We start from the raw sequence: 288,358 nt of genomic DNA on the forward strand, positions 1-288,358 counted from the left end.
AACGTGGCCTTAAAGCTGCAGTGGCCCTTTTTAACCTCCCTGGCGGTGCATTTCTGTCTGGAATTAGGAGTCAAAAGCAGTACATTTTTTCCAATAATTTTAAGCCTCCAATTCTTAAGTCATAACTCAGCAAAATATGTCAGAATAAAAGCCTGGTAGACATTCTGCATATAAATAAAAGAATGGAACACAAACTTGTTGATTTAATTACATTTATGAGTAAACTTTAAAAATTGTGAAACTGTACAAATAAGGGAGGCAGAGAGTAGTCAAAATCCCAGCAGACGTCGGTAACAGTAATTGGCTATATTGTAATCCTGTGCTTTCAAATGAGCTTATCTGCCATCTCTGCCATGCCAGTCAGGTGACATGGGGGAGACATACATATATACATATATATATATATATATATATATATATATATATATATATATATATATATATATATATATATATATATATATATGCGGAAAGTTACAGCAACGTTGTTAAAGAAGCACTGAAGCCGGGCTAAATTCCCTTTTTTAACTTGTATTTATGTTCATAACTATAACCCAAGCTAAATCGCTGCTATCCCGCTGCAAAACGAGAGGTTAATACCCCCCAAATCCCAGGGGCTGGATCTTTCAACAAGACAAAATCCACTAAGGCATTCTTGCAGAGGACCAAGTACAATGTTCTGGAATGGACATCTTAGTCCCCAGACCTGAATATAATTAAAAATCTATGGTGGGAGTTAATGAAAGCTGTCCATGCTCGGAAGCCATCAAACCTGAATGAACTAGAGATGTTTTTGTAATAAGGAATGGTCCAAAATACCTTTAACCAGAATCCAGACTCTCATTGGAACCTACAGGAAACGTTTAGAGGCTGTAATTTCTGCAAAAGGAAGATCTACTAAATATTGATTTCATTTCACCTGCCTAATTTTGTTTAAACAATTATTGCACAATTTCTGTAAATCCAATAAACTTCATTTCACTTCTCAAATATCACTGTGTGTGTCTCCTATATGATATATTTAACTGATTTTTTTTTATCGTAACAACCAACAATTTATACAGGAAAATCATGACGATTAACAAGGTTGCCCAAACATTTGCATCCCACTGTATATATATCTATATATAAACTGCATTGTCCTGTACTTGTTTTGTGGCCTGCTTCCTCCTTTTTGGTCTCTAGGTGGCACGGTTTGGATCAAAATACATACAAACAGCGAGGGCTCTTCTGGTCCACTTTAAAATGTTGTCCCACCCCCGCCCCGTAATGTCACTCCGTACCGCCGCTCTGATTGGCCGTCAGGTCCCCGGAAGATGAGCGGAGCGGGGCTATGGGGATCCCGGCGGCCTGAGAAGATTACAGGTAGCCAGGGGGGAAAGGCACCGATCTCTGCATTTAAAGCAGAGAATCAGCTACCCCGACCTGAGCTCGGGCTTACCGCTCGCAGCTCTTTTTTCCTACCCAGAGCTCAGGTCGGGGTTATCGCCAGGGAGGTTAAGAAAAAAGGCCTGGTCTTTAGGGGGGGGGGTTTACCACTGCGGTCCTCAAGTGGTTAAACTCTGATTGATGTTCTTTAAACCAGTCCTCAAGTGACCAATTTTACATCAAAGGTCAGCACAGGTTTAGAAAGTCATTGTATGTAGAGAAACTTTTTTCTCCCCTGGTGACGCAAGACTGCGAAACCGGTCGGGAAGGTAACAGGCGGCACCATTGTCTATTGATCTACATGCACGCTAATCTTCCGGGTTCCCATTTTATGGGCCCCGTATGTGAGTTATTGTTTTTATATCTCCTGCCTTTTAAAGAAATGTTATCTAAATAAACGGGTTACGCTTAGATATTGCCGTTTTTGTTTGTCTATATAAATTCCAGAAACTTTACCTCCATACGGATGTCCACTGGCTCTTCACACAGGAGACCTGGGTTCAAATCCTGGCTCTGCCTGTTCAGTAAGCCAGCACCTATTTCAGTAAGTAATTTCTTGGGCAAGTCTCCTTAACACTGCTACTGCCTACTGAGTGCGCTCTAGTGGCTGCCTCGCAAGCGCTTTGAGTCTGACAGGAGAAAGGCGCTATACAAATACTGCCATTATTCACGACGTCTGATGTTCCCTGGATGTTATCTGTGACCTGAGCCATTTTACAACCTTATAATGTGGGTTGTTGGGAGCTGGTAAGCCCTTTCTTGTTTTGATGTTTGGCGGATACCAACCTCTGAGCATTTGATATATTGTGGTGAAGAATTTATCATTCCCTACATACAATGACTTTCTAAACCTGCGCTGACCTTTGATGTATGCCTGACTTCTGAACTTTTGGACATTGTTTTTCTCAGCGGCGGTTCCATTGTTCCTTGGCGCTGATATATTTGCTATTATAAGTGACCAATTTTGTCATCCCTTATATAATACATACATTATATAAGGAAATCTGTGTTGTTCCGTCACAGTAGGACTTGTTTACTTTAAAATAAGGGGTGTCTCTAATTTTTGGGCCACTCAGTATACATTAATCATCTATATGTTCATTAAGATTTTCTTTTCAACTGTGCTTATCGGTTACTTTTGTTTATGTACTTTGCTGTATATCATACTGTATATTTGCACAGCAGCAAGGAAGATGTGTGTGCATTATTATTTCACTACTATTACCAAATGCACTATAATTGCTAGCACTAATTTAGTTCTGTTTGAACCATTATATGAAGATTGCACTGTAAGATACTTTTTTATTAAGTGTTACATTAATAGCATTATAGAGATGCGGCTTTCACATGATAACCAATTATATTATGTTCACTTCTAAATCCTGTTGCAGGTAAGTAAAGATGAAACTATGAAAAAAACACACCAATCCTGTCAATATTTAACTAAACTATAGATTAGAAAGGCTTCAAAGTATAGGTTTTAATCATCAAATTCTGTATGAATGTATTATGTACTTACATGGTTATATACTACCTGCATATTTCTGCAATACATTTTCTGTATAAGCAAGGTGACATTTAAAAACAAACAAATAAAAAAAAAATCAGTTAATTTAGTTACAAAGTAATAAAAAATAAATAATAAAATAATTGATAAGTATAATAAATTGCAGTCTTTGCTAAACCGAACAAAAAAGAGATAATTTTAAACCTGCCTAGATTAAAGAGAACCCGAGGTGTGTTTAAAGAATGTTATCTGAATACAGAGGCTGGATCTGCCTATACAGCCCAGCCTCTGTTGCTATCCCAAACCCCACTAAGGTCCCCCTGCACTCTGCAATCCCTCATAAATCACAGCCGTGCTGTGAGGCTGTGTTTACATCTGTAGTGTCAGTCTCAGCTGCTCCCCCGCCTCCTGCATAGCTCCGGTCCCTGCCCCCGTCCCTTCCCTCCAATCAGCAGGGAGGGAAGGGATGCAGGCGGTGACTGGAGTTCTGCAGGAGGCGGGGAGAGCAGCAGACTGACACTATAGAGATAAACACAGCCAGCTCTGACAAGCTGTTTGTCAGCAGCATGGCTGTGATTTATGGAGGGATTGCAGAGTGCAGGGGGACCTTAGAGGGGTTTGGGATAGCAACAGAGGCTGGGCTGTATAGGCAGATCCAGCCTCTGTATGCAGATAATATTCTTCAAACCCACCTCGGGTTCTCTTTAAGGTCACTTTAAGCACTTATGGCATTTGTATCTGAATATTTTTGCATTACCTGTTTTAAAATGTGCTATAGGCAGACAATATAAAAGAGGATGTTATTTCAATTGAAAATCATTATAATACATGCGAACATTAAAAGGTGTTCATGTATTTTAATATAATAAAAGAAAAAGAGGGTGATTAGGCCTGAATAGTGAATCTAGCGACTCTGACAAATGCAAGAAGGTCAGGTTACATTAGCCATAATTTGTCATTACTGTACTATGAATAAAGCCCTCTACCCTCCCAGGAAGAAAGGCAAAAAGAGAAAGGAATAGATTAATAAAATAATTAAAAATGAAGTACCATTTGCAGGGATAGTTTTTTTCAGCTAGTTCTATACTTACAACACTGTAGGAACAGATATGGATAAAATGATCACTGTATATCAGAGGTGCTCAGTGCATAGATCGCAATCCAACAGTGGGCTTCTGGGTAGACTGTGCATACCTGAATGCCGCACGCTGTAACTGACTTGGATGAACATAGTGCAATATGCCATCCTGGAGTTTTGTTATCCATACATTTAAAAGCATTATACCCTACTGATAATTACCGCTCTGCCACATGGGGTTGCTATGATAAGCATCTAACTGACTGGTGGCTTGCAGTAATCAATATGCTGTTGGACTGCTGCTATGCATATACTGAAAGGATACCCGAGGCGAACGGCCCTGTACAAATAGAGGCTCCAGGCATGTATTGGCAGGAGTCCTCATGCCTGTTGCTTCCCCTGTTCACCTTTGTTCCTGTGTAAAAGCCCCTACAAGTGTGTCAAGTTGTGGCAAAGCTGTGTACTACCATGGTTGGGAGCATTCTGCGCATGTGCACTACAAGTGTTTAAGGAAGCAAGCCTCTGAACCAGTGCTTGCGCAGTAGCGCGTGACTTGACACACTTGCAGGGGCTTTTGCACCAAAATGGACGGAGGTGAACTACATGTGGACTGCTGCCCATACATGCCTGGAGCCTCCGTTTGCACAGGGTAGTTCACCTTGGATATTCTTTAAATCACGGCTTGCATCTGGAGTTAGAATCTTTCTGGTAGATCATGATGACTTGGTAGCTTGCAAGCTGAAAAAAGTTTGGGCTCCCCCGCTTTACACCATAGTTTCATATAAGAAAATTATTAGTGTACTGCAAATATTGTGGCACAGTGTGTAAACTTGCTGCGTATTTATAAGACATATCTGCATGTGTGACCTATCAGTGTAGGCAGGTTTAATATTTACTTTTTATGGGATTTAATCTGCTGTTCAGGTGACTCCTGGTTGGTCATTTTATTTTCAAGTTTCTACAGAATTACATGATAGCATAAACAGCAAGCCATCTGATGCAAGCAGATGGACTGGAAAGCAATCTCTTTTCATCTTTATGACTGTTTACTCATTTTATGATAAACGCCTTTGAGTTATTGTCTACTATCCTGTTCATCATCTAATCTTTTGTGAAACCTAAACAGTATTTTATAACAGTAAGTTAATACTCAATATCTGTATCTCAAGAATTGACTTGAATTAAAATAATACTATATCAAAAGATAAGCCTCGTAAACACGCCTGACTTAAGTTGGCTGAGGCGGCCAATAATGACCACCTCGGCCAACAATCAGGCAAGTGTATGGCAGCTGGCCACTTCCGAACGTTCCACCGGGTAGCTCTACTCCAGTGTTTTTCAACCAGTGTGTGTGCCACGGCATGTTGCCTGGTGTGCCGTCCTCTTCCCCCCCTTCCGCATGTCCCCGCGGCCGCCGCTGCTATTACCTTAGCAGCGGCCGCTCTCCCCTCTCCAGCGCATGTGTTTATTCAAGGCAAGCAGCGTATCTCCCGGCTGCTCTGTGTGACGCGCAGGAATCAGGGCTCGGTTACCATAGTAACGGCGATACATATCGCCGCTACAGGAAGCCGCTGCCCTGCTTCCTGCGCGTCACACTGAGCAGCCGGGAGATACGCTGCTTGCCTTGAATAAACACATGCGCTGGAGAGTGGAGAGCGGCAGCTGTTAAGGTAATAACAGCGGCGGGGAGCACCACCTACCCATACTGGGGCACTATACTAGCTATACTGGGGCACTATACTGGCTATACTGGGGGCACTATTCTGGCTATACTGGGGGCACTATTCTGGCTATACTGGGGCACTATACTGGCTATACTGGGGCACTATTCTGGCTATAATGGGGCACTATTCTGGGGGCACTATACTGGCTATACTGGGGGCACTATACTGGCTATACAGGGGGCACTATTCTGGCTATACTGGGGGCACTATACTGGCTATACTGGGGCACTATACTGGCTATACTGGGGGCACTATACTGGCTATACTGGGGGCACTATACTGGCTATACTGGGGGCACTATTCTGGCTATACAGGGGCACTATTCTGGCTATACTGGGGCACTATTCTGGCTATACTGGGGCACTATACTGGCTATACTGGGGGCACTATACTGGCTATACTGGGGCACTATACTAGCTATACTGGGGCACTATTCTGGCTATACTGGGGCACTATTCTGGTTATACTGGGGCACTATACTGGCTATACTGGGGGCACTATTCTGGCTATACTGGGGCACTATTCTGGCTATACTGGGGCACTATTCTGGCTATACTGGGGCACTATTCTGGCTATACTGGGGCACTATACTGGCTATACTGGGGCACTATACTGGCTATACTGGGGGCACTATACTGGCTATACTGGGGGCACTATACTGGCTATACTGGGGGAACTATACTGGCTATACTGGGGGCACTATACTGGCTATACTGGAGCACTATTCTGGCTATACTGGGGCACTATACTGGCTATACTGGGGGCACTATACTGGCTATACTGGGGCCACTATACTGGCTATACTGGGGGCACTATTCTGGCTATACTGGGGCACTATACTGAGGCACTATACTGGCTATACTGGGGCACTATACTAGCTATACTGAGGCAACTAAACTCCCTCCTACACTGGGGCAACTATGCTAGCTATGCAGCCGCCCCCCCCCCCCCCCATAGCCTGCTGCGCATGGCACTGTCCACTAGGTTGCGCAAACACCCGCCCCCCCCCAACAACACCCCCCTTTCCCCCCCCCGCCGTTCCCCGGAGAAAAATTTGGTCAGAAAGTGTTCCCCGGGCCGGAAAAGGTTGGGAAACACTGCTCTACTCAACCCCAGCAATGCTGACGCCATTGTTCGTGTCACTTCCCCGCGTGGCATCATGCACGCAATGCTCGTCCCTCTATCGCCCCCCCCCACACACACACATTATTATTGATTTATAAAGCACTAACATATTTTGCGGTGCTGTACAAAGTAAGAAACAAACCTGGAGTACAAAATAATTCAGACAATGATACACACCAATATACAAAATACAGAGTTGGTACAAAATATAGAATCAGTACAAAGAACAGAATCAGTAATAACAGTGACATAAGTAGTATGAATAGATGTGTAACAAATTCCAAAACACAAAAGGGCGAGAGCCCTGCCCTTGCAAGCTTATAATGTAAAATAATTGGGGGGAGGGAAATAGCAACACAGCGTGTCGACAGCTACACAGCTGACACACTTGTGTGCAGCCCGGCCCAGCGATGTCACCCTCGGGGATCATGTCCCGAAGGACGACATAATTAGTGAGTTTGTACCTAGCCATAAGGGTTTGAGAGGACTCTAGGTAGACAATATTCCTTTGTGACCTTTGTAGCCAAATTTTCCTACACAACTGTTGGCGCGATCCTTGTAGATCCTCGTTTCTTGAGAAACTTTTATTAGTGGGAATCATAGAATCACTACTTAGGCAACTATTAGGCTCAGGAGGTCAAAAGTAATACAAAAATCATTCTTTACAAACAAGTTACTACAGCAATTTTAGTCAAGTGAAAGACAGCCTATTGGGCCAATCAGAGTGCGGGGATCAGGTCCTTTAATGTGACTGGACCCCCTGGTGATGAGGGCGGGAGGAGTGGAGCCGCGTTAGTTATTAGCAATTCAGCAGCATAGCATGTGCAGAGTGCCCGCTCCCAGATTAAGCATGCTACGTTGCCGATAGTGCGCGTAGCGTGCAAGGACACTAATTAAGGCACTTAAGTTTTATAGCGCTTAACAGCTGATAACTCTGGCTGTTACGCAGCGCTAACGTTAGTGAATCAACCCCACTAATGTGTTCTTTCTATTAAATATTTTCTTCCAAGAGTGAGTATACCTCCAGATTTCTGTAAAAATGTGTTTAAATCTTTTCATGGGACAACACTAAAGATATAACACTTTTACACAATGTAAAGTAGTCAGTGTACAGCTTGTGTAACAGTGTAAATGTTTTGTTTCATAAAAATAATAACACACAGCCATTAAAGGACATCCGAGACCCCCCCCCCCCCCCCAAAAAAAAAACTGGGAGTACACACTTTTTCTAATGGAATCCTTTGGCAGGCTGGGTCCTCCCCTCCCCTTTTTTTCATCCATTATAAGTCCCTTTAATAGGTCCTGTCTATTAAGTACTAGTACTAGTCAGGACCTATGAACCATTAGTAATGTCCTTTGCGCATGTGCAGTAGCCTCTCGATAGTCTTGCTGATGGTGCTGTTTGTGTTCTTGGCGGCTCTCTTTCTGCCTAGCACTCGCTCATGACTTTGGGGAGGCTACTGCGCATGCTAGACTGTAGGCAAGACAGACTTGTATTTGTACTCCTCATCTGGTTGTTGCCATACACACTTGACACCATCTGAACCAAATAAATTCATCTTGATCTCATCAGACCACAGGATATGGTTCCAGTAATTCACGTGCTTAGTATGCTTGTCTTCAGCACAGGAGACTATATCTGGAACTCTCGCAGTGAATACAGCTAGTACTAGAATACAGAAATATCAGGAAAGGAAAAGAATAAGGGAAGGATAGTGTTTGGATTTACACCATTTACAATCCATGTACAGAATTTGTCACCAACAGTGACGGTCCATGAGATACAAATAATTCTGATTTGATGCATGATTATGTATATTTTGTATGCAAATGTATGCAGCTTGAATATATACAAATCAAATCCCTAATTGGCTTCCTTCAATTGGTCGGTTTTCAAACTGCATAAATTCACATGTAACATATGCATAATCCTGCATCAACTTGGAATTATTTGAAGTTCACTGACCATCCTTAAGCTCAACACACACCATACAATCTTGGTTGTACAGATTTACCAAATCTATGTAATATAAGGGCCAACAGATTGAAAATACCTTGAATGATTGATTGGATAAGCTTTTATACTACATGAAAGTGGTAAGATTGAACAACCAAGATTGTATGGTGTGTGTTGAGCCTTAGTCTCCAATGCTAGGAGACGTAATACTCAAACATAAAAATTTTAAATAATCAAGCATGGATTTTCATTTCATCTTGGTTTTTGAACCGCAACTTGTCTTTACACTGCTATGGAAGTGTGTGATCCTCTTCTGCTGCCAGCCCCACCACGTCATGTGCCCAGTCCACGTCTCTCATAAATGACCGTCTACCGATATCAGTCTACCAAGATCAACCATTTCCATATTGTCCTGGTCATGAAAGTGAAAAGCAGGGCTCCTGGGATTGCTAGAGAGCACCCAGGTGCTACAGGTATACATCAGAAAGGCTGTTGCAATTAACTTTTATTACAAACAAAAAAAAAAATCAGTGTGTCCAAACCCATTTTAAAGGATACCCGAAGTGACATGTGACATGATGTTATAGGCATGTGTATGTACAGTGCCTAGCACACAAATAACTGTGCTGTGTTCCTTTTTTTCTTTCTCTGTCTGAAAGAGTTAAATATCAGGTATGTAAGTGGCTGACTCAGACAGGAAGTGACTACAGTGTGACCCTCACTGATAAGAAATTCCAACTATAAAACACTTTCCTATCAGAAAATGGCTTTTGAGAGCAAGAAAGAGATAAAAAGGGGAACGTCTTATCAGTGAGGGTCACACTGTAGTCACTTGCTGTCTGAGTCAGGACTGAATCAGCCACTTACATACCTGATATTTAACTCTTTCAGGCTGAGAAAGAAAAAAAGGAACACAGCATAGTTATTTGTGTGCTAGGCACTGTACATACACGTCTATCTCACTATGTTACTTCGGGTATCCTTTAAGGATTAAAGGGCAATTATATATGGGTTCCAAGCTCGCTACCTCTTGTGGTGGGACCTGGGCAACATCAAATAAGGTATTGTTTATTGGGGCTAAGTATGGTGGGGGTGGGGACTTTGAGGGCCCCAGGCCACTACAGTAGCCATAAAGGCCTGACAGAAAACCCAAACATGATGGTCAAAGCGAAGCAAAGACTGTGTGGAGTTGCTAGTCTCATTAAAAGCCTCTTTGGGTGGCGGATTAAGAAAGGCTGGCGAAATAAGTACTGGTGAAATCCAGGGTCAACCAAAAAGTAGCATCACTGCCTTGTGGAGGAAGTAGAATTCCAAAGGCTAAGGGTAAAAACCCTGACAGAAAATCAGTGTGCCTGGAAGCTTTAGGTGGCAGCCCCACCACGAGGATCGGGTGCTGAAGGGTAATAACCTCCACACTTAATAACATAATAAAATATTCATTTTACAATCACCAAAGAAGAAAAAATATTAACAGGCACCGTAATGCAGAGACATGCTCCTAAATTATGAACTTTATGGGCATTTAATTACTCTAAACGAAAATTCTGACAAAGTGGTGAACAAGACTGACCAAATAGAAAATGCACTCACTTCATTTGGAGCTGTTCTTACATTTACAAAGTGGAAATCATTACGAGCTTTTGATGTCACAGCTATTTCTGGGTTCTGTGAGGTCTCATAAATGAATGACCAATTATCTAAATTATTATGAGCCATCACAGGTTCACATTAAACAAAGCATTACGGCGTGCCTAGTTAACAAATGTGGCTTTGAAATAAAGTTCAAAGAATTACTATACCTTGAATTACATGAATGCCTGTTATAGCACACATATGCCTTTTCACGGAAACATCAACAGTATGAAATACTTGGAAAATGGTATATGGAAGAAGCCCACATGCTCATTTCCCAAAGGTATAGTTGGGAGCAATATGGAGATTTGAGAAATATAAGTACTAAGAGTCCCCGATGACATTAAAGTATACCAGAGACGACATATACTTACCTTTTTACACATACCTGGGGCTTCCTCCAGCCCCATGGGCATGGATCGCTCTCACGCTGCCATCCTCCTCTGCCGGCAGCTCCAGTACCGGGTCCCATAACTTCCTCCAGTAGCGGCCAGTCTGACGCAAGTGAAGTGCGCTATTTCCGTATATCTCCAGCAGGCGCTGGAGAGGTACGTAAAGAGCGTACTTATTCTTGTGCAGACTGGCCGCAACTGGAGGAAGTTACGGGACCCGGTACTGGAGCTGCCGGCAGCGGAGGATGGCAGCGTGGGAGCGATCCGTGCCCATGGGGCTGGAGGTAGCCCCAGGTATGTATAAAAAAAGTATATGTCGTCTCTAGTTTCCTTTAAGGCTGTACTGAAGGTAAAAAGAAGCCAATATACAGTATAAATAGAGATGTCATACCTGCCAAAACACCTTTCATTTGGTTCAGCCAGGCCCGTCATTCAGACAGCTTGGCCTATTTGTCTCTTCTGCAAATGAGCAAAATGCCACCTCCAGCTTTCCAACTGAACTATGCAGGTCAGCCACTCAACATTTCTCTATGACCTTGACTAAATAGATTTGGATAGCTACAATTATCCTAAATGGTTATTTAAGTTATTTGGGCTATTAAAAACATTAAAGTGGATCCGAGATGAACTTTTACTCATTGCATAATTGTGTTCCTTTCCTATTGTTTATAGAGCATTCCTCAAGCCAAATACTTTTTTGTTTTTGTTTTAATACTGTAATTCCCTATAAACTAAACAAGCCACACCCACAGGTTTTCAGAGAGCCAAGGCACTCTCAGACAGTAGAAAGGGCTCATGGGAGCTCAGTCTGGGCAGGAGGAGGGGAAGGTATTACTAGCCAGAGATTTCAGAGGCAGAGGGGAGGAGGGAGGATTAGGTTTTTTTGCTCAAGATGCAGATAATCCTGCCTCTGTGTAATGTTTACAAACATGGCTGCTGTCACTGTATCACAGGAAGAAATCATTCTATTAAAGCGGTTTGCAGCTAGATTTGCTGTGTAAACTGCGGTTTGCAGCTAGATTTGCTGTGTAAACTATCTAAACTGTAGATAAGATATATAGACAAGTTACTTGTTTTAGTCAGTTTTTCATCTCGGATCCGCTTTAAATGTATAAATAAAATAAACTTCAGCTCATCAACCTTTGCTGTATTTACATTTGTACAGCGCTGCAATCTAGCGCAGCGCTGTACATGGGACTCACTTGTCACTTAACTGCCCCTAGGAGTGGCTCACAATGTAGGCTGATGAGAGAGTAGTGTAGTGTAAGGATCGCAGTCAGGGCCAATTTAGTGGGGAGGGAAGGACATTTTAAAAAAGGGAGTTTGTATTTTTAAAAAATCTTTTAAAATTAATAAAAAAAATTGCAGCAGCAATCAGAGACCAACAAAACATGATCCATTAGTGCCAAGAAAAGGAGGTAAAATTAATTTTGGTGGTAAGTTGTATGACCAAGCAATAAATTGTTAAAGTGGCGAAGTGCTGAATTGTAAAAATTTGCCTGGTCACTAGGGGGGTATTAACTTGTGGTCCTCAAGAGGTTAAAAGCACTTTGTTTACTCTTCGGTTTGCCTGCCATTACATCTGCATAAAACACATGAGAATAAATATGTGTGGTCATGGTGGGTAATAACAGTTAAAGGTGTAATACTTAATCCTGCTGTATTCTGAGTAATTTTAGTGCGGATTATGAATTTATACAATTAGTGGTGCTGGTGCTGTAACATACATATAAGGTGCCAAGGCTAAGAAAGAGTGCTTCATTGTACTTAGAGAGAAGAACACGTGAACGATTGAAGGTTTCTATTGTACGCAGTCATCTTCTTACACAGAATACATGTATGATACGCCCTATGACTGCCCATCTATAGACATTTAACATATATTAAGAGCAATGCAAATAGTTCACTCTGTGCCACAGTCAGACCAAATAGTGCGGTTTACATATTTTCCTTAGTTGTCGTAGAGTGTTTTTGCTTACACATCACATTTCATACTTAATATTAAGTTGCCCAGATAAGTTATACAAAGAATTAACAATACATTTTTGTGAATTAATAATTTCTTATCTTAATGTTCACCTGAGACCCATATAGTTTATTAACCCTTTCCACTGAGTTTTTTTCTAAAGGGAGTCGTTTCTACTCAGAGGTTTTTTTACAGAAATGCACTCTCCCTCTTACTCTCTCTCCCACTTCTTACATGGAACGTAACACAGTAACATGGTATATCTTATTTTAAAGAACACATTATAACGTTTAATTTCATACCTTATTTGGACAGTTTGGTGTCTTCTATTGGCTGGTAGCAGAGAAGTTGGCCAAAGTATGGTACACTTTAAAGCAATTTCCTGCGTGTAATCCTGGCCTGTGTGAGCAAGTTTCGCAATAATAGGTGGTTTTTCGCCTGCCACCTGGTGTCTTCCTGTCACTGCACACTGTGTAATCTTTGGTGTTTCGATTGGGCATATTAGCAATAAAATGCTGGATACCATTTAGACGCTCCTCCACATCCAATGAAGAAGGGCGGCCATATCTCCGCTGAGGCCTAGAGGCTCGTTGTTCGCGAACCAACTCAAGAATTAGGTTCTTGCAGTAGCTGATATGATCCTTTGGTTCACGTGGATGCAACTGGTTGTAAATTATGAAGCTATTCACTACTGCCAGCTCCAACAACCAAAAAAGGTCTTCCTCCACCACTTCAGTGACTTCCTGTTGAAAGAGTAACTACTGGTATAATGATCAAATCGGTCAACCTCTCCCATGTGTTTAGTATATTCTACGACTGCTGTGGGCTTCTCAACATTTTCAGTCACTCTACCATTCATTCTTCTCTGCTGTGTTGTTGTAGTAGCAGGGTAGAAAGTGCTAAGCATGTGTATAATACGCTCATCATTCCATGCCATTACCATCTCTTCACTGTCAAGTTTCCAAGCACGAACTTCACAAATCTTCAGTTTCAATTTTTTTATTTCACTTGGTAGACCTTTACGATTGGGCATGAGCATTCCAGTTATGTGAATTTTTTCTTTTAGCAACTTTTGTGCCAATATGTGACCGGTATAAAATCTGGAAATAAATGGTATCCATGTCCAGGAGTGGCTTGTTCCAGATTTGTACAAAGCTTAAGGACAATGCAGGCTGAAAATGGCAAGTCTGGCCTTGGCTAGCTTTCCGTAGTTGCAGATCCATAATACGGTTCAAACGTAAAGAGGTATCCAGTCTCACAATCAGCCATAGAAAACACTTGTAGCCCTCACTTGCTTCGTTTCTGAGGATTGTACATCTTGTACTTTGATCTTCCTTTGAAACTAATTGTGATTTCATCAATTACTCGATTCCTATAGGGTACAAACAGACTTCTGCATCATTCTTTCATGTGCTCAGTCAAGTTCCTGACCTTCCAACCTGAGTGGAGAAACATGTAGCATCCAATGAATCTGACTAAATCGCTCACGAGAAAAAATATCTCCAAAAAAGGGGGTGTAATTGATCCACCAAGTTGAGAAAAAACCCTGGATAGATCCCCTTTCTTGCAGTGCCATCCTAAGAATTACTCCAAAGTATGCCTTTATTTCCTGCATAGTAACATCAGTCCAGCTCCTCCAGATGGATCTGGGCGAAGGAGGTTTATTTTCTAGCTTCCTTTTGCATAATCATTTGTTTCATTAATAATTTCTTATAATAGGGCCGATGTAAAAAAAAAAGCTAAAAAAAAACCACTGACAGTTTCTGGAACATTAGCTGCAGAAAGTTGCACCCCTGCATTACACACAGTAAAGGGAAAATTATGCAGCAAGAAGTTACTGGTAGGAGAGAAGCTTGCCCATTTTCTATGATCACCATCACCCTCCCCACTTTCAGCAGATTTTCCACCTTCATCAGCCTCGTCAATATCAGTGTCATCCCTGTAGCAATCATCATCATCAGTGACAGTATAGTCACTGTCATCACCAGAATCCTGCACATCTGATTCTGTACTGCTGTCCTCCATAATCCACTGTGCTACCTCAGCCGCTGTCATTTTTTCTTTTACCTGCTGCAGAGGATGCCATTGCTCCGCTCTGTAAGGAATCTGCAAGGAATCTTCAATAAATAACCTGGAACCTGCAAGGGATCTGCCAGGAATCTGCAAGAAAGAACCTGCAAGGGATCTGCAAGAAAGAACCTGCACGGGATCAGCAAGGATTGTGGAAGAAGTAATCTGCCAGGAAACTGAGAAAACACCCTGCAGAGAAGCAGCTACAATCGGCAACAAAAATGCAGAATTGATTCTGCCACTTCCTGCCGGCGCCGATCGTGCACTTCCGGTTTAGGGGAGGGGGGTACCATCTGTGTGGGCATGTAGTCTTACATGCCCACTAAACATGGGGACAGAGATCGGGCTTTGCTGGGGGCCAGATGTGCTGCAAACTGCCACTGAAATAATGTCCCGCATAGTGGGACATACGACTGGAACGGGAAATTCGCGATGTCCCGCTATGCGGGACATACGAGTGGAAAGCGTTAAGTGTAGAAAATATAATACTAAAATGTTAAAATTAGTAAACATTTGTTTACTGGTAAACTTCTAAATAGACCATGACCTATATGCAATTCACTTTTTCTCCCTGGTGATTATTTCTCATCTTATCAATAAAATGCCTTTTAAGCCTCCAGCAAGGAAGAAAATACTCAGAATAATTTCTGTTCTTCTCATTTTACCATCTTTCTTCATTATCTTTCTTTACTTCTCAATTGTTTTTTATTTAAAAAAAAGTTACATTGAAAGTAAAACCAGGACAAATCTGGGTGTTTGAACATGTGCTGAATAGAGATGTCCCGAACGGTTCGCCGGCGAACGGTTCCCGGCGAACTTCGGTGGTTCGCCTGCCAAAGGCGAACTTTCCCGGAAGTTCGATTCGCCCCATAATGCTCTATTGAGCAGAACTTTGACCCTCTACATCACAGTCAGCAGGCACATTGTCACCAATCAGACTGCACTCACTGCTGGAGCCCCCCCCCCCCTTATAAAAGGCAAGATCCTTGTGCTATTTGACTCACTCGTCTGCCTACACTAATTAGTTCAGGGACAGCTGCTACACACACTCTGCTAGGGAGAGTTGAATTAGTCCTCCCTCCTCCTCTCCTACCCTTCTACCTATTCCCTCCTCCTTCCTACCGGAGGGAGGAGGGTCTCATCTGCCAGGGAATTACAGTATTTCAAAAGCCAGCTTACATACCATGGCTGGAAATTGAACCCAGGTCTCAGTGTATGGTAGGTAACTAACATATCCATTATACCACCAACACTACTAGCTGAAGCTAGCCTAGCATGTACCATTTATGCTCAATCCAAAAGAAAAATTAGACAAGACAAATAACATTTATATCACGCTTTTCTCCTAGCAGACTCAAAGCGCCAGAGCTGATGCCACTAGGGCACACTCTATAGGCAGTAGCAGTGTTAGGAAGACTTGCCTAAGGTCTCCTACTGAATAGTTGCTGGCTTACTGGACAGAGCCGAGATTCAAACCCTGGTCTCCTGTGTCAGAGGCAGAGCCCTTAACCATTACACCTTCCAGCCACTGCTTAAGGATATGTAGCCATGCATGGCCTTGCCTTTTGTGTTCAACAGTTGACCAAAGAGAACCGCAGATAGCCAGGTAGATTCATATCTCTCTCTCTCTCTAGTAGGGATGGTCACCGCTTTCCGCAGAATTGTATATTTGAGCATAAATGGTACATGCTAGGCTGGCTTCAGCATGTAGTGTTGGTGGTACAGTACCACTGTACCACCAACACTACATGCTGAAGCCAGCCTAGCATGTACCATTTATGCTCAATACATTTATGCTCAAATATACAATTCCGCGGAAAACGGTGACCATCTCTACTAGAGAGCGAGAAAGAGAGAGATGAATCTACCTGGCTATCTGGGGTTCTCTTTGGACAACTGTTGAACACAAAAGGCAAGGCCATGCCTGGCTACAAATCCTTAAGCAGTGGCTGGATGGTGTAATGGTTAAGGGCTCTGTCTCTGACACAGGAGACCAGGGTTCGAATCTCGGCTCTGTCTGTTCAGTAAGCCAGCACCTATTCTGTAGGAGACCTTAGGCAAGTCTTCCTGCTACTGCCTATAGAGCGTGCCCTAGTGGCTGCAGCTCTGGTGCTTTGAGTCTGCCAGGAGAAAAGTGTGATATAAATGTTATTTGTCTTGTCTAATTTTTCTCTTGGATTGAGCATAAATGGTACATGCTAGGCTAGCTTCAACTAGTAGTGTTGGTGGTATAATGGATATGTTAGTTACCTACCATACACTGAGACCTGGGTTTAATTCCCAGCCACGGTATGTAAGCTGGCTTTTGAAATACTGTAATTCCCTGGCAGATGAGACCCTCCACCCTCCGCTAGGAGGGAATGGGTAGGAGGGTGGAGGGTCTTCCTCCAGGTATTAGATCTCTTGAAATGTGTTTTATATCATTTTTCCAGCCAGTAGAAATTTTAATAAATTTTTAAGTTCGCCTCCCCATTGAAGTCTGAAAATCGGAGGTTCGCGACATCACTAGTGCTGAATATTTAAGTGTTTGAATTATTTTACTGGAAGAATAACCACAATTTAACGTCAGTGATATTTTTATAACTATATAAATATGTATTGAGAATGATGCAGAATTTTAATAAAAATATTGAATCAGAAAAACTAGAAGAAACAAAAGTAAAAGGGACAGGACATGGTGCATTTCATGGCCAAGGGCCAACTTTGTCAGAGGACCCATGGTCTTATGCTAAACTTTAAAGACTCTATGGCACCATACAGGTGAGCTCAGCCACTGAGCATATGTGGAAAAAAGACCAACAGTTTGGTCCAGGAAAGTGCTACCTGGTACAATCGGCATCCCCAGAGTGGGACGTCTACCCATAGAACCATCTTGCCTAGCACTGATGAGATTATGAAACCGCTATATGCAGGTTGAATTAGTATGGCTCTGAAAAAATTTATAAGCTATAAGCATATTGGACACCAGTGGCTCTGGACGAATTCCTGGCTCTTCAAGGACATAAAGGAATAACTTGCATATTCACTCACTGAGCAGAAGTGATGCATCATGAGAGTTCCTTCTTGCTCATGTAAAACTGAATAATTGCAAATAACTTGGTTTAAGACGACAAATTAATAATCAGTATAGCTGAAACTTTTGTACTTGTATAGTGTAATTTTAGTTCTTTAGAGAATTTTATAAGTTTTAGATTCTTAGCCAGAGCTGTATCGAGAAAACCTTGGGCTATGGGAAATAAATGATGGTGATGTGTGAAGCAGGTGGTTTCTGTGCATGGCGCGAGGTAATGTTATATTGCGTGGCGTATGTAAGGGTAATCGGCGATCGCCGGATCCCGAATTAAACCTCCTCCCCAGGTGCGTAGTATTTTACGCCGTCATTTGGCTCACCCTGTGCCCAGCTCATACGCATACTCACGCAGTGAGGTGGCACTATGGGGATGGTTCTCTGAATGATTTATACAGTGGGTTGCAAAAGTATTCCGCCCCCTTGAAGTTTTCCACATTTTGTCATAATACTGCCACAAACATGAATCAATTTTATTGGAATTCCACATGAAAGACCAACACAAAGTGGTGTACATATGAGAAGTGGAACGAAAATCATACATGATTCCAAACATTTTTTTTACAAATAACTGCAAAGTGGTGTGTGCATAATTATTCGGCCCCCTTTGATCTGAGTGCAGTCAGTTGCCTATAGACATTGCCTGATGAGTGCTAATGACTAAATAGAGTGCACCTGTGTGTAATCTAATGTCAGTACAAATACAGCTGCTCTGTGAGGGCCTCAGAGGTTGTCTAAGAGAATATTGGGAGCAACAACACTGTGAAGTCCAAAGAACACACAAGACAGGTCTAAAACAGGTCAGGGATCAAGTTATTGAGAAATTTAAAGCAGGCTTGGGCTACAAAAAGATTTCCAAAACCTTGAACATCCCAAGGAGCACTGTTCAAGCGATCATTCAGAAATGGAAGGAGTATGGCACAACTGTAAACCTACCAAGACAAGGCCATCCACCTAAACTCACAGGCCGAACAAGGAGAGCGCTGATCAGAAATGCAGTCAAGAGGCCCATGGTGACTCTGGACGAGCTGCAGAGATCTACAGTTCGGGTGGGAGACTCTGTCCATAGGACAACTATTAGTCATGCACTGTACAAAGTTGGCCTTTATGGAAGAGTGGCAAGAAGAAAGGCATTGTTAACAGAAAGCATAAGAAGTCCCGTTTGCATTTTGCCACAACCCATGTGGGGGACATAGCAACCATGTGGAAAAAGATGCTCTGCTCAGATGAGACCAAAATTGAACTTTTTGGCCAAAATGCAAATGCTATGTGTGGCAGAAAACTAACACTGCACATCACTCAGAACACACCATCTCCACTGTCAAATATAGTGGTGGCAGCATCATGCTCTGGGTGTGCATCTCTTCAGCAGGGACAGGGAAGCTGGTCAGAGCTGATAGGAAGATGGATGGAGCCAAATACAGGGCAAACTTGGAAGAAAACCTCTTGGAGACTGCAAAAGACTTGAGACTGGGGCGGAGGTTCACCTTTCAGCAGGACAATGACCCTAAACATAAAGCCAGGGCAACAATGGAATGGTTTAAAACAAAACATATCTATGTATTAGAATGGCCCAGTCAAAGTCCAGATCTAAATCCAATCGAGAATCTGTGGCAAGATCTGAAAACTGCTGTTCACAAACGCTGTCCATCTAATCTGACTGAGCTGGAGCTGTTTTGCAAAGAAGAATGGGCAAGGATTTCAGTCTCTAGATGTGCAAAGCTGGTAGAGACATACCCTAAAAGACTGGCAGCTGTAATTGCAGCAAAAGGTGGTTCTACAAAGTATTGACTCAGGGGGCTGAATAATTACGCACACCCCACTTTGCAGTTATTTATTTGTAAAAAATGTTTGGAATGATTTATGATTTTCGATCCACTTCTCACGTGTACACCACTTTGTATTGATCTTTCACGTGGAATTCCAATAAAATTGATGCATGTTTGTGGCAGTACTGTGACAAAATGTGGAAAACTTCAAGGGGGCTGAATACTTTTGCAACCCACTGTATATGGCAAGATTAAAATTCATGTTCATGTTTTGTTGTCTATTTGTTGAGCACCTTTCAGGTGAAAAAATGTCTAAGCAATCAGATCAGACACATGAACATCTACAACTTTTCCAATATTACTAGTTTAGTTGATGATGACGTCAAGCCATCTTAGTATTTTACAAATTGCAGTTTACTCTAACTTGGCAACGAGGACAATGAATGTTTTCTTTGCTTTCACAACTACCGTATATACTCACACTCCCTCAGAAACCAGGAAAAAGTGATTGACTTAGTATAAATTCCCTCAGTATAGCCCCCTCCACAGAAGCCAGATGTGCCCCAGTACAAGCCAGCCCCCCTCCCCATAGCCAGATGTGCCCCAAGGATGATACAGCTGTGTCTCTAAATTAGGAGATACAGCAATTGCTACGCAGGAAGAATCCCAGATCATTGACAAGTTGTTTGCACGCTCTGCACCACAAGCCAGGGGACACACGTAGTCTTGGCAGGCTCTTGTAGGAAATAAAAAAGGCACAGGGAGACCGGGAGCCTGATCTGGTGTATTATCGACGAGGCACCAGAATATGCTGAATGGAGCTGCTGACACTGGGGAAAGTGTCGTCCTGTGTAATACAACTAACTATGGAAAGTGTCGTCCTGTGTAATACAAGTAACTATGGAAAGATGGATATCATTTTAAAGCTCTCTTTCTCCTCTTTCTGATGACCCCTAAATTGTCACCCTACGCCTTTTAGTTTTCTCTATTTTTGTGATTGAAATCGCGGCCGCGGCAATTTCAATCGCAAAAATAGCGAAAACTAAAAGGCGTAGGGCGGCAGTTTATAGATCATTGGAAAGAGGAGAAAGAGAGCTTTAAAATAATATGCATATTTCCATAGCTTTTGCACTGCTCGGAGTCCCTTTAAGTATCTTCAAAGGCTTTTTGTCACACACTTAATAATTCAAGTTAAACCAGTAATCCCGCTACCAAGAGTGTGCAATTCACATAAAAAGGAATAGAAGACGATACAGACCCTTCCAATTTGTTGTGATAATTCTTTGCCACATTTATCCTGCCTATCTCTGCTATTCTCTTTTCTGATTGTGCAACAGCAACTTAAAGAGAGTCTGAAGCGAGAATAAATCTCGCTTCAGACCTCATAAATAGCAGGGGCACGTGTGCCCCTGCTAAAACGCCGCTATAGCGCGGCTTAACGGGGGTCCCTTCACCCCCACATCCCCCTCGATACACCCGGGGAGCGCTTCCTGGTTGGGGCAGGGCTAACCGCCGCAGCCCTGCCCCACGCGCGTCTGTCAGCGCGTATCTCCGCCTCTCCCCCGCCCCTCTCAGTCTTCCTTCACTGAGAGGGGCGGGGGAGAGGCGGCGATGCGCCGCTGACAGACGCGACTGGAGGCAGGGCTGCAGCCGTTAGCCCTGCCTCCAGGAAGGGAAATTCTGCGACCTTTCTACGACACACTTTTGCGGGGGGTGGGTTGGGGGTGAAGGGACCCCCGTTTAGCCGCGGGATAGCGGCGTTTTAGCAGGGGCACACGTGCCCCTGCTATTTATGAGCTCTGAAGCGAGATTTATTCTCGCTTCAGAGTCTCTTTAAAAGATACAAATCAATTCCTATTATTAGCATGGGTCAAAAATTCAAGAGCACAAAGAAAGTACTTTGAAATAAAAAGGAGGACAGTAACGATTTTCTTGGAATGTGTTATTTAATTGCATTTTCCACATATCAATAAATACGCAGCACACATACTGATCACTACTCGATTTCTGTACCATTTGACCTTTGAATTGATGCCTAAAAATTCTTCCATGTAATAGTGAACCAGGACACAAACAATTTCACATTTAGACTACACTAGAACTTGGATGTTAGTGGGAAGAGAGGAGACAACACGATATGTGAAAGCTCTGGGTAACCAAAATAATAGATGATAATTTAGTGAAAGGCATAGAGAGAAGTAGAAGGGGAAGACTACAGTTCAGTCTTGAGGTGATTAGCTTCTTGCAGTCACTGCCGGGGGTTGTTCTGATTGCAGTTGCTTCCCAAGATACTCCCTGAAAGACACAGCAAAAGAAAGTGTTGAATATAGAACAGTGATGAGCTGGGTTGGTCAGTATTACAGCTGGCCATACACTAGGTAATGTGTTTAATAAATTGAGCATTTGACTTGAGAAACACCTAATCATACAGAAACCAACTAAACACTGGGACCTTTCTCAATTTGTCCGGATTGAAAAAAGTGAGTGACTAAATAATAATTGGAAAAGGCCATTCTTTTTTTGTCGGTCGTGCACAGGTGGGAATGGCAAGCATACAGCCTTGTACTGTACTGAATGATAAACCACCATGCCACAGCTGAGGCTTAAATTTGGCGGACATTTTTAAAGTAAAACTGAAGCTAGGGGGAAAAAAGTTAGATACTTGGAGAGGGAAGGCTCTGGATCCAATAGAGCCTTCCCTGTCCCCTTTTGGTGTCCTAGTTCAAGCACAGTCCCCTGTTCAAATGTGATGCCTAAGGGAGCCCGTTGTCTGCCCAAGTGCTCCCGAAGACAGTTGGCTCTGTATTGTGCATGTGAGAGTGTGCGCTTGCCTATGCACAGTATGGAGATCCTGTCTTCGGAAACACTCTGAGATACAAGTGCTTTTGAAGCCTTCCTAGGGTCCTTGAAGGCATATTTGACCAGTTGGTTGAATACATGCAACGGGGCTGACAGTGCTGGAATTAGGGGACTGAAAGGGAATAGGTAAGTATCTGACTTTAGAAAACACCTGCAGAAGGCTCTTGAATGCCTGGCTTGCTCAACGCAGCGCTATAACGCATGCAAACGGAGACCCCTGAGACAGGCAGGAAGTTGTAACTGCACTGCCCTCCCGACTGTCCATTAGAAGAAGTCTTGAAAAAAATAAATACTTTTTTATGCGGAGATAAAATTACAGCCTCTTTATTGTACAAAGGGAAATTACCCTTTTGTTAAGAAAAACTCAAGTTTTTCTTTGGTTTTGGCTACATATATTTCAAAGATAAATAGCTAACATTATTTCAGCCTAACTACTTTGCTTTTATGTGCATATAAAAGCATTATTTCACATTGCTTTAACTGAAATTAGCAGGCAGGGAAGTCATATGTCAGAAATACAAACTTTTTACATTATCAATGTAAGCAAAAGAAAGCATTCACACCAAATTCAAGCACTTTACATTTTTATTTATTTATATAAGTATTTATATAGCGCCGGCATATTACACAGCACTGTACAGAGTATGTTGTCTTGTCACTAACTGTCCCTCAGAGGAACTCGCAGTGTAATCCCTACCACAGTAATATGTCTATGTATGTATCATGTAGTGCGTATATCTTAGTCTAGGGCCAATTTAGGGGGAAGCTAATTAACTTATCTGCATGATTTTGGGATGTGGGAGGAAATCGGAATGCCAGGAGGAAACGCATACAGACACAGGGAGAACATACAAACTCCTTGCAGATGTAGACCTGGCTGGGATTTGAACCGGTGACCCAGCGCTGCAAGGTAAGAGTGCTAACCACTATGCCACCGTGCTGCCCTTTATATTGCATCATTTGGGATTTATCAACCTGACATTAAAGAAAACATAATATACATCTACCCAGAGCAGGTGGAGCTTCCCTATAGGAGCAGTTAGAGAATAAGGATTCAGATAAATACAAATGCCTACCCGTGAAGGGTTTACCATAAAATTCGTATTCAGTGCTCCTGAACAGCAGCTGAAGGGTGCATTAAAGGATTCAAAGAAGCAGCTTGAGGCATGGTAAATGCTTGGAGAATGCTTGTTATATGTGATCCCATCAAACTAGCAATTGCAAGCTATTGTCTGGGGGAATAGGGCCTACACGTTTTACTTTCTAATGCAACTGTGCAACAGCAGATTGACAGTGACCAATGCATGCCACCCTTATGCGTAAAAATACCAGTTAATGGTTCAGTGCCTTATCATAGCATTGTTCCTTACATTTCAGTCAAAGAGAACACAATGAACAGGACATTTTTGAAATATTGAAGAATACTATGTCAATGCAACAGGCTAATGTCTATCCTAAACTCAAAAAATAAAGCTTAATGTCAAAAAGTAATGGTAGAACAGCTGTGTGCCTTTTCTCTGATTTTTAATGAGTTTCATAAAGACAAAAGTCAAGGAGTGTAAAATGAACCAAGTTTTAAAGGGATTTTCCACCTTCATTTAAAAGTCACATAGTACCAAAACCTTATTCAATGCATCAACAGAAAGATTATGCCATACCTATCTGAAAGCCTGCCCACAGTGTACAGACCTCACTCCAATGCCAGGCACCCCTCTGAACGTTTGTATCTTCTGGGGACTGAGTTGGGGATTCATACATCAGTTCATCTGACACAGATATTAAAGTACAGGTCCAAACCTTGTGGGTGTGGCCTCATTACGTCAGACAATACTCCTAGCCTAACAGCAGCACAGACAGAGGAGTTTCTCTACAGCAGCCAATGCAATTTCAGAAGAAACAAGCATTGTGACTGGTTGGCCTGAGAGACTGCTTTGTCTTCTTTGCACTTTATTTTTTCTTTTAATTACACTCCATGTTCTCTTAAAGTTGTTTGCTACATACCTTCATAACAAAGCATTTTCAATTATCTCAGTATGCTGCTAAAATCATGTAGAGGAAAAATTATATTTCACAAAAATAGTAAACATATTTACGAGTTTACTGGAGCCTGGAGGAATTGGAAAACAAATTTGCTCTTAATCAAGTAAAAGCAAAAAAAAAAAAAAAAAAAAAAACTAAATGAAAAAAAAACAAACAAAAACACATTATTTTTTTTTTACTCGGTAGTTATTTAATTTGGGGGCTGTTGATTAGGATTTTTCTTTGCAAATGGAAATACAATTATAATATGCATTTGTTTATTCAAGATAATTGTTAAGCTGTCATTAGCCTTCAAACTTGGATTTCATCTTTTAAAGAGCAACGTGTTATTAACTATTATTAACTAAGATAATTTACCTTATCTATAATTTTTTGTTCTTTCTTTTTTTTTTTGCTTGAAGAAATAAAAGCTCTTGTGTAATAAAATAAAATATAGTTTATAGTGCTGTCAAATCAGGCCAAACACTTGTAGGTGTGTTGTAGACCTGGTAAACTATCAATAGCTACCCAATATAAATTTTTGACCTTGCCTTACACTTTGCACCAGTAGATATCAGACAAGAGTACCAGGGAACACTGAACACGACCTGTGTATGGTCAACTTTACAGGAAGAAAAACGCAATTATGACATCAATGTGTTGTTGCACTTTACAGTCTACACAACAAAATTAAATCCTTATTAACCAACAGAAAAACATCACATCGGAGAACTGGCTGTGCTTCATAGAACTTTTAGAATTCCTCGACTGGTTAATCAGAATGTCAAATCATTCTCAAAAGATAAGAACGGTAACATCAATGGATTTCAATTGACTACATGGCCATCTGAATACAAATCAGCTTCACTGTTTATCCTGCAGCATGCTGCTTTATCAGTTTGTTCTCACGACCCCCCCCCCCTCCCCCCCAAACAGTAGTACTGTGGAACACCATTATTGATCAAGGCCCCGTTTCATTGCACCACAACACTACACTCAAATGTATAACCGGCCTCAAGGTTGTTGTAGTGAAGTCATTAAAACATGGCCCATTGAACTATAGTCTAACGTTTTAGGCAGGCCTTGGTCAAAATGTACAGTCACAATTACACAATGCACTGTAATCCACTGAAAAGCCAGTAAATGGATTAAACATAACAGAAGCACTACAATGATAATGGAATATACAGAGAACCTAGAAATCGTCATCCCACTATGTCAAGCATAAGCATTGCTGATTAACGTGCATGTCTGGAAATGTACACATCCCGCACTTTAGCAGGTGTTTGATGTACAGTTACTACCAGTTTCACAGAGTAATAAGATGATGAAATTTACTTTATGTAACCGCAGCCGTTATGTATAAAAAAAATCCTTTCCCTCCTGCTGAATTTAATTATCACAATAGATTTCCATTCACTGAGTTACTGCACTTGGTAATTGTGCTTCCTGAAGTGTTATCTCTGAAGCTAATATTAAGACAACATGGTGCTTGTCAAAGGTTTATAATGACAAATCTGATCTGAGGAGGAAGAGCGCAGTAACTGAAATCAACACGTTTGTGTAAATATTGATTTTAGCTGGATAGGGTAGCAGAGCTAGCACAACTCATCTGTGCTACACTAGTGAATGTCCTATTGATTGACCCGATAGTAAGGGAACATCACTATGGAACAAGGCACTAGAAAAGCCCTAAACTTCATCAAAAGCCCTGATGTCATCTTTGAACCCTTTCACATTCTAAAATATGTTTTATCACTAGAACAAGTGGCTTCCTCAGAAAGATGAAGGTCAGTTCCATCAATCTGATCAGACTGATTAGCATTGTCTATGCTGTGAAGATACGAGATGTGCAGCACCTGAAACTATGAATACTGGAAGCCTGTGCTAGCATTTCTCCTGCGGTGTTGCTATCAGTGTGTGAAGAGTGGGAGAAGAGGGTTAAATTCACAATCCAACACAATGGGCAGCACATTGAACACATTTTATAAGTGGTCAGAAACTTGTAAATAACTCATGAAAGAATAAAGTTACGTTAAAACCAAGCACACCATTGTTTTTCTTGTGAAATTCCCAATAAGTTTGATGCGACACATGACCCTCTTCCTATTGAAAAAACAAAAGTTAGATTCAAAATGGCTGACTTCAAAATGGCCGCCATGCTTGAAAAGTTTCCCCCCTCACATATACTAATGTGCCACAAACAGGAAGTTAATATCACCAACCATTCCCATTTTATTAAGGTGTATCCATATAAATGGCACATGCCCTCCACCGCACTCGTCCCCTGGAGTGTTCCAGGCTGTGGGAGTGCAACAAGGGATGCGCACGCAGCCGAGTCACCCATGTGCAAGAGCTTGTGACTGCCTTGCTAAACGGAGAAGCATGGCGGCAGAACGGAGGGGGCGAAGAGGGCGACCACGGTGCTCGTGGGGCTTGAGGAAGCCCCAGGTAAGTATAAATAGGGGCTAGCCGCTAGTGAATGATCTCAGGTTCATTTTAAGGGTTCATGGCCAGCTTGACCCAGAATCCAGCTTGTGTACAAAATGTCCCTTACCCTTGAGAGTAGTGTCTGCTTCCTTACAACAAAGTTTGAAGCCTCTTAGTGCTCTGTGCCGTTTTTCTTCTTCCAACCCCGACAACAACCATACACGCTACTTAGGTATGCCCAAGCAATGTGCCTGTACAGCATTGTTACCTTCAGTGCTGCCTGACCCTGACAGGAAACAGTCATCGTGTGTGGCCATGAGCATTCTGTGCCTGCACAGAATGCTCCTGGCCATGTGAGCATGGCCCTGAGCGGCGCGTGCGCACACACTCACTTACACCGAAGCCACCGATTTAGCCAGGTTGGCGGCTGTTGTGGAGGAACCCACAGAAGAGTGGCTGCCAGCAGAGTTGCGACGAGGGACACAGAGACTTCAAGGGGCTGGAGGAAGCCCCGGGCAATTATATCAACATTTATTTTTCTCTCATGTATCCTTTAGGGCCTGGCTCAGACGTGCATCCCGTACAAATGCTTCTTTGCAAGGGCGCAGAAAAGCTTGCAGAAAAGCATTTGAGATATTTAAGCAACTTCCTGGTGTGCACCGCAGGGACACAAGGAGGTGTCTCTTAATCCAGGAAGCTGCATGTTCCTTCCAAGATCACCAGAAACGACAGAAAAAATCGGGATTGGAACACGGCATTTAAGCAAACCAATGGTAAATTGCGATAAACAATCATACTGGCTTAGTCCAATCATTTGAATGGGCAGCGCTTAAATGACGAGCGCCGCAGCCCATCATTAAGCGATGCAGGACACCTGTGTAAACCAGCCCTAAAACATCTGATCCCTGTGGTTCACATTATTATAAAACTTGTGTCTTGCGCTATGGAAAATGTGTGTCTTTGTGCCCAAGTTGAAGTTGAATAAAACCGTAAAAGAGATTTTCTTTGATGAGAAAAAAATTAGGACTGTCAGACAGAATGGATGAAGTTCTAAGTAATTACTTCATGGGTTCAAAGATGTTACAGTGGCTGTTTTGAATTCATTTACCTCAGTAGCAATTTACTCATATTATGCTATGGGTTACTTCCTTAGCTACCAGAATAACATGGCAGTACAGGCATTACAGAAAATGACCAACCATTAAGGTTATTTGTGCCTAGCATCTATTAGATCAAATGGTCTTTACACTGTTCCAGAGAAAATGTAGGATAATAGTTGCCAAAGTTATTTTGCAGATCATTATGTTTCTGCAAATGTGAATGTCTGTCATAGAGATGGCAATGAATATCTAAATACATGAAATGGAGATTTGCTAGCAGATCTTAGAATGAGTCACATTGCACATGCTTGTCACAACTAACAACCATCTTAGCAACCACAGCTATAGTGGAACCTTGATATGCGAGCACAATGTGTTCCAAAGCAAATTTCCCCATAAGAATTAATGGAAACTCGGGTGATTTGTTCCACAATCCAAAAACGGTTATAGAAAAAAAAGTAATCAAGACAACAAACCCTCCTTTAGGCCTCTTTCACAGTGGGACGGTGCGTTTGATGAAACGTTAAAGTCGCACAACGTGCCCCTAACGTAGCGCATGTAGGTTATAAAATTGGACGTTATTTTGCACTACGTTATGTGTCTCTTGGTGCACCGTTTTCATCGCATAATGATGGAACAAAAACACGCATGCGTTACATAAAGAAAAAAAAACATTACTGAGCATGTGCAACACACATAACACAGCAATTGTATTGCTAAACGCACAGCATGCAGCACTTTCTAAACATTGGTACACGTTACACACAACGCAACGCGTGCACTGTAAATGTCGCACAGACTTTGCATTGCTGTGCGTTAGTGCGCGTTGGAACATTTTCTAACGTGCAACTTTAACGTCGCACTGTGAAAGAGGCCTTAATCTCAATTGCTACACAAGAAAAAAAGGCTATATATTTATATATACACACATATATTTTGAAAAGGGGCATGTGGCCTGCCTTTGGCTATGCATCCTACACAGATATGACTAAAGTGTCACACGTCAGTTCAGGTGCTTTTTAGTTCCCTGAAAACAATAATAGTGTGCACATTTGTAGTCAGAACTTCCCTCAATTATCTCTCCATTTGTGCTACTAACTTCATGCATACCAAATGACTGCGTATATCATGAGGCAACATTTTCAGCATTGCTTCAATGGTGCTTCCATCATGCAGGGATGGAGAGTGCATTTTGGGAATGCCCAGGACACAACACTAGGGATACTGGGGTGCCCTATTTTTCAACAGACCGTAAATGGTTCCACTCATCACTTTTTGCCAGTAACTAATCCAATGCAGAATTATTTTGCAGCACAACTGAGCATTGTGGTCCAGCCCAAAATGTTTTAATTTGTAATCTTGTATAGTCAAAAACAATTACAATCACAACTTTTCCATCTAAATATCCCACCCATTGACTTTCCTTAGTTTATTTTGTATAAACTAATTTCAATGCACATGCAAATATGGTATATTAGAGAAAAAGGACATCACAGTTTCTGCCCCACAGATACACCCAACATCTGCATTGTCCATTGTTTCATCTATTCATTAAAGCAATATACTGAGAACTAACTTGCACATGTTTTCATTCAACTCCCTTAGTCTTCCTGGAGCCAGTGTGTTTGAGAACTCAACGTGCAAATGTGCAGACTTCAAGGCTGGTGCTCTGGTTCTACCTATGGCAATGGATGCTTCTACACAATGTGGGACAGGAGGAGGCATGCTACAGCTCTGAGTAGAAGTGATTATTCTCACTCACTCATACCACATTGTTTCTGCCAACACATTTACTTAAAGGACTACTGAAGTGAGAAGAGTACAGATGCTGCTATATTTATTTCCTTTTAAACAATACATGTTGCCTGGCAGCCCTGCTGAACTATTTGGTTGCAGTAGTGTCTGAACACCACCAGAAACAAGCATGGGGATAATCTTGCCAGATCTCACAATGTCAGAAACACCTGATCTGCATATATTTGATCAGGGTCTATGGCTAAAAGTATTAGAGACAGAAGAGCAGCAGGGCAGCCAGGTAACTGGTATTCAAAAATAGAAACAATGAGAGCCCAATGTAGTGTAGTATGTATTGGATAGATAGATATTGTAAGTAAGTAAATGGATACTCACAAGCCAGGGTTACCCGATAGGCAACCACGGTAAATGCAGGTGGGGAGATTAAGACCTGTCCCCACTCAGGATTAAGAAGTTACTCTCTGTAGATTGGAAAGAAGGGGGTATATCACCCCTCCACCAGGGGTGGACACAGGTATCGCAGGAATTGAACAAAGGCGCCAAAAGGATAAAATATGCTAAAAACTTTAAAATTGCTGAGGAGGCAGTGGTGGACTTACCTCCTCAAAGCAGACATGAAACTGTCAATTTTCAAAGGTTTAGATTTATTAATATACTCCAAAAAAACAGGTGCAACTGTTTTTTTGGAGTATATTAATAAATCTAAACCTGAAAATGTACAGTTTCACGTCTGCTTTGAGGAGGTAAGTCCACCACTGCCTCCTCAGCAATTTTAAAGTTTTTAGCATATTTTATCCTGTTGGCACCTCTGTTCAATTCCTGAGGTAACTGGTATTGCTTAAAAGAGAGGCTGGGCTGAAGCTCAAATTCAGAAACACATAATTACCTAAAGAGAGGGAAGCCTCTGGATGCAAATGAGGCTTCCCTCGTTGTCCTCTGGCCCCCATTGCTGCTCACGGACTCTGTATGCTTTATGTCTTTTTAACGATTTTAGGGTTTAAAAGCACATTCAAAAATTGTACCGCGTTTAGACCCTAAAATCAGGAAAGAATCATACTGCCAGGTAGGTTAAGTAACTCAACTGAACCTACTAATGAACTCCTACTAATTTCATTAGTTACAGGACCCAGAACAGGCATTGAAGTGATTGTTAGTTCCGGCAATGTCAGCACAGCACTAACATAAATGACAAAACAAACTTTACTGTTTGTATATTTTCGGTTAAAAAAATAAAAATTCAAGTAGCACCTTGCTATCCTTTAACTTTTAACTGTACAGCCTTTTGTATTCCTCATCGACTCATTTTTGCATTGACATTAATATCACATTTGATTACGGTAATGTTTTAATTATTTAAGCTTGTGATTGAGACACTCATGAATATTTAAGGTTTGTTAAATTTGACTGTTTTTAAGCCTGGGAAAATAAAACTACCATGTTCAAAGTCAATGTCATTAAATTAAAAACAAAGCAATTCTTAATATACTTTAGTGACAGTCAAAAGACACCGAATGAATACCAACTCCCAACTGCTGTTCCATTTGACATTTTCTCTCGAAAACTGATTAAAACATTGTCAGTTGCTTTAATGGTACACTGATGACTTCAGGCAGAGCTAATCAAAGTTATTGAATCTTACTGTTACGGATTACGATTTGCAAAGAAGACAAAGTTGTTTTGTCATAAAGCTCTGTTATCAGATCAAAATAAGTGCAGTTTTATAGATGATCACCATTTTGCCATTATTCAAAGGGAACCTTAAGTAAAAACAAACTGATGAGATAGACAATTGTATATCCCCTTACTCCTAACATAACTTTTAGATATCCTACAATTTGTTTGCTTAGTTAGAAACTTAAAGTAGATTTATTGTTTAGTCTCAGCTCAATGATACAGTCCGCCCCATGTTTCAGAGAGCTATATATGAACTATTGACCTTTTTATCTATCCCCCACTCTCAGAAGCCCAGTTCCCTGTCAGAAAAGTGTTTTCTCGCTGTAATTCCTTGCCAGTGAAGGACACTATGGTCCGACTGGTTCTAGACTTGAAAGAAACTGTCAGTTGCATAGCTGAATATTAGTTCTTTCAGGCAGAGAAAGAAAAAAAAAAAGGAACACAGCATAGGTATCTTTATGCTTGCCATTGTACATAAACGTTTATCATTATGTCACTTAAGGTTCCCTATAAGAACAGATTAGCTAAGATCACCATATTTATAACGAAGCAATCCACTATCGTTTTATAAATTCCAAAAAGGGAAGAACCGCAGAATTTGTTTCACACATCCTTTTGGCTGGTTTGTCACAAATTGCCACTTTAAGAATTAGAGGTATGTGGCTACAATGCAGGTCACTGGGAAGCACGCAGCCAATTATGCTAGCGAGAATTAACTGTTGAAACTGGAGATCCATTACACAAGTCAAGTGAATGGAGGTGCGGATCACCAATTTAGGGTAATTATAATATGATGATCACAGTGCGAACAAAATGCATGTTATTCTCTAAATGTGACAATAACATTTTAAAAGTAGTACATCAAAATAGTGATTATTGTTGTTCCCCACATTTTAATAAATTGGTCTCTGTGTGAGTAGAATCTTAAAGTAGACCTATAGGTACTCTTTGCAGTAAATGGCTATTCATAACAATGGGCTCAGATAAATGATTATCTCCTCTCTATTAGATGTTTCTTTGTACAAACAGATATTGTTACACCCTCTAGCCACTCTCAGTGTTCCAAGCACTCAATGCTCTCTCCTGAAGACTATTCTGCTCTGGTTACTTCACAATATAGTAATCAAGACAACAAAACCTCCTTTAATCTCAATTGCTACCCAAGAAAAAGGATATATATATATAGATATATATATATATATATATATATATATATATATATATATATATATATACACACACACACACATATATATATGTGGCCTGCCTTTGGCTATGCATCCTACACAGATATGACTGAAGTGTCACACGTCAGTTCAGGTGCTCTTTAGTTGCCTGAATACAATAATAGTGTGCAAATTTGTAGTCACAAACGTCCCTCAATTATCTCTCCATTTGTGCCACTAACTCTGTGCATACCAAATGACTGCGTATATCATGAGGCAACATTTCCAGCATTGCTTTAATGGTGCTTCCATCATGCAGGGATGGATAGTGCATGTCTAAGGGAATGCCCAGGACACAACTGTAGGGATACTAGGGTGCCCTATTTTTCAACAGACCATAAATAGTTCCACTCATTACTTTCTGCCAGTAAGTTAGACCAATGTATTGCATGATCAGATCCACATCACAGTTGGTATATCAGCTTGCTGAAATAGTTGCAATGCTTACAGTTAATTTGGCAAGAATTGACTTATTCTGTTAATGAAAGTGAAGATGCATTTGAGCTCTGTCCACATTAAGTCTGCTGCCCTGCATTTTTGACGTAATGGGTAGCGGATCAAAATTATGGGACAAATCCTGCAATGATTAGTCTATAGGTCGGTTCCCTGAAATTGCTTTCAGATGTGACCATTGTGTCCCTAATACAGACAATCCAGACAGGCACAATTATTTTGGACAGCACAATGCATTGCCATTCATACTTGCATTACTGCATAACCCATACAATAGGCACAGATCATGTGGTAACGCATGGATGACTTCGCAATGGGATTGGGCAATCTGACTACTTCTGGGACAGCGCGACGCATCACGTGAGTATGAAAATCGTATGAAACTCAGGGACGTAACGCGGCATATGTGAAAGGGGCCTCAAGGAACACAATCTGGAAAAGTAAAACAGAATATAAAGATTAAGGACTCAGTGCTTGGATTAGTGCATAATATGCTGAAGGAGCAATTAACAGAAATAGATTGTGCTATTATGTATGACAACTTGGGAAATGAAACCTAATTTTCATAGGAAATCGATATGCCGTTCATACAACTTCTGCAAAGTATGACAGAAACACCTTCTGCTGAACAGTTCTTATGCAGTTATTGAAGATGCGGCCCGTGTGTGTGACGGATGAGTATGAAGCCAGCACTGTGATTATGTGTAGCGCCTGCACAACTGCCAGACAGGAAGAGGCCTTGTCTGGCAAAAAGAGGAACTGTAGTGAAAACATAATGAATAAAATTACTTATTGTTTACAATTTTCCTTTCTATTTAGTGAGTATTTGCCCATTGTAAAATCTTTCCTCTCCCTGATTTACATTCTGAAATTTATCACAGGTGGTGACATAGTTAGTCCTGTCAGGTGATCTGTAAGGAATGTTCGTTAATGACAGTTCTATGCACAGAGGGAGAAACTATTTACCTGGCAGATAGAAAAAGCTGTTATTTCCCACAATGCAACAAGGTTCACAGACAGCAAGCTGTCAGGACCTAGGTGCTGACATCAAACTGTGGGAGGGGTTTGACCACAATTTCAGCCATACAGACCCCCTGATAATCTATTTGAGAAAAGGTAAAGATTTCTCATGGGAAAGGGAGTATCAGCTACGGATTGGAATGAAGTTCAGTCCTTGGTTAAAGTTCCTCTTTAAGTTACAGCTACAGAAAATACAAACAAGTGTATGTTTGCGCATATGCATACACACACCCTATATAATAACAGCCCTGTGTCTCTGCGTCCCATGTCCATGTGTCCGTACTTTTTCAGTTGTGCGCATGTGCAGGGACGCAGAGACACTGCCAAGAGCTGGGGGAATGACGCACGGCTTGCTGTGAGCAGGGGAGGGCGGGGCCAGGAGGGGCGGGTGCGCTGTGCACAGCTTTTGAGGAAGTGGGGAGGGAGTGCAGGTGTTACGGCCAGAGCCTAGCACCCATATTTAAACAGGCCTTAGGCCTAATTTACATGTAAAACCGCAGGAGTCTGTGCCGACTGTGCTGATGCGGGGTCACAACGTAGTACATGAGATGAGAATTACGGCAGGAGGCACTGTACATTGTCTAATATATATATATATATATATATATATATATATATATTTTACACACACACACACACACACACACACAAATTCTTCTTATGTTGCCACTTACCAGTTATGAACCATTAGCTTCTGCACAGCCAGCAGGGCATTATATCGGACCTGTTGGTCTTCATGATGCATGTGGTTCATTACCAGCTGCTTTCCACCCAATTGTTCAATCACCCTGCAAGAAAAAAGGAGGCATATTGATCACATATTGGCCAGCCTGATGGATGTATCTTCCTGTGGGGACCAAAGCCATATGTAAAAAGATGGTACCTAATAGTATACAAGTACATTTGCAAAAAGCTTTAAAAAACAAAACAAAAAAAACACACAATTACATCTCTTTTAATAAATACCATCAGCATCCTGAAACAGAAAATATACATCTAGTGGATGTCTGACGTATAAATTATAGTAAGCATCTTTCAATCAAGAGGAATAGCAGCCATCATTGTCACCCAGCAGCTCACACCAAGAGGCAGCCTATGTAATCTGCAGCAGGCTATTGTTAATGCGAATCACGGGCAGATAATGTATAGGAGTCAGCATTCCCTAGGCAGGAAAACAATGTTTATATTTACATTGACTGCAAGAGAAGAGAACCACAGTATCCCTTCACAGATAAGACCACATCTACAAGACTGCGGTTTCCAAGTAAGGATGTGTTTCCACTAGAGCAGGAACTGACTTTTTGTCCGTTCGGACATTTTTCTGTCCTCCGCTTATCGCTAAACAGACAGTGAATGGGTCCTGTTTTATAAATAGGAGCTATACAGACTTATCACTCTGCAACCGATCTGCAGTATCCATTGCAGTAAGTGGACCACACTTCGGTGCAGTTCCGTGATGATCCTAGGCAGGCGGATACATCTGCCCCGGGCTACGCATCCCACAGCCACTAGCTCCCTGCACTGAACACAGAAAAGAAGCATGGGGATCCCCAATGGGCTGCAAAAGACCAATGGGAAGCCTCAGCAACAGGGAGAATCCTCATTGGTTCATGCTGGGCCAATAAAAATTATCCCTGTTGCTAGGGAGAATTGGCCTAATGTAATCTATGGAGGGACCGAGCAGGTGTGCAGCGATTGCTTCGGACGGCGGGTGGATGCAAAGCAGACGGCACAGACTGGATGCAAAATGAACAGAGTGCATCCGCTTACCATGTCCATTTTGCTCAAGTGGGAACAGAGTCTATCATATTCAGCAGAAGGGAGAAAAAAAAATAACTGTGAAACTGTCACCAACAATAACATGCTGAAGTGAGCAATTTTAACTGTGTAAGGAATCTATCAGAAATTAAAGAACTATGTTCTCATAGAAGGAGCAATTTCTTCTCCACTCTAGTCCACTGGTCTGCAAAATCATTCATCAAAAGGGCCAAAGATCAGCAGTACATCGATTAAGATTTCTTTTGAGAGCCAAATTTCTTTTCAAGAACCAGGTTTTAAGGAATCAGTTTAAACTAGCTACTAATGTATAATATATATATATATATATATATATATATATATATATATATATATATATATATATATATATATATATATTTCATAGTAATAATCTTATATCATGACTAAAAATGAGAGTTCACATTAATAAAAATATGACAATACTCACATTTAATGTGAAGTATTACCCCACACTTAAAATGCATTAACCCCTGAATATGAAATGCAGCAATTACCCCACATTTAAAGTGCATCACTCACTTCAGAAATGAAATGCAGCAATTACCCCATATAAACTCGTGCATACGCCGACCTAAGTACAGCCCCCATCTCCCCCCCCCCCCTCAACTTTGAACTTATAAAGCAAAAATATTGAAAGGAGTATAAGGCGAGGGTAGGAAAGTGGTAGCCCTGGAGGTTGCGTGGGTGGCTGAAAGTTGTAATAGGTGACCCGTAGTATTGGACAGGCGCAGAAGGCTTCCAGCGATGGGAGCACAACAGGGGCGCATGCATAAGCACAACACTCTGACTGGCTCAATTACATGGGCCCATAGCAGAAAATCCAGGTGGTGGACGATGACAGTGAGGGATTGATTAGCATGAAGAGGGCTGGATGAAGCCCCAGGAAAGTGTAATTTTATTTTATAGCTTCATCTCAGGTTTACTTTAAGAATATTTAAGCATATTCAACATAACAGATTGTTAAAATCATACAACTGTTCTTACACCAGAGTCTTCACACTGGACTCCAGTAACCATAGAGACAGTGAGATGTCAAAGAATAGCACAGAGTCTAGACCTTGGAGAAATGTGGACGAGAACAACTAAAAGATGAGGGAGGAAGAAGATATAAGGAAATTGCTGAATAGTTACAGCAAAAAAAACACTAGAGAAAAATGCACCTCTAAAAATAAATACCGTAATTCTTGGAAGTGAATAACAATTATCTTATCACAATAGCAACTCTCCAGGGCTGATATATATTAGGAAGCAGGGAAATAGTAAGTTGAAGAAGATATGAGTGACTTTGACAAAGGCAGTATTGTGATGACTAAACAATGTGCCAAAGCAACATATTAGTGTGTACCCAGTATGCAGGGATTAGCACCTGCTAAAAGTGATACAAGCAAAAACAACTGGTAAACAGTCATGGATGCCCGTATGCAAAAAGAGCGCAGAGGAAAAAAGGCCGTCCAGTGAAGCCAATAGGAGTTTTTTCAGCATTATTAGCTTAACATAACCCTGTTCTCACACTGAACCCTCCCTATACCGATGCCTAACCTTATTCACCTATCCCCATAGCTGACCTTAAACCACCATCCCACAGCTAACCTTAACCACTCACCCCCCAATCCACCGCAAAAAGGTAAAGAAAAATTTCAGCAATTTTCAGGTGACACGTGCACCCAAATTTTCCCTCAATGTCAATATCTGAATGGGTGCCTGTGATGGGCCCGCTGCTGGCGGGCAGCCAAATGTACCGAGGCACATGGGAGGCAAAGGCTAGCTTGTCTTGTCTGATTACAGAGAAGAGATCCTGGAAGAAAACAATGCTGAAAAAAAAACCAAAAAAAACTTAAAGCAAGTATGAAGCTTTAACTACTAGCCAACCGTGCCACGCCAATGGGCGTGGCCACGGCGGCAGCCCCAGGACCTCATAACGCCCATCGGCGTAACGTCCTGCGGGGCAGTTTTGCAGGAGATCGTGCGTGCTGATGAGACTGTTAGACGGCTATTTACTTAGTACAGCGCTGCGATCTGAGGTATCGCTGTACCTGGGACAGCCGTGTGACAGGGTGGAGCCTATCACAGCCGATTGCTGTAATTGGCTGACCGGGGGAGGGAGAGGGAAAAAAATAAAATAAAGAAATACACAAATTTAATAGAAAAAAAAAAGGAAATACATATTTGTGCAGTACATCCGCGCCCGTATGTGCAGGGGAATGTGGCCATGAGCAATCTTCAACTTTAAAGTAGACCTGAAGGGAAAAAAGTGCCCTACAGGGGGTACTTTTCTCAGGAGAGGGAAACGTCTGGATCCTAAAGAGGCTTCTCCCGTCCTCCTCAGCCAAGGGGATCCAGTGCTGGCACCCCCAAAAGTCCCCTTCCCAGCACTTGTCACCACAGCGTGCATGAGAACTAGTGGCGTTTCAAACAGTCTCTGGAGTAAATAGCCCAACCAGATCATGTCCACTCTACTGCGCAGTCTTGCAAGCCAGAGTCGAGCGGCAAGCCACTAGTGCACATGCATGTAACGGTGAATGACTTCAGGTTTACATTAATTTAACACGTCTGATAGGTGTGTGTGTTGATAAGAGGATGAGGATCATGCAAAACCACAAAAATATATACAGGTAGTCCTCGGTTTACATACGCCCGACTTACGAACGACCCGCCGATACGAACGCCGCGACCATAGCTCCGCCCCGTCGCAATGACCTCACGCCGCTGGGGACTACCTTTTCTGCGCCGTTTTTAATGCAGAGCAAGCGGATGGTAGATAGAGCACATCTCACCTGATCCTCGGCGGTAGAAGGTCCCATCGTGGTCCCCGGAAGCTGCGCAGCCCGTCCTCTCGCTCCGTCCACTGTTCCCCGTGTCGGCTTCTTATGCGTCACATAATGACGCAATCAGGAAGAGCCCCCTAGTGGCGGCGCTTCCTATTTGCGTCATTATGCGACGCATGTGAAGCCGCCGGGGGACAGTGGACGGAGCGAGAGGACAGGCTGCGCAGCTTCCGGGGACCACGATGGGACCTTCTACCGGGGGTCCAGACTTAAGGACAGATTCAGGTTAAGAACGAGGCGACAGGACTACCTGTATTAAGGTTTTCATTATATCAACTTTATTATATCAAAAATGCGAAAAACTCCGGTAAAAGGAGCACTCCTTGTTTGCGGAGTTTGGTTCCAGGCCAGGCTCACAGGATGGTGCAGGTTTTTCCAAGTGCTCCCTATTCAACTGGAGACCCAATAGTGGCATTTTGCACTTTGTACTTGTGCCTTCTCTTCATTGTTTGCTCTGGAGATCTTTGTTCGGCAAAGGCCTGATGAAGGATTGATATTGATACAGAAATCTTTTTTACCAGAGTATTTTGCATCTTTGATATAATAAATTTGGACATTAATATATATTTTTTTGTGGTTTCTCATGATCCTTATCCTCTTAACACATATGTGATTATTCCAGTGTGGTGGACTACTCTTATGGGGATTTTTCTCTATATTTGTATGAGTTGATTAAGACTCTTCTCCCAGTTACTCTATACATCTGATAGAGGTGACAGAACACATCACAGCTGTATATGACACTGCATAAAGCGATAATAGTGCCCATCATGGCATATGTTTACCACAGAAGGTACCCACAATGGGCACATGGGTGTCAGAATTAATAGATGTTACTCTTGCACTACTGTGTGAATTGTAAATACATCCTGTATAAACATGGAACATTTCAACTCTACATGGATTAACTCATTTGTTTAATAATTGAGTAAATATAAGGTCATAAATTGTACATAACAGTTGAGGAATACACAAGTTGCACTTGCCTCTTCCCTCTGGGGTAATGCCGCACATATTCTCCTACGTCATGAGCAGCAACAGCAAGCACTTGGGGGTCATCAGAGACTTCCAAAAGCTTTGTTAGGATTCTACAAAATATTAAAAATGATAGGTCACGATTTCATGGATTGACACGAGACTAGATGAAATTCTTGACCTTTATGATAAAACACACTTGTAAAAAGGCAACCTTTCTTTGGAAATGTTACAGGTTAAAAAAAAAAAAAATCAAACATCTATTTAAGTGTCAAAAGAAAGCAATAGGTCATACATTTAAAAACCAAGAAAAAAAATAAAGATAAAAAAATGATTAGTGCATACTGAAGTTCTAACAACAAAAAACATTTGCAACACACTTTACTCCTGTAGCACCCAAAGCACATAAGCTTGTCACATATCAGTACATAGTGATGTTTACAGGGGGAAACGTTATGTGATCATAAAAACCAGACTAAACAGGTGGCTTTTGCGTTTTGATTTAAACGTGTCCAGGGTTGAAGCTCTCTATTATGTTTGGCAAGGCATTCACAGGGTAGGAGCAGCATGACAGAAAGCTGTGGCTCCAAAGGTTTTTAGTTGAACTTTGGAGGTGGTCAAGTTATTCAATCGAGGTTGTGGGAGGTGAGATGCAGTTGCAAAAAACCCTTCAGGTATCCAGGGCCTAGGTTGTGTAGGGATTTGAATATTAGCATGCCAATTTTAAAAAGGATTCTGCATTTTATGGGTAGTCAGTGTAGTGAGCAAAGGATTGGTGTTATGTGGCAATGGCGGGGTTGGCTTGTTAACAGTCTTGCAGCAGCATTCTGTACTAGCTGCAGGTGGTGTAGGTCTTTCTTTAGAATGCCAGCGTAGGACATTGCATCTATCAAATGCTGAGAAAGGTTTCACCGCTAGATCAAAAGCCTTTGATCCAGCGGTGAACAAACGGACGTTTGTTGAGATCTCTGACCTGACGCCCACCTAGCCACCCATAGTTGAATCTCACCATATGCAACTGTGTTTTACATTCTTCAATAAAAACTTTTTTGAATGGCAGTGCCAGTCTTCCTGTCTTTCTCTCCATTGGACTTGCAAATATGTTTATATATGTGACTTGAGCACGCCATCACAGTTCACCTTCACACTGCAGCGAGCAGACAATTGCATTTTTCCAGTCCTGTGCATCAGCAGATTCTGAGTGCTGGGAGTCTCTCTTGTGCATTGTACAATCTCAAGTACAAGTATAAGTACATAGATATTTGTTAGGTTTAGATAGTTCAAAGCATTGCTTGGTGCTTTTATTTAAAAAAAAAAAAGAAATCTTAAAGAAGGTTGTAGTTACGTCCTGTTTGTGTAGGTTTGCTATTGATAGGACGTAACTGTAACTGAGCTTAGTACCGCCCGTCACCCATGTGACAGCTGAGATCTCCCATCTCGTGATCAGGAGCCATGCTGATTGGGAATACAGAGCTTTGGTTATGCTTTGAAAAATTGAAAAGATTTCCTACACCGACAAAAATTGTAGCGATTGGTAAATAATAGCATTTAGAACAGACTTTAAATTGGGCTGTAATTCACAGCTATTCAATTGGGTTGTTAAAACGGAAGTGTGAAATAGAGGACTCTGTTAAAGTAATTCTTCAGTCACTTCAAATGTCAAGCGTATGATTTCCATCACAGAAAATAAAAGATAATTTAGGGTTTCATTTACTTGAGAAACGTTCAGCAACTTGGCTAAATGAATAGCACAAGGACATCTTTTCGCAAGGCAAAACTTAAACAATGCTGGGGTGGCCACCTCGGAGATTGTGCAGGCAAATAACAGGTATTCTTTCAAACAATGAGATAGTCTCATTCTTCTATAATTGAGCACAACATATTATTCCGATCGTACTGGATTCATCATGCAAGCAGTGAGTACTAAAAACGAAATCACAGTAAAGGGAGTTAACATGAAACTCCAGGCATGGCTATAGAATCAGCATTGTGTAGATATTATTTTTGTCCAACTAATAAAGAGTCAAGTCGTGATAGCAGTAGGAGAACAGAGGCGTCAGCAGGATAAAAGCGGATAAAAACTTTAAAATTTGCTGGGAGGAAGTGGTGGACTTACCTCCATAAAGCAGACACGAAAGACTGTCTGAATAGCAGCAATCACATTTATTAAATAGTACCCCAAAAAAGTGCAACGCGTTTCGCAGGCACAGCCCGCTTCAATAAATGCGATTGCTGCTATTCAGACAGTCTTTCATGTCTGCTTTATGGAGTTAAGTCCACCACTTCCTCCCAGCAAATTTTAAAGTTTTTATCCGCTTTAATCCTGCTGGCGCCTCTGTTCTCCTACTGCTATACTGTATCCACCCCTGGTGGAGGGGTGATCTACCCCCTTTCGCATGTACAGAGAGCGACTTCTTATCCGAGTGAGGATAGGTCTAATCTCCTCACCTGCCTATACAGTGGTCGCCTTTATGGTAACCCACGTTTGTGAGTATAATTTTCTCACGATAACCTTTACTTCTTTTATGCTTAACATACTACACTATATTGGGCTCTCGGTTTCTCTACATTTTAGTCAAGTCGTGATGTAGGGAAAAAACAAACAATATACAGTATCTTTTCACTATGAGAATTTTGTGAAAGATAACCTTGTAAAACATTCAACTTCCAGCCAATAGGTGGAGAACGGGAAATGCCCACTTGTAAACAAGAGGAGGTAAGCTCTGCATGGACCATACCATTATACAACATAGTGGGTGGCGATGCCACAAATTTAGTGAAAAGTAATTATGGTGAATGAGGTACTAAAATGCAGGCCAGAGATTGCCACTCTGGTAGGGTCTAGTGCTGGTGTTGGGAAGCCTTTACAAGCGGAGAACAGACTGAAAATGTCTCTTTCTGCACAGTGGATGTACTGTATATATGCAAATATATAGATGTCCTAGCAGGTTAACTTTTATTGGTTTATTGGTTTAATGGTAAATGGCTCTGCCTCTGACATAGGAGATCTGGGTTCAAATCTCTTCCTGTTCAGTAAGTCAGCACCTATTTAGTAAGGAGTCCTTGGGCTAAACTCCATTATACTTCTACTGCCTATGGAGAGCGTCCTAGTGGCTGCAGCTCAAGTGCTTTGAGTCCACCAGATGAAAATCGCAATAGAAATGTTATTTGTTGAATGTCAGTGAAGCTTTGACAATTTATGGATTGCCATGCATCTGCATATGAGCATCTGATATCTTGGTCTATTTTTTTTGTAGCTACATAGGAAATATCTACTTTGCTCATAAACGCAGATTGTATTTAAGGCCCCTTTTTACAATATTTGCCATATGAATGTGTTACATTAAAGTGTGTGTTCTCTGTAAAAAAAAAAAAAAAGCTTGCTGTAGTAAGTTTTAAAATTTGCAAACATGCAAAAAATAATTTTACTAGGTTCAGGTTCACCTAAAGAGGAACTCCAGTGAAAATAATGTAGTAAAAAAGTGCTTCGTTTTTTACCATAATTATGTATAAATGATTTAGTCAGTGTTTGCTCATTGTAAAATCTTTCCTCTCCCCGATTTACATTCTGACATTTATTACATGGTGACATTTTTACTGTGGGCAGGTTATGTAGCTACTCCTAGCTGTTTTGGCTGTTAGAGAGAGCTGTAAACAGCTAATTCCTGTCTGTGAACATTGTTACATTGTGGCAGAGCTTCTTGTAGGAGGGGTTTAAGCACAAAATCAGTCATACAGCGCCCCCTGATGGCCTGTTTGTGAAAATCATATTTCTCATGTAAAAGGGGGTATCAGCTACGGATTGGGATAAAGTTCAATTCTAGGTTGGAGTTTCTCTTTAAAGCTTTTATGTATAACTGCACAGTTACACAACTGATTTCGTTATTTTTCAGTTTGAAAAGTTCAGTAAGGACTGCTTTCATGTGCCTTGTTCAATTTTGGGATTAGCTGGACTTTTATTTGTAACTACTGCAATAAATATTTCAAGGGAACCCTAGGTGAGATGCATATGTAGGCTGCCATATTTATTTTCCTAATAAGGTTAGAGAAACTGAGAGCCCAATATAGTTTAGTATGTTCAGCATAAAATTAGTAAAGATAATTAGTGAGAAGAGTATACTCACAAATGTGGGTTACCACAAAGGCAACCACTGTATAGGCAGGTGAGGAGATTAGACCTGTCCCCACTCAGGATTAAGCAGTCGCTCTCTGTAGATCAGAAAAGGGGTAGACCAACCCTCCACCAGGGGTGGACACGGTACAGCAAATGGGGAACAGAGGCGCCAGCAGGGTAAAAGTGGATAAAACCTTTACAATTTGCTTGGAGGAAGCGGTGGACTTACCTCCATAAAGCAGACAAGAAAGACTATATAATAGTAATTACATTTATTATATAGTACCCCAAAAGTGCAACGTGTTTCTCAGGCCACGCCCACTTCATCAGGCAATAAACATGGGGACAGACAGAATTTCAGCAGTAGCAGGAATAGCGCCTCAGTCTTTTTTATTCACTTTTACCCTTCTGGCGCCTCTGTTCCCCGTTTGCTATATTTATTTTCTTGTAAATAATGCCAGTTGCCTGGCAGCCATGTTGATCTTCCAGCATAAGTAATCCCTGCGTCAAAACCCTGGAATAACCATATGGCTAATCCAGTAAAGCCTGAGTCAGCTGAGTCAGAGTACCTGATCTGCTGCATGCTTGTTCAGGGTCTATGGCTATCCAGCGTGTGGCTAGATAGTGTAATGGTTAAGGGCTCTGCCTCTGACATAGGAGACCTTGGTTCAAATCTCGGCTCTGCCTGTTCAGTAAGCCAGCACCTATTCAGTAGGAGACCTTGGGTAAGACTCCCTAACACTGCTACAACCTATAGAGCGCGCCCTAGTGGCTGCTGCTCTGGCGCTTTGAGTCCGCCAGGACAAAAGCGCGATATAAATGTTCTGTGTTTGTCTGTGTTTGTTTGTATTAGATACACAGGATCAGCAGGCTAGCCAGGTAACTGGTGTTGTTTAACAGGAAATAAATATGGCCGCCTCCACATCTCTCTCACCTTGGGTTCCCTTTAAATTGGCCAAGTATCCCAGATATTGTAATAGGGACAAAAATGTTTAAAGGAGCACTATCATGAAAAACCTGAAAATGTTAAATACGTATGTACACATGGCCTCAATTCACTAAGCTTTATCAAACACTTTATCAAATGTTTGATAATTTACCTCATGGGAAAAATATAATTTTGAATTCACTAAGGTGTTGTATATTTGTTGAATGTTTTCTTGCTAAAATTATCAATAAATATATAACACCTTAGTGAATTCAAAATTAGACTTTACCCATGAAGTAAATTATCAAACGTTTGATAAAGTGTTTGATAAAGCTTAGTGAATTGAGGCTAAAGTCATACCGACTGGGTTTTGGATGCGTACATCTCTTAATGGAGGATTCTCAGGACTTTCAAAAATTGCACCATTCCTGGCCAGCTTTAGGTGTATGTGAGCACGTGCATTTTTACATTATATAGTTCTTAATGATAATAGTCCGATACGTAAGCTAAAAACCAGCACTCCAATGACTGATCATGAAAGATTTCTTTATCTTGCAAAGAACAATTTTCTGGCACATTTACATAGTATATTTCTAAAATGTATTCATAACTCTCAATGTTTTAAATCAACAAGTAAATAAAAAACAACCCCCCCCCCCAAAAAAAAACTTTATTGAAAGTCTACAGTTGATTTTACAGCTGGGTGTCGAATGCTTACTTTAAGAGCTCGTAGTTCTTTTCATTTAATCTTGCAGCGTTCTCTCTCCAGAACTTCTCTGATTTGTGTACCGGGCTCCATTCCAGCCTTCCTGACTTTAGCTCAGAGCTGTACTCATCAAAAGAGCTGTACAGGAGAGAAGGGAAGCCATTAAACATTAACTGCCGAGGCTTAAAAGCTTTACAGAGGCAAAAGAAATAAGGCACTACGGTTATATCTACAGTATTTCATCAACACATAACCAAGTACTGCACTTCACAGCCTAGGACAATTAGTGATAATATTTTCTTTACTTCTACAGCCAGAATATTATCACTCTAGGCAAAGACTATGGAAGATAGATTCGTGGAAGTATCATTCTCCATTACTTTATTCCAGATATAAGTGTAGTATTTCGGAGTGTGCTGTTAAAGTACATTATGTTACCGACACCACATATAGTAAATGTTTAATCACAGGGATTCTGCAAAATGCATAGTTCCCGGTTATAGATTTTTTTTAATAGCAGCCACAGGCAGCTTAACGCATACTACAGCTTAAAAAAAACAAGTAAAGGTAGCCATAGACTAATAGATTTGCAGCAGATTCGACCATCAGGTAGATTTTTGTCAGATGCCTGTCTAGTTATCAGATGCCTGTCTAGATCGATTGATCGTTTGCAAGTCGGTTGGCCAATCGACCGATCGATGGCCGATTTCGATCGATTTCGATGGATTTCCATCGAGCTGGCAGGATGGAAAATTTAGGTCGATCTGATGAGATTGCTTATCAGTTTGCATTGGCCTTAATGGAAATCTGATGGCAAAAAAATGCCATCAGATAGAATTCCAATAGATTTCAAACTGAAATCTATTGGAATTCTATCCTGGTAAAAAATGTTCTAAAAACGCATCAGATAGATCATCAGATGCATTTCTTATCTATCTGCTGCCAATCTGACGAGTGTATGGGCACCTTTAGGAACAGTTTTCCATTAGATTTCAGAATGAAATTGTGCAAATGCCCGCAGCCACTTCCTGGGTGGCCGCGTCGAGCATTAAGGGGTCCCATACACTGGTCGATTTCAGCCATCGATAGATAGATTTCTATAGAATCGATCGATGGATCAGAAACCTATTCTATCAAATTCCCCATTCGATCAATTTGTGACAGAGTTCGATTGATTTGAACTATCTGACAGGATGGAAAATCTAGGTCAATCTGCTGCTGGCAGCAGATCGATGGCCCATAGAGTTGCATTGGTTGTAATGGTCTAATAATGCATTTAGATAGATTTCTGTTTCTAGTGTGTGGCCCACATCAGACAGACTCCTGTCAGATTAGACTTGACAGGCATCTGACAGAAATCTGATGGTCGAATCTGCTGCAAATATATAAGCGTATGGCCACCTCAAGTGCACAGGCCCTGGCCCAGCTGAGCATGTCCTTGATCCATGTCCTTGATCGCCAACCAGTGTCCAGAAGTGCTTTAGGCATGCATAGGACATAGTCTTGATGTCATGTGCAGAATGCTTCCAACCACAGGCGTCTGATAGAGGATGCATGCAACGGCGAGCCAGGCCCTGTGCACTAATACCCCACCGACCAGGAAGTGGCTGGGGGAGGGGGCATTGGTGCAAGAAATTAAGGGGACGAAGGAGAACTGGTGGAGCGGTAGGTATGAGGATTACTTCATATACATGCCTGCTCCCCCGTTTTTACTGTGTGTTAACTCTGGTATCCTTTAACTAAGAGTAACATTACTATAATCACCCACTACTATACATTTCTGATTGGACGATACAGAAGTTAGCCAATCAGGAGTGTTCAATAACGGATAGTTAACCCAAATCATCGGCCACCTCAGCAGACTTTAGTCAAGCATGTGCAAGAGCCTTCATGGACATGAAACCAGGAGGATTAGATTGAGAACTCCACTGACGGACAGTTAGTAACCCGACCATGTTCTCTATAACATGCTGTGGAAGAGGTTTATGCTGTTTAACTACATAATAATAACGTAAGCAGTAGCAAATCAGGAGTCTAAATTTGGACCATTTCACAGCGGAGCAGATCACAACTTAAAGAGGCACAGTAGTGACATGTGGTAAAATTAATTATTTATCTATAACGCCAACATCTTCCATAGCACTGTACACAGTAAAAAATAAATATTGGAGAACATATATACATGAGAAGTTAGACATTGTACAGTCATAACGTTCAATAGTATAAGTACAAATACATACATGGTTAATGTGTAGCTTGAGATACCATTAAAAATGGTGCACGTTCATATGACAAATTAAAGGAGTTCTCTTGCACCTTTTAAAAAACAAAAACTGCCTTACCCGGGGCTTCTATCGGCCCCCCTGCAGCAGCTGTAATGTCCCGTGCCGTCTCCCTCGGATGCTCTGTTTCCCGCCGCCAGCACCGATGTAATTATTTGTTTAACTAGACGAATAGAACTGTGGCTGTGCGGCCTTGGCTCATCGGGAGCTTACTGCGCAGCCGCAGTACAAAGTTTTCCTGGGCACCTGCGCAGTAAGCTCCCGATGACGTGCGGCCACGACCGCGGAGCCACAGTTCTATTCGTCTAGTTAGACAAATAATTACACCGGTGACGGCGGCGGGGAACGGAGCATCGGAGGATGGCGCGGGACATTCCAGATGCAGGGGGCAGATAGAAGTCCCAGGTAAGTGGCAGTTTTTGTTTTTTAAAAGGTGCAAGAGAAGCTCTTTAAATCAAAATAAGAAGCAACAGGAGCTGGTCCCCTGCCCATGTGAGCTTACAATCTAGAGAATAGTGGGTTGGAGACATTAGGCAAGGAGACAAGGGGGTTAGTGGATGAGGCCATCAACCTCCAATGCTGCCCATAGCAACTCATAGGCCTGTCTGAAAAGTTGTGTATTTAGAGTACGTTTGAAGATTTTCTCAGAGCATGATGTAAAATGCAGTAGATTATGTAGGATACCCACTATTACAGTAATTGTCCTGCTTTCAGCATCAGAAAGTGTTTCTTTATCTATACATTGAATACAGCCCTGCCCTACCAGTGAGGTTTAGCCTAGGCTTATTAGCTATGTAAAATTCTCCCACCCGGGAGCATTCTGGGAGACAAGGTATATGTTGCACTGGCTTTAGAACTTTCAGTAACCAAACATTCTGCAGAGCTGCCCCACATGGCTAAAAATGTTGCCACCCTTTGGTACATTTCAGGATGGCAATCAGGCTGAGGTAAGATTTTGCCCTACAAGTAAACCCTGTTGAAACTATTTATACATTATTGAGAGAGTGTCTCAGCCTTACCTTGCACAGAACTTTTCCAGATTGCTGGACAACAATCTAGGCACCAGCAGGTCAACGCAGCAATTAACCCTTGCCACCCACAAAAGACAGCCAGCATAAAGCACTTTAACAAGAACAAGCACCTTTTACACCAACCACTGCTGCAAGTTTGACCTTTACAAAATGTCTTTCACTGCTCAGAAAAGAATGGAAAAATAACACATTATCTAGTTAAAGCATGTCAGAAATCTAGCATAACTATTTTCAAATACCATTTAAAGAGAAGAAAAAACAGTTCAAGAAATTTTAACAGAAAAGAAATTATAAAATATATGCAAGCAACAGGAAAAAAACTGTATACTTGAGTAAAGCTCCACCACAAAGGCTAAATAAACTCTACTATGGCGGCCATCCTGGGCGGTCTCGGCCCAGAATCTGACAGGTAGACTATTATTATTCGTGGTGCACAATGGAGGATACAGCAACTGGCACTACGGCGGCACTCAAAATAAATTGCTACTTGCAATCCCAAAATGGATAGATTCCACCAGGTAGTAACACATGCAAAGCACAGCGTGCTCAGGATCCAGAAACATAGATATCAGACTCATTCACCAAATAGATTTATGAAGATCCGGCACTGCTTCTAGCTTTAAAAAGAGCTTTATTGCCAGCGGCTCTTTCAATATGCAAAAAGTATTCAAACAGTATTCATGCAGTACAAACATGTAGAGTGCACATACCCGTTGTGGTTAGTAAAGGTTGTGGGGCATGGTGGTGAGAACGGCCCGCCTAACGTCCGTTTCGCTTCAGTAGCGTCTTCAGAGGCAGTGTGGCAATTCACGACTATCCGTTTCCGGGTTATATACTATAAGGAGAATCATTTCCGGGTCATAACGTCGCATTAACGCGTACGTATGTACGCATGCCACCACTAACGTACGCATGAATGCGTAGTGACGTCAATGGAGAATGCGTATGATGACGGGGATTCCCTGCGTCGTTTCATGCATACGTTATTACGCATACAACCACTGATGTACGCATGGAAGTGCATAAACATCAATGGAAGTATGCATACCATGTTTAAGATTGCCATTACACATCCAGGTCTAGCAATCCGCCACATGGCCACAAGATGGCATCACAAACGGGTATAGGCTGGTGTATTAACATTAGAAAAATAAAAATAGGGGAATCAGAATCAGAATCATCAGAATCATGTTTATTTCGCCAAGTACAACGGGGGTTGTACCCGGAATTATTTTTGGCTCAAACAGGGTCGGAGATGGTTCAAAACACATGCATGCAATCCAACATATACAGTCAGGTACAGTAGTACAAAGTAGCATAAACCTACATACACATGTACACGCATATACACACACACACACACACACACACACACACACACACATACATACATACATACATACATATACATATATATATATATATACATATATATACATATATATATATATACATATATATATATATATATACACATATATATATATATATATATATATATATATATATATATATATACATATACATATATATATATATATATATATATATATATATATATATATATATATATATATATATATATATATATATATATACACATATACACATACACATGTATATATATATATATATATATATATATACATATATATATACATATACATATATATATATATATATATATATATATATATATACATATACATATATATACACACATATATATATATATATACACATACATACATACACATACACACATACATACACATACACACATACATACACAGACACCTACACAGCATAGTACAGTACACATGTACATATACAGCACATAACTATAATGAAGGACGCGTGGGGAGGTCTGGAGTGCTGTGTGAGGGGAGCAGCCGGAGGCCTTCTGCCGGTGGCGCTCGCTCAGCTCCGCAGCAGCTCCAGACACCCCGCAGTGTGTCCTGGAAAAGAGTGGACAGCGAAAAAGAGAAGGTATAGCCAAAGAGAGACTGAGAGAAGAAAGATAAAGAACCAGTGCAAGAGGAGAGAGACAGTGGCAGAGTCCCCCCCAGGGCTGCAGGCTAGAAAGCACCCCAAAGTCCGACAGACCGTCCGAACAGTGTCCATCCCTGTGGAAAAGTCGCCAGGTGGAAGATCGCCAGGTGGACCACTGAACTTCAGATCTTGGTGGTGGTGTAGGCTGACCGCTGATCCTCCGGGCTGGGTGGTGGCGCAGGCCGACACAGACCTCAGCAGTGATAGACACTGGGCGGCCGAGCAGGCTGGAGGCTGCAGCTGGTGAAGAACCTAACCGGAGCTCGGCCTGAGGATCTCTACCACGTGGGAGGCCCGGCAGGAAGCGGCGGTGGTCAGGCCTCCTGTGCGCATGGAGTGTCCCCCATGCTCAGGGCCCGCCAGCGGTGGAGCCCCAGCAGTCCAAAGTGGGTCCGAGGGTGATGGTGCAGAGTGGATCCAGCACGGTGGAGGCTGTCGGCGGTGATGGAGAAGGGCTCCCGCTTGCTGTGCTGCCGAAGAGCAGCTGCCCGGTGCATCCAGTGGAGTGGTGGCAGGCTGCCAGCCTGCTGGGGAAAGCATCGCATCTGCAGGCTGCATGGTGTCCCAGTCAGCGGCGATGGAGCAGCAGCAGGAGGGACGATGATTCATCTGGCGCAGGCACACACGGTGTTCCAGAGGTGGGATCAGAGCGGCTGGGGGCCGGCGCCACATGGTTATCGTGCAGCGATCCAGGCAGCGGTGGTGAGGAGTACCCAGGCAGCGCCGGTGAGCAGGCGGCAGAGGGGCGGTCGGAGCAGCTGGTGCCAGCTCCACGTGGGAAGCAGCAAAGGTGGGATCGGAGCGGCTGGGGCCGGCGCCACGCGGGTCATCAGCTGAGCTGACCTCGAGGTGGGCCGGACCCCATGGCAAGTGCCGCTCAGCCAGAGCCCGTCAAGCCTGCGTGTCTCACATCTGCCCGATGGTGTGGCAGAGCTAGAGTGAGATTGCCTGGGCAGTCTAGGGGGAAAAAGGTGAAAAAAAAAAAGACAAAAAAAGAAAGATGTGAGCCGGAGCCCTGTGGCCGTGGCTACCCAGCAGGCGCCATCTTGATGACTCTGTACATCAAGGGATGTAAGAAAGTTCCAACTAAAAATGCTGAGAACTTCATGGAGCTAAGACTGGGCGGTAAATCTCCAGTATTAAATAACCATATTATTAAAGAAATTACATTCTATGCATAACTACAATAGTTAGTCTGGATCAGAAATACCCGATATACAGAAGTCACCCTCATCTCTAAAAACAACAACATCCTACAGTAAAGACATATTAAAAAGGACCTACTCTATACTTTCGAATTTTTGAGGCTAAGCTATACTCTAAGGGTTCAGGAAGCATGCCATTTCTATATTTTCGTTCAGGCCTAGAGGGCCCATCGCATCTGTTTTTATGACACAGGTTGATTCCTTCCTTAAAGGGAACCTTAACTGAATGGGGGGTATAGAGTTTTACTTACCTGGGGCTATTACCAGCCCCCTGCAGCAGTCCTGTGCCCTCGGTGCCGCTCTGGAATCCTCTGGTCCCCCGCTGTCACTTAGTTTCGTTTTTGACGACTCACCAGTCGCCGGCCGCCATGCGTATTATTGGACGCATTCACCAATGCAATTAGCGCTATTGCGGACCACAACGCGTACAAAAGTTAAGGTTCCCTTTAAGGCTGCTTACACACAGGGACGTTACAGGCGCACGTTAGTGCGCCTGTAACGCTCCCCCAACGCACAGCAATGTAACTCAAGTGGGCTGTTCACGCAGCCCACGTTGCGTTACATGTAACGCTGTACGTTGCCCGGAAAGTGCAGCATGCTACAGCGTTAGAGCGGCTATAGCCGCGTTAGACTGTTTACACATGCGCAGTAGGGGGTGGAGAGGAGGCGGGGAGAGCCAGCTACAGTAGCCGCGCACATGGCTACTTAATATTCACTGCACTGGCGGCCGCTGATTGGCCGGCGGGACCACGTGATGCGGAGTGTCCCTTGCTAGGACGGGTGCGGTCCCACCTCAGGGACACATTGGATGTGCTTGAAAGCATAGAAAATGTGGTCTGGAGAGAAGGGGATGCCTTGGCAACCATAGACGTGGTGAATTTATACAATCGTATACCGCATGATATCGGAGTTCTTGCTGTTAAGATGTTCTTGTCTCAGACTAACAAGGATGAAAACTTTGTTGACTATATATGTGAATGCCTCTATTTTGTACTTACGCATAATGCATTTATGTTTGATGGTAGGTGGTACTGGCAGCTGTCCGGCACAGCTATGGGGACCTCGGTATCATGCACATACGCCAATCTTTTTTTGGCATGGTGGGAGGAGAAGTATGTGTATGGTGCCGACGTTCCCCATGGGGGAGGCCTCAGGAGATGGTCCAGATACGTGGATGACGTGTTGGTGTTTTGGTCCGGGACTTATGAGATGTTTATGCAATTTATGGGTTACTTGAATAACGAGAAAGAAAATATGCAGTTTGAGCATGAATTTAGTAAGGACAAGGTAGCCTTTTTAGATTTGGAATTATGCATTGTGGAGAATCAGCTAATAGCAAAAGGATATAGGAAGCCTGTTTCAGGAAATACATTTTTACATTGGACCAGTTATCATCCATCTCACGTCTTCAAATCAGTACCGTATGGTCAATTTTTACGCCTGCGAAGAAATAACACCACACTTGAAGATTTTTTTTTAACAAGCAATGGACCTTAGAGCAAAGTTGTTGGATAGGGGCTATACCCAGTTAGAACTAGATCAAGCAATACAGAAAGCTAGCTTGATAGATAGGAAAGATATAGTGAAAAAGAAAAAAAGGGAAGAAACAAATAAAGGTATAGGAGAGAGATTAGTGTTCTCATTCGATTTCAATCCAATGGCAGACGCAATAAGGCGTAATATTCAAGAGAAATGGAATATAATAAAGCAGGATCCATCCCTGAAAGATATTTACAAAGAGCCGCCCCTGATAACTTTTAGACGCGCCCCGACTATAGGCGATAGAGTTACCTCCAGTGAATTTACAATGCCAAGGGAACTTAACTGGTTAGAAAGGAGGCAGACCAAAGGCAACTATAGATGTGGACACTGTTCGATATGTTCACAATTAGGCAGAGGAAGAAATATACGAGTGGGCCCTGTGGACACGAAAGTACAACACTTCTTCACATGCCAAACAAAGTTTGTGGTCTATATTATATGGTACCCATGTCACTGGTTCTATATAGGCATGACGACTAGAGAAATGAAAACTAGAGTGGAGCATTTCAGATCTGTGGACTCAGGAAAAGGATGCCCGAGACTTATAGAACATGTTAGAATGGCTCATGGAAGTAATGCCAACTGCCTAACCTTTGCTGGTTTAGATCACATGCCAGTGCCACATAGAGGAGGCGATGGAGAACGATTACTCTTAAGGAAGGAATCAACCTGGATCATAAAAACAGATGCGATGGGCCCTCTAGGCCTGAACGAAAATATAGAAATGGCATGCTTCCTGGACCCTTAGAGTATAGCTTAGCCTCAAAAATTCGAAAGTATAGAGTAGCTCCTTTTTAATATGTCTTTACTGTAGGATGTTGTTTTTAGAGATGAGGGTGACTTCTGTATATCGGGAGTGTTATAATGAAGCTGGTTGGGACGTGTATTTCTGATCCAGACTATCTATTGTAGTTATGCATAGAATGTAATTTCTTTAATAATATGGTTATTTAATACTGGAGATTTACCACCCAGTCTTAGCTCCATGAAGTTCTCAGCATTTTTTTTTTTTTTGTTATACTTTTGTTTATTGAAAAATTTTGAACATACAGAAGTTGAGCATTGGATAATACAAAGAAATCTTTTCACTTATAGACAGGGTTGAAAACATGAATCGTCTCCAGCTTGATTATAGACATGTAGTAGGTAATTATTAGGAAAGACAAGACTCCGTATAGGTTAGAAGTCTAATTAACTAGGTTTAGAGTGGTTGAATGTCTAACCCGATATCAGGACAGCAAGAAGTTCCTGTCTAGTTTGTAGGGTGAAGAACATAAAATGTTATATACTAAATAGATATAACCTGCTTCTATAGATATGCAGGTTCTGTTAACCAAAGAACCTGTGTAGATAACTGAGAACGGGTCACACCAGTGATTGACGGCTGTCTAAGTACAGGCCTATAGATAGTAAGTAGATAAAGGGTCTTAACAGGCCTATACGTGGAGGGGGGGATTGAGATGGGAGGTTGCAAGGGCTTATGTGGTGAGAGGTGGCGAGGTGAGGAGCCTTGTATGAGCTAATCTTATCCACATGATTGGGGAAGGTTGGTTAGACTAACAGATTGGGACTCTCGGTTGATATCAGGGGGGCATGAGGTCAGGTGAAAGTGAGGACCAGGGGTTCCAGACCTTATGGAAGTGAGCTTCAGTGCCTCTTAAGGATGCCGTCATTTGTTCCATTTCTTTAGTCCATTCTATCTTAAGTTTGACATCTGATAGTGTTGGAGGGGCAATATTTTTCCAAAAAGTAGCAATTGCCAGGCGTGTAGCTGTTAGAATGTATGTAATCAAGCGCGTGGTGTGCCTAGGAGTGTCTGGGGGGGGGGGGGGGTTACCTAACACCATGTAGATAGGGTCGAGAGGTACTAGTATACCCGTTTTTGTCATGATGAGGTGTTGGACATTGGTCCATAGTGGGGAGATTAAAGGACATGACCAGAAGATGTGCTCAAGGGTGCCCTTTTCATTACAGCCTCTCCAGCAGAGGTGGGAGGAGTCCGGGTAGATTTTCGATAGCCTGTCAGGAGTGAGATACCATCTAAATATAATTTTGTAAATATTTTCTCTTATTTGTATACACATAGATGAATGTTTAGCATTCTCCCAGATCTCCTCCCAGTCCTCTAGCGGGATTGGCTGAGAAAGGGCTGAGGCCCATTTGGACATATATGGATGAACTGGTGTGCAGAGACCAGATTTAGTATGTAGCAAGTGGTAGATCTGGGAAATCAGACCTTTTTGATATCCCTGTGAGTCGCATATATGTTCAAAAGGTGTTAGGGGCGGTATGGAGGGTGAATCCCGTAGTATAGATTGAAGAAAGTGTCGTATCTGGATATGTTCCATAATGTATATAGGAGTAAGGGGAATTCTTTCTTCTAGGGCAGATCTAGGTAGGATTGATCCTGTAAGTGGGTTCTTCCAGTCAAGTAAATTAAAAAATTTTAGTCTGTGCCATCTATTCATGAAATCTTTAGATAGTCCAGGACGAAAAGCAGGGTTTCAACCAATAACTTGTATACTTCATGCATATGCTCAACCTCAAACATACAAACATACATCCATACATAGAGCTTGCTGGTTCCCTCTTAAAAAATATATACGCATATAAAGACCACCAAAGTAATTGCTGTTGGCAATAAATGGGGGTCATGCAAAAAATGGGCTAACCGCTGCTGCGACGCTGCTCTCTGAGTGATTGTACGGAATCCGTGCACTAAGAGGGATCCTTTGGACTTATAGAGGAGACTTCAGCTGAGGACCCTTTGCATCTTCTGGACAAGTGAGACCGTGGGGAGCGGTGAGATCTGCTTGTAAAACTGCATATATAAAGTTGCTTATTGAAGGAGGACTTTATACATTTAGGGTGAAATACCCTTAGGGATCTCCAATAACGCTGCTAAGCGTTCCCCATTATCCCAGAGGCAATTGAGGTCTATAAATATAGTGACAGTTCCTTGTCATATCTTATGAAATTTTATCCTACGTATATTCACATTTTTTACCCATTTTTTGCATGACCCCCATTTATTGCCAACAGCAATTACTTTGGTGGTCTTTATATGCGTATATATTTTTTAGGAGGGAACCAGCAAGCTCTATGTATGGATGTATGTTTGTATGTTTGAGGTTGAGCATACGCATGAAGTATACAAGTTATTGGTTGAAACATTGTTTACAATAAAACGTTTTTATTTAAAAACACAGAATTTCTGTATTATATCCAGCGCGCCACCTACTATACTGTATATTGTGTTCTTTCCCTAGGTGGGGGAGGGGATAACCCCACCTTGGTGGTTGCAGCAGGAGGCAGCAGTTTCTCTTTTTCATTTGATAAGACATTTTTCTTTCCTGACTTATACACGAATTTGCAGCGCCCTCCAGTGTGTTTTTCTATTGAAAAGCAGGGTTGCCCAGGATTGGCGTTAGCGGGGAGGGGGGAGATTTTAGACCAGCTGTGGCAAATGTTGAGCGCCAAACCTGTAAGGTGAAATTTATAGTGGGCAAAAGTTGAGTTGAAAGTAGTTTCGTGGGGGGGAGTTTGACCATACCAAGGAAGCCAAAGCGATAGGAAGCATGCTGATTGCCTCAATGAGACCCCATTTGGTGTGTACTGTAAATTTGGACCATTCTCTCAGCTGACGTAGATGAGCTGCTTGGTAGTAATAACGGAGATGGGGTAATCCTAGGCCTCCCTGCTCTCTAGGAGATAGGAGAATTGAGGCTCGGATTCTTGATCACCTGTGGTTCCAAACAAATTTGGAGAAAGCGGATTGGAGTTTCGACAACTGAGAGGAGGGGACCAATATTGGAAGGGTTTCAAAAAGGTAGAGCAATCTGGGGAGTATATTCATTTTTAACGTGTATATTCTTCCTAACCAGGAGATCTTGTAGGCGGTCCACTGATGCAGATCTTGCAGAATTTGTTGGATGAGAGTAGGGAAATTATGTTTGTAGAGAGTAGAATAAGTGGGTGTAAGATGGATGCCTAAATATTTCAGGGAATGGTTTTGCTATTTGTAGGGAATATTGTGTTTTAAGGAGGCGAGAAGTTCAGGTGGAATTTTTATGGGCATTGCTTCGGTTTTATCTTGATTAAGACGAAATCCTGATAAGGATTCGGAAGTACTTAAGGTGTCGTGTAAAGCAGGTAGGGAGATAAGGGGATTCGTGATGGTAAGTAAGATATCGTCTGCGAATAGAGAAATCTTAAATTCATGCTTGTCTAATTGGACGCCTGTGATGTTAACATTCAGTCTTATAGCGCTGGCAAGGGGTTCAATACTAAGAGCGAAGAGGAGAGGGGAAAGAGGGCAACCCTGCCTAGTACCATTGTGGATCTGGAAGGGAATAGGGGTGGCCAAGGGAAGTTTTACACAGGCTGAAGGAGAGGAGTAGAGGAATTGAAGAATGGTCAGAAAGGATCCATTAAAACCCTGATGTTGGAGGACATGGAAGAGAAAAGGCCATGCTAGACGGTCAAAAGCCTTCTCTGCGTCTAAACTAAGAAGCAGAGAGGGTTTGCCTACACGGGACATGTGGGATATAAGGTCTATCGCTCGACGGGTATTATCGCCTGCCTGCCTAAGATAAAGCCCACCTGATCATTGTTAATAAGCCTAGGGAGTATAGGGTTTAAACGATTGGCCAGGGTTTTAGTAATAATTTTGAGGTCAGAATTTAAGAGAGAGATGGGACGGTAACTTTGCGGAAGCTGTGGGTCTTTTCCTTCTTTGGGTATAACTGTTAGGAGGGATTTTAAAAACGAAGATGGAGGAGATTCCCCTCTCATGATCTTGTTTGCTAGTGAGGTTAGATGGGGTGAGAGAACCTCTTGAAAATTTTTGTAATAAGAGTAAGGGAGTCCATCTGGGCCAGGGGATTTAGAAGAGGGGAGTGATTTGAGAGTTTCCACTACTTCGGTGATAGTGATTGGTGCATTGAGGGAAGTGCATTCCTCTTCAGTTATTTAGGGAGTTGGAGTTGTTCTAGGAAGGAAGCTACCTTGTTTGAATATAGGGGGTCAAGGGAGGGGTCTGGGAGATTATAGAGTTGTTCATAATAGGTGTTGAATAGTTGTGCAATCTTTGATGGGTTGTAGTGGGTAGTACCGTCATTGTCTTTCATAGCATGAACCGCCTGAGAAGATCCCCTGGGGTTTAATTTGCGGGCAAGGATAGTGTGTGGTTTATTACCCTGTTCAAAAAATAATTGTCGTGACCATTTCAAGCTTTTTTCTAGTTGGGCAGATTGGAGGGGAAGTTCTCAGCATTTTTAGTTGGAACTTTCTTACATCCCTTGATGTACAGAGTCATTCCCCTATTTTTATTTTTCTAATGTTAATACACCAGCCTATACCCGTTTGTGATGCCATCTTGTGGCCATGTGGCGGATTGCTAGACCTGGATGTGTAATGGCAATCTTAAACATGGTATGCATACTTCCATTGATGTTGATGCACTTCCATGCGTACATCAGTGGTTGTATGCGTAATAACGTATGCATGAAACGACGCAGGGAATCCCCGTCATCATACGCATTCTCCATTGACGTCACTACGCATTCATGCGTACGTTAGTGGTGGCATGCGTACATACGTACGCGTTAATGCGACGTTATGACCCGGAAATGATTCTCCTTATAGTATATAACCCGGAAACGGATAGTCGTGAATTGCCACACTGCCTCTGAAGACGCTACTGAAGCGAAACGGACGTTAGGCGGGCCGTTCTCACCACCATGCCCCACAACCTTTACTAACCACAACGGGTATGTGCACTCTACATGTTTGTACTGCATGAATACTGTTTGAATACTTTTTGCATATTGAAAGAGCCGCTGGCAATAAAGCTCTTTTTAAAGCTAGAAGCAGTGCCGGATCTTCATAAATCTATTTGGTGAATGAGACTATTATTATTCATTGGCAACAGCCAAACACATTGTTCCCCCTCCTTACTGAGCCCACTGGAAGCTGCATCATCATGCGCTATGCTGTTGTCCTTGATACCCTCCCTGAAGGTGGGTCTGAACATGCTCATTCAATGAACTGTTGCCTATACAGGCAGCAGTTATTGTAACTGTGTACATAACTTGAAAGGGATCCAAGCTGGTTTTTCTGCAGTTTTTCCTGGTTTTTAATAGCTGTAGGAACTGCCATGTACCCCCTTACCCTCTGCCCTTATTTATCTGCCCAGGGGAAGGTGTGAAGATAATCAAAATCGACTTCTCTAAACTGTTTGAAGAACAGCTGATTCCTCCCATGAAAGCTTTTATTTGCTAATTGCTACTGCTAATTACAGCAATCCTTATCTGCTCTTTTTAAGGAAAGCAGGCCATGGAAGAAGAGGAAATAAAAGCCGCTAACGTTTAAATGTAAAAACAAGAGGTAGAATTGATTTTTTTTTTTTTAGTAATGAGCCAATTTAATGTGCTATTGAGATGTCCTGGGTGCTAAAAATGCTGCTGGGTTCACTTTAAGGTCCACCTGATCTTTGGTAAATATCAGAGGTTAGATCAATTGAATATTAAAGTGAGCCTAAAGTGAGAGGTATATGGAGGCTGACATTTATTTAAATAGCCACATATATTTGAGTAGCCACTTAAAATGTAATTCTACCTTTGTTGAGAAATGAGCAATCTCTTCAGTTCAGCTCTACAAATTGCTAGGATTAATGTCACACCTCATTTCAGAGTGCTTACTGTGTATATGACCTGAGATGACTGGGAGGAAGCTGAAAGACTACAGCCCCCTGTAGTCTTTCAGCTTCCTCAATGTCCTACCATTCTCTTCTGCTATCAGCTCTGTAAAGATTGCGACTTGGCTCAGTTGCAGACTACTACTCATGCGCAGTCCTTACCGCCTTCAATCCCCTATGGGAGGGGGTCCCATAGCTACGGAAGTGATCTGCATGCGCAGTTTGTTAAGGCTGCAACTGCCCTTGCGTAGAATACTCCCGACTACGGGAGCATGATGGAGGAGGCATGTGGCCTGGAACAGTGCATGCACAGTGGTCCATAATGCAACTGGATTGCAGACTTCAGAGCAGCACAGTGGATCAAACCGGAAAGACACTGATGGGAGCTAACAGACAACAAAAGCTGGAGAAATCGCAGAAGTAGTAAAAATCTTTTTCCCATACATCTCAGGTTTAGTTTAAAAGTGGACCGGAACTGCGTAATATGTTGGCGCTTATAAATGCAATAGATAAATAAACTTTTGCATAGCACAGAAGGAAAGCATAGAGAAACGCACATTGTATGGTATTTAGAGTTTAGACCAGGAGTCAGGAATCTTTTTGTCTGAGATGTATTTCCGTGAGAGCCATGTAATATGTTTCAAAATGCCCCTGTTGCCATGGTGATGTGTATACAGTTGATCCGCCGAGCGAAAGTTTCAGACACATCTTCAGCTTCTCTTGGGTTTCAGCAACATCGGCAATTTCCCAGACAGACTGGAGAAATACCGACTAACAGCTTGTACAATTAGCTAGCTGACTTGGGGATTGATTCATTTTGTAGGACGAGATCCCCGCACTTTGGCCCAATTGGCTGCCTGTCAAGTGACAAGCAGCCTACTGGGCCAATCAAAGTGCTGGGAACTCGTTCTACAAAGTCACTGGATCTGACAGGTGCAGAGTGGGACAATTGTAGTAGCTGTTCGTTTTGGGGTAATGTGAGTAAGTTAGTGGTGCATGCTAAAGCAGTAGCTTAAAGCGGTATTGTCACCATAAAAATCAAATTTCAATAGCAACTGGTCTGACTGTATTAAGTGATAAAGATGCTAATCCTGCATTCAAAACTTTTTTCTGCTGTTATGGTTTGGAGTTATCACATACTTTAGGAGCATGGCCCTAGTGCCAAACAGTGCTAAAAAGTTGAATGCTGGGAGTTCTTTTGAATGCTGGGAGTTCTTTTTATCTATAATATATTCCTCCTCTGCCATTTATTTCCCTGCCTAGCTGATCACTTGCAAGGCTGAGGTGACTCAGTGATTGGATGTGTCAATAAAAAAAAAAAAAAGACTCTGGGAGGAGGGCAGCTAATGGATACACAATGAGCAAGAGAAGGGAGGGGAGAAAACAAGAGACAGGGACTGGAAGATATGATGAAAGGGACAGGAAGATATGATGTCAGCATTAGCTTGGCAAGATGGCCACTGTCTAGAATAGGATTTTCTGCTTTTCCTTTATAAAATTCACAGGAATCATTACATGGATAGCACAATACATCTGTTATGTAAGCAGAAGTAGTACTTATCTCCTTATATATGTGCTTTTTATTTCTACGTTAGCATGGGTGTTGCTTGCTCTTTAATGAATCAACCCCTACTGATTTGTCTGTGAGCCAGATGTAGCCCTCAAAAGAGCCACATCTGGCTCCCGAGCCATAGGTTCCCTACCCCTGGTTTAGACGCTCTAATTCCCCCGCATCTGTGATCACAACTTTGAATTTGATCTTACAGCTGTGTCAGCTGACTTCCACGGCAGAGCAGCTCATTGGTAAACACAAGATGTAAACAATAGGTCGCTTCCATGAAAGCAGGAAGTAGAAACACTGCAGATTTATAGCAGGATTTGTATCAGCTGTAACAAATGTTTTTTTTTTAAAGGTTAGTATGTTGTTGGTAATCTTTTAGAGCACAGAGGAAATTCAGGTCCGCTTTAAACATACGTTTGTAGGAACTTAATAGCACATTTTAACAAATGGCTAAACAAACAAGACAAACTGTGTTGTAGCCAGCAGAAGGAAAATGGAAGTGTACCATTTGAAAGAATCAGTCACCTCTTCACAAGGAGAGACAGCACAGATAGTGTATGGAAAATGACTCCATGAATTACAATTTTCACAATGCCTGAACACCACTAACAAAGACAAAGTGCGTCCTGCAAGCACGCACAACAAACAAGTCAATTTGTAAGATAAGTGAGTATGTGTCATTCACAGCACTCGCCGAAGATCAAACCATTAATACATGTGTTTTAATCTTGGCTAGAGCTCAGCAAGCAATTATCAGCGAATCTTATGTTACCTGGAGCTGTCCAGATGCCCGAGACCAGGAAAGAGAATTACAATGTGCTAGGAATATTAATAGATGCCCAACTTTCATCAAGTAGTACTGGTCTGCTAGGAACAGATCAATCAATACCCATAAAGCATAGAGCCCTATAAAGAATTCACTCAGTAAATACTGTATCTCAGAACATTTATTTGCAAAGTTCAAACAAGGTTCAACATTAATACATAGATTACTTGAAGATTCAATTACCCTACACAGAAACAGCCACTGGTCTTTACACAAAAAGGTTATATTAAAAGAAAGGACTTGAGGCAAACATTAAAACCAAGCCTCTTGCTAATAATAAAAATGTACAGGCTTGAAGGGAAACTGAAGTTTCCAAAATAAATAGCACTACAGACAGAGATCTCTTATTTACAGTGAAAATGTTAATAAACTTTACACAGCAGGCTGCTGACTGTAGCAGCAGTGGAGGGAAGGGGTGTGTGTGTGTGTGTGTGTGTGTGTGTGTGTGTGTGTGTGTGTGTGTGTGTGTGTGTGTGTGTGTGTGTGTGTGTGTGTGTGTGTGTGTGTGTGTGTGTGTGTGTGTGTGTGTGTGTGTGTGTGTGTGTGTGTGTGTGTGTGTGTGTGTGTGTGTGTGTGTGTGTGTGTGTGTGTGTGTGTGTGTGGTGTGTGGTGTGTGTGTTAACAACAAGGAACACCAAGAGCCCCAATAGTGTAATATCCACAGGTGAATGGTTACTAGATAGAGTAAATATTAATACTTACAAACCAGGGTTACCATTAGGCAACCACTGTAAAGGCAGGTGGGGAGATTTTCCTGACCCCACTCAGGAATAAGAAGTCGCTCTCTGTAGATGAGAAAAAAGGGGTTCAACCCTCCATCCAGGGTGGACTCATCATTATACAGGAGAACTGAGCCGCCAAGAGGATAAAAGGAAGCTAAATGAGCTTAAAAACCAAATTCTTGGTAAATAGAGGAGGCAGTGGTGGACGAACCTCCTCCAAGTACACACACAGTGATTGTAGTAAAGACAGTCAATATATTTTATTTATGAACTCCAAATATGCAACGCATTTCGCAGGTTTGATTCCGCCTCATCAGGCAATAACAACAGAGCAATAGCATATGTGGTCAGTAGAAGAGCCAGGCACCCCTGGGAACCTCAGAGGTGTCTGGCTCTTCTACTGATCACATATGCTAATGCTCCATTGTTCTTGCCTGATGAGGCGGGATCAAACCTGCGAAACGCGTTGCATATTTGGAGTTCATAAATAAAATATATTGACTGTCTTTACTACAATCGCTGTGTGTGCACTTGGAGGAGGTAAGTCCACCACTACCAAGCATGCTCAGATGTACCAAAATTTGATTGGGGTACATTTGAACTCCTCCTCCTCCTCCGTTAACATCTAAAGCAGAGGTCAGGAACCTGTTTGGCTGAGAGAGCCATAAATGTAACATATTTTAAAATGTAGTTCCCTGAGAGCCATACAATATGTTTCAAACTGGGACAGTAGGGCTCACGTCCCGGTTGCCATGGTGATGTGTATACAGTTGATCCTCTGGGCAGCGGAAGTGTCAGACACGTCTTCAGCTTCTTTTGGGTTTCAGCAACATCAGCAATTTCCCCGAGAGCCAGACAGGAGAAATACCGAGTAACAGCTTGTGCAATTAGCTAGATGACTTGGGGGTTGATTCACTTTGTAGGACGAGATCCCCATACTTTGGCCCAGTTGGCTGCCTGTCAAGTGACAGACAGCCTACTGGGCCAATGAAAGTGTGAGGATTTCGTCCTACAAAGTTATTGGAGCTGACAGGGTCCGGAGTCATCCTGTGCCCACAACATTCTCCTGATTCCCTCCGAACAGCAGCGGGGACCCCTGCAAAGCTGGGCCGTCGCCGGCTACTGCGCATGCACCCTGATCGCGCTCCCGCAGCTGTGAGTGTTCTGCGCATGCACAGTATGCTAAAATCGCTACCGCGCATAAGCAGAGTGCTCTTGGTCGCGGCTCAGGGCCACGCATGCACAGTAGCCGGCGACGGCCAGCTTTGCGGGGGTCGCCTCTGATGGCTGGAGGGAATCAGGAGGACGTCGTTTCGGCATTCCAATGGGCTGCAAGAAGCCCCAGGTAAGATAAAATGATTTTGTTTTTCATTTAAGTATTCCTTTTTAGCACTATTTTAGAACATTATACTCTCAGCAAGTATTAGAAATCTGATTCTGATATAACATTTGGCAAACATACCCACTTTTTTAATGAAATAAACATGTTTATTTACAGCCTAAAAAAAATGGAATTGACTAAAAGAGGACTGTCCGCCTCAAGCAGGATCATTTGGGACTTTTACACGCAGAAGCCGGCAGAGACGGGACTTGGGGAGTGAGTTGGATAAATAAAAAAAAAAAAAAAACGGCAGGTAATAATAACTTAATGTTAGAAGAGGACCCAGAGAATGTAACATTTAGACTGAATCTTACATTGTTACATAGTTATTTTGGTTGAAAAAAGACATACGTCCATCGAATTCAACCAGAGAACAAAGTACAACACCAGCCTGCTCCCTCACATATCCCCGCTGATCCAGAGGAAGGCGAAAAAAAACCCACAAGGCACGGTCCAACTAGCCCCTAAAGGGGAAAAAATTCCTTCCCGAATCTGTTTAACTTGCTGTACATTCCTGGACTGTGTCAGGCCAGAACGCAAAATGGCCGGACCTAGCTAGCCAAGTCCCAAAGCCTTCTCTGGAGCAGCAGCCAGCCAGCCAACAGAGAGGTATAGAGTGGAGACCAAGAAGGGAAACAAAAGTGAGGAATCACAGAGAGCAGATGGGAGGACCTCATTACCTGCTTTTGCTCACCCCCATTACAGGAAATGTTGAAAAGATTGTCAGCACACACTTTATTGTGCCAGTCTCCACGAAATAGTCCAACAATTATTTTGGGGGCCGCACAGGGGCCCCTTTTATCAAGGCATCAAGGCGGTAACCACATGCCTTGATAAAGGGGAATCCTGTGCGGCCCCCGAAACAATTGTTGGACTATCTCGTGGAGACTGGCACAATAAAGTGTGTGCTATATAGAGTAGTGTGCTGACAATCTTTTCAACATCTTATCTTATGTGGCATTCCCTGTGCCACTTTGTCAAGCACCCAAAATTTTCAGATGGTGTGCCGACTTCTTCTAGGAACATCCCATTACTGGAAAGGTTTCTTCAGGAACTTGTCCGGCCAGGTCCTGCCATATCATGATCTGGTCAGTCAAAGTACTTAAAGGGGCACTATGGAGAAAAATTGTAAAATAAGTACATTTTTTCCAGAGTAAAATGAGCCATAAATTATTTCTCCTATGTTGCTGTCACTTACAGTAGGTAGTATAAATCTGACAGAAGCGACAGGCTTTGGACTAGTCCATCTCTTTATAGGGGATTCTCAGGGATGTATTTGTTTTCAAAAGCACCTAGTGAATGGTAGTTGCTCTGTCCAACTGCCAAAAAACTGTAGCGAGCAGGGAAGCTGGCCAGCATCATTGTTTAAATCCTTTTTAGGGAATATCCCTATGATGAGATGGACTAGTCCAAAACCTGTCACTTCTGTCAGATTTCTACTACCTACTGTAAGTGACAGCAACATAGGAGAAAAGTAATTTATGGCTCATTTTACTCAGGAAAAAACGTACTTATTTGTTTATGTTTGCACATATTTTAAATTTTAAAATGTTTCGCTGTAGTGCCCCTTTAAATGTAAGTTACCTACAAGTTTCTTTGCATATTGGCTGCATCAGCCGTTTTCTACATTTATTTATTTTTTTGCAAAAAAAACTTGAACCCTATAAAGTGACACATAGTCCCTTAGCTTTTCCATGCAGCCCACACTAAGTAATCTGTGTTTTATTAGGTCATTTGAAGTTTGGCATGCTCTGCAGTTTCACATGTGGTTTGGGAACCCACAGGTAATAAGACCAACAACTGAGGCAGATTATACAGTTAAATTGCATCTAAACTTCATTTAAAATATTACTGTAAACATGACGAACACACTTAAAATTCTGCAAACCTTTTGTTGTGTAAAAGTAATGAAAGCATTTGGAAAAGCTATGGTTTAACATGCACTATTACAGCTAGCTTATAACTTAAAATCCTTTGTGCAAAGTTCTTTAATTATACCGACACTTAGATAAAATTGTCAGACGCCACAGGGACAAATGAATGTCAAGCTGACAGTTCTGAAAATAACACACAAAGGATCAGAACTGCTGACATGGTGTCTACAAAAGAAGCAGGTTGTTGAATGAGAGCACAACATAAAACTTCAAAAAGTGGCCTGAACAAGGGATGCAGAGACATTTGGAACGTAAACTATCATAATTAAAAGCATCATAAAAATGTATAGGAATGGGTTAGAAGTACAGAATCACATGACGTCGACTTCCATACCGATCACATGAAGCACAGTAAGCAGCGATGTCAGTCTCCAGGAATCCTATTCTTGACTCAGCCCTATCTTACTTATTTACTCATCCCTCTCTTACCCTACTGTGGAAGTACTTTATCCTTTTTTGACAACTTGTAATGCCTGACTGCATTCTCAGAGTGACCCTTCCATCTATGTAGCTCTGCACCTGACCACTGCTGTTGTGTAGAAGTCCTCAAAAGACAAGAAGTATTGAGCCATCCATTAACATTTCATGATGCACATTTCATGATCACAATGCACACATTGGGATGTGGGGAGACAGCCCTATGGAAGCAGGTATTGGGAAAAGCACTGTGACAGCACAAGGAACAAAGAAGCACTCCAATGACGCATTAACCTTTTAATTATTAAAATTGCAAAAACTATTGAACTTACAAACATCAAAGTGAACCTGTAGAAGGCGTGGTTAAGTGCCGAAACATGTAGTGATGTCAGACGCAGGGGCGTAACAATAGACCCTGCAAGGGATGCCTCCGCAGGGGGGCCCAGACGCCACAGGGGCCGTGGGGGGAAAAGTTTGAGAGACTGACAGCTAAGGGCATGGAGAAAAAAAATACGTATTCTGCTCTCAAAGCATTGTTCTATTGACTGCATGTGTCCACAACACAGATAAGGACACACACACACACACTTTGGAATTTGTACACTGTCCCTGCTCCCTAGGGTTCGTAAAAAAACATCTGTCTCTCACTGCAGCAAAGTTCTAAAGACTTGACAAAGACTTTATAACTTTTTTTTTCTAAATGTGACACCTTTGTAGACTTTCCCTTTTCAGCAAAAGGATTCCTAGATTATTATCACACAAGCTGATGACTTTATGGCCTCTGAATACTTTTACAATGCAATGGAGTGGAGATTGATGTCTGACTGTCACTGCCTCATTGAGAGCTTGTTGTCTCATAAGATCCCGTAATAACAGTATCAATCAGTGACATTCTGAATGTTTTGCCAAAGTTACATTGATACTACATCTTATGTTCAGCATGTCCATATAGCATGTGCTCTCATGTAGTAAAACAATAAGGCTGTGTGTGTATGTATGTACTGGGAGCAGGGAGGGACTTGTCGGCTGCAAGGGGCTGGAGGAAGCCCTGGGTAAGTAAATCTGGGGGTAGCATAGATTGCCTGGCGTTTCCTTTAAAGGGGAACTGAAGTGAGAGGGATATGGAGACTGCCATGTTTATTTCCTTTTAAGCAATTCCAGTTTCCTGGCAGCCCTGCTGGTCTATTTCTCTCCAGTAGTATCTGAATAACACCAGAAACAAGCACGCTGCTAGTCTTGTCAGATCTGACTTTAAAGTCTGAAACACCTGACCTGCTGCATGCTCGTTCAGGGGCTATGGCTAATAGTATTAGAGGCAGAGGATCAGCAGGGCTGCCAGGCAACTGGTACTGCTTAAAAGGAAATAAACATGGCAGCCTCCGTATACCTCTCTCTTCAGTTCCCCTTTAAGTCTAAGTGTTTTTATCTGCATGGGGAAAACACATTGGTCCTCAGTTTTCCTGTGCAGAAAGCGAGGGGGGTGGGGGGCCCATCCAAAGTTTTGCGGGGGGGGCCCCATCCAAAGTTTCGCAGGGGGGCCCAGTGAGGTCTAGTTATGCCCCTGGTCAGACGGCACGCTCGTGAGGAGGCTCAGCCCACCGCACATTTCTCCAAGGGAACCATCACTCCTGTTAGCTCTGGCCAAGCTCAGGGGCTCTGAGAGGACTCGCTGGCGGCCTGTACACGCGCAGTTCACTTCAATGTTTGTAAGTGCAATAGTGTATGTGTGTGATTTTAATGGTTAAAACGTTAATGCACCTTCTTCCTTCCTTGTCTTGAACACAGATCTCTGGTACCACCCAGTACTGGGAGCAGCACCTGGAGCAGTCACAACCTTGAAAGGGCCAGAGTGGTCTTGACCAGTGCAGGATTGTTTTTCTGCTTTTCTACTGTGAAAGGACAGTAAGAATAAAAATGTAAAAAATGAAGAATAGATATGTGGCCTTTAAGTCATACAGTCGTCATGCGTAAGCATATACAAGGGCAAACAATACTCTCACCATTGCAGCCACATCTCTAATGGATGTCGCTGGACGTGTGCTCCGTGTAATAAATGTGGAAGAAAGGAAACAATGGTGCATCAGTCAGAAGGACAGTAAGATTGCTCTGATGCAGCCCTACTGTTAAAGTGAATGGGAACCGCATTTAAAAAAAAATGATGCAAATACTTACCTAAGGAGAGGGAAGGCTCTGGGTCATATAGAGCCTTCTGTCTCCTCTCTCGGTGCCCTCTATCCTGTGCTGGCTCCCCCCGTTTCAATCCCCCACCGAAAGGTTATTTGGAAGTCTTCAGGAGCCGTGTCCTCCCGGAGACGTGCGGCTCCATACTGCACAGGCGTGAGCGTGCAAGAGAGCGTGCTTGCGCAGGTGCAGTACAGGGCCGCCTTTCCTCAGGAGCACTCGAGCTCCCTGAAGACTTCTGAAGCCTCCTTCGGCCGGGTAAAGCAGTATTTAACTAAATTAGTCAAATACTGCTACCAGGCGAGCCAGCACTGGAACGAGGGGACCAGGAGAGGAGCCGGAAGGCTCTATAGGACCCAGAGCCTTCCCTCTCCTTGGGTAAGTATCTGTCTCATTTTTTTAAATGCGGTTCCCATTCACTTTAAAGAGACTCCGTAACAAAAATTGCATCCTGTTTTTTATCATCCTACAAGTTCCAAAATCTATTCTAATGTGTTCTGGCTTACTGCAGCACGTTCTACTATCACCATCTCTGTAATAAATCAACTTATCTCTCTCTTGTCAGGCTTGTCAGCCTGTGTCTGGAAGGCTGCCAAGTTCTTCAGTGTTGTGGTTCTGTGATGCATCTCCCTCCTCCAGGCCCCTCTCTGCACACTGCCTGTGTATTATTTAGATTAGAGCAGCTTCTCTCTTCTCTCTTATCTTATATAAGCTGGATAAATCCTCCTCTGAGCTGGCTGGGCTTTCACATACTGAGGAATTACATACAGTCAGAGCTGTCTGCACTCTGCAGGAAGAAACAGCCTGACACTTCAGTGGAAGATAGCTGCAGGGGGAAAGAAACACACAAATGATCTCTTGAGATTCAAAAGGAAAGGTGTATACAGCCTGCTTGTGTATGAATGTATTTTCTATGTGTGGACATACTGTACATCAACCTACTTCCTGTTTTGGTGGCCATTTTGTTTGTTTATAAACAAACTTTTTAAAACTGTTTTTAACCACTTTTAATGCGGCGAGGAGCGGCGAAATTGTGACAGAGGGTAATAGGAGATGTCCCCTAACGCACTGGTATGTTTACTTTTGTACGATTTTAACAATACAGATTCTCTTTAAGCAGCTGCACCTGCATACTAGCAAGTCTAAACCACAGGAAGATGCAGTCTTAGCACGTAGAGAGCTTGAACATGGCTCACACACACAGCTATTTCAAGGCATGAGATCATATTTTTAAAGAGTACCTGTAAGGAATAAAAGTGTTCTAAATGGGTACTCATCTTAAGAGAGGCAAGCCTTAAGATCTGGGCCATTCCACTGTTGCCCCCTCCACAAAACTATCAACAAAGGCTCATTGACAGCTCATGCATGCACAGTAGCACGGACCCACTCGGGCTTCAAAAAGAGGCAAGCCCAATAGGGTCCATGCTACTAAATAAACAATGAATGACTATGTAGGTGGACTGCCATAACAATACTTAACCCTGCAGCCGATGGAGAACAGGAGCAAAGGTGTGCATCATGTAGTATCTCCGCTAGAGCTAGGCCTCATCAGCAGCACTTACTTGTACCAATTGACTGGAAAAGATGAGGCACTCATAAACAAGAGGAAGCCAACGGGTTCTGTGATTTCTTCCAGGGGACAGTAAAGACAAACCACTACAACTGCAATACTAATCAGGTTCGTATGGGGTTGATACAGCATATGCATGTCCGACGTTTATTTATCCTTTGAAAACTAAATGCTTACATATACTACCAACCTTAAATCTTGCACACTTTCCCCGAGCTTCTCCAAGAGGAATTTGATATCGTCAACAATGTCTTCATCGTCATACTTTTGCTGCTCCAAGTTCTCCAGCTGCTTCAGCACTTTACATTGGATCATAGCCAGGGCATACTCTTGTCGTGTTTCTCTTTCAGTTGATTTTTCTAGCAGATTCTATAACCACAGTGAAAAAAGAAAAGAAAAAGTGAAACAAAAAAATTCAACAAAATAATAATAAAAACACATTGTGCCCTCCTATAAAATCATGCTTTCCTAGGACACAAAACTGCCTTTCCACATATCTGGGCTAGATTTTTTTTCATCAGACCTTATTTCTTCTTAACAGGTTAAGACATTTGAAAAAAAAAAAAAAAGTTTACAAAGCTTCAGCATCTTCACTAGAGATGGCTAGAACGGTTTGCCGGCGAACGTTTCCCAGCGAACTTCCGTGGTTCGCGATTGCGGAGAACCACAAACTTTTCCGGAAGTTTGGTTCGCTCCCATAGTGCATCATGAGGGTCAACTTTGACTCTCTACATCACAGTCAGCAGGCACATTGTAGCCAATTAGGCTACACTCCCTCCTGGAGCCCCCCCTCCTTTTATAAAAGGCAGGCACCGTCAGGCATTGGACTCGTGTGCCTGCAGTATAATTAGAAAAGGGAAAGCTGCTGCAGACTCTCATAGGAAACGCTTAGTTAGGCTCTTGTAGACTTGTTAGCTTGCTCCTTGCTGATTCTTATTGCTAAAAAAAGCACCCCTCAACAGCTCTTTTGATCTTGTTCTTGTGATCATTTTTTTTTTTGGTGTGTCCCACTGACACTTGTGTTGCATAGACAGCCTTGGTAATTCCTACTGTGTGTGCCACTGCCAGGCCCAGCACATTCAGTGACTACCCATCACTGCATGTACCTACCTGTTCACTTCAGTCAGTGCACCCACCTACCTACGTGAGCGCACGCAGTGTCACTGTGCCTGTCCGGTACCTGTCTGTGTGTGACAGGTGCACATTACAATACCCATCACAGCATATACCTACTACCTGTTGTTCACTGCAGTGCACCCACCTACCTATGTGAGCGCAACCTGTGTGTGTGTGACAGGTGCACATTTGTAATACCAGTCATTGCAAAATTGTTCACAGTACCTGTGTGACCGCACGCTGTGTAATATACCACTCTGAGCATACCTGTTAACTGCACCTGTGTGACAGATGCACATTGAATTGTAATACCAGTCACTGCATACCTTTCACTGCATCTGTGACTGCACATTGTATTATACCTGGCAGTCAGTGCATACCTTTCACTTAAATGGATGGCAGATTTGCCCTCCATAACAGATTCACGTGAAAGGATTTAAAATTGATTCGTCTCATATACAGCAGGGCCTCGAAAGTCCTCTTGTATTATTATTTTTTGTCACTACCTTGGGACTTGCATGCCATTCCTGCTGCCTTCCTTGGATGTGTGGTGGTAGCTGTTTCTCAGGCTCCAACTCCGGACCGGAATCGAACCCTGACTCCCCCGGTGGTACGCTTTCTTGAACAATGGTAGAGAAAGAACCATCGACAATATGAGCAGCGATGGACTACTGGGTGCGCAGGCTTGACTTGTGGCCAGAGCTGTCCCAATTTGCCATCCAACTTCTGTCTTGCCCTGCCTCAAGTGTCCTGTCAGAAAGGACTTTCAGCGCAGCTGGAGATATTGTCACTGAGAAGAGAAGTCGCCTAAGTCACAAAAGTGTTCAGTACCTGACCTTTATCAAAATGAATGAGGCATGGATCCCGGAGGGCTACTGCCCGCCCCAAGACTAAGTCAGTCCCCACACATAGCATCTCTGCCTGCACGCCGTGTGACTGCCTGCCCCGGCCAAGACTAAGTCGCTCCCCACACAGCACCTCTGCCCGCAGGCCGCTTGACTGCCCTCTCCGCCATCACCATCAGGGTCCACGACTCTGCTATAAAAATTTTACTGGTGCGTGTACATGCCTTCCTAATTTTTTCTGGCTGCACTGCAGCTGCAACAACAAAACAAAAGGCATGTACATGTGCCAAATCCCCTTCTCATTGAAGATAATAAGGTCATTGCTTCATTGTGGACAGACCAAATTTGATCAGCTGGACAGTCACTGAGAGCTACCACAGCCCGGCGACCATATGGGCTGGAAAACCGCCACGGCCTGCACTCTGGCCATGTTGCGCACCAGTTCAGCATGGCAGTCACTCAGGGGTCTAGTCCTGGAAAAAAAGGTGAGTGAACTCACCCCGCACCAAAAATGGGCATGGGCGTGGTCATGGGTGGGGCCAAATATACATGACCTTAGCAGTGATGTAAAAGGTCTTCCGGGGAAGTTTGAGCTCTGGCGTAGTGTATCCCCCAAAAATATATGTAATCTGACAGCATTTCACCAAAAAGACACAATCTAGTAGAAGTTCCTCTAAAATACAGATAATATGGCAGTGGTTCCCCCAAAATAAACAATGTGGCAGCAGTTACCCCAATATACACATAATTTGGAAAAAGTTTCCCAAAATACGTGAAACCTGGCAGCGGATGACCCAAAATACACGCAAAACCCAAAATACATATAATCTGGCAGCAGTGGTCCCCCAAACATACTCAATCTGGCAGCAGTTCCCCAAAATACATGTAATCTGGCCACAGCCATTCCCCCAACATACACATAATCTGGCAGCTGTTCCCCACAATACATAACAGCAGTTCCACAAAAATGCAGATAATCTGACAGCAGTTCCCCCAAAATAGGTACTCGCAGCATAGGTAGCCAGGTTTATAGGTGTCCCCAGTATAAGTAGCCATGAGTATAGTAGACCCCAGTATATGTAGCCAGAGGTATAGTTTCCTAGTATATGTAGGCAGGGGTATATGTGCCCAGTATATGTAGTCAGGGGTATATGTGCCCAGTATACGTAGCCAGGGGTATATGTGCCCAGTATACGTAGCCAGGGGTATATGTGCCCAGTATACGTAGCCAGGGGTATATGTGCCCAGTATATGTAGTCAGGGGTATATGTCCCAGTATATGTAGTCAGGGGTATATGTCCCAGTATATGTAGTCAGGGGTATATGTCCCAGTATATGTAGTCAGGGGTATATGTCCCAGTATATGTAGTCAGGGGTATATGTTCCAGTATATGTAGCCAGGGGTATATGTGCCCAGTTACCTGCCACTGCTAGGATTCCTGGTTAAGCCTGGCTGCAACTGCAGGCCATGGAACTCGCGTCCTCCTGCGCTGCTATGCGCAAGTGTATGCCGTCAATCGCGACGTCATGCGCAGAGCGCACCCAGCAGGACCAGCAAATGGAACGCGTGGCTCGCCGGCAGCTCTGCGCTCCAGATACAGGAAGCCTCAGGGCTTGGTGAGCGAGCGGCCGGTAAATGTTTTAAATCTAGTGGTGGGGGTGCGGGGCTGGGGCGAGTGCTAGGATGGACGGCGTCCACGCTCAGGAAAAAGTAAGTGGACGTTGTCCACCCGCGTTCACGCAGGACTCGACCCCTGCCGTCACTACACAAACAGCTGTTTGTGGTGCGTTACACAGTGAGTTTGGTGTGTCAGTGTGAAGCAGTACTCTAATTACACTCCCTGATTGATGTATACACATGCAAGATGTTTTACAGCACTTTAGGCCTGCAATTTAGCGTTCATTGTGATTTTGGCCCTTAAAACGCTGCTTTGCGTCAAATCCAGATGTTTCCCCGGGACTTTTGGTGTCTATCCCACTCTGCCATGCTCTCCCTCCAGGTGTTAGACTCCTTGAAACATCTTTTCCATCACTTTTCTGGCCAGCATAAGTGTTTCTAGTTTTCAAAGTTCGCCTCTGTTCGGTCAGCGTTTGCGCATAGATTTCAATGCAGATTTGATCACAGTGATGAAATCTGCTGTCTATCGGCGGGAAATCGTTTAAGTGTATGGGCACCTTTAACCCCCTTGCCGGTCCAATTCCAGCGGCAAGGGGGCAGCGCAGCACTTTTTTTTTTTTAAATCATGTAGCGAGCCCAGGGCATCCCCCCACCCACTCCGATCACCGGAGGCGATCAGAGTAAGCAGGAAATCCCGTCCAGAGGACAGGATTTCCTGCTGGGCTTCCCCGGTCGCCTCGGCGACGGGATGACATCATCAGAGGGAATCCCGATCCACCCCTCAGCGCTGCCTGGCACTGATTGACCAGGCTGCGCAGGGGTCTGGGGGGGGGGGGGGGGGGCGGGGGTTGGCTTGGCGCGGCGGCGAATCGGCGGCGATCGCGTACCACACGCAGCTAGCAAAGTGCTTTTTTTTTTTAAATTGGCCCAGCGGGGCCTGAGAAATCCTCCTACGCAGGTTACCCCGAGCTGAGATCGGGATACCTGGCAAGGAGGTTAATGTATGGTTCTGATACAGTTCTGTGTAATGCAAATAAACCATAAACAGTTAGTCATTAAAGGTATCACCAGAATAAACGTTTGTTAGTTTGATGTCTACATTTATGCTAGCTGATGTTTTGGTCATTTTTAAATGCTGGCAGGGCTTTCACTCTAGTGGTAGCTTAAGATGGAGTCTACAACCCACACAAGTGGCTCAGGTAGTGCAGCTTAACCAGGATGGCACATCAATGTGAGCTGTGGCAAGGTTTGCCGAGTCTGTCAGCACAGTGTCCAGAGCATGGAGGCGCTACCAGGAGATAGGCCAGTACATCAGGAGACGATGCGGAGGAAGCCATAGGAGAGCAACAACCCAGCAGCAGGACCACTACCTCCGCCTTTGTGCAAGCAGTGCTGCTAGAACCTTGCAAAATTCCTGAAGACCACAAATGTGTATGTGTCTGCTCAAATGGTCAGAAACAAACTCCATGAGGGTAGCATGCAGGCTTGACGACCACAGGTGGGGGATGTGCTTACAGCCCAACACCGTGCAGGATGTTTGTCATTTGCCAGAGAACACCAAGATAGGCAAATTCGCCACAGGCACCCTGTGCTCTTCACAGATGAAAGCAGCTTCAAATTGATGCACATGTGCAGACATGACACAGTCTGGAGATGCTGTGGAGAAGGTTCCGCTGCCCGCAATATCCTCCAGCATGATCGGTTTGGTAGTTGGTCTCTAATGGTGTGGGGTGGCCTTACTTTGGGGGGCCGCACAGCCCTCAATGTCCTCTTCAGATGTAGCCCGACTGCCATTAGGTACTGAGATGAGATCCTCGGACCCCTTGTAAGACTATATGCAGAAGGGGTTGGCCCTGGGTTGTTCCTACTACAAGACAATGCTAGACCTCAGGTGGCTGGAGTGTGCCAGCAGTTTCTGCAAGATGAAGGCATTGATACTATGGACTGGCTTGCATGCTTCCCAGGCCTAAATCCAATTGAGAACATTTGAAATATATCTCACTCCATCCACCAACGCGATGTTGCACCACACTGTCCAGGAGTTGGTGGATGCTTTAGTCCAGGTCTGCAAGGAGATCCATCAGGAGACCATCCGTAACCTCATCAGGAGCATGCCCATGTGTTGTATGGAGTTCATACAGGCAGGTGGAGGCCACACACACTACTAAGCCTAATTTTGTTTTGTTTTAAGTACATTACATAAAAGTTGGATCCGCCTGAAGTATTTTTTTTCCACTAATTTTGAGCACGACTCCAAATCCAGACCTCTATTGGCCGATAAATTTGATTTACATTGATCATTTTTGTGTGATTTTGTTGTCAGCACATCCAACTATGTAAAGAACAAAGTAATTAATAAGATTATTTTTTATTACCCACCTTAGCGGTAATGACGAGCTCAGCTCGTCCATTACTGCTGCAGTTTATATCTCCGGCCTCTGTGGGACGATTTTGCTAATTTTTTTTCATACACGCAGCTAGCTAGCTGCGTGTGGGGTCCGATCGCTGCCACTCCGCGGCGATTCGCCAGGGAGCCCCCCCCCCTGCCCAGACCCCTTGCACAGCCTGGCCAATCAGTGCCAGGCTGCGCTATGGGGCTGGATCGGATACCCCCCGACGCCATGACGTAGATGACGTCATCCCGATCGTCACCATGGCGACGAGGGAAGCAAAGCAGAAAATCCTATTTACAACAGGATTTTCTGCTTGCTGTAAAAGCCGAGAGCGATCGAACTAGATGGGCAGATGCGCCCTCTAGTGGTGAATCATGTAGCTAACTGGAAGTTAGCTACAATGATTCAGGAAACAAAAACGTGAAAAAAAACTGTTTGCACGCCACCCGGGCGATTTTACTGTAACGCCAGGGTAGTTAAAGTGGTCTAGAATGCTAACATACCATTCAATAAAAATGTGTTTTCCTACTTTTTTTTTTTACTCATACAGTTAACATATTTGCTTTTGTGCACAAGTTATATTGTATTTCTACAAATTACAAGTTTCCAAAGTGTAGTTTATCTTGCCCTGAAATCTGCCATTATTACAGCTGCTTTTTATTATATATTAAAATATTGTAGTGAGCTGTTCTGAACTGTGTGCATGCCTGGAGCAGAGAGAGCTTCTCAGAGAGTGTTTTCAGTTGTTTACACACAAATGTAAACAAAGATACTGTTATCTCCAGTCTGGATGCGGATCTCAAGCTGAATAGCCCTTCCATTGCAGGACAAGGTGCTGTGTGTAACCATCTCAATGATGTTCTGCTACCATTTTTTTCTGGGATAGTAGCTTTAAAACTATAAGAGATCTTTTAGAGCAAAGTAGAAATGCTGATTTTCAGACCACTTCAAGATCTAGTATATTTTATTTTTGTGTTCTCTTCATTGGGCCCAATCCAATTCACTCTTTCTCCTAAGTGTTCTCCTAATAGATAGTTTTTCATCTCCTGTTTAAAATAACTTTTGCACTTTGCAATTGTAAAAGTACCAAAAATGTAGTTAAAAAAGTGCTGTCACAATTACTCTGAGTATTTTCTTGCTTGCTGATGTCTTAAAATGCATTTTATTTATAACATGAAAATATCACCCAAGAGAACACTTTAACTTGATTGAGGCCATTGTCCTTCATAATTGTGTTAATTATTTGCTAGAAATGGCTATTCTATAGAAAACATGAAAAAATATTACACTTTATCCTTTAAACCCTTGTCATTCGACCACGCGTTGCTAGAAGACAATGCTGCATGCCTTTGTACAGTGCCTATTCAGTTACCAACAATTTTACCTTGCCAGTAATGGAAGAGGCTGAGATGTAAGCGCAAAATCATTTTCTGCTATGCTATTGTCCTCCTTTCTTTTCAGTGATGTTTTACAGTACATTACCTATTCAACCTAATTGTTACACATCTAGCAATGACTAAAAGGTAGCCTTGGTTTGCTTCTACAGAACCCTGCATTAGATTAAATTCCCCCAAAAAGAAAAGCAGAAAGGGATGACACCATCAATACTAGACATTGTGTTTTAAATCTTTGTGTTTGAATCCGAAACCTTTTTCAAAAAGATTGTGTTCTCATAGCAACCGCATATCCACTGAAGCATCCAATATTGTCTGTGCTGACCACACTACAAAAGCATGATACGTGGAGACTTCACGTGGATGAGTAAACTTGACCTATAGATTACAGCTAAAAATAGAAATGCTGGAATGTTATATGAACAAAATCTCACTTATGAGCAGGCCCCATTGTCTGGGGACATCTTCACACTGAATGTAAAGTCTGGATAAAAAGAGCTCTAAAAGAATAACAAGCTCTTGTTCCCAGTAAGCAGATCAAAGCACTACTAGTCCAAAAGGCAAAACGGAACCTAAACTCTAGGATACAACCAAGGAATACTAAGTGGTTCAGTCAATACTGATAACGTGAAAAAAACTCCTTTGAGTCAAACTCAGGAGAACATGTAACTGAAGAGGCGCTATGGAGTTAAATTTTGTCTCCTTTTAAAGAGACTCTGTAACTTTAAAAAGATCCCCTGGGGGGTACTCACCTCGGGTGGGGGAAGCCTCCGGATCCTAATGAGGCTTCCCACGCCGTCCTGCGTCCCACGGGGGTCTCGCTGCAGCCCTCTGAACAGCCGGCGACAGGCCCGACTGTAATTTCAATATTTACCTTTGCTGGCTCCAGTGGGGGGCGCTGTGGCTGCATTCGGCTCGGAAATAGACGGAAATACCCGATCTCCGTCGGGTCCACTCTACTGCGCAGGCGCCGGAGACTTGCGCCTGCGCAGTAGAGCGGACCCGACGGCGATCGGGTATTTCCGCCTACTTCGGAGCAGACAGCCGTCAGAGCGCCTGCGCAGGAGCCAGGAAGGTAAATATTACGTCACGGCTGTACGGAGGGCTGCAGCGAGACCACCGAGGGACGCAGGACGGCGTGGGAAGCCTCATTAGGATCCGGAGGCTTCCCCCACCCGAGGTGAGTACCCCCCAGGGGACGTTTTGCCGTTACAGTTCCTCTTTAAAGGTGGCCACATACTATACAATATGACTACAATTTTTATACAATCCTACCAACATCCATGTAGTATAACAGCAATAGATTCACTGTGACTTGGATATATTTTTCAGTTAGTCTCTTATACTACATGAAAGTGGTAAAATTGGTGATTGATTGTACACTCAGACTGTATGGTGTGTGTCCATCGGTTTCTCCTAATAGAGAAGTTTTCATATTCTGTTTAAAATAACTTAAGCACTTTGTAACTGAAAAGGTACCAAAAAGTAGGTGAAAGGGTAATATCAAAATAATTTGGAGTACTTTCCTATCTGCAAGTGGCTTAAAAGGCATTTTATTGGCAAGGTGTGAAAATATCACCTAGGAGAAAACTCATGTGAAAAAGTTGACTGCATATGGGCCATGGAGAGAATACATTCCACACCGTTAGATACATTTTTCTAGTGAAGGTTGTTATACTGCCCAGGTGTGGGGAAACTACCTTCTTTGTCAGCATGCTTTCATTGTGGCAGGTGTGTCAAACTTAAATACAAAATGGGCCGAAATTGAACACTGGGAACAAGTCGTGGGCCAACCTTAATGTCTAGAGGCCACCTCCCTCCCTTATAAAGTTCCCTGGTATCTAATGGAACCCCTACCTCCCATATACAGTTCCCTGATGTCTAATGGCCCCCTGACAACACCTATACAATTCCCTGGTGTCTAGTGGTCCTCCCTCCCCTATCCAGATGCCTAGTGTCTAGTGGTCCTCTCTCCCCTATACAGTTTCCTGGTGTACAGTACTTTCCCCCTTCTTCCCCCATATGGCTACTCTAGTGATCAAAGGCTTCAACCACAATGCAGCTTCTCTAGTGGTCTAGAGAGGGCCAAACATAATACAAAGTGGGGAAATAATTTAAGGGCCAAATTTGATGGCGCTGTGGGCCAGATTTGACCCGTGGGCCAGATTTTTACATGTATGCTTTATGGTCTAGGCTTTCAAGTGAAGAAAACAAATCATTTGGATTAATTAATCTGACCGTACATTTGGCCTGATCGTAAGATGGCTAGGGATTGTGTTCATATGAACCAAGATCTCCTTTGCCACCAAGGAGTGATAATTATCATTGATGCATCTTTTTGACAACCATTTAGAGAAGGCTGAGAGGAAGAGCTGCATGAACCAAGTCTCCACCGCCAGGATCACTAGTGCATCTAGACAAATGGTGTAGAGAACAGAAGTCTTTGGTTGAGTTCACACCAGACCACAACATGAATAGCACAGATCTTCTGCGACCGTCCCATTGTTCTCTTGGTCTAATGAATAGCAAGTTAGACCTCCGGAGCCCTTCTGCTGATCAAAGAATGTTAAAAAATAATATTAATAGGGAAAATTAAATCAAGGCAAATTTATTGGACAAAGTGTCCAACATACTTTCTTTTATTTCATTAGTTTTTAAATACTTACTACAATAACCTGCTTTAAGGGATTTTCACTATGCCTTTAACTGAATGGGAAGATGTGCAAAGCTAAGCAATCAGTGGGAAATAGGACTCTCAGAGCATACATTTCCTCTCTTTTTCTGTTTTCTACACTCCCTCTAGCAGAACAGTCTCGGGAATCCTGTCAGCCACAGAAGAACCCCTAATACCTGTTTGTTCTTTAGTTGAAAAATGCTAGTAAGGAGAGATGTAGTCAATCTCTATATGATTTTATGGTGTCAGCCAGTATACTTTGCATACAGTATATATTATCCTGGAAAGTTGTGTAGGGCGGGGCTTTGCACTCCACTATGGCAAAGTCTGAATGGGTCCTACAGAATAACACTGAATCTGTTGATCTCTGTTGTTGAAAATGGTACAGTTTTGTATTTAGTGTAAACCTAGCCTTCGGCTATCATTTTTTTGGGAGGATGCAACTAGATCCAATGGATGAGACCCCTCACCATCATCTATAGACTGATAGACCTCTTGGTTTAGTTTATAATCCTATTCTTGGACTGGACAATGACTCAGTAGATCTGCCCACAGATTAAAGAATATTTTTAAGTGAATGGCTGAGAGGGCCCTTTTCCACTAGCAATCGCTAGCGTTCACGCTGAACGCTAGCGATTGCTGAATCGCAAAAGGTAAAAAATTCCCAGCGATTTCCCGAAGTTTGCGATCGCGATTTTGCTATGCTATGCACTGCATAGCAAAATCGCGGCAATAATCGATCTGCCGTGCGATCGCGATCAGGTAAAAAACAAATCGCGGTAGTGGAAATGACCTACCGCGATTCCTATGTTAAAAGCAAACTGTAGCGATTTAAAAAAATCACTAGCGGTTTGCGGTTTTGCGATTCAGTCATCGCAAACGTCGTAGTGGAAAAGGGCCCAGAGGGTTCTGTTCTGCATTAGAAAGCATGCTCAGTAATAGATGTGTAGGCCTAGAACCCTCATACCTGCTTTTAGCTGATGTTTACTACTATGATTCATGATCATGTTGCCGGACAAAATCTTGACACCCTTTACTGACAACTTGCTACCAGTGTTTGCTCACCCAGATAAAACTAATTTGCTTCTGCTTAAAGGGGAACTTTAACCCAGGATTGAACTTCATCTCAATCATTAGTCACCCACTTTCCCGCAACACACATATACCTTATCTCTAATAGATTGTCAGAGACGTCTGTATGGCTGGCTGATATTGAAGTAAAACTCTTCCCACAGTGTGATGCCAGGGCCATGTCAATGGCAGTCGGTGCTGTCTGTGTTTTTTTTTTCTTTTCTTGTCAGCCAGCAGTAAAGATGATGACCTGCATGCTCAAGTTTGTGTGCAGCGGCCCAATGATGATCCCTAAAGATCTGGCATGCCGGACCTTTAGCTATGCCTAAGCATGACCCAACGGCATTGTTCTTGGCACCTCCCCACCCGCTGGAAGCCGCTAAGTCAGATGCGCTTGTCGTCCTTTCGCCCCCCGCACATTGCAGCGGAGGCGTCATCAGCCAAAGGCGACAGTGCACTAACAACACTGTACAGAAGTGTCTTCAGCCCTTGCACACGGTGCGTCTTTTGCTATGCAGGGGGGAGAAACGATGAGCATCTGTAATGGTGAAGTTTCTGGTGGGGGGAGAAGCGAGAACAATGCTATTGTGCTGTGATCAGGCATTGCTAAAAAAACGAACACGCCAGATCGTCATGCAATCGTTGTGCGCCTGATTTAGTCACGCTGGTCTGACCATAATGACCGCCATGGCAGTCATTATGGTGCACCACTCAGAGTTCAGACCAGCATGTGTATGGACCTTTAGGGCTGGTTCAGGTAGATTTCTCAATCACCTGTATAGAGTCTCGTCCACATGCTTTTCTGCAAGCATGCAAAAAAAAAAAAAAGCATTTGTCGTCTTTCAGCGGGGATTCCCTGCGATCATCATTTTTTTTCCCCGCAGGGGGACACAGGAGTGCGGCGCTAATCGACCCCAGAATGACCAGACCTTGCAGCTTCCAGACAGTGGAAAAAATAAAGATCAAAACGCTGCTTTTGCATAAACGGCGGTAAATGACGTGCAAGTGTGCGTGTGAACGTTGTACCAAACAAGAGAGATGTTTTAGGTAAAAACCATCTGGTATTTATTTCCGTGTCTGTAGATTTATTTCTTCATCCCGATTAGAGGAGGATTTTTCTATTTGTGATTAAAAAGTTGTAATTTTAATGTAATTTTTTGACATGATTTTGTCTTGAAGCTTATTATACTCAAAATATTAATATTAGTTAATATTAGTAAGTTGCAAGCAAAAATTTCACGAAAATTAATTGAACCACTTTTTGCACAGAAATCCTGCAGAAATCGAATGCTAGGGAGGTAAATAAAATTTTATTATGCAATGCGAGGCACTATGTTTTATTGAGGTGGAGTGCCCATGGGACTTAAATTCGGAGAAGCAGTTCCTCTGTAGTGGGGAAGGAAATTGCTGGTACAACTAAAGTGGGAAAAATGGTGTGTCCTTTCGGCAATGCTAGAGATTGATTATCCATGGAATAACGGTGCAGAGAGCCAGGAGAAAGACTTTAATCCCCTCACAGCAGCGGCAGACTCCCGTAGAAAGAGTCTGGGAATCAGCTGAGCATGCATCAGTGGAGTGAAGTTTACTACTTGAAGCTGATGTGCCCATCCATGAATTGAATTTGTATGAGGGATATTGCACTACAGTTGGGTTTATGTGATTGTGCATAGGACTAATATCCAAGTGGCAGAAGGAGGTATTTACCTGTCCTAGTAATGGTATTTACTTTTACATAACATGCCACATGACTGAAAAACATACTATTAAACTTATGGTAGATGGTCTGTTTGGCACTTGTGAAGAAGGTAGATTCAAACTGAACTTACATGGTGTAGAAAAAGCAGCTTAAAGTTTTGTGATAAAAATCCTGAGGCAAGTGAAGTAAACAGAGCTTGTGACATTTTAATGAATTGACTAGACAACCCATTTACAGCATTCAAGAGGTAATTTACCGACCTAAAGTACTAACAGGAATATTTCCATAGCAACTGCTCTAATGAATGAACAGAGCCAGACACAGTAAAATTTAACGCCAATTACCACAAAAAAAAAGTAAACACCTCATGAGGCACAGCTTAACCAGTATTGAAGCATTGTAGAGACTGTATGGGAACATTTATTTAGTTTGAAACCAAAGACTGTGTAAGCAAGAAACAAACCTTCAGCTGTCCTTCAAACTCACTTACTTGACTTATTAGAAGCACCAAATATGTTATTCTGCATTACTGTTTTTACATGCATACTGCTATGCCTGAAAGCCATTCACATGAGATTTAACTCCAAGAGGTGGCTGGAGTGGCAGCCTTGGCAAGTTGTTCTGTCCCGTTTTATTTGTTTTTGCTTTTTGATGATGTTAAATCCAGCCCAAGCAAAATTACCTCCTCCACTGAACAATATCTTAACATTCAGAACTTTGTCAACCAGATTTATCATCAAAAATGTTTACAACACTTAACCCTTTTGAGAACCACAGCCAGCAGAGGAACAGTTGGGTAGCAAGTCTTGGAAAAAGGGAAAATTTCAGCACAAAGGATTGCACTCGGCACTTTCAGGAAGTAAGACAGCCATGCACTACACAACTGTGTTTTCAAACTATGAAGAGATGAAGTTAGCGCCAGACGCAAGACAGGCAACAGCACACGCTAAATACACCTCAGAATGCACTCTCGCTTAAAAGATCAATCAATGTGAGAAGTAGATGATAGGCGAGGTTTCCAATCCATGCAATTAAAGGTTTATTTTCGATTCAGTGTACAAGGCATAACAGATAATGGGGGTGCAAAAACCCTTACCTTACAGCCCTTTTGCGGGCTTCCCGCTTCCTCAGAGACCAAAAAATGTACCTGAAGCTGCTCAATCGAGTGCTAGGCGGGCACGGCATGCAATTTTGCGATGATCAAGACAAAACCCCCGGCGCTGTCCCCCCCCCCCCCCCCCCCCCCTATGCCCTGTGCATGTAATACAAGGCGCAGGGCGCATTCCGCTGTGCATACACATGCGTGGTTTCCTAGTAAGGGGCGTGCGTACTGACGTCAGACATCATAAACTCGGACACGTTACTAGGCAACCATGTGGCACATGGCGAGTGGAGTGCGCCCGGAGCCTGCAGAGGTGGCGGAAAGATAATGTATACATAGCACCCGGGTACCCGGGGGGGCACACCCATTTTCATTAAAGAGGACAGCAGCCGATTCCCAAGAGATTTCATGCTGAAATTGATAGGGAATCGGCCTGTGGCTGACAGATCTCTCGCTTATCAGATTTGATTAGAGAGAGATTTGTTTCTTGGTCGAATCTGCCCATCATCACTAGATGTATGGCTACCCTTAGCCTTTTTTTTTGTCTTATTGAGAAAAAACTGCATAGTGTATGGCAATTAATAAAAGTTGGTGTACACACCGCTCTACCCACCAATCACTGTGCTGCGCAGGATCAGGTCAGCAGAGCCCACAATAAACTTCAAAGAGCTCATAGTTATGATTAAGAGCTGAGTTAGCTCGAAACATGTTAGCACTTTGATGCATGTGTCTACTTTTATACTGAAGATTGAAGGAAGAAACCGCTCTACCTCTGTTACCCTGTGCAGGGTGCTGGAAAGCAGACGGCAGGTCAGGATGCAGGGAGGATGAAATCCGCACACCAACGGGTAAAGTCCAAGGGTTGTTTATTAAATCAAAGCCAACTCACAAAACAGTAAAATGGCTTTTACTTTTATACTGGATACATCCTAAATAAAGATATACACCTGGAATCCTGGACTGGTTCGGACCTCTTTGAAGTATAATGTATGGCAAGCTGTATAAAGCTCTCTAACATCAGATCAAATTGCAACTAAGTCAGGCAAGAGAACTAATGGCAAAACAGAGTGGTCCATGAAGAAACTTACCTTGAAAGCAGCCAGAATTATCCGTGTCACTTTCTCTTTAACAGATTCCTGGAGGATATCAGACAATACTGGAACAATGTTGTACCGCCTCAAGTACTCGCACATTTGTGGGCTGAACGCAAGCAGCCAGACTGAAAAGATCATTTGATATTGAAGCTGGAATCCACATTTGTTACTAAGCACAGACATGATACTGGAAAAAAAAAAAAAAAAAAAAAGAAAACATTATTTCAAAAATTCTAACTGGGTGCACATTTTTTTTTTTTTTATAATAAATGTTTGAGGAAGGGTCACACTTGAGGCCACGGAAAAACTGCATCGTTTTCCTCTAACGGAATCTCCATTCTTGGTCAGCAGCCAGCTGAGAAAAGCAAATCGCACACGTTGTGAGATGAAAAGCAGCAGTGTCTGTGACTGTGCATTGAGAAGCATTACGTGCGTTTTTGTGTTGCAGAGAATGCCCGCCATTTTTGGCAAGTGTGGTCCTAGCCTCAAACATCAATCATGCTGCATATTAGTATACATAGAAGGCAGAACTTTCTCTGGCGCGAGTAGCTACAAGTCCACAGCTACTCGTAATATATAAAGGTTAATGAAGGGGTGATTAATCACTTGTGACCACGGATGACGGGGGTTTAACTTCCCTAGAAGTCCGTGGGATCCTCTGTGTGCCATTCGCGTCAAAAGCAAAGTGTTGGTCGCATTGCACGACTCACTACTGCGCTTCCTTCTTCTGGCCAGAAGTAGGAATCACAGTAGTGAGTCATGGAACGCAGACAACACCTCACATATGATGCAAATGTCATGCAGAGGATCCCACAGGCTTCTGGGTAAGTTAACCCCCAGTCACTCGTGGTCACAGGCGATTAATCACCCCTTCATTAACATTAATATTATGAGTAGCTATGGACTCATAAGAGCATCCCTGGTGTTAGGCGTAGGATTACAGTAGGGGCTAGTTTAGGAATTATGTTTAGGTTAGGAATTAAGTGTAGAAGGGAATGGTGGTATTAGGTTTAGGGTTACAGTAGGGGTTAGATTAGCAGTTATGTTTAGGTCAGGAATTATGTGTAGAAGGAATGAGTAGTGTTAGGCATAGGGTTACAGTAGGGGCTAGATTATTAGTTATGTTTAGGTTATGAATTATGTGTAAAAGAGATGGGTAGCAGTCTCCCCAGAATTTTTTTCCAGTCGGGTGGCATTCAGGGCTCCACTTACAGCATAGGAGGATGAGGAGGTGTTCCAGCGACAGCTGGGTGGTCAACCAAATTAGCCGGGAAGAAGACTGAGTAGTGTTAGGCATAGGGTTACAGTAGGGACTAGAATAGCAGTTATGTTTAGGTTATGAATTATGTGTAGAAGGGATGGGTAGTGTTAGGCCTAGGTTTTACAATTGGGGCGAGATTAGGTAGTTGCTAGGAATAGAATTAGTGTAGATTGGACTTACCTTATTAGAATATCGGCAGTATTGGTGATACTTTGCTCGTGGCTTCACCCGGGTGCCCAAATTACCCACACCTATTAATATTGTACACCTCTCTGGCATATGCCAGCACATAGAGTCTCTGTGTGCATTAAGTGTAGAGTAGTGAAGCTATACCAGGTTTACACTCTGTTACTTCATATGTAGAGAAGTTGCGGTCTTCCTATATATCCTGACACCAAACTGGATGTTTAACACAACACAAACACTACTGCTCCGCACTGCACATCTACTTTCATCAACCCCTCTATCTTGTAGCACACTTCAGTTCAACAACAGAATTTTGAACTTAAAGTGGAACAATTGTCAACATTTCCACTCTGCTCTATAGTATTTTCCACATCGTGATTCAGTGAGAAGCACTTATGTTATTGAAAAGGTAAATAAGCTGTTTCCATTTGTTCCAAAGCCTATAACTCACAAGCCAGTGCCAGGAAAGTTATGCTTTTAACACTAATTATATGACTGAACAAACACAAAGCAGAGATAATTTTTGCGCTTTATTTGTCAGCAGGATTCAGTATCTTTGGTAACCTGTCCATATACGGAACTGCTTAAAAAAGTTTTTGATGATACATTACACATGTAATGGCTAATTGCTAAATTAGAAGTTTTAATTTTTTTTAATTTTTTTATTTATAGTACCCTCTGCAAATTTGTATGTTAATTATATTAATACATATTTTGTTTTTTCCAGGTGCTTGTGTACACACACATGGACATTCTATACATTGATTTCTTCATTTATACTACATTCACACAAAATGTGGTGCTCAGTGTTCTGTACTGCCCTCTAACTGCTGCCTGGCTACCCCCTTCATGTCCGCACTGTAATTTACACTAAGTAGTGCAGACTGGCAAAAAAAAAAAAAAGTTCTATCCAATATTCAATTAGTTGTACAATCAAAAAAAATCAAAATTATTATAGTCCATTAAAAATTACTTTTACTTTTCAAGCATTTGTGCTTAAAGAGACACTGTAACGAGTAAAATGTCCCCTGGGGGTACTCACCTCGGGAGGGGGAAGCCTCAGGATCCTAATGAGGCTTCCCCCGTCATCCTCTGTCCCACAGGGGTCTCGCTGCAGCCCTTCAAAGCTGGCGTGGCAAATCCGACAGCCTGTTCAATATTTACCTTTCCAGGCTCCAGAGGGGGCGCTGTTTCGGCTCTTCTGACAGAGATAGGCGGAAATAGCCGATCTCCGTCAGGTCCCCTCTACTGCGCAGGCGTAGAGCGGCCCGACGGAGATCGGCTATTTCCGCCTATCTCCTGCGCTGGAGCCACGGAGGTAAATATTTACATTGCCGCCACCATGGGCTTGAGGAGGACGGGGGAAGCCTTAATAGGATCCAGAGGCTTCCCCCACCCGAGGCGAGTACCCCCCAGGGGACGTTATTTCGTTACAGATTTTCTTTAACTGCAGCCATGGCAACATTACATTATTTGGTGAAAGGCACACCCAAATCTCTCTTTGGATGTGTATGTACACGAAGCACTCAGACTCTGCAGTTACCATTTACTGTTCAGCTTTTACTGAAGTTCATCTGCCTAAGGTGCCCATACATGGTACATTTTTTTCATTTTTTTCGATTAGACAATTTCGTGCAATTATTCCGTTAGATCGAATTTAAAGATTTTTCCAACAGGTCGATAGTATTTTTATAGAAAAAAAAAACCACACAGATAATCGTTCGTTTTTCTTGATCGAAAAAAAGATTATTTTCAACTTTCATTCAATTTGATTGTTTTGGTCGAATAAACGGGAAAATCAAACCTTTTTGTTGTACCGTTTATGGGCACCATTAGAAAAGAAATATTCCCAAAATGCTTCAAATGTCCGTCTTATCCTAAGCTGCAAAAACATACTACCTCCTAAAGAGCATTTGCTAAAAAGCTAACTAGAAGTGCCTCCACACCTTGTCTTCCTATACCTATATTATAAAAGGCCTGCTGTTGCAACTATTCTACAGAATGGTTGGTTTCACATTAAGCAGAGCACAAATAGCTGCTCAAAGCAGTTAGGCTCCAGGAAATTAAAAAATGAAATATAAACAATTTTCACGTAAAATCTGTTACAGACCAGTGATCAGAATCCCTGTGTTGCATTCTATAGTTAAAGCTCATCCCCAGGCATGTAAGTGCAACTTTGTTAATAAATATAATCCTTTAAAAATTCAATTGCAGCAAGTATTCTTTTAAATGTGTAGCACATTGTTCCAAGAACCCAATGACACATTCACAAGTACTATAGCAAAATAATACATCTACGTTTTTAAAGCATGCCTTTACACTTAAAAAAAAAATAAACAAATATATTTTCTGTAGTGAGAATACAGGATTGATTAGTTTATGAAACTCAAAAGTTGTTATGATTAATTGACTATGTGATAAGCAGATTGACACCCAGGGGGACAATACTAATGAGAAGAACCTATGCAACTTGACAGTGCCCAAATGGCATGATTGAATGCAAAATAAGGTGCTGACTGCTAATAATAGTTCTGAAGCTAAAAAGCCCGAGCAAAAAAGTCATGAGACCTTTAAGAGCGGAGGTGAAAGACTCTGAAGGTAGCGCTGCTGATGCTAGCCTTAAAGGGCCACCGTTGCAAAAAAAAAGTTAAATTGTAGAATGCATGTGTATGCACTTGTATATTTCTTCCAGAGTAAAATGTGCTGTAAATTACTTGTTTTCTGTGTTGCTGTCACAACATAGGAGATAAGTACAACCTTCATGGGGTGTTCTCAGCATTTAAGCACTCCCTGTAAGAGAACTATACAAAGATACCAGCCAGCCTTCCTATTCACTTGCACACTGTTTAGCAGTTGGACTGAGCAAGTGCTTTTGAAAATAAAGAAAACCCTGAGAATACCCCATGAGTAGATGGACTAGTCCAAAACCTGACAGACTGTTACAACCCACTGAAGTGATAGCAACAAAGGAGAAAAGTAAGACAGTGATCAAATGAATGAGAGATGAGGAGGGTCGGATCATCTGCCTGAGAAAGAGAGCTTAATGGTTAAAGTTGCTCTTTAATTGAATATTAATATTACATTGAATATTAATACAGTTCAGGTATGTTTAATAATGCCCTTCCGATTGACAACAGAGGTAATAACAGAGGTTATTTTCTTGATGATGTAAATATTGTAAAATGTTTATTTCCAAGTGATTGAATTTGGCATATAAACAGCCAGACTCCATAAAAAGGAAGCAATATGAACCGTGATCACTAGTAATAATTCACAATCGCTTCCTGTGCCCCCTCCCAGCATACGCACGCTCTACGCCTCCAGCTTTCTGTTTGCTGCACAGTTTGCTCAGCATTCTCTAGTGAAAGCAAACACCACCAGAGCAGAAGGAACAAGGCTTGCGCTGGGAGACCTTGTCCTCATCAGAATAAAGATGTTTTGACTTGCAGTAAAATCCATAGTAAGTAATTCAGAAACATGTAGCAAACAACTCCCTGAGGTCATCTTGCTATCATGAGGATTGGTTAAATGAAACCGGTAGTGAGAGGAATATGGAGTTTTTGGTCTGTATTCCCTATTCAAAAGCTAAGCACATTTTCTAACTGTAATACTGGCTTGCCTTCAAACCCAACTTCTGGGATAAAAATTCCTAGCTGGATAATGTGAAAAGGGAATATAATCTCCTGGGGTCTTTATTGCTGTATCTCCATTTGGGAGAATTTTCTATGCTTAAAGATGAATTGTCACGAAAACCTTAAAATTTAAAACACATACAAATAAGAAGTACATTTTCCCCAGAGTAAAATAAGCTATAAATCACTTTTCTCCTGTGTTGCTGTCACTTACAGTACGTAGTAGAAACCGACAGGTTTTGGGCTAGTCCATCTCTTCATGTGGGATTCTCAGCATGGCCTTTATTCTTTATAAAGACATTCCCTGAAAATTATTAATACAAAGATGCTGGCCAGCCTCCCTGCACACGATTTTGGCAGTTGGACGGAGCAACTGCCATTCACTAAGTGCTTTTAAAAATAAGGAAAACCCTGAGAACCCCCCTATGAAAAGATGGGCTAGTCCAATATCTGTCGGTAAATGTCAGATTTCTACTACTTACTTTAAGTGACAGCAACATAGGAGAAAAGTAATGTATGGCTCATTTTACTCTGGGTAAATGTACTTTCTATTTGTATGCGTTTTAAATTTTAAGATTTTTGCGACAGTTCCTCTTTAATTTATACTTTTGATGGGGAGGGAGGAGTTTAATTTTATTTACATGGGGCTTCTTCCAGCTCCCTGTAGTATTTGAGGTACCCTTGTGTCCTCTGGGTCCCCTCCACTGTGCTGCTGTCAGCCAAATTAAAGTCTTTAATCCAACCAGGTTGCCCAGTATGGCGCATGCCCTGTCCTGGCCATGCTGAGAATCCCCCTATGAAGATATGGGCTAGTCTAAAACCTGGCGGTTCTGTCAGATCTCTACTACCTACTGTAAGTTACAGCAACGTAGGAGAAAAGTAATTTATGGCTCATTTTTATTTTCGAAGATATGTACTTCTTATTTGAATTTGTTTACATGCATTTTACATTTTACAATTTTCATGTTAGTGGTCCTTTAATCACCTCTGTAATGGTTCAGCAAGTTCACCAACCACATGTTTATGTGGAGATCTAGATACTGATTTTTCCAGCGTTGCGAGTTGTACTTTCTATTACACCTACGCATCAAAAAAAAGTTTACCTCTTCTCTAAAATCTACTCGTCTCTCGTACTTTGTCAAGAGCCTTATCTTTCAGTAATCATATTACTGGTACTCCCAGGATTCAGTCAAAACCATGGTGACAGCAATTGTCTTTCAGACACTTCTTAGCATGTAATATTATGCACTGTAAGGAGCCTTACCAGTTGACACCATCTGCTTCCACCCACGCAAAGCGATACTCGTTAACCCTAAGCATCAGCTGAAGGCACCCTGCGACACACTGTACGTACTGCGAGCTCTGCAACAAAGACAATAGCACAAATTAGAGGGGAGGAACAAACAAAAAAACAGGAGCTCAATTATTTTGGCTGCAAAAAAACCAAAAAGAAAAACCAAAAAGAAAGTAATGAAAGTTATACTTCTAGTCATTTACTCCTTGATGAAAAAAAGCACTGCTGAAATAAATATCAAGGTAGATTATGGCCCATTACTAAGAGCTGCAGAACAGCAATGCACCAATATAATTCTATGTGCACTGAACGAGCTGACAGCTAATTACTGGAACAGCAGTTTTATCACAAGGAAAAACTCCATTTAATTGTAACAAAGAACAAGCAGAATATACATCCAGATCGAGGAGCTCCCGATGTCCTAAACAAAACTACAAAATGTCAGTTCTACAGGCCAGCACTCGATTTGCTTAACCAATCATGCATTGCACTGATTACATCATGGCACCAGATTTTTTTTCTTTCCATGGCCTTAGTTATGAAATGCTTTAGAGTTATGGCCATGCACAGAAACAAAGCTACAGCAAGTAGAACTGAAGTTTTCCAACAAGCTAGCAGTTAAAAAAAGAAAGAAAGAAAGAAAATATATGATACGTGAATGTGTGTTTTTTAGTTGAAGTTAACTACTTCAGGACCAAACAAATGTTCACATATCAGCACTGCTCTCATTCATTCACCAATAACTTTATTACTACTAATCACACCTAAATGATCTATATATTGGGTTTTTTTTTTCAGGACAAATTAGGCTTTTAGTGTGTGATGATTTTGTTTAGTAATTAACTTATTTTCAATGCATTTTAAAGGGCAAAAAAGGAAAAAAAGACAGAAAAACACACTATTTCTCCATTTATACCCATTATAGCTTTATAATAAACAGTGCTAACTAGAAGTTAAACCCACAAATTTTATTTGCTTATTCATCCTGGTTATAAACAAGGGTTAGATTATGTTCCTAGTACAATGTATGGTGACAATATTGTATTTGGAAATAAAGGTGTCCTTTTTCGTTTTTTTGCTTTCTCATTATACACTATTCATAATTATAAGACATTATTTGCAAAAAATAATAGTAATATACCCTTATGGCATACATATTTAAAAAGCCAAGTTCCTAAGGTAGCAATGTATGTTGATTCTTTCATATTCTGTCACTTTGTTTTAAATTTACAAGTCTTTTTTGGAGGGTACAGAATATGCAAAAATTGAATTGCCTTTGATTCAGTTTGTGACTAAAAAGAATACACAAGACATGTGCCTCAACCCTAAAACTTTCTAAACTCTATTCTACTACTTATCATAGTTAAAATGTTACCACATATGTTTCTTGTAGTTTTGCTAAAATCTTCCAAAATTTGATCATAATTTTGAAAATGACTTTTTTTAATGTTGGATTGAGTTTGTCCGTACCTATTTTTATGTGATGTGTGTCAAAGCTTTAAGACCCACCCAAATGTATTCTACAACTCGTCACGGTTAAAATGATACCACACGTGCCTCATTTAGTAACAAACTGGTGGTGCAATCTCCCCAAATACACTGGACGTTTATAAACATAAAGTGGTTAAAGGACAACTATCAGAGTTAACTAAAATACTAAATGCCACATATAGATCTAGTAAGTACTAGCAAATAATACAAAGCCTTTTTTTTCATCTTTTTATTTTTTATGTGAAGAAAATATAAAATTTACAGAGAACAGTTTTCACTGTGGGCATTACTATGGAGGACTGTGTCCAGCACAGCCAGCATATAGAAACATTCTTCACAGACTATAATCCTGTGACCGAAATGTCTTCAGAATGGCAGAAAGCAGAGATTTAGCATCAGGATAGTGTGCAAATAACTCATCAGCTGCAGCCCTGATCCTGTGTCTCTCTCTGCTTCAGGCAGTTCTAAAGTAAACAGAGATTACAGCCAGGAAGAACTCATTCTGAATGGTGGGAGTAAGCATCCAAGTACAGGAATAAAGTAATGCTAGGTACACACGATACAATTTTCGATTTTCCGTTCACTTCTATAGAACTCAATCAGCAAATAAACTAATTTTCTGCAGTAGAGCGGACCTGACCGGGATTGCCATTTCCGCCTGATCCCACTGGGGAGCTACTAATGCACCTGTGCTGGAGCCGGGGAAGGAAAATATTGCAGGCGACTGTGCCACAGTACAACAAATTGCTGGCTGTGGTTTCGGGGGGTGGCAGCACTCTGGAGGATGGGAAAGTCTCGTTAGGATCCGGAGGCTTCCCCCTCCCGAGGCAAGTACCCCACAGCAGGGCTGTGGAGACGGAGTTGGAGTCGAGGCAGATTTGGGGAGTCGAAGTTGTTGATTTCATAAACTGAGGAGTCGGATGATTTTTGTACAAAATCCACAGCCCTGTTAAGTATTAGGCTAAGGAGTCTGAGTCGAGGAGTCGGAGCCATTTTGGGTACCCGGAGTCGGAGTCGTGGTTTCATAAACTGAGGAGTCGGAGTCGGAAGAATTTTGTCCCGACTCCACAGCCCTGCCCCACAGGGGACTTTTTTTGCTACAGAGTCTCTAAGTCTCTTTGGTACTTATTTCAGTAATGCATCTCAGAATCCCAGAACTGCTAGCCATTCAGTGTTCACAATTTTGGCATAATTACTGGTTAATACCAATGGACAATCAAAGAAGCACAAGACTGGGTTTCAAAATAAAAGAAAGTTAATATTACATTTTCTCAAAATGAAAAGCAAATGTGAATGTTGCTAATCTCTACTGAATACAGAAGAGAAAGATACAACGCTAGATGCCAAGATACTAATTTCACAAATTGCATACAGAGACAAATTAAGGGGCACTGAATAAGCAGACATTATCAGATTAGCAGAGAAGAGGTACATTGTGTGGTAATTATGACACTGATGCTGCACTGTGCAGACACACGAGATCCTCAGCATGCTAGTATTATTGGCTCTTGTGTAGATCATTTTTGGTGTAATCCTACACATTTTTGGTGTAGAATTATGGATGAACTTTACAGTTTTAATTCGAGAAAACTTAAGTTAAGAAAACAAAGTTATCATGGCAATAAAGTTTTATCTTTTGAAAATAACCCCACCCTGTAGATATTGTGGACAGATATAATGTGGTGCCTATTGCAATGAATGTAGTGCTGGCCTGTCCCTGCAGTACCATTTCTTAGCTTTCTTCTGAGGTAATGAAGCTGCCTGTCTGATTTGCTCAGTGTGCTCATTGGCATGATGTATGACACCTGTGCCTCCTACCATCCCCGGTCCCTACTGCCCTGTTACAATCTGCCCTGTTACAATCGCACATTTTATTTAGAGCTGTCCAGTATGTTAGAGAGTTCTGTAGGAACGTTTTGGCTGCAAAAGGCATTAGATTTTATATTTTCCCTAGTTTGCCCTAACAAATGACTGAAGAACCGAGGAACAATTTTCTCTTAAAACAGAAGGTGTTTGAGATTACTCAGGTTGGAGTGAGCATATGATGTCTCCCACAATGCACCGCTGGTGAATATGCAAATCATCCTTTCTTGTCCCTGTAAGCTACCCACACCTCCAAAGCCACTGAAATGCAAAGATGTGAATATGCAAATCATCCTTTGTTGTCCCTGTAAGCTACCCACACCCCCAGTGCTACTGAAATGCAATGATGTGTCAGCTTGCGTGGCCGGATTGATTCCCGCTCGTACCCGCGGGCGGCTTCTTATCTTCCGCTCGTTTCTTCTATTGTCCTGCCCGCCGGTATCAAGCACGGAATCGATCCGGCGGGGTATCGGACACGTCTGGAATTATCAACCGAGCCATAAGCGCTCGATTGATAAAAAAAAAAAAAAATGCACCGTGTATCCCCAGCATTACACACGCCTAGGAGTTCTGGTTCACCACGAGCTTGCTAGGTAATCTGTAACTCAGTCAATTTTGCAAACTTGGAAAAAAAAAAAAAAAAAAAAACACCCAGGTGACATTAATTTCCATTACAAATAAAAAAAATAGACTTTGAATTGTAGATAAGCATGAAAATACCTTAACAGCAAACCTGCTTTGTGTTTCACGTTACAAAATAGTCTATATAAGTCACTTAAAAACACTATAGTTATGGTAGTTTTCATAGAACAAGCCTGGAAAGCAGCTGACTTTGGCAGCCAATCAACTTTCAGCTGTCAATTTTCAATCACTGCTTATAGTTTTTTTGCCAGCTGGTTCAATTAGTGTTTGTCACAGAAACATCAAAAACAACAGGCTAACATCCTGATCAGCAATATGAATAGTCAATGAGATGCTAATAATTGAGTTGATCCAAATCTTAATATTGATTTTATGCTGCTAGGAAAGGGAGTAGAGTCCAATCATATTAACCACTGCGGTTGACTAGTGCAATTACATTTGGCATATATTTGCATAAAATAAACATACAATTAGCATTGACTCAAAACTATTGGCATAGCTTTAGCACATAATCATCAGCAGACAAAAACTACAGCCTCCCTACTCACTTGCACACTATTATGTCAGTTAGACTTTGCAACTGCTGTGCAGGAAATGCTGTTGAAAACAAAGAAAACCCTGAGAATCCCCCCTGAGGAGATTGACTGGCCCAAAACTTGTTGGTTCTGTCAGATTTTAACTTCCTACTTTTTTTGCGAAAGTGGTCCTTTAATTCCGATGATTCTTTTCCTCATACCAATACTTTTCTGAATCAACCTCACCCCCCAACCATCATCATCATCACATGCCTAGCTGTTTATGTCCGAGATACACAAGCAGGATGATCCTCGACGAAAAGGGTTATCAAGATTGTTACTGGCCAAGAATCCTGTGTCTGTACAGGAGTGTCCAGGCATTGTTGTTGCCCAACTGACTGAGGAGTCAGTAATGAGAGCACTATTGTCCTAACGCCATCTGCTGGGAGTCAGTCCATTGTCTGCCACACTGCAGTCCATCCATAGCAACACAATGCATTGCTAGCTTCTAGGCTAACCTTAAAGGACAACTGAAGTGAGAAGAACAGAGGCAGCAATATTGATTTCCTTTTAAACAATATCGGTTGCCTGCAGCCCTGCTGATCCATTTGGCTGCAGTATGTCTGAGAAACACCAGTAACAAGCTTGCAGCTAATCTTGTCAGATCTGACAATGTCAGAAACCCCTCATATGCTGCATGCTTGTTCAGGGGCTATGACTAAAAGTATTAGAGGCAGAGGACAGCCAGGCAACTGGTATTTCTTTAAATTTCTTACAAATATGGCAGCCTCCATATCCCTCTCGCTTCAGTTGTCCTTTACACTCTTTCATGAGGAATCAACTTCTGGTCCCAGTGGATGGCAGTATTTGATAGGGTGTTTTAGTTTTTAGCTGCACATTTTTTTTCTGTAACTGCATTAATTTCTTCTATGTTGTTGTCACTTACAGTAGGTAGTAGAAATCTGACATAACTTACTGGTTTTGGACTAGCCCATCTCCCCATGGGGGATTTTCAGAGTTTTATTTTCAAAAGCACTTAGTAAATGGCAGTTGCTCTGTCCAACTGCCAAAAAAGTGTAAAGCGAGCAGGGAGGCTGGCCAGCATCACTGTATAAATCCTTTTGAGGGCATGTCTCAAATAAAATAAATAAATGCCTTGCTTAGAATCCCCTATGAAGAGATGGGCTAATCCAAAACATGTCAATTCCATAAGATTTCTACTATCTACTGTAAGTGACAGCAAGATAGGACAAAAGTAATTTATGGCTCATTTTGCTCTGGAAACAAACGTTTGATAGGCTGATCTATTGGTTAAGGAGATGTATCAGTTTTAACAATAGGTATGCTGGATGTACTAGTGGCTGGACGGTGTACTGGTTAAGGGCTCTGCCTCTGACATGGGAGACCAGGGTTTGAATCTTGGCTCTGCCTGTTCAGTAAGCCAGTAATTCAGTAAGGAGTTCATTGGGCAAGACTCCCTAACACTGCTACTGCCTACTGAGTGCGCTCTAGTGGCTGCCTCGCAAGCGCTTTGAGTCCGACAGGAGAAAGGCGCTATACAAATACTGCCATTATTATTATTATTATGCGTTAAACTAAAAGGCAGCACACTGCCTGACAACAATACTGAAATCCTGAATGATAAATATTTAAGTGGACATGAAGCATACAAAGCCTAATTAACTGGATTAAAATAGCTAGTGTAAAACGTTTAATTGAAAATAGGAGTCTGCATGCAACAGATAAGAATTTATTAAAAATAATTAAAAACAGAATTTATGGAGCATCATCACAGCGTTTTTTCAGGCATTACAAAACACGGCATCAGTGCAGCTTTAACACCTAGCTGAACCCAAAATGATGAATATCTTTGTTTCTGCATCAGGCAAGATTTGGGAACCCTGACAGTCTTTCAAATTCCTCTCGGTCTAATCACTGTGAGATGACTAACAAAGGGCACAGCACTCCCCACAGTGCAGGGAGAGGGGTGCCAGAGGAAAGTATGTGAAAAAAGATCTTTGGCATTTTATTTTCATGTTGTATCAAACTTAATTCTAATAAGCAAGTGGAAGGGGTTGTCTAAATGTCTTTATTATTATTTAGTGATGCTGTTAGGATTGGGGTTCAGTAGCAAGGGATGGAACTATAGCCCTCATGGTTGGGGGGGGGGGGCAGGTGCTAAAGAGCACGCTTCTCTGTCTCCCCCTATGTGAATAGCAGAGGCCCCTTAGGTCCCAAGCTTCATATGAAGGGGAAGGTGACATAACAGAAACTGGCCCCATTTCTTACTTAAAGTGGACCCAAATTAAAAATACAAGATTTCAGAAATAAAATCTATTTTCTAAAGCAGAATAATAAATAGCAGCCTTTTGTCAGCTGCATGATGCCAAATATAAAATGTTTTACATTTATTGGAGAAAGCCCTCCCTTCCTTTCAAATTGCCGGGACAGGATCCGGCAAACTGATGGAGTAGATGGTGTCCAGCAAAGGAGGAATTACTAATGGCTGCCCCCTGTATAACCCTAGTTATGAAAAGAGAAGGGTGAAAAGCATGCACTGAAATGCTCATAGGCTTGAAGGAGTGTTTATTTCTCTTTGTATGTGTCAGAGTGGTGCAACTAAATATTTTGCATTAAAAAATGTTTGGTTTGGGTCCGCTTTAAAGGGAATTGTAAGAAATGAGCTAATCAGGAATTACAGCTTTTGTTTGTCGAGCAGCCATTCCCAAGCACACAGGTGAACAATAGTCTGGATGCTAGAATCTTCTACCACAAGCAATTTGTAAACAAAAGCCCTAGAGAACAAAGACTTCAGTTCCAGAAGTTTCTGATTCTGGGAGATTCTGGCCTTCTGGAGGTGGAGAAAGAGGAGGGGTCTACGTAAATAAATACTCAAGGAAAGGGCTAGAAGGGGGCTTCTTGGATCTGCTGTGAGGGGCTTTTGCTGGAATCATGGCTGGGGTAAGACTGTATGGGTCTCTGTAATATGGTATGTATCTTATAAGATCTTGGGGAAGCTGCATTAAAATAGTAATTAATGTATTCATTGTGAAGATTGTAATCAATGGTTAATGTGTAACATTGTTGAATTTCTCTGTACATGTTGCTTGCTGTATTGAATCAATATCTGTACCTGTATCGCAAATATCAAATGCAATATAAACTATTTATACTGTTGTTGATGTGTATTCCTTTGCCAAACGACCACCTACAACTTACGAGAAATCGGTATTGTTGTATGTATTAATATCCCATTGTTGATAAAATATTTTCAGCAATATCAGATTTCTTACAAAATGTCCGTGGTACTTTATATAAAAAAAACTTCCTGCAGCCCCTGGCAGCCGTCCTGTGCCCTCGGTGCAGCTCGCATCCAGTCCAGCCTGCGCAGTACACTCCAGATGTCAGCGTGACCGTGAGCGGCTCTCACACAGACACAATAGATGCCGAATTGGCGAGGTCGGAATCTGTACCAGAGGGGACCCCTGGGCAACAGGCTGGAAGCAGAGCTGTGGTGAGGGCACGGGATGTCTGCCAGGAGCTGGAGGAAATCCCGGGTAAGAAATTTTTTTTTTAAAGTACCTCGGACATTCCCTTTAAAGGTAGGGTGTTTGGGAGACACATACTGGCCCCACTCCTTACTAAGGGGATGAATCGATATAGTTTTGCCATACATGGATATAGGATTTCAGATGTATGCTGCAAAAACCTGCAGCATGCTGTCCGAACTGCACAAGCATGCGATTCATATGGTTAGCCTATCGACGGAACAGGCAGCATTTCCCTGTCCGACTTCCAAGTGGGGAAACGCTGTGAATTTGGACATAGTGGAACAGGCCCTCACAGTATATTCTGTTAAGTGATACTCTAATAAAACATTTTTTGTATTTTTTAAAAAGAAGAATAGAAAAAAAAAAAAAAAAACTCGTCTTGACAAACCCATTTTTTTCCTTGTTGTTTCTTACTAGATACACATTAAGATAAAAAAAATGAAAATTAAATTAGATAAAAGCATTACGAAAAATCCTAGACCACGACACAAAATGGCTTTTTAATGAAAAATGGATGATTTAATTAAAAACAAAAAACACAGCCTTAATAGTTTAGTGCTGAAAGACGTAGTTAAAATGCAACATTTTAAACTGGAATAAAAGGTTCAATAATAAAACGATCACGCACGTTCTGACAGTAAATTCAACTTTGATGTTTTTAGCAGAGAGGAGTTTTGAAAATCATCCTAGAATTCAAATCATTACTAAGGAATGAGTAGCACAAGGTCATCTCTTCAGCTGCAGAGGGAATGTTCGAACAGCAACCTTTCAAGACAAAAAGCGGTACGAAAAGTGGAAAACAATCTACTGGAATATCAATACATATACAAAACTGTTCCAGAAGCAAGGAGGAGCTAGTGTGGGGCTATTGTACAGAGAAACTAAAAAGGTCAAACTCCAAGGCTTCCTCTGCACTGAAAAGATGCATTAACATGCAGATCTCACTACACTAAAACATTTATAAATGGAAAAAGAAGTTCTCAGTACAGAACATGTAAATTATCCTGGCTTTAGGATCATAAACATTTCTTAGATCTATATATTGTTGTACAGTATATTCGTCTGTAGTCACAACCTCCCAGTGATGCTTAGTTTAGGCTATAATGTCAAATAGCCTTCTGTCTGAGAGAAATTTGGGAGAAAAGGTGTTGTCCTTGCTCATTGCACAACAAACAAAGATACCCCCAGTGGTGCATCTTGCCAGAAGTAAAGATGCAGCCATCTGGGAAAACTTTAAGAGCTTAAATCGGGTAAAAACACTTAGGTAATAATTTACGTTTACCATTGGTTATGATCATCAAGTGTAGAGCCAGTGCATGTTAAAGCGGATGTACAGTCAAAACTTCCCATTTGCTCCAATATATTAGCCGTACTGTCACAGATTCTAAGAAAAAACTCTCTTCAGGAAAAAAGTGCCTAAAAAAGTTAATATTTTTAGTTTTGCTTTGCCATGACAGCCTATTCAGTGGTGCTCTCCAGGATGCCAACTGCTCTTTTGTCTCAAACTGAGGAAATAATGCAATTATGCAAGATGGCTGCTTCTAGCATGCTGTTTCTGAACAAGGTGAAGGGGCGATGATGCGATTTTGACAATGATGACATGACATTACTTTGGGTCAAAGGCAAGCAGGATAACTACATAGGCAAGGACAAGGTGCAAGTTGTACGCAGTGTTCTCCCCAGGCTCTTTTAGCCAGGTGCCCCACCCGGCTAGTTTTGGTGAGCACCCGGCTGTCATCGGCTCACCTCCTCCTATGCTGAAAGCAGAGTTGCGCACAGAAGCACCGGCCCTGCATTCTTTCATCTTGCCCCACCTGGCTACTATTCACCCGGGTACTTTTTCATGCCACCGGGCTGGAAAAAAATTCTGGGGAGAACACTGGTTGTACGTAATCGTAAGTTATGTCCGACTGCAGTTATACTTTCAGTACGTTAAAAGAACTTGAGTCAGTCCCGATCTATCTTTACAACTTTCCTGTACTATGTAATTGGAGGAAAACTAGAAAAAGTAGGTGGTTCATAAATGAGACATAGAACAGACTGTGCTTTATAACAAGTTCTTCTAATTATTGATAAAAGCTACAGTCATACAGACAAAGCCAAGAACGGAAAAGACAGCCATGAGCAGCATGCAGGTAACACAATGTCAAGTGATGGTGCTCTCAGCTGTGAGTCACCATCATATCATATGATTTATGTTCCTTTCTTGTACACTTACATCACTTGGAGAGACGGTTCCTGTTTCCATGGCAGTCCCGCTTGCTCGCAATTTCTGAATCAGGAAAATAAGCTAAAGTTAAAAAAGCTGCTCTTCCATTGTAATACTACATAGTTCTACATATGTTTACAAATGCTTTAAATGATAACAATACTAGTTAATAACTGTTAGAATCCCAGCCAGGGCACTATCTGCACAAAGTTTGCATGTTTTTCCCGTGTCTGTGAGGGTTTACTCCAGGCACTCCAGTTTCCTCCCACTGAAAACATACAGGTAAGCTAATTGGTTACCCCCTAAATTGGCCCTAGACTATGATACATACATACGACTTTGGTAGGGATTCAATTGTGAGCCCCTGTGAGGGACAGTTAAGTGACGAGACAATATACTCTGTACAGCGCTACGGAAGATGTTGGCGCTAAATAAATACTAAATACTAAATAATAATAATAATAATAATAATACTTGAAAGTCTCCTTACAATAGGATTTTAGACGTACCCCTTATCTTTAAATGTAAATATGCTGCATTACAGTTTTCACTCCTACATGGAGTTATCAGAAGTAGAGAACAGCAATTTCACTTTGAAAGTGAAACTATGTTTAGGGTGGACCCCCACTTACGATTGCAAAAATAAATTGCAAGACACAGAGTGAATTTGCATCGTAAAAGAGTAATTCGGGAGCGATTTAGGACCAATAATTTCCTCTATTAAATCGCTACAAAAATGCTGCAAGTTCCACGGTTGCGATCTTGGCAAATCGCAATCACTCTCTAGGCTCCGCTCCATTGACTTTAATTAGCCTAGCACTTTGGAATTGCTGGAAACTGCAAAGCAAAGCTAAAATCGCTCTAGTAGGCTATAGCTCATAAACCAGAAGCCGGAGTGTTTCAATCCTCCTTTATAATCAGGAATAGCTCCTCTCTTACTATAAAATCTTTTTTGCTGAGTTTCTGCTCCAAGATCAGCGAAGTATGGTTGTTTGCCAATAAATTAAACAAATTGGGTGCTTGCTAATCAAACAATGTAAAGGTGAAAAACACAAACTTTTTGGTGGGGAGAACCATTTACATATGCTGAACATCAACACAGTGTATGAATTTGAAACAACGTAGTTCAGAACCTGAACGGCCATATTCAGCACCGGACAGCAGGATGGGGTGCATTTAATGTCACCCTGATACTTCCTGATTCAAAGTTGGTAAGAGGAAGCATCAAAGCTAAATGGAACGCACCCAGTCCTACTTAGGAATTAGAGTTTTCAAGTTCACAATCAATAATATAGTGATTATAAAACCTAACTTTTAATTACAGTCATGGAGTAATAAACATGACGAAATTCTTTAAAAATCCATATGTCGTGTCAATATGCAGTGAATGGTCTGATGCACGTTTCACAGAAAGAGTTGCTTCTTCAGAGGCAAACAATTTAAGTCCTTAAAGGACTTACGAGCCCAAATAGTAAAAAAAAGTTAAGTACCTTAATCATTTTTAAATGCACGGAGGACGCCGTCCGCGCCCTCCGTGCTGTTCCGCCGGGTCCCCGCAGTCTGATCGCCCCCCCGTGCCGCTCCCGACCCCTACTGTGCGTGGATCGGGGGGAGGCCCTAGAGCTGCGCAGCCGCACTAACGCGTATGCGGACTGCGCAGCCGCGGCCGGCGGCCATCTTGGGAGAGGAAGGGGAGCCCGACCCCGTCCGTGGGGTCGGGAGCGGCACGGGGGGCGATCAGACTGCGGGGATCCGGCGGAACAGCACGGAGGGCGCGGACGGCGTCCTCCGTGCATTTAAAAATGATTAAGGTACTTAACTTTTTTTTACTATTTGGGCTCGTAAGTCCTTTAAGGCCTTATTAAGGTTCAGAGGCCTCATGTCGCAACCTTTGAACTTTGCCACTGAAGGAGCGGCTCTTGTGTAGACCACAGAACATGCGTAAAGGTGGCCACTAACAATCCAATTTCTAGCGATCAGATAATTCTGATCGGAAGTGAAATTGTTTTCGACACCATCAATGAACCAAACTTTGCTTCCTATCACAATCAACAAGAAAACCAAATTTTGGTTATACGAAAATCCAATAATCGTTTGTAATTGATTGTGCCCATCAATGGAGATTATTTAGAACCAATCCGATCGCTCAAACAATTTTTCGCTAGAAATTGGACCAATAGTGGCCACTTCTAGGCCAATCACAGCATATCAACGTGACATATGGATTGCAATGATTTTGTCATATTTGTTTTTTACTCCAGGACTGTAAGAAAAGTTACCTTTTATTATTACTGTATTATTGATTGTGGACCTGAAAACCCTCATTTTCTTGTTTTTCCTGTTATCTCTATTGCTGTATACTTTTCTTTGTTTTTGGAGTGCATCCTCTTTTTAGTATGAACTCTAACGGGGAAAAAAACAGACCACAAAGAGAAAAATAAAAAGGACAAACATACCTGGGAACTCAGCTGAGTTTTAATCCAGTTGAAGTAGTAATTCAAATCACTGCCTTCCATCAACTCTCTCCCCCAGGCAGCCAATTTAGCAATTATACGTGCAGCCTGAAAGAGTAGGAGAAAAAAACATGCATTTTAGATTTGTGTGTTGAATTCACAGACGACGGGACTCTTCCCCCTCCGGCCACATTTTCTAAGGAGGCAACAAATTGCAATATACAAAAATACAATTACTGAATCCATCAAAATACCAAAGTGATAATGAATTCACACCAGTACTTGTTATTCCCATTTTCAATCACGATATTGCTCTACACCTATCTGATTGCTCTTACAGGATTATTTTGTGTGCGCACTCATCCATGAACAAGTAATATATTGTAGGCAATTTATTAAAGGTGTTTTATTAAAGGAGATCTACAGTGAAAAGAAGTGAAGTTTCACTGTGATCACTTCAAACACCAAAATGTTATTGATTTATATAGCGCCAGCATCTTCCGTGATGCTTTACAATAGATTACAATGTATAACAATACAATGTAAACAATACAGCATGTGTATGGGGCTTAGCAGAGTATGCTTGCCTGAAGAGGTGAATTTTCAGGTTGCTCCTAAAAAGGGTAAGGGTGGGTGAGTGGTAGATGTATTAGGGGAGGGTATTCCAGAGGAGGGGAGAGGATTGAGAGACGTTATGTAGGTGGGAGTGAGAAGAGGTGACCAGAGAGGAAGACCGGAGAATATGTTGGAAGTGCGGAGATTGTGTGTAGGATGTAATCTGGAAATAAGTATATTTAGATAAGTAGAAGCTACATTTAAAAAGAGCTTTAATTTGTATTCTTTGTGTAACTGGCCGCCAGTGAAGACTGACTAACTGACTGACTGACTGACTGAGTGGGATAGGGATGGAGAAGAGGGAGGAGAGGTGGAGTTCATGATAGACTGTAGCAGGGTCAAAAGTTTAGCAGGGAGGCCGCAGAGCAGAGTGTTTCAGTATTCTAGATGTGACATAAGAGATAAGAGACCATAAGTGTAGATAGAGAAAAGAAGAGCACCAAGGACTGAGCCTTGGGGAACTCAAGGGGACGTGGAGAGGAGGTGATGCAAGAGTGAGCGACTCTGAAGGTCCTATCTGTAAGATAAGAGGGTAGCCAGGAGAGGGCAAGACCCTGGTTCCCCATGGATTAGAGGATTTAGAGAGGGAGAGGAGAAGGATGGTCTACTCGGTCTAAAGTGGAATAAAGAACTAGGAGTATGAGAATAGAGTAGAGGCCTTCAGATTTAGCAGTTGTCAGGTCATTGGTTACTTTGAGTAGGGCAGTTTCGGCTGAGTGGCTTGGGCGGAAACCAGACTGGAGGTCATCAAACAGAGAATTTGCAGTGAGGTGACAGACTAAGTCTGAGCTCAAGTAGTTTGGAAGAGAAGAGAAGTAGAGAGACAGATGGTAGTTGGACAGGGAAGAGGGGTTTGAGTATAGGCGTGATGAGGGCTTGCTTGAGTGTGGAGGGAAAGATGCCTTTGGAGAGAGAAAGGCTAAAGAGGGAGGTTAAGACAGGTGCGATAGGGTACAGGATAAATAACGAAAAAAGTAAGAGGTAATTGTGTTGAGGGTGCATGTAGTGGGACATGATTTAGAGATGAGAGAGGAGACAGTGGCCCATATGCAATTCAAGTTTTCTCCTGAGTTTTCTCCTAAGTGATATTTTCACATCTCATCATAAAAAATGCATTTTAAACCACCAGCAAGAAAGAAAATACTCAACATAATTTTGGTAGTACTTTTTCAACAACTTTTAGGTACATTTTCAATTGTAAAATGTTTAAATTTTAATATTCCCTTTAAAATAACTATCTCCTAGGAGAAAATGTTAATTGCATATGGGCCAGTAAGTTTAGATAGTGGTGAGGACACAGTTAAAGAGAAACTGAAGCGAAAAAAAAAATTATATAAATGATTTGTATTTGAAGTACAGCTAAGAAATAAAGCATTAGGAGCAGAGACATAAGTCTAATATTTGTTTCCAGTACAGGAAAAGTTAAGAAACTCCAGTTGTTATCTATGCAAATTGCCATTGAGCTCTGGGACTTTCAAAGTCATAGAGAGCTCTGTGTTCTGAAGGCTGTTATCTTAGCTGTATTGTTTTTTCTTTTGCAGAGAATAGTTCAGGACAGGTCAAAAGTTCACTACCTGTTCTGTGAAAAACATTTAGAATGCTGAGTAGAGTGTAAACTGCAAATATTAGAGAATAATGCAATGTTATTAAAAAGAAAAAAAAGAAAAAAAGAAAAAGCTGTATAACTGAAAATAAAAATATAAGAATATTTTTTTTTGCTACTAATGTTCTAGTAATTATCCGTACTACACAACCAATTCATTATATCATATTTTTTTTGTGTCTCTTTAAAGGAGGATAAAAGGTTTGGGGTCTATATGGAGAGAGAGGAGGCTGCTGGGTGAAACTTTTCCGGATATTGGTGATTTTGGTCTAATGCTGGATACACACGGTGCGTTCGCACACTCGATTTCCCACTCGATTCCCGTCGATTTGTTTATTTCCAACATGTCCGATTTGGATTTCGATGGATCTTTAGGTCAATTTGTCATACTTTGCATGTGAATCGACCCAACGATCCATCGAAATCCAAATCGGACATGTTGGAAATAAACGAATCGACAGGAATCGAGCGGGAAATCGAGTGAGCGAACGCACCGTGTGCATTCAGCATAAAGAAGGAGACAAACTGCTTAGCTGAGATGCAGGGAGTGAGAGGTGGAGGTGGGGGCCTGAGAAAAGAGTTGAAAATAACAATGAGTAGTTTAGTGTTGTGGGATGGAGGAGATTGGGGAGGAAAAGTATGAGTGTTTGGCTGCTGAGAATGCTTGTCTGAGTGTGTGTAAAACTGCAGAGAGGAAGTGGGAGCATATATATTTGCACAAGGTTGTGAAATTTTCTTTTTCCTCTTGACATGCCCTGAAGTATTTAGTATAGAAAAACTAAGAATTTTGAATGGAAGATGATAAAGGTTAACTTACTGCTTTGGGATCCACTCAATGTTCTACCAAAACCATTAACATTTTTGTTTTTCTGTCCCCCACAAGGCAAAGCACCAATCAATTGGCACTTCTTAAGGTAGTTTCACACTGATGCCTTACCACATTTACTAGCTGCAGGGCTGTGGATAAGCTGGTGTTCCAGCTTATCCTCACATGCATTACACAGGTGGGAAGGGGGGGGGTGTGCCCTGTAAATGCAGAGGCTGGCAGGTCCTTTTCGAGGGCCCCTACAGAGTACTCACAGCAGTGCACACACCCCACTCAACTGTCTGCCCGGTTCCCTTCCTTCTGTGTACATCCGTCTTCTTATCCCTGATGCTTCTTCCAGTCACCCAGCGGCATCTACGTACTCATAAAGGCATCAGGAAGATGAAGACAGGACAATACAGACCGGAAGGAGCGAACTAGCCAGATAGCTATGTGCGCACCGATGCAAGCACTCTGCAGATTTTGATTAGAGAGAGATCTATCTTTTGGCTTTATCGGGTGGCCATTGTGGGGGCAACAGTATCCAGCAGATTTGATCGCAGTGAATTTTCCAGGTAAAATAGATTAGTATTTGGCAACTTAAAAAGGTGCCTATCTATGCAACAATCTTGACTGTACAATATTAGCACATCTATAGGCCCGTCAATGATTCAATCTTGATTGTTCATTCTTATGCTGGGCATACATGGCTCGATGCCCCATTATCAATCTAGCCGCTGATGGCTCGATTGATAATATCCGACGTGTCGATTCCGCGCTCGATCCACGCAGGCAGACAATAGCGGCGAATCGAGCGGGCAATAAGAAGCGCCGGTGGGGACGAGCGGGAATAGATACGCGCGCACGAGCATGGACGCGGCGGGGGTCGACCCATGTATGCCCAGCATAAAGGTCCGTACACACGCCGGACTGGAGGCAACGACGGGTCCGTCGTCACCTCCCGCTGGGTGGGCGTGACAGCAACAGTCCGGCGTGTGTACAGTCTGTCGGCAGACTGATACGGCTGTTCCTGAGCGATCCGCCGGACTGTCGCTGGAACCCCCACCCAGCGGGAGGTGACGACGGACCCGTCCTTGTCTCCAGTCCGGCGTGTGTACGGACCTTTCGTTGTATAATGCCTAGAACACACCATACAATTTTCTGTTAGATTTAAGGTCCGTACACACGCCGGACTGGAGGTTCCAGACCCGCTGGGTGGGTGTTCCAGCGACAGTCCGGCGTGTGTACAGTCTGTCTGCAGACTGATACGGCCGTTCCTGAGCGATCCGCCAGGTGGATCGCTCAGAAACAGCCGTATCAGTCTGCCGACAGACTGTACACACGCCGGACTGTCTGCTGAAAACACGCCCAGCAGGAGGTGACGACGGACCAGTCGCTCCCTCCAGTCCAGCGTGTGTACGGACCTTTACTGTTAGATTATTTCCTGTAGAGACTGGTCATTATCTCTGGTTATCTCCTGCTGAGTAGAACAATGCCTAATTGCTAGCCAGATAGATGGTTAGATGATCTATCTGGCAGGTAATTCTAATCAGAAAATTGTATGGTGTGTACCTAGAATTTGATTTAAGTAGTTTAGAATGTGATAAGGACTAGTTGATTTTTTTTTTGTATTATGTCTTGACATGTAAAAACTTCAAAATGATAGAGGGAGTGCCTTCTTTTTTTATGACTGTATCATACAAAAGTCTATCATACACTTAGAAGTCTTCTAGCTTTATTTTATTAAAACATCAACAATTTGAACACCTAGATGGCCTGAACTAATTCACTTTTTTTCCTAAGTTTTCAACTTCTGTTTAAAATATGTTTTAGCACTCTGCAATTGATAAGTACCAAAAAGAAGGTGAGAACGTACTGTCAAAATTATTCTAATTTGTTGCTTGCTGGTGGCTTAAAAGTATTTTAATTATAATGTGAAAATATCACCTAGGAGAAAAAAAGTAATTTGGATCGGGCCCCAAGTCTCATATGTCTGAAAGTAGAACATTTGCTATTTCTCTCATTCCAAGATATCAGTCTGTCCATTTCCTTTAACTTTGGACAGAATACAGAGGAGAAACATATTGCCCAGTAAGAGGAAAGCAGGCTGGCGTGGGTGGTATCAGTTGAAAAGAGCATCTGAGCAGTCTGTGTAAAAAGGCCGCCACCATAGACTTCAATTATATTTGCAGCGAATGGCAGCTATAAAAAGGTGGTGAAAAGGGAGCCTAAGTTTTTTTTTTTTAACTATAAAAGGGGGTCGGATATAGCCAAGATTTTTTTTACGGCTACAAGGAGGACATCTAAAGATTGGTTATATCAGCAGGTCACAAATTTGGTTATATTTTCAGTATAATGTAAAATGTGGCTACAGCGAGGATGTCTAAAGATTGGTTATATCAGGAGGTCACAAACACGGTTATATTTTTAGAATAACGTATGTTTTTAAATTAATTCGTCTACAACGATAAATTTGGTTAGAACAGTTCAAAATAACATATATACGCTTGACATGAAATACGGCTACAAACCGCGTATCTAGGGTCCAGGGTTAGGGACCATCGGGGGGGGGGGGGGGTGTCTTATGGTTAGGCACCACCAGGGGAGGATCTTAGGGTTAGGCATCACTGAGGGGGAAGTCTTAGGGTTAGACATCCGGGGCGGGGGGGGGGGGGGGAGTCTAGGGAAAGAGTCTTAGGGCTAGGCAAAACTGGGGGGAGGGAGGTCTTCGGGTTAGGCATCACCGTGGGGGGAAGGTTTTAGGGTTAGGGGAGGGGGCTTAGGGTCAGGCACCACCTGGGAAGGGTTCCGTGTGAGTGCAGGGAGAAGTTAGGTCATGGTAATCACTTTTATTGACTATATCTGGTGCTCTTTTATAACCGCAAACACTTTTCTCAGCAATATTACACACCCTTTTATAACCAAATTACGTTTCTCACATATATCCAGCACCCTTTTACAGCTTCATTTTTTCAGGCGGCCTTTCAAATGAATGCCGTGTGGGTTAAGCTCTTCACACTGGAAGTCAATAATGGTTACGATTATTTGCTTACCATGTGAACAGTGAACAAGTCCTGACGATTCAGCATTGGTAAAAAGTAAGACCAGGCAGTGTTCTTCCCACGGCGAGCATAGTCAAAGAATATGCTGACATGCTGATGGTTTTCCTGCAAAACCAAATAAAAAAGGTTACTATTTTTCTCTTTTATATTTCAAAGTTTTTTCCCCCCAAGGCACCTCGTGCAAGGCTTCTCAATCTGATGAGTGTAAAACTACTAACTATTATCATTGACCATACCTGGCCAAGGTACATACTGATGCTTTTCTTACTTGTCTGGAATAAGGTTTTAACACACAAAATAATTTAGCCAAAGAACAGTAGTTTTAAATGGGGTAACAAAGGTGCAAATTTGGCCCAGATCAGTTAAAACATCAAAAAGTTAGGTAATGTACTGCATGAATGATTAACCGTTATACCAGGATAAAACAACATAATTAGTATTTACACAGCAAAGTGGACATCTGCAAAACAGGAATGCTCGAAAACACAGAGATTTGATCAGAAAGCATTCAGTAAGGGGTAGAGGCCCATACGCAGTTATCTCATCAATATCCAGTCAAATAAAGTGGGGTGACACCGCGACAGCTAGAACAAGGGTTCATCACAGGATTTTTCTTACATAGTTTGGTTGAAAATAAGACATCAAGTCCATCAAGTTCAACTAGAAAAATAAACAAACCAACAAAAAAAACCACCATCCTAAACCCGCACATATCCCATCTGATTCAGGTGAAGGTGAAAAGCCTTACAAGGCCTTGTTCAATTAGCCTTCCCAACTCCAGATGGCAGTCAGATAAATCCCTGGCTCAACTCTTCTGGGAATTACCTAGTAATTATAGCAGAGGATGGCCGTTAATGCAAGGAAAGCATCCAAGCCCTCTTTAAAGAGAATCTGTATTGTTAAAATCGCACAAAAGTAAACATACCAGTGTGTTAGGGGACATCTATTACCCTCTGTCACAATTTCGCCGCTCCCCGCCGCATTAAAAGTAGTCAAAAACAGTTTTTAAAAGTTTGTTTATAAACAAACAAAATGGCCACCAAAACAGGAAGTTGATTGATGTACAATATGTCCACACATAGAAAATACATCCATACACAAGCAGGCTGTATACAGCTTTCCTTTTGAATCTCAAAAGATCATTTGTGTGTTTACCTTCTGTCCCCTTCTTCTCTCATGCACTGAACATTACAGGCTTCCTGCAGACAGCTCTGCCTGTGCCTGTGTTTGTAATTCCTCAGTATGTGTCAGCCAGCTACTTTCACAGCCTAACAGAGGAGGATTTTTATCCAGCTCTCTTCTATCACTGATAAGATAGCAGAGAAGCTGCTGGCTTATGTAAATAAAACACACTGGAGTGTGCATAGAGGAACAGACCAGCATGGAAGAGTTGGCAGCCTTCCAGACACAGGCCGACAAGTCTGACAGGGGAAAGATACATTGATTTATTACAGAGACCGTGATAGTACAAAGTGCTGCAGTGAGCCAGAACAGATTAGAATAGGTTTAGGAACTTGTAGGATGGTTGAAAAAACGTAATTTTTGTTACAGAGTCACTTTAAATGCAGATATAGAGTTTGCCATAACAACATGCTGAGGTAAGATTTTCCAGATTTTAACCACTCTCACTGTGAATGACTTTCTTTCCTCCATACGAAGATCATGTTCCCTTGTCCGTGGTACAATCCAGGAGTTCTCATGGATTGGTCTGATGTGTACAGTATAATGTTAAAGCAAGAGCTTCCAAGTACCAACCTTATTATGATCTTGTATTTACTTGTTGTGCTATCAAGTCATTCCATAGCAAAACAATGCACTTTTACAAACTGACTCTTGGATTTTGATATATTTCTATTCCCTCTATTTATCCCATGGCTGAATGAACCTCTGTTAAATTTTATCTGTTGGGGGCTACACAGAGGGGCCTTCAGAGCGGAAGTGTGGGGAAGATGGAAAGCGTCATGGAGCACATCAATGAGAGGAGGCGGCTTAGGTAAGTTAAAGTGGATCCGAGATAAACTTTTACACATTGCATAATTGTGTTCCTTTCCTATTGTTTATAGGGCATTCCTCAAGCCAAATACTTTTTAGTTTTTGTTTTAATACTCTAATTCCCTATAAACTAAACAAGCATTGCCCACAGTTTTTCAGAGAGCCTTGGCAGTAGCAAGGGCTCATGGGAGCTCAGTCTGGGCAGGAGGAGGGGGGATTAGGTTTTTTTCACAGAAGATGCAGATATGTTTGCCGATTTGTAATGTTTACAAACAACATGGCTGCTGTCATTGTATAATCATATTCTATTGAAGCTGTTTGCAGCTAGATTTGCTATGTAAACTATCTAAACTTTAGATAAGATATATAGACAAGTTACTTGTTAGTTAGTTTTTAATCTCAGATCCGCTTTAACCTCCTCTGTGCGGTCTGCGTCCCTTGCTCTTCACAAAATCGATCTCACTCGTCCTTAATTGCCAGCTACAAGCACAAAATAAGTCTAATGGTTTTATATGCTTTCAAAACATCCTGACACTGGCACTGAACAAAAATACCAAATTGCAAGAGCTAAAATTTGGTGAGCCTTCACTTGACAATAACTAACATGTAACTTAAGAAATACTAAATTCTAAAGATGCATTGCTGGAAAAAAAAGTATTAAATATTGTGCTGCTCTGACAATACATGACCAGAAAAAATATACATGCTGTCTAATTTAAAATGGTTTACATTTTGAGTAAATATATAAAAATAAGAGTTACAAAGAATTTCAAAAAGCACACCATAAAATGCTTTTATATTATGTATAGTGCCTCTTAAGATTCTGCAAAGACTTTAAGGGGTCAAAACACGAAAGGTTAGATGGAAACGGATCTTAAAAGCATGAATTGCTGCTTTTGCAATTAAAGCAGGAATTGCTGGCATAATGACACTTGATCTTATGAATAAGAAGAACAAATCTGCCGTCAGATCTGACATCTGGTGTCAAGTGCAGAGTACAGAACACATCTCAAAACTGAGAACACTTACATGAAAGGAAAATTATAACACTGCGGAAAAACTGCACACAGAGGAAACGTCTGGAGAACAAAGCCCTTGATACACTGACATAACCATGGAGATTATACAGCTTATTTTATGCACTTGTGAGCACTAAAAGGTCTACCTCCAGAGCAAAAGCAGCGCAGTGATGTGATCCTGTTCATGTCCTCTCTTCATACTGGTTTTTAACTAGTTTGCGTTCCAAGGTTTTTACCCCTTAAAGTGGACCTGAACTCAGAACTCTTCTCTGCTCTAAAAGATACGCAACAGCATAATAACCTTTAAACAAAAATAAATTTCTCTTTACAGCTGATACAAATCCTAAAATATATCTGCACTGTTTCTACTACATGGAAGCAGACATATTGTTAAAGGGAACCTTAACTTCAAAAAAAAAAAAAAAAAAAAAAGTTTTACTTACCTGGGGCATCTACCAGCCCCCCTGCAGCCATCCTGTGCCCTTGCAGTCACTCATGGCTCCTCTGGTCCCCCGCTGCCAGCTAGTTTAGTTTTTGCCGGCATGCGTACGTTTTTTACGCATCCCTGCTGGTACAGGAAGCTATTACAGACATCAACAAGTACATTTTAACGTGTTACGGGTGTAATGCGTAAAATTTTACGCATTACCACCCGTAACGCATAAAATGTACATGTTGATGACGACAATAGCTTCCTGTACTGGCAGGGATGCGTAAAAACGTACGCATGGCGGCCGGCCGACTCCCAGTCGGCAAAAACAAAACTAGCTGGCAGTGGGGGACCAGAGGAGCCATGAGTGACTGCGAGGGCACAGGATTGCTGCAGGGGGCTGGTAGATGCCCCAGGTAAGTAAAACTCATTTTTTTTTTTTTTACAGTAAAGGTGGCCATACACTGGTCGATGTGCCATTAGATCGACCAGCTGACAGATCCCTATCTGATCGAATCTGATCAGATAGGGATCGTATGGCTGCCTTTACTGCAAACAGATTGTGAATCGATTTCAGCCTGAAACCGATCACAATCTGTTCAGCTGCTCCTGCCGCCTGTCCCCCCCCCCCGTATACATTACCTGAGGCTGGCTCCCGGGCGTCTTCTCTGCACTGCACCGCACTGCTGTTCTTGCTCCATCCCGGCGCTTCCTGTGTTACTCCGTGACCAGGAAGTTCAAATAGAGCGCCCTCTATTTCAACTTCCTGGTCACCGGAGTGACACAGGAAGTATAAGCGTACACTGGGACATGCGGAAATGCGGTGCAGCGAGGAGAAGAGGACCCCGGAGCCAGCTTCAGGTAATGTATACATGCTCGGATCGGGCCCGAATCGTACGCCGCAAGCGACGCGCTCCTACCGCCGGGCGATCGAGGGTAATTTCCCGCACGGCGCGATCGACGGTCCGATCCGATTTCGGGAGGGAATCGGATCGGCGGGTGCGTTTAGCGCAAACGATTGGCAGCAGATCCGATCCCAGGATCGGATCTGCTGTCGAAACGGCCGTGAATCGAGCCAGTGTATGGCCTGCTTTAAGGTTCCCTTCAACATCCTGTGCTTTCAAATGAGCTTATCTGCCATGGCAGTCATGTGACACATGGGAGAGATCAGATTACAATCTGAGATTAGACACAAATGAGGGGGAATTAGACAGGCTAAACTCTCTAAATACATTCATGGTACATTGCTCTAAGTTTTCCTTCTGTCCTGTGCAAGAATTCAGGTCCATTTTAAGGTTCCTGACATTTTTGACACTTTAGCTGTGTCTCTTGATACAGCAGTAAATGTTTCATTACTAATACCATTTTAGTGGTATATCTTTAGTTTTTTTTTCAGTATAATCTAGGCTTTCTTTGGGTAATATTTGTTTCCAAAATCAATTTAAGATGGAAAAATTAGGCCAAGCACGTGCGACGGCAAAACTGCATTTTTTTAAAGAGAACTCGAGGTGGGTTTTACAAATCCTATTAGCACACAGAGGCTGGGTCTGCATATAATGCCCAGCCTCTGTTGCTATATTATCTCCCCCCAGGCCCCCCTGAGCTCTGCTGTACCCCCAAACTAAACCACCGTGCTAGCGACACACAGCATGTTGCCAGAAGGCTGTTAACATGTATACTGTCATTCTCTCTGCTCCCCCGCCTCCTCTATGTCCGCTACCCGCCCGCGTCCCTTCCCACTGATTGGAGGGAAGGGACAGGATGCGGGCGACAGAGGAGAGAATGACAGTCTACATTTTAACATCCTTCTGGCGACACGCTGTGTGTCGCTAGCATGGTGGTTTAGTTTGGGGGTAAAGCAGAGCGCAGGGGGGCCTGGGGGGAGATAATATAGCAACAGAGGCTGGGCATTATATGCAGACCCAGCCTCTGTGTGCTAATAGGATTTGTAAAACCCACCTCGAGTTCTCTTTAATCTGGGATGTAGCTTCTACGTCTAGAACCTACAGTAGACTGCCCTCTCTGTTTCCATTCATCACGGGCTAAATCACCCCGAAATGCAGGCAACCATGCGCTGCGATTCAGTAGTGAATCGCAGCGCATGGCTGCCTGCATTTCGGGGTGCTTCAGCCCATGATCCCATTCAGTATAATGAATGGGATCACAAGCCCGCCCCACGCCGGGAGTGACGCACAGAGCCCCGTGCATGGAAACAAGCCCTACAGCAAGAAAGAGTATAACGTCGCCAGATGAGTTACCAAAGCGCCTCTAGTGCAGTCCATTCTAATGTGGGAGACAACTGCACCAGCTAATTTTCTGGCTGATATTTCTAACTCTCTTATCTCTCCCCCCCCCCCCCCCCCCCCCTCAACAAACATTTCTGATTGTCATTCTCATAGTCACATAGCAAAAGATATTCAAAATTGACAGAGATACAGAGATAAACCAGATACGTGGATATCTGCTATACTGGTCAAGAAATAAGATGACATTTTTTTGCAGTTCCTTAACAATAATCTCAAAAAAAACAACAACAAACAAACAAAAAAATCTAAAACCTATAGGCAGTATCAAAACTAACTACAATTTAGTACAGAATGCCCACTCTCCCCTCCATATACAAGGCAGCATGAATATTAAAGTGGACCTGAACTCTTGCACAGGACTGAAGGAAAACAAAGAGAAATGCACCCTATATGTATTTAGAGAGTTTAGCCTGTTTAATTTCCCCTCATTTGTGTCTAATCCCGCGTTGTAATTTCATCTCTCCCCGTGTCACATGACCAGGGCTGTGGAGTCGGAGTCGGGCAATTTTGGGTGCCTGGAGTCGGAGTCGGGAAAAAGATGCACCGACTCCGACTCCTAATGAATTTGTAACTAATTAAAATAGAAAATATGATAAAATGTTTTATTTCTCAGATAATAGTCATTAAAAATAATGTATATATATATACACAGTATATATACAGTAATAGCTGTGCTTAGTCCACAAAAATGAAATAAACCAATCAAAATTAGTTACTTGTGCTGCTTCAATAAAGCAGTCCCCGTATTTTTAAGGTCAGATATACATATCTGATTGTGACTGTATATATGATGTGTACACAGGAATCTCTTATATATACTAAATAACACCTATGCTGTAAGAATAAAGCCTGATGTGTAGCCGTGTCACTAATAGAGATGGTCAACGAGATAGAAATAATTCTGCATTGATGCTGATTTATGCAAATGTATGCAACTCCCTTTGCTGATGAAATCAAATAATTTGATATGTTGTTAAAATTTGGTTTGGAGACTACAAATTAAAGGGTAACTGAGACGGATGAAAAGTAAAGTTTTATACATACCTGGGGCTTCCTCCAGCCCCCTTCAGGCTAATCAGTCCCTCACTGTCCTCCACCACCCGGATCTTCTGCTATGAGTCCTGGTAATTCAGCCAGTCAGCGCTGTCCGGCCGCATGCCGCTCCCACAGCCAGGAACATTCTGCACCTGCGCAATAGTGTTGCGCAGGTCTAGTATGCTCCCGGCGGCGGAGTGTGTTCATGCGCACTACGCCCGACTGGCTCAAGTACCTGGACTCATAGCAGAAGATCCAGGTGGTGGTGGAGGACAACGAGGGACTGATTATCCTGAAGGCGGCTGGAGGAAGCCCCAGGTATGTATAAAAAACTTTAATTTCATCTGACTCAGGTTTACTTTGTTACACAGTAGTACTATACTCTACATATGCACTCCCCACAGAGCTGCAGGGAATCCACTGAGAATGCTGTGTACATTGAACACAGAGGTGTTGTCTGTTTACAAACTCCTCATTCCCCTGCAGAGTACCTGCACATCATTCTTACATGTACCCACACTTACATTGCCTAGGGCCTGATAGATGTTCTTTGTTCCGGTTTGTACCTTTTACAAGTGCTCTTACCAAGGACTAGTTTTAGTCTAAAGGGAATAAATATAGTAGTCTACATATCCTTCTCACTTCAGTTGTCTTGTAAAATTCCTAAGCGTTGGCAGTTAAGAGACGAATTTCATGTTACATACTGTTAATCAACAAAATTGTAATATGCAAATTAGAGGAGTCGGAGTCGAGGAGTCGGTGGAATCCTAAACTGAGGAGTCGGAGTCGGTGGATTTTTGGACCGACTCCACAGCCCTGCACATGACTGCCATGAAAGAGAAGGCAGATACGCTCATTTGAAAGCACAGGCTGTTAACAATATGGCTGCTGCTTCCATGAATCAGGAAGTAGGAAGGAACCGTGCAGATTTCTTTTAGGATTTGTATCAGTTGTAACAAAGAAATGTTTTTTTTGTTTAAAGGTTATTATGCAGTTGCTTGTGTTTTAGAGCTTTAAATCCTCTCAACACATGAGATTTAAATAAGGAACATAACACTTTGATGCAGGACAAGTCAGCTAAGGTTCACTGTGGATATATTCAAGTTATCATTTTTAGACATTTCAACACCTTACTTTTTTGCTTAAAATAAAGTGGTAGAATAAAGTTAAAGATGAACCCTAATCAAGAATTGAACTTCATCCCAATCAGTAGCTGACACCCCCTTTTACATGAGAAATGTATTCCTTTTCTCAAACAGGTCATCAGTGGGCTCTGTATGGCTGATTTTGTGGTGAAATCCCTCCCATAGTGTGATGTCAGCGCCTCACAGAACTGAGTTACTGACATCACACTGCGGGAGCCTTGTTGTGTTGTGGGAAATAACAGCTGTTTACAACTGTCAAAAAAGCAAGCAGCATCTCTTTCCAGTGACATCACCTGCCGGCAGTAAAAATGTCACCATGAGATAAATGTCAAAAAATAAATCAGGGAGAGGAAAGATTTTACAATGGGCAAACACTGACTAAATCATTTATACATAATTATTGTAAAAATTAAGCACTTTTTGTATTACATTATTTTCACTGGAGTTCCTCTTTAAATCATTTTATGCTTTAATTTTTTCTTTACATCATCATTACACAAACTGAGGAAGAAGAAATATGTGAACAAGCAAACTATAGATTATTGCCAATTTACATAATTGTCTTCCTCAAACTGATGAACTTCTGTAAAGCACTGGCAACCAGTACTGACCGTTTTAAAATGGTGCGCAAATGCCACGGACAGAGAAAAGTTAATTTTTACAGACACAAAGTCCTCAGTGTGTACAATGAATATAAATGAACCTTATAATCAAAGGACATCAGTCTAGTAAATTAGAATCTTAATTCCGCTTGCTTGTGTACAGATTAATTAAAAATGTCATCATCAGTCAAAGCGGTAAGGGCAAGGAAGCAGGCGCATTGTCCTGGCAATAATATAAATTAACATTCATGCTATATGGCCAAAGCGCAAGAAACAGGAGCTCATATCTATCTAACTAGCAAACAAAGGTCTGTTATAGATTAATTGGTCTGTAAACAAAAAGTATTCCAGTCCTAAAGCATTCACAAATGTTTTGTTAACGTGTAACTCTTTTCGGAAAACAAAAAGAATAGGTAAAAAAACTCTTACTATTCTAAGACAACATTGTCAGAAGGTGGCGCCACAATTTACGGCCAACTCTTATTTCATCATCTTTAGGTTCCAGCATGCTTAGTGGACTATGAAACAGCATTACCAGGTTGATACAGTCCACCCTCGGGACACCACCTTCTAAAAGCGCACCTAAAGGTGGCCACTAACAGTCCAATCGTTAGCGAAAAATTGTTCGAGCGATCAGAAATTCTGATCGGAAGTGAAATATTGTAATAAATCGTTCACTACACCATCAACGAACCAATCTTTGCTTCCTATCTATCACAATCAACAAGAAAATCCAAATTTTGGTCGACGAAAATTCATTCGGGCGACATTTTTTTCACTCGTTCATAATCGATTGTGTCCACCAATGGAGATTATTTACAACCAATCCGATCAGAACTTCTGATTGCTCAAACGATTTTTCGCTAGAAATTGGACCGTTAGTGGCCACCTTAAGAATCTTACAATATATTAGCTATACCTCCATTCAGTGATGTGTGATTTCTATCATGCATCAGTGAATGGAGGTATAGCTGGAGTATTTTAAGATTCTTAAAGGATACCCCAACTGAAATGTGACATAATGAGATAGACATGTGTATGTACAGTGCCTAGTACACAGATAACTATGCTGTGTTCCTTTTTTCATTTTTCTGCCTGAAAGAGTTAAATATAAGGTATGCAAGTGGCTGACTCAGTCCTGACTCAGACAGGAAGTGACTACAGTGTGACCCTCACTGATAAGAAATTCCAACTATAAAACACTTTCCTAGCAGAAAATGGCTTCTGAGAGCAAGAAAGAGGTAAAAAAGGGGAATTTCTTATCAGTGAGGGTCACACTGTCGTCACTTCCTGTCTGAGTCAGGACTGAGTCAGCCACTTACATACCTGATATTTAACTCTTTCAGGCAGAGAAAGAAAAAAAGGAACACAGCATAGTTATCTGTGTGCTGGGCACTGTACATACACATGTCTATCTCATTATTTCACATTTCAGTTGGGGTATCCTTTAAGTGTGCTTTTGGAAGGAGGTGCCTTGAGGGTGTAATCACTGTGTAGCAAAGTGGAATCTCTCTCACAATACTGATCTTTTCCCACAGACCCTAATTCCTAGCATGCAGCAGCTCATGAAGAAACAATACAATAGATGCCTGGTAAATATGCCAGTATCAATAACAGAAACATCCAAATCTCCAAAACTCTAGCATGGGAATAGGAGGCGTATAATACATGACTATCAAGCATGGTTGTTTGTGAAATTCTCAGTCTGAGTACTCTAGAATATCTGTAGAAGCAGCTGTGCAAAGTCTACAGGTGAAACTTGAAAAATTAGAATATTGTGCAAAAGTTCAATCATGTCAATAATTCTGAACCAGAATGAGACACCATTTAAAAGCTCATGGACCCTTTGAAGGTGTTTTGGATTCATTAGCCGGTTAGAGCCTGATACTTTTAGCATAGAATATTGAATCTTTTCACAATATTCTAATGGTCTGAGATAGGCCTGAACGATTTATTGTTTTTTGATCAAAATCGCGATCACGGAAAGAACAATTCCGTGATTGTGAAGGTGACGATTTCTCACGACTTCCCTGGCAACAGTGTACTTGTTCAGCCCGGCAGTCCATCTCCTGCTTGCCGCTCTGTAGCGGCGGCTTAGTAGCCCTCACCAGCTCTTTCCTAGTGGCCGCCTTTACCCCCTACGTCATCAGTGTCTTAATTTCTCCCTCCGCTTGCATAGCGCGTCATCGGTGGGCGGGCGGCTGCGGCAGGCACTCACTCTCGCTCCGCCCAGCACATCATCAGCTGGGTGGGCGGTGGAATCCGTCCACAGGCTCTCGCTCTGTTTCCCTCCGCCTAGCCTAGCGCATCATCAGCTGGGCAGGTGACAGGACTGTCACTAAAGAGTTTGGGCAGGCATATATCTACCAGCCATCCACCAGGCTAACATTTATCACCGCTCCGCCTCCTTTGCCACTCTACATCAGTGCAACTCTGCACATCACGCTGACACCCTGTGTGTGCCTCATCCATTCTGTATGTGTGCAGGATGATGTGTGCTGGGCAGTGGGCACTGTCCATTTGAGCTGAGGTGACTGTGAGCTGCACTGTGTGATGTGATGAATGGATTTGAAGAAAATTGTGAATCGAAATCGCAATTTCTGACAGAAATCGTGCAATTCAATCTTTTCCTAAAATCGTTCAGGCCTAATCTGAGATTTTGATTTTGGGGTTTTCATAAGCTGTAAGCCATAATCATCAAATTTGTAACAAATAAAGGCTTGAAATATCTTGCTTTGCATGTAATAAGTCTATTTCATACTTTAGTTTCACCTATTAAGTTGAATTACTGAAATAAATTAACTTCTGCCCGATATTCAAGTTTCCCCTGTACATGAGAAACAAAAATGTAACACATAACCGTTTGTTTGTAGTGCATGACAAAGTAGGAAGTGGATCCCTGTATGAAACACAGGACACTCACCCATTTGTACACCGGGGGTGTTATTTATGGGGGTGATAATACGGGGGGGCATATCTGGTTATCTATACTAGGGGGAACATCTGGCTACTTATACTGGGGGGAGGAAACACCTACCTAATACTGTGGGCGTATATGCTACCTATACTGGGGTGGACACAATTCGGAGGAGGGGGTGGGCAGGAGGGTACACTTTGAAATATCTGGTGCTGGAGAACCTTGACCGGCCCTGCCAGAGAAGCGTATGGGGTTGCCACTAGGCCACAAAGGAAGTCTGTATAAGGGAGGGGGACCACAGTTCAAATGGGAAAATATAATACAGTAAAATGTAATTATCGGGATATAGTGACAACTATTACATTAAAATATACAGTTTCAAGAGAAACGGAGGTGGTTCTTGGGGGAGGCAGATGGGACACAGAGGCATGTTCTTTGCCTCATGACATGCCTCTGTGTCCCCTCACCGGCACTCTCTGCCCCCCACACACACACACCGCCGTGCTATAGCTCCCCGAGATTGACAACATTATTTGTTGCCATCTCGGAGATAAACACAGAGAGGAATTCCCTGTTCAAAAATGCCTGCCAGGGGCATTCCTACAGGGTTTCCAGAGCTTTCCTACAGTGTTTCCATTGGGCAGCTCACTTCCTGGCCACGCCCCCTGCTGCTCCCCCACCTCCCTGCATGCTGTGAATGAGAGACAGTCTCTCATTCCAGCATTGTGACCTAGAGATTCATGAAAGTAAAAGTGGACCAGTGTGGCCCACTGGAGCGGTAGTTTTTGCGGCTACCTGATCCGCTCAGCACCCCCGGATCAGTTAGCCTACTTTTTTTTTGTTTAATGAGCCCACCTTGGGCTGTCTTTAACTACACCCACTTTTAAGACCACACCAACTACATAACATGATTAGTTAACCTTCCCCATTTGCCTTTTCTTCCTAATTTTTAGTTTTTAATTTTTTTCTCAATTCGAAGTGAAAAGTAAACACTGTAGCAAAAAGTCACCTTTATTTCAGAAACAAATATCATGGGAGAAATGGCCAAATCATTTTTTTTTTTATCTACAGTAGCACTTTTTATTTTTAAATTGGAATTGGTAAAAAAGGAGAAATTACACATTTGTTTCCTATATTTCCCATTGAAATGCTTAGAAAGCAAAATTGTTCTTTGGGAAGAAAAATGCTGCCCAATGAAAGTCTGGATTCTCTTGGGAAAAAATACATATAAAATGTAGGTGTCATAATTAGGGATAAAGTTATTGCTGATTAAATAGGGACATAGCTAAAATGTCAAAACTGCTCTGTTCCATAAGGGAGGAAACAAGGTCTAAATGCGAAGTGGTTAAAGAACCAAAATCTGTAAAGCACCTTTTACAAAAAAGAAAGAAAAAAATGCAGCAATTTTACATGGTTTTTGCAACTTTCTGTATTTCAATCAAAATATAAAAATATATGGAATGTGGCTTCAAGAACACTCTCTGCATATGTTGGTTTTACCGACATTTGCGGAATACATAAACAAATATGATATTGCTTGTCACTCTCACCTGCAGCATGTCATCCACCATGGTCAGAATATACTGCACTGTTTGCTCCTTTGAAATGTGACTCATTAAATTTATGAAGGTTTTAGCACACTAGAAATAGAAATAGATATTACAGTGAATTAAATTTCTCAGCAGTAAAATGTAATTAGTATCTTAAATTTAAAATAATCTGTACTGCATTACAAATATTAAATCACAAATAAAATAAAAATCCAGTAGATATTTATGGTCAAAAAGTTGCTATGTGACAACCTATGAGAACAGGCGTAATCCCTAAATGAGCCCCACAGAATTATGAGAATTGTACAGTGGAACGGTCAATATCACCAGGAAGAGTACTTCACTGCACCTATTTAGAAGAGCTACTTACAACAGGAACAGAAAAATTACACTTCCACGTGGCTCTTCACTCGGCTTGTTAAGACTAGTAGGGCTGAGACACTCAAGCAAATGAAATATTACAGTGGCTTGCAAAAGTATTCGGCCCCCTTGAAGTTTTCCACATTTTGTCACATTACTGCTACAAACATGAAACAATTTTATTGGAATTCCACGTGAAAGACCAGTATAAAGTAGTGTACAGGTGAGAAGTGGAACGAAAATCATGCAAATCAATAACTGCAAAGTGGGGTGTGCGTAATTATTCAGCCCCGAGTCAATACTTTGTAGAACCACCTTTTGCTGCAATTACAGCTGCCTTGCCCATTCTTCTTTGCAAAACAGCTCCAGCTCAGTCAGATTAGATGGACAGCGTTTGTGAACAACAGTTTTCAGATCTTGCCACAGATTCTCGATTGGATTTAGATCTGGACTTTGACTGGGCCATTCTAACACATAGATAGGTTTTGTTTTAAAGCATTCCATTGTTGCCCTGGCTTTATCTTTAGGGTCGTTGTCCTGCTGGAAGGTGAACCTCCGCCCCAGTCTCAATTCTTTTGCAGACTCTAAGAGGTTTTCTTCCAAGATTGCCCTATATTTGGCTCCATCCATCTTCCCATCAACTTTGACCAGCTTCCCTGTCCCTGCTGAAGTGAAGCAACCCCAGAGCATGATGCTGCCACCACCATATTTGACAGTGGGGATGGTGTGTTCTGAGTGATGTGCAGTGTTCGTTTTCTGCCACACATAGCGTTTTGCATTTTGGTCCAAAAGTTCCATTTTGGTCTCATCTGACCAGAGCACCTTCTTCCACATGTTTGCTGTGTCCCCCACATGGCTTGTGGCAAACTGAAAACGGGATTTCTTATGCTTTTCTGTTAACAATGGCTTTCTTCTTGCCACTCTTCCATAAGAGCCAACTTTGTGCAGTGCACAGCTAATAGTTGTCCTATGGACAGATTCCCCCACCTGAGCTGTAGATCTCTGCAGCTCGTCCAGAGTCACCATGGGCCTCCTGACTGCATTTCTGATCAGCGCACTCCTTATTCGGCCTGTGAGTTTAGGTGGACGGCCTTGTCTTGGTAGGTTTACAGTTGTGCCATACTCCTTCAATTTCTGAATAATCGCTTGAACAGTGCTCCGTGGGATGTTCAAGGCTTTGGAAATCTTTTTGTAGCCTAAGCCTGCTTTAAATTTCTCAATAACTTTATCCCTGACCTGTCTGGTGTGTTTTTTGGACTTCATGGTGTTGTTTCCAATATTCTCTTAGACAACCTCTGAGGCCGTCACAGAGCCTCTGTAGTTGTACTGACATTAGATTACACACAGGTGCACTCTATTTAGTCATTAGCACCCATCAGGCAATGTCTAGGGGCAACTGACTGCACTCAGACCAAAGGGGGCTGAATAATTACGCACACCCCATTTTGCAGTTATTGATTTGTAAAAAATGTTTGGAATCATGTATGATTTTCATTCCACTTCTCACGTGTACACCACTTTGTATTGGTCTTTCCCGTGGAATTCCAATAAAATTGATTCATGTTTGTGGCAGTAATGTGACAAAATGTGGAAAACTTCAAGGGGGCCGAATACTTTTGCAAGTCACACTGTACATAGAATTAGGTAAACTGGCTATTTTCATCTGATTTTCTGTTTAAAATGTTTCTCTGATAATCTCTTTCTTCTTGAGGCAAACAAGAATATACTACTACTAGTAGTAGTTTCTGTATTGGCTGGACGTGTTACAGTGAGTCTTTAACCTACCCGGCATTTAATTTATGCAAGATTCTTGTACCAAAAGAGGTACAATATTTTTTTTAAAGAGACTCTGAAGCCTCCTAAAATTGCACTTTTTATTTAGCAGTTACCTTCAGCTGTATAACACAAGCTAAAATGCTGCATTCCCCGCGGCAGATCACTAGATTTAAACTCCCCAAATCTTGGGGCAAAAATCCACGACTTTCAGAGTCGTGGATTCTACTGCCCAGGGTGGTAAAGCTTTGAGCTGCAGCTCTGCCTCCATTCATGTCAATCCCCGCGGATCTCCGCCTCTACCCCGCCCCTCTCAGTGAAGGAAAAATGAGAGGGACGGAGAGAGGCGGCGATCAGCGGGTATTGACATGCACGGAGGCAGAGCTGCAGCCCAAAGCTCTGCCTGTATGAGGAAGTGCTCCCTATATTTAGCCCAGGGGATTTGAGGGGTTTAAATGTAGCGATCTGCCACGGGGATGCAGCGTTTTAGCTTGTGTTATAATGCTGAAGACAACTGTTAGATAAAAAGTGAAATTTTAAGAGACTTCAGAGTCTCTTTAAGTGTTACTTTATATTGTAAGAATTTTTTGGAGCCCACTGGCAAGTTGTGGCCTTGCAAGCTGTCCGCAAGCATGCATACAATATTAAAATGTTTTTTCAGGTTTTTTGTTTTTTTAATTTTTATAAACATTTTTCTTACTTTAAAGAGACTCTGTAACATTAAAAAGATCCCCTGGGGGGTACTCACCTCGGGTGGGGGAAGCCTCCGGATCCTAATGAGGCTTCCCACGCCGTCCTCTGTCCCACGGGGGTCTCGCCGCAGCCCTCTGAACAGCCGGCGACTGTGCCGACTGTCAGTTCAATATTTACCTTTGCTGGCTCCAGCGGGGGCGCTGTGGCGGCTTTCCGTTCCGAACTACACGGAAATACCCGATCTCATTCGGGTCCGCTCTACTGCGCAGGCGCAGGAAACTTGCGCCTGCGCAGTAGAGCAGATCCGACGGCGATCGGGTATTTCCGTGTAGTTCGGAGCCGACAGCCGTCAGAGCGCCTGCGCAGGAGCCAGGAAGGTAAATATTGACGTCACCGCTGCCCGGACTCCACGGAGGGCTGCAGCGAGACCCCTGACGGATGGAGGACGGCGTGGGAAGCCTCATTAGGATCCGGAGGCTTCCCCCACCCGAGGTGAGTACCCCCCAGGGGATCTTTTCATGTTACAGTTCCTCTTTAAAGCGGAATATAAGCCAGCACTTCATCTTTGCACTAAATCATTATTTATAGCACATATATATATATATATATATATATATATATATATATATATATATATATATATATATATATATATATATATATATATATATGCAACCAGCATTTTTTTTTTTACTAGACCAGAATTGGAAGGGTTACATACACAGCTTGAAAGTTCAGTGTAGTGAAATGTGGACGCATCCAAACTTGTAGATTATGTTATCTTGTGTTTACTTAAATGTATCAAGTGAGGAATGTGACACATTCTCTGACTGTGGAGAAACTGCTCAACACAGACAGTCAAAGCATGTCAGCTTGAATTAATGAATGAATAAAACCAGTTATTAATAACATGCAAAGTCAGCTCACAAAGCAAAAAACTGTACTTTTGGGAACCTATAACTTCTAAATGAATAATAATACTTATGAACAAATGCAAATATGATAACCGTATGGCATATAAAAAGTAGGAAAACACGTTTTTATTGAATATTATGTCAGGGTTTTAAACCGCTTTAATGTTTGCGGTTATGGGCATTAGTGCGCTTTTTTGTTTTATTCTTTTAGACTCAATTTTTTTATATTGGATAAAATACAGATGTTTGTATTGCATCCAATACAGAAATAGGAACTTGCGTCATCAGAGGAACATATTGGGGGACATGTGATCACCGAGGGAAGCAACGAACGCGGAAAAATGGAGACTGCTGCCAGGGATGGTCGAGAAGACATCGGAAATGTGCTCACAGGGAAGCGGCGAGGCTTCTGCATTCCAGCGACACAGCAGGTTAGTATTTGTAACTGCTGGACGAGCCTGACTCATCCTTACTGTTACTAGCTATTTTTTTTTTTTTTTTTATGGACGAGTCAGGCTCAGCCTTAATGCTAGGAAGGTTAATGTGTTGCAGGAGTGGCACCCTTGAGGAACCACATGCTTGGGGTGCTCCTTGCTATGTACCCTGTTCCAGGTGTGGCGCTTCCAAGTCCCACAGTGCTGCATACCTTTGCAGTTGGACAAAATCTGCGAGGTGGCAGCACATTTTTTCTTTGGGGAGGGGGGGGGGGGAAGCGGGAGGTGTGCACAACTCCCTGTAAATGGCCATGTTTGGAAGGGGGTGGGGTGGGGCAGGGACATGTTTCCTGTTTTCCTCCCCCCGGTAGCAGCTGTGGCGCTTCTGAGCAGTCAGAGTGCTCAGGAACCTGCTTGCGCTGCTCCCCTTTTAGGAGGCATGGGGGGACCTACTTGAGGCATCACAGTTATGATAAAAATGGACTTAACCCCACAGGACATAGCAGTGCGGTATAGGTAGTTCAACACCCTGCATATTCTGGCAAGCAGTCAGTATGAGTCAGGTGCTGCTTGGTTGAGCATACACTGAGCGGCTCACAGTGGTGTCTAGTTTAGAGTCTGTCAAATTATGTTCTGTTTACAAGCAGAAAAGCATTTGACAACCATCAGTGGCGTTTCCAGACCTTCAGTTGTTGTGTAACATTTTAATTCCCCCCAATGGGACACAGAATCGTTGAGTATAGCATAAAAAGATGAAAGAGGATGACAGAATAGAGCACAGCATTTCAGCGGACAATGTTAAAAAAACACTGTTTGTTCATTTGACTGCACTTGAGCGTTGAACGTCATGACCATTGTTTATCCCTGTGTGAACTGGCTCTAAACCTCACTCATTTATGGGTGCCTTACCATCTGCCGGGGATTTCAGCAGTAAGCAATTCCCAAGCTGTCCCAACCAGTGGCAATTACAACCCTGGAAGGGACCCTGAGCAGGACCCAAAAATGCCATAATGAATTTACCTGGAGCTTACGCCAGCCCCTCGTAGTCCGTGAGGTTCTTCGTCGTCCTCTGGGCTCCCTCCATTCTTCTGCCAATGGCTCCATTAGCTGTGCAACTTCGCTAGGAGTCGCACACAACTACGCATGTGTGGCTCCTCCACGCGGCAGTCATCATGAGCTTTCTGCACAAGTTCAGTTCTCAAAACAATGAACTGCGCGTGTGCAGAACACTCAAGGCAACAGACACGTAAGGGAGACGGGCGCGCGGAGAGGCCGCCATACGCAGTTGTGCACGACTCCTGGTGAAGCTGCACAGCTAACAGAGCCATTGGCAAAAGAATGTAGGTAGCCCAGAGGACGCTGTGGGACTATGAGGGGCTGGAGGAAGCCCCATCTAAGTTCATTAAGGCATGAGGTTACTGTATGCCTTATATTACAGAGCAGCTAAACATTATATACACAACCTACTGTACAAGTCCAAAAACAGGGAATAGTAGCTGAGCAATTTGATTATACCTGAGTGCGAGTGCTTTCAATGGTTAGTATTGCTTTCTTCTCTTCAGCATTGGATTTGGATTTCTCAAACTTCAAGATAAATTCACAGTCTTCTCCAGAAATCATCTGACCCCTGAAATTAAATAGTAGAAGAATAACACTAAGTATAAAGAAGTCACTGTGGAGTAAGTGATATGTTCAGACAGCTAGACACAGAATATAGGTTTCTGTGTGACTTCTTGGAATTGCTACATTGAAGTCACTTCATATGCAGCATAATGTCTATGTCTACCAGCATCAAAGCCGGGAATCAGTGAGCATGCACGATGCATTATTCAATATGTACACCAGAGCTTCCTCTGATCTTGGCAGCAATGTTAGTATTACAAGCCACAAGTCGTGAAAATTCACACCTGCAGGAACTCGAGAGCAAAGACCACAGAGATTTTTTAGTTAAAGGGAAATTTGTTATAAAAATGGCATAAACAGTTTAGAGCAGCAGTCAATTTACATTATAAAAAAATTACTTTTTGTATTTAAAGTTTGCATCCATTCAAAACTGACAGGCAGCTCAAAACCTGGGACAACAGTACTCCATTTGAAAAAAATATAAATATATATTTTTTATTATATAGGAGAAAATATATAATATTTCTCCTATATAATAAAAGCCCTGTACCAGTATCCTGGTGTGCCTGGTACATGCGCGGAATGCGGGCGGACTTCAGACAGCGCAGGGGGAAAATCAGTACCAGAACAAGCATGCCCGATTCGACCGATCAAGCAATCTGGAGAATCTCCGGAAAAACGAAAAGCAAAAAAACAACTTCCCATACCAAAAAAAAAAAAAAAAAAAAAAAAAAAAAAAAAATAGATCTTGAACACTTGAGGGTTTGCTGAGGCATAACAATGATCAGGCTTGATAAAGCAAGGGTGCTCCCCATGAAACGTGTTGCAAATAAATCATTTTATCACAGCCTAGCTCATTATTGTGGGTAACTCAGTTTTGCTCAGAAAAGTTTTTATTCACCTACTGCAATCACAGCCAGGGATCCAGGGATCCAAGCTCATACCGGCCGAGCGCAAATACACACATGCCCACAGCGTGCAACGGCTGACAGTCTGGATTACCACCCAAGACACCATGGAAGCCTGTGCAAGACAGCTTAATGAAACATTAAGATGCTCAAAGATGCAGCATGCGGAAACAAAGTGCTGCTTTGTCTTCACTTCAAATAAAAACGGCAGCAAATCAGTTCTTCCATGAGGTCCAAAGCTATTAGTTTCCTCATCTTTAATTACATGAAAACCATTCAATCTCCTAAACCACTAGTTGGTGCAAAGGGAGAGGGAAACACATGCTTTACCATCACCATAATGGAAATCTCATGGCCCTACACCAGTGATCTGCAACTACAGTTCTCAAGGGCCAAGGTCCTCACACATTTTTAGAACAGCTCATTTGAATTGATAGGACTGAATCAAGAAAGGCGAGATTCAACCAGTAGAACGTTTCTCTATTTCTTTGTCCATCCTAAGCACTGGCATATGGCCCCCAGGGACTGGAGTTGTACATCACTGCCTTACACCCAGTTGTGGGTGGAGGACTAGAAGCTCTCTAATGAGCAGCTTCCTGCTATTGCGCAGATACAGCCGTACTTACGGGCTTGTGCAAGAAGGGGAGCTAACTAAAAAGTGTCCTGGCAATTGGCAGTGGGGTCAAGGGGAACACAGTTAGCCTCTCGACCATCCAGAGGCTTCCCTCTTCTTAGGCAAGTCTCGCTCTCTCTCTTTTTTTATGACAGATCAGATTGTATTAACCTATTAGCAGCCCTGCATGCATTATCTCCAGATTGTTACAGGGGCAGGGCATCTTCAAATGGCATATATTGTTTAGCTGCCTAATGCAGCAATGCAGAGCTGCGCAGGGAGCTTCTTTATATTTACCTGTTCTGGGTGGCTGGATCAGCCTCTCCTCTTCATCCACTGTCGACGCAGCACTCCCCGGCATCCTCTTCGGAGTTCTGATCACATGATATGACGTGATTGTAATCCAGAGATGGAGTCAGCATTGCAATGCCGCTGGGTGGTGGAAGAAGGGTGATAAAAGAGACTCCTCCATCCCCCCCCCCCCCCCCCTACCTCTGAGTGGACAGGTAAATATAAAAAAAGCTCCCTGCACAGCTCTGCATAGCCTGCCAGGCTGGGGAAGGCACATTTCCCAAGTGGCAAAATAAATAAATAAATAAAAAGAGCCCTGCAGCGCACATATAGCTTTGCTATATGTGGCTGCTAATGGGATAAGTGGTTGGCTGGAAAGTAACAGAAGTAGCTAGAGGGGGTGGCTGGATGGTGTAATGGTTAAGGGCTCTGCCTCTGACACAGGAGACCTGGGTTCAAATCTCGGCTCTGCCTGAACAGTAAGCCAGCACCTATTCAGCAGGAGACCTTAGGCACGTCTCCCAAACACTGCTACTGCCTATAGAGCGCATCCTAGTGGCTGCAGCTCTGGCGCTTTGAGTCCGCCGAGAGAAAAGCGCGATATAAGTGTTTGTCTTTGTCTTTTTAGAGGCTATGGGCTCTATTCCGTAAGGGCAGGTCAGTAAAATACCTCATTCGGTATTTTACACTTTTTTTTTTTCAAATTCACTAAATATTGTTCGCATGAGGCAGAAGATCGGTAATTTACCAAACAAGCATGCTTCAATTTAAGTCCTGCTTGTTAAGTGTCACTTACCAGCTGTGCAGCAGGTCAGCGGTGAGGCTGGGATACAGCCGTACTTACGTGCGTGTATCAATCGGGATTTTTCCTTCCAGTGCTTCTCTGACATCCCTTTAGATGTCTCACCAGGGGGAGCTCTTCTGTATGCCAGAATACAGGTTTTCCCATCTAAAGGGATGCAGAGAAGCTCCAAAATATGTCACCTTCCTCTGCACTGATACAGTTTAACACCCACCAAAATCCCTGTTGTATCAAATCAGCAGAGAAGCAGGACTGTGAGGCTCTCCCTATTGGCTGCCTGACCCTCTCTAAAGGTTGTCTGTTAAAGTTACCACACAGAGAGCATGGAAAAAGTGGAAAAAGTAAGTTACCGGCTGCTATTGGCGAAAAGTATCAAACACTTTTGCCCGATTTACCGAATGGGTAAATCTTTGTGAATTGCAATTTCTTGACATTTCCTGAGGTAATTATTGCACAAGTTGGTAATTTACCTCACTAGTCGGGAACTCTAATTTTCAGTGTGGTAATAGGTTTAGTGAATTGGAATCTGGGAAGGTGATCGGTAAAATCAGCTGTTTTTCAGCATTACCAAATGCAGTAATGCTTTGTGAATAGAGCCCTATGAATAGTAGTTCCACCCAGAATTTAAGAGATTCACTATAGAGTAGCAGTGCAGAATCTGTAATAACTAGACGCTTTTCAAGTCAAACAATTCATCACCTATATGCACGTGAACTGTATATTTATGGGTTATTAGGCAACCTTGCGTTCGCTCCAGAGTGAATGTGTTTAGTGACTTGCAAAGCTTTCTGTCATATTGCACTAGGAAGAGAAGCACAGTTCTGATTCACAGTACGCCATTTGACATAACAGCAATTCACAATGAAGGAACAAGTTCTGAATGGGTATTTCTTTTCTGTGGACTCTGTAATAAAGTTCAGATGTTGGCCTTCCTTTTACATTGACGTCCATCTTTTCATCAGACGTTAAACTCCTGAAAGACATCCTTTAGAAAGAGCCGGTGTTACGCCCACACACAGCGCCATCTGAATCAATAGCTGGAGAGGGCTGGTATGAATAGAAAGCCTGCGCAGCACAATACAGCAGATAGGTTTTCTTTCTAGGGATGCAGTACTGGATCATATGCCAACTGCCAATCAATATTTCAAAAATATTGATCTTTGCCATGTTATAAAATGGATAAAAAAAAAGAAAAAAAAAGAAATACGTTTCAAGTTGTCAAAAAAAAAAAAAAAAAAACCCAAACAGCCTGCTAGCATTTCAGTGGAGCACAAATTGAAGGATCATTTTTTCCTGTCAGAGCTGAAATGAGGATGAAACAGCGTGAGCTGAAAGCCAGTCAACTTGAACTTTAGCAAAGCACTTTGAGAATGATACGAGAGCTGTTCAGATCCTTGCATCTGGTTTGTATATTTGTTTACCGAGTGCAGTTAGAAAGGATTCTTTATGCCTTTAAGCCGGAAGTCATACTAGAAGCAAGAGTGTCCTTAAAAATGATATATGATCAGTTTTACACACTAAATAAAACACGATTCCAGCCTTAATACCTTTTTGATTCTGAAGATCTTTACAGACCTAAGCTGAGCACCAGCCTCTGTGCATTCTGGGGCAGTTTTTTTTCTACTGTCAAAGCCCAGAGAGATGCTAAAGATTCTTGAAGCTTCCTCGGTCAGCTTTCATTTAAAGGACCACTATCGCGAAAAAAGTAAAATGAGCTATAAATGACTTCTGTCCTATGTTGTTCTTGTTCTCACTTACAATAGTTAGTAGAAATCTGAAGGAACTGACAGGTTTTGGACTAGCGCAACTCCTCATGAGGGGGGGGGGGGCTTCTCAGGGTTTTCTTTATTTTCAAAAGCACTTTGGCAGTTGCTCCATCCAACTGGCAAAATAGTGTACAGCGAGCAGGAGGCTGGTCAGTATTTTTTTATAAATCCTTTTCAGGGACTGTCTTTATAAAAAATAAAGGCCATGGTGAGAATTCCCCATGAGGATATGGACTAAGCCAAAACCTGTCGGTTCTTTCAGATCTCTACTTCTTACTGTAAGTGACAGCAACATAGGAGAAAAGTAATTAACAACTCATTTTACTCTGGGAGGAACTTACTTCATAGTTGTATGTGTTTACACGTATTTTATTTGGTCCTTTAAGATCCACAGCTCCATCAGTCTATGGCATACACACATCCAATTTTGATTGGCCAGCTTGACCACTTCCACTCATAACTGAGTATGTGTACAAAGCTTAAGAAACCAAACCCACAGCTTTTTACATACACACACACATATATATATATATATATATATATATATATATATATATATATATATATATATACACACACATACACACACACATATATATTTCAGTATAAGTAAAAGTGTATACATACATCCAATTTTGATTGTCCAATCATTGCCCAAGGGCACAAAGATTTTAAAAACTATGAAATTATTATGTAGGTAAGCCCTTAAACTACATGGAAGTAGTAAAATTGGCCAGTTATTGGCCAATCAACAGTAGATGTAGTTACCAGGCTTAAAGCAAACCTGAAGCGAAAATACATGTATGGTATAATGAATTGAGTGAATGAGTAGTACAGCTAAGAAATATAACATATGTAGCAAAGAAAAGAGTCTCATATTGTTTTCCAGTACAGGAAGCGTTAGAAAAAAAAAATCTTCAGTTATCTTTACAAAAGAGCTTTTCTGAGCTCTTTGACCCACTGGATCGTATACAGTACTGTTTTTTGAAGCACTTAAAGAGCAAAGAAACAGTAAGACAGCTTGAGATAAGGGTTCACTGCAGGATAGTTCAAAGGGTCATTATTTCTGCGATTTCTAAAACTGCAACATTGACAGAATTATGCAATTTTATATAAATAAATAAAAATAAGCTATAAATGAAAATAAAAATAGGAGACTTTTCTTTGCTAATAACATTCTATTCCTTATTCGTACTGCTCAAACAATTCATTATATCATACTTTTTTTTCCCTTTTAGGTTTGATTTAAGTTAAGGTTAACCAGAAGAAGAATTTTGAAACAATCCAGTGAATAACATTTGTCAACAAACCTGAAAAATCCTTTAGGAACTCTGGAATGTAGAGACTGTTTATATGTAAATACCTAAGTAGCTTCACTTGCTTATGTATATCATGAACTGTACACACACACACTGATTTGTGTTCACACACACATACACACACACACTATGATTTGTGTTCACGCACACATACTGCCAACATAAAGATAAGGTTCAGGTTCCAGAAGACTGGATGTAGTCAGCATTATCAAACCCTCTCTGTACAATCAGACACACAATGACGCAAGACAACATTGGATATGACTAGAAAACCTCAACACCAACAAAGCACTGTTTGTTTTCTTTCTGTTGTGTAAATGATCCGCCTTGCTAGTGAACAGAGCTGCAGGGCAGTCATTTCAATTTATGGTTCACATTAAAGACCAGCTAAAACCTTTAGCCATAGAAGCCTCCAAAGGCTTATAAACCATAAGCTATTTAAGCCCTGGCATCCCTTTTATGGAGGAAGGTTTAGATGGGCTTTGCAGCACAATTCCAGGGAAAAATGATTTAAGTTCAGGACACTGTAATAAGGCTAGAATCTCTCTTGGATTTTTATTGCTATCCTTTTTTCCTCATCTGTGAAAATTTCCATTATGTCCCATTGAGCCAGGAACTAGGGAAATGCTGTACAGAATGGCAAATAAAATATTTTGTAATTTGGGGAAGCAGGGGAGTAGCAATAGCCCGGGGGCCTGGGGGGGGGGGGGGGCACTCCTTGGTTAAAGTGGACCTAAACTCTTGCACAGGACAGAATGAAAACATACAGAAATGCACCCTGTATGTATTTAGTGAGTTTAGCTGTCTAATTCACCAACATAATTTGATGTCTCAGCTGTGTCAGCTCAGGAATCTACTGTGCCACGGCAGAGCAGCTAATTTGTAAACACAGAATGTTAAAGTGTACCTGAAACTATAGGTGCCAGAAAGAGTACATTTTTAGGCAGGGAAGTGACAGCTTCGGTCTTGTCGGTACCTTGTTGGGAATATAGCAAACCTCAATGATAAGCTAATTACAGCCATAAAGGTTTTCCTGGCAGAACACAACTTCTGTGAGCAGAGGGAGTTCAATAGTTCATGTATTTTCATTTAAGGACACTTAGGTTTTCTCTTTTAAGGGGTCCTCTGATCCCCTGCCGCAAGCTAATTTCGAGGCCCTTCCTGCGCGCATCCTCAATCATGCTCCCGTCATCGTGGCCATCCTGCACATGCGCAGTAAGCGTACATACTGTGCGAGCGCAGGACGGTCCCAGCGACTGGAGCACGATTGAGGATGCTCGCGGCAAGAGCCATGCATGAGCAGTGGCGATAACGAAACTAGCTGGCGGCGGGGGACTGGAGGATCCGTGAGTGACTACGCGGGAAGATGCCCCAGGTAACTATTTTTTCCTACTTCGGTTAAAGGAATACTTAAGTGCTGATATATATACGCTATAGCAGCATAGAGGGTGATATAGCGGCTGGGAACGCGGAGAATCAGCCAGGTTCCCAGCCTGTCGGCGGCTGTCGCCAAACCCGGAAGTAGCCGCTGGCGGGGACAGGACGATCGGAGCGGAGCTGCGAGGGCACCATACAGCTTCAGGGGGCTGAGGGATGTCCCGGGTGAGTAAAGATCATTTTTTTTTTCACTTAAGTATTCCTTTAAGGTTCCCTTTAAATCCTGTAGACGGATCCTGTGTACTACTTGCCGGGACCCTCTGGAAGGTACGGGCGGTGCTCCTCGTTGGATTTCTTTGGGGGGGGTCCCCAAGAAGGAACAAAGGACCAGAGGATGGCGTGGGAAGCATTTACAGGATCCAGGGGCTTCACTCTTGCTAGGCAAGTATGTGGTTTTTAACCTGAGGTCCACCTTAGGCATACTTTTTTTTGATCAAGAGATTTTTATAACATTTTTAACTCTGAACATACATGTGGTAATATACATTGCTTACTCAATACAAACAGTATACTCTACATAGAGTTTAAAAGACACAAAGACCATGATACTAAAGCCTAGTTTACATGAATTTGGAGACAGACTACTACAAGATAATTGAGATGATTGAACATTATCCCAAACTCTACTTACAACTAATAAACCATTAATCATAAGGTTATACATCTCGCATTATGGTTGGTTTGGGTTAAACTAAGAGTTCCCATTATCTGTGCAACTAATAATACTTGCTAACTGCTTTGGTTCTTTTTTTTTTTTTTTTGACGAAACACTGTAAAGCCCCAGTCTCTCCCATCAGTGGTAGCTGGGGTTACAGTTCAAGGAGGGAAAGGGACACCTCAACCAGGAGGAAAGGTGGGATCTAGGGGGGGAAGGGAAGGGGTGTCGGTAGGCAGGATCCATAAGTATCGTTTCCTTAGAGTTCTCAGGTATACTATGCTTTTTATTAAATAACTATTGGGTCTTATTTTATGTTTAAGGTGTCAACCTATTCCAGTTAAAAGTCCAATTGTCTAAGTATATATTTTGATTGTTGCGGAGTTTGAAAAGTTTTTCCATTTGGAGATTGAATTTAAGTGTGTTTAGTAGTTGGTTGACATTAGGTCTATCAGTTTGTTTCCAGTTGGACACTATCAGTTGGCGAGCAATACATAGAATATGAGTGGAGACCAATCCCAAATTTTTGGGGAGTTGGTCCATATCCGTAGAGAATAGGGCCATTTTGGGTGATAGTTTAAAGTTAGTGTCTAGCAATTTAGACAATATAGTTTCCATTTCCTCCCAGAAGGGACATATTTTAGGGCAATCCCATAAGAGATGCACTAGAGTTCCTGTGTGGGAGCACTGTCTCCAACATAATGGAGTAGTGTTTGTGGAAAATTTAGAGAGCCTGATTGGGATGTAATACCATTTCGTCAGGATTTTCTGAACTGTTTCGATGTGGGAAGCGCACTTCGAGTATTTCCTGATCTTTGTAATGGCTCTAGTCACCCCTGTCAAGCTTATTGACGAGTTCAGGCCGGTTTCCCAGGTTTTTATATATTTATCTAGATTGGAGATACTACCGTATTTTTAGTAATCCAGGAGTACCGTAAGGTTATACCCTTTTGTCGTTTAGTGGGGATGGTCAAAAAGGTCCAAAGGTCTGTAGGGAATTTAGGTATACGTAAAGGTCTTTTTTTGTTAAAGTGGGCTATCTGGTAGTAACTGTATTGCTCCGAGTCAGGGAGCTTGTATTTCCACTTTAGGAAGGAGAATGACTGGAGTTGGTTATTATCTATGATATCATTCAGATTTGAGATCCCAGATTCTATCCACCTGGAAATATTTAAGTTGGGGATGATAGATTTGAGAGTTTGGATGGGGATTTTAATTGTGGACATTTTATCTGAGGTCAGGTTCAGGCTATTGACTTGTTTCCATGCTGACGCGGTTGCCCCTATAAAGGGATGCAGCTGAGTGTTTAGTGGAATACCCATTAAATTTAAATAAATAATGTCTTGAAGGGGGATATTTGAGAGGTTCTTTTCTAATTGGGCCCAGGGTTTAGTTGGGGCATTGTTCCACCAGAATTGGGACATATCTAGCAAAGAGGCGAGTTGATATTGTTGGGGTTGGGCAGACCAAAACCTCCTAACTTGTTTGGGGTGGATAAAGTTTGGTTAGAGAGTCTGTGCTTCTTAGATCTCCATATATATTGGGATACTAACGAATTTAAGGCTTTGAAGAATTGAGATGGTAAAGTTATCGGTATCGTTCGGAAATAGTACAGGATCTTAGGGAACACAAACATTTTATACACTGCTATTCTACTGGTCAGAGAAAACTCGTGCGGAAGTAGTCGTGTTAAGTCTTCTTTAATAATTTGTAACAGTGGTGGGAAGTTGGCAGAGTATACCCTTTTGGTAGATGAGGGTATTGTAATCCCTAAGTAAATTATGCCCACTTTTGCCCATGGGAAGGGATATTCTTTAGAGATCTTATTTTTTAGTGAATCTGGTAAGTTTATGCCCATTAGCGTAGATTTGTGGTCGTTCACCTTATATAGTGAGACCTTGGAGAATTCTAGAAGAGCTTTATATACTGCTGGTAATGATTCAGAAGGGTTTTCCATGGTGATTAAGACATCATCTGCAAAGAGATTGATTTCTGATTCTTGTGTATTACAAGTGATACCCGTGATGTATGGATTCATAGGGATTTACTCTGCCAACGTTTCCATTATTAAAACAAATATTAGCGATGACAAGGGGCACCCCTGCCGGGTTCCGTTAGAAATAGTAAAGGTTTTAGATACAAATCCAGACACATTAACACAAGCCGTAGGAGTTTTATATAAAAGCCAATATGGCTTGATGGAAGTTCCCATAAATCCCAAATTTGCTCAAGACTGCCTCCAAAAATTCCCAGTGCACCCTATCGAAGGCCTTCTCTGCATCCAAAGCTAGGAGCAGAGAAGGCCTTCGGGAGGATTCCACTTTGTAAAGTAGATTTAGTACTCGTCTCGTCCCATCTGCTGCTTGCCTACCTTTGGTGAAGCCCACCTGGTCCAGTGCAATCACCTCAGGCAACAAATCAAATAGTCTGTTAGCCAAAATCTTTGAATAGAGTTTTAGGTCACAATTCAGTAAGGAAATTGGACGGTAGTTAGAGGTACACATGGGGTCCTTACCCATCTTAGGGAGTACTGTTATAACTGCTTTAGTGAACTCTTGAGGGATCTTACCCGAGTGCATGAAGTTATTAAAGACCTTTGTAAGGCTTGGGGCTAAGAGAGTGGCAAAGGTTTTAAAATACTCATTGCTGAAGCCATCCGGTCCGGGGGCTTTATTGTTTTTTGAGATCTTGATCGTCTTGAGTACTCCTGAAACTGTGATAGGGGTGCTCAGGAGTTCAGCTTGAGGGGGTGAGATCTGGGGCAGGTTTAATTTCGCTAAAAATTCAGAAATTAGGTTTTTATTGGGTTGGAAAGTGGTTGGGTCATCTTTTAAATTGTATAGTTTCCCATAGTAATCACTAAAGGCATCGGCTATGTGCTGGGGGTTAGATAGCACTCGATGCGTGAAGGGATGGGACAGTTTTAAGATTTTAGTTTTTGCTTGTTTATTTTTGATAATTTTAGCTAATAGTGGGCTTGCTTTATTATCTTGGTGATAATGAGTGCATTTTAATTTAGAGATTCTGAAATCATATTCTGAAGATAGCGCTATTCTAAGATCTTGCCTAAGATCAAATAATACTCTCTGATTAGTTGTTGGGGCAGCTTTCTGGGAGGCTTCAGCAATTCTAATTTTTAAAAGAATTAGATCTATTTCCCTCGTTTTGGCTTTTTTTGTTTGGGTTCCTAATTTGATTAAATCCCCTCTAAGAACAGCCTTATGGGCTGACCAAATTACAGATTCTCCAATTTCCGTGGATGAATTGAATTCGAAATATTCTGATATTTTTTTTGAGATCAGCTTTTTATTTGTTTCTGATAGTAATAAAGAGTTATTTAGTCGCCAAAGTGGTCTGCTAGTGTCAGGTTGGCCTCCCAGTTGTAAACTGATTGGAGCATGGTCTGACCAGGTGATGGAATGTATTTTGGCATTCTGAATTTTTTGCAGTGTGTCTACCAGGAAAAAAAAAAATCGATCCTAGTGTAAGTACGATGTACCGAGGGAAAAAAAGGTAAAATCTTTTTCTGCACCATGTGTTGCTCTCCATGGATCATAGAAGTCCAATCCTGCTAGCAGTGTGGGGAATTGTTTGTAAGTTTTGGTCTGGGGGTTTGTTGAATCTAGTTTACTATCATAAATAGAGTTAAAGTCTCTTCCTATTACCAGGCTGGAGGTAGGTGATCTTTTAACCTTAGATAAGAGATTTCGAAGAAATTTAAGTTGGCTATTGTTAGGGGCATAGAGGTTTAGGAGAGTGTAGTTGGTATTGTCCACAGAGCATTCGATCAAAATATACCGGCCTTGTGGATCCTTCTCTATTGCTTTAATGTTTACATCCAAGTCTTTGTGGAAGGCAATAAGGACTCCTCTCTTCTTCTTTTCGAAGTTGTTTAGGATAATATGGGGATAGCAGGGATGAGAACATCTGGACACTTTGCCTTCTTTGAAGTGAGTTTCTTGGGCAAATAGGATGTCTGTGTGTAGATTTGTGGCTTCCTTCCATAAAACATGTCTCTTAACTGGATTGTTGAGACCCTTGACGTTAATTGATGTAAATTTAAGCATTGTAGAGCCAGAGGAAAGGTTTGTGATAGTAGCTGAAGAACTTTGTGACATTGTAGATACTGTGGATCCTATTAGGAGGGGATGGGGATAGGAAAAAGAGGCGCCCAGGGATTAGCAGCAGGTAGCTAAAGTATTTCCCCACAGAAACAGCTTGGTGCATCAGAGGATTGGGAACTAACAACAGGATAACGGTTAAAGTCGAGAACAACCACCGAAAGGTATTGCTCCTATCATCTATCAGGGGGGGAGGAAGGTGAATTTTCTCGTCCAACATCATTATATCCACCTTCTAGAGAGCTAGGGTGACATCTAGGAAGAACCTCCTGTCGATAATCAAGTGGCTGGGTGCCATTCTGGTTGAATTTTGGAGGAGCGTTGCTGTCGCTGTGGCTTAGGAGAAATATGACTAACTTGGATTCCCCATGTGGTCAGTAGCTTTATTCCTTCCTCTGGGTTGGAAACGGCCAAGACTTTCCCCTCTTTGTTGATTAGCAATTTAGTGGGGAATCCCCATTTATATGGGATGTTCTTGTTTCGAAGAGCATTCGTTATGGGCCACAGTGATCTCCTTTTTGCTAACGTAGCTTGCAATAGGTCAGCGTATAAAGTAATGTCCTTGTAGGGGTCTGGCAGAGACCCATGTTGCCTTAAAGGGAATGTCCAAGCAAAATAAAAAAAAATAGTTTCACTTACCTGGGGCTTCTACCAGCCCCATGCAGCCATCCTGTGCCCTCCTAGTCACTCACTGCTGCTCCTGTCCCCCGCTGGCAGCTTGCCGACCTCGGTGTCGGCGGGACGCATTGCGTACATTTTTACGCATTCCCGCTAGTGCAGGAACATTAACACATACATTTTTACGCGTTACTGGTTCCATGCGTAAATTTTTACGCATTTAACTAGTAATGCGTAAAAATGTATGTGTTAATGTTCCTGCACTAGCGGGAATGCGTAGAAATGTACGCAATGTGTCCCTCCGACCTCTGAGGTCGGCAAGCTGCCAGCGGGGGACTGGAGCAACAGTGAGTGACTAGGAGGGCACAGGATGGCTGCATGGGGCTGGTAGAAGCCCCAGGTAAGTGAAACTCATTTTTTTATTTTGCTTGGACATTCCCTTTAAGTAATGCATCAATTCTTCTTTTGCGTGATAGAATTGGAAGTTACAGATGACGTCTCTCGGTGTGGAGTCAGGCAGGTGGCTGGGTCGGGGTAGTCTGTGGGCTCTTTCTATGCAGAGCTCGATGTCGGTTAGGTGAGACAGCGCGGAATGGACGATTTTCTTTATGAGATCTTTCAGCTGGGAGGTTGATACAGCTTCTGCTATCCCTCTCAGTTTCAGGTTAGATCTCCTGTTTCTGTCCTCTAGGTCTGCTGCTTTAGCTTTTAACCATGTAACATCATTATGGTTCTCCTCTATGCAGTCTACTGCTTTATTAAATTCTGTGGTTAGAGCTGAGACACTGGATTCCACATCTGCAACTCTGTCTCCTAAGAGACTGACTGATTGCTGTAATTTATTGGTGATTTGCAGTATATCAGAGGAGAGAGAGGATTTGAGAGACATTATCAAGTCTTTCATATAACTTTGGGTTACAGCTTGTTCTGTGGCTGGGAATTGCTCTAGCGCTGACTCTGAGTGTGTGATAAAAACAGCAGGCTCTAAGATGGCCGCTGGGCCTACCTGGTCTTCTGCCTCTGCCAGCCTTTGTTTTGGATTTAGCCGGACTTCTAGCCACCGGTGAGCCACTATCCGAGGAGTCCCCTTCTTGTGTTGTACCGGGGTTAGCCGAGCGCTGGATCTCAGCTGGGGTGGAATCGCTGGCCTTCCCCCTCTCGCCGGCGCCATCTTTGCCTCTATTGCGTGCGTGAATGCCGGCAAATAACTCCGGTAACTTCTGCGGTTTCAGCTGCCGCTTGGTGCCCTTCTTCACCGCTCCCACTTCCATCGCCTCCTCTGACATGTTTAGGGATCGGCACTGTGTCCCAAAATACTTTGGAAAGCTTTACTTTGGAGGTTTTCCTCAGAGCTCTCTCTCTACACGTCCAGCGTGTTTGCGTGGCGGACACACCCCTCCACCTTAGGCATACTTTAATGATGGTTTTTCCCAAGCATCCCCCTCTTATGAATAACACTTCAAGTACTCATGACTTTATAGTTGTTAGGAGTACTCAGTATTTATCTAATCTTTTATGCTTTTAACTGGCAATACCAATCGTATTTTCCCCATATGAGACACACGTTTTCTCCCCAAAAATGGGGAGAAAAAGTCCCTGCATCTTATACGGCAAAGGCAGGGAAATCCCAGACTTACCCCCCCCCCCCCCCATATGTGTGCAGCGGCAGCCAGTTTACCTAATCTGCCATGCCCCGGGGGAATGCAGATCTCCGTCTCCTCCATGTGGGTTACCCTAGTGATGGGCTTCTAATGATGACGTGATCATTAAGCCACACTGGAGGACACATGGGGGAGACATAAGCCACAAAGAAGGACACATGGGGGAGACAAGCCACAAAGGACACATGGGGAGACAAAAGCCACAAAGAAGGACAAATGGGGAGACAAAAGCCACAAAGAAGGATACATGGGGAGACACAAGCCACACAGAAGGACACATGGGGGAGACACCAGCCAGTAGGACACATGGGGGAGACATAAGCCACACAGAAGGACACATGGGGGAGACACAAGCCACACAGGAGAAAACATGGGTCACACATGAGGAGACATGGGTCACACATAAGGACACCGTAGCAAAGATGGGGAGAAATATGGCGCACAGGAGGATCCATTTGTGGGAGAACATGTACAAGTCGCTTCTGGAACATGGACACACCTAGGTGCATTTTATATGGCCGAAAATACGATAATCAGGCTAAGTTAAACAAGATTCATCATTTTTTAAAACTAAAACTCATGGTAATAGATTAACTATGACAAGTTCAACTAAACTCAATTACCCCCAGGGGTACATGTACCACATGAACTTTGGTTCTCGAGCAATCACCAAGGAGGTAACACCACAGCAAGTATTTCATTGTAGTGCAGCTTAAAGCTACCCTGAACTAAATATAAACTGATGAGATAAACAATTCCGTATATAACTACAAAATAGGCATCCCACAGTCTTATTTTGTGTTAAAAAAACTAAATACATTAGATTCCATTTTTTATAGTCTCAGCTGAATGAAGATTGTTTAAGATGTTTCCCCAGCCAATCAGCGCCACAGAGACACACAGAGTGCACAAAGAGCTGCATAACGCAGATCACTCTGGCGTCCTGCTTCAACAACACCAGGCGCTGCGTTAGGGGCACGTTATGCGACCATAACGTCCCCTAAAACGCAATGTCTTGGTGTGAAAGTAGCCTAAAGTGAGAAAAACAAACAAAAGGAAAGCAGCCTAGTTCAATGCAAATTATGCAACTGTCCATACCTCATCATGTCACTTCGGGTACCCTTCAAGAGGACAGAGAAGGTTTAATAATGGCTGTTTTTATACTATACTTTTATACAAAAAGAAAAATAATAAGAATTTATGATGCAAGCATCAATACAAATCATATCTGCAGCAAGTAATTACAAGACAACAGGTGGATTTTCAAGACCCAGTTGAGTCTTAAAAAAGGAACTTAAAGTGAATGTTTACCATTTTAAAAATAAAAAAGTCAGATAATCACCTAAGGAGAGGGGAGGCTCGGTCCTAATGAGCCTTCCCTCTTCTCTCCCGGTGCCCGGTCCCGCGTAGGATCCCCCGTGGCAGTATTCGACCAGTTCGGTCAAATACTGCCACTTCCGCAGCCGAATGGAGCTTTCGGAAGCCCCGAAAACGGGCCGCTCCATACTACGCATGCGCGAGTGCCCTCTATGACGCACTCGAGCGTGCGTAGTATGGAGCGGCCCGTCTTCGGAACCCCGAGTGCTCCCGAAGACCTCCGAAGTCCCTGCGGCGGCAGACGCGAACGGGGGATCCAGCGCAGCACCGAGGGCACCGGGAGAGGAGAGGGAAGGCTCATTAGGACCGAGCCTTCCCTCTCCTTAGGTGAGTATCTGACTTTTTGACTTTTAAAGAGGTACCCACTGGCTTTAAAATGGATCCGAGGTGAACTTTTACTAATTGCATAATGGTGTTCCTTTCCTATTGTAAAGCCAAAGCCTCAAGCCAAATACTTTTTTGTTTTAATACTCATTCCCTATAAACTAAATAAACCACGCCCACAGGTTTTCAGAGAGCCTTGGCAGTAGCAAGGGCTCATGGGAGCTCAGTCTGGGCAGGGGGAGGAGGTGTTACTAGCCATTGATTTCAGAGGCAGAGGGGAGGAGGGAGGAGGGGGGAATTAGGTTTTTTTCACAGTCTGAGTGCTGATGGTGCAGATAAGCCTGCCTCTGTGTAAAGTTTACAAACAACATGGCTGCTGTCATTGTATCACAGGAAGAAGAAATTATTTTCTATTAAATCTGTTTGCAGCTAGATTTGCTGTGTAAACTATCTAAACTTTAGATAAGATATATAGACAAGTTACTTGTCATAGTTCGTTTTTCATCTCGGATCCGCTTTAAGCGAAAAGGGAAAAAAATAAATCAATACAATACAAGGTGAGAAGTTAAAAAATAGAAGAGAGATCAAGAAACTATTGATAGTCGCCATGTCATTTGATCCGCAATTAGCCTGCATGTCATCTTTACTAGACAAGAAAAAAAAACAAAAAAACTAGAAAGCACCTACTGCCATTATTTATAACCACACACACTAACACTACGATGGGCTAAAACCAATGTTAGTTACCTGGTAACATCCTTTTTAGTAACCTCCAGGACAGGTCCACCACGAGAACGACAGGCTCCTCCCAGGAACAGGAAACGTCCAGATAGAGCACTCTATAAAACTTTGTCCAACCCCTTGATCCCCAGTCAATTTCAAGTACTGTTCCTAAACAAAAAAGGGGTTTTAATATTCATACTGCATATACATATACTATCACATCATCATATATACATATATATACATATAATTGATATCGGGTGGGTTACGGACCTGTCCTGGAGGTTACTAAAAAGGATGTTACCAGGTAACTAACATTGGTTTTTCCTTTAACCTCCAGGACAGGTCCACCACGAGAAGATGAGCAAGAATCTTACCAATTTAGGGTGGGCTGACTGCCTGCAGAACTTTCTTTCCAAATGATTGCTGTCTTGCAGACATCAGATCTATTCTGTAGTGTCTAGAGAAGGTGCTTAAACTTGACCACGTGGCTGCCCTGCAGATCTCTTCTGGCGTAGCACCCGCTCTGTAAGCCCATGAGGTGGCAGCTGCCCTAGCTGAATGGGCTCTGATTGTATCTACTACCGTATTCCCTGTAATCCTATAGGCTTCCTCTATACATAATTTTATCCATCTAGCTATAGATCTCTTTGACATTTTACTACCTCTTGTAGCTCCTGACGTGTTAATTAGCAAAGCTCTAGAGTTTCTAAATTCCGCTACCCTCTCTAAATAACACATAAGGCATCTTCTTACATCCAATGTTTGTTCCTCTTTAAATGATGGTAGCACAATGTCCTGGGATCTGTGAAATTTTGTAGTAACTTTCGGGAGAAATTCATCACATGTCTTCAGTATCACTTCATCTCTAAGTATTATACAAAACGGTTCATCACAACATAGGGCTTCTAATTCGCTCACCCGTCTAGCCGATGTAATAGCTATAAGAAATACTGTCTTCATTGTCAATAGTCTGAAGGAAATATCTGCTATGGGCTCAAAGGGTTCTTTCTTTAATACCTTTAAAACTAAGGATAAATCCCAACTGGGAACTTTTTTCTTTAACATAGGTTTCTTTCTCTCCACTGACTTAAAAAATTGGATGATAAGGGGGTCCCTTGCTAACCTCTCATCCATAAAGGTAGATATTGCTGCTACCTGTACCTTTAAAGTACTTAACGAAATATTCTTTTCTACCCCGTCCTGTAGAAACTCTAAAATGGTTGGCACTAAATCACCCTTGAACCCTGACTCTTCCTGCCACATATTAAAGGTTTTCCAATATTTGAGGTAAATTTTCCTTGTAACTTTCTTCCTACAATCCAATAGAGTACTAATAACCCTTTCTGATACTCCTTTTTTCCTTAAAGGGGACCTCTCAGAAGCCAGGCTGACAGGCTTAGATTTGGAATAGAGCTTCCAGTTCTTCTTGATCCCTGAGCTAGTACTTCCTTGTCCGGAATCCTTATTGGACCCTCCAGCCTCATCTTTAGTAGTAGTGGATACCAACTTCTTGCTGGCCAATCCGGGACTACCATAATTACTACTGTCTTGGTCCTTGATAACTTGTGTAATACTCGTGGCACTAGCTGTATTGGTGGAAATGCATACCCCTTGTCGAATATCCAGTTCTGACTTAGCGCATCTACCGCTTCGGCTCCTTCGCTTGGATTCAGGGAGTAGAATCTTCTGCACTTTGTGTTTTGCTTGGTTGCGAACATATCTACTCGTGGTCGACCCCACTGTGTGGTCAATCTTCTGAACATCTTGTCTGATATTTCCATCTCTGTATTTGACATCTTTTGTCTGCTCAGAAAATCTGCTATCGTGTTTAATGATCCCTTCAGATGTATTGCTGATAATGATAGAAAATTCTTTTCCGCTATTGTTAATATGTTCATGGCCAGTTCCATCCGCTTCTTTGACTTTGTACCCCCTTGCCGATTCAGATATGCTACCGCTGTGGTGTTGTCTGACCTGACCTGAACATGATGACCCATCAGTGTCTGTACACTCTGTTCTAGTGCTTTCTGTATAGCTGCTAGCTCCCTGTAATTGGATGACTGCATCCTCACACACTTTGGCCACTGCCCCTGTAACATTCTTCCCTGCAGATGTGCACCCCAACCTATAAGACTTGCATCGGTCGTGATAATCTTCCCTGTTGGTATGATCCACATCCTGCCTTCGGTGAGTATCTTCTCCGATAACCACCACTCCAGGGACTTCAGTACGTCTGGTGGACATATGACCTGTGTCTCTAGATTGTCCTGTGTCTTGTTCCAAACTCTTAGCATCCAATTTTGTAAGTGTCTTGTATGCATCATTGCCCACTGTATAGCTGGAGCAGTTGATGTCAGGAATCCCAAAACTTTCATTACTTGTCTTATCGTCATTACTGGCTTTGTTATTAATTCCTGTATCATAGCTTTTAACTTCCCTATCTTTTCGACTGGCAAATACATTCTCTCTGTCTCTGAATCTATAATGACTCCCAGAAACTGGATCTTTGATGTTGGTTGAAGGACTGATTTGTCCCAGTTTACTATCCATCCGAGGGTTTGTAATTGTTCTAACACCCTTTCTGTATTTTCTTTTGATTTCTGATATGATTCTGCCACTACCAGGAGATCGTCTAGGTACGGGATTACAAGAATCCCTTCCATGTGGAAAAACTTTGTCACCTCCGCCATTACCTTTGAGAATATCCTCGGTGCCGATGATATCCCGAAAGGTAGAACTCTGAATTGAAAATGCTGAATCATTCTTTTTTCTTTTATTGCAAATCTGAGGAACTTTTGAGATGACTCCCTTATTGGAATGTGCCAATAAGCGTCCCTCAGATCTATATTTGTCATTATACAATTTTGGGTTAACAAGGTTCGCACAGAGTAAATTGATTCCATCCTGAATCTCTGATAAGATACGAAGGGGTTCAGGGCCTTTAGGTTTAGAATCAGTCTGAATTTCCCCGTCGGCTTTCTTACTAAAAATACCGTCGAATAAAATCCCTGAATGTTCGAGATTTGATTTTCGGGAACCGGAATGACCACGTTTTCGTCTAACATTGATTTTACTATGCTTTTTAACGCTAGCTTTTTCTCCTTTTCTTTTGGAAGGGACGTGGAAATAAATCTCTTTGGAGGGAAGGATTGAAACTGAATCTTGTACCCCTGACTTATGAGATTGAGGATGAAATCGCTTTTGGAAATTTTTGTCCATTGGGAATAGAATCCCGACAGACGCCCCCCAACTTTTTCTCTGGCGTCATTTCTTTTCTTGTCCCTCCTGTTTCCGAAAAAGAAAACTCCTTTTCGTCCCCTCTCTGTTAATGGCCCAAGGTCTTCTCCTCTGCTGAGGCTTATCCTTGTTGTCTTGTCTATTTCGCCTAAAGAATCTTTTATTCTGTATAAACTTTTTCTTTTTTGGGAATCCCTTCTTTCTATCAGAAGTTCTTTCTAATATTTGGTCTAACTGCTCTCCAAATAGTAATTCTCCATTGAAGGAGATATTGCAAACTCTGGCTTTTGAGGCCTGACTACCTTCCCAATTCTTTATCCACAGATTCCTCCTTGCTGTGTTAATTAATGCCGAGGTTCTGGCATTTACTCTGATATTCTCAGCTGCTGCATCAGTTATATAATCAGTGGCCTTAGAGACCACTTCTAATGATTCCAAAATCTCCTCCTTAGAGGCTCCCTTTTCAACTTTCTCCTCTACTTTCTTAACCCATAGGGATAGAACTCTTGCTACACAAGTTGTGGCAGCAGCAGGTCTAAAATTTGCTCCTGCTGCTGTCCAGGCTTTCTTAAGAGCGAATTCTACCTTTTTATCCTGCGGATCTTTTAGATAGCCTAGATCTTCAAAGGCCAATTCGTTGTCTTTATTAACCTGAGAAAATGCCGCATCTAACCTGGGAGATCTATCCCAAGTTTTGACATCTTCCTCTGTAAATGGAAATCTTTTCATAAAACCCTTTGACATGAACAATTTTCTATCAGGGTATTTCCACTGGCTTAATATGGTATTCTTTGTGGATCTGTGTATAGGGAAGGTTAATGATTCTTTTGGTTCCATTCCTTGATATAACTTATCATGCATAGATATTTCCTCCGATTTTTTGGATTCAATGTTTAAGGTTTTGTTAATCGCCATTATCAGCTGCTCTGTCTCATCAGCTGGAAATCTAAATCTAGAGATTTTCTTAACCTCAGATTGGCTGTCCCAACTTTTAGCGGAGGAGTCTGACTCATCATCATTATCTTCCTCCTCCCCCTCCATGTCTTCCTCTTCAGAGGAAGATACTATATTTCTCTTTGTACTTTTACTTTTATGTTTTACAGGCTGAGATTCTGTATTAGGTGTTTCTGCGGCCGGTATATCTGTACTTGTACCCGGGTTTACTGACTCTGCTGCTGGGGGAATAGCGGAAGCAAACACCTCCTTTAGAGATTTAATGGTGTCTGCCATTTCCTTCTTTACGGCTGTCATTAACTCTTCCTTCAACCCCCCTGATTGCTCCTGTATAAGTTTCATTAAACAAGGTTGACAAAACTGCTTATTGTAGTTATGGGCCATTTTTGCATCACAGAGCGGGCACCGCCTCCTTGGCTTTGTTGGCTCAGTAGGCTCCGGGCCCTAAAATAACAACACAAAAACACAATGTCATTCCTCTGATTTTGATTTAAAGGAATATCACCCGGTGAAAAATAAAGAGTGACAGTAACCCTGACCGAGGAGAGCAGGAATGAAGAGCCATTTATACATATAAATGCATCCGCTACATATATATATATATATATCTATAACTCTACTCCCCCATAGTATCAAACAATTGCCCAAGCTATAATATTCATATATATATAGCCCTCTGGTCCAAAGTGGAATAAAAAACCTCCATATATGTATGTCCGCAACAATTTAAGTATAACAGACCTCAGATCAGACGTAAAACAGGCTATTAAATACACACTATAAGACTCTGATCTTATCCCAGACCTCCGTACAGACGCGGCCTATAGATACAGGTTACTATAACAAACCTCAGATCAGACGCTAAGCAGGCTATTAAATGCAAACTGTAAGTCTGTAAACTTATATCAGACCTCCATACAGACGCGGCCTAGGCGTATAGCTCATACCGTAAAGGTCACCAAGCCTCCGCCAAGCTTACCTTTCCTGGTTCCTGCTTAGCGTCCATCCCGCTCCGTTCCGAACACAAACTGGCAAACCATGCGGGCTTCCGGCGTCTCTTCACCCACGCGACCGGAAGTGACATCACGTAAGGGCGGAAGTACGTCATACGTACTCCGCAACTGAGGGCAATCAGCTGCCTTCCCTCCGGAGGCCCGTCTGATCCTCGTGTCACTTCCGGCGCGCCACTAGCCTCCGCCAAAGGGGAATCATGGACGCCGCACGTGTCCTCCGGATCCGCCGCAACTCGGGCAGCCAGGACAGCCATGGGGAAGGTAACTCCACTCTCTCTTCCCCCTCCGGACCGCAAAACCTCTCCAGGCAGGTCCACCCATAGCCGCCAACCAAGTCCCAAACTCTCCTGGTCTGACGGACCGGCGAGCGACCAGAGCACTCCTTGTTCCTGGAACAGGAAACGTCAACTGGGGATCAAGGGGTTGGACAAAGTTTTATAGAGTGCTCTATCTGGACGTTTCCTGTTCCTGGGAGGAGCCTGTCGTTCTCGTGGTGGACCTGTCCTGGAGGTTAAAGGAAAAACAGGGGTTCTCAAACACTGGTGTGCCTCTGGCATCTCTCAGAAAAACCCACAAAAATAAAAGGAAGGAATTTACATAACCAAACTAATAAAGCAAACCAGGGTATAAAATGCAAAGAATGTACAACTCCTATAGTCAAAAAAGTGAATAACTTTATTCAAGGACATATCCCAATCATAATAAAAACAAATGCTATGCCCAGGGTACTGTATATTATTGTCGTGTGCTCCTATCCGTGCAGCTGGCCATAGAATTTATTTTTATTATGACAGGGATATGTCCTTGAATGAAGTTATTCACTTTTGTTCACTATATGAGTTGGATTGCTTTGTTAGTTTGGTCGGACATTCATCCCACTCCTTTGTGCATTGCCATCAGATTATGCAATTGCACATTGATATACAATGGGTGGGTCAGTGACCACATGGAAGGAGGTAGAATGCTGTTGAAGGGGGGGGGGGGGGTCAAGGACTACTTGGAGGATGATGCCTAATAAAAAAGGTCATAACAGCATTTCAGTAGTTGCTTGTGCCTTGAAATAACATTTCAAACCCATCAAGGTGTTGTCACACCAAAAGGTTTGAGAACCACTGGGCTAAAAGGTTATTTTTTTTTTTTTACTAGATATACATATGCCCAGAGGGAGATGCTGGTTGCTCGGCAGTTGGAAACAGCTTCTACTTCCCACAATGCAATAAGGTTCATGGACAGGAAACTGTCAGGACCTAGGTCCAGACATCACACTGTGGGAGGAGTTTCACCACAATATCAGCCATACAGACCCCCCTGATAATCTATTTGAGAAAAAGTAAAGATTTCTCATGGGAAAGGGGGCATCAGCTACTGATTGGGATGAAGTTCAATTCTTGGTTACAGTTCCTCTTTAACGGAACACACATGACAAGTGCCTTGTAAGGATTTTTCGTCTTTCTCTGGATCAGCAGGGATATGTGAGGGAGCAGGCTGGTGTTGTACTTTGTTCTCTGGTTGAACTCGATGGACGTATGTCTTTTTTTCAAACAAAATAACTATATCACTTTGTAATTTAAAAAGTCAATCTGCCTATAAGGGAGACGTAGGAGACAGGTACTTACTGAAGATAGGATTGCCAGTTCACTTTGTTGGCACGAACCTCTGCAGCCTTGGCTGCAATTATATTTGTTGGGACAGCAGCATCAACAGCACCTTGAATGTCCATCTTCTTTTTTATGTTACTGGAAACAAAAAGAGAACATGAGTAGATATTGTACGGGATATGGAAGGGTGCATGCTAGCGATAGCGTTATGCTAGTACCATACATTCTGGTTCAAGATATGACAAAACCGAGGTGCCAACACAGGATAAATTAAAAACCATTTAAAAAAGGTAGGTAGTGGTAGACTTACACCCCCCCCCCCCCCCCCTCCCTACATTGAAAACTCGGTGTGTCGTTTTCAGATAAACAACTATTTAGGAAAGACGTTAGGCTTTAGGTGGCCATACACTTGTAGATTTGCAGCAGATTCGACCATCAGATAGATTTCTGTCAGATGCCTGTCAAGTCGAATCTGACAGGAATCTATCTGGTGTGTGCCACACACTAGGAACAGATTTCCAATAGATTTCAGAATTAAATCTATTGGAAATCTATCTAAATGCATTATTGGACCATAAGATCCAATGCAACTCTATGGGCCATTAATCTGCTGCCAGCAGCAGATCAACCTAGATTTTCCATCCTGTCAGATAGATCAAAATCAATCGAAATCGACCGCAAAATCAATTGATCTGGGAATTTGATAGAATCGATTTCTGATCGATTCAATAGAATCAATCGATCGCTGAAATCGACCAGTGTATGGGCCCCTTTACATTTTGATTGATATGCATGAGCCTTGTAAAGACTACCCACCACTGCTGATATGCTAACTCATCCAGCAGAGTAAACCACCCTAATTACATTTGCTCAGGCTGTGTATGTAAGAAGGCCTCCAGTCATAGCGAACAATGGACAGCGCTACTGAGGACAGACTGCATTCAAATGACTGACAGCTGATGCGCTGATCTACTTTCTATTGTAAGGCCTCTAGTCAGTTCACGGCTGATGTCAGTTCTGAATACCAGAATTCCTCATCTATCATGTCAACACATCCTCCCTTTAGATTGTAAGCCCTCCCTCCTTGTGTATCTGTGCACTCTGCTCACAGAGTAAAGTGAATCTGAATTACTGACACTATCACTCCATGGTATGATCTGGCATTTTGTACCTAATTGTTTGTCTGTTGTGTGTGTTGACTGTCACCCCCATTATCAATGTGTGTATCCTCATTTATTGTACAGGGTTGGGTAATTTGCTGTTACTACATACCGTACTTTTCAGACTATAAGACGCTCCTAACCATGAGGCACACCTAGGTTTAGAGGACAAAAACCAGGGGGAAAATTATATATATAATATATATATATATATATATATATATATATATATATATATATATATATATATATATATATATATATATATATATATATATATATATATATATATATATATATATATATATATATATATATATATATATATATATATATTTTCACACACACACACACACACACACACACACACACACGGTGGTTTGCCATATTGTCATATTACTGCCACAAACATGAATCAATTTTATTGGACTTCCACGTGAAAGACCAACACAAAGTGGTGTACATGTGAGAAGTGGAACGAAAAACATACATGATTCCAAACATTTTTTACAAATAAATAACTGCAAAGTGGGGTGTGCATAATTATTTAGCCCCCTTTGGTTTGAGTGCATTCAGTTGCCCATAGACATTGCCTGATGAGTGCTAATGACTAAATAGAGTGCACCTGTGTGTAATCTAATGTCAGTACAAATACAGCTGCTCTGTGACAGGCTTAGAGGTTGTCTAAGAGAATTTTGGGATCAACAACACTATGAAGTCCAAAGAACACACCAGACAGGTCAGGGATAAAGTTATTGAGAAATGAAAAGCAGGCTTAGGCTACAAAAAGATTTTCAAAGCCTTGAACATCCCACGGAGCACTGTTCAAGCGATCATTCAGAAAGGGAAGGAGTATGGCACAACTGTAAACCTACCAAGACAAGGCCATTCACCTAAACTCACAGGCCAAACAAGGAGAGCGCTGATCAGAAATGCAGTCAAGAGGCCCATTGTGACTCTGGACGAGCTGCAGAGATCTACAGCTCAGGTGGGGGAATCTGTCCATAGGACAACTATTAGTCGTGCACTGCACAAAGTTGGCCTTTATGGAAGAGTGGCAAGAAGAAAGTCATTGTTAACAGAAAAGCATAAGAAGTCCCGTTTGCAGCTTGCCACAAGCCATGTGGGGGACATAGCAAACACGTGGAAGAAGGTGCTCTGGTCAGATGAGACCAATATGCAAAACGCTATGTGTGGCGGAAAACTAACACTGCACATCACTCTGAACACACCATCCCCACTGTCAAATATGGCGGTGGCAGCATCATGCTCTGGGGGTGCTTCTCATCAGCAGGGACTAGAGTTGGGCGAACTGTTAGCGCAACTGCAGCCGAACTGTTCGGCTGCCCAACCTGTCATGTGGCTGTGGCTCTTACTACTTCCGGGTCGCAATGACCCGGAGTAGTACGTCTGCGCTGGCCCGGCGGAGCGTGTCCTAGATCGCGCACCCCGTTGCCGGGCACTCTCTGCGCATGTGTGTGACGTCACACACATGCGCAGAGAGTGCCCGGCAACGGGAGCGCGATCTAGGACACGCTCCGTCGGGCCAGCGCAGACGTACTACTCCGGGTCATTACGACCCGGAAGTAGTAAGAGCCACAGCCACATGACAGGTTGGGCAGCCGAACAGTTCGGCTGCAGTTGCGCTAACAGTTCGCCCAACTCTAGCAGGGACAGGGAAGCTGGTCAGAGTTGATGGGAAGATGGATGGAGCCAAATACACGTCAATCTTGGAAGAAAACCTCTTGGAGTCTGCAAAAGACGTGAGACTGGGGTGGAGGTTCACCTTCCAGCAGGACAATGACCCTAAACATAAAGCCAGGGCAACAATGGAATGGTTTAAAACAAAACATATCCATGTGTTAGAATGGCTCAGTCAAAGCCCAGATCTAAAGCCAATCGAGAATCTGTGGCAAGAGCTGAAAACTGCTGTTCACAAACGCTGTCCATCTAATCTGACTGAGCTGGAGCTGTTTTGCAAAGCTAACAAAATTTTGGGACGCATTAAAAGGGAAATAAAAACTCGAGATGCTAGCATAATATTGACCCTGTTTAATTCTCTAGTAAGGCCACATCTGGAATATGGAATTCAGTTCTGGGCAGCACATTACAAAAAAGATATTGCAGTTTTTGAGCAGGTGCACAGACGAGCAACAAAATTGATACGTGGGATGGAAGGTCTCGCTTACCAAGAAAGGTTAGATGAACTGGGTTTATTTAGTCTAGAGAAAAAAGACGCCTTAGAGGAGATCTAATTAACATGTATAAATACATCAGAGGGCAATATAATAGCTTGGCGGATGAGCTTTTTGTCCCTAGGCCTTCTCAAAGGACTAGAGGACATGATCTGCGCATGGAGGAAAAACGTTTTAGCCATTTATTTAGGAAAAGGTTCTTTACAGTAAGAGTGATTAAGATGTGGAATGCATTGCCACATGAAGTCGTTATGGCAAACTCTATACCTGCATTTAAAGGGGGCTTAGATGCTTTCCTTGCATTGAAAGACATCCATGGCTACAATTACTAGGTAATGCCTAATGATGTTGATCCAGGGATTTTATCTGATTGTCATCTGGAGTCGGGAAGGAATTTTTCCCTTTAGGGGCTAATTGGACCATGCCTTGTGGGGTTTTTTCGCCTTCCTCTGGATCAACAGGCATATGTGAGGGAGCAGGCTGGAGTTGTACTTTGTACTGGTTGAACTCGATGGACGTATGTCTTTTTTCAACCAAAATAACTATGTAACTATGTAATGGGCAAGGATTTCAGTCTCTAGATGTGCAAGGCTGGTAGAGACATACCCTAAAAGACTGGCAGCTGTAATTGCAGCAAAAGTTTTGACTCAGGGGGCTGAATAATTACGCACACCCCACTTTGCAGGTTTTTTTTTCAAAAATGTTTGGAATCATGTTTGATTTTTGTTCCACTTCTCACGTGTACACCACTTTGTACTGGTCTTTCACGTGGAATTCCAATAAAATTGATTCAGGTTTGTGGCAGTAATATGCCAAAATGTGGAAAACGTCAAGGGGGCCGAATACAGACATACAGACACACACACACACACACACACACACACACACACACACACACACACACACACACATACACACACACACACACACGTTATGTATACTAAACGTGGTGCATTTATGGTGAAGGAGCATATTGTGGATTATGCCCCCTTTGTACCTCATGCCCCTTGTTCCTCGTGTCTCCCTTTGTCCTCTTCTGTCCTCTACGCCCCTTTGTGTCTCCCTTGTGTCCTCCTCTATGCCCCTTTGTGTCCTCCTCTGCATGGGCACAGTACAGGGAGTCCCCGACATTGCGGCGGGTTGGAGGTTCATATTGGCAGGCGCTCATAAGTCAGGAACTCCCTGCATTTGGACTATAAGACGCAGTGACTTTTTCTCCCCACTTTTTGGCGGGGTGGGGGGGGGGGGGGGGGGGGGGGGGAGTCTTATAGTCCAAAAATACAGTATGTTTAAATAATAATAATAATAATTTGAAGTGATTAATAAATAGTTGTGCTTATCTGAGATTGGCACATAGTCTTCAATGAAGAGTTAAGTCCACAACTACCTCCCTTTATAAAACTGTTTTGAATATATTTTACCCTGCATTGGTGCCTCTGTTTTGTCATATCTTCAGTGTTTTGTCCACCCTGGTGGAAGGGTGTTACCCCCACTTCCATTTCTACAGAGAGCAACTTTTTCACCTGAATAGGGACAGGTCATTTTCCCCACCTGCGCATACAGTGGTTGCCTTGGAGATAATCCACCTTTGTGAGTAACACTTCTGCCCAGATTCAATACTCATACTTACTACACTATAGTTGGCTCTTCATTTTTTTTTTTTTTTACATATTTTCGGGTTGAACTTAATGGACGAATGTCTTTATTCAACCCAACCATGTAACTATAAATGCTGTAAGGTAAAGTGTATATTCATATACACAAGGGAATGTATAGTGTTACTTAATTTGAAGTTTATCCAAGGCGTCACAAATACTTTTGCTGCTGAAGGGATTGACGGTAATCACCTCGGGGCCATGCTCCTCCTTAGGCACGAGTGCGTCCGTAGGGCATGTGCATGTTCTTCTCCATGCTACTGCGCAGGCACAGCTACGAAGAGGCGCGTAGCCCCAATATTAAAGCGGAATATAACCCTGCATTTCAACTTTGCTCTAAAACATTATTTATAGCATATTATATGCAACCAGCATTTTTTTTTACTAGACCACCATTGGAAGGGTTAAACACAGAGGTTTAAAGTTCCGTGGAGAGATATGCAGAAGTTCAGATAGATACATTTAACTAAATAGAATGTAACAAGTGATAAATGTTACACACTCTTTGGCTGTCCTCCAGCTCCTTCTCAGTCAGAGAGAGTGAACCACACACCACAGTTAGATACATTTATGTAAACAAAATGTATCTATGTAAGCTTCGGATGCGTCTGCAGATCTCTACAGGAACTTTAAAGCTCTGTGTAACCCTTCCAATGCTGGTCTAGTAAAAAAAAAAAAAAAAAGAAAAAATGCTGGTTGCATATAATACATTGTAAATAATGTTTTAGAGCAAAGTTGAAATGCAGGGTTATATTCCGCTTTAAGGAGGGCCCCAGCGGAGGATTAGCTCTCCTTGGGTAAGTATTTATTTTTTTAACTTTGTGAAGCCTCAGGTTCTGTATAAGCATCAGAAAAATATTTTTATTGCAGTGGAGGACTTCTAAGTATTACAAGGTTACATGATACAAAGGCACATTGCCACTTCACCAGTCATCAGACCTTTTTCAAGCAAAAGTGGGATATAATAAAGCAGATAATCCAATAATCATACAGTACAATATAGGAAAAAAGTAGTGACCAAAGCAGCTCTGTGAACCAAACACGGCACCACACTCCTGAGCTTGAAAAAGGTCCCGGACTGGTGGCGTTGCAATATGCCTTTTTATCATGAAACCTTACAGATGTAATTCCTGGCAGTCTACCACATGGGTGTCTGTTTGGGTGTATTGAGGATGGTTACATTAATTAATGTTATACATTTGTTTTGTGTATATGTTGAGATTCTGGTGCGGTGATCACCAGCCGAATAGTTTTCTTTATTACTCCCATTTAAATGATGTAAGGTAAATTGTAGTCAAGTAAATAGTACAGCATGGCAGCACACCGCATTGCCTTCTGGGAAGGGACATGGTGAAACGGCCATTCACCCTCACACCCAATGTAGTCTAGGCATATGCTTTTTGTAAGATAAAGTTATTCAAATTTCTATTAGTCTGCTCCCAGTTATTCTTTTCCAGACTACAAAAACATGCTTTACAGCAGCCAGCACTGAGTAGACTGTTTTGTGCCAGCATTGTGTTAACTGTTTTGTGCCAGACGGTTTCTGTACATCACACCTAGATTTACTATTGCAATGTCTGTGCAGTTCACATGCAGACGCACAAATCCACTTAAATATTAATGTTCAGATGTTCAATAATGTGCAAGGCTCGGTTCACACTAGGCACAGTTGCAGAATGCAATCTGTAGTCCGCGCTTCAGTTTTCTAAAACAGATCCGTGCTGCCGTTCGCAGCATACATTTCAGATCTATTTGCGTAGGCAGGAAGGGGGCCAGCGACAATAGCGGCAGGGGGGGGGGGGTTCGAACCCCCCGTTCCTCACCTGGATGCCCCTTACGCGCTCCCCCTCCAGCTACTTTCTTTTAAAATTAATCCAGCGGCGAGTGGGGTACGGACTCATTTCCTTGTTCCACCGCTCGCCGCATCACTACCTGCAATGCCACCCACTGAAGTACAGAGGGCAGCACTGCAGGAAGTGATGCGGCGAGCAGTGCAACGCAAGGAAGTGAGTGACTTCCGCCGCTGGATTGATTTTAAAAGAAACTAGTTGGAGGGGGAGCAGAGAAGGGGGGACCCAGGTGAGGGGTCCCCCTCCCCACTGCAGTGCCCACTGCACCCCTTCCTGCCTGCTATCTCCTCCAGCATGGCGGCCCCCTCTCCACCCACAGACAGGGCTGGGACACTGGAAACAGATCTGTTTCTGTGTCCAAAGCTGTCTGTGTGGAGGGAGATCCGCTTTTGCATTAGTTTTCACTACCCCTCCGTGTATCCGGGGTCCATAAAAAAACCTGCAAATCCGGACTCTCCTTTCAGTTTTTCAAACTGGACCACCCACGGATCTGTTTTTGAAGTGGGTGAAGACGGCAGCAATTTTTAACATTTTTTTTATCCGTGGCTCCGGTTTTGGTCCGGGCCCAAAAACGGAGCGACGGATACGTTTTTAAAACAAATGTGAACCGAGCCTTAGCAACAAATATAAAATGATTTATACATAAAAGGTAGTTCAAATTATTTGTATAACTTCTTATCCCTTCTCTACACAGTGCACTAATCATAATCTAATCACAGTGCTGACTGGCCTTCCTAGCTAGTTGTACATCCCTTTGATGAAGTTATGATGACTTTAGTTTATAAATAATATACAGTAGGTTCTACGGAGTAATAATAGATTCATATTTCAAATCCAGCCACTAATGCAGACCGCCTGCATGGATGAAGCTTTAGAGGCAATGACTCATGCAGAGTCTTTATGAAGAAATCATACAAGTTCTAACTTCTAATTTACAGAAAGAAGAACACATTTTCCAAACAGAGTTCAAGGTAAAAGTTTGGCCAAAACATGTTTTTTTTCAACGTTTTGGGAAGAATAAGGTAAAAAAAAAAAAAAAAAAAAAAAAAAAAAAAAAAAACAACAGTTTTTGGTTATTTTAAATTTCTCTCTATATTCCCATGGGCTACACAAGGTGGGAGGAGGCACCCCAACAGTAAAGGACAGGATCTATATAGGCCCATACACACATCGGACTTTTGCGAACGACGGGTCGTTTGAACGTCCCGTCGTTCAGACGTCCGTACGCGAAATCGGGCGTGTGTACAGACTGTCGTTCGGGTGATTTTGAGCGATCCGCCCGTTCAAACGACCCGTCGTTTGCAAAAGTCCGACGTTTGTATGGGCCTTATGGCATAGATCAAACAGTCTTATCTCAATATGGAGGTGAAACATATTTATTGGACACCAAAATGATGCACTTGGGGTCCTGTGCACATGCGCGCACCCAGCTTTTTTCACAGGCGGGGGCGGATATGTGCACATATACCCCTTCCTATGTGGCACAGATTTGATTGGTAGGGTTTGGTATATGTATGCAGATCGGGTGTTGGTGGCAATATTTTCGGTTGACGGCACGTATGTGTGCGTGCATACGCCCGCATATTTTGGTGGGGGCGTGGACATGCACATTTGCACTTTATTTATATGCATTCATTAATGTTAGGCATTGTCACTATTTTCTAATATTAGCACTAGGCACTTTATTTGGATGTCTTGGCTATATGTAGCGCCTGCAGGGACCGTACTGTTGTAGATTTGATCTCAAACATTTATTATCTATTATTATTAGTGGGGGTTTATCTCCATTATAAATGGCAACCTCTGGGAGTTTCTACATTGTTTTTAATGTTTCCAGCTTGTTGTAATAAAGAATAAAAGATTTTCTTCACTTAAAATTTGATTCATTAGATATCATTTATTAATCATACTTTGCCCAAGATGGCTATCTCTTTTTGAATGGTGTAGCTAGCTTTTGTTTGATTGCCATAGGGCATATTAGAGGTGCAGGGGGTTGCACAGAAATTATAGTGCTCATTCTTTTGTGTATGCTTTGCGGGACTCGTCCGCTTCCTCGGGGCAATATAACGGGTCTATTTATTTTCAAGGTAGGCCATCTCGGTGCAGGGTAAAGCCAAAAAAGTCTCGCCCTACCCCTGCACAAACTCCAGGACCATGCTGATTACTATTCCCCTTCAGAGTTGTAGCAACTCAGGGGAGGGGGGGACATGTAATTTGAGCACCCAAATCAGGCACGCAGTGCTGGCTGAAATTAGCTGGTTCGCAATATAACACTGGTGTTATATTGGGGGGCGCTGCGCAAGACGGACAATCACAGCCCTCTCTGCTCACTGCTTCCTCCCAGTCACCAGCCCTGATGATAGAGCCCTTGTCCCGCCCTCCAGACTATCGGGAAGGCTGTGATTGACCGTCTCATACAGCGCCCCCTGCCTGATTGGGCATTGCGTTCTAAAGCTGTGTGGCTCCTTCCCGTGTTTTGAAAACACTTGCTGGTAACCTGCAGCGTTCTCTGTCGGGGGGCAAAGTACACTGGAGTGGAGGAGGGATATGTGAAGCTGTGAGGCCCCTTCCCTCGGTGTGTATATACCGGTACTTGCTGGTAATCTGCAGCGGTCTCGGTATCTATGTTAAATGGACAGAGGACAGCAGAGGGGTCATGGGGATGGACAGTGATACCAGAGGGGGGGGGGGCAGTGTACACCAGAGGGGATGACGGGCAGGGGACAGCGATACCAGGGGGGGGGGGGGGGGGGCAGTGTACACCAGAGGGGATGATGGACATGGGAGAGCTACCAGAGGGGGGGGGGGGGGGGACAGTGTACACCAGAGGGGATGATGGGCAGGGGACAGCAGACACCAGAGGGGGGGGGGGGCAGTGTACACCAGAGGGGATGATGGGCATGGGACAGCAGACACCAGAGGGGGGGGGGCGTTGTGTTCACCAGAGGGGAAGATGGGCAGGGGACAAGACAGCAGGGGAAGGGGGGGGGGGGGAAACAGTGTACACCAGAAAATATACAAGAAGCTCCTGGACCATGGACGCATCAGGTTTAGTATAATTTTTTTCCCGTGATTTTTATGCTTTAAACTTGGATGCGGCTTATAGTCCGGAGCAACTTATAGTCCGAAAAATATGGTACCTAAGCTAAATATGACAGAGCCTGTCAATGACAATATTGTGAGTGTACAAGGGGGCAGACCTAGAGTACGTGAGCTGGGTTCCCTTTTTTCTCTAGTGTGAGGAGGCAGAGGCAGCTGCAGCATTGTCGCAATCACCCACGTGCCTTCCCCAGTACTTAATTTGGATTGGAAAAATTCCCACTGATTAGCAGGCTGCCTGCATTCCAGACCTGGTACCCACTGAAAGTGTTCGGCACACTATAAAACAATAAAAAGACGGCAAAGCAGATCCAGCAATGTTGAGCAACGGAGATCCCGTATCAGGAATAATGAGATATTGTTATTTTAAAACTACAGAAACGAGTCTCCTGTTTTTACAGACATTTACAGAGAGACACACGGACAGAGAGAGGAGAAAATGCAGCACATTCCAAAATAGGACCCTTAGATCATTTTTGAAATGAGTTTCTCAAAATCAAGATTAGTATATATAAAACCATATATCAGTTTCAGCATTTGCTGTGTTGCCTTACAATTTACAATTACTGAATTGCATGATCTGAAAATCACTGCATTCCGATTTCATTTAGATTTGTTTTTGTTAAATATTTTTTTCATCACAAATATAAAATGTAACAAGCTTTGTCATTGCCTACAAGATTTTAAAGAGGCATAACACACATAACTTCTGATTACCATATTATATAAATTAATTTGGACATTTAGCAGTGTATTTAAGAAAACAAAATAATAAAGAGTCACAAAAACATAAAATATCCTTCACTGTGTCCTTCAAGACACAACTCTGATGACACAACAGAAGCTCTGTTTTACCATAAACACCAGTCTGGAGGGTGTGGCCCATACTGTTCTATTTATCACAGATTTTCCCTGCCCCCCACCTTACCTCTACAGGTAATGAGCAGGTACACTCTGGACTGAGCCAGGAGGGTTCTGGGATAGGAAGCTGTAACAGTTCAGCAACAATCTCCTACAAGAAAAAAAAAAAAAAGAGGGAGACACTGTCAAAGGCAGCATTGTGTCATGAACAAAACTACAAGAACCACAGGCTAAACATGGAGCAAACATTCTTTACAATACAGATTATTATTATTATTATTATTATTATTATTATTAGGATTTATATAGCGCCAACATAATATGCAGCGCTATACAATAAATAGGATTACAGGCAATGATAACAGGGGTGACAGCACAATACAGGTAATAGACAATAGATACAACAATACAGGTAATAATCAATAAGATACACAACACAATACAGGTAGAAATGCAATGCCAGATCATATGAATCCCATAATTTTGTCAAGCACACAGTCAAGTATGATACACAAGGGGAGAGGACCCTGCCAAAGGCTTACAATCATATGTTAAAAGCAGTGATACGTGAGGATACAGACCGCAATGAAAACTTGAGGAGAGTAAGGAGAGTAAAATATTCTTACTGAGGTTTGGATTGGGTTATATACCTGGCCAGTAAATTTGCGGTGTGATGCTCCGCCCCTCATCCTACAAATTGTCATTCATGCGACCCTGCAGAAGAGTGCGGACAGGTTCATATGAATTGCGCCGGCCCCCCTCGCCCGCATGCCCTTCACGGCCACTAGCCCAGTGACGTCCTCTCTTCCGGACAGGAAGTACGTCACTGGGATTCCCAGGTTCCCCTTCATATTTGCCCAGTGCAGGGATGATTGTAGCGGAGGAGAAGGGTATTGGTCAAAGTAAGGACCCAACACTTACAGAATACCTAACAATATCAGTTGCCCGGACATGCATTTGCTGTGGTGCCTAGCAACAGAGACGGTCAAAGAGTTGCTAATTTTTCCAAACGTATGCTGCTTGGAATCGGCAGAGTCAAAACTGGCAGAATGGCCATTAGATTAGCTGAATTCCAAGCCGCATACGATTTGCATCTAATCTGAATGCAAAATAAAAAAAATAGCATCTCAATGACGATCTCTACCTAGCAACTAACCTCCAGTATCAGCAACCAGAGCCATCTCTATTCATGGCACCACACTTATTGGCGGAGTGCACTGAAAGAGAATCCTGGCATTTAGTGGTGCACTTTCCTGCTCCAGCAGAATGAAAAGACAAAGTAAAGGCTGTTTATTCTCAGTGAGACTAGTTCACATGACAAGCAATGAGCTAGCTTGCTTTTCTAAAACACCTGCTGTTGGTACTGCCCAATTATTGGCCTCCATTGGAGTTCATATGAAAACTCCTGTCAGCATCAGTGAAAATCTCTAGCAAGCAATATTCAGTGCCACTCAATGCCAGGTAAACCACTAGACAGAAAATTCACATCAGTCAGTGCCAATCTATTCCTGTAAAAGCACCAGCTAGCGTGAAGATACTAAAAGATCTTTTGGGCAAGATGCTCAACTTCTATTATGTCATTCCTTCATGAAAGATTGTAGTTTGCAATGCTTGTGGACACACTAGAGTGCTCTCAGCCAAAGTGACCAGTTGGGGGTCATCTTTGTCTGTCAATCCAGCTTGAGTCTCCCAAATGTGTCACAAAGGTGGCTTCAAATCGAGACAGGCAAAAACGGTGCAGGAAATTTGGGCGCACCATGCGCTGCCACAGGCAGTAATGTAATAACGGCACTCAGACAGTAATTTGTCTGCCGTCAAAACATGGCACCCAAATTCCTATAAAACCAGTATTATTCAGCCGCCAGCAGTAGCTTGCAGCTGAATTACATCTTACCCGAGTCCATGACGGCCTGGAGGGGGAATAGTAATTAATGCTGCCAGGACTTTTGTAGGTGCAGGGTGAGCCATTTTTCAGCTTTGTCCTGCGCCCAAATTTCCAGGCGCCTTAATTACACGCATGCAAACCGGACTACCAGATCATCTCCATTAAGGGCATGGTTCTCCTCTTTACCCCTCCTGCTGCGAGCCACTCTGTCATCCCTTCTTTCCCCTCCATAAGAAAACGCAACACAGGGCTGTAGCCCTACAATGAGTCTATACAGCACTCTGGCAAAAACTGCTGGTGAGTGTGTGTGTGTGTGTGGTGTTTGGTGTGTGTGTTAAAGCTGTACCAATTATTACCTTATCGGATACTGAAAAAAGTTAAAGTCAACACACCAAAAATAATTCAATGTTAGTGTTGTTAAAATGGTTCCAAAAGCAACGAGATGACAGACTTAAGTCTCTAACACACATTAGATGAATCTTTGTCAAGCCAATTGTTTGTTGCGGTCTTCTTCAAGACTCTAGTGTGTGTATGGCCTGGGACTCACTATGATTTGAAAAGATCTTGCTACTGTAATGCTATGGGTGTGATCACACTTGAGGTATGTGATTTTATAAAAATCCCCCATAGCATTTTATTAGCAAGAGCTTTACAAATCATAAGCACTTAGAAAAGCGCTGCTAGTGGGTTCCAGGCCTATAGCTATCTTATGACTTCGTTTACCAATCAGTCTTGGCAGATCGCTAAATGAACAACAACAAATCATTGCATTAGGCTCTGTTCACAATATGCGGAGATGCAATAGCGGTAAATTCTCGCAGAAATAAGACCATCTTGACATTCACAAAATGTTACGCCTCTTTTTCCCACATGTGTAAAAAGTGTAGTAAAAGTTCACAAATAATGCGGAAAAATGTCTGCAAAGATAAGTAATTTCTGCAAAAAAATTGAAATTCACAAAGAAAAAGGGGCACATTATTTCTGACTTAACTACCGATTTTTTACCACCTACAAGCACTTGGTGAAATATTTTGCTTCCCATTAACTTAACCACCGGCCAACCGAGTCACGCCGATAGGCGTGGTCACAGCGGCAGCCCCAGGACCGCCTAACGCCAAATGGCGTAAAGTTCTGGGGCTCAGTTTTTCAGGAGATCGTGTGCAGGTTGCACGCGCAACTCCTGCTTGGTGCTTCAGTCTAGGAGTTGCGATTGCCGCTCGGGAGACTGTTAGACGGAAAAACCGCCGTCTAATTACACGTACAGCGCTGCGATCTGCAGCAGCGCTGTACTGGGGACAGCTGTGTGACACGGCTGTCCCCTCCTCCTGAGGCACAGAGGTGACTGGCTGTCATAGGCTTCAGCCTCTGACAGCTGATCACTGGGATTGGCTGGCGGGGGGTATACAATAGTATAATAAAAAACACATTTTTTTAATTAAAAAAAACAAACAAACATCTGGGGTCAATCAGACCTCACCAACAGAGAGCTCTGTTGGTGGGGAGAAGGGGGGGGGGGGGATTATTTGAGTGCTGTGTCGTGTGGCCCTGCAGCTTGGCCTTAAAGCTGCAGTGGCCAATTTAATGAAAAATGGCCTGGTCTTAAGGAGGGTTTAACACTGCGGTCCTCAAGAGGTTAAATAGAGTCTGGAGCCTTAAGCGCTGTATGTGCTGGAATTTACTTTTTTTTGACAATTTTTTAATGCAACTTTTTTTCCACATGGTTTCACATGTTTACTACCTGATTACGCATGTTTCTGCAATTTTTTTTACGCATTGTTCCAGCATGCGGAAAATTTTTAGTGAATGTGGGAAAAAATGCAGAAATTATCACTGACAATAATATAGCAGTACAACATCCCTTACCACATGAGTGATTGTGAATAGAGCCATTTTGCTCGTACTTACCCCTCCTGCCAGATACCACTGACTCGTGGCCGAATCCATCATCCCTCTTCCCCTCTTCATTGATCAATACACCCAGACTGGCTATTGTGGAGCAGCATGTCTGTACAGCACTCATTACCTTAACTACTGCTCTTACAAATCAAGCACTGATCATTAAGGGGCAATAGTTATTGTACACGGAGCAGTGCTTTTCAGCGCTGTTAGATTTGGGCGCAGCCAGCGCCACCAGACTATTATAGGAATCACATCAGACAGCGCGCAGTGAGCAACGTCGGCGCCGTCACAAGACGGAGCAGAAGTTGCTTAAAAAACAACAATTTGGCCTCCAGCAATTGCTGGAAGCCGAATTACATCATTCCCCCACTATCCATGGCAGCCTGAAGGGGGAATAGTAATTAACACAGCCCATACTTGTGCAGAAGCAGAATCAGCCATATACTGTCTGTATCCTGCACCCAAGTCTACCTTCGCCGGTTTCAAATGTATGCATTGTACATATGAATGCCAATTTAGTTACTGTAGTTACAGTAATTTTTATATATAAAAGTTGTCTGTTTAATAAAAGGCCAATATTACATACCTATAAACACTACCATAAAATACCCCAGTTTATAAAGTCTTTTCACCTTTATAATAACCAACAAATGTAATAATATTGCAAAGATGCACCAAATGAATTTCCCAATGGCATAGATTTTCATAGCAGCTGTCCCACTGTCCCCTGCTCCACACTGCTCACTCGGATTTGAGTGCAGGGATATGGAGACCACTTCTATGGAAATCTAGATCATGCTCACTAATATCCACAAATGCAACAGATTTCTGGTGGTACGGTCCTGAAGTGGTTAACATATCCATAGAATGAGACATTCATTGCAAATTGTGAAAGTTATTTTTTTGTATTACCAACATAATATGTTACTGTCCTGTACACCATGTAAGAGGGATGGGAAAGACAAGTACTGTAATACTATCTATGACACATGGTGAAAAAAAGGACATTGCTTAATCGAGTTTATATAGTAAAACTAGACAAATTTCTCAACTGCAATCCGCACGTTACAGCTAATAATGATCGATAAGCTGTTATTTTTGTATCACATGCAATAATTTTATTGAAGGAGAGATGGAATATTTAGATCTAACCAAAGTAAATAGGTCATTTTAAAAATGACCATTTCAGATTACTTTGCAATTATTTGATTACACGGCATTAACATCCATACAGGGTTTTATGTTTATCTGCATTTGCTGTCATTTAAGAGGAAGCATTTCAAATACTACTGTCTTGATTTCAGCCACCCGGTATACACAGCACCCATGTGTTACATACGTGCTTACACAGAAGTAGCACCATACTGTGACTACACAGAACACATAGGTGGAATGATCAGTGAATAATGGAGTGTCTGGTAACGTATTTTATACAGTATCAGCAGACAGGAGAGTGGATAGTAAGAATCATATATGGGCAGATCAGATGCAGCCAGGATCAGGCCAGCCCTGGCATTTCAGGCCACTCACAGCCATTCCCACACACAGGCAGCCATACTGCCATCACTCACCGGTGACTTCCACGCAGCCTGCACCTCCTCGTCACTCCCGTTACCCCAGCTCCCTATACCGCACCTTGTGACCTCTCGGTGCAGATAGGACAGCTGACATCCAGGGAAGAGCAGTCATGTGACGGGAACTCGATCAGGTGACTCAACCCCGGAAGTGAGCTGATACAAAAATAGAATCACGTGGTGCTTTGTCTACAGAGGCAGCGATAGGCTGAACAGAGTAGAGCAGGGATGCTGGATAATAATCCCCCTTCTTCCGTTTGTTCGTGAAGATTGCATCCTATGTAACTGCCAGCCCATAGCAGAAAGCCAGTTACCTGGAGTCCCTGTATTTGTGTCAGTGTGAGCTATGCAGCATGAGTACATATCCTGCGTGTTTGTGATATGATGCTTGCTCAGTTTTGCTGCTCCTGTGTTCCTCTACAAGGCCAGTGTAATGATTGGTTGCAGTGCGTAGAAATAGGGGGTGCAGAGGTTGCGACCGCATTGGGGCCCTCCTTAAACCACAGTATTCACTCTATTGATCCTGTGCTGATAATAATCACTTATAGAGATGCTTTTAAGTAGTAATCATTAATACACTGTTCCCCATCCCCTTATTGCACCTCGGACACTGTGGTTGTCCTTGATTGGTTTTGGTGCGCCGTATCATTTGTTATGTATATAGCACTTGGGGGGGGGGGGGGGGGGCGCATGTAAAACTTGCATAGGGTGGCCACTTGCAGAACCCCAAAAAGGAGGACATCACACCCTGAAAAGGAGGACATCGTACTGAGTGTGCCAAAAGTGGGCGTGGTCAAGTATAACGTGGGCGTGGTCATGGGTGGGGCCAAATATACATGACCTTAGCAGTGGTGTAAATTGTCTGCCGGGGAAGTTTGAGCTCTGCCGTAGTGTAGCCCCCAAAAATAGATGTAATCTGACAGCATTTCACTAAAAATACGCGTAATCTGGTAGAAGTTCCTCCAAAATACAAATAATATGACAGTGGTTCCCCCAAAACAGACAATGTGGCAGCAGCAGTTCCCCCCAACATACACATAATCTGGAACCAGTTCCCCAAAATACGCGAAACCTGGCAGCGGATCACCCAAAATACACATAACACCCAAAATACATGTAATCTGGCAGCAGTGGTCCCCCAAACATACACAATCTGGCAGCAGTTCCCCAAAATACGCAAAATCTGGCAGCAGCCGTGCCCCTAACATACATAATATGGCAGCGGTTCCCCATAAATACAGATAATCTGACAGCAGTTACCCCAAAATAGGTACCCCCAGCATAGGTAGCCAGGTCTATAGGTGTCCCCAGTATAAGTAGTCATGAGTATAGTTGTCCCCAGAAAAGGTAGCCAGGTGTATAATGTCCCCAGAATAGGTAGCCAGGTCTTTGGGTGTCCCCAGAGTAGTTAGCCAGGTCTATAGACGTCTCCGGTACAGATGGCCAGGTTTTTAGGTGTCCCCAGAATAGTTAGGCAGGTCTATAGGTGTCCCCAGTATATGTAGCCAGGTCTTTAGGTTCCCCCAGAATAGTTAGCCAAGTGTATAGGTGTCTCCAGTACAGATAGCCAGGTGTATAGTGTCCCCAGTATATATAGCTAGGTCTACAGGTGTCCCCAGTATATTTAGCCAGGGCTATGGGTGTCCCAAGTATATGTAGCCAGGTCTATAGGTGTCCCCAGAATAGTTAGCCAGGTGCCCCCCGGCAGGAGGGGCGAGCTCAGTGAAGGGAGAGCGGTAGGTACAGCAGTGTGAAAGGGAGGACATCTCACCCCCCCCCTTTCCTCACCTTTGGGCTCCCCCTTCCTCGCTCTCCCCTCTAGAACTAAAGTTTTGGGGTGTCTGGCAGCGGGTGGGACTTACCTGCCTCCTTCCACGACGAAGCAGTAGTGATGTCCGGTTCATGAGTCATTTGAGCCTGTTCTTTCCTGTGATCCGACTCATCCACTGAACCAAATCAGTTCAGTGGATGAGACAGGAACTGCAGCTGCAGTTCCTGTCTCATCCACTGAACTGATTCGGCTCAGTGGATAAGTCGGATCGTTACACTCACAGGAAAGAACAGGCTCAAATAACTCATGAACCGGACGTCACTACGCAGCGCTTGGAGCGAGGCATAGGTAAGTCCCGCCCGCTGCCAGGTCACCCCAAAACTTTAGTTCTAGAGGGGAGTGCGAGGAAGGGGGAGCCCAAAGGTGAGGAAAGTGGGGGTGGATGTCCCCCCTTTCCCACTGTGCCCATAGTTCCCTCTTCTCTGCGCTCTCTCCCTCCACACAGCCCAAAAAGGAGGACATCTGGCTGTCCTTCCTTGCCTTGCGCCGGATGGAGGACAAGCAGTCCAAAAACCGGACTGTCCGGCCTAAATTCAGACGAATGGCCACCCTAAACTTGCACCAGGGCCTACAGCTTCTTAGCTACGCCACTGATTGGTTGTCCCTGTGTCCCTCTACATGGCCAGTGTAATGATTGGTTGTCCCTGTGTCCCCCTATATGGTCAGTGTTCAGAAGGCCGGGACCCCACTTGTCAAAATTGCATACTTTTTTTCACATGCAAACAGGGCCCTTTTCAATTACAAAGTGTGATCACACGCAAAATCGTTCAACCTGTAATTTCCACATGCTGCAATTGCACTGTGAACCGTATGGAATGGAGTGTGTCCGCATCAAAAATGTTAAGATTTGGGAAAAACAAATTGTGCTAATGAAAAATGAGCACTATGATTTACATGTAAATCGTGGTGCTTTTGTGATTGGCCAAACGGCAGGGAATTGCTTTTTGAAGCGGAGTGCAGCTAGTTGAAAAGGTCCCTAAAATAGGCCTGAAAAAACAAATTCAGTCTGATAATCCACTGATTGCAATTTTCGCATGCGGGGAAAAAAACGTAGGCCTTATTCACATATACATGTTGCCGGGGGAGCATTTTGGGAACAGGTAGTGTGCGATATGCAAGAACATCCAAAGTGCATAGGCTGAACTGTCTGAGATTACTGCGCTGTGCAGCAGTGCATTGAAACAATACTCTTTTGAATGCATTTTTGGCAAAATGTAGTGCTGGCCTGGGATTAGCAGATGGCAACGCAGATTGCAATCTGAATGAACAGCCACCTCCGTTTGATAATGTGAACTAAACCTATGGTGAGGTTCACACTTGAGTCCGCGGAAAACAGATTTTTTTCTTTGTGGATGATGGACTAGTGTGGTCCCAGCCTAAGGCAGGGTTCTACTTGGTGTGGAAAATATAATGAATGTCAATGAGAATTCACATGCAATGTGTGAATGTATGCTGCAAGATTTAAGGGCTTGTTCACACTAAGGGCGTTTTTAGCCTTTTTTTTTAAGCGCAGGTGATTTTCAAAATCGCCCACAAAACGATTGTTGAATGATTCTCTATGGAAAGGTTCTTATAGGCACGTTTCGTCTGCTTTGCGCTCCGCAAAGCAGTGCCTGTACCATTTTTGGGGCGATTTTGCTCTAATGGAAGCTATAGGAAGAGCGCTAAATGCTCACAAAATCTCTTTGTGCGGTGATTGCGTTCACGATTTTAAGAATAAATACATTGGGCTCTATTCATAAAACCTTTACCGCAAGTTTTCCGCTCAAAACAGCGGACTTTCCCGACCATTTAGCAAAGTGGGCATTCATAAAGCCTGTTTCCGCAAAAAAAGTTACAATTCCCCAGCAGAGCGAGAAATTTCCGCCTTGTGCGGTGTTTTTCTAGATTTATCTAGAAAAAAGTAACAAAATGTCCATTCATAAAGATTAGAGGAAGCGGTATGTGGATGGGAAATACCGCTTCCTCGGATGTAGCGAGAAGCCTGCGGATTACATACAAGTGAATGGGACAGACCTCCCAGAGAGAGCAGCGCACGGAGGGACTTTGCCGGCTTAAGTGTTTCCGCATGACTTCCGACAGCTTACCGCCAGCCTTCAGCGGGAGATCTCCGTTCTGCGATGGCAGCTACCAACATTTTTATGAATGCCCACCTAGAAGTCTAAAATACCGATGCGGTATTTTCCCTCCACGAGTATTTTCGCCACAAATTTTTTTATGAATAGAGCCCATTGTATGGCATTGTATATGACATCAGGAAGTGAAAAAACAGAATCGCTTTGCAAAATCGCTTACAAAAGTGCTTTGCACAAAATCGTAGTGCGCAGTGGAGCGGCAGGAGGAGGAAAAAAAGTGCACAAAATCTAAAATCGCTGCCGTCAGCAATTTCGTTTTTAGATGTGAACAGAGCCTTGTTTTTTGTTTTTTTGCGCATGCAAAAATGCGAACACAATTTAGCACATTTTAAACAGAAGTGCAATTCTCCATTAAATTCCATTGTATGTGCGGTGAATGTGTTTTCCCAAATTCACAATTCGCATGGAATTTTTCATACCATGCCTTAGGGCTGGGGCCCACTAGAGTGCTTTTGGCAGCGTTTTGGGATCGCTTTCAATTGCTAGTGATTTCCCAAAACACAAATATAAGTGGATTGAGCAGATCCCACTGGAATGATTATGATTGTGATTAGATTAGGAAAATTGCAATCGGAGGACATGCAGCATTTTAGAAGCGTTTCCATTCTAATGTATTGTACAGGGAGTGCAGAATTATTAGGCAAGTTGTATTTTTGAGGAATAATTTTATTATTGAACAACAACCATGTTCTCAATGAACCCAAAAAACTCATTAATACCAAAGCTGAATATTTTTGAAAGTAGTTTTTAGTTTGTTTTTAGTTTTAGCTATTTTAGGGGGATATCTGTGTGTGCAGGTGACTATTACTGTGCATAATTATTAGGCAACTTAACAAAAAACAAATATATACCCATTTCAATTATTTATTTTTACCAGTGAAACCAATATAACATCTCAACATTCACAAATATACATTCAAAAACAAAACAAAAACAAATCAGTGACCAATATAGCCACCTTTCTTTGCAAGGACACTCAAAAGCCTGCCATCCATGGATTCTGTCAGTGTTTTGATCTGTTCACCATCAACATTGCGTGCAGCAGCAACCACAGCCTCCCAGACACTGTTCAGAGAGGTGTACTGTTTTCCCTCCTTGTAAATCTCACATTTTATGATGGACCACAGGTTCTCAATGGGGCTCAGATCTGGTAAACAAGGAGGCCATGTCATTAGTTTTTCTTCTTTTATACCCTTTCTTGCCAGCCATGCTGTGGAGTACTTGGACGTGTGTGGTGGAGCATTGTCCTGCATGAAAATCATGTTTTTCTTGAAGGATGCAGACTTCTTCCTGTACCACTGCTTGAAGAAGGTGTCTTCCAGAAACTGGCAGTAGGACTGGGAGTTGAGCTTGACTCCATCCTCAACCCGAAAAGGCCCCACAAGCTCATCTTTGATGATACCAGCCCAAACCAGTACTCCACCTCCACCTTGCTGGCGTCTGAGTCGGACTGGGTTTTCTGCCCTTTACCAATCCAGCCACGGGCCCATCCATCTGGCCCATCAAGACTCACTCTCATTTCATCAGTCCATAAAACCTTAGAAAAATCTTGAAAAGTCTTGAGATATTTCTTGACCCAGTCTTGACGTTTCAGCTTGTGTGTCTTGTTCAGTGGTGGTCGTCTTTCAGCCTTTTTTTACCTTGGCCATGTCTCTAAGTATTGCACATCTTGTGTTTTTGGGCACTCCAGTGATGTTGCAGCTCTGAAATATGGCCAAACTGGTGGCAAGTGGCATCTTGGTAGCTGCACGCTTGACTTTTCTCAGTTCATGGGCAGTTATTTTGCACCTTGGTTTTTCCGCACGCTTCTTGCGACCCTGTTGACTATTTTGAATGAAACGCTTGATTGCTCGATGATCACGCTTCAGAAGCTTTGCAATTTTAAGAGTGCTGCATCCCTCTGCAAGATATCTCACTATTTTTTACTTTTCTGAGCCTGTCAAGTCCTTCTTTTGACCCATTTTGCCAAAGGAAAGGAAGTTGCCTAATAATTATGCACACCTGATATAAGGTGTTGATGTCATTAGACCACACCCCTTCTCATTACAGAGATGCACATCACCTAATATGCTTAATTGGTAGTAGGCTTTCGAGCCTATACCGCTTGGAGTAAGACAACATGCATAAAGAGGATGATGTGGTCAAAATACTCATTTGCCTAATAATTCAGCACTCCCTGTATAGGAGCAGGGAAATCGCTTACAAAGCGCTACCACAGATAGCTTGTAATTGTGAAAGCGCTTTGTAGTGGGTCCCATGCCTCAGTAGGTACTTGTTTTTACAGGCTAGTCAATTCGGTCAGGGAATTACACCCTATAATATGAATGCCTATTCCCTGGCCGAATTGAAAATTTCCGTGCGGGGGTAAAAAAGTGGGCTTCGTCATTTTTTGTATTTCGCTGGAGTCCATCAGGTAGACATGCCGACAGTAATGTAAACGCGCCATAAAACATAATGCGCTGTTTACAGGAAAAGCAAGAAAGCATAAGGTTTTCAGCATATTTGTGTTATTCTTTTTTGTCACTAAGAAAAATTTAAAGATTTATTTCTAAAAAGAAACTTGAAATGTTGCAGACACGCTTAGTTCTTTCTTGTGCTCCATCTGTTACTGCTTGACGGATGAAAGATAATATTGTGTTAGGCTATATTGGGGATGCTGCATTTCGTTTACTGTAAAATTAGGATCACAACAGAGGGGAAAAGTCATGGACAGTGAAGCATGTGCGACACTGCATGCAGCCGTTATGGCAACGGATTGTGTTGCACCACACTGTTAATGAGTCGATGCGAACATACAAATTCAATAGAACTGGACTACCCTATATTGTCCAATGCACTGCAACGTCCCAGTGTGGAAGTAGCTTTAATGTAATGGTAGACAAGAAACCCTAAAAACTGGCAATAAGTAAGATACATGGGTCTGAAGGCGTTAAAGTGTACCTGAGGCAAAGGTGAACCTTGTGTTTAAAACAGGGCTGTGGAGTCGGAGTCGTGGAGTCGGAGTCGTGGAGTCGGGCAATTTTGGGTGCCTGGAGTCGGAGTCGGGGAAAAATGCACCGACTCCGACTCCGACTCCTAATGAATTTGTAACTGTAATTAAAATAGAAAATATGATAAAATGTTCTATTTCTCAGATAATAGTCATTAAAAATAATGTATATATACAGTATATATACAGTAATAGCTGTGCTTAGTCCACAAAAATGAAATAAACCAATCAAAATTAGTTACTTGTGCTGCTTCAATAAAGCAGTCCCCGTATTTTTAAGGTCAGATATACATATCTGATTGTGACTGTATATATGATGTGTACACAGGAATCTCTTATATATACTAAATAACATCTATGCTGTAAGAATAAAGCCTGATGTGTAGCTGTGTCACTAATAGAGATGGTCAACGAGATGGAAATAATTCTGCATTGATGCGGATTTATGCAAATGTATGCACTCCCTTTGCTGATGAAATCAAATAATGTGATATGTTGTTAAAATTTGGTTTGGTGACTACAAATTAAAGGGTAACTGAGACGGATGAAAAGTAAAGTTTTATACATACCTGGGGCTTCCTCCAGCCCCCTTCAGGCTACTCAGTCCCTCGCTGTCCTCCACCACCCGGATCTTCTGCTATGAGTCCTGGTAATTCAGCCAGTCAGCGCTGTCCGGCCGCATGCCGCTCCCACAGCCAGGAACATTCTGCACCTGCGCAATTGTGCTGCACAGGTGTAGTATGCTCCTGGCGGCGGAGTGTGTGCATGCGCACTACGCCCGACTGGCTCAAGTACCTGGACTCATAGCAGAAGATCCAGGTGGTGGAGGAGGACAACGAGGGACTAATTATCCTGAAGGCGGCTGGAGGAAGCCCCAGGTATGTATAAAACTTTAATTTCATCTGTCTCAGGTTTACTTTGTTACACAGTAGTACTATACTCTACATATGCACTCCCCACAGAGCTGCAGGGAATCCACTGAGAATGCTGTGCACATTGAACACAGAGGTGTTGTCTGTTTACAATCTCCTCATTCCCCTGCAGAGTACCTGCACATCATTCTTACATGTACCCACACTTACATTGCCTAGGGCCTGATAGATGTTCTTTGTTCCGGTTTGTACCTTTTACAAGTACTCTTACCAAGGACTAGTTTTAGTCTAAAGGGAATAAATATAGAGGTCTACATATTCTTCTCACTTCAGTTGTCTTGTAAAATTCCTAAGCGTTGGCAGTCAAGAGACGAATTTCATGTTACATACTTTTAATCAACAAAATTGTATTATGCAAATTAGAGGAGTCGGAGTCGTGGAGTCGGAGTCGGTGGAATCCTAAACTGAGGAGTCAGAGTCGGAGTCGGAGTCGGTGGATTTTTAGACCGACTCCACAGCCCTGGTATACTTACGAGCCATTAGCTATAGCCGTTCGGCAGCAGGAAAATATTTCAGGTATAGAATGTGCTGGTGTTTACCACAAAGCCCTGTTGTTCACCGACGATATGCTTCTGGCTGTCACGCAACCCCTGACCTCTCTCCCTAATCTACTGGCCCTCCTGAAAGGGTTTTCATACATATCAGGCCTTACTGTCAACACTCAAAAATCTCTGGCAATGAACATAAATTTAAGTCCCACCTTCAAAGAAGAAATGTCCTCTATTTTACATTTCCAATGGGCCAACTCCATACCCTACTTAGGTATTAACTTAACTTCCAAGACGGACAAGTTATTTGAACATAACTATCCTCCCCTTCTCAAGCAAATCACAGGGTTAAAGACAAACTGGTCCCAATTACTCTATGTTCGGTAGAATAAACACTATTAAAATGTCCAGCTTGCCAAAGATTTTATATTTATTTTGGACACTCCCTACCTATGTTCCATCCCACTTCCTATGGCTACTCAAGAATAAGATACTTTATTTGGGCTGGTAAGAGGTCCAGAATCAATAAAACTACTTTATTAGCCCATAGACTTGACGGAGGCTTAGGAGTTCCCGACCTCCTTCTATACTACAGAGCAGCCACAGCAGCCCGCCTCCTATCTCTCTATAAGACACAGGACGCCCCACTCTGGACCTTTTTAGATATACCGGATTGCCATCCTATTAACCTGCCTGGCGTTCTGATTCCCGCGGCCCTACGGCCGCGGGAACGTTTTTTGCACTTTTTTTTTTATTTTTCATGTAGCTAGCCTAGCGCTAGCTACATGATTCCCTGCGGCGTCCCTCCCACCCCTCCGATTGCCGCCGGTGCAATGGCCCGTCCGGAAATCCCGTTCTGAACGGGATTTCCTGGAGGGCTTCCCCCGTCGCCATGGCGGCGCACGTCGTGACTTCATTGACGTCGGTGACATCACAGGGAGACCCGATCCACCCCTCAGCGCTGCCTGGCACTGATTGGCCAGGCAGCGCATGGGGTCTCGGCTGGGGGGGGGGGCGCTCTATCGCGGTGGGTAGCGGCGGCGGGTGGCGGCGATCGGGGAAGCCACGCAGCAAGCAAAGTGCTTGCTGCGTGTTTTTTAAATAATTTTAAAAGAAATATATTCAAATCGGCCCAGCAGGGCCTGAGCGGTCACCTCCGGCGTCTCATCCAGAACGCTAGGGAGGTTAAACTGTGCACTCTCCTATGGATTCCAAAACATCTCAGGCCGAAGCAATTAAGTCCTTTCCCTAGATTTGGCCGTTTGGGATTCGTTTAGATATTCAGGAGGAATGCAATCTCCACACCTGCCCCTATGCCCAATCATACATAATCCTCTTTTTCCACCGGGATACGACAACCCTGACTCCTTTAAATGGTGGTCAGATCACAAATTTCTCTTGGTTAAAGATTTCCTCACAGGCAGAGGCCTCCTTTCTTGGGCAGACATCAGAGACAAGCACGACCCTCCCCTACAGGAACATTTTAGGTTCCTACAGATAAAACACTGGATCTCCACTCTCATAAGAGTCAAAGAGTTCTCACTGCTGACCTCTTTCTTTGAGGGTGCGTGCCTTGGAAGTCCATCCGGTCCCGGTTCTATCTCCAGAATTTACTCCAGACTCTCCCGCCCTGAGTCTGCTAGACTACACCCCTATATCTCAGGCTGGGAAAAAGAACTAGGTCAACAAAGGGACAGTGAAGACTGGTCTGACTGTTGGTCTCGCATAGCTAGCTGTTCCACAAATGTATATGCCATAGAATCTGCATACAAAGTACTGACTAGGTGGTACCTTGTCCCTTCAAGGCTGCATAAACTTTCCCCAGCTATTGACTCTAAATGCTTCAGAGGCTGTGGAAGGGAGGGCACAATGTACCATATCTGGTGGCAATGTCCGCGTCTCACTCGTTTCTGGAGTAGGGTTTTTGGCCTCCTGCAGTCCCTCTTCCATATCACCATACGAAAAGACCCATGGATAGTTCTCTTCCATGGTAAACTTGATGGCCTCACGACTAACCAAAACAAGCTTGCCTCCTTCCTCTTCCTCTCTGCTAAAATGACAATAGCTAAGAACTGGAAGAAAATGCCCTCAAACTATTCAGAGGTCAAAGCACGTATGGCGGAATTCATGGTCAATGAAAAATTAACAAGTGTTTTACGTAACACGCACAACAAATTTCTCCGTATATGGCAACCCTGGATTGACCTTGAGTACCCAAGTACAGACGCCAACTTGTTTACAACATATTAAACTCCTCTGGACTCCCTTGGACTCTACTCTTCTTCCTTTCTCTCTTTTCCTTTCTTTTCTCCCTTCTCCTCTCACATTTTCTTCCCTCGCTGGCCCCCTGGTCGGGGAGTATGGAGGGTGAGAGGGCAGTATAGCCCTTCTCCCCCTCTTCTCTTTAGCCCTGTCTGCGAATACTTGCTCCCAGTTCTGGTCACTGTGGAGCTTCTAAGGATCATTTTTATGTTTATTGATCCAGTTAAAGAGACACTGAAGCGAAAAAAAATATGATATTATGATTTGTATGTGTAGTACGGCTAAGAAATAAAACATTAAGATCAGATACATCAGTCTAATTGTTTCCAGTACAGGAAGAGTTAAGAAACTCCAGTTGTTATCTCTATGCAAAAAAGCAATTAAGCTCTACGACTTTCAAAGTCATGGAGAGGGCTGTTATCTGACTTTTATTATCTCAACTGTTTTCTTTTTCTCTGCCAGAGGAGAGGTCATTAGTTCACAGACTGCTATGAAAGAATCATTTTGAATGCTGAGTGTTGTGTAATCTGCACACATTAGAGAATGATGCAATGTTAGAAAAAACATTATATACCTGAAAATAAAAAGATGAGAATATTTTCTTTGCTGCTAATCTTCTAGTAATTATTCATAGTACACAACCAATTCATTATATCATATTTTTTTTCGCTTCAGTGTCTCTTTAACCACTTTCCTCACCACTACAGTATATCTACGTCACCTGTGGCACCCTCCAAGCCACAGCGACGTAGATATACTGACCTGGCTGCAGCCCTCCTGTGCACGGTCGGGTGCGCTTCAGAGCGCACCCTCCGGCACTGTCAGCTGCCTTACTAATTGGTGGAAGGGAACATGTTCCCTTTTGGCCAATTAGTCCACCCCCCTCCCATGAATGATCGCTGCAGTAGTGAACTGCAGCGATCCTTCATCTGTCCCCCTCGGCGCACAAATAGTTAAAAAAAATCATCCAGCAAGCAGCCTCACTCACCTACCTCGTTCCTGCGACGATCCTGAAGCCTGATCCTCCGATCACCGCTCTGCATTCAGCCGCGTATTGCCGGTGACCCGGGTCCCGGCTTGATGACGTCATCAAGCCGGGACCCGGGTTACCGGCAATATGCGGCTGACTGCAGAGCGGAGAACAGAGGATCGGGCTTCAGGACAGTCGCAGGAACGAGGTAGGTGAGTGAGGCTGCTTGCTTTTTTTTTTTTTTTTAGGATTTCTGCACGGAGGGGGCTGCCTTATGGGGGCGGGCATCTGGCTATCGATCCTGGGGGGTGGGGGTAGGATAAATAAAGGGGGGTGGTTACATATTTGTTGGGGGGCATCTAATTGACTAAGGCGAGGGGGGGATTTACTAATTTGGTGCATCTGGGCAACTGGGGGGGCAGTAATCATATACTGGGGGCACTTTTGGCTATAATGGGGGGGGCAGCACTAATCCTGGGGGTACATCTGGCCATAATGGGGTTAATCCTGATCCGGGTACACATATGGCTATAAAGAGGGGCACTATTCCTGGGGGTGCGTCTGTCAATCTATTCTGGGGCTGTCAAACGCAGGGGACACATGTGGCTATGCTAGGGGGACTGATATTGGGGACACATCTGACTATACTGGGGGAGGTGGTGATACTGGGGACACATCTGGATATCTATACAGGGGCGACTTTAACTGGCGGCACAGTTTTTATGTCAATCGCACTTTTTATTTCCAAACAGGAATTGGTCAAAATTGAGAAACAATGCATTTTTTAAAAATTTTCCCACTTTTTCCCATTAAAATGCATAGAGAAGAACATTTTACTTTGTACCAAATACCCCCAATGAAAGCTTAGTTTGTCTTGAAAAAAACGATATATAGATAATTTAAGTGGCACGAGTACAGATGAAGTTATTGCTGATTAAAAAGGGACACCGCTAAAGTGTCAAAACTGCTCTGGTCAATAAGGGGAAAACAAGGTCTGGATGCGAAGTGGTTAAGATTGTACATATTGTATGTAGCGGTTTGACTCTTCTGGTACATGATGCCTCTGGCTGCCAGAACGCTCTCAAACCCAAATTTTTTCCGATTATACCACATATGTGCAACTGTTCAATTTGTTTTTCATTGTTGTATTGCTACAAAATCAATAAAAATATTGAAACCAAAAACCACATACTTACCTAAGATGAGGGAAGCCTCTGGATCTCGTAGAGGCTTCCCACGCTGTCTTCCATTGCCACTTGCAATGTCTATCGATATATGTATTGTGTACTGTATGTATCATAGTCTAAGGCCAATTTAGGGAAAAGCCAATATTTGTATGTTTTGGGGATGTGGGAGGAAACTTGAGTGCCCGGAGGAAACCCACACATACATCGGGGAGAACAACAAACTCAGATAGTGCCCTAGCTGGGATACAACCCAGGGACCCAGCATTGGGGACCACACCACTGTGCTGGCCAGTAAAGTCAATGCTAATAGTGTATAAACTGAACATTGCCCATAAGCTACATCTCCCACAATGCACTTTGATTTTGAAACCCAGGAATGTATTGTCCACTTCTAATTTGCAGTGTTTCTACTATAAAATTTTACACCTGTTTTTTATTTTTAATGAGCGTGGATTAAAAATATCAACAATCCCAAAATGTCTAAGCAGAGAAATGTTGAGGATGAAGGAATTTTGGGTCCGATCCAATTCACTCTTTGGCTTCAATTCATCAAGCATTACCGCATTCGGTAATGCTGAAAACAGCTGACTTAACGGAGCACTTTAGAAAATGTTAATTCATCAAAGCTGTTACCGAATGAGAAGCTGAAATGACACAGCAATGAGATAAATTACCGACATGTGCTCAACAAATGTTAATTCATCAAGGTTCCCACATTCGCTAACACATTCGGTGTTTATCTCAAGCTCTCCCCTGTCCTTACAGGCTTCGAAAGCCTTCTGTGTGAATGTTTTCATGATTAGCAGGAGCAGGCAGCCAATAGAAACAGCCCCTGTTCTCCTGCAAGTGCCGCTGATAGGTGCTGATAGGTCACACAGGCTTCTCCACACAAGCTTTCAGACCCCCCAGGCAGTGAGCAGAGAGAACGGGACAAAAGATATCCCCAGATTCCCTTCGGTGGTGTAACCCTTTCAGGCCCTGTTTGATAATGCAAAGATGCTGGTGGTAAAATCACCAAGCATGGCATTTGTAATGTCTCCAGGAAGTTCATCTACGTTGTGGCAAATAAATAAAATGTTAAGAAAGACTGATGGACAGATTCAGAGCAGCAGAGGCAGTATAAATAACAGTAACTATAACACCTTTACATCTAAAGGGATGTCTGGATGCCTTCTATTGTTATCAGCTTGTAACAACACAGAGACATTCCAAGCTGCTCTGCACCACTCTGCTGTTATCTAACAGCCTTTGATGAATTGAAGCCTAGTAGTTCGGTAACTTAACGAACCTCTACCACACATGGGAAAATATTGATGAATTAGCACAGTGAAGTGTAAAATACCGAATGCGGTATTTTAAGGACTGGGGCTTTGTTATCGAACTCCCTTTGATGAATTGAAGCCCTTGTCCTAGGAGATCATTTTTCCTTTTTCTGTTTAATCTAAGGCCTGGGACCCAATAGCAGCGCTTTCTAAACCCCAGTGATTTGAAAAGCTTTTGCTAATGCAATGCTATGGGGGATTTTTTTTTTTTAAATCACATCCCTCAAGTGGGATCACACACATAGAATTACATTAGCAAGAGCTTTTCATATCACAAGCGCTTAGAAAAGGCTTAGAAAATTGCTGCTAATGGATTCCAGGCCTAAAGAGAATTTTCTTGCTTGCTGGTGGCTTAAAAGGAATTGTATTGATAAGATGTGAAAATATTACTGAGTAGAAAAACTAGGGGAAAAGGGAATTTGATCAGGCCCTTTGTGTTATGAAATAGTGTTGGTGGTGAAGGACTACATTAAATGTCAGCGTTTTGATACCAAACATGGAGCTTAGTATGGAAAACTTAAAAAAAAAAAACATTAAAGAAACCAGAACTGAGAGGGATTTGGAGACTGACATAGGTACTTCCTGTTAGGAAAGGATACCCAAAGCAAACTGGAAATGAAAAATGGATGCTATATGTGTGTGGGGAAGTGTGCAGTTTCTCGACGCGTCTCTTGTGTAGAGCTGCTCAAATCCGGAACCGGAAGATACCCGGATAGTTGCTATCCGGATATCTCCCAGTAAACCTGGACGGGGGGGGGGGGGGGGACGGGGGGGCAATCTTACCTGTCTGATGTCTTCTTCGTCTGTCCCTCGGCGCCTCCTACGATGCGCTCCATGCGCGTCACGTGATTACAAACTTCCTCATTAAACCCGGAAGGAGGAAGTGTTTGTACTCACGCGACCGCCGCTTGGACCGCATCGTGGGAGGCGTCGAGGGACGGACCGAAGAAGACGTCAGACAGGTAAGATTGACCCCCCCCCGTCCAGGTTTACTGGGAGATATCCGGATAGCAACTATCCGGGTATCTCCCGGTTCCGGATTTGAACAGCTCTGCTCCTGTGTACCAGTGTCCCCCTCACTTTAGTGGTATTGGTCCGGTGCGTCTGCAAGGTCAGTGTCCTTTGACCCGGACATACTATGCTGCGCATGCGCAGTATGTCACACCGGGTATGAAGCAGGATGGGAGCACGTGCATAGAAGGAGTAGCCCAGGTATCGCAGTCACAAGGCTGCCGAGCGGACATACTGTGCATGCATATTGTAGTATTTTCAATTTCTAGTTCGCCTCGAGTATCCTTTAAGTATAGGTAGCCCGACTTATGAACAACCCACCAATGGAATAGCCTGAAACTGTGACAGTGGTAAAAAGTGAAATACATTTTAAAAATGTATAATCAAATTGCATATATGCAGAATCGTGCGCAATTTTTTCATTAGCAATTGTGCATAATGAATCTCCTGCAATGCTTTTTGTATCAAAGAGAGCTTTATGTTTCTCATATTCTGTTTCGCTGGGAGGAGTGAGGGGAATGCACCCTACTCCATTCCTGTTAGCCAGTTCAGGGCTTCATGTACAGGGTAGGGAGCAACAATGCAGGACAAAAACACATGTATGGGTTCGTCCCTTCCACAAAGAGGCGCTTTCTGTTTTTTCTCACATTTGAGAAAGTATTCTACAAAGTTCCTCACCTTTATTTTACCATTCAACAAATAATTGGAAAGCACATGGCAGCAGGAACCCTTACCTTCCCCAAAGATGCAAGAAGGTTGAGGGTGAGTATATGCACCCTATGGAAAGAAACACAGAGACAACGGGAGCCCAGATGGTGCAGTACTTCACAGAGATTAATGAATAAATTAAATGGTGTTGAAATAATACAAAGGCGGGTTGCAGAAGGGTAACCGACCACTGCAGGTAGGTGGAGATGCACAAACCCGACTCCACTTGGGGTACCAGGAGACCCGGCGAAGATTGCTCTCTTTAAAAAACATACACACTGGCAAACTAGGTAGTGACAGAGACCACCAGTGGTCAGGTGTAGGAGCACCCCACGAATGGGGTGAGACACAGTAAAAAGGGGGGTAAAGAGGTGCCCAAGGTGAATAAAATACATTAACCTCCCTGGCGTTTTTAACCGTGGGAGGTTTTTTTTTTTAACCTATTTTTTTTTTCATCATGTAGCTAGCCTAGCGCTAGCTACGATTCCCCCCTCCCTGCGGCATCCCTCCCACCCCTCCGATCGCTGCTGGCGATCAAGCCCGTCAGGAAATCCCGTTCTGAACGGGATTTCCTTCAGGGCTTCCCTTGTCGCCATGGCGATGAACGGAATGACGTCACAGGGAGTACCGATCCACCCCATAGCGCAGCCTGGCGGCGATTGGCCAGGCTGCGCACGGGGTCTGCAGGGGGTTGGGGGGCCTCTTTCGCGGCGGATTGGCGGCGATCGGAGAAACACGCAGCTAGCACTTTGCAAAGTGCTAGCTGCGTGCTTCAAAAAAAATTATTCAAATCTGCCCACCAGGGCCTGAGCGGTGCCCTGCGGCATTACTGGACAAGCTGAGCTCGTCCATAACGCCCAGGAGGTTAAAAGCAACTAAAATGTAAATAAATGAGGTGGCTTACCTCAATGATGACACACCCATATGGGAATGGATATTTATTAGTAAAAAAAATAAAAAGCACAGGCAACGTGTTTCGTGGGAACTCGCAAACTTCCTCAGGCCAAATAAAGTGCACTAAATGCCGGTAGCCAGATTTAGTGGCACCCAAGGTGTATTTTATTCACCTTGGACACCTCTTTACCCCCCTTTTTCCCCCAAAGATGAGCCTTTGCTTAAAACAGCTAGACCACCAAGTGACAGAAGAGGATATGATATATGCATGGAGGTACGGAAGATGATCTTCATAGTAAAAGATAGAGAAGGTATGCAATATTGAAAATTCTAAACACATTTAGGCTGTAGTCACCCGGGCCATATGCAATTCACTTTTTCTCCTTAGTTTTCTCCAAGTTGATTGAAAAATTGTTATTGCAGCAATATTACAGCGATTTAATTGCAAGTCGATGGGAGAGTTTTTAAAAAAAAGCTCAAAATGCTTTTTTAGTCAAAAAAGGCTCTCAGGAAATGCTTACATTGTACCTACAGCCTTAAAATGGGCTTGGATGCTTTCATATCCATGAAGGGTATCCACAGCTATGACAGATACAGTAGATTTAGGAAGATGATACCTTAGTCCAGTCAGTTAGTTTCTGTCACTGTGGCTTTTCCTCTGAATGGAAAAGCAGTGAGGATGAACTTGATGGATGCTTGTGTTTTTCCCACCTAGATAATTATATAACATTTGTATTTGGGAGCAGGGCCGGATTTCTGGGAAGGCCACATAGGCTAGGGCGCTGGGGCGATGTGCTCCGCATACAGGTGCCCCTTGCTCACTGCGGTCCCCGGAACTAAACTGTCGGCGCTGCAGTTCAGTGGTGGGTGGCCCAGCAGCAGTCATGACAGAGAGAGCCCAGTGGTGGCACTGTGTAGTTCCAAATACAGGAAGTGCACTTTTCCTGAATAAGCACTTCCTGTATTTGAAGTATACAAGCGCGATACCACACTCTGTCATTGCTGCTCCCGGGCCACCCACTGCTGAACTGCAGGACTGACAGTCTGAGTGCCGGGGACTGCAGTGAGCCGCGAGCAAGGGGAACTTGTATGTGGAGGTCCGTGTATACGGAGCACATTGCCCCAGCTCCCCCAGCATGCGGGGAATGCAGCAAACCACTGGAACAGGCAGCTAAGTGAGAGCAGGTGAGTCACTGCTCAGCTCTTAGGTGGCAGGGGACTTCACATAGACACGTTCAGCATCCCTTATGTTCTGGGCTGCATTTTGCTCTATCAATCTATATCTCTCCATTAACATCTATCTATGGGGTTGATTCACTATAACAAACAGTGTGCCTTATCAGAGTTAACATGCCTTATCAGAGTAGCATAGCGAACACTATGAACTTTGGCAATGACGAGAGCTCCACTCGTCCTGCCCTGAGTCCCTGCGGGTCTAATCACTTTAAAGGACATTGGCTATCATTCATAAAGCATTTCCGCATGCGGAAATGCTTAATACCGCTGACTTTACCGAACCCTGAGCAAAATCCCCATTCATAAAGGCTCTTTCCGCATGAAAAGCTGACATTCCCGTGAAGAGCGATACATTTCCGCCTTGTGCGGGAGTTTTTCTAGATTAATCTAGAAAAAGTAACAAACACGTCCATTCATAAAGATTAGAGCAAGCGGTATGCGGAAGGAAAATACCGCTTACTCGACAGTAGCGATAGGCGGGCGGATTACTTGTAAATAAATGGGACGGACCTCCCAAGCAGCATCAGACAGAGGAGCGCACGGAGGGAATCGGGCAGCTTTTATGTTTCCGCATGTCTTCCGCCACGCTACCGCCAGCTTCCTCCAGAAAACCTCTGCACTTGTATCGCAACAGGCAACTTCTTTATGAATGACCACCCAGAAGTCTTAAGTGCCGCTTGCGGAGAAGAACGATGTTTTCCCGCACTACCGACTGGTCCTTCATGAATGATAGCCATTATCCCCGCACTTTAATTCGCCCAATAGGCTGCCTGTCACTTGACAGGAAACTTGACAGGCAGCCAAATAAAGATAATTGTTGACCAAAATCAACAGAATCGTGTCTATTGATTGGGGAGATAAGTCCACCACTACCTTCCTTTTTTTACCATATTTTATACTTGTGTTGGCGCCTCTGTTCAAACTATCAGCTTATAAGATTCTGAATGGAATAAATTCTGGAATAAAAGAACAAACATTAAAGATTCAGCTGGTTTAAATATTACAGGAAGAAGACTACAGTACCGTGTAAGGCTGGATTTTTACCAGCAGATGGTGTCAAATGGTTGCCATTCCCATGAGTTGTACAATGAGTAAAAATTATCTGATGGTAGCTTCTTGCCACAGTATTTGTAAAATGATTTGCCACAATTGGCTTATTGGAGTAAAAATGTAACCCCGAAAGGTTGAGAAAAGTGTAAGAGCCTCCCCAAAAATGTCTAGTGCACCCTCAAAACTTGTGCATTATTAATCCCTTCTTTTCTTTAAGCAGCAATTGTCAGTGGTGACAATTTTGGGCCTATTTCCACTGCTAATCCACAGCCTGATCACTATAGCCATGCCATGCTATTGGGATTTGGATGCTTGCTATGGAAAACTGCAGCATGCCGTCCAGGATCTCACCATCATGCAATTGGGTTGGCAAGCCTATTGTCTGAAAAGGCAACATTTCGTCATGTAGCTCGCATGCTAGGAAAAGCAAATCTGCAAGGCAGCACACTCTACCACTCTGCTGCAGATCTGTGACCTTCAGATGTGCTTTGGCTCAGGTATGAATACTAGGTTCCATGATGTGTCACAAAAGGTGGCAGTGATGTTACACATTAAAAATATGAGCTGCATTGTAGCAAAACTTTAGAGATAAGATGTTTATATGAGTATATAGTCATGTGATATCTAGGGTACATAGGGTTATGATCCATGGACGCATGATAACCTTGGTGGAGGAAATTATGTCTTAGTTTGAGAAAACCTGGACGCACTGGGTGGATTATGCTGACAATGTTGGTCCTTGCTACTTAATGTTCTTTTAATGCCCATTGGTAAAGTATAAGCATGTATTTAAAGAGAACCCGAGGTGGGTTTGAAGAATATTATCTGCATACAGAGGCTGGATCTGCCTATACAGCCCAGCCTCTGTTGCTATCCCAAACCCCTCTAAGGTCCCCCTGCACTCTGCAATCCCTCATAAATCACAGCCACGTTGCTGACAAACAGCTTGTCAGAGCTGGCTGTGTTTATCTCTATAGTGTCAGTCTGCTGCTCTCCCCGCCTCCTGCAGAACTCCAGTCCCCGCCTGCATCCCTTCCCTCCCTGCTGATTGGAGGGAAGGGATGGGGGCAGGGACCAGAGCTATGCAGGAGGCGGGGGAGCAGCTGAGACTGACACTACAGATGTAAACACAGCCTCACAGCACGGCTGTGATTTATGAGGGATTGCAGAGTGCAGGGGGACCTTAGTGGGGTTTAAGATAGCAACAGAGGCTGGGCTGTATAGGCAGATCCAGCCTCTGTATGCAGATAACATTCTTTAAACACACCTCGGGTTCTCTTTAACACTGAACTGTGATGGTCTGCACAATGCCTACCTACACACTTTTGAATGTCTATTTGACTTCTCCTACCATGCAGTGTTGTTGTATTGATTTCCTATGTTAAATTGTTGTTATGCCTTGACACCTTGCTTTCTTATTTGCCCCCCTGTGTGACCAATTGTTCATGTCATGTCCTTTTTAAGATAATGCTAATAAAAACCGTTGAAACTAAAATATTATGTGGGAAAAAAATGGCCTGTAGAAAGCCACATGCACATTTTGGAGTTAATGGCATGCTAGATGCCCAGATAGCTATCAGATGATGTATATGGGGTATACTTTTAGGGCTCTTTCACAGTGCGACGTTAAAGTCGCACGTTAAAACAACCTGTAACGCAGAATAACTCACAGCAATGAAAAATCAATGGCTTGTTTACAGTGCAGACGTTGCGTTGGTGTCTAACGCTGCACGTTAAATGAAAGTGCTGCATGTTATGCGTTATACACGTTTTGAGCTGTGTTAGACTGTTTGCACATGCTCAGTAACACTTGGCGACATACTCTTCATTGCCTGTATTTTCTACTGTACATGTTGTATGCGGCTGTAACGCTGCGTTGTGGCTTTTTAGTCACGTTGCGTTGTTACTTTGCAGTGCGACTTTAACGTCGCATCAAACCGCAACGTCCTAATGTGAAAGTAGCCTAAACCAATACAAGTTGTAGAATAGATTTTAGAGTGTTTTAGGGTTTAGGCCTATGTCTTGTGAATTCTTTATTTTCATATATTTTACATTTTTTAATTTTTATTTTCATATATTCTCCAACAAAATAAAAAGCTTGTAAAAAGAAGACACAGTGACTTGTATATCGAATTAATGTTGCTATAAACAGGACAAATGGGCAAATAAAATGTGTAGGATTTATTTATTGTTTATTTTAACACTATTGTGGATGGAAAGGGAGAAATCGTGTATTTTTTCATTTTTTTCTCTCTTTTACCTATAAAATGTATAGAGAACAAAATAATTACTAAAAAAAATATCCCCAAAAAGCCTAATTTGTCCTGAAAAAAAAAACAAGCTATATGGTAGATTTAGGTGTGATAAGTAGAGATATTGGCAAAGTTATTGGCAAATGAATGGGACGAAATCTGAAATGTGAAAATTGCTTGCATGCATAAGGTGAAAATAAGGTGGTTAATCTATCATTAAAGGATACCCGAAGTGACACGTGACATGATGAGATAGACATGTGTATGTACAGTGCCTAGCACACAAATAACTATGCTGTGTTCCTTTTTTTCTTTCTCTGCCTGAAATAGTTAAATATCAGGTATGTAAGTGGCTGAATCAGTCCTGACTCTGACAGGAAGTGACTATAGTGTGACCCTCACTGATAAGAAATTCCCCTTTTTATCTCTTTCTTGCTCTCAGAAGCCATTTTCTGCTAGGAAAATGTTTTATAGTTGGAATTTCTTATCAGTGAGGGAATGTTTTATAGTTGGAATTTCTTATCAGTGAGGGTCACACTGTAGCCACTTTCTGTCTGAGTCAGGACTGAGTCAGCCACTTACATACTTAATATTTAACTCTTTCAGGCAGAGAAAGAAAAAAGGAGCACAGCATAGTTATTTGTGTGCTAGGCACTGTACATACCCATGTCTATCTCATCATGTCACTTGTCACTTGGGGTATCCTTTAACCACTTAAGGACCAGGGGATTTTCAGGATATCGGTGCTGCGTGGGCTCTCAAGCCCGCAGCACCGATCAGCATTGCACTAGGGCGATCAGACTTCCCTTTTTTCCCCACTAGGGGGATGTCCTGCTGAGGGGGTCTGATCGCCGCCGGCTATTTGCGCTTGGCGAGGAGGGCTCTTCAAAGCCCCCCTCCGCAGCGATTTCCGCCCTCCCTCCACTTTCTCCCCTCTCCCTCTTCCTGTGTGATGCGCAGGATGGATATCCGTCCTGCGCTGGATAGGATAGGCTTTAGCCTATCAGATGCCGGCGATCCCCGGCCAATCAGAGGTCGGGGATCGCCGATCTCCGTCACGTCGCTGCTGCGCAGCAGCGCCGTATGATGTAAACAGCGGGGATTTCTTCCCCGCGTGTTTACATTATGCGTGCGAGCCGCGATCGGCGGCTCGCACACTGTTCACGGAGACACCCTCCGTGAACTGGCATGGAGCAGCCGTTTCCATGCTATACCACTAACGACCCGCCGACGCCTATCAGCGTTAGGCGGTCGTTAAGTGGTTAACCCTCTCCTCACTTGAAGGACCACTATCAGGAAAAATTTAAAATACGTATGTATAAGAAGTACTTTTATCCCAGAGTAAAATACACTATACTTTTTTTCCCCATTTACAGTTGGTAGTAAAAAACTGAGAGAACTGACAGGTTTTAGACTAGTGCATCTCCACATAGGGGATTTTCATTATTTCCTTTATTATTTACAAAAGCACTCCCTTAAAAAGATCTATACAAAAATGCTGTCCAGCCTCCCTAATTACTTGCACACTATATTGGCATTTACACTGAGCAACACCCTTGAGGGTCTGATCAGAGTTTTGCAAGCTACTGAAAGTGAAGGCAATGTATGAAAATATACAATAGTGCATTTTAGTTGGGAACAAATGTACATTTTATACATATGCATACACATAGTGGTCTTTTAATAACATAATCTAATCAATACACTGCCTAAGCCTGCCATGCCAATAAATGACCCCAAAATGTGTTCCTTAAAGGACAACTGTAGTGATAGGGATATGGAGTTTGCCATATTTATTTCCTTTTAAACAATACCAGTTGCCTGGCAGCCCTGCTGACCTATTTGGCTGCAGTGGTGTCTGAATCACACCAGAAACAAGCTTGCCAGATCTGACAATAGTGTCAGAAACACCTGATCTTCTGCATGCTTGTTCAGGGTCTATGGCTAAAAGTATTAGAGGCAGAGGATCAGCTGCCAGTCAACTAGTATTTCTTAAAAGGAAATAAATATGGCAACCTCCATATCACTGTTGCTTCAGTTTTCCTTTAAGACTCTGACCTTGTGGAAATCTAGTATTAGTCACACTGCCACACCCATCTAGCTTGGAAAACATTGATCATGTAAAGAATGGACATGTGAGATCAATATTTCATTGATACTACAATGGGAGATATGATTGGCCATGGCATCGTTTTTAATGGATTTTCATCACATTAGATGTTCATATAAGATTTACGGTAACTCTAACCTGCTAAAAAGGTCTAATAGTATAGACCTACCTTTACCACATGCATATGTGACTGGAAATCAGTACAAGAGCTCTGCATGGGCTGACTGACTGTCCATCAGAAAATGTGAAACTGAGTGCGAAATAGACACATTCAATATAATGTAATTAAAGCCATCATTCATTGCCTCGTACTATTACACTGATTAAAAGCCCTAGAAAGGAACTTGCTTAGCTGAGGCAACTATAAGAAGTGATTAGCAGCCGCTTAAGTGAATACATTTCTCCTTGCTGCTGTCAAGTAACTCTAAGAAATGGATGTGCTGCAAAATCATCTGTCACATTTTTTTCCATCTCTATAATCTAAAGGATTTCTTCTCCTTTTGATTAAAAAGGGGAAATGGTGAAGAATGTTAAAGTAAACCTGTCTCTTCTTTTGAACCAGCATGATGTGTAAAAATATTGTAGCAGCAGAACAGTGAGTCTTGATGTTTTATGGTCACATTTTTAGTTCAGCTGGGGTATACTTAAAGTGGTCTGAAACTCAGCATTTATTCTTTGCTCTAAAAGATTATTTACATCCTTAAACATACTATCACAAAAAAATTGTAGCAGAACAGCAGTCAAATAGTTCAACACAGCACTTTGTTCTGCAGTGAAAAGCTCTTTCAGCTTGTGATCAGCTTTCGAAGAAGTGATAACATTATCTTTTGTTTTCATTCTTCAGTTGCTACAATTATTACAGGCTGACCACAGAACTGAAACGGAACTGTCCTGAGTTGACAAGTAGAGACAGATGATAGATTTTTTACTAGATATCTGCTGTATTTATATATTAAAATCTATGAATAACATGCAATGGCAGCTTTCAGAGCAGATAAACTGCACTTTGGGACCTTGTAATTTGTAAACAGGCAATATTACTTGTGGCTGCAAATATGGTAACTGAATGGGTAATAAAAAGTAGCACAACACATTTTAATTGAATATTTTGTCAGAGTTTTATTCCACTTTAAGAAAATGACTTCCATTGTTAGGACAACCTTCTATGCCAATAATAGTTTTAGCATTTACGTTAATTACAATGCCACTGTGTTATACTTGCTATGTAGCCATGTGTCACCCAGCCTCCTACTCTGGGACCAATAACTAGCATGCATAGTGCTTTGCTGTTCCTGTCCTTGCCCCGCCTCTGACAGAAAAGAATAGGGCCCTATGGCACTAGAATGAAACAAAGCGCTGGAGGCTGAGAATCTGCATGGCAGATAAGATAAGGATTGTTTAAAACAAGTTCCTGCCACTTTTACTGAATATTATAACTAATTCTGTAATGGGTTAAATGGACCTGAGCACCTTGTTTGCAATGTATTTGAATAAGAAATGAACCTCTGCCTAAGGATGGTTCATAAATGGAGTGAGCCATGGGGGGAGAGGGGTGCACGCATTAATTACCTTTAGAGGGTACTACCTTCCTGGGAGAATCCCAGTTGCCGCTGATTGAAACTCCTGGTGGTGTTGCACACTCCTGCTGGCCACCGCTATGGATGCTGGGAGATGAAGTCCTTTGATGACAGTAGATCTCCCGGACGGAAGATATACTCCCATCGAAGAACTATATCCCCTGGCATGCATTGCGGCACCAGGAGATTTAGTCCCATTGAAAGACTACATCTTCCGGCATGCATTGCAGTAGTTGGGAGCATGCAATATGGAACACAATCAAAAGTTTCGATTTGTGGCAACTGCGGGTATCCCTGGAAGAGTATGGATGCCATCATAAAGACTGGTGCTGCTCCCCCCACCCCAACATTATGAACCCTTGTAAACAAGGTGATCATAACTCATTAAGGTGACCACTAATGAATACAACTGAGATTGTACAGTCTTACCAAATCAATGTAGTAGAGGGGTAAACGGGGTGAATACACTTTGAAAGGACACTTAAGGTGGTCCCTCATATTACATAGAAGTGGTAAGATTGTACAAACAAGATTGTATCTCTAGTGGGCACCTTCAGACTGGGGTTTTGAGGCAGTTTTGATTTGTTGCATGGAGTTGGGCCTTAAAAGAAACCTACTCTGGGATACTTATGTAGGTTGTTGATACTCTTTTAAAGTATACTGCTAGTCTGGCTACCTATCATTATGATCCTTTGTCTCTAGTACTACTTGAAAAACATTCAGCTGGTGAAGTTGGAAAAATGAATACATTGGCAATATAGGGGCTAAGTGTTTTTCACTCATACCTTGGTGAGTTTTCAATTTAAACCCTAATAAGTAATATCTGCATGACTGAAAGATGTTCCATGAAAAAGGACCTTTCACTCCTTTATTTCTGTTTAATCCCGTGATAATCAAGCAAGATTGATTTGTCCTGACTCCTGCTAGAACTCTGAAGAGGAGGCCAGCAAGATCAGGAGACACTTTTACAAACTTTAGGTTTGCCTCTTTTACGATCAGCAATTAGTGTTTTGGCTAAGGAAAGTCAAGAGTCTGGACATAACTTTCATTTTCATTTGTTTGTTATCAAGTCTACCTCATGTATTTATGAGGTCTACAAGCCTGTAAGAAAGTACACATAGGCAGGGTCGGAATTGGGACACTGGGGGCCCACCAAAGAAATTTCAACCTGGGGCCCACACATCCAATGATTGCGGTGAAAAAAGGGTGTGACCATGCACCGGAAGGTGGGCGTGGTCATGATGTATTATGGACAGGGCCAAATGTACATGATCTTAGCAGCATTGTAATTCAGAGACACTGCTGCCAGGCAAAACTCTGCATAGAGTCCCCACCAGAGACCTGGAGGTGGGGTCCACTGAGGGAAAAAAATGTACTACTGTGGCCCAGTCCAACCCTACACATAGGTCTTAATTCACTAAGGGCTATTAGGTAAAAAAAATAACAGGTCAGCAAAATACAGCATTCTGTAATTTAGACTTTCTTTCCAAATCCACTAAGATTTCCACACATGCAGTAATAGTTTTGGTAATTTACCAAAAAGGGTTGCTTCAATTCACTAAAACCTGCTCGGCAAAATATAGAAGTCTAACCAGTTGTGGAGTATGTCTCTGCAGCAAGCTGTATCCTGCTATAGTGATGCTCTTCCACTTCTGGCCAGAGTGGTGGTCTGCATGAGTCATTTCTTCTTCTGTCCTGTGAAAGCTTTTGAAAGTAAAAGTCATCCCCGGCCCTCTAGCGGCATGCATGCACATCTAAACGAGTTTTAGATGTGCATGCATGCCGCTAGAGGGCCCTTTTCTGTGCATCAGTTTATAGATCTGCACATCTAAAGGGCTTCAAGAAATCCTGTATGAATGTGCCCAGCTCTTGCATCTGTGTTTGTTTTTTTTACTTTCTAATGCCCTGTCCCGGCATCGGATCAAATGGAGTGAGTAGTAGGACACAATGGCTCTTTCTATTGGCTGTCTTCTTTGTCTGTCCATTTCACCAAATGCTGTTTGTTAGTTACCAATTGAGATGGCCCGAGCCTCCGAATTTGGGTTCGCGAACTTCCGCAAACGTTCACGAGCATACGAACTTTTGCAAACCGCAATAGACTTTAATGGGGAGGCGAACTTTAAAAACTAGAAACATTTATGCTGGCCACAAAAGTGATGGAAAAGATGTTTCAAGGGGTCTAACACCTGAAGGGGGGCATGGCTAAGTGGGATACACGGCAAAAGACCTAAGGAAAAATCAAGATTTGACGCACAGCAGCGTTTTAAGGGCAGAAATCACATTGCATGCTAAATTGGAGGCCTAAAGTGCTTTAAAACATCTTGCATGTGTATACATCAATCAGGTAGTGTAATTAGTGTACTGCTTCACGCTGACAGACCCAACTCACTGTGTAACGCACCGCAAACAGCTGTTTGTGTAGTGACGGCCGTGCTGGACTGGTGCGCACCATGGCCACAGTGCAGGCCATGGCGGTTTTCAAGCCCATATGGTCGCCGGGCTGAGGTAGCTCAATGACAGAACAGTGACTGTGCAGCTGATCGAATTTGGTCTGTCCACAATAAAGCAATGACCTTATTATCTTGGGTGTGCCTCCCCCACCCCCGAGACACTCATAGAGCCGTCGGTCATTGCTTCATTGTGATACGCAAGCCCCTTCACCGTGGCAAGGTAACGATCACGAAGGGGAATTGACACATGTACATGCCTTTTGTTTTGTTGTTGCAGCTGCAGTGCAGCCAGAAAAATTAGGCAGGCATGTACACGCACCAGAAAAATTATTATAGCGGCCTTAAAAATTCAAGAATCTGCCTGGAGTCCTGGTGGACCCTGTGGACCCTGTTGGTGATGGCGGAGAAGGCAGACAAGCGGCCTGCAGGCAGAGATGCTGTGTGGGGACCGACTTAGTCTTGGGGCAGGCAGTCACACGGCGTGCAGGCAGAGAAGCTGTGTGTGGAGACTGACTTAGTCTTCGGGCAGGCCTGACCAGGCATCCATGGTCAGATGGAGCCTTGACCCAACGCTGTGTGCCAGATATGTCACCACTTGCCTTTCAACATCACGTTACAGTTTAGGTATCGCCTTTTTTGAGAAATAATTGCGGCCTGGTATCTTCCTCTGCGGTGCCTGGCTTTGCTTTTGTGAGCTGCTTTTCCTCAGGTGGTCATCCCATTGAGGTTTGTGCTTTGTAATCGTGCCTTCAGAAGGTAGTTGTCCCTACGCGGGTCTTGGTCTTTCCACGGCTCAATTTTCGGTGGCAGAGACTACAGATAGCATTGCTCTCATCTGAGGCAGACACACAAAAACATTTCCACACCGCTGAGCCCTGGAGTGATGGCCCTTTGGTGGTGGCAGCTGACTGAGTGTTAAGTGGGGTGCCAGAATCAGAGCAAGAGGAGGAAGATATGTCACGCTTCAGTGAGGAAACTGATAAAGATGAGGTGTTCTGTGTTAAATAGTCAACTTCGTCCTGACAATATTGGGGGTTGATGGCACGTGCCTTCTTCTGAACACTGTACTTTGGTCGAGGGCCGCACGAAATCACAACAGCGCGACCTCGAACAGACCTGCCAGGTGGCCTGCCTCTGGCTTTGCCTTTTGTTTTGTCCATATTGGGGGGGATGAAGTGAAAGGTATGCACTGACTTGACTAATACAATGTGCGGTCACACAGGTGCAGTGAACAGGTATGCAGTGACTGCTCGTACAACAATGTGCGGTTACACAGGTGCAGTGAACAGGTTGCAGTGACTGGTATTACAATGCAGTTGCAGTGACTGGTAAATGTGCATGTTAGGCTTGGAGGTGTATTCTCCACGGTCAGCACGCGATGCATAAGCTGACGTGAAGGAGGTACACAAAGCAGCACAAGGAATCAGGATATCCCCAGTTTAGTGGAGGAGAGGACTGACTCCAATAGGAGATTGTGGCGCACAGAGCCGGTGCAGATCCGAACAGCCACAAACAATACTTTCGTGATAACGTCTCAGCGCAAAGTAGCGCTGAGCGCATAAACCAGAACTGAGGAGATCAGGGCAGGTAGACAGAATGAACGCTTGCTTAACTAGCCACTACTTAGTGACAGCAAGCGTCCACAACAAGACAGACTGGAATGAGGCAGCCAATGCGTTGCGGCGATGGCGTGCCTCACAAAGACAGGACAGGACAGTCAGGAAATAGCAGGATCAAGATAGATGAACGTAACACAGACAAATATACAATAAGTATGTTTTCCTAGCGTATTACAATTACAACTATCAATAAAACTATTTGTAACATCTGACTAACATATGTATATATCGGCAATGAACCGATATATGACATAAGCAGGAACACTGACTAGGACTGGAGCAATACAGGGAACAGGACTCAGAAGGATTCGCTATCTCTTCGCAGAGATAAAAGCAATCCACAAACGGTAACAGGACAGGATTCAGAAGGATTCGTTATCTCCTCGCAGAGATGAACGCAATCCACAAACAGGACCAGGAGCAGGATACTAACTCAGCCCGGGTGATCACGATACGCGCAAACTACCAAAACGTGCTGGAAAACTGACTAACTGAACACAGGATATAAACAGTTCGTGTACGTATATATCAGCGTCACTGATGTATCAACGTAACACGAATACAAGGAAAATAATAAACGTGCTGGTATGCATATATATTGGCAATGAACCAACATATGATGCAAGACCAGCAAAGTATCTTTAGAACAAGAAACACGGTCTGGGGCTGAAGCAACAGCAAGACTAGCTACACTGAAACTATGATAGCCTGAGGAAACCCTGCAGGAAGCAGATCTTTATACTGAGGTCATCCAATGGGAGCAGACATGCAGATTCCCACACAGGTGAATGATAATCAGTCACAAGCTGACAGCAGGGAAAGACAGACAAAGCTATGCAGCTTGCATGGAAAGAGATCAGAACTGCCTGAGCAGCAGCACTACTATTGCCAGCAATACCTGCTGCAGCAGCGATCATGACAGTGCAGCTGTCACACACACAGGTACCGTGAAAAGGTGCAGCGACTAGTGGTGGTATATAAATCTGCGTGCACTCACTTAGGTAGCTAGGTGCACTGAACAGTGAACAGGTGCAGTGATTGGGATTACAAATGTACAGCTGCCTGTCACACACACACAGGTACCGTAAACAGGTGCAATGACTGGTGGTATTAACAATGCGTGCGCTCACATAGGTATAGGTAGGTAGGTGCACTGAACAGTGAACAGGTGCAGTGATTGGGATTACAAATGTGCAGCTGCCTGTCACACACACACACACACAGGTACCGTGAACAGGTGCAATGACTGCTGGTATTAACAATGCGTGCGCTCACGTAGGTAGGAAGGTAGGTAGGTGCACTGAACAGGTGCAGTGATTGGGATTACATATGTACAGCTGCCTGTCACACACACAGGTAGTCACTCACTGAATGTGCTGGGCCTGGCAGTGGCACAGTAGGAATTACCACCAAGGGGCCAAAGGCCAGCTGCGACTGACTGGGCTATATATAATGCAAGTGGCCCACACAAAACAAAAGAAAATAGATCACAAGAACAAGATTAGCTCTCTGTTGAGGGGTGCTTTTTTAGCAATAAGAATCAGCAAGGAGCAAGCTAACAAGCCTACATGAGCCTAACTAAGCGTTCCCTATAGCTCTCTCTGCAGCAACAGCAACTGCTCTCCCTTCTCTAATTACTGCAGGCACACGAGTGAGTCCAATGCCTGACGCTGCCAGCCTTTTATAAGGGGGGTTGAGGCTCCAGGAGGGAGTGTAGCCTGATTGGCTACAATGTGCCTGCTGACTGTGATGTAGAGGGTCAAAGTTGACCCTAATGATGCACTATGGGGGCGAATCGAACTTTCGGAAAAGTTTGCGGTTCTCCGCAATCGCGAACCTCGGAAGTTCGCCAGTTCCCGTTCACCAGCGAACCGTTTGGGCCATCTCTAGTTACCAACAGCTCCAGGCTGGAGGTAAAACACCGAACATCTTCCTTGAATTTACATTTATTAAGCCATACAAGCCAGTTATTTACCTCACCAGTGTTTAATTTTACTTTCCAATGCGGTAACAGCATTAGTGAATTGACATTTGGCTTCATGTTCGGTTCAGATCAGCTGTTCTCTGCATTAACCTCCCTGGCGGTACACAGTTTTTGAGGCTGCGTCCGCGGGAGGAATTTTTTGAATTAAATTTGCTTTATCCTTTGTAGCTAGCACTAGGCTATCTACCATTGTCCCCCGCACCCTTCTGATCCCCCCGATTGCCGCTGCTATATGTTACCTAGCCGTGATCCCGCGAGAGCCGCTGCTATATGTTATCTAGCCGTGATCCCGCGAGAGCCGCTGCTATATGTTATCTAGCCGTGATCCCGCGAGAGCTGCTGCTATATGTTATCTAGCCGTGATCCCGCGAGAGCTGCAGCCTCCCCAATGAGCTTCAGTCGTCGCTATGGCGGCGATCGGACATGACGTCTGATGTCATGACGTCATGCGCAATCCCGATCCTCCTCTTAGCGAAGCCTGGAGCCGATTGAAGAGGCTGCGGGATCCGGGGGAGGGGGGGTACGTATAATGGCAGCTATTGGGGGCAATCAAAAAAGAGCGGAGGGACAATGGTGACTAGCAAAGTGCTAGCTACAAAGGCTAAAGCAAATTTAATTTAAAAAATCCTTCCCGGGGCAGAGAAATCCTCTGCGGCAGCTACCCCGAGTGTAGGTCGGGGTTACCGCCAGGGAGGTTAACTAATGCGGCAATGCTTAGTGATCTGAGCCCATTATGTGTTTATTTATATCTAAACACAGTTCTGCTGAGAAGTTGTTCATTCTTGGGGTTAATAACAAGTCTGACTTTATTCCTTTCCCACTGGCTTAGCTTTCTCATTGTGTCCCTTCATTATACAGCTGATAACTCTTCATTGATCATTCTTTGATTTTAAGCAGCAGGAATGGCTCGAAGTCCAACATTCTGACCACATGAAAGAATACTTGGAGCTTTTCAATGTGGAGGTACATTTTGCAAGTTTCGCTCTACCTACAAATTATGCTGCCAAGTTTTTGGAAGGTCACAGTGTGATTTAAAATACATAAAACATGTTTTTATGCGCCTTTTAACCATCTCAGTAGGATTGCTACAAATACATTCTAACACACCAGACCAATGTGGGATCAGGAAAACAACATTTCAATTATGATGTTTGAGGTACACAGCTGGCTTAATGCATTGCCTCGCTGCAAAACAAACTCTGATTGATTAGGGTGCTTGTTTGAAAATAAGTACAGCTAAGAGCAAGAAAACGCTAAGCTAAGCTAAGTGCTCGATGTAACCATCAGGGAAACAGCCATGACTTCTGAATGTCTCGAGCAATAAACGTTACCGATTTTTCTCAAATCATACTGTTAAAAAAAGTAAGCACTATTATGCCAGATACAAAAATAGGATATTTAACTGGAGTCTCGGAGCTGCATGGAGCAGATGGGAGCCATGAGGCCATGGAACACCCTGACATGCTCTTTCAAATATAAAACATCAGCAGTGTTCCATCACTTCGACAGCAGATACATTCTACAAGAAAAGCTAAATCTTTCAGATGTGTAATAAAGCTTCTGTGCTCTTGTCTCTTTCTGTCTAATCTGTGAATAAAGCCTCTTTTTCACATGCAGCTGAAGGCAGTTAGTTCTCTGTCTGTCAACCGCTCCCATTCCTCGGCAGGGCTCTTGCTAGTGCTCGGCATGGGGGGTGAACAGACGGCCCTCACATGTAATTGCACCTGAGCATGTTGGTTGTTGTCCTCAGACGCACCGCCAGCTGTCACCTCTTCTTTGCCCATCATGGGTGTACCTTAGTATTATGTAGCCAAATCTACCCTTAGTATTACGTTGCCCCAGTCAGCAGGGAGATCTCTTCAGTGGAATGCAGAGAGCTGGGTGAGTAACCTCTCATTTACACTCTGTTTAGGACTCTGCATAGGGAAGGAGGGAGGCTCTAGGGGAGGGGATTGAGCCGCCTTTCTATCATCAGGCGCATGTAGGCACCTGCCTACAGTGCCTTATGGTAAATCCGGCTATATATATATATATATATATATATATTGTTATATCATTATTGTAGCATTTTTAGCATTTTGATGACTATTTTTTTTATCAGTGATTTGCTCACACTTGCCACCTAGTGGTTAAATGTGCTTGTGTACACTGCCTTTCTGTATAGTGACAGGCCAAAACACAGTGAATGTCAATGAAGTAATCCTGTATTAATTTAAATCGAATGATGCAGAAGGATAAAAAAGAAAAGTAGGGTTTTTGGGGGGGAAACAAAACATTTCATGAAATGCGTATAATGAAAACATTTATACATTAATCCTGACAGCAGAGACTCTTGTAGGCGCTCCTACAGATGGATTACTTTGTTTACAGAGACACTGCATTGACCTGATGAAGTGGGCAGCGACCCGTGAGATGCGGTGTTTCCAGTGCTAATAAAGAATATTGAATTCATAATTTTAGTGGTTTACTGCCTTCAGGTAATCCTTCTTTTACAAACACCACTCATTTAACTACTGTAAGACCGCTCCACGCCAATGGGCGTGGCCGCGGTGGCAGCCCCAGGACCGCCTAAAAACTGGGGGGGGGGGGGGGAGATCAGACCCCACCAACAGAGAGCTTTGTTATTGGGGGTCAAAAGGGGAGAATCACTCTGCTGTGTTGTTCGGCCCTGCAGCTTGGCCTTAAAGCTGCAGTGGCCATTTTCGTAAAAATTAGCCTGGTCTTTAGGGGGGTTTGCCACTGTGGTCCTCAAGTGGTTAAAGGACAACCTAGGTGACGTGACATGATGAGATAGACATGTATATGTATAGTGCCAAGTACACTAATAACTAGGCTGTGTTCCCTTTTTTCTTTCTCTGCCTGAAAGAGTTAAAATTCAGGTATGCAAGTGACAGTTTTGGTCCAGATCGGGACTGGGTCGGACTGGGTCAGACTATAGCATAACCCTCACTGATTAGTAATTACAGCCATAAAATACTTTTCTGTTTGTAAATGGCTTCTGAGAGCAGGAAAGAGATAAAAAGGGTCAATAATTCATAGATTTGAGCTCTAGCATACGTCACTGAAGGTGTCATTGAGCAGAGACAATGAAACAGTAAAAACTTAAAAACTAGATTTAAATATAAAATAAAACAGTGGGATATATAAAGTTATTTTTAGGAGAAGGAGGATGGATGCAATTGTTTTTCTTATCAGTTTATTTTCACCTCGGATGTCCTTTAAGTCATTTTCTCTTTGGGGTGCCTCTTACCTTCCAGTTAATCCCCCACTCCCCAAGTACACTACAGCTGACGGAAGACTTCTTAAATTCCTCACCTGCTTGATAATGTGGTTGCTGGTCTTGCAACCTACCTTTGTGAGTAATCTTGCATACATATTATACACACATTTTTTGGTTTTAATATACTACACCATACGGGGCTCCCCTGTTCTCTCTGTGTTTTTATTTCTGGAAGGCTCTTTGGGAACCTCACTAGATGTCCATCACTGGAAATAATAATATGTTCACAACAACTCTTGCAACTCAACTCAAGTTCTTAAAGAGTAACTGTCGGGCATAAAATCAAAAATCAATTCTTTATTTTTACCGGTTAAACAAGTAATAAGGATGCTAACCAGGCAGTCCAAAAGTTATTTTTCTTCTCCATAAAACATCATTTTCCAGTTTCCCTGGCTCTTTTTTTGGTACATCTGCTGCACAAAGGAAGTTGCAAGGCATGCTGGGTTTTCTTTTTTTCTTCTTATTATTTATTGGATTTCTATAGCGCCAACATATTTTGCAGCGCTGTACAATAAATAGGATTTAGAGACCCAGCACGGTCTCTAAAGGAAGTTCAACGTCCTCTCCCTTCCTTTTGTTGTTCCCCCCAGGTCCCTACCCCTCCTTTATTTGTCACCTTAACCTCCACTGCCCTATCTTGTCCAGCAGTGAGGTCACCAGCCCCCCAGCCAGGTCATGCCCCCTTTGTCGCCCAGCTCCGCCTTGCTCTGGAGGGGGTTTCTTGACCTGGATAGGGGGGCACACAGTGATCCCCCTTTTGACTTGTTAAATAAAAGACTGCAACAACCGTTTGGATTTTAAAATTGGCCACAGCTTTTATTCCCATACCATTGAGGCAACAATTTTTATTTGACATATAAATCACGTTAAATTTCCTTTACATAATTTTCCACACACATTAATAAGGAAAAACACACATCGGAGTCCCCTGACAAAGGCCGCCCAAAAAACGAGCCGCAGCGCAACCCGTACCAGCCACCAGCCACAGTTATAACAGCTCGATGGGTACACACCACTGCCGGCTCAACTTAAACATCCACATGGGCCTTGTCAGGGGCCCCGCCACAGCACTTCGGGGGTTGCCTCAACCCCGAATGCTCCGCCACCTGGCCAACGCCGCCTCCAGGGCCTCCCTTAGGCCAAACAGGAAGACGTTGTTGCCCACCTCATTATGGTGCACTCCGTCTTCCCGAAAGAAGGATGGGTCATTCTCCAGCAACTTGTGGCGGACGGAAATTCCGCCTCCTCCACATACCACCTTCGCAATCGCTTTGTTCACCTTCCATCTTACCCTGTTTATTTTTGTGTAAGGGATTAGGGGGCGCCAGCGCTGCCTCGGGATTATTTCCGACCAGATTACCATTAAACCCGGGAACAAATTGCATGCTCTTAATATCAAGGCTTTGATATCGATTATTAGTCCGTCCATTGGCTCCCAGCCCAGGTCATTTCCCCCAATGTGACAGCACAATACAGGTAATAGACAATAGATACAACAATACAAGTAATAAGCAATAAGATACTCAACACAATGCAAGTAGTAATACAATGCCAGATCATACACTGGAGTGGTAGTGGTAAAAATACAAGTTCCATAAATCTGGGTAAAGTGCACACAGTCAAGTATGATACACATACTTAACAGACTTAACTAATGCAGCCTGATTGGCTGAAATCTCCCTTCTGTTTCCCCTCCCACACCTCTGTTCCTCTCTGATTGGCCAATAATTCTCAATGCACTTTCTACTGCAGAGCTGGGTGGGAGTGTCTGGAGACTGGGAGGGGGACAGGCAATGATACACAGACAGAGTAAGGGAGGAAATGATGTCAGGATTAGCTTCAAGATAGGCATAGACAAAATGTAAAACCCTAAGAGTTTCTCTTTTTTTTACTATAGAAAAATCACTAATATCAAAATGTGGACAGTGCAATACATATGTTATTTAAGTAGAGCAAGTATTTATCTACTTATATATTGTGTGTGTGTGGGGGGGGGGGGGGAGTCTGAGATAGTATGGCTGACAGCTCCACTTTAAGCCAATCACATTGATCACAGAGTGAAAATGTAATAAAAGGCTCTGGTTTTTAAGGAGCCAGAGCTGCATGGTCTGGAAATGGTTAAACAATAAGCATCTGCATAATGATTGTCAATTAGCCAGAATGATGAAAATGAATGGCTGAAATAAGTGGATTACCTGTACTTCAAACTGCTCAGGTATCTCCTTTAGGTATTATAACTGAAGAAGTTGTTACCTTCAAGAATACAAAAGTTAATCAAAGACCCGTACACACACGGCTGAATGATGTTGCCCATCGGGGATCAAGTCTAGGGATGCTCGTGCAGATATTTCCGATCGGAAATTGAATTTCCGTATCGGAATGCGGAAATCAGTAATACATGTGCGGTAAGCAGATTTTCACGGAAATCGCAGAAATTTTCACAGAAATTTGTGCCAATTTTAACATCAATTTTCTCAAAAACTGTAAGATATTTTTGAAAAAAAATGTTTCTCTTGTTCCCACTCTTCTGTTTAACAAACCCTGAAAATTTGGTGTTTCAATTAACCACTAAAGTCGGCGGCTTTTGACTGTAATGTAAAATGCAGAAAATCCGCATTATCCGATATGCGGTAATTTTATGACAATCAGAAGACTCAGAATGAATAAACCAATCAGAATGGCAATTTAGGCGGAAATTTCCACATTCTCAGATTGGCTTATTCATTCATTGGCTTAAAATTACCGCATATCGGATAATGCAGGTTTTCTGCATTTAACAACACAGTCAAAAGCCGCTGACTTTAGCGGTTAATAGCAAAGTCCCCATAGGTGGTAGGCACACCAAATTGGCAGGGTATGTTAAACAGAAGAGTGGGAACAAGAGGAAAAATGTTTTTTCAAAAAGACCTTGTAGTTTTTGAGAAAATTTATGTCAAAGTCGATGACAGTGAAAATCCGCATCGGAATCGGTAGCGGAAAGCAGAATAAGTAGTGGTGATCGGCAATGGCGGAAAGCGGATTTTCCGCAGAAGCAGAAATTGGCATTTCCGACCATCCCTAATCGAGATGCTATCCCTCGGGCAACGTTGCTGGTCCAGACCATCTAGACCTGTGTCAGCTGTACAGCTGACAACGTGTTCTGTTGCTATGCAATAACTTGGTCGACTTCCATGAGCACTTTATTAAGAGCACTATACAAATAGTGGATAGGGCAAATCTCTTGTTCCAAAACTCAGCCTCACAACTTTTTGGTAAAGATTATACTCTTCTTTAAGACTGAGATTGTGTTTCATATTGACACAACATTTCTAGAGGTTTTTTTTGAGCTGACCAACTCCAGCATTTTTTTTTTATTTAATTTTTATTGTGTGGAAAGGGTTTAGTATTTTGGGGGGTTTCAACTATTGTCAGCACCGGAGAGGTTTTATTTACTTCCTGTCCCTGTAACATCCATTGAACAGGAAATTAGACACAGCAATAAAAACCTGTCAGGAATTCTTACACTTAAGGTGGCTATACATCAGGCAACTTGGCGTCATACGTTAGACGTCATACACGCGGCCACATTACTAGGCAACCACGTGGCGGGCGTGTATGATGAGCAGAGAGCGCCCGAAGCCTGTTGAGACTAGCGGAGGCTGTGGAAACGTAATGTACACCTTGCACTGGGAACATTTTTCATTAGGGGGGCACAGCTTAGGGGGCGGCGAGGCGGATGTATGCGGCACACAAGGCCGATTCCCAAGAGATTTCATGCTGAAATTGATTGGGAATCAGCCTGTAGTGTATGGGCAGCTGACAGATCTCTCTCTTATCAGATTCGATTAGAGAGAGATTTGTCTCTTGGTTGAATCTGCCCATACACCACTAGATGTATGCCTACCTTTACCCTACCTACAAACTGTATCTTACATGTATTTGTTCCTGTTGTTTTTGTCATTCTTGGAAGAATTCCTCACTTTCAGCCTGGACAGGCGGAGTGGAAATTTCCATAGATCATCCACAGGACAACAAAAAAAGAGGTTCTAACCTACGCTTTCCTCAACTGGAGGTTTAATCGTGCATGCGCAGTACTGTCATGCCGGCCGCCGTGATGACGCGCAGCAGCCGGCCTGATGACGAAGAGAGTCACCGTTAAGGAAGTGGGAGCCCGACACCCGGCCTGGGTGTCGCCAGTGTGGTATGCGGCCGAGGGACCGGGAAAGGAGCCAGGAGGACGCCGGGGGACCTCCCGACCTACGATGGGCTGGAGAAAGCCCCACGTAAGTACCAATTTCGTTTCTTTTTACTGCTTAGGGTCCCTTTAATGCTGTGAATCTCTTGTATAATTAAGGGAGCCGAGCCATAGTGAAGGCTCCTCGTGGGATTTGTGGCAGCAAAATAAGTCAGTTAGGTGCTCCCCTCGAGGGGGGTAACTGCCTGGCATGAGCTTGCGGCTGATTGATCGGCACAGAGGAATAACGGTTGTTTTTAGCAGTTGGGTTTGGGTGCCGACCAATCAGCTGCCTAATTGGGGCTATATAAAGGGGGTTTTACTGGGGGTTTAACGGTCGACAGTTGTGGTGCAGCAAGAAGCAAGATGGACCTGTTGCAGCTTATGGCTTCAAGAGCCAAAGAGCCTGGCGGAGAAGAAATTTTGGCTCGTTACTGGAAGATGGCAGAGGAAGAAATGCGGCGATGTGCAGAGGAAGAAGGCGAGGGGTGCTCGGCAACTGTGTGTGGAGATGGAATCGTTCAAGATGTCCCGGCGGTTTTGGCGGAGGAGCGCCCATCAAAAAGAAGGAAGAAGTCCCGGCGGACCTACTCACCTGAGTGCTTCGTTAGGAAGGCGTCTTTCAAGTCCGTCATCCCAGCAAGTTCCAGGAGGAAAGGTGGCCGGTTGGCGGTTCCCTGTGTTTCTGCGGGGCCCAAGGCGAAGGCGGCCAATCAGAAGCATCGGGAGGACCCTGGTATGGGTTGCTCCTATCAGTGGACAGGGGCGCAGTCTGACGAAATGTCCAGTCGGGCCCGTTCGGTGCATCCTGGTGACGGAGAAGGAAACAGTGGCCAATCCATCTCTCTCTTCTCCTCAGCCATCCTCTTCAGCTGCAGTTTGCGCTCCAGAACAGATGGAGGTGCGGGATGAGGTTCCTTGCCCGGAGGGTGGGTGTTTGCATGCAGCTGATAGCAGGTCTGCGTCTCCAAGTCTTTTTGGGACACTTGAGACAGCTGGGCAGCATGTTGCACCTGATATCTCTGTGGCTGGCAGCAGCACTGTCATTTCAGATGGAAGACCTGAAGTGGGTGTCAGTAAAAGTACAGTTCAGGCAGCTGGTGAGTATGAGCAGCTGGCTCCTTTACTGTCTGCAATTTTGTCTGCTTTTAAAGAGGAACTCCACTGAAAATAATGTAATAAAAAAAGTGCTTCATTTTTACCATAATTATGTATAAATGATTTAGTCAGTGTTTGCTCATTGTAAAATCTTTCCTCTCCCAGATTCACATTCTGACATGTATTACATGGTGACATTGTTACTGTGGGCATGTTATGTAGCTGTTTCTAGCTGTTCTGGCTGTTAGACAGCTCTAAACAGCCATTTCCTGTCTGTGAGCATTGTTACATTGTGGCAGTTTGCCAGGAGTACCGCGGTATTCAGAGCCTCTAGTGGGAGTGGTTTCAGCACAAAATCAGTCACACAGCGCCCCCTGATGGTCTGTTTGTGAAAATCATTCTATTTCTCATGTAAAAGGGGGTATCAGCTACTGATTGGGATAAAGTTCAATTCTTGGTTGGAGTTTCTCTTTAAACAGCATGGTTTAGCCGTACAAGAGCCGTTATTGTCTCAGCAAGGTGTGCAGGGTGTTTGGGATGGATCCAATTTAGTTAATAAGCAGCATGTTCCTATTAATGCAGCGTCAGCTGTTCAATCTATGGCATCTGGTATTTCCATGGCTATCCCTGTCAATAAACCTGGGGTTTCAGAAAGTTTGTATAAAGAGCAATTATCTTGTAACCTCTCTCCATTAGGTTTTCATCTTTCTGGTTCTATTAAAGAAAAAAATTGGAGAGGGGAATTTTTAGATTTGTTATCTTTACTGCCTAGCGTAAAAGAATGTATTAAAAAGAATGAAAGAAAGATGGATGGATGATAAGGATGAGGAGGACAGAAGGAGGCCAGTTCCCAGGTCTTTTAATAATTGGCTGCAGGCCTTCTGTATATACACTAGTGTCATGGGAGAAAAGTATCCAGAGAGGTGTCCGGCTATGTTTCAATATTTGGACACAATTTTGGAAACTCATAAGTCTTTCGGAGGTTTAGCATGGTACCGGTACTTCTATGATGAAGCGTTTAGGCAGAAGATGGCGGTGTACCCTGGGATGAAGTGGGGGACAAAAGATATTAGTTTGTGGTTAAATTTAATGCTCCCTCATCGGGAAGGTTATGTGAAGCAGAATCCTACCACTATACCATCTTCAGCTGGTTATAGGAAGGGTGCGTGTTACTCATTTAATTATAGTCAGTGTAAATGGCCGGGCACTTGTAAATATAGACACATAGTTACATAGTTACATAGTTATTTTGGTTGAAAAAAAGACATACGTCCATCTAGTTCAACCAGTACAAAGTACAACACCAGCCTGCTCCCTCACATATCCCTGTTGATCCAGAGGAAGGCGAAAAAACATGGTCTAAATAACCCCAAAAGTGAAAAATTCCTTCCCGACTCCAGATGGCAATCAGATAAAATCCCTGAATCAACATCATTAGGCATTATCAGTGCTGGGCCGAAATTACGCATTAGAGTAATTACGCATCGTAATTCACTACAAATGCACCGTAAGCGTTACGTGTAAGGTTACGGTATTACGCGTAATTAATTACGCGTAGACCGTAGGGTTACGTTTTACGCGTAACAAATTACGCGTAAGACAGTAAACTCCCATTGAAATTACACAGTCTGCCGTTATCGCGTAATATTACGCTCCCGTATAATATAAAAAAGCCGCCGACTTTAAGGGTTAATAGCAAAGCCCCCTTAAGTGCTAAGAGCCTCAAATTTGGAGAATATATTAAGGAGATCAGAAGGAATAAGAGGAAAAAAAATTTTTTCAAAAAGACCTTATAGTTTTTGAGAAAATCGATGTTAAAGTTTCAAAGGAAAAATATATACATTTAAAAACCCGCCGACTTTAATGGTTAATAGCAAAGCCTTCTTAAAATTTAGGAACACCAAATTCACAGGGTATATTAAGGGGATCAGTGGGAATAAGAGGAAAAAAAATTTTTTCAAAAAGACCTTATAGTTTTTGAGAAAATCGATTTTTAAGTTTCAAGGGCGAAAATGTCTTTTAAATGCGGAAAATGTCAGTTTTTTTTGCACAGGTAACAATAGTGTTTTATTTTCATAGATTCCCCCAAGTGGGAAGAGTTTTACTTACTTCGTTCTGAGTGTGGGAAATAAAAAAAAAACGACGTGGGGTCCCCCCTCCCAGACCTCTTTAACCCCTTGTCCCCCATGCAGACTGGGATAGCCAGAATGCGGAGCACCGGCCGCGTGGGGCTCCGCACCCTGACTATACCAGCCCGCATGGTCCATGGATTGGGGGGTCTCGGAAGGGGAGGGGCAGCCAAGCTTTCCCCTCCCCCTCCGAGCCCTTGTCCAATCCAAGGACAAGGGGCTCTTCTCCACCTCCGATGGGCGGTGGAGGTGGAGGCCGCGATTTCCTGGGGAGGGGTTCATGGTGGCATCTGGGAGTCCCCTTTAAAAAGGGGTCCCCCAGATGCCCACCCTCCTCCCAGGAGAAATGAGTATAGAGGTACTTGTAGTACCCCTTACCCATTTCCTTTAAGAGTTAAAAGTAACTAAACACACAAACACATAGAAAAAGTATTTTAATTGAACAAAAAACATAACCACGAAAAAAGTCCTTTAATATTCTTAATTAACCATTAATACTTACCTGTCCCTTTAAAAGCCAGTTCCCACGCAATATCCTCGGAAATATACTAATCAGTTACAATGTAACAAAGTTATTACAATGTAACAACTTTGTTACATTGTAACTACGCCGCACCCGACGTCACTCACCGCCGCCGCCGCCGCCGCGTCTGTGCTGCAGGACCCGACAGAGCTCTGAGCTATAGCTCAGAGCTCTCTAAGCATCTTTGTATTTGGGCTCCAAGGAGCCCCATTGGTCCTTAGCAGACCAATGGGGTTCCTTCTGATTTGAAGGAACCCCATTGGTCTGCTAAGGACCAATGGGGCTCCTTGGAGCCCAAATACAAAGATGCTTTCGAGAGCTCTGAGCTAATATAGCTCAGAGCTCTGTCAGGTGAAGGGACGCTAAGTCCCCGCCGGCTCCGCTGCCCTCCCCGCCTCTCCCACATGTCACCTATATACATGCTGGCACCCATGGGTGCCAGCATGTATATGAGTGACAGGTGTGGGCGGAGTGGACGGCGGGAGCCGGCGGGGACTAGCGTGTATGCGGCGGCCGGCGGGTGAGCGGCGAGTGACGTCGGGTGCGGTGGTGTTACAAAGTAACAAAGTTGTTACATTGTAATAACTTTGTTACATTGTAACTGATTAGTATATTTCCGAGGATATTGCGTGGGAACTGGCTTTTAAAGGGACAGGTAAGTATTAATGGTTAATTAAGAATATTAAAGGACTTTTTTCGTGGTTATGTTTTTTGTTCAATTAAAATACTTTTTCTATGTGTTTGTGTGTTTATTTACTTTTAACTCTTAAAGGAAATGGGTAAGGGGTACTACAAGTCCCTCTATACTCATTTCTCCTGGGAGGGGGGTGGGCATCTGGGGGACCCCTTTTTAAAGGGGACTCCCAGATGCCACCATGAACCCCTCCCCAGGAAATCGCGGCCTCCACCTCCACCGCCCATCGGAGGTGGAGAAGAGCCCCTTGTCCTTGGATTGGACAAGGGCTCGGAGGGGGAGGGGAAAGCTTGGCTGCCCCTCCCCTTCCGAGACCCCCCAATCCATGGACCATGCGGGCTGGTATAGTCAGGGTGCGGAGCCCCACGCGGCCGGTGCTCCGCATTCTGGCTATCCCAGTCTGCATGGGGGACAAGGGGTTAAAGAGGTCTGGGAGGGGGGACCCCACGTCGTTTTTTTTTTATATTTCCCACACTCAGAACGAAGTAAGTAAAACTCTTCCCACTTGGGGGAATCTATGAAAATAAAACACTATTGTTACCTGTGCAAAAAAAACTGACATTTTCCGCATTTAAAAGACATTTTCGCCCTTGAAACTTAAAAATCGATTTTCTCAAAAACTATAAGGTCTTTTTGAAAAAAAAAAATTTCCTCTTATTCCCACTGATCCCCTTAATATACCCTGTGAATTTGGTGTTCCTAAATTTTAAGCAGGCTTTGCTATTAACCGTTAAAGTCGGCGGGTTTTTAAATGTATATATTTTTCCTTTGAAACTTTAACATCGATTTTCTCAAAAACTATAAGGTCTTTTTGAAAAAAAAATTTTTCCTCTTATTCCTTCTGATCTCCTTAATATATTCTCCAAATTTGAGGCTCTTTGCACTTAAGGGGGCTTTGCTATTAACCCTTAAAGTCGGCGGCTACCTAACATTGATCCATGCGTCAACTTTTCCGCTTGGCAGCATGACCTTACGCATTAATTGCTAGTAAGATTTTACGCGTAAGCCTATAACGTAATAACCAATATTACGGTATACTTACGCTTAATTGCGTAAGTGCTATGCGTAATTATAGACATGTACCGAAATTGAATGTCTATGACGTAAGCGTAATTTCGTAATGCGTAATAGCGTAAAATTACGCGTAATGATCCGTAAGCGTAGCTTTCTCCATTACGACCAGCACTGGGCATTATCTAGTAATTGTAGCCATGGATGTCTTTCAACGCAAGGAAAGCATCTAAGCCCCCTTTAAATGCAGGTATAGAGTTTGCCATAACGACTTCCTGTGGCAGTGCATTCCACATCTTAATCACTCTTACTGTAAAGAACCCTTTCCTAAATAAATGGCTAAAACGTTTTTCCTCCATGCGCAGATCATGTCCTATAGTCCTTTGAGAAGGCCTAGGGACAAAAAGCTCATCCGCCAAGCTATTATATTGCCCTCTGATGTATTTATACATGTTAATTAGATCTCCTCTAAGGCGTCTTTTCTCTAGACTAAATAAACCTTTCTTGGTAAGCGAGACCTTCCATCCCACGTATCAATTTTGTTGCTCGTCTCTGCACCTGCTCTAAAACTGCAATATCTTTTTTGTAATGTGGTGCCCAGAACTGAATCCATATTCCAGATGTGGCCTTACTAGAGAGTTAAACAGGGGCAATATTATGCTAGCATCTCGAGTTTTTATTTCCCTTTTAATGCATCCCAAAATTTTGTTAGCTTTAGCTGCAGCGGCTTGGCATTGAGGACGATTATTTAACTTGTTGTCGATGAGTACTCCTAAGTCCTTCTCCAAGTTTGATGTCCCCAACTGTATCCCATTTATTTTGTATGGTGCTAGACCATTGGTACGACCAAAATGCATGACTTTACATTTTTCAACATTGAATTTCATCTGCCATTTATGTGCCCATATAGCCATCCTGAAGGTTTTCGCAATGGTTTTCGCCTTCCTGAGTTTAAAGGATTAAGTTGTTTATAATTTGCATTCGGTTGATTTGCATACTGATATGATATCATGATGATAGAAAAAATTCAGAAAGAAATTGAGGAAGGTAGGGTGGAGGGTCCATTTGTCTTACCACCTTTTTCTGATTTTCGATTATCACCATTGGGTATAGTTCCAAAGAAAGAATTGAATAGTTTTTGATTGATACACCATTTATCTTTTCCGAAAGGTCATTCGTTGAATGATGAGATTTCGGAAGATTTAACATCTGTGACTTATGCTTCATTTGATGATGCATTAGATCTCCTTAGGCCGTTGGGAAGAAATTTTTTGTTGGCAAAAAACGGATATTAAATCTGCTTTTAGATTGCTACCTATTCACCCTTCTGCTTTTCCGTCTTTAGGTTTCATTTTCAAGGGAAATACTATTTTGACAAATGTTTACCAATGGGCTGCTCACTTTCGTGTAATTATTTTGAAAGTTTTTCAACTTTTTGGAGTGGGTGGCTAAATTTGTTTCGGGAAAAAATTCAATTTTGCATTATTTAGATGATTTTTTATTTTTGAGCTAAAGCTAATTCATTTTTTGAGCTAAAGCTAATTCATCTTTATGTTCGCAACTGTTGGTAACATTTTGCTCAATGTGTTGTCATTTTGGTATTCCTCTTGCTAAGGAAAAAACTGTTTTACCATGCACACGATTGGAATTTCTAGGGATTTCAATTCATACGGATGAGATGGCTTTCTTTTTACCAGATGCTAAGATTGAAAAATTAAAATCTTTGATTTTTGTTTTTCTTAGAAGACGTAAAGTTTTATTGAGGGAGATGCAATCTTTATTAGGGAGTTTAAATTTTGCGTCTCATATTATGCCTATGGGCAGGATTTTTTTTAGGCAGATTCTATGAAAGGTTTGAAGTCACCTTTCTCCCATATTATAATTACTCATGATTTGCGTGAGGACCTTTTAGTATGGGCAAATTTTTAAAATTCTTATAACGGTCGTTCAGTTTGGCAGGATTATCTTATTTCAGATGATGAATTATTTTTTCATACAGATGCATTGGGTAGTATAGGTTGTGGTGCAATTTTTAGGAACATTGGTTTTCGTCGGAATGGCCTTTGCGATGGCGTCAGAAAAAGGTGGTAGGTAATATAGTTCTTCTTGACCTATTTCTAGTGGTAGTGGCATTCTATTTATGGGGTCACTATTTTGAGGGCAAGATAATTTTAGTGTCATCTGATAATTAGAGATGTCGCGAACGGTTCGCCGGCCAACGGTTCCAGGCGAACTTCGGTGGTTCGCGTTCGCCTGCCAAAGGCGAACTTTCCCGGAAGTTCGATTCGCCCCATAATGCTCTATGGAGCAAAACTTTGACCCTCTGCATCACAGTCAGCAGGCACATTGTTGCCAAACACACTGCTCTCAATGCTGGAGGCCCGCCCCCCCTCCCTCCTCCAAGCAAGGTCCTTATACCATTTGACTCACTTGTCTGCCTACACTAATTAGTTAAGGGACAGCTGCTACACATTAGTTAAGGGACAGCTGCTAATTAGCCTCTTGTGGGTCCTCCCTCCACCCTCCTCCCTCCACCCTCCTACCCTTCTACCCTCCACCCTTCTACCTATTCCCTCCTCACTCCTACCGGAGGGAGGAGGGTCTCATCTGCCAATTAATTCCAGTATTTCAAAAACCAGCTTACATACCGTAACTGGGGTTTGAACCCAGGTCTCAGTGTATGGTAGGTAACTAACATATCCATTATACCACCAACACTACTAGCTGAAAGTAGCTGAAAGTAGCTGAAAGTAAATGAAACTAGCCTAGCATGTACCATTTATGCTCAATGCAAGAGAAAAATTAGACAAGACAAATAACATTTATATCACACTTTTCTCCTGGCAGACTCAAAGCACCAGAGCTGCAGCCACTAGGGCACACTCTATATGCAGTAGCAGTGTTAGGAAGACTTGCCTAAGGTCTCCTACTGAATAGGTGCTGGCTTACTGAACAGACAGAGACAAGATTTGAACTCTGGTCGTCTGTGTCAGAGGCAGAGCCCTTAACCATTACACCATGCAGCCACTGCTTACAGCTATGTAGCCAGACATGGCCTTGTCTTTTGTGTTCAACAGTTGTCAAGAGAAAAATTAGACAAGATAGCAGTGTTAGGAAGACTTGCCTAAGGTCTCCTACTGAATAGGTGCTGGCTTACTGAACAGACAGAGCTGAGATTTGAACTCTGGTCTCCTGTGTCAGAGGCAGAGCCCTTAACCATTACCACCATTTACTTCTAATTCATTTCGGATAGGAGCTGCTTATGAGGCGGCTAGATTAGGTTGTAATTTTGGTTTAATTAAGAAGATCGGTAGGTGGTCTTCTAATTCATACAAACTATATATACGTAAATTATGTTGTTGTTCTAATTTTAGAAGATAAGATTATTTGGATAGTAGGACATTCTTACATCTATTGGGCTTACAACAGGGCTTCCAGAAGAATTTACTCCTCCAATTTGATTATGGACGTTTGCAAATATAAGGTCTATTGGTGTGGAAACAGAGGAATGGTTTGGGATCAGTTGCATGAGACTCTGTATAATGTGTTTAATGTTTTTCCTGTCCCGGATGTTCTTATTATACACTTGGGTGGAAATGACATAGGGGTAGATAAGTCTTTGGAGTTATACTTTAAGATTAGGGATTCTTTAAAGAGACTCCGTAACAAAAATTGCATCCTGTTTTTTATCATCCTACAAGTTCCAAACGCTATTCTAATGTGTTCTGGCTTACTGCAGCACGTTCTACTATCACCATCTCTGTAATAAATCAACTTATCTCTCTCTTGTCAGACTTGTCAGGCCTGTGTCTGGAAGGCTGCCAAGTTCTTCAGTGTTGTGGTTCTGCTATGAACTCCCCCATCCAGGCCCCTCTCTGCACACTGCCTGTGTGATATTTAGATTAGTGCAGCTTCTCTCTGTTCTATTATCTTTTACAAGCTGGATAAATCCTCCTCTGAGCTGGCTGGGCTTTCACATACTGAGGAATTACATACAGGCACAGCTGTCTGCACTCTGCAGGAAGAAATAGCCTGACACTTCAGTGGAAGATAGCTGCAGGGGGAAAAAACATACAAATGATCTCTTGAGATTCAAAAGGATGGCTGTATACAGCCTGCTTGTGTATGGATGTATTTTCTATGTGTGGACATACTGTACATCAATCTACTTCCTGTTTTGGTGGCCATTTTGTTTGTTTATAAACAAACTTTTTAAAACGGTTTTTAACCACTTTTAATGCGGCGAGGAGCGGCGAAATTGTGTCAGAGGGTAATAGGAGATGTCCCCTAACGCACTGGTATGTTTACTTTTGTGCGATTTTAACAATACAGATTCTCTTTAACAGCTTTTAAGGCATTTTCACCTTCTTCTACAGTTATATTTTCAGAAGTGGTTCCGAGATTGCTTTGGTTAAATACACCATTAGAAAGGGTGAGGAGGCGTTTTAACCACAGTCTGGAAAAATGTATGCCCAAAATAGGTTTTTTTTTATTTAGACATATTGACCTGGAGGGCGGTTGTCAAGGCCTATAGAGACAGGATTTGGTTCATCTTTCTGATGTTAGATTAGACATCTTTAATTTAGGACTCCAGAGTTGTATTGAGAGGGCCGTTGGTGGGGTGCCTGGCTTGTTGCCTGGCTAGTGGTGATTTCTTTGGATAATTTTACTTTAGTGTTTATTGCCTGGGCCTTAGCGGTCAGGCAAAAAATGTTATGTTTTAAGTATTGCTAAGTCAATTGTATGTAATTTATTTGAGCTTGATTAGCTCTTCTTATTTTTGATACTTAGCTGTTAAGTGTTTTTAAACCAATAATAAAGCGCCACGGCCGATTTAGTCCAATTCTGGAGTCCTGTGTGTTCTTTCTTTTAGTATTTAAGGTTGAGGTTTTAGTGGTTATAAGAAAATAAATGCTGCCTACAATCCCACTAATGATATGCTTAGTAATAGTAATTACTGTTGTAAAACTTAGATATGAGCTATTTATCTCATTTTGTGGAGTCAAATGTTTTTATTTCCAGTGAGGCGCATTTGGCCACAGCTTCTCAGTGGGAGGTAGGTCTGCCTTCTACTAGATAAGGTTGCATGAGGTGGCCTCTGAAACAGTCGACCAGGGTTCCAACTTCGGCTCTTCCTGTTCAGTAAGCCAGCACCTATTCAGTAAGGAGTCCTTGGGCTACTGCCTATTGAGCATGCCTTAGTGGCTGCAGCTCAAGCACTTTGAGTCCACTAAGAGAAAAGCACAATATAAATGTTATTTGTCTTGCCAAAGCAGCAGTAAAACTGCCATGCACAAGCAACACACAGCAATTTTACCACTACTAAGGGCAGGCAAGTTCATTGCTGTGATAACACACAGTACACTGTGCATCCACCGAGCATTACCATAGCAACATGCATGTAACCCTGGTAATGTGCACTGCCCCCTTGGCATTAGTATTGGTAACATTGCTGTGCACGGCGTGTGAATGCCAATGTTTAGACTGTAAGGCCTTTTGGCCAGGGCTCTCTTCTCTTTTGTCTCACAATGCTGTTTAATGGGTGTACATACCTCTCACCCCTTGTAAAATATGTAGTTAATCTGTTCACTGCATTAGCTGTTATACCCTCTTGTCTTGTATCAACTGTTGTATTGTATACTTTGTATTGTTATACCCTGTATGCTATTGTACAGCGCCACGGAAGATGCTGGCGCTATATAAATCAATAATAATAATGCTACTGCTGCTCTGTACATCAGGGCCTATATACTGTATGTAACTATATAATATGCACACATGGGACCCTACAAAATAGATTTTTTACAAGGCATAAGGCTCGTTCACATTATCACACACAGATGGCTGTGCGATCGGAACGCAATGCGTACAATCGCTCACCATCTGCTTTTGTATGCGTTGAGTGGCTGATCCCATACACTGTAGTGAATGGGTCAGCCACGTGTTTTGCTAAAAAATGTGTGCAGCATGCGTTCGCGCACCGCACTGGTACGGAACGCATGCAGTGTGAACATCAGACAGTGGAGTCTATGCACTTATGATATTCGTGCGTGTCTGCCTCCTGCACACGTTGCCAAAATACGGATGGCAACATGTGTCATGTGAATGAGGCCTAACTGATTGAGCATGCTCTATGAAATTCTGCATGTTATGTTGGCGCTATATAAATACAGGATATAAAATAAATAAATGTATTATAGGACAGTGCAAAGCAATTATGAAGTGCAAAACATAATAGCCTGTAGCAGTCTGTCAAGTCAGATGAATGAATTGTAAATTGCTGTTTGCTGCACATTGCCCTTTGCAATATTAAATACCTTTTTTATTATTATTTTAATAAAAGTATTAAAATGTAAATTCAAAAGACATAGTGCTGAAACTGTTTATACCAACCCTAAAAGAATGCCATCTGCTGTTTTCAACATAGAGATCATCATGACATGTAAACTGATATAAGGACATTAGCTGTATCTGCGCTTAGCTGTAGTTTCCTGGAAGAAATGATTATTCAAAATTCACTGAAGAGCATTCATACATTAAGAGTTTTGGCAGCTATGTTATCGAAATGCTTCAGTCACCTGTCTGTTTGCTTTACATAATAATAATTCCTTTAATTGTATGGCGCTTTTCCCCTGTCGGACTTAAAGAGCTTGCGAGGCAGCCAGTAGAACGCACTCAGTAGGCAGTAGCAGTGTAAGGGCTTGTTCACATCTAGGGCGTTTTTGGCATTTTTTCAAGCGCAGGCGATTTTCAAAATCGCCCTAAAAGTGCTTGTGCAATGATTCCTGATGAGAGAGTTCACATCTGAGTGGTTAGTTTCCGATCCGCTTCGCAAAGTGGTGCCTGTACCATTATTGAGGCGATTTTGCCTCAATGGAAGGTATAGGAAAACCACAAAACACACACAAAATCGCTTTGTTCATCGATTGCATTTGCGTTTTAACAATAAATACATTGTATTTATTATTTTCTGGTTCAAAGAGTTCACTTCCTGACTTGCATCAGGGATTGCATAAAAAATGGCTCTGAAAAACACTTAAAAAAGCACTTTCAAAAAAAAGCAGCACACAGGCGCTAAAAAAAAAAATTGGACGCAAAACAGGTCTCCTGTGTCACAGGCAGAGCCCTTAACCAGTGCAATTTTCAGCCACCATATGCAGTATCTCACAAAACTGAATACACCGCTTGCATTTTTGTAAATATTTTTATACATCTTTTCATGTGACGTTATGACATGATGAGATAAACATAGGTACAGATCATACTAGCCTTCCTAAGAAATTGTCTGAAGTCCCTTTCTGTTTTCATTACAGCAATTGTTAAAATCTACTGTAGTTTTTATCTAATGAGTTACATGACCTCAGTGAGGGAAAATGTTTAGTTGACATTCTTTACTTTGGGGTTTATTCACTTTTGTTGCCAGCGGTGTACACACGAATGGCTGTGTTTTGAGTTATTTTGATGGCACAGCAAATTTCCAGTGTTATACAAGTTGTATACTAACTACTTTACATTGTATCAAAGTGTCCTCCTATCTTCAGTGTCGGCTTATGAAAAGATATAATAACCTAGTTACAAAAATGTGAGAGGTGCACTCACTTTTGTAAGATGCTGTGGGACTGATCCAATTTACTTTTATGCTTTCAATTTTGTACTTTTCCAATTGCAAGGAGTGAATTGGATCAGGCCTTATAAGTGCTCATGGACCATTCTGAATTGCATCTATTTATGTACTTTGGTCTGGAGGGATCTGCATTATCAGTATTAAGTATCTGATCAGTGAGCTGAGTCCAGGAGCCTGAGGGCTCGTTTCCACCATTGCGGTGCGGAATCGCCTGGATTCCACCGGTGATGAAATCGCATGTGGATGCGATTCCCCATGCATTTTTTGCCATGAATTCGCATGCGATTTCGCATAGGTGAGGGTATATGCGATTTTAACCATGTCACTGCCTGTGTGAATTTACATTGTTACCTATGCGAATTCGCGACAAAAAACACATGGGGAAAACGCATGTGATTTCCCTATTAAATACATTGCATGCGATTCGCATGTATTCCACTCGCAGGCGAATTCTGCGACTCTTTTATGCATTTTTCACAGCTGAAAAAAATGCACCTCAACAACGCTACAGTGGAAACAGGCCCATCCACTTGCATTACATGTGCGAATCCGCATGCGTTAGATGCATGCGGATTCGCGATAGTGGAAACGAGCCCTAATTCAGTAACCATTATTATTACTCAAAGATGTGCGCTTCTACCACACTTTCACCTTCAACTTCTATTTACCACAGACTAAAACTGTTTGGATCGCCACTCCTTGGGATGTGTATATCCCTTTAACTGTTCAAAAATTAACAAAGTATGGTGCTCAACAATCAGATAAATAATTACATTAACAACAAGGTTAACAGTCCCAAAATATTGCATATTGCATATTACATCCCAAAAATTCTTCCAGTATATCGTTCCACTGCATACACATTCAGTAGATACGATTGAGCTCACCAGAAACTGTGGCCGTCCTCAAACTCGCTTTTGGTCCAGCCTAATTCAGTTACCGCTTTTCCTGACATTTCTCACAGAAGATGTTGTCACACCTTATAAATAAAATTACTTGTAGCCTGCATAACTGAAGTGACATGAGGAGATAAACATAGGTACATATAGTACTGGTCCTACTAAGAAGTGCCTTTCTGTTTCTAGTACAGCAACATAGTTGTTATCTATGCAAATTAGCTTGTTGAAAAGCTTATTGAATTCAACCTGGGGTCCTGGAAAGCAAATAGGAGGCAAATCCTGTTACCTGGCTTAGAAAAGACTGATGATAAAGGCCCATACACACGTCGGATTTTCCAAACGACCCGTCATTCGGGAAAATCCGACGTGTGTATGGGCCTTAAGGTTTTATGCTGGGAATACACGGCTCGATTCTGAGCTGATAAGATGGCTCAATGTAACGATCGGTGTCAGCACGCAGAGAGAATCTGATTATTGGTGATCTGCAGTATCACCAAGAATACAGATATATACCTCATTATTGATGATCTGCAGAATCACCGATAATACAGATATATTGCTAACCTCTGGACACCTGGATAATGTGAGTGTTTGGTGTAACGGTAGTACTTTGAGTATAGCACAGGAATTTAGAGACAGTATGGGCAATACTGCTCTAGAGATAAGGAAACCTTCCAGTAGCCTGAGACTCCTCAGGGGGCGGAGTCAGGCTGGGAGAAGGAAGGTTCAGAGAGTGAGTGACAATAAAGACCAATGTCACTGACTGATCTGGAGACTATCTCTTAATAGTAGAGATAGCTCTCGTGGTCGGGCAAGCCAGGACGGCAACACGCGGTCAGATAAGGTACATAGACAGAAGGCTGTTTCGGTATCCAAGGAAAGCAGGGTTTGGCAACAGAGTATCAGATGTGCAAGGTACCAAATCAGAAATCAGAGGAGTACTCAGGAAAGCAATAAGTCATAACAGATATCAAACAATGCCACGTCTTTGGTCTCTACACCCTGGAACTAGTCTCATGTATAACAGAATGGTAACACAAGTTCCCTAGTCTGGGTGTGAGGTCCGTGGTCTCTACACCCTGGAACTAGTCTGATGTATAACAGATTGATAACACAGGTTCCCTAGTCTGGGTGTGAGGTCTGTGGTCTCTACACCCTGGAACTGGTCTAAGCATAAACAGATTGATAACACAGGTTCACTAGTCTGGGTGTGAGGTCCGTGGTCTCTACACCCTGGAACTGGTCTAAGCATAAACAGATTGATACAATACAAGTAATCTGGCTCAGTGTGAATTCCCAGGTCCACCTGGTTCAAACACATTGCAGGATCTGACTAAGGTCTGAGTGCTTCCACGTAGTGTTTGCAACGGCAGACAACTTGTGACTGGCCAGCAGCAACTATATATAGTGTAGCGCTCTCTGGCGCCACCTCTAAGTAATGGACCAATAGAAACTTGCTCTGGCGTCAGCTGACCAGCCTGGTCAGCTGGTCCCCTCTTGGCCGTCATAAAAGTTCTGCCTCTCAGCGCGCGTGCGCGTATTCCTAAACCTGTGTGAACTAACAGACTCAGCCACACCAGAGGCACGCTGCTGCGTGCAAACCGCCGCGCTGGACGCGGAACCAGCCGCCTCGCTGTCAGTACATGCGGCGGCTTTTCCACGTTCTGCCATGTTACCAGACGCACGCCTCCGCATGCAAACCGCCGCGTTGGACACGGAATCAGCCGCCTTGCTGTCAGAACGCGCGGCGGCTTTTCCGCGTTTTCTCACACTCAATAGATCATTTCCGACACGTCTGATCACCGTTCAATCGTCTTGCTGCTCGATTTCTCATTGACGTGAATTGAAAAAAGATAAGAAAAACGAGCGGAAGATAAGAGAATCAAGCGGGCTAAATGATCCAGTGCAGAATCGAGCACCAGAATCGACCCGTGTATTCCCAGCATTAGTGCAGGAAAGTTCAAAAGGTCATTACTTATATTTGTTTTGCTGCCTAACAAAGCTGATTTTACATCAGACTGTCATGGCTGCTGTATAGAATTGTCTTAAAATTAATCATTTAAACTGAAAGTAAAAACATCAGACTCAGTCCTGTGTTACTAATGTTCCATTTACCTTGAGGGCCCATTTCCACTAGCAATCGCTAGCGTTCGCGCTGAACGCTAGCGATTGCGATTCAGCAAAAGAAAAAAATTCCCAGCGATTTCCCGACGTTTGCGATCGCGATTTTGCTATGCTATGCACTGCATAGCAAAATCGCGGCAAAAATCGTTCCGCGGCAAAAATCGCGATCAAGTAAACAACGAATTGCAGTAGTGGAAATTACCTACCGCGATTCCTATGTTAAAAAGCAAACCGTAGCGATTGTAAAATCACTAGCGGTTTGCGGTTTTGCGATTAAGCAATCGCAAACGCTGTAGTGGAAAACGGCCCTTACTCCTATACATAAATGTAATTACCGGTATTTCATAAGTTTATTTTCACTTCAGGTTTGCTTTAAAGAGGATCTGTAAGAAGTGTGGACTAGAACAGTCTCTATTTTGACCTATGACACTGTATTGTTATCAATACAGTGTCATAGTTTCCATATGTTCTACCTTGTATGTTAACCCATTTATCTATTGTGCAGCGCTGCGTAATATGTTGGCGCTTTATAAATACAATAAATAAGAAGAAGAAGAAGAAAAAAAAGTGCTCTTATGGCTTGAAGATTGTCAGTGGTGCAGGGCTTGAGAATCATAACAATCGTGTGTGAGCCTTGCGTAAGCGCAGTAGCGGTTTTCAGGCAGAAGTAGCCCACTAGAAACAGATTTTATGGACGAATAGTCCAGATTTTCACAGCCCTTACAGTGAAGAATCTTTTCTGCAGGTGCAGATTCAATATTTTTTTTTCCCTTCAATTTTTCTAGATTTCTAGGTGTGTAATCTATGTGAGGTTTGTTTTTGGAAAACACATAGAAGAGTCACAAGCACTCTCAAGTTGCTAGTGCAGCCCTTTGTTGGCAGAGAAACTTCCACTATGCCAGTTTTGTTGATGCCCAAGTTCTTTTTGTAGGGTCACACCGATGGTTGCCTGTGGAAACAAATTCACTTTGCCAAGTGTGCTGTGGATTCCCCCGAAAGTCACTATGTACCAAAATGTCACCGATAGTGGGTGCTTGTTTAAAGGCTATCAGTGGTTAAGGAGGTAAGCTGTTTTTCAAAATTGGGCCCTCAAGCAAGAGTGACCAATTTTTATTAATGGCCCACTTGATTTGTTTGGCCATGGGGGAGAACACTCCTGATCCCCTTGATGATCTACCCTGTTCTCTCCTTTTTACCAACGCTGAGCTATCCCTATCCATTGCCTTTTTGATGGCTAGGTCTAGACTAGTTTCACAGTAGCCTCTGGTATGGAGATGTAATTTGAGTTCTTCTGCCTGATTCAAAAAGTCCTCCAATCTGGTATTATTCCTGCGGAATTGACCAAAAGGGAGGGACTTTGTTACATGTTTAGGATGATAACTACTGGAGTGTAAGATAGTGTTGGAGGCTGTTGGCTTACGATAGCCTTTTGTCAATATTCCATCAGCTGCAATCACTAACTCTAAATCAAGAAAGCAAATGCTCTCTATTAACCACTCCATGGTAAATTGCATGTTGACATAATTTTGGTTCAGATACTCCAAAAAGTTCTTTAGGAGTGGTACTCCTCCTGACCAAAAGGCCAGGACGTCGTCCACATATCTGGACCACATCCTCAGGACCGAGGTTTGTTAACAGAAGGGATGTAACACTCCTCCCACGCACCCCAGAACAAGTTTGCATATGTAGAAGCTACCGGAGTCCACATTGCGGTGCCAGAGACCTGCTGGTACCATGAATCTCCAAATAGGAAAGCATTGTGAGTGAGGACTGTATTTTATTGTGTAATACATGTATAATGGTACCTAGAGTCAGGTTAGCACACCAAATTCTAATGCAGCCTTTGTTTATTGCATTATTCAGCACACTGCCACACTTCAACTGCCATTTTCCCTTCTCCCACTGAACATAGAAGAAAAGACACATGTAGGTCTCCATCACATGGATAGCTTAAAGAGGAATTTTACTGAAAGATAGAAGTAGAGGAGAAAAAAGGAGGAGAAAAAAATAAGTCAATATACTGCAAAGTGAGACCTCTTAAAAAACGCTGAGTCCCTAAGGTAACTATTTATGTATTATTTTAAAATGCTGTGTCACTTTGTTTTTTGTTGTTGTTTTTATTACAAGTGTTTAAATTTAGTAGCTATGGGAGCGGGGTAGTAGGGATTAATAACTATGAGATTTTTTTTAATGTATTTTTAATTTAATTTTTTATCCACTAGATATCCCCACACTTTATCTTGTGTACTTATAACAGTACACAGGAAGTGAGCGTGTGTGTGCTTACTTTGATTTCAATTGATCAGCTTTGGGAACACATGTTCCCATTCACTGATCATTGATGGAGGAACAGTGGTGTTCCAGAAGATCTGTTACAAGTAATACAGCAGCACACCTTTCTTCTGCTACTGACTGGCCATGCACACAAATCTCCAAATTGACTAATTTGAGAAAGATTTACCTTTCTCATCATATTTCCGAAACTAGTTATTTGGTATTTATTTTTTTCCTTGTTTCCTGCTTACTGTTCTGCAGGGGACCGCACATGCAATGCTTGGTGGACCAGAGCGGCTGAATAGTGCAGAGCAGAATGACGGCAAGGGACAAGGTATTCAGGGGGCTGGAAGTAGCCCCAGGTAAGTATCTAGCCAATTTTTTCTTACAGTTAATGTTTTCTTCTTATTGAACTTCTTATTGCAACAAAACTAAGGGCCCGTTTCCACTATAGCGTTGCGGAATCGCCGGCGAATCACCGCAGGCAAATCGCATGCGGGTGCGATTCCGCATGCGTTTTTTGCCGCGATTTCGCATGCGATTTCGCATAGGTAAGGCTGTATGCGAATTTAACCATGTCACTGCCTGTGTAAATTAACATTAATACCTATGCGAAATCGCATGCGAATTCGCGGCAAAAAAAGCATGGGGAAAACGCATGCGATTTCCCTATTAAATACATTGCGTGCGATTCGCCTGCATTCCACACGCAGGCGAATTCTGAGGGCCCTACCATGCAGATTTTTTCTGCACAGAAAAACGTGCGGGGAAACGCACAAGTGGAAACAGTCCCATCCACTTGTACTGACTGTGCGAATCCGCATGTGGGCAACGCATGCGGATTCGCGATAGTGGAAACGGGCCCTGAAGCTTGTTGCAGTTTGGGTGTTTTTTCGTGTCGGTGGAGACTGTATAGTAGTAGCCACTATTCAAATGTTTTCTGCAGCTCAACATTCCTGAAGAACATTTTACAAACTTAATGTCATTTAGAAGACAAAGAATAAAAATTGTGAACAGCAGGCCAGAGTGAGCTGTCAGTCCAGATCTAGCTCACAGATGTGATTGCATTCAGTACAGCACTTGTCTCATGTTAATTAGAAGTTTGCAGGCAGGCTAACCCTGCACTAATTCAGCTAAAATGTTATTTTCACTGAGGCAGAAAGGATTATATTGTAGAATGGAGCATCTGTCTAGGTAGAATCACACCAGTGAGAAACAGAGTTGCCTCGGATCTCTTTATACCTGTTCTATTTGGTATTCATTTTAGTTTTTAAATTGAAGTGGGAAAACCTGACGTTTTGTTGTGAGCATTGCCTGTGTTGTGTTGTATGTACTTTCCTACTGGACTTGATGTTTCTTTTTGTTGCCAGCCTGACTAGACCAAGGCATTCAATGTAATAGCTTTAATCTGTAAGCCGGAACACTTTACTAATGCTCCCAGAGTAGGTAAGGCACTGGTACATAGAGAGATAATCCCCTATGCCTTCATCATGTCTGTAAACACAGAGACAAAAGAGCTGGCAAAATGTGACCATCGTTTTTGCCAACAATGCATTAGTGGAAGATTACCCGCAACGTGGATTGTTAATGTTTGATCTTGTCTTCAACACTCTGGCCTCAAAATTGTGCGGTATAGCTGTTTTCTTTTTTTTTTTATTTAACAAGGAAGGGCCTAGTGCTTTCCAGGCTGTGAATTTCCAATGTGGAGGCAGTTCCTGTTTCCACTTCGAGCACGGAGATATACAGGAAGCTTCCGTGTAGGCAAAAACCAGAGATATGAAAATGAAGAAGACTTTAACAAGGATGTGCTCCGGTTTTATAAGGTACAACATGACAATTTCCATCACTGTAAATTGTTTATATTACTGTTTATCTGTAGTTTTGGTTTTAGCTCCCCTTCCCCTAAGATTTTTGTTTCAAAAGGTTTTCATTGACAAAAAGTAATATAGCATTTGAATAATAAAGAGCCAACGATCTTTACATAAGAAATGTAACTTAACAGGTCAACTAAAAAATAGCCATGTACAAGTAATAGTACAGGGAGAGAGACAGATGCAAAAAACCACGATATAAATATCACAAATAGGTTACCAATAGCAACAATCTGAGAATATCAGACCACTCTCTCTCCCCCCCTCCCCCCCCCTTCCTTTCGAAGATTTTATGGCCACATAAAAAAAATCAAGACTGGCTTAAATTCTGTTGCAGCGGTAGACATTTTTATTATATATAGTGTTGTATACTGTGTTACTTGGGTTTCATTATAATATTAAATAAATGTATTTTATACCGGTTATTATTGGAGATAAACATTATTAAACAGTGATTATTATTAAACAATTGTTGGTTTGTTTACATTCGTATTTGTTTATATATATAATCGCCTATATAATGCAGCAAAAAATTGAAAATAATGCTTATATTTGATATAATCTGTTACACGTTACTCAGGAACTGTTAAGATGTAAGAAAGTTTGTAAACTTCGTTATAAATTAAAAAAGTGTGATGTTTTTGTGATTTGGGCTTGTTTTGATCACTGTCAGACATAAACAGCAGGGAAATCAACCCAAAGAACTTCAGGTGAGGATCAAGAGTGTTACAATATAATATTTCCTGTTGTTTTGCCAGTCTATGTCATCTATCCTTGCAATATTTATCATTATTTTCAAATACGAAATCTAATTGTAATTACATTCTATCAGTTTCTGTGATTGATTTGTGCATAGGCCATTCTTGCTTTGTAAATTCCTCAGTCATGTTGATTATTGTAAGGAATCTGTTTCTTTAATGCAATGAATAATGTTAACTCAGCTATAAAGAATGACAAAGTCAGGACTGTGATTAGTTTGGAATAATGGCTTCATCTGTCAACTGGTACATGTCCATTTATCTGATTAACTTCGGAATGTGAAGTCATGTGTCGACTGAATGCTTATTGTTGTTGTATTACAAATTTTGATTGTGCTACATTCATCTTAAAGGAGTGGTCTGAGCTATTAAAAAAACAAATTCTCTACTTACTTTGGGCTTCCTCCAGCCCCTAGCAGCTGTCCTGTGCCCTTGACTACAGCTCCGTTCCCAGCCGGTGGTACGGGGTCCTCGCCGGTGTAGAAGCTGACCTCGCCAGGTCGTCCTCTACTGCACCTGCACGAGCGCTGCTGTCAGTCACGCTGATGTCGTCTGAAGTGTACTGCTCAGGCACAATAGCTCTACGCCTGCGCAGATCACTCCAGATGATGTCAGCGTGAAAGAGAGAGCTCTCGCGCAGGTGCAGTAGATGCGTGTCGGCATCTACATCAGAGGGGACCCCCCGGGCCAGCGGATGGAAGTGAGGCTATAGGGAGGCAAGAAGTGGAGCCGAGAACGGCTCCAGAACTGAAAAACCTTCACATTAGTGCCGGTTCTGGAGCTGCTGCCTGCCGCCATTCGCGGAAGCCTTTCCACCTTCTACTTTGAGCCCACACACAGGACAGATAAGTTTGCCTAGCTCACTTTACTATTGAACACTTCTTAGCGCTGGATATTCTCTGTAGTGCAATAATTGTGTACAACAATGCGCTCATTGGATGCCCGCAACAACATCACTATCGGCTGATATACAGTGTTTGTGACGTTTTGGGCCTTCCCGTACTAACAAGATCTTTGCAAATTGCTACGCTTGGATGCATATGTATGGTAATTTCTGTGTGATATGGCTCATGTGATGTTCCATGTTTGATTGATGGACTTTGCCACACCCCATGGGACTCTATGGAGGCAACGCTCTCTCATATCTAGACGTTGTGGCAAGGACTGTATACTATGACAAGTACTTATATTCCCACCATTTTGAAGATCTTCTGTTATATTAAAGCCATATGTGTGGTTGATGGACTTTGCCACGCCCCATTGATGAGATTCTGGAGGCAACGTTTTACAGCATTGTGGCAACGTCAGGACACTATGCTGTTAATACAAGCGCTTCTCTCTTCAACCATATTGGATGTTATATGCTTTCAGCGTTCATGAGATTCTTGTTATATATCATCAAGGCTGCTTTTTCTTTATATACATCAGTGGCTCTGGTGGACTGAACATTTATATTGATCTGCGTTTTCCACAGCATTGCATAAATATTGAAGATCCTCTGTACAGGGATTCTTAAAAACAAGACATATTTCTTGCAATGTACTTTTGTGTATATGGTGGCATGTGTGTAATTACTTTATGGCGGTTCCTATATATTCTGTGAATAGTGTATTTTATTTGATTATATTGGTCACTCTTAACTATTCTCTGTGAGTGGTTATAACCTTTTTCCTACGATTTACCTATTAGGTTTCCTTGCGGTGGCTGGATTAGGGGTTCTTTAAATAATTATGACCAAACCCTAAGGCTGACAGACGTCAAAAATTTGATTGATGCGTTGTCTCTCAGCTTTATAGTTATTCACTGTCATACTGTCTATGACAGGTTTAAGCACTATATACTGTATTTTCAGATTTAAGGTGTCACTGATTTGACACCTTTTTTGCATAATTGGTGTATGGTTTTATAACTTGGGAATACATGTGCAGTATTGAGCAGCATATACTGGTTTTGTTCGTTTTTTTCTTTGTTCTATAGTCTAATTACCAGTGCTGGAACCTGCATGAAAACCATATACTTAATACTCTCTCTATGATAATTTTTTGTTTAGATTTTTGGATATGGCTAGAAAATGTGTAGGAGGTCACCAGTGACCAGGTTGACCACAACCCCAAAAGCACAAGCCTGAATTCCTGGTACCCAGATGTGCTAACCTGGTGGGGACCCAGTACCATCTGAGGAGGATGTTGAAGACTGACTCAACTATGGCTAGATTGATCAGTAGTCATGACATTATTGTCTCACAAACTCTTCCCAGTCCTCCTGAGTTTTAGGTTTCAAAATCTCTTTATTTAGCAGTTATGGATCCTTATACATAAATTAACTGGTGGCACCAAATGACAAAGAAAAACATTGAACACAGAGTGAAATTCACAAATAGGAATAACAACAATAATGGCATTATCCCTGAGGGGATTTAGGATGTACATTGAGTCAGCATCTATATGAACACGGTCAAGGTTAAAATATTCGGAGTGGGTTTCAGGAAAGTACAATCTCAGATAAGTGAAGGTATCACAGCAAGATAATAACAATCTTAGACTATGGTGTTGTGTTGGGCGTTAGAGCAGCTGGATTCCGAAAAACTATGCAGGGATCCCAGATTCCAAGGAAATTGTCTAGTTTATCTGCAATTCTGGCATTAATTTGTTCAGAGAACATTGTAGAGTCAATTTGCTTGAGAACCAACGAGAAGGAAAGGTAGCTAGAGCGCCAGGAGGCAGCAATGTGTGACTTGGTGACATTGGCAGTGTGCTGAGTTAATTTGTGCTCAGGATGCCTAACACCTGGGGGCCTGTATCCAAGAAGAATAACTTTGGGGTCTTTTATAATAGCCTTTTGGAATAACCGGGTAAGAAGGGTGTTTACTTTTGACCAAATGTTAGTAGAAGGAACACCGCTCTACCCCACGAATGGATAGTTGTGCTGGACCAGGTTAGCAAGACCTCAGAAGCACTTCAACAAAAGGAAGGTCCGCACCAATTCACCATGAATCCTCTTTATTGTCAGGACATGTCCTGTATTAAAACATCGAATCTCAAGCTGACATGTTTCGGACCTACTGGTCCTTAATCATAGCTGAGTTCACATGGAAAACCTTTGACATATTAATACATATCCGACCCATGGCTCCACCTCCTGCCCACCTCTATAGGGGCCGTCTCACCCTGGAGGGCAGAGCCAGGGTGCAGATCGTTTTTAAAGGTACATGAATATTTCTTTATTTATTTACAAACAATGTAACAAAATTACTATTGTACACAATAAAAAATAGATTAAAAAGTGTCAAAATTGTTCTCATAACTGAGACCAAAAAAGAATAACGCAGTAAGACAAAGATACAAGCAGATAATGCATAGAAAAAAGGGACATACATCATCATGAGCCAATAGAGGCATAACGGATGTCACTGTGTTATAAGACTCACATCCCATTTAGCATTCAGTCCTCGAGGGACTCTCCTGTCCAGTTTAAAAATCCACATGGCTTCTCTCCTAAGTAAACACCTGTAAAGATCCCCACCCCGTTTAGATGGGAACACTCTCTCTATACCTTGGAATTGAAATCCAGTCATGTTCCCACCATGTACCTCCCTAAAATGCTTGGCAACATTGGAAACATTTGTGGTGAGCCACCCTCGCCCCAAGTAGTGCTCCGCTACCCTCTGCCTTAGCGGCCTAGTAGTACATCCGACATACTGGATGGAACATACACTACACGTGATTAAATAGATCACGTCCTTAGTTCCACGATTAATAAACTGTTTTATCGGATAACTACGGCCGCTAACGGCAGAGACAATGGATCTGGTTCTTGTGTGCACATGGCAATATCGACATGTGGGAACACTACATTTAAAAGAACCTGTCAAGGAGAGCCACGTACTAGGATGTTGCGTTGATTCAAACATGCTAGGGGATAGAAGTCTGGCAAGAGTGGGTGCCCGTCGACTAGCCATTCTAACACCTTCACTGATGATTGGACATAAGCCTGCATCTGCTTTAAGTATGGGTAGGTACTTGGTAACAATACCTGTAACCTCTTTATACTCTGACGAGAAGGTAGTCACAAATGTGGGTTTCGGAATGGTAGCCCCCCTAGTTGAGGTGGCATGCACCAAGTCCGTTCTGAGTTGAGAGGATGCTCTCGACCCACCCCTCTTTATGGCCCATTTGGGATAGCCTCTGTCATGGAGTCGTGTTTCCACAATATTCAATTCACTAGCTAAATCCCCTTCTTCTGAGCAGTTGCGTTTTGCCCTGCTAAATTCTCCAACTGGAATGCCTTTTATAGTGTGGGCTGGATGGCAACTATTTGCCCTTAGTGTGGAATTTCCACTGCACGCTTTTCTATAAGTAATCGTGCTGACCTTTCCATTGTGGGGGTTACCTCTTAACACAAGGTCCAGATAGTTGATGGAAACCCTATCACATTCAAATGTGAACTGAAGGTTCAATTCATTGGCACTAAAGTATTCCACCAAAGACTGGACATTGCAGGGGCTTCCCTTCCACACCAATAGCAAATCATCTATGTGCCTCCTGTACCACACAACATCCTCCATGAGGCCGCAACCACCCCCAAAGACATGGCTCTCCTCCCACCATCCCATATATAAATTGGCCAGGGATGGGGAGAATTTTGCTCCCATGGAGGCACCACACCTCTGGAGGTAGAAGCGGCCATCAAACATGAAGTAGTTGTGGGCCAGGAGGTAACGGACAGAGTCCAGTATAAAAGTCTGGAGGTCCAGAGAATAATCCGAGTATTTTCTCAGATGAAACTCCAAAGCTTGTAAGGCAAGATTATGAGGAATACATGAGTAGAGAGATTTTACATCAATTGTAATCCAATTATATTCTAATCTCCACTCAAAATCCTCAACACTGGCCAATAGATGTTTGGAATCTTTTATATAGCCTGGGAGACGCTTCACCAGAGGTTGGAGCATGGAGTCCACCCAACTACCAAGGCGCTCGCCCAGGGCTCCGACCTCTGGTGAAGCGTCTCCCAGGCTATATAAAAGATTCCAAACATCTATTGGCCAGTGTTGAGGATTTTGAGTGGAGATTAGAATATTATTGGATTACAATTGATGTAAAATCTCTCTACTCATGTATTCCTCATAATCTTGCCTTACAAGCTTTGGAGTTTCATCTGAGGAAATACTCGGATTATTCTCTGGACCTCCAGAGTTTTATACTGGACTCTGTCCGTTACCTCCTGGCCCACAACTACTTCATGTTTGATGGCCGCTTCTACCTCCAGAGGCGTGGCGCCTCCATGGGAGCAAAATTCTCCCCATCCCTGGCCAATTTATATATGGGATGGTGGGAGGAGAGCCATGTCTTTGGGGGTGGTTGCGGCCTCATGGAGGATGTTGTGTGGTACGGGAGGTACATAGATGATTTGCTATTGGTGTGGAAGGGAAGCCACTGCAATGTCCAGTCTTTGGTGGAATACTTTAGTGCCAATGAATTGAACCTTCAGTTCACATTTGAATATGATAGGGTTTCCATCAACTATCTGGACCTTGTGTTAAGAGGTAACCCCCACAATGGAAAGGTCAGCACGATTACTTATAGAAAAGCGTGCAGTGGAATTTCCACACTAAGGGCAAATAGTTGCCATCCAGCCCACACTATAAAAGGCATTCCAGTTGGAGAATTTAGCAGGGCAAAACGCAACTGCTCAGAAGAAGGGGATTTAGCTAGTGAATTGGATATTGTGGAAACACAACTCCATGACAGAGGCTACCCCAAATGAGCCATAAAGAGGGGTAGGTCGAGAGCATCCTCTCGACTAAGAACGGACTTGGTGCATGCCACCTCAACTAGGGGGGCTACCATTCCGAAACCCACATTTGTGACTACCTTCTCGTCAGAGTATAAAGAGGTTACAGGTATTGTTACCAAGTACCTACCCATACTTAAAGCAGATGCAGGCTTATGTCCAATCATCAGTGAAGGTTTTAGAATGGCTAGTCGACGGGCACCCACTCTTGCCAGACTTCTATCCCCTAGCATGTTTGAATCAACGCAACATCCTAGTACGTGGCTCTCCTTGACAGGTTCTTTTAAATGTAGTGTTCCCACATGTCGATATTGCCATGTGCACACAAGAACCAGATCCATTGTCTCTGCCGTTAGCGGCCGTAGTTATCCGATAAAACAGTTTATTAATTGTGGAACTAAGGACGTGATCTATTTAATCACGTGTAGTGTATGTTCCATCCAGTATGTCGGATGTACTACTAGGCCGCTAAGGCAGAGGGTAGCGGAGCACTACTTGGGGCGAGGGTGGCTCACCACAAATGTTTCCAATGTTGCCAAGCATTTTAGGGAGGTACATGGTGGGAACATGACTGGATTTCAATTCCAAGGTATAGAGAGAGTGTTCCCATCTAAACGGGGTGGGGATCTTTACAGGTGTTTACTTAGGAGAGAAGCCATGTGGATTTTTAAACTGGACAGGAGAGTCCCTCGAGGACTGAATGCTAAATGGGATGTGAGTCTTATAACACAGTGACATCCGTTATGCCTCTATTGGCTCATGATGATGTATGTCCCTTTTTTCTATGCATTATCTGCTTGTATCTTTGTCTTACTGCGTTATTCTTTTTTGGTCTCAGTTATGAGAACAATTTTGACACTTTTTAATCTATTTTTTATTGTGTACAATAGTAATTTTGTTACATTGTTTTTAAATAAATAAAGAAATGTTCATGTACCTTTAAAAACGATCTGCACCCTGGCTCTGCCCTCCAGAGTGAGACGGCCCCTATAGAGGTGGGCAGGAGGTGGAGCCATGGGTCGGATATGTATTAATATGTCAAAGGTTTTCCATGTGAACTCAGCTATGATTAAGGACCAGTAGGTCCGAAACATGTCAGCTTGAGATTCGATGTTTTAATACAGGACATGTCCTGACAATAAAGAGGATTCGTGGTGAATTAATGCGGACCTTCCTTTTGTTGAAATACTTTTGACCAAAGTCGGGATACCTTGAGGCAAGCCCAAAATATGTGAAGTAAGGATCCCTCAGATCGGCAACCTCTGAAATATAGTTTAGGAATACTTGGATCTATGTGGTGGACTCTCGTCGGGGTTAGATAGGTTCTGTGAAGTAAGTGGAGCAACGCCTCTAAGTGACTGCGGTAAAGACTGCCTTTTGCAAGAGTCTCAAAGGAGTCGCTCCAAGTCTCCAGCTCCCATTCAAACCCTAAATAATTTTCCCACTTCAGGGCAAAAGGATGTTTTACATCTTGGGGAGGTTGATTTTGCACAGAGTACAAAAGTGAAATCAATCCTTTCTGCAAGGGGTCATGTAGGCAGGTGGTCTCAAAATGTGTTCTCGGGTCATCTATTGCACCTTTGGGTATAGAATTTATGTAGTGCAAAATTTGAAATGTCGGAACCTTTCAGTTTGAGGGACTTTATATCTGGAAACCATCTGCCTCTGGGTTGGAATTCTGTCATCAATTAGGAATTTGTAAGCATGTGTAAGTCCTTTGGAGGACCACCATCTAAAAGCCGTCGGATTAAGCCCACTTGGAAAGTCTGGGTTTTGGGTAATTTGTTGTAGGTCAGGAGAGACAGATTGTAAGCGATAGTGGTAGCGGGCCTTACTCCAGAGGAGAAGGGTTTGATAGGTCACCTGAGACAAGTCGCATATTTTTTTGTGGCCTTCTTTAGAGGCCCAAAGGGTTCCTTTCCAGGAGTATCGGTGCAAAATGTCATTCTCTATGTAACCCAGATAGGCACATGGTCTCCAGCATATATAACTGGGATTTGTGCAAGCTGTGAAGCAGTAAAGTATTTTTGTAAGTGGGGGACTGATAGGCCACCTAAATCTTTGTGTAAGAGGCATGCAATGCCGTGGGATTCGTGTCCTCCTGAGTTTTAGAACCAGCCAGGCTACTTCCCCATTTGACTACATAAGAATGATTATAATTAGAGGAGGATGTTAGAGGGAGGGATAGTGTACATATTATGGAACCACGCCCATTTCTTGGGCTGTGCGGGGCGTGCCGCCGCCTGGGGCGCTGTTGGGAGAGGGGCGCTATAATGGAGGGGGGAGCCGGAGCAGCGGGGAGGGCAGCCCGACCTCTCCCTTCCTCTCCTCTCCCGGGCCGCCCTCCTGCTCCCCCCTCAGATGCAGAGTAATGCGCAGGGAGCGCTGTATACAACATACCTCCCTGCGTTCCAAGTGCTGCTCTCTCGCCGCCGGTTTCTTCCTCTCTGCTGCCTATACGATGATACACACACTGCTTCCGGCTAACAGGAAGCAGCGTGTGCATCATCGTATAGGCGGCAGAGAGGAAGAGACCGAAGGGAGAGGTCGAGCTGCCCTCCCCGCGGCTCCCCCCTCCATTATAGGGGGGCAGCTACCTATCTAACCAATACTGGAGGGCACCTACTTAATCTAACCTATGCTGGGGGGCACCTACCTAATCTAACTTACACTGGGGGGTACCTACATATCTAACCTATACTGAGGGGCACCTACCTAATCTAACCTACACTGAGGGGCACCTACCTAATCTAATCTACACTGGGGGCAGCTACCTATCTAACCAACACTGGGGGGCAGCTACCTACTCTAACCTACACTGGGGGGCAGCTACCTACTCTAACCTACACTGGGGGGCAGCTACCTACTCTAACCTACACTGGGGGGCAGCTACCTATCTAACCTACACTGGGGGGCAGCTACCTATCTAACCTACACTGGGGGATAGCTACCTATCTAACCTATACTGGGGGGGCACCTACCTAATCTAACCTATACTGGGGGGCACCTACCTAATCTAACCTGCACTGGGGGGCAGCTACCTAATGTAACCTGCACTGGGGGGCAGCTACCTAATCTAACCTATACTGGGGGGCACCTACCTAATCTAACATACACTGGGGGGCAGCTACCTATCTAACCTACACTGGGGGGCAGCTACCTGTCTAACCTACACTGGGGGGCAGCTACCTATCTAGTCTATACTGGGGGGCAGCTACCTAATCTAACCTACGCTGGGGGGCACCTACCTAATCTAACTTACGCTGGGGGGCACCTACCTATCTAACCTATACTGAGGGGCACCTACCTAATCTTACCTACACTGGGGGGCACCTACCTAATCTAACCTACACTGGGGGGAAGCTACCTATCTAACCTACACTGGGGGGCAGCTACCTATCTAACCTACACTGGGGGGCAGCTACCTACTCTAACCTACACTGGGGGGCAGCTACCTACTCTAACCTACACTGGGGGGCAGCTACCTACTCTAACCTACACTGGGGGGCAGCTACCTATCTAACCTACACTGGGGGGGCAGCTACCTATCTAACCTACACGTGGGGGGCAGCTACCTATCTAACCTACACTGGGGGGCAGCTACCTAACCTATACTGGGGGGCACCTACCTATTCTAACCTATACTGGGGGGCACCTACCTAATCTAACCTACACTGGGGGGCAGCTACCTAATCTAACCTATACTGGGGGGCACCTACCTAATCTAACATACACTGGGGGGCAGCTACCTATCTAACCTACACTGGGGGGCAGCTACCTAATCTAACCTACACTGGGGGGCAGCTACCTGTCTAACCTACACTGGGGGGCAGCTACCTATCTAATCTATACTGGGGGGCAGCTACCTAATCTAACCTACGCTGGGGGGCAACTACCTATCTAACCTATACTGGGGGGCACCTACCTAATCTAACCTACACTGGGGGGCAGCTACCTATCTAACCTATACTGGGGGGCAGCTACCTATCTAACCTATACTGGGGGGCAGCTACCTAATCTAACCTGTACTGGGGGGCAGCTACCTAATCTAACCTGTACTGGGGGGCAGCTACCTAATCTAACCTACGCTAGGGGGGCAGCTACCTAATCTAACCTACGCTGGGGGGGGCAGCTACCTATCTAACCTACACTGGTGGGCACCTACCTAATCTAACCTACACTGGGGGGCAGCTACCTATCTAACCTACACTGGGGGGTAGCTACCTAATCTAACCTACACTGGGGGGCAGCTACCTATCTAACCTATACTGGGGGCACTTATCTAACCTGTATTGGGGGCACCTACCTAGCTAGCCTATACAGGTGGCAATGATACTGGCTACCTATATTGCAGGCACCTACCTAAATAACCTATACTGGGGGCACTTACCTATCTAACCTATGCTGGGGGCAACTATTCTGGCTACCTATATTAGAGGCACCCACCTAGCTAACCTGTACTGGGGCACCTACCTATCTAACTTATACCGGGGGCGCCTGCCTATCTAACCTATACCGGGGGCAACTATACTGGCTACCTATACTGGAGGCACCTACCTGGCTAACCTATAGCGGGGGCAACTATACTGGCTCACCTATGCCTGGCTACCTATACTGGGGTACCTATTCTTGGCTACCTATACTGGGGGGACCTAAACTAAGTGCTACTAGACCTGGCTAACCTATACTGCGGGCACCCATACCTTGCTCAGGGGGAGGCGCAATTTTTACACCCTCGCCCTGGGTGCATTTTAACCTAGAAACTGCACTGTATGGAACTCTCATACTAGGCCTCTGCCCAGTAGATTGTTTAGACAAATCAACTTGAATTGAGTTTGCTGTACTGCATTGTATCAAAATTTCTCCCGAAGGGGGATTTGATGTTTCTCCCTCAGGTATAGCCAATTCTTAATGCCTATGCTCCCTGGCAGGATAGGCCAAGACGTATCCGACTAAAGGTCCACCATGTAAAAGCAGCAGGGTTTTCCCAGCAGCAGGATGAAAAAGAGGATTGCTAGTGAGGGGAAGTAACAGGAGAGTAGAGGTTGTTTTTAATCTCTAACTGTATGTGCATGTACAGTTGTGTACACATGCTAGGTTTAAGTTATTCAATCTAATCTTACAAGATATTCTCAAGTAAAATTGTAACATCTTTACATATGTTTAGTGATGACATTGACAGACCACTAAATGACTGACACAAACAGCTAGTCATAGTCACCCCTCCCCTCTCAATAGAAAAGAACACACTGCTCTGCTGTAGCTGAAAATTGTGTCTGCACAGGGATCATTACTAATACTGTCACCTGAAATGATCACCAATGATCACTCAGGGTCAGAGCCGGGACAAGGTCCTCCAGCACCCAAGGCTGAGACACCAAAGAGTGCCCCTCCATCTCTCCCACCCCAACAGTCACACATTGATTGCTATTAGACTAAGAGGGGCCCCGGGGCCCCCAACACCTTAATCTCTAGTTATCTGGCTTGCAGTCACTACCAAGTATCCCATTTTCTTAATTCTCTCTGTTTCAAACACAATAGGGGAATGATAACCTAGTGAGATGTGCACCCCTCCTACACTGCACCCAGAGGCTGGAGCCTCTCTCGCCTCTGCCTCGGCCGGCCGTACTCAGGGTGACAGTAATTAAGAGTTTCTACAGTTCTTAGGTGTTTTTTTAGAGGACAGTTCTAACATGACTAGATGCTTGCAGCGTAGGTGGCATAGGGCGTCATTTTATTACTATAAGTGGTAAAATGCCACAGACCAAAGTTTGAATGCTGTCCTAAATAAATGTATTTACTTATTTATTGTATTTATAAAGCGCCAACATTTTACGCAGCACTGAGCATTAATTGAGCATCAATAGTATGGTTGCATATTAGTATGGGAACCTGAACCGAGTAAAATAATTTAAAATAAACAAACAATGTACTTGCAAATGAACATTACATACTTACCTCCCCGTCATATCCTCTCAGAAGCTCACCATTTTCTTCTAACAATGATTCCTACCAGTTCTGACAACATTTTGTCAGAACTGAAATATATCAGTTGCTGCCAGTTATATATCAGTTGCTGTCAGTTATAGCTGAGAGGACAACTGATGTGTAAGTTAATGTCTATGTTTCCCTATGGCTCAAGTGGGCGACATTACAGTCTGACCTGGAAGCTGCTACAGGGTCATTGCCATTTTTAAAATGGAAGACAGAGAATTCTATTGATCACAGTGGACAAACTCTTTGAGATTGATGAGCGACTACACAGGAGGTAAGTATGACATGCTTATTTTGACTTTTAATTTTCAGTTCAGGTTTGCTTTAAAGATGCTCATTGATGTCAAATGAAAATCAGCAGATCAGCAAATTATTATGACTGCCAATAAGTATACTGTTGGGTCCAAATTATTTTTTTTCTACTGATTGTATGTCCTGATGCACAAAACCTATCCCATAGGTTATCACTTTTTATCTTTTTTTTTTCACCCCATATCCTATTTCTCACCCCATATTATGTTTATGTAATACCTCTCCAGCAACCAGCAAAAAAGTACTAACCAAATAATGTGGAAACAAATATCAAACTATAGTAGTTAATACTTTTTTTGTTTGTTATTTGCTGAAAAGTTAGTATATAGTTATGGTGGAATAAGTATAAGATGTGAACTCATAAGAAAAGTTTAGTTGTTCATAAACATTGGTTAAGAAGATCTCAGCTAAGCACAGAGAGTAACAGTGGGGTCTGTCTAAGCTCACAGACATAAACCACATAACATAAAGTACATTATTACATTTCAAATGCATCCTTCATTTCCTGCTTTATTTGTTAGGTACATCCAGGTTGATCCAGGTTGATCCAATTTAACCCTAATAGAAAAAAACATGTATATTTGTATAAATGTTAACCCAGAAATAATACCAGCTAAGGACTTAGTCCATTTACATCAAAGAAATACATAAAAGAAGATGTATTGGTGGCATGTTCTAAATTATAAAAGAAGTACAAATGGACAGAGTCAGCCTAAGGTCACAGACCTAATTATATCCTTATAAGAAAAATAAAACAATTTTTGAGGAAAATGCTGTATGTTCTCACTCGTGTCATGGATAATGCTTCTAAAAGATTTAACGGAATACGACTACAAGTGGAATAGGCAAAATTAATGAAGAAAGAAACAAATGAACCACTTCATCATTCACCACTATAGTCATCCAGAAAGGATGCTTGTCTATCTGGACGGGTATACGCCTGCAGTGAGGCTGTGGCAGGTATGCCCGCAGGTGCACGTTCCCGCACTCGTTCATGGTGGGATTTACATGACACTGATTGGAGAAGGAGAACATGTGTTCCCTGAGCCAATCGCAGTGCCTATGAATGAATAAACATGCCTTGAATCGTAGTGCAATGCAGCCAGTGTGTACAGACCCTAACTTACTTCTATGCTCCATTGATCCTGGTCATTTTAAATTATATAGTAAACTCTAAGAATTAGGGCAGTAGCACAGAAGTCTTAACAAATATTATTGTTGGTTTTGTTGTCTGTTTCAGATAGTCCATGTTTCATATTTTTTTTGTTTTCATATTTGAAAATTCTGACACTGCTATCAGAATTACACTGCTATCCCCCTGTAGTGTAATAAAGGCAGTAAGAGACAGACACACTCATCTCCCAAATGATCCAGGCGGTGCAGCTCCCATCGGTCTCCCATGTAGTGATTGGCTTGCACTTCCTGCTAATCCGTGTGGGTTCTAGTGCCTGAACGGAGAAGCAGGAAGTGAAGGACCAGCACTACAGGGGAGACAGGAGCTGCACTGCCTGCATCATCTGAGAGGTGAATGTGTCTGTCTCCCACTGTCGTTATTACACTGCGGGTGGGGGGTGGGGCAGGCCAGAGGCAGCCACGGGGGGGGGGGAGGGGGGTTGGTGTTGTGGTGGTGGGTATTGGTGTTGGTCCCCAGATTACTTTTGCCCTGGGGCCCAATTTTAGCTAGAACCGGCCCTGGGGAAAATGCAAGGTGTTTCGCAGGTATGACAGCAAACTGTCAGGACTATGATCATGACATCACACTGTGGGAGGGGTTTCACAACAATGTCGGCCATACAGACCCACCTGATGATCGATTCGAGAAAAAGTTAAGATTTCTCGTGGGAAAGGGGGTATCGGCTACTGATTGGAATGAAGTTCAATCCTTGGTTACAGTTCCTTTTTAAGTGCTATATCACAGAAGTAGCACTGCAATACTTGCTCCAGTGTAAGAACAATATGTAGTAGGAAGCAAATGCAGATCATGCAGAGGTCCTATGACCACAAGTTCACCATAAAAATAAAGTACAGAAGCACACATTGGGCTTGATTTACAAAACGGTGCTAACTTTAGCACTGGCCTTTAGCACGTCTAAACTCAGTTGAAATGTGAGAAGTAGTGATCGTGCGCAAAGTACCGCGCGCAAAGTTTTGCGCGCGCACTGCACAGAGCGCAGGGCGCTCCGCGCGAAGTGCCCACTAAAGCCTATGGGACTTAGCGTGCACATAGGACTTTGCGCGCGCAAAACTTTGCGCGCGGTACTTAGCGCACGATCTGATTGAGAAAACTAGTGCTAACCTACTTAGCACCCTGGTTAGCGCGCCTTAAGACTTTAGACGTGCTAAGTAGGTTAGCACCTCTTAGTAAATCAAGCCCATAGCTTGTTGTGGATTGAAGGCGACCACTGACGGCAACAGTAATATGCACTTTAAGCATTCATTATTTTTAGTTGTAAAGACAATGATCTAACCGCATACGAAGTGAACATAGGTGGTAGTCGCTCTGCATCTTTGTCTTGATTTAAAGCAATCAACAGACCACAAAACTTTGACAATGGCCAATACTGAACCTGCTAAGCTACAGAAGAGTCAAGGGTGAACTAACTATCATTATTCATTTTTCCACATTAAGGCTACTTACACACTAAGACGTTGCGTTAGGTGCTACGTTAAGGTCGCATAACGTGCACCTAACGCAACGCATGATGGTGGTGGCAGAGGACGTTAGCAAAGATCCGCATTAAGCGGCTCTTTGATGCGTCCGTGATGCGTACTATAGTGCGCATGCGCTGGTGGAGACCACGTAAGCGGAACACTCCGCATCACGTGGTCCCGCCAGTGACGTCGGCACAATGCAGTGATTAATTAGCCATGTGGCTAATCACTGCGCCTGTGAAAGCAGGCTAACGCGACAAAGCCGCTCTAACGCTATAGCATGCTGCACTCTAAGATTGACGTGCATCGTTACAATGTAACGCAACGTGGGCACAGTGAACAGCCCATTGCAGTTATATTGCTGTGCGTTGGGGAGCGTTACAGGCTGCACTAACGTGCGCCTGTAACGTCTTACTGTGAAAGCAGCCTCAAGGGAACAGATTCAAGAAGGGCAGTCTATTGTTTATTATATCGCTGATGAGGAATTTCAGTAGTCCAATCATTTGTCTATCCTAGTTTAGAGTTTATGACCAGAATATGAAACATGAAAAACACATTTAACCACTTGAGGATGGTACGCTTTACCCTTCACCCATGACCAGGCTATTTTTTACAATTTAGGGCACTGCAGCGTTAAGGCCTCGCTGCAGGGCCATACAACTCAGCACACAAGTGATTCCCCCCTTTTCTGCCTACCAACAGAGCTTTCTGTTGGTGGGCTCTGATCCCTGCCACCCTGTTTGTTAATTATTTTTTTTTCGTAAATACATTTCACAGTTTTTTTATTTTATTTTCCTACCACCCAACCCCCCCCCCCCCCCCCCCCCGCCAGCCAATCACCGCGATCGGCTGTCATAGGCATCAAGCCTATGACAGCCGATCGCTCTTGTGCCTCCCAGGGGACAGCTGTGTCACACGGCTGTCCCCAGTACAACGCTGCCATAGATCGTAGCGATGTACAGTGTAAAGAGATGTCTTAACAGTCTGCTAGTGATCGTTCAAGCGGAGATGAGCACGCATCGTCACGCAATCTCCTGCAGAACCCCTCCTGCAAAACCCTGCCTCAGGACTTTACACCAATTGGCGATTGGCATGGAGCGGTCTTAAAGCAGGTAACCAGGGAAAAAGAGAGCAATAAAAACTCAAAATAGGTTCTAACCTTTCGCCACTTTGTCCAAAACTAAAATAAAAAATAAAAAAGTGGAAACAGTTGCGCATTAGAAAAAATTACAGCTGATAATTCATTCTTGTTTCAAAAGGCATGAATTTATAATATTATTGTTGCTCAGTGCCCTATCTATTTAAAAACTTAATGGAGTTGAAATTTTTATCATATAGCTAAACACACGTTTTTAGTAGACAGGAACTCTTAGAACACGTGTTGAGCACCATACTTTGACAACTGTATGAGCAGGGCTTTAAAAAATATCTTAATGTGTCTTTTTTCAGTTATATAATACGGTAGTCCTGATGTTTTTCACATTTGAAATTTCAGAATATTGGAAAAATCTTTCTGGAGTTCTTAGATTTAGCACAGAAGGAATAAAATATACAAAGCATACCTTAAGCTATTTTCATTATTGGCAGGTAGCGTTCTGGCTTGAGGGATAAGTCGATATCTGGCAGATGCTCAATTTGTAGAGAATATGTACTCTCCAAAGTCTGGCCATATCTCGTTTAGCCAAGTTTTATTAATGTTTTTTAAGTATGGCAATTTTTTTTTTTATGAAAGATGACTTTTTTATATGCAGATGTAAAGGACCTAATGGTCTCATATCTCCAGGAGAATCTAGAGCAATAAGATCACTTGGCTTCTCAGACTACAAACCTACCATAACTACTTCAAGGGGACACTATTCACAATGTACACGTATATTATATTGTAGAGAATGTTTCAGGGTGGTGGGTTCACACTATACTGAACAGAAAACACAAACATTTTTTCACATGCAAATTTTCTAACACTGTGTTCTTGTGCATTACAACATGTGCATTTTGCAACAGTAGCTAATGATTGCCAATGAAAAACCAGGCATGATGTGTGAAATGATGCTGCACTGCCACAAGCTTTTCCCCTGCATGCAATATTTGCAATGTGGGTGATCAATCCCTTTGACTTAAATTGATTTTAAATGCAAATTTGTGTGCAGGAAAAAGCATGTTCAAATGAACAAATCCTATAGGTAACATAGGATCTATTGACTTGCCTGTTCATCTGTTGATGTGTGTTGCAGAAAATGGTCCAGTTTTGCCCGCAATATGAACCTATCCCTGAAGATTAACACTATTCAAAGCACATATAGAGGTGATCATTACAACTGCAGCAACTAGTAGAGTAGAGTAGAGTTGGCCCTGGTGCAGTGGTTACCCCTGCACCCCCTATTGCTTTGTCACTAGTGAGGATATTATACAGTATGTTATGCCTGTTATGGTTTATTGTAAGTGGACCTGAACTAAAATTCCTCGCTGCTCTATAAGATATGCAACATCATAATAACCTTTAAAGAAAAACATCTCTTTGTTACAGCTGATACAAATCCTGCAATAAATCAGCAATGTATCTACTTCCCGCAGTCAGCTGACGTAGCTGAGGGATAAAATTACAAGTTGTGCTTAATCACCGATGAGGGGGAATTAGACAGGCTAAACTATCTAAATACATACGGAGTGCATTTCTCTCTGTTTTCCTTCTGTCCTGTGCAAGAGCTCAGGTCCACTTTAAAGAGGAACTGTAGTGAAAATAACGTAATGAATACAAATGCTTATTTTTTAGACTATTACTTTATATATTTTGTAAATAAATACCAAGGGGTAAGCAGCACAAACCAAATTTTTTATGCAATTCTATGCAAAGCATGCACGCAGCACAGGAGGTCCCCAACCTCCATAAGAAATATATAATTACAGAGGGGCTGCAGCACACAACAGGAAAACAGTGACAGGGGCTCTTGGTTACGCTTTAACGCTCTTAAGCTCACCAACTGCGCCAAAGTGTCCCCGATCTGGTGAGTCCTACTCTACCATGCAAAATGCCAGTTTTTATAAGCAGTCTAGTGGGAACTAAACCAAAAACCCAAGAGTCAACTAAATGGGAAAAAAAGGAAATTAAAAACACCTTACCTTTCACTAGCTACCAAATGAACTCTCTGAACATGTGCAATGCACTAATTTATATGCTTAACTGTGCTAGAGGTGGGTGTGGTTATGCAGGCTTACAGGGGAAAATTATAAATAAATACCAAGGGGTAAGCAGCACAAACCAAATTTTTATGCAATTCTATGCAAAGCATGCACGCAGCACAGGAGGTCCCCAACCTCCATAAGAAATATATAATTACAGAGGGGCTGCAGCACACAACAGGAAAACAGTGACAGGGGCTCTTGGTTACGCTTTAACGCGCTTAAGCTCACCAACTGCGCCAAAGTGTCCCCGATCTGGTGAGTCCTACTCTACCATGCAAAATGCCAGTTTTTATAAGCAGTCTAGTGGGAACTAAACCAAAAACCCAAGAGTCAACTAAATGGGAAAAAAAGGAAATTAAAAACACCTTACCTTTCACTAGCTACCAAATGAACTCTCTGAACATGTGCAATGCACTAATTTATATGCTTAACTGTGCTAGAGGTGGGTGTGGTTATGCAGGCTTACAGGGAAAAATTATAAATAAATACCAAGGGGTAAGCAGCACAAACCAAATTTTTTATGCAATTCTATGCAAAGCATGCACGCAGCACAGGAGGTCCCCAACCTCCATAAGAAATATATAATTACAGAGGGGCTGCAGCACACAACAGGAAAACAGTGACAGGGGCTCTTGGTTACGCTTTAACGCGCTTAAGCTCACCAACTGCGCCAAAGTGTCCCCGATCTGGTGAGTCCTACTCTACCATGCAAAATGCCAGTTTTTATAAGCAGTCTAGTGGGAACTAAACCAAAAACCCAAGAGTCAACTAAATGGGAAAAAAAGGAAATTAAAAACACCTTACCTTTCACTAGCTACCAAATGAACTCTCTGAACATGTGCAATGCACTAATTTATATGCTTAACTGTGCTAGAGGTGGGTGTGGTTATGCAGGCTTACAGGGAAAAATTATAAATAAATACCAAGGGGTAAGCAGCACAAACCAAATTTTTTATGCAATTCTATGCAAAGCATGCACGCAGCACAGGAGGTCCCCAACCTCCATAAGAAATATATAATTACAGAGGGGCTGCAGCACACAACAGGAAAACAGTGACAGGGGCTCTTGGTTACGCTTTAACGCGCTTAAGCTCACCAACTGCGCCAAAGTGTCCCCGATCTGGTGAGTCCTACTCTACCATGCAAAATGCCAGTTTTTATAAGCAGTCTAGTGGGAACTAAACCAAAAACCCAAGAGTCAACTAAGGCTGCTTGCACACCAAGACGTTACAGGCGCACGTTAGTGCGCCTGTAACGCTCCCCCAACGCACAGCAATGTAACACAAGTGGGCTGTTCACACAGCCCACGTTGCGTTACATGTAACGCTGCACGTTCTGTGCAAAGTGCAGCATGCTACGGCGTTGGAGCGGCTATAGCCGCGTTAGACTGTTTGCACATGCGCAGTGGGGGGCGGAGGAGGCGGGGAGAGCCAGCTACAGTAGCCGCGCACATGGCTACTTAATATTCACTGCACTGGCGGGCGCTGATTGGCCGGCGGGACCACGTGATGCGGAGTGTCTCGCTCCGCATCACGTGGTCCCGCTGGCCAATCAGCGCCACTCTGGGAGACATTATAGGACTCGAGCCGCCTAACGCGGCTCACTCTACCGTCGGCTCTTGCAGCACCATACGTTGTGTTAGGTGCACGTTATGCGACCTTAACGTGCCACCTAATGCAACGTCTTGGTGTGCAAGAAGCCTAAATGGGAAAAAAAGGAAATTAAAAACACCTTACCTTTCACTAGCTACCAAATGAACTCTCTGAACATGTGCAATGCACTAATTTATATGCTTAACTGTGCTAGAGGTGGGTGTGGTTATGCAGGCTTACAGGGGAAAATTATAAATAAATACCAAGGGGTAAGCAGCACAAACCAAATTTTTTATGCAATTCTATGCAAAGCATGCACGCAGCACAGGAGGTCCCCAACCTCCATAAGAAATATATAATTACAGAGGGGCTGCAGCACACAACAGGAAAACAGTGACAGGGGCTCTTGGTTACGCTTTAACGCGCTTAAGCTCACCAACTGCGCCAAAGTGTCCCCGATCTGGTGAGTCCTACTCTACCATGCAAAATGCCAGTTTTTATAAGCAGTCTAGTGGGAACTAAACCAAAAACCCAAGAGTCAACTAAATGGGAAAAAAAGGAAATTAAAAACACCTTACCTTTCACTAGCTACCAAATGAACTCTCTGAACATGTGCAATGCACTAATTTATATGCTTAACTGTGCTAGAGGTGGGTGTGGTTATGCAGGCTTACAGGGGAAAATTATAAATAAATACCAAATACCAATATATATTTTGTAGTCAGTGTTTGCCCATTGTATAATCTTTCCTCTCCCTTTTCTCATCCTGATTTCCATTCTGAAATTAATGACAGGTGGCAACATCTCTACTGCTGGCAGGTTCAGCTCTGCGGAATGCTCGTTTACTGAGAGTTCTAAAGTCAACAGAAATAATATCTGGTCTCCCAGAATGCTCTGGGAGGAGAATTCTGCTTAGCTGAACAGCCTAGCCTGTACTCCCACTCTCACTGGGAGGAGAGGTTACCTACCAATATACAGCAATATATAGATATAGGAAGCGTTTCTGGTGCTGAAACCAGGATAATTAACCCCCCTGGCGGTAATCCCGACCTGAGTACGGGCTCCTCTGTGTGTGCTGAGAGCGGTAAGCCCGTGCTCAGGTTGGGCCGGCAAAAAAAGATGCATGCACATAGTTTCTGGATCCCGCACACGATCAGCCTGGATTTTAACTACTCTCTGCCTGCCGCCTGCCTGGATTCTTACTACTCTCTGCCTGCCGCCTGCACTGACCTCTCCCTGGATTTTTACTTCTCTCTGCCTGCCGCCTGCACCGACCTCTGCCTGCCGCCTGCACCGACCTCTGCCTGGATTTTTACTACTCTCTGCCTGCCGCCTGCACCGACCTCTGCCTGAATTTTTAGTACTCTCTGCCTGCCGCCTGCACCGACCTCTGCCTGAATTTTTACTACTCTCTGCCTGCCGCCTGCACCGACCTCTGCCTGGGTTTTTACTACTCTCTGCCTGCCGCCTGTACCAACCTCTGCCTGGATTTTTACTACTCTCTGCCTGCCGCCTGCACCAACCTCTGCCTGGATTTTTACTACTCTCTGCCTGCCACCTGCACCGACCTCTGCCTGGATTTTTACTACTCTCTGCCTGCCGCCTGCACCGACCTCTGCCTGGATTTTTACTTCTCTCTGCCTGCCGCCTGCACCGACCTCTGCCTGGGTTTTTACTACTCTCTGCCTGCCGCCTGCACCGACCTCTGCCTGGGTTTTTACTACTCTCTGCCTGCCGCCTGCACCAACCTCTGCCTGGATTTTTACTACTCTCTTCTTGCCGCCTGCACCATCTGCCTGGATTTTTACTACTCTCTGCCTGCCGCCTGCACCGACCTCTGCCTGGATTTTTACTACTCTCTGCTTGCCGCCTGCACCGACCTCTGCCTGGGTTTTTACTACTCTCTGCTTGCCGCCTGCACCATCTGCCTGGATTTTTACTACTCTCTGCCTGCCGCCTGCACCGAGCTCTGTCTGGATTTTTACTACTCTCTGCCTGCCTCATTTTGTACAATTTCACAATTTTTTAAGTTCATTCATACATTTAATTAATTCAACAAATTTGTGTTCTAGTCTTATATTTATATGCAGAATGTCTACCAGGCTTTTATCCTGGCATATTTTGGTGAGTTATGACTTAAGGCCTAAAATTCTTGAAAAACAAATGTACCGCTTTTGACTCATAATTCCAGACAGAAATGCACTGCCAGGGAAGTAAATGTAAAAGTGGGTATCTTGAATAATTTACTACATTCTTTTATATGTCATTGTGGTGCCTCTTTTTTTTTTTTTGTTTTACTGATGTTTATTAAAAGATTTTCTTAACAGAAAGGGAAAAACAAAACACAAAGAGAATACACAGTGTTGGGTAAACATAATAATCATGTCAAGGGCTAACAGCGCCTAACATGGTGAGATCAATAACTGTAGACTAGTTCAGGAACAGTTCATCTCAAGAGCGTTAGTCCAGTTCGGAAAAAGTTCTGACGGCTTGGAGTTGTGGTGAACCTGTAACCATCCAACGATTATACAAATATGTATTCTTGATCATCTTGCAGATTAATTTAAGAAAAGTAGAGCAATTCTAGAGGGCAACTTAAATAACATAATTGAATATTATGCACTGGCACTGTTAGCCTAATCAACACTGAAACTGGGGGCATAACAGTATGGGGGGTCACACCAAAGATCAATGGGTAATGGAGGGAAGGCCTATAGGAGGGGGACGGAAGAGATATACCATTGGCCTTCCGATAGGACTAAGGTCGAAGGTTATGTATATGTATGCAGGGGCTTAAAGGTGTAAGTTTGAGTATTTGGCTCTTTAGTGGTGGGATATTCCTGGCCTGTCTATATGTTGTAGGGGAGTGTGTGTATTCTAGGAGTAGGATTGGTGAGTGTGATTTAGGGGGGCCGTAAGTCGGGAGAGGATAGGGACCAAGGGCTCCAGACTTTGTGAAAACTGGATTCATTGTCTCTTAGTGATGCTGTCATTCTTTCCATCTCTTTGGTCCATTCGATCTTACATTGTGGTGCCTCTTTAATGTGTACAATGAAGCCTGAGGCAGGCAAATACTAAAAGAATTAAGAGACACAAGTTCCTAGTAGGACAATGATAGTTAAATATAATGATTCTCAGTTTATTGCAAACGCCTAAAATTGACTCTGCTCTGTGCTGCTCAATCCTTTTCTTTATTGATTGCGCCTCATCAAGGCACACTAACATTGGAATATTTTCAGGCAAGACTTTATATCACCTTTATTTGAAGACCTCTCAAATCTTTATGCCGATAGAAACCCCAGCATGATCTGATACAATACAATACAATAACATTTCTATAGCGCTTTTCTCCCATAGGACTCAAAGCGCTTAGGCTCTCTCAGATTCAGTAATTGGTAGTAGGATGAAGTATTCACACAACAAAAGTTATAATTCTGCAAATGCCAAACTGAACAGGTGGGTTTTCAGTCTGGATTTAAACACGGCCAGGGATGGAGCTGTCCTGATCTGTTGAGGTAGGGAGTTCCAAAACGTAGGGGCAGCATGACAGAAGGCTCTGGGACCAAAAGTTTCCAAGTGGACTCTGGATATGACTAGATTATTAGAACCTGTGGATCTGAGAATGCGGGGATTGCTACACAGCTGCAACATATCTTTCATGTATCCAGGGCCCATATTATTCAGGGATTTAAATGTCAGTAGGCCGATCTTGAATAGGACCCTCCATTCTATAGGTAGCCAGTGAAGGGAGTGCAGGACTGGCGATATGTGGCAGTGACGGGGTTGGTTGGTTGGCAGTCTGGCAGCAGTATTCTGTATCAGCTGTAGGCGGTACAAGACCTTTTTTGGAAGGCCAGTGTAGAGAGCATTACAGTAGTCCAGTCGGGATGTGATGAAGGCATGGGCTAAGGTTGGCAGATCTTCTGTGGGGATGAGGTGCTTGATTTTTGCAATGTTCTTCAGGTGAAAATAGGATGATTTCACCACAGCGGAGATTTGAGTTCTGAAGTTTAAATTCCCTTCAATTAGAACTCCCAGGCTACGCACATGATCAGAGCTGCGTAGATCCGTGCCTCCTATTCCCAGTGATGAAGACTGCAAGTTAAGTTGTTTTGTTATCATGCTCTGCCCTCCAATCAGAAGGACTTCAGTTTTGTCTGCATTTAGTTTCAGCCAGTTGTCATTCATCCATTGCTGTAGTTCACATAAGCAGGCGTTTATAGTTAGAGTTGGGTCTGTCACACCAGGCTTGAAGGAAAGATATAGTTGGGTGTCGTCTGCATAGCAGTGGTATGTCAGGCCATGTTTTTGGATTAGTTTTCCAAGCGGTAACATGTAAATCGTGAAAAGCAGGGGAGAGAGGATTGAGCCCTGGGGCACCCCATACTTAAGTGATACAGGGGTGGACAGGAAGGGCCCCATAGACACTTTGTGGGTTCTGCCACTCAAGAAGGATTGGAACCACTGAAGAACTATGCCATCAATGCCGCAGTATTCCTGTAGCCTGTTTATCAAGATGTCATGGTCAACTGAAAGGCTGCAGAAAGGTCTAGCAGTATGAGGATCGAGCACACTCCTCTGTCTCTTGCCATGAGCAGGTGGTTGCATATTTGGATGAGGGCAGTTTCAGTGCTGTGGTGTTTCCTGAAGCCAGACTGGAATGGGTCATAACTGTTGTTTTGTAGGATTTTGGCTTCTAGCTGGAGGTAAACAGCTTTTTCAATTAGCTTGCCCAGAAAGGGGAGGTTAGAGACAGGTCTGTAGCTGGTCATTGCATCTGATGATGATACAGTCCATAAGTCATCTTCACAAAACACTCTGTTATAGGGTAATGCAGATGCTGGGAATTGGTTTTGTGATTTTCATCAATGACCACCACACAAAACAAACAATTGCTTTGCAAAAATCTGAATGGTCCTCGTTAGAGATGATCCGATGATCCATGAGATGCAAATAAGTCTCCTTGCATTCAAATTTCATGTACATGTTATACAGCTTGAACCAATAAAAATTGACAGCAAGTTATTCTGATTGCTCCAATTTCAAGCTGCATATAATTTGCATGAAATTTCAATGCAAGGAGAAAATATTTGCATCTCATCCCTAGTACTCATTACTAGCCCTTCTTACTGGAAGTTGAATGAAATAAAACATAAGCATATAAACAAATACTGATTGTCACAGGCTATATATTTAAGTATTGTAGATGCAGCCTTTCCAACAGAAAGGCATATATATACAGTGGTGTGAAAAACTATTTGCCCCCTTCCTGATTTCTTATTCTTTTGCATGTTTGTCACACTTAAATGTTTCTGCTCATCAAAAACCGTTAACTATTAGTCAAAGATAACATAATTAAACTCAAAATGCAGTTTTAAATGATGGTTTTTATTATTTAGTGAGAAAAAAAAGCTCAAAACCTACATGGCCCTGTGGGAAAAAGAAATTGCCCCCTGAACCTAATAACTGGTTGGGCCACCCTTAGCAGCAATAACTGCAATCAAGCGTTTGCGATAACTTGCAACGAGTCTTTTACAGCGCTCTGGATGAATTTTGGCCCACTCATCTTTGCAGAATTGTTGTAATTCAGCTTTATTTGAGGGTTTTCTAGCATGAACCGCCTTTTTAAGGTCATGCCACAACATCTCAATAGGATTCAGGTCAGGACTTTGACTAGGCCACTCCAAAGTCTTCATTTTGTTTTTCTTCAGCCCAAGATCGCTTCAGCTTGAGTTGATGAACAGATGGCCGGACATTCTCCTTCAGGATTTTTTGGTAGATAGTAGAATTCATGGTTCCATCTATCACAGCAAGCCTTCCAGGTCCTGAAGCAGCAAAACAACCCCAGACCCTCACACTACCACCACCATATTTTACTGTTGGCATGATGTTCTTTTGCTGAAATGCTGTGTTACTTCTACGCCAGATGTAACGGGACACGCACCTTCCAAAAAGTTCAACTTTTGTCTCGTCGGTCCACAAGGTATTTTCCCAAAAGTCTTGGCAATCATTAAGATTTTTTTTTAGCAAAATTGAGACAAGCCTTAATTTTCTTTTTGCTTAAAAGTGGTTTGCGCCTTGGATATCTGCCATGCAGGCCATGTTTGCCAAGTCTCTTTCTTATGGTGGAGTTGTGAACACTGACCTCACCTTGAGGCAAGTGAGGCCTGCAGTTCTTTAGATGTTGTCCTGGGGTCTTTTGTGGCCTCTCGAATGAGTTTTCTCTGCGCTCTTGGGGTAATTTTGGTCGGCCGTCCACTCCTGGGAAGGTTCATCACTGTTCCATGTTTTTGCCATTTGTGGATAATAGCTCTCACTATGGTTCGCTGGAGTCCCAAAGCTTTAGAAATGGCTTTATAACCTTTACCAGACTGATAGATCTCAATTACAGTACTTTTGTTCTAATTTGTTCCTGAATTTCTTTGGATCTTCGCATGATGTCTAGCTTTTGAGGTACTTTTGGTCTACTTCTTTGTCTCAGATAGCTCCTATTTAAGTGATTTCTTGATTGAAACAGGTGTGGCAGTAATCAGGCCTGGGGGTGACTACAGAAATTGAATTTTTCTCACTAAATAATAAAAACCATCATTTAAAACTGCATTTTGAGTTCAATTATGTTATCTTTGACTAATAGTTAACGGTTTTTGATGAGCAGAAACATTTAAGTGTGACAAACATGCAAAAGAATAAGAAATCAGGAAGGGGGCAAATAGTTTTTCACACCACTGTATATATATATATATATATATATATATATATATATATATATATATATATATATATATATATATATATATATATATATATATACATGTAACTATATAACTATATATTTTATCTTACTAATATTATAAATGCAAAAGTTTGGATGTTTGTTACTCAATCGCGCAACAATGGCTGAACAGATGTGAATGACATTTTGCACACACATAGCACATTACCTGGAATAACTTGTAGGATACTTTTTATCACCCTAACTAAAGTGGGCGGGGACAAATACAAATTTCACTGGGAAAATGTAAACTGCAGCCATTCTTACTGGGTGACTGGGATTAACCACTTAAACCCCCGCGGTACGAATTTCTCCGTCCATTTTTTCCCCCCTAAAAAACCAGGGACGGAGAAATCCGTACCTTCCGCGCTACCGCCGCTGTCCGCGCTCCCGCCGCTCGTGCGCGTGCACCCGCTTGCACGGAGATCAATGAACGGGAAAATCCATTCACGTTCGTTGATCTAAGCCCCCGCAATGATCGCGCTGCTTCTATTAGAAACAGCGCGATCATAGTGATTCTCCCAGCCTCCTACTGCTTCCTGTAAGCGTCCGGAAGGACGCTTACAGGTCGCATGTAAACAAACACACTGTGGCCATCTTGTGGCCAAATAGTAAACTACACCCTAAAAGCATTTTACATAAACAAACATTACATTTACACAATAAATTAACTCATTACCTCCCACACTCCCCAATTTTTTATTTTATTTTTTTGTAATTAAAAAAAAAATACAATAAAAAAAAAAACCATAAATAGTTACTTTAGGGACTGAACTTCTTAAATATTTATGTCAAGAGGGTATAACACTGTTACTTTATAAACTGCGGGCTTGTAATTAGGAATGGATGCAAAACTGAAAAAAATGCACCTTTATTTCCAAATAAAATATTGTCGCCAAACATTGTGATAGGGACATAATTTAAATGGTTTTATAACTGGGACAAATGGTTAAATACATTTCATGGGTTTTAATTACAGTAGCATGCTTTATTTAAAAACTATAATGGCCGAAAACTGAAAAGTAATAATTTTTTCCCACATTTTTTCCTATTTTCCCATTAAAACACATTTAGAATAAAATAATTCTTGGCATAATGTCCCACATAAAGAAAGCCTAATTGGTGGCGAAAAAAAGAAGATATAGTTCATTTCATTGGGATAAGTAATAATAAAGTTATAGACGAATTAATGGAAGGAGCGCTGAAAGGTGAAAATTGCTCTGGTGTTCAAGGGGTAAAACCCCTCAGTGGTGAAGTGGTTAATATTCAGAAAAGTGGGTGGAGCCTATTGACATTTGCCTACTGTTTTTCAAGGGGAATATTTAATTGCTGCCATTCTTGCACTGTTAATGGCACAAGCCTCAAACCTGGTAGAGATGTCAAATTCAAAAAAGGGGGTGGAGCCACAAAAAGCCAATCAGATTTGTTTTCATTTCAACGCAAACTATTGATGCCAAACCCCTTAAAGCTCACAAACTTGGCCATTGATTAATTGAGTAATTGTGTGGTAGGGTTAGAAAAAGTGGGCGGAGCCATCCGGGCAATGCGGGCCATCAGCTAGTATTATATATATATATATATATATATATATATATATATATTGCCTGCAGTTATGCTATAATCAGCAGCTGCCATTGCTACATGACACTCTTCCCAGTTATGTTCAAGTAAACTAACATTTCCTCAGTCATAATTTATTAGATCTAGTAAGGTAAGGCAGAAAAAGCTGTTCATTTAGCTGGATATACTGTGTATTCTGTAGGTGTGGTGAGAATCCTCAGTATTCTCAGTAACAGTGTATCCATTTAACTAAAAACTGTAACATGAGAAATGCTGCCAAATAAAATCAAAAGTGTCGCAAAATGAAATTTACTTCATAATGAATGATAAAGAGAAGACTCATTTAAAGTAAACCCGCACTGAGAAATAAAATATTTACCTCCCACGTAGTCTGCTTATCAACCTCTTTCTCTTCTCCAATGTCCTGTTTGTCCACTGTGATCAATGGAATTCTTCTCCATCCTCCATTTTAAAAATGGTAATGACCCGGTAACAGCTTCCTGATCAGCTTACCGTTAACCAGTAATATTGCTTCAGCCATAGGGAAACATGGACATTACCTAGCACATCAGTTGTAATTTCAGTTATAACTGACAGCAATTGATATAGTGGAAAAGTGCCCTAAAGGCTGCCACACACCATACAATTAAAAGATCCAATTTTACACCAATTTGATAAATACGATCGGTTGTCCCAAAAAATCGAAAGTTTTTATTTTTTTAGTTTTTGGGAGATTGGACATGTTGGAAAAAAATAAGACCAATTGTATCAAGAATTGTATGGTGTGTGATGGATTGTGAAATTGTATTCAACCAGAAAAAATAGTATGAAACTATTCAGTACAAAACAAACTTACTTTACTCACTTTTTTCTCTTGATTCTTCTAACCAACCACTTTTTTCGGAGTTTAAGATCTTTTATCCTGCATCAAACATACGTGTGTGGTACCTCGGATATTCTGATCGAAACTTCCTATAAATTAGAAATTTGGATCGGAATGATCAAATCAAAATAAAAAAAGATTGTATGGTGTGTGGCCAACTTTAGGCTTTCAGCTTCCTGAGACACAAGTCTGACAAGATCTTGTCAGAACTGGAAGGAATCGTTGTTAGAAGAAAATGGTGAGCTTCTGAGAGGAACTGATGGCGAGGTAAGTATGCAATATTATTTGCAAGTACATCATGTGTTTATTTTAAATAATTTTACTTAGTTCAGGTTCCCTTTAACCACTTGCTGACCGCACACTCATACCGTGCGGCGGCAAAGTGGTAGCTGGAGGACCAGCAACGCAGATCTGCGTCGCCAGGTGCCTCCCTAATTAATCAGGAAAGGCCTCTCGCGCGAGCGGCCGTTTCCTGTCAGATCACGGAGCGGGTCTCCGTGAATAGCCTGCGAGCAGCTGATTGCGGCTCGCAGACTAAATGTAAACGTAGGAGACATGTCTCCTTTGTTTACATTGTTGCAGCTGCGCCGTAAGGCAGATCGGTGATCCTGGGCCAATCAGCGGCCGGAGTTCGCCGCAATGTGACAGGGGACGTCCTGTCACTGGCTGCACAGGACGGATAGCGTCCTGTGCAGCCCGGATCACCGGGGATGACAGGTAGGAGAGGGAGGGGGGGAATTTCGCTGCGGAGGGGGGCTTTGAGGTGCCCCCCTCCCGCAAACCCTTAGGCAGGCAGGAGCGATCAAACCCCCCCTGCACATCATCCCCATAGGGGGGAGAAAAGGGGGGCAATCTGGTCGCTCTGCCTGCACCCTGATCTGTGCTGGGGGCTGCAGAGCCCACCCAGCACAGATCACTAAAAACAGTGCTGGTCCTTAAGGGAGGGTAAAGGGTGGGTCATCAAGTGGTTAAGCTGCTAGAGTAGCTAAAGAGATATAATATATTCTGAATGCTGTTAACACATCCTTCAGGTTACTTCTCTTTGCCATTGGTTGTGAGTGACAAAGATATTGATTGGCTTTTGATCAATGGCTGTTAAGTCGTTACACAAGTCTCTAAACTGAGTGATAATGCTTGACTGTGCATTCTCATTTACACCTTCGTGAACAGTATACTGTCACCATAAGTCGCGGCAAGACATTAGCTCAGGGCCAAATGATCCAAATTAGATTTACAGAGTTCTATGTGATATTGGAAGAACCTTACTTTTACCAATACTACAACCAGTCTGAGTATTTTTTTCTTAAACAGAAGGAAAGTAGAATTATAACATAAAAACAAACAAGCACACATCTACTGTATACGCCAATCAGTGGATGTGAATGATATTTGGTTACTTTTTTACAATGGCCCCTGTCATGAGGTGAGGTATATTAGGCAGCAAGTGAACAGTCATTGCTTGAAAGTGATGAGGGCAATAGGCAGGAAAAATGGGCTCTTGTATGAATCTCAGGAACTTTGACTGGGACCAAATTGTCAGTAGGAATAAGTTGTGATGGCTAGAAGACTGAATCATAACATCTACTAAACCAGTGCGGTGTTCCCAATATTATTATAATTTAGAATTTATATAGTGCTGACATCTTCTGCATCGCTGTACAGAGTATATTGTCTTGTCACTTAACTGTACCTCTGAGGGGCTCACAATCTAATCCCTACCATAGTCATATGTCTATGTGTGTATCGTGTAGTGTATGTATCGTAGTTTAGGGCCAGTTTAGGGGGAGGCCAATTAACTTACCTGTATGGTTAGTTACAACCCATGGGCGTAACAATAGGGGATGCAGCCCATGCGCCCGCGGGGGGGGGTCGCTCGTGACCGTTTTGGGGGGCTGGAGGGGTCGCAGCATGAGGAGAAAGCTATGGCCACACTCGGCAAGGGGGAAAGGTTCCCCCCCCTCACCTCGGGCTTTCCCCTCTGCGCTTGCCTCCAGCTTCAATAGCTACATAAGTGCAGCGGAGCGGCGGGCAGCGGCAGGCAAACATACCTTCCGTGCCTTCCAGCGCGGACACTTCTCGCTGTAGTGACTGACGCGACTTCCTGTATAAAACAGAGCGAGAAGCGTCCGGACGCACGGAAGGTATGTTTGCCTGCCGCTGCCCGTCGCTCCACTGCACTTATGTAGCTATTGAAGCTGGAGGGGAGCACAGAGGGGAAAGCCCGAGGTAAGGGGGGGGGGAGGGGCATTCCCCCTTCTCCGCCGAAAGTGGACATAGTTTTCCCCTCATGCTGCGACCCCTCCAGCCCCCCAAAACGGCCATGAGTGGGCCCCGGGGGAGGGGTGCCCACTCAGAATTTCTGCAGGGGGGCCTGGGGGCTCCTAGTTACGCCCCTGTTACTACCTATCAAAAAAGGTCCAAGGAAAGGAAACTGGTAATCTGGCAACAGAGCCATGGGTATTCAAGGTTCATTGATGCTTCTGGGAAATTAATCTCTGGTTTGATCCCATAGAAGGGCTATGATGCTAATAGCTAGGATATCGCTTCCTTGGATCTACATGAGACAGTCCATCTTGATGCTATGTTTATTGTTTTTCAGGTTCCAAGACGTCTTGTTTATAATGTAAATGTAGGGTTTTCCTGTTTTCATACCTTACAAAATTATTTGTAAACCTTCTTGAGAACGAGCGTTGTAAAAACAGCAGAGAAGATTTGGGTGCAGCCAGCACAACTCTAGGACATAGTAGGAATTATGGCTATAGCGGTGCACAGTGAGTAAGACAGTGAGTAAGACAGAGCACAATTTACTAAAATAAAAACACTGTAATTAGGCTGCCAGCTACATCTTTCCCCCTCTATCCATGGAGGCCTGGAGGGGGAATTGTAATAAGCACGGCCAGGACTTGTGCAGGAGCAGCGTGAGCCCTTTATCGGCTTTACCCTGTGCCCAAATCTCCCGGCGGCTGATTCATACGTATGCCTCGAGAAGGGTTATTCTTGTGTAAATTGCTGGAAAACTGAAAGAAAGGTGCCAAAACACAGGGTGCATCATGGCTTGATGGGTATGGGACTGTGTACTGGCAGACAGACAGTTCAATTGCCTGTACTGTTCCCTTTCTGCCTCCAAAAGCACTTACAGTGTGCACATGAGCATCACAGCTGGACCAAGGCAGAATGAAAAAGGGTGGCTTGGTCTGATGAATTGCACTTCCTTCTTACTCTTTCAATGAGAGAGTGCTACCTTGACAAGTACCACCTACCTAAAGATTTTTGCAGATACCCCTCTTAGATTTCTAAGGACCTGAAAGATCTACTGCTAATATGTTTGTACAGGTTCCATATGTCACCTTCAAAGATCATGTCAATGGGTAAGAGCTGTTTCAGTGGTACAAAGGGATGATATAACTAGGTAGGTGGTTGATCAGTATAAATAGGAAATGTTGATACAGATGTTTATGCAGATATTGATATGATTATGACTTCTACATGTGCATAGAAAAAAAATAGTTTAGTACACAAAAAACAACAACCTTCTAATGAGGCTGCTAAAGTAATACAACTCTAGTGTAATGGGGACTTACCCTTAAACACAGCACATTCTTCTTAAAGAGTAACTGTCAGGCTGCAAAAGCTAATTTAAACCTCTATTTTCCTGTGTTAAACAGTTTAGAAGGAAGCCAAAAAGGCAATACTGAAGTTAAAAATCTCTCTTTTGATGTGTGCTGAACAGCAAGGCTGTTATTCCCAAGCTCTGTAAGTAGGACGAGAGGCCGCATAACATACTGCAAAGCATTCTGGGGCTACTTCTCCCCACCTTGGGTCCTACCCTCGGCTGCTAGTGAGAAGTTACAGGCTCAAGTTACAGCAGCTTGTAACGCAGCCCAGCTCACAGCACTGAAAAAAATCACAGGGCAGAGTATACTGCATGAGTCCGCTATTGTTCCTAGCCACATGGCTAATTAATATTCACTGCACAGTAGTGTTGTCCATTAGGATCTTTTTTGTGAGTGGAATCATCAGGAAGCATGGAGGACATGACGACACAATTGGCTTCATAGGAGACAGACAAACATGGTACCTGCCATGAGCTGTCAGGAGCATCATTCTCTGCAAATACTATATAAAAATTCTGTGAAATCCAAACGTGGACAGTGAAATGCATATGTAATGTAAGTACAGCCAATATTTAGCTACTGATGTATATGTTTTTTTTTCTCTGAAACCTTATACCTAACAGCTCCTCTTTAAAGAGTAACTGTCAGGCATAAAATCAAAAATCAAATCTTTATTTTTATCTGATAAACAAGTAATAAGGATACTAACTAGGCAATCCAAAAGTTAAACATCACTCTTATTCTTCTTCTCCACAAAACATCATTCTCCAGTTTCCCTGGCTCTTATTTGGTACATCTGCCGCACAAAGGAAGTTGCAGGGCATGCTAGGTTTTCTTTTTTTCTTCTTTACTTTCCCCTCAGACATAACTAATGCAGCCTGATTGGCTAAAGCCTGTTTCCCTCCTGTTTTCCCCTTCCGCACCTCTGTTCCTCTCTGATTGACCAATATTTCTCAATGCACTTTCTACTGCAGAGCAGGATGAGGCCTGGTGCACGCCAAAAACCACTAGCAGATCCGCAAAACGCTAGTGGTTTTTGAAATGCTTTTTCTTATTTTTATGAAGCGTTTCACCTAGCGTGTTGCGTTTTTGGGTAGCGTTTTTTGTGTAGTAGATTTCATATATTGTTACATTAAAGCTGTTACTGAACAGCTTCTGTAACAAAAACGCCTGCAAAACCGATCTGAACAGGCGTTTTTCAGAGCGGTTTGCATTTTTCCTATACTTTACATTGGAAGCAGAAACGCCTCTGAAATCCAAAAAAATGCCTCAGCCGGGAGTATGAGTTTCAGCAAAATGCCTCCCGCTCTGGTGTGAACCACCCCATTGAAATACATTACCCTAGCGTATCCACAGCCGCAAGCGGCTGTAAAAACGCAACAAAACCCGCTCGGTGTGCACCAGCCCTGAGAGTGTCTGAAGACTGGGAGGGGAGCAAGCAATGATACACAGACAGAGCAAGGGAGGAAATGATGTCAGAATTGGCTTCAAGATAGACATAGACAAAATAGAAAATCCCTAATAAGGATTTTCTCGTTTTTTTACTATAAAAAAATCACTAAAATCAAAATGTGGACAGTGCAATACATATGTTATGTAAGTAGAGCAATTATTTATCTACTTATACAGTACATGTGAGATTTTTTTCTGAGCTAGTATGGCTGACAGTTCCACTTTAAAGAGACTCTGAAGTCTCCTAAAATCCCACTTTTTATTCAGCATTTAAGTTCAGCACCATCAGCCCTGCTAAAACGCCACATCCCAGTGGCAGAAAGCTGTTCAGAAACCTCCCATATCCCCTGGGCTAAATGGGGGATCAATTCCTAGTAGAGGCAGAGCTTAGGGCTGTAGCTCTGCCTCTACTCACATCATTCCCTGCTGATCGCCGCCTCTTGCCGCCCCTCTCAGTCTTCTTTCACTGAGAGGGGCGGGAGAGAGGCGGTGATCAGCGGTGATTGATGCTAATGGAGGCAGAGCTACAGCGCTAAGCTCTGTCTCCCCGGGCAGCAAAATCCATGACCAAGAATGTCGTGGATTATTGCCCCATACTTAGGGGGTTTCTAAACAGCTTTCTGCTGCGGGGATGCAGCGTTTTAGCAGGGCTTATAGTGCTGAAGTTTAATGTTGAATAAAAAATGGGATTTTATGAGGCTTCAGTGTTTCTTTAAGTGGGAAGCTTAGCAACCTATGCCAAGGAAGCGATTGCATTTTCTTTTGTTTATGTTTCTATATCGGCCACAATTAGTAAACATTCCTGACAGTGCTTTTTCTCAGCTGCATGTTTCACAGAAGCTGAAAAAGGAGATAAATGGTCACTAGATACTTTTTAATATACAAATATAGCAGCTATGCAATAAAATCCAATGGCATCTTTTAGAGCAGATAAACTGTACTTTGGGAACCTGTATTTTGTAAACAGAGGGCATTCCTTGTGCACAAAAGCAAATATGATAACTTTTTGGGTAATAAAAAGTAGGAAAACATTTTTTTATTGAATGCTATATATATGAGTTTCATCCTGGTTTAATATCATTGTATCTGTATTCTGAGTAGGTTACTTTAATGTTTTCTGATGAGCACTATATAATCACATTGTCTTATCTGATTTCCATTAAAAGAATGTGCAATAGTTAAGCATGTATTCATTATATAGCCATATGAAAAGCCTTAGTGAAAATACACAGCAATCTCACTTCACCAATATACGTTAATTAGTAATATGCGTGTTTTCTTCCTAGTACATCTTGTTAATATTCATACACCTAGGGAACTCGGTGCTGAGACTCATTAGAGCAGATTAATGTCATTTAGTTCCACTTTTCACTGGAAGCTGCTTGTTCCAGACCAAACCATTGTATATGTTCTAAAACGAGGACATCTGATGAGCTTTTCACTCTTCTTAATCCCTTACTTTAGCTTTGTCTGGGTTTTAGTTCAAACTGTGTCGCAGCTGGTAGTGATCTAAGGCAGTTCTAAGACCATAAGCAGAGATGAGAGAACCAATTTGTGATAGCTAGGATTTCATCCAGCCCACAGGAAAACTCTTGGTGTTCTGGTCTTTACGTTTTAGTGGTCAGTACCAGTTAACTTGTCTTCAAATATTCATATTGGCTGGATAGTGTACTGGTGTATAGCAGCAGCTGGATAGTGTACTGGTGTATAGCAGCAGCTGGATAGTATACTGGTATATAGCAGCAGCTGAATAGTGTACTGGTGTATAGCAGCAGCTGAATAGTGTACTGGTGTATAGCAGCAGCTGGATAGTGTACTGGTGTATAGCAGCAGCTGGATAGTGTACTGGTATATAGCAGCAGCTGGATAGTGTACTGGTATATAGCAGCAGCTGGATAGTGTACTGGTGTATAGCAGCAGCTGGATAGTGTACTGGTATATAGCAGCAGCTGGATAGTGTACTGGTGTATAGCAGCAGCTGGATAGTGTACTGGTGTATAGCAGCACCTGGATAGTGTACTGGTATATAGCAGCAGCTGGATAGTGTACTGGTATATAGCAGCAGCTGGATAGTGTACTGGTGTATAGCAGCAGCTGGATAGTGTACTGGTGTATAGCAGCAGCTGGATAGTGTACTGGTATATAGCAGCAGCTGGATAGTGTACTGGTGTATAGCAGCAGCTGGATAGTGTACTGGTGTATAGCAGCAGCTGGATAGTGTACTGGTGTATAGCAGCAGCTGGATAGTGTACTGGTGTATAGCAGCAGCTAGATAGTGTACTGGTGTATAGCAGCAGCTGGATAGTGTACTGGTATATAGCAGCAGCTGGATAGTGTACTGGTATATAGCAGCAGCTGGATAGTGTACTGGTGTATAGCAGCAGCTAGATAGTATACTGGTGTATAGCAGCAGCTGGATAGTGTAATGGTATATAGCAGCAGCTGGATAGTGTACTGGTATATAGCAGCAGCTGGATAGTGTACTGGTGTATAGCAGCAGCTGGATAGTGTACTGGTACATAGCAGCAGCTGGATAGTGTACTGGTATATAGCAGCAGCTGGATAGTGTACTGGTATATAGCAGCAGCTGGATAGTGTACTGGTATATAGCAGCAGCTGGATAGTGTACTGGTATTTAGCAGCAGCTGGATAGTGTACTGGTATATAGCAGCAGCTGGATAGTGTACTGGTGTATAGCAGCAGCTGGATAGCGTACTGGTGTATAGCAGCAGCTGGATAGCGTACTGGTATATAGCAACAGCTGGATAGTGTACTGGTATATAGCAGCAGCTGGATAGTGTACTGGTGTATAGCAGCAGCTGGATAGTGTACTGTTGTATAGCAGCAGCTGGATAGTGTACTGGTGTATAGCAGCAGCTGGATAGTGTACTGGTGTATAGCAGCAGCTGGATAGTGTACTGGTGTATAGCAGCAGCTGGATAGTGTACTGGTGTATAGCAGCAGCTGGATAGTGTACTGGTGTATAGCAGCAGCTGGATAGTGTACTGGTATATAGCAGCAGCTGGATAGTGTACTGGTGTATAGCAGCAGCTGTATGGTGTACTGGTGTATAGCAGCAGCTGGATAGTGTACTGGTGTATAGCAGCAGCTGGATAGTGTACTGGTGTATAGCAGCAGCTGGATAGTGTACTGGTATATAGCAGCAGCTGGATAGTGTACTGGTATATAGCAGCAGCTGGATAGTGTACTGGTGTATAGCAGCAGCTGGATAGTATACTGGTATATAGCAGCAGCTGGATAGTGTACTGGTATATAGCAGCAGCTGGATAGTGTACTGGTGTATAGCAGCAGCTGGATAGTGTACTGGTATATAGCAGCAGCTGGATAGTGTACTGGTGTATAGCAGCAGCTGGATAGTGTACTGGTATATAGCAGCAGCTGGATAGTGTACTGGTGTTTAGCAGCAGCTGGATAGTGTACTGGTATATAGCAGCAGCTGGATAGTGTACTGGTATATAGCAGCAGCTGGATAGTGTACTGGTGTATAGCAGCAGCTGGATAATGTACTGGTGTATAGCAGCAGCTGGATAGTGTACTGGTGTATAGCAGCATCTGGATAGTGTACTGGTATATAGCAGCAGCTGGATAGTGTACTGGTATATAGATGCAGCTGGATAGTGTACTGGTATATAGCAGCAGCTGGATAGTGTACTGGTGTAAAGGCAGCTGAATAGTGTACTGGTGTATAGCAGTAGCTGGATAGTGTACTGGTGTATAGCAGCAGCTGGATAGTGTACTGGTGTATAGCAGCAGCTGGATAGTGTACTGGTGTATAGCAGCAGCTGGATAGTGTACTGGTATATAGCAGCAGCTGAATAGTGTACTGGTGTATAGCAGCAGCTGGATAGTGTACTGGTGTATAGCAGCAGCTGGATAGTGTACTGGTGTATAGCAGCAGCTGGATAGTGTACTGGTGTATAGCAGCAGCTGGATAGTGTACTGGTGTATAGCAGCAGCTGGATAGTGTACTGGTGTATAGCAGCAGCTGGATAGTGTACTGGTGTATAGCAGCAGCTGGATAGTGTACTAGTGTATAGCAGCAGCTGGATAGTGTACTGGTGTATAGCAGCAGCTGGATAGTGTACTGGTATATAGCAGCAGCTGGATAGTGTACTGGTATTTAGCAGCAGCTGGATAGTGTACTGGTGTATAGCAGCAGCTGGATAGCGTACTGGTGTATAGCAGCAGCTGGATAGCGTACTGGTATATAGCAACAGCTGGATAGTGTACTGGTATATAGCAGCAGCTGGATAGTGTACTGGTGTATAGCAGCAGCTGGATAGTGTACTGTTGTATAGCAGCAGCTGGATAGTGTACTGGTGTATAGCAGCAGCTGGATAGTGTACTGGTGTATAGCAGCAGCTGGATAGTGTACTGGTGTATAGCAGCAGCTGGATAGTGTACTGGTGTATAGCAGCAGCTGGATAGTGTACTGGTGTATAGCAGCAGCTGGATAGTGTACTGGTATATAGCAGCAGCTGGATAGTGTACTGGTGTATAGCAGCAGCTGTATGGTGTACTGGTGTATAGCAGCAGCTGGATAGTGTACTGGTGTATAGCAGCAGCTGGATAGTGTACTGGTGTATAGCAGCAGCTGGATAGTGTACTGGTATATAGCAGCAGCTGGATAGTGTACTGGTATATAGCAGCAGCTGGATAGTGTACTGGTGTATAGCAGCAGCTGGATAGTATACTGGTATATAGCAGCAGCTGGATAGTGTACTGGTATATAGCAGCAGCTGGATAGTGTACTGGTGTAAAGGCAGCTGAATAGTGTACTGGTATATAGCAGCAGCTGGATAGTGTACTGGTATATAGCAGCAGCTGGATAGTGTACTGGTATTTAGCAGCAGCTGGATAGTGTACTGGTATATAGCAGCAGCTGGATAGTGTACTGGTGTATAGCAGCAGCTGGATAGCGTACTGGTGTATAGCAGCAGCTGGATAGCGTACTGGTATATAGCAACAGCTGGATAGTGTACTGGTATATAGCAGCAGCTGGATAGTGTACTGGTGTATAGCAGCAGCTGGATAGTGTACTGTTGTATAGCAGCAGCTGGATAGTGTACTGGTGTATAGCAGCAGCTGGATAGTGTACTGGTGTATAGCAGCAGCTGGATAGTGTACTGGTGTATAGCAGCAGCTGGATAGTGTACTGGTGTATAGCAGCAGCTGGATAGTGTACTGGTGTATAGCAGCAGCTGGATAGTGTACTGGTATATAGCAGCAGCTGGATAGTGTACTGGTGTATAGCAGCAGCTGTATGGTGTACTGGTGTATAGCAGCAGCTGGATAGTGTACTGGTGTATAGCAGCAGCTGGATAGTGTACTGGTGTATAGCAGCAGCTGGATAGTGTACTGGTATATAGCAGCAGCTGGATAGTGTACTGGTATATAGCAGCAGCTGGATAGTGTACTGGTGTATAGCAGCAGCTGGATAGTATACTGGTATATAGCAGCAGCTGGATAGTGTACTGGTATATAGCAGCAGCTGGATAGTGTACTGGTGTATAGCAGCAGCTGGATAGTGTACTGGTATATAGCAGCAGCTGGATAGTGTACTGGTGTATAGCAGCAGCTGGATAGTGTACTGGTATATAGCAGCAGCTGGATAGTGTACTGGTGTTTAGCAGCAGCTGGATAGTGTACTGGTATATAGCAGCAGCTGGATAGTGTACTGGTATATAGCAGCAGCTGGATAGTGTACTGGTGTATAGCAGCAGCTGGATAATGTACTGGTGTATAGCAGCAGCTGGATAGTGTACTGGTGTATAGCAGCATCTGGATAGTGTACTGGTATATAGCAGCAGCTGGATAGTGTACTGGTATATAGATGCAGCTGGATAGTGTACTGGTATATAGCAGCAGCTGGATAGTGTACTGGTGTAAAGGCAGCTGAATAGTGTACTGGTGTATAGCAGTAGCTGGATAGTGTACTGGTGTATAGCAGCAGCTGGATAGTGTACTGGTGTATAGCAGCAGCTGGATAGTGTACTGGTGTATAGCAGCAGCTGGATAGTGTACTGGTATATAGCAGCAGCTGAATAGTGTACTGGTGTATAGCAGCAGCTGGATAGTGTACTGGTGTATAGCAGCAGCTGGATAGTGTACTGGTGTATAGCAGCAGCTGGATAGTGTACTGGTGTATAGCAGCAGCTGGATAGTGTACTGGTGTATAGCAGCAGCTGGATAGTGTACTGGTGTATAGCAGCAGCTGGATAGTGTACTGGTGTATAGCAGCAGCTGGATAGTGTACTGGTGTATAGCAGCAGCTGGATAGTGTACTAGTGTATAGCAGCAGCTGGATAGTGTACTGGTGTATAGCAGCAGCTGGATAGTGTACTGGTATATAGCAGCAGCTGGATAGTGTACTGGTATATAGATGCAGCTGGATAGTGTACTGGTATATAGCAGCAGCTGGATAGTGTACTGGTGTATAGCAGCAGCTGAATAGTGTACTGGTGTATAGCAGTAGCTGGATAGTGTACTGGTGTATAGCAGCAGCTGGATAGTGTACTGGTGTATAGCAGCAGCTGGATAGTGTACTGGTATATAGCAGCAGCTGGATAGTGTACTGGTGTATAGCAGCAGCTGGATAGTGTACTGGTGTATAGCAGCAGCTGGATAGTGTACTGGTGTATAGCAGCAGCTGGATAGTGTACTGGTGTATAGCAGCAGCTGGATAGTGTACTGGTGTATAGCAGCAGCTGGATAGTGTACTGGTGTATAGCAGCAGCTGGATAGTGTACTGGTGTATAGCAGCAGCTAGATAGTGTACTGGTGTATAGCAGCAGCTGGATAGTGTACTGGTGTATTGCAGCAGCTGGATAGTGTACTGGTGTATAGCAGCAGCTGCATAGTGTACTTGTTAAGGGCTCCGCCTTTGCCACAGGAGCCCAGGATTTGAATCTTGGCTCTTCCTGTTCAGTAAGCCATATACTTAGACTTCAGCTCGTAAGCCAGTACTTATTCAGGAAGCAATACTCCCTAACACTGCAGGAGTGACTATTGAGTGCTCCCTTAGTGGCTGCAGCTCTCAGACAGAAAAACGATATGACGCTATACAATGGGCATGATTCACAAAGCTTTTTCCCTTATTTTCCTCTGTTTTCACCTTCTCTATGTTACATTTTTAAGCTTCCAAATAGCGAAAATATAATAAAATGAAGGTAAGAAAAGTAATATTGAAGTTAATCAGGAAAAACTTACTCTGAGTGAATATTTTGCTTGTACTGTAAATCTGCTGAAAGGTTTTTTGTATCACTTAAAGCGGATCCGAGATGAAAAACTAACTGTAACAAGTAACTTGTTTATATATCTTATCTAAAGTTTAGATAGTTTACACAGCAAATCTAGCTGCAAACATCTTCAACAGAATATAATCATTTCTTCCTGTGATACAGTGGCAGCAGCCATGTTGTTTGTAAACATTACACAGAGGCAGGCTTATCTGCATCTTGAGCAAAAAAACCTAATCCTTCCTCCTCCTCCCTCCTCCCCTCTGCCTCTGAAATCTCTGGCTAATAACACCTCCCCCTCCTCCTGCCCAGACTGAGCTCCCATAAGCCCTTGCTACTGTCTGAAAATGTCAAGGCACTCTGAAAAGCTGTGGGCGAGGCTTGTTTAGTTTATAGGGTATTAAAACAAAGACAAAAAAGTATTTGGCTTGAGGAATGCCCTATAAACAATATGAAAGGAACAAAATTATGCAATGAGTAAAAGTTCGTCTCAGATCCACTTTAAAGAGACTCAGAGACAAAATAAGATAATAGATTTACACATACCTAGGGCATCCGCATGGATTGCTCCTACGTCGCCGTCCTCTATCTCGGATCCACTTTAAGTGATAAATAAGTAATGTATGAGAAGTTTTGTGAATAGAGCCCAATGTCGGGATTATTACTATTATTTTTTTTATTATGTGGTATATGTGAGTAATACCCTACTATGCTGATTTTATGTGAATGTTTCACGCTTGCCTGTAGCTAGTTGTAGTTTGACTTGTCTGACTGGGAATGGGTTTACCACTTTGCCAAATCGATTTTTCATGAAAAAATGTTACGGTATTTAAATTGCCATGGGTGGGATCAACACAGGTGACTTAAGTTTACTCAATAAAGGTTAAAGTCAATAAAACACACTTTTCAGTAGAAAAATACATATATTTCTATAGATATGTACATCAGTCTTGAAAGAGGGACAAATGAAGAGGAAAGAGGGTCAGAGGTATTTAGTTCCCAAAGAGGGACTGTCCCTCCAAAAAAGGGACAGTTGGGAGCAGTGTGTATCACCAAAGATGACAGCAGACTAGCACCCTAGCAGGGAATCAGGCTGTGAGCATGCCAGACTTCCTGGCTTCCTTGCTCTAAGTTCCCATGCTCCATACTGACTTCTGGCCAGTGGTCAGGCAGCTGTACAGAAGCACCTCACCTCCTCCCTGTTCACACACTGCTGCACATGATCAGAATCAGAATCATTTTATTTCGCCAAGCATGACTGGGTCAAGCCCGGAATTGGGTTTGGCACAATGGAGCGGTACATAGAATGAAGAAGGAAAGACGTTAAAATGACAGTAATACCTCATACTCAAATATGGACATACACAATATGCAATCATACAAACACAATATACAACATACAATCAGCATTGGATATACATTTAGCTCAGTGTTCCTCTTTTAAAAACACACTGCTAGAGACTGTCGCTCCTATGCAGGTGGTAAGGCGCTGAAAGAGGGTGGTAGAATATTAAGAGAGTTCAGGAGGCTAACAGCCATCGGGAAGAAAGAGTTCTTGTGTCTGGTGGTCTTGGTGGGGATGGCTCGGAGTCTGTGCCCCAGTGGAAGTGGGGTGAAAAAACAGTGGCCTGGGTGAGAGGGGTCACTTGCGATCCTCAGTGCCCTGGCTCTCAGTCTTGTGTTGTACAGGTGGTCAAGTGGAGGCAGAGGTCTACCGATGATCCTCTCCGCCGACCTAATGATCCTCTGTAGTTTGTGCCGGTCGCTGGCGGTGGCTCCCACATACCAGACCAAGATGGCGGAGCAGAGAATCGATTCAATGGTGGCAGTGTAAAAGCATGTTAGAATCTCCTGCGCCATGCCGAACTTCCGAAGTTGGCGGAGGAAGAAGAGTCTCTGCTGGGCTTTCCGTTGGGTTGACGTGATGTTAACCCTCCAGCTGAGGTCGCTGGAGATGGTGGTGCCCAGCAGGCGAGCGCAGGGTACTCTGGCCACCTCGGTGCCGTCAATGTAGATGGGGGGAGGGAAAGGAGCCGACTTCCTAAAGTCAATTATAAGTTCAACGGTTTTGGCCGTGTTGAGCACCAGGCTGTTCTCCTTGCACCAGTGGCATAGTCTTTCCACCTGTTGCTGGTAATCCTGGATGTTGTCCTTGGTGACGAGGCCAACAATGGTGATGTCATCCGCAAATTTTATGACTTTGACAGAGTCTACCGTGGATTTACACTCATTTGTGTAAAGGGAGAAGAGCAGCGGGGACAGGACGCAGCCCTGGGGTGCCCCTGTGTTGGTTATCACTTCACGCGAGTAGATGTCCCCCAGCCTGACAGCTTGGGATCTGTTAGAGAGAAAGTCAACGATCCATAGACGTAGGGTGGGGTGGACCCCAAGTGTGGCCAGAACATTCTGAAGAGTGCGTGGGCATATAGTGTTAAATGCCGAGCTGAAGTCTAATAGCAGTACTCTGGCATACATGTCCTTCCTGTCTAGATGGTTGTAGATGTATTCCAGACAGATGTTTAGGGCGTCATCAGTGGACCTATTTGCCCTGTAGGCGAACTGGAGTGGGTCTAGTAGGGGCACGGTGGATAGCTTGAGGGTGGATAAGACCACTCTCTCTAGGGACTTCATGATAACGGACGTCAGGGCCACAGGCCTGTAGTTATTGAGGTCCGAGATGCCTTGCTTCTTAGGGACAGGAATGATGGTGGACCTCTTGAAACACGCAGGGACCTTGCCCTCTGTCAGTGACCTGCTGAAGATGGCGGAGAGGATGGGAGCAAGTTGCTCCGAACAGGATTTGAGGCAGGCTGGGGACACGCCGTCGGGTCCCGAGGCTTTCCTGGAATTTAGCGTGGACAGGAGGTGCCGAACGTCTGCCTCCCTCACTTCCAGAGAGAGTGGGTCCCCACTTGGGTCGCTGTGTGCGGGGGCTTGGGGGGGAGGAGGAGGTGGGTGCCCCCCAGGCTCAGCCTGCTTTTCAAACCTGTGGTAGAATTTGCTAAGTTCTTCAGCTAATTCAGGGCTGGGTGTAGCATGTTGCGGGGGAGGCTTGTAGTTGGTGGCAGCCTTAAGCCCTTGCCATACAGCTCGTGAGTTGTTCGAGCGCAGGTTCTGCTTCATCCTCTCAGCAAACTCCTTCTTCGCGACTCTCAGCTCTCGCTTCAGAGCTGAACCACTGGAAATGAAGGGGGAGGGCAGAAAGTTTGCCCACAGAATACTTAGCTCTCTGCACAACAACCCCTCTGGCAGCCTTTAACTTTTGAACAGGACCATTTACTCCATGAACACTTGGGCATAAAGGGCCACATATGTTGCCAGCAAAACAAGCCCCTCCCCTGATGCACGTGCCTGTTATTAAGCACAATAACTGGATACATCCATTGTTTTAATATTTACTAGTTACATAGTTACATAGTTACATAGTTATTTTGGTTGAAAAAAGACATACCCGGCTGCTTTCTAGAGATGGCCCGAACAGTTCACGAGAGAACAGTTCGTTGCGAACATGGGCTGTTCGCTGTAAAAATTGTGTTCACATTTTTACATTGAAGTCACTCGCCGCTGAATTTAGCAGTTAATATGAAAGCCGCCTTATGTACTACAAACACCAAATTTGCAAGGTATGTGGAGGAGGGCAGTGGGTAGAAGAGGAAACATTTTTTTTCAAAAAGACCTTATAGTTATTGAGATAATCGATTTTAAAGCTCTCCTTCTGAATGTGGGAAAAGTTTTAACTGCCGACAACTTTAGTGGTTAATAGCAAACCCCCTTTCATGCTAGAAAGTTCCACTTCTGAATGTGGGAAATGTTTTTTTTTTTTATTTCCCACACTCTAACCCTAATTTAAAAAAAAATACATTTATATACATATACAGTATGTCATTACATTATCTGTCATTTAGTGCAGTCACTGTGCTATACTTTGCTATTTTTTCCCTCTAAATTTAAAATACATTTTCTAAAAAATTAAGCTCTTTTTGAAAAGCACTGCACTCCTCCACATACCCAGCAAATGTGGTGTTTCTAGCACATAAGGGGGCTTTCCTATTAACCGCTAAAGTCGGCAGCCAGGGAAACATTTCCCACACTCTGCAAGAGAAATTTAAAACAGATTTTCTCAAAAACTATAAGGTCTTTTTAAAAAAAACGTTTTCCTCTTGTCTTGATTCCTCCCCCGCATACTTTGCAAATTTGGTGTTTCTAGCATGTAAGGGGGGTTTTCTATTAACCGCTAAAGTCGGCGGCCGTTAAAACTTTTACCACATCCAGAAGGAGAATTTTCAAATCGATTATCTCAAAAACTATAAAGTCTTTTTGATTTTTGTTTCCTCTTGTATCCTCTACCCTCCTCCACATACCCTGACAATTTGGCATTTCTAGCACATAAGGGGCTTTGCTATTAACCGCTATAGTCGGCGGCTGTTCACCTGCCATTTAAGTCTATGGAGCCTGCCGCAAATAGCTGGTTCACAAACATTTGCGGAAATTTGCGTTCGCTATTCATGAACCGAAAATTTGGTTTTCGCTACATCACTACTGCTTTCCTTAGGAAATCATTATCTACAGAGTGATTGTAATGATCGGTGTAACACAGAGAGGGTCTGATTACCGGTGATCTGCAGTATCATCGAGAATGCAGAATATACCCGATTATAGATGATCTGCAGTATCACCGATAATCAGATATATCTACTAACTAGAGATGGGGCGAACGGTTCGCCGGTGAACGGTTCCAGGCGAACTTTGGGGGTTTGCGTTCGCCTGCATCAGGCGAACTTTTGCGAAAGTTCGATTCGCCCCATAATGCTGTATTGAGCAAAATTTTTACCCTCCATTTCACTGTCAGCAGACATGTTATTGTCAAACACACTGCTTTCAGTGCTAGAGAACCCGTCCACCCTCCCTTTAAGCTAGGTCCTTTATACCATTTGACTCAGTTGTCTGCCTACACTAATTAGTTATGGGACAGCTGCTACACACTCTGCTAGGGAGATTTTAATTGGCCACCTCCCTCCTCCCTTTCTACCCTTCTACCTATTACCTATTACCTATTACCTCCTCCCTCCTACCGAGGAGGGTCTCTTCTGCCAGGGAATTATACTATTTTAAAAACCAGTATACATCATACCATAGCTGGGAATCGAACCCAGATCTCACTGTGTGGTGGGCACGTCACCCTAAGCACTGTACCACTACAGTAGTAAGTGAAGCTAGCCTAAAATGTACCATTTATGCTCAATGCAATAGAACCATTAGGTTGCTTAAAGGAGAACTGTAGTGAGAGGTATATGGAGGCTGCCATATTGATTTCCTTTTAAGCTATACCAGTTGCCTGGCAGCCCTGCTGATCTATTTGGCTGCAGTAATAATAATAATAATAATCCAAACATTTGTATAGTGCTTTTCTCCTGTCGGACTCAAAGCGCTCAAGAGCTGCAGCCACAGGGACGCGCTCAAGAGGCCACCCTGCAGTGTTAGGGAGTCTTGGCTTGAACTCCTTACTGAATAGGTACTTGACCTAGCCAGGATTCAAACCCTGGTCTCCCATGTCAAAGGCAGAGCCCTTAACCAGCACACTATCCAGCCACTGTAGTGTGAATCACACCAGAAACAAGCATGCAGCTAATCTTGTCAGATCTTACAAAAATGTCAAACACCAGATCTGCTGCATGCTTGTTCAGGGTCTAGGGCTAAAAGTATTGGAGGCAGAGGATCTGCAGGATAGCCAGGTAACTGGTATTGCTTAAAAGGAAATCAATATGGTAGCCTCCATATACCTTTCACTACAGTTTTCCTTTAAAGGGAACCTTAACTGAGAATAATATGGATGTTTCCTGTAAACAATACCAGTTGCCTGGCAGTCCAGCTGATCTTTGTGACTGCAATAGTGGCTGAATGACACCCTGAAACAAGCATGCAGCTAATCCAGTCTGACTTCAGTCAGAGCACCTGATCTGCATGCTTGTTCAGGGGCTGTGGCTAAAAGTATTAGAGACACAGGATCAGCAGGCGATTCAGGCAACTGGTATTATTTTAAAAGGAAAAATCCATACCCTTCTCCGTTTAGGTTCCCTTTAAGGATTTGTAGCATAAAAGCCAACTCACATTGGCTGGGATTTGAACCTGGGTCTCACTGTATGGTGGACAAGCACACTAACCACTATACCAACTGAAGCTGGCCTGAAATTGCTGGCCTAAAATTTACTATTTATGCTCAATACAAGAGAAAAAGTAGACAAGACAAATAACACAAAAGAGAAGGCCATGTCTGGCTAAATATCTGTAAGCAGTGGCTGCATGGTGTAATGGATAGGGGCGCTGCCTCTGACAAAGGAGACCAGAGTTCAAATCTCAGCTCTGTCTGTTCAGTAAGCCAGCACCTATTCAGTAGGAGACCTTAGGCAAGTCTTCCAAACACTGCTACTGCCTATAGAGCATGCCCCAGTGGCTGCAGCTCTGGTCCTTTGAGTCCGCCAGGAGAAAAGTGTGATATAAATGTAATTTGTCTTGTCTACTTTTTCTCTTGTATTGAGCATAAATAGTAAATTTTAGGCCAGCAATTTCAGGCCAGCAATTTCAGGCCAGCTTCAGTTGGTATAGTGGTTAGTGTGCTTGTCCACAATACAGTGAGACCCAGGTTCAAATCCCAGCCAATGTGAGTTGGCTTTTATGCTACAAATCCTTAAAGGGAACCTAAACGGAGAAGGATATGGATTTTTCCTTTTAAAATAATACCAGTTGCCTGAATCGCCTGCTGATCCTGTGTCTCTAATACTTTTAGCCACAGCCCCTGAACAAGCATGCAGATCAGGTGCTCTGACTGAAGTCAGACTGGATTAGCTGCATGCTTGTTTCAGGGTGTCATTCAGCCACTATTGCAGTCACAAAGATCAGCTGGACTGCCAGGCAACTGGTATTGTTTACAGGAAACATCCATATCACTCTCAGTTAAGGTTCCCTTTAAAGGAGAACTGTAGTGAAAGGTATATGGAGGCTACCATATTGATTTCCTTTTAAGCAATACCAGTTACCTGGCTATCCTGCAGATCCTCTGCCTCCAATACTTTTAGCCCTAGACCCTGAACAAGCATGCAGCAGATCTGGTGTTTGACATTTTTGTAAGATCTGACAAGATTAGCTGCATGCTTGTTTCTGGTGTGATTCACACTACTGCAGCCAAATAGATCAGCAGGGCTGCCAGGCAACTGGTATAGCTTAAAAGGAAATCAATATGGCAGCCTCCATATACCTCTCACTACAGTTCTCCTTTAAGCAACCTAATGGTTCTATTGCATTGAGCATAAATGTTAAATTTTAGGCTAGCTTCACTTACTTCTGTAGTGGTACAGTGCTTAGGGTGACGTGCCCACCACACAGTGAGATCTGGGTTTTGATTCCCAGCTATGGTATGATGTATACTGGTTTTTAAAATAGTATAATTCCCTGGCAGAAGAGACCCTCCTCCCTCCGGTAGGAGGGAGATTAAAATCTCCCTAGCAGAGTGTGTATAGCAGCTGTCCCATAACTAATTAGTGTAGGTAGGCAAATGGTATAAAGGACCTTGCTTGGAGGAGGGAGGGTGGGCGGGTCCTCCAGCAGTGATGTGTATTTCACTCAATTAGGTGTGGCTCCAGGTATTAGAGCTTTTGAAACATGTTTTCTATCATTTTTCCAGTTGATAGAATTTTTTTAAACTTTCAAAGTTCGCCTCCCCATTGAAGTCTATTGCGGTTCGCGAACTTTTTCGCTAACTTTTTCGCGAACCGAACCTTTCACGGAAGTTCGCGAACAGGGTTCGCGAACCTAAAATCGGAGGTTCGGCCCATCTCTACTACTAACCTCTGGACACCTGAGTAGTAAGAGTGTTTGGTGTAACAATATACTTCAAGAACGGCACCTCAGGAGGAGGCGCAGGAGCAGTAAGGAGTACTGCCCAGAAGTAAGTTCCTTCCTGTGGCCTAGACTCTCCCGGGGGAGAAGCTAGGCTAAGAGTAGGAAGCACAGAGCGTGAGTGACACCAATGAGGGGGTGTCACTAACAGATCTGGGAACTGCCTCTAACAGTAAGGCCAGTTCTCGAGGTCGGACAATCCAGGTCGTTAACACACAGACAGATAAGGTACAGATTCAGGAGACAGATTCGTAATCCAATAGACAGGCAGGGTTCGGCAACGGGTATCAGAGGTAGCGAGGTACAGAGTCAGAAGGCAAATACAGAGTTCAGGTACTAGCAGAGTTTGGCAACAGGGTATCAGAAAATAGCAAGGTACAGAATCAGAATTCAGGAGGATAGTCAGGCAGGCAAAAGGTCATAACAAATAATACAGTTCAAATTCCTAACGCTAAGGTGTGAGGTCCGTGATCGTCAACACCTTTGGAAACTATGCTAGAACACAGATACGAACAAGGCCTGAGTGCTACCACGTTGTGATCGCAACGCCAGACAACCAGAGAATGACCAGCACCCAATATATATACACCAGTGCTCTCCAGCACCTCCCCTAAGTGCTGGACCAATGAAAAGAAGCAGAGTTGTCAGCTGACCGGCTTGGTCAGCTGACCCTTTTCTGGCTGCCATATAAGCTCTGCCTCTCCGCGCGCACGCGTGTCATTCTGAATCTAGGTGGACTACTGGTCCCAGCCACACCTGTCGGGTCTTGCAATGTCCCTGCAGAGCCATGCGCGGTATTGGCCGCACTGCTACCTGCATAGGCGGCGGCGGTCACCCCGCGCTGGGACAAATTGTCAGTGCCAGGTCCATGCGTGCTAACCGCCGCGTCAGACGCGGCGGTTTTTCGCGTTCCGCCATGCCATCCGCGGAAACAGCCGCCTTGCTCTGAGTAGAAGCGGCGGCTTTTCCGCGTTTCTTTACAGTGATACAGACTGATATATACTGTATTTAACAGTGTGCAATCATTAAGAACGTGAGAATCATATGAAGTTTGTTTTTCTTTTACAGTAAGATCTGTCATTCTTTAAAGTACAGTGGGATGCTGGGTAATTGGGAGGGGGGGCACATATGAACCCCACCAGCATCTCCATACATCTCTTGACTCTTCTTCTGTCTTTTCTGTCTTCAGTAGTCCCTGGTCATGCTGCTAACTTAGTAACTGAAAGTGACACAGGCTTAAGGCTTTCCAGAACACCAAAACGAGTTACAACTGAAGATCAAAAGGAGACGTAAAAAAAATTCTACAAATGCTGCACTCTACTTCTTGTAAATGTACAGCATAGAATTGCCTTCCTCTCCCACCAGCTGTGGTAGGCCCTGGCCTTTATTCTTTAGCCCCCTCAAGAGAGTCTTCTCAATTATTTCTTGCCGCTTGTCCTGCTACTCCAGCTGTGCCATTCCAGAGTAAACAATAAAACTCAATCTTCACTGGTGTATACTAATACGTCCAATATACTCAATACGGCACCCTTGAAATGTCAACTGTAAAAAAAAAAATATATATATGTATATATATATATATATATATATATGGCCTTAGAAATACATATTTTTCACTGTGATACTTTTACATTCAGGTCAAACAGACTGATGTGTGGAAACTCAAGAGGAAGCATTTTTCTCTCTGCTTCCAGGAAGACAATGAACCCTGGAAACACCTCAGAGGAAGAATAGCTAATTGCCAGATTCATGCCACAGTACAGGGTTGCAAGGTTAAGTCTATTTGCAGAGCAGTCTGTACGGAGTTTGTTCATTCTTGTTCCTTCTGGTCATTTCAGTGTATGCGAAGCCGAGAGTCAGACAGATTACATCCTGTAATCCGTCCCTGTTGTAAATATAAATAAAGTTAGGGCAATTGGATTTGTCTCTCAGCTAAAGGCTAGCGAGTCACTTATTACAGGTTGTACTTTTTGGTCGTAGCCTAACAATAACTACCACCGTACTTGTTTTTGCTTTAGCTGGCTTTCATATTGCTTGTCTTGCTTTAGTTATTTTTTATATAAATAGTGATTTTCCTGTCTGACCCTTGCTAACAAACCTATTCTTGTACTAATCTTTACAACTGACCCATCCGTAGCAATTTTTTCACTCACCCACGGCCAGCATTATTACCAGTGGCAGCTCCAGCTGCAATATTTATTTTTTTTTTGGGGGGGGGCACAAAGGGTTGGCTGATGGGGCCTATTTGAGTGCAAAAAGTCAATGTTTGTAGGGCGAGCTTTGGGTATTTTTTACCTAACTCAAGTGATAAAATTAAGGCTAACTAGTTAAAGAGAAGCAAATTAATTTTGCCCTTTTTACCATATAATTCGCTTCAGTGCTCTCAGCACAAGTAAACCGTTGCGTCCCCGCCGCTAAACGGGGGCTGCAGAGCCCCCAAATCCCTGTGCAAACATCCACGACCAACTTGGTCATGGATTTTGTTGCGCTGAGAGGCAGAGCTATCTGCTGTAGCTCTGCCTCTCCTGCTATAAATCGCAGCGCGGATCTTCGCCTCTCCCCGCCCCTCTCTGTGAAGGAAGAGTGAGAGGGGCGGGGAGACTCGGCGATGCGCCGCGATTGACATCAGGAGAGGCAGAGCTGAAGCTGAAATCTCTGCCTCTTTGCGGAAATGCCGGCCAGATTGCCCCCTGGGGATTTGGGGGCTCTGCAGCCCCTCGTTTAGCAGCTGCAACGCGGCGGTTTACTTATGCTGAGAGCACTGAAGTGAATTATAAGGTAAAAGGGGCAAAATTAATTTGCTTCAGTGTCTCTTTAAGCAATGATAGGAACCACATGTAAATATCACAAACAGAACTCAGAGGCTTTTGAGCAGAGCAGATTGTCCAAATGATAGCGCTATTATTGAAGAAAAGTTACCTGAAAACAATTACCTGTATGTTACTGAGCAGGGGGGGGGCACTCAGGAGGGGCACAGTGATTCCCATAGGGAGCCTGTGCCCCAGCATGCCTCAGTGCAGCGCTGACCATGATTATTACAGGTTGTGGTTCTTGTACAGGTGAAACTCGGAAAAATTGGAATATCAAGCAAAAGTCCATTTATTTTAGTAATTCAATTTAAAAGGTGAATGTGGTCCTCACTGTATATCCACTCATATCCAGTCTCCTATGGTCCCCTTCCCAGCTGGGTCAGCGGCACCTGTACATGCGCGAGGATGCATGAAGCTTGCGGTCCACTCTCATGGTAGCAAGCAGCAGCCACAAGCGCGTACTCACGCATGCACAGAAAACAACCAACCCGGCAGGTCGGCAGCCTCTGCAGAGAGCACCACAGGAGACCGGCTTGGAGCAGGACTGCGGTAAGGGACACATAGGCTTCTAATGGCTGGTGGAAGCCCCAGGTAAGTAAATCAGATTTTTCCTCCCCTCAGCTTATGTGCCTTTTATTAAAATATTCAGGATACCAATTTACACATTAACTGTCCTTGTTTTAGCATCAGAAACATTTCTTATAACTACAGTAGAATCTCTTTATAGTGAATTCCAAGGGACTGGGCCAAGTAGTTTACTATATCAGAAGTTTACCATATCATAAATTGTCATACTCAAGCACATAAAGTATGCCATTAAGCTGTATCTTAATTCAGTCAATAATTGGAGTCATTTTCTCTTTTCAATGTTTCAACAAGCGATCATAAACAGCCTCTAAGCTAGATAAAAATGCACGGTGATCAGTATGGAAGGATTTGCATGCAATAATCACGCAACAGCTTGCACAGGAAGCATAGGTTTACCCAGTTAATTATGTCCACGTTTCTGTGCAGCCTGGATGAAACTGTAGTTTTGCAGCCATATACAAGCAAGTCACAAATGATAGGCAGTTATCAGGCAGCATCTTACATAGGAAGCATAGCTCTCACCAGTATATGCAGCTTGCAGTCTTTAGCCTATGCACCGGCCAGTACTTTTGAAGTAATCCATGCATGCTAAGAGTAGTATGCAGTTTGCAAGGAGGCTAGTGTCTGCCAACCCCTCCACCAACCATGGGTCTGACTGACGTATGACACATGCCACCGCCCACTTTCCACTATAGCCGGATACAGAGTACCACCGGGGCCAAAAAAGTAATTGTAACCAAAGTTCTATTATTTCTGGGTTTACTATACCAGGAATTACTCCGCTATACTTATAATCGTGCTTGGCCTGGACTGAAACATTTAGATATCCATGTTTATTAAAACAAGATTATACTGTAAATATATTGCTGAATATTGGTATGAAACCCAGCTCTCTCAGTAATCCTTAGCCTAGACTATGATGTCATGCAGCCTTCTACCCCAGAGCACCCTGGGAGATCAACTGACGTTCCTCCTCACTACTCAGAAGGGAAAAAAATAAACATTTCATCGTGATGCACCTTGCTCGCAGTAAAAATGCAGAAACTGCCGATAAATTAAATTGTGTAAACAGGGATGAGGTAATATTGTATAAGGGGCAAACATTGACTAGATAATTTATAAATTAATATTGTGAAAAAAAATAGTTTGTATACAGTAAAGTTCTTCTCCAATCCACAGCATGAACATTTCCTAAAATATTCTCTTTTACTTCCTTCTGTTTGGTAATGTTTTATTGGATTAGCCTAAACACTACAAGTTCTATTTCACAGAAAGCAGTAATGTAAGCAGTTCATAAAAGCAAGAAACAGATTACTCATTGCTTAATCCATGAGGCCATTCTAACCATCCAGCTGCCCTGGACAGAGAGCCTTATGGGACACATGCTGAGTCTTGAGATGGCCAGCATCATTATTTCTCTAGTTTTTGAAATATCATATAAAAGCTCCTGATTGTGTTCCTTCTAGTGTCTGGTGGTGTACTGCACATGCTATTCATTGCAAGCCAGGCAGGTTATCAAATACACAACAAGCATAGGACTGCAAATAATCCTTCATGATTAAGCCTTTGTTCATAGATGTTCTGATCTCAGGGGAGCCATTAAGTTATGTACTAATTATACATCTAGTAAATTCACAATAAACCCTAAATATGCTCAGTGATTTGGGAGCTGAAAGAATCAGTAACCATCTGTTGATAAATGATATCTTCATATAATAGAGGTAGGTTTTTATCAATGATCCTCTTAATCCCATTAAATTCAAGGCTGTTTATGTTTTAAGCAGGATATAACATACAGTAGAGCATTACCTGGCAAGAGCTTTCAGTACTTTGATGTTTTTGAATCCCATTTTGCTCTTCCCTCTGTATATTGTAATATTTTTAGTGATCTGGCTTTCCTAAACACCGTAGTGGGACAAATGAGCAATGTGGTACTCAAAAAGTCTTGAAATATTGTTTTTTATGCTCAGACTCAATGCACCCTTTGTCATATTCAGCAAAGCAGTCCAAAAACAAAACCAGGCCTTAAAAAAGCAACTAATGGTGTAACTGGGCACTGAGAAACATTGGTCTTGATGCATTAAACAGTGATATACCATGGAAGCATAGTGCGGATTACTATTAGTGCTCGCACACAGCGTGCAGTCCTGTGTGTGCAGTGTGCGTTCCTAAGGGCCACACCTTGCGCTCATAGCGCGACCGCACTACTCCACTAGCATGGCCGCTACCACAGTAATTACTATAGCAGTGGATGCGGTACTCCACTAGTAGCATGGCCGCTACTACAGTAATTACTATAGCAGTGGGTGCAGTACTTCACTAGCGCAGCCACTACTATGGTAATTACTGTAGTAGCGGCCACGCTAATGGAGTAGTGGAGTTGCGATACGAGCGCATTGAATGGCACTTAGGATCGCACACTACATACACAGTCTGCTGTAATTGTAACACTGTTCGATGCATCAAGGCCATTGACCTTGGAGCTCCTCTTCTTCTCTGTAAGCTGACCTTGCCTTGATGTCTACCATAGACAAGTACTTCTGCCCATACTGGGATTACTTTTTACTTTATAGCCAAGTCCAGGGAGGTTGGCTATAATACTATGAACCATATACTTCTTAATAATATTTGCAACTGTTTTTACAAAAGCATCATGTGCATTTTTGTCCTTTTTAGTGGCTTATTGCATATTTGGAGACATACAGTATGTGATATTGGCATCTCTGTTTCCTGTTCCTGAGACTACCACAGTTTATATAAAATCTCTGGAGGTTGCAGGGACAGGAAGTTATGTAAAATGTTCCATATGGAGAAACTTATACAGCAGTGAAAACTTAAAATACTTTTTTGCACTATCCAGAAGTTAATATTTTTTTCCTGCAGTTGGGCATGAAGTTTATTTGAAATTGAAGGCATAGAAGTTAATTTGTAGTTATCTCCCTAGATAGCAAATTAGCAGAATTCTGATGTATTTCTGCAGGTTGCCACGGAAGAATAGAGCATTTGATCTCCTTCAGCATTTCCTCCCTCTCCTGGGTTTCTCTTTAGTATGTGTCAGATTATCAGACAGGTTTTAAAATCCATACCATATTGTCAGATTCAGAGGCTGTGGCTCTTGAAATCTGGCTTTCTCTGTTTGGTGGTGACAGATCATCCATGCCAGAGTATGACAATTTAGAGGACCAGCAAGACACAACAAACTATGGTACAGTTAAAATAAATACAATATGAATATAAGTAAGGAACCAAGTGACACACAGCAAGAGGCAGTTAGAAGAAAAACTTGTAAAGTGACGGGGGAATCAGGCCTGGATTTATACCCCTGGAACCTATAGGCACAGATGTCCTGGCACCCTAGAATTTGCTGTCCCATAGTATTAGGAAACTCAGTATTAAAGGACCACTATCGTAAAAAAAAAAAATTAAATGTAAAATACATGTAAACATATAAAAATAAGAAGTATTTTCTTGCAGAGTAAAATGAGCCATAAATTACTTGTCTCCTGTGTTGCTGTCACTTACAGTAGGTAGTAGAAATCTCACAGAACAGACAGGTTTTGGACTAGCCCATCTCCTCATGGGGGATTCTCAGTAAGACTTTTTTTATTTATAAAGATATTCCCTGAAAAGGATTTATACAATGATGCTGGTCAGCCTCCCTGCTCACTGTACACTTTTTGGCATTAGGACAGAACAACTGCCATTCACTAAGTGCTTTTGAAAATAAACAAAACTCTGAGAATACCCCATGAAGAGATGGGTTAGTCCAAAACCTGTCAGTTCTGTTAGATTTCTGCTACCTACTGTAAGTTACAGCAACATGGAAGAAAAGTAATTTATGGCTCATTTTACTCTGGAAGAAACAGACTTGTTATTTGTATGTGTTTACATGTGTTTTAAATTTAGTGGTCCTTTAAGTAGCTGGTGGTGCCCCCGACTGAAGGGAGATCTCATCAGTAGAATGCAGAGAGGTAGGTGTGTAACCTCTCATTTTTGCTCTGCTCGGGACTCTGCACAGAGAAGGAGGGAGAGAGGCTCTTGGGGAGGAGAGTGAGCCACCTTTCTATCATCAGGTGCCTGTAGGTACATGCCCGCAGTGCCTTATGGTAAATCCGGCCCCGAACAGTACCAACATTTCTTCTACTGATGGATAGAGTGGGAAGAGGTGAGAAAACTTCTATGGGTTTTCTTTACAGCCCTTGTCCCCACTGGGGGAATTCACTCACTTGGAATAGAATCTCTCAACATCGAATGCAAACATCAATAATTTACACTTTAGTGAGGTTTTATATAATTCTATCATCTTCCCCTGCAATTACACTATTTAAAGCAGTTATCATTATTGCTTTACTTAGTGTCATTATTTTCTATAAGGCTGCAATCAGGGTGATTTATTTAATGGAGGCACAGTTTATAGACAAACAATGGCAAGGTACCATATCTTGCAGAACGTACCTACAGATCAAAAGGAATATAATACAGCAATTCCAAGACAATGCAGCAGAGAGCACCCTTCCTCTTCTAGTTTAGTCTCAATAAATAAGAAGAGAGGAAAGTTGAAAAGAGTTTGGTTCAGGGCTTCATTAGTTGGGTATTCTACTTCTTTTAACCATCAGGTTTGAGGTTGAGGAAACATTAAAATCAGTTGCTGAAGGGTACTGTTAGGTCATAAAAAAGTATAGCTTTTTTAGTGAAGATTTGGAGGGTGGTATTTTTGCATGGGGGGTATTCTTAGATGGTGATCAAGTCACAACTCCCACAACCTCAGATCAACAGGATTGAATAACTTGACCACCCCCCAGAGTTCAACTCAAAACCTTTGGAGGCAGACCCTTCTCTCAGAGCCTTTAGGAACCAAATTCTTCTGTCCATCTTTTTTCCTCTTTTAGGACTGATGTACAGATCCAAGTAAATATATGTATGTTTCACCTAAACTATGTCTTAAAGGAAACCAGAACTGTAAAAAAATAAAGATTTGATACTCACCCACAGCGTCATCCTGCAGCATAAACCTGTCTGAGTCCCACGCCGTCCTTCCGCGGTCAGCAGTTCAGCCACGATCAGCCTCAGGAACTGGCTAAGTCGTGCCAGTCCGGGTCTACTGCGCAGAAGACCCAGACTGGACCCCACTGAGCCTATTACCGGGGCTGATCGTGGCTGAACGGCAGACCACGGAAGGATGCCATGGGACTCAGACAGATTTATGCTGCAGGAGGACGCTGCGGGTAAGTATCAAATCTTTATTTTTAAAGCTCTTGTACACTTTAAATTGACTCTAAATGTTATTCTAATGCTTTAAATTAATATATTTCTTACTTTTAAATCTTATGAAGTAAAACTAATGATGATAGATAGGACCAGCATGGTATGAATGAATTCTCTGTGATATGTGTGAGTAGGGGTGTGGCTAGAGGTGTGGCGAGGGTGTGTCTTAAAGTGCCCCTGTTTCGCAACTCAAAGAGTTGGGAAGTGTGTATTTATCAATGATAAATTGTAACAAAATCTAATAGTATAAAATGATGAAGGGCACACACTCAGATTTGTTACAAAACAAAGGCATATATTTATGTTTGGATGTGATAATAACAATATCCTCTTTTTCAGTGTTGTGTTCTGTAAGCAATAAACTAAAGCTTGGCCCAGCTTCTATTAAGATAAATGGAAGGAAAACATTAATAAAGCTATGAATAATAATGTTGCTTTATGCTAGTAACAAAAATAAGTGTTAAATCAGGAATTAAATCAAATCAATGTGCTTGCTAAAACAATTTAACAGAGTACCTGCAGCCCCATACACCAGGGAGGCAGAATATACATTTATCAGCAGATGAGTTATGTAATCTGCTTGACAGAACATCTACACTAATTACACTGGCCTGTGTGATATTATAGCATATAAACAAGTATTGTGTATTAATTAAGAAATCCTTATAAGGCACCAGCTTTCACAATGTATCTATCGGGACTAAATGTAAAATGCTTCATGGGAAAAACTGTCAATTGAAACAACAGTTATGCATAATCATATGAGCTGAAAAGCAATTAATCAGTAAATAGCTGTTTTTTTCTTTGCTGCATAGCTTTAAAAAACGGTATATGTTTCAAAGGTACATAAATAGCAAATACAGTGGACATATTACTTTTTACCTGTATACATTAGACTTTGCGGGTGAGTTATATAGTATTAGTGCTGGGCTGATTATTTTGACAACGTGTAGTAATCTGATCAGTGAATAGCCAAATGCCTAACAAATCACAGAGCCCCATGGGCTGGCACAACTCTGATAAACACACATACATACATACAGGGTACTTGGAAAAGAAACACAAAGACAACGGGAGCCCAGATTGTGCAGTATGTCACAAGTAGAGGGAAATTTAGAAGTGTTCAAAAAAGGAATACTCCTCAAAGGTGGGTTGCACATGGAGCAACCGACCACTTAAGGCAGGTGGAGTGTCTTATACCTGACTCCACTCAGGTATGCCAGCAATCCTGGAGGCGGTCGCTGTCTTGACAAAGAATCTCATGCACTCTAGAACCGTGAGGTTGTGGAATTCCACCTCAGGTTAGTTGTATGGAACCGTGGAGGGGAGTATGGCACAGAAGGGGGTACAGAGGCGCCCAATGGCGTATAAAATTGTTAAAAACACTAAAAATAAAAGATTGAGGTGGCTTACCTCATAGACGACAACTCACTTTGAGTAGAATTATTTAATAATAAGCACAGGCAACACGTTTCGTGGGATCTAGCCGCCTTCCTCAGGCCAAATAAAGTGCCACTACAGTCTAATAGCCGCATTCGTTGTTGCCGCAAATTTTTAACTCTTTTATACTCCATTGGGTGCCTCTGTACCACCTTCCGACATATGCTATGACTAAGGACCAGTCTGTGTCCGAAACATGTCAGTGTATCTTGTGC

General features: G+C 42.9%; 3 protein-coding genes across 3 annotated transcripts in view; 1 reads left to right on the forward strand and 2 right to left on the reverse strand.

Moving 5' to 3' along the window:
- Positions 1-21,642: 21,642 nt before the first annotated feature.
- On the reverse strand, positions 21,643-169,717 carry ATP6V1H (ATPase H+ transporting V1 subunit H). Its single transcript, XM_068234769.1, has 15 exons — positions 169,574-169,717; positions 164,286-164,369; positions 153,417-153,536; positions 129,871-129,982; positions 124,182-124,271; positions 111,177-111,290; positions 105,104-105,208; positions 102,657-102,710; positions 92,347-92,444; positions 85,998-86,190; positions 71,191-71,369; positions 45,612-45,737; positions 39,863-39,964; positions 34,926-35,039; positions 21,643-22,010 (listed from the first exon to the last, which is right to left on the reverse strand). The coding sequence occupies exons 3-15, from the start codon at positions 153,518-153,520 to the stop codon at positions 21,950-21,952; spliced, it is 1,452 nt and encodes a 483-aa protein (XP_068090870.1). The 5' UTR covers positions 153,521-153,536; positions 164,286-164,369; positions 169,574-169,717; the 3' UTR covers positions 21,643-21,949.
- Positions 146,624-149,815, reverse strand: LOC137517733 (uncharacterized). Its single transcript, XM_068234768.1, has 2 exons — positions 146,971-149,815; positions 146,624-146,761 (listed from the first exon to the last, which is right to left on the reverse strand). The coding sequence occupies exon 1, from the start codon at positions 149,813-149,815 to the stop codon at positions 146,975-146,977; it is 2,841 nt and encodes a 946-aa protein (XP_068090869.1). The 3' UTR covers positions 146,624-146,761; positions 146,971-146,974.
- Positions 169,718-227,664: 57,947 nt separating the features above from the next.
- The window catches only part of RGS20 (regulator of G protein signaling 20), a 228,689-nt gene continuing 167,995 nt past the window's right edge, over positions 227,665-288,358 (forward strand). The window contains exon 1 of the mRNA XM_068234770.1: positions 227,665-228,275. Coding sequence (XP_068090871.1) covers positions 228,153-228,275 — 123 coding nt within the window. The 5' untranslated portion in view covers positions 227,665-228,152. The remainder of the gene's footprint in view (positions 228,276-288,358) is intronic.

This window comes from Hyperolius riggenbachi, chromosome 5, assembly GCF_040937935.1.
Source record: "Hyperolius riggenbachi isolate aHypRig1 chromosome 5, aHypRig1.pri, whole genome shotgun sequence".
In the NCBI taxonomy this organism is placed as follows: domain Eukaryota; kingdom Metazoa; phylum Chordata; class Amphibia; order Anura; family Hyperoliidae; genus Hyperolius; species Hyperolius riggenbachi.

Excerpts from the sequence above, each read along its gene's own strand:
- LOC137517733 (XM_068234768.1), bottom strand. The coding sequence starts at position 149,815 with ATGGACAAAAATTTCCAAAAGCGATTTCATCCTCAATCTCATAAGTCA.
- ATP6V1H (XM_068234769.1), bottom strand. The coding sequence starts at position 153,520 with ATGGACATTCAAGGTGCTGTTGATGCTGCTGTCCCAACAAATATAATT. Across the intron at positions 129,983-153,416 it reads AACTGGCAATCCTATCTTCA|GGGTCAGATGATTTCTGGAG; the intron begins GTAAGTACCTGT and ends ATTTAATTTCAG. Across the intron at positions 39,965-45,611 it reads AAGAACTACGAGCTCTTAAA|AATCCTAACAAAGCTTTTGG; the intron begins GTAAGCATTCGA and ends AATATTTTGTAG.